General features: G+C 41.9%; 2 protein-coding genes and 2 long non-coding RNA genes across 10 annotated transcripts in view; 1 reads left to right on the top strand and 3 right to left on the bottom strand.

Moving 5' to 3' along the window:
• LOC120532379 (calpastatin-like) overlaps window positions 1-40,101 on the bottom strand; it is a 203,534-nt gene extending 163,433 nt beyond the window's left edge. The window contains exons 1-2 of one of the 6 annotated variants that reach the window (XM_039758313.1): window positions 39,932-40,101; window positions 22,051-22,110 (exon numbers count right to left, since the gene is read on the bottom strand). In XM_039758313.1, the coding sequence (XP_039614247.1) occupies window positions 22,051-22,110; window positions 39,932-39,976 (105 nt within the window). In that variant the 5' untranslated portion in view covers window positions 39,977-40,101. Of the gene's footprint in view, window positions 1-22,050; window positions 22,111-34,657; window positions 34,761-39,331; window positions 39,447-39,931 lie in introns of those variants that run through there. The other 5 variants (XM_039758318.1, XM_039758320.1, XM_039758322.1 and 2 more) reach the window with 5 other exon arrangements.
• A 1,575-nt stretch (window positions 40,102-41,676) lies between these two features.
• Window positions 41,677-46,823, top strand: LOC120532381. Its single transcript, XR_005634282.1, has 3 exons — window positions 41,677-41,845; window positions 43,001-43,251; window positions 46,400-46,823. It is a non-coding gene; the product is annotated as an uncharacterized LOC120532381 (long non-coding RNA).
• Window positions 46,824-78,934: 32,111 nt separating this feature from the next.
• LOC120532237 (FERM and PDZ domain-containing protein 1) lies at window positions 78,935-255,899 on the bottom strand. The gene is made up of 16 exons (XM_039758088.1): window positions 255,831-255,899; window positions 168,868-168,972; window positions 161,271-161,428; window positions 150,639-150,741; window positions 144,029-144,074; window positions 142,054-142,158; window positions 137,315-137,410; window positions 129,956-130,081; window positions 126,862-126,981; window positions 119,415-119,551; window positions 118,939-119,065; window positions 112,056-112,151; window positions 105,513-105,695; window positions 99,085-99,229; window positions 88,514-89,371; window positions 78,935-81,836 (listed from the first exon to the last, which is right to left on the bottom strand). The coding sequence occupies exons 2-16, from the start codon at window positions 168,966-168,968 to the stop codon at window positions 79,789-79,791; spliced, it is 4,449 nt and encodes a 1,482-aa protein (XP_039614022.1). The 5' UTR covers window positions 168,969-168,972; window positions 255,831-255,899; the 3' UTR covers window positions 78,935-79,788.
• A 27,703-nt stretch (window positions 255,900-283,602) lies between these two features.
• LOC120532378 overlaps window positions 283,603-288,358 on the bottom strand; it is a 22,345-nt gene continuing 17,589 nt past the window's right edge. For both annotated transcript variants that reach the window (XR_005634280.1, XR_005634281.1), the window contains exon 3: window positions 283,603-284,283. This is a non-coding gene — a long non-coding RNA (uncharacterized LOC120532378). The remainder of the gene's footprint in view (window positions 284,284-288,358) is intronic.

The following is a 288,358-nucleotide window of genomic DNA, read 5'->3' as shown; positions in this document are numbered from 1 at the left end:
TCTTGGTCACTGCCTCCTCCTAGCAAGCTTTGTCCACCTTCCACCCGTGCGGACAGATATACAAACAGACATTCAGACGTTGGATTTTATATATCTACTCTCTATATATAAAATCCTAAGCCTAAAAGTGCAATGGTGACGTTTTTATGTCATATTCTTTGTTACACTTTAAATCGGCTTATTTTAAAACCTACGTATTCATGTTTGTATCATTCTTTTCAGAGTTTATTGAACTTTAATGTGATGTTGTTAAGATTTTCAGACTCTTATTCTGTTTTTAAATTATAAACTAAAAAATATCAAGAACTCACATCCCGTGAGACGAGCCAAGAGATTTAGCCACAACTGGGGCCAGGAAATAAAAGACAAAGAGTAGGACAGCTGCTGTACAGGCTTTTCAATGTTTGAGCGCCATGCAAGATGCAGATCACGCGGCAAGGCAGCAGCAGCAGCAAACCAGCAGCTGATCGAGCAAAGAGGAGGTAAAAAAAAAAACTGTTTCCAATTGTATCACCGTTTAAGAAGGGATTTCGGAGGAGCAACCGCATCTCCTTGGGGTGCATTCAGCCCCCCTCTCCACAACGCGAATGGCAGAGACGCAAAGTGACTGGCAAACAAAGCGAGCAGAGCTGAATCCCCTAATAAATAAATATATATATTATATATATTATATATATATATATATATATATATATATATATATATATAATATAAATATATATTATATATAAATATAAATATATATATATATATAAATATAAATATATATATATAAAAATATATATATATATATATATATATTGCATAGTTTACTGTCAAATAATGCAAAATGTATATGACACATGTTTTGCCCAAATTCTAGGCTCATCAGGCGTACACACTCACTGCACCCCCATTCAGGGATCGAACCTCAGACGTCAGCGTCACGGCGTGTGGTTAATTTATTTGAAAGCATGTAGATCGGGGTAATTACATTCATTACCCGTGTCGCGTACTCTTTGCATTATTTGACAGTTAACTATGTAACATTCTATGATCTGCTTCTCGCAACTGAAGAGGGCACCCGTGGCAGATGTTTGCTGACTTGCAGACCAACCACAAGCGTTACCTGGTAGGTAACCACCCATACAATCACATTGTGATTCAGACTACGAATGCCATGAATATATATATTATATATATAGAGCGGCACGGTGGCGCAGTAGGTAGCACTGCTGCCTCGCAGTTAGGAGACCTGGGTTTGCTTCCCGGGTCTTCTCTGCGGTGAGTTTGCATGTTCTCCCCGTGTCTGCGTGGGTTTCCTCCGGCTACTCCGTTTTCCTCCCACCATCCAAACACATCAAGGTCTGGCGATTCTAAATTGTATCTAGTGTTTGCTTGGGGTGTGTGTGCCCTGCTCGGGGTTTGTTTCCTGCCTTGTGCCCTGTGATGGCTCCAGCAGACCCCTGTGACCCTGTAGTTAGGATATAGTGGGTTGGATAATGAATGGATGTGTATATATATATATATATATATATATATATATATATATATATATATAGATATAGAGAGAGAAGAGAGAGAGAGAGAGAGAGAGAGAGAGAGAGAGATGAACTGACTGATATAACATTTTAAAGTAATCTCCTAAATGAAAGGTGCTACATAGAATAATAGAATAATGGCTGACTTGTAGAACATTTTTAGCACCATCTAAATGAAAGGTGCTACATAGAACAAGGACTGACCGGTGGAACATCTGAAGCATTTTCAGATAATTTTCTACGAAAAGCACTCCATAAAGTAAGGACTGAAGGTTGGCACCCTTTAAACATTTTGAGATAACCTTCTAAATGAAAGGTGCAATTACTTTGTAGAATAAGAACTGGCAAGTGGAACATTTTAAAGGATTTTTATAGAATTGTATAAAATGAAATGTACTACATATATAAAATAAAGACTAACCGGCAACACATTTCAGATACTTAGAAATTATCTTCTAAACAAAAGGAACATTTATAATAAAAACTGACAAGTGAACATTTTTAAGAACTTTTATATAATTTAATGAATAAAGAGCCACATATAAACTAAGGCCTGGGTGGTGGCTCCTTTAAAATATGTCGAACTAACTCTATAATTGAAATAATGCATTGAAAATTTGAATCACGTTGAAATAATTTTCTAAATCAAAGGCACTATAAAATGATGAGCACCAGACGGCACATTTGAAACAGTACTCCACACGACAGGTTTTTCATTAAAACACAGACCTAACGTGAATGCCAGCCTGCATATTTTTGAACGAGAGGTACAATATTAAATAAAACCTCAATAATCAGTAATTCTGTTTTTTAAGACATCAGAGAGAAAGCTCTCTATAAAAAAATGAGGCCTGAATGGTGAAACTTTGAAGATCTGAAATATTGCTTACCATGACAGTTGTTTCCCGGAAATTAAAAGGCGCTATATAAAATGAGGATGAACAGTTTCTAAGCCCTTCAAGACACTACGGTGCTGTATAACGACAAATGATAAAATGTTAAAAGCCCTTTCAGAGACTGCTTACTACTGTACAGCATTTGCTGTTGTATCAAATCCATATTTGATTGTTGTACTTTAACTAATATTACACAGGGCTAGAAACTGGCAGGCATTGTATTTTCTCCTCTTCTGTGCTTGATATTGCACTTTATTGAATCCTGCATGATCGAATCATTAAACTGTGGATGGCTCTGCGCCAATTAATCTTGTATCCATCTGTTCATTTTCTGAATCTGCTTGTCAGAGTTTATGTTATGTGAAATATCCATGAAGCATCAGGTGCAAGAAAAAACAAACAGCTAAGGTCCACCACCGAGAGCACCGATTATCACACCCACACCCCATCATCCATATTGAATACTTTGTGGTGTTTCTGTGAGCATTTCAGGTGAATTTGTTGCAGTGTTCACACATCCCTAACAGTAGGTGGCAGCAGAGGCAAAGAGGTCACAAACTTTTTTATAAAAGAAGCAACGCTGCCACCTGCTGGTGCTTTTCACTTCCTGCCTGACTTCTGTGGCTTTAGTATGTGGATGCTGCCTCTCTCTTAAGGGTCGGCTACTGTCTGAAGTGTGGCCATGCCCACGATGTAGTAAAAGGTGGTCTTTTTGAATTTAACGATATGGCATGAAGCCTAAAACATGAAAAGTATTCCTAGAAAATTATTTAAAATGTACATTATTGACATTTATTTGCTTCTCAGCTGCTTTACTTACAAGACAGGTCAACATAATCAAGTAAACCTCAATCTGGGGGATTGCTTGGGACCAAGTGTTACAGGACAAAGTTACAAAATACAAGTGAGTTACAATTCCTAGACTGCAAAACTAAACATTAGTTAGGCAAAAATTCACCATGCAGCAGAGTCTTCAAACAAACGCTCCTTAAACACATTGAGGGATTCAGAAGTTCAAACGGAGGTGGGCAGCTCGTTCCACCAGCTAAGGTCCACCATTGAGAGCACTGCTTATCACACCCACACCCCGTCACCCAAATTGAATACTTTGTAGAGTTTCTGTAAGCACTGGACGTGGATTTGTTGCAGCGTTCACACATCCCTAACAGTAGGTGGCAGCACAGGCAAAGAGGTCACAGCTATTTTATAAAAGAAGCAACGCTGCCACCTGCTGGTGCTTTTCACTTCCTGCCTGACTTCTGCGGCTTTAAGTATGTTGTTGCTGCATCTCTCTTAAGGGTCGGCTGCAGTCTGAAGTGTAGCCATGCCCACAATGTAGTACCAAGTGGTCTTCCTCAATTTAACGATATGGCATAAAGCCCAAAACATCCATTCATCCATTATCCAACCCGCTATATCCTAACACAGGGTCACGGGGGTCTGCTGGAGCCAATCCCAGCCAGCACATGGCGCAAGGCCGGAACAAATCCCGGGCAGGGCGCACACACACACACATCAAGCAGAATTTAGGATCACCAATGCACCTAACCTGCATGTCTTTGGACTGTGGAATAAAACCGGAGCACCTCGAGGAAACCCACCCAGACACGGGGAGAACATGCAAACTCCACGCAGGGAGGACCCGGAAAGCGAACCCAGGTCCCAAAACATGCAAAGTATTAATAGAGAATGCACACTTTTGACATTTATTTGCTTAGCAGGTGCTTTTATCCAAACTGACTTACAAAAGGGGTCAGCATAATCACGTAAACCTCAATCTGGAGGACTGACTGGGAACAAGTGTTGCTGGACATGGTTACAAAATACAAGTGAGTTACAATTCCTAGGCTACAAAAACTAAACATCAGAAAATTCACCAAGCAGTAGAGTCTTCAGATGGTCCTGAACTCTTTCAGGGCAGATGTCGACTTCTGTCACACAAAGGGGCCGAGTGCAGATGTCACCAGGGGTAAAGGGTCATAATAAGCTGTAAACGGTCACAAAACTCGACACATTTTTGTTTGATTCTCTTTGCTAGAAACAAAGTTAGCTTTGTTGGTTTGACCAAGACTGTCTGTCTTCACTTGGGAAGTGACAAGCAAACAAGGGCAGAAAAGGCATCGACCTTTGGCAAGAGAGTGAAGCAAATGCACAAAGCAAAATACTGTGTGAGCGTTGTTTTGCATATTATTGCTGAATTGGACTCTGACTTGTTGGACTCTGATTTTGCTGGAAGTAATCTGGAGAGCAAGACGAAAAAAGAAAGTGAGGCACCAGGTGATCGTAATGGTGGACACGTCCGTGTAGCTGATGCACCTACAACAACATTCGCCTGGGAGGACCACCACTGACAATGACATGACGTAGAACTGCAATGACCGCCACCACTGGGTGAAGACAGCCTGGCAGGTAGCCCACCACTGCCACCCTTTTGCAGTAGTTGCCACCAGAAAATGGCAAACAAGTGACAAGAGCAGCCACAGCACCAGCAACAGATGTTTTATGTTGACTTACTTGTGAAACCGTTGCATTGTGTGCTTTTTAGAAAACTGAGATTTCCCTGGGAGAAAAGGGACAAAAATAATCAGCCCTAAAAGAATTAAAGGGATTCAGACACTCAAATGGAGGTGGGCAGCTCATTCCACCAACTTGGAGCTACACATGAGAAGAGTCTGGACTGAGATATGACGTCATGCAGAGGTGGCATCACCAGACGCTGCTCATCAGCAGGCTGGAGTGGTTGAGAAGGAGCGGAGGACCTCACAAGTGTCTCCATATATATTGGTGCTGACCTATCCATTACTCTCTAGGCAAGCGTCAAGAAATTGAACTTAACATGTGCTGCTACAGGAAGCCATAGTGACATGTGCCCACCTCAGCTGTTTGAACACCAAAGACCCTGGTGCATTCTGGGTAATCTGTGGCAGCTTGGTCAGACATGCTGGTATCCCAGCCAGCAGAGAGTCGCAGTAGTCCAGACAGGACAAGATCAAAGCCTTGACCTGACGTTGTGCTGCATCCTTTGTCAGATGAGGTCCGATCTTGTAGATGTTGCATAGAGTGAATCTTGCAGGGTCATTGCAACATGGACAGTTGGTCATCAGTCACCACCTTAAATTTGTGTACAGACTTAGGAGATGTTAGCAATAATGAGTGGGGCTGAACAGAAATGGGGTGCTGAATAGACGGAGAACAAGAGATATCAAGGAGGTCCGTCTTAGCCAGTTTGAGCTGGAATGCTGCTCCTTCACCCAAGTTGCAATATCAGTGAGATATGTAGAGATTCCAGCTGATGCGGTGTGGTCCTCTGTTGGGAACATCGGCTAGCAATGTTGAGAGAAACCATGGGATGGGATCCTCAGCACCAGTCTGTAATTTGGGTGTCACCTTTGATCAGTTCCTTACTTTCCAACCACACATGCTCAACAGTATCTTCATAACATTGCTCATCTCCATTCTTTCCTCAGTGTGAAGAATACTGAAACACCAATTCACGCTTTCATCATCACTGCCCATCTGGACTATTGCAATGCATTGTTTTATGGCCTCCCGACTAAATATAACAATAGACTGCAATATGTTCAGAATTCTGCGGTGGGCTGGCGTCCTGCCCAGGGTTTGTTCCTGCCTTGTGTTGGCTGGGATTGGCTCCAGCAGACCCCAGGGACCCTGTAGTTAGGATATAGCGGGTTGGATAATGGATGGATGGATGTTCAGAATTCCGCAGCTCGTCTACTTACACACACTAAAAAATCTGCTCACATCACTCCTGTCCTCGATGATTTACATTGGTTACCAGTCTTTTCAAGAATCAAATATAAAATTATTCTTCTCACCTTCAAAGCCTCTTCATGGTTTAGCCCCTCATTATCTGTCTGAGCTGCTGCTTCCTTACACTCCTGCCCGTGCACTAAGATCATCGGACGCCAACTTACTCATTGTACCTAAATACAGGTTGGTAACTATGGGTGTGTGGTGTTATGGGTCCACAGCTCGCTTAGCAAAGGCCGTTTTTTAAATAAATAATCACCGCGCTCGCGGCTTAGTGAGGGGGCGTTGGGCCATAGCAAGCCACGGGGCGATCTGCGGTGTGGGCGTTTCTCACCGAGTGCACAGGTGAGAAACTGCCCACATCCGTGATTGTTGCCGTGGCTAATGTGCTGCAGCTGCTATGGCCCTTCGCTGTATAAAAGAAGCTCAGTTCGGTTGGGAGGAGGATCAGGAGAAGAACGAGAGAAAAAGAAAAGAGAAGGAGACGGAGGTTATTGGGAAGCAGGTTGGTGCGATAGAGAGAGAGAGAGAGCCACGAAGAGCGTGTGGGTAAGCGAGCGAGCGAACGAGCGCTCGTGGGCAGCTGCGAGGGCCTGGGTGTTAGGCCGACACCCAGGCGTTGGAGTTGGAAGTTGCTCCCTCTGAGCGAGCAGGTAGCGGGAGTGACCAGGGGAAGCCGACTGGCCGCAGAAGGCCGGAAAGGCAGCGGGAGTCGGGAGGCTTCGAAGCCTGGGATCGGGAGGTCTCCAGTCTCGTGCGTATGAAAGGAAAAGGGCAGCTGCACAGAGAGTGGCTCCCCTGTTGCGAAGCCTGGACAGGGAGAAGCAGGGGAGTCACCAGTTAAAAGAAGCACCGAACTTGTTGTTTTTAAAGACGGCTTCCTAAGGAACATTTTAACCTCGTTTTAAAAGGATTGTTTTTTCTATTGTTTTTAACCTCCACATTTCTGTTATGGATTATTCATTTATTTGAACTTTGAATCACTGCACTATTTATTGAACTCTTTGTTTTTTGATTGTTTTTTTTTAAATAAAAGCACTTTTGCACATCTGAACCATCCCCTTGCTCAAATGTTGTCTCACTCTCTAGCTCACCTCGGTGACATTATCGACGTTGTTGGGTTCAAGGGCTTCTGAACAGTGATGTGAGCATGGAGCCGAACCCGCATCGTCACAGGATGGCAGAGCCTTCAGTGTGATGGCCCCTAAAATTTGGAAGGCCTTCATTCGCGAGGAAAAATCTATTATTCATTTCAAACTCCTGTTAAAAACACATCTCTTCAATGGGTATAATTCGTTTTCTTCTATGTAACTTTTACTGACTTGTTAATGTTTCATGAATTTTAAACTGTCCTTGAGTGTATGAAAGGCGCTACATAAATAAAATGTATTATTATTATTAAGGGATCGAATGATAGGGCTTGAGGTCCTACAGCTTTTGACATCCTCTGATTGTGTCTGCTATGTGGCTTATTAGGAGGAGCAAAGCATAACATATATAGGGACGCTCAAAGTCCCGTCAGTCACTCTTTATTAAATACAGCAACTTCATTACAGTTACAGAAGGAACTATTAGATCAATATTTAGGAGATTCTGTTGAACGGATTCATTGACCGACTGACTGACTGATTGCTGGGTTCACGGGTCCGGCGTCCACTCTGATGCCGCTCATCTTTTTCGAGACTCTTAAGCATTACAACCCGACAACAAGCCAAGTTCCAGCAGGTGAGTCACTCGGCGAGCGCAGAGATAACAGAGACGCGACCCGCCCAACAACTTCAGGTTATGCAGGCTAAAGCTCATTCACATCAAACGCAATCTGCCCCGACAGATGGAGAAAAATGAAAGCATTCCATTGTGGGTCGTCAACCACTGCCGGCCTGACCAATCACACGTGATAGCCAAGGCAGTAAAAATGAAATGTCAATGAGCCACACCTGCCATCATGACTTCAAAGCTCAGGTAGGGAGTTCCATTGAAATTTAAATTTAAAATAAATTGGCTCAAGCAGGCATACACTGGATTATCTAACTAATGTTCCAATCAGCAAGTCATGGTTCAGCTACCACAGGAATGAGGGTGAGGAAGCCAGTGCAGGGAAACACCTAAAGGATCCCAGAGCAATAGGTGACCTTGCCCTCACTGCCATACTACCTACTTCAGTCCAATCTGGGCATTTAGCTTAATACTAATCCATTTCCTGAACCCACTTTTTCATTAAAAGCCCACAGGAAGCTGAGGCCTAACCTTTCGACCATGCACACCAGGCAGAAATGAACCCTGGAAGAGATACCAGTCCATCGCTCACCCAAACTGTCTCATATTCATGGGACAATTAAATCAGCAGCATACATGGATTGATCTATTGTCTATTCAGGCAGGTCTCCGAAGATGGCAGTCTGAACTAGTGCTGGTTGAAGCCCACATGGAGCCCTTTCCACCTCACTGGTCTGAGCACTAGAACCCTCTGGACAAGAACAGGCCAATCAGCCCAACAAAGCTCGCTAGTCCTATCCATTTATTTCTTCCAAAATAACAGCAAGTCGAGTTTTGAAAGTCCTTACCGTCTTACTGTCTACTAGGTCTCTTAGTCCAAGTGTCTATAGTTCTTTGTGTAAAGAAAAACTTCATGTTTGTGTGAAATTTACCCTTAACAAGTTTCCAACTGTGTCCCTGTGTTCTTGATAAACTCATTTTAAAATAATAGTCTCGATCCACTGGACTAATTCCCTTCATAATTTTAAACACTTCAATCATGTCACCTCTTAATCTCCTGAAGGCTCAGCTCTTTTAATCTTTCCTCATAACTCATCCCTTGTAGCCCCTGAATCAGCCTAGTCGCTCTTCTCTGGACCTTTTCTAGTGCTGCTATGTCCTTTTTGTAGCCTGGAGACCAAAACTGCACCCAGTACTCCAGCTGAGGCCTCACCAGTGTGTTATAAAGGTTGAGCAGAACCTCCTGTGACTTGTACTCCACACATCAAGGCGCTATATAACCTGACATTCTGTTAGCCTTCTTAATGGCTTCTGAACACAGTCTGATAGTCGATATCTCAGAGTCCACTACGACTCCTAAATCCTTCTCATAAGGTGTACTCTTGATTTTCCGACCGCCTATTGTGTATTCAAACCTAATATTTTTACTTCCTATGTGTAATACTTTACATTTACTGACATTACATTTCATCTGCCACAAATCTGCCCAAGCCTGTATGCTGTCCAAGTCCTTCTGTAATGATATAACGGATTCCAAATTATCTGCTGACCCACCTATCTTGGTATCATCTGCAAACTTAAAAGGCTTTTTACTTATATTCCTATCTAAATCATTTATATTCACCACTTGAGTTACCAAAAAAGCGCCCTGCAGAGTTCATAATGTGCATTCAGTATTAATAGATTTTGCAGGACAATTTCTCACAATTGGCTCTGGCTGGGGGCCATGATAGTTCTGAAGCCTATGTATGATTCTGTTTAGTTATCAAAGCAAGGGCCCCAGTGCACTACTTTGCCCCTGTGGGGGGGATCCATGATGCTGTTGGGAATGTCCCCTTCAGTGTCCAGAATAGGCACCCCTTTAGTTACAAACATGGCATCCCATGGTGTCCATAGCGCACATTGAGACTTCGGGGACAGGAGTAAAAGGGTGTCCCCTTCAGTGCCATAGCGCTCTGCCAGTAATATCAGATTTCAAGGACTGGGAGGGTGGATGGCCCCCTTAGTGACCAGGGCCCTTTAACTTGTATAAACAGAACCCTTCTGTCTCTGGAGCACATGCCCCATAACTTTCATAAGGGGTGCTCCATGGCCGCCTATGTTGCCTAATAAAACAACAACCTCTGGCCTTTACTTGCAGCAATCAGCAGATACAAATGACCACATAATGATCATTTTTTGATTTCAAGTACATTTTAATACATTTTCAAATAGTGACTCCCGTAATTTAATTACCAATGAAGTAAATTGGTTTTGACATGGATGAATACATAGCAGCTGTCACTAAGTATACTATATTGTACTAAAACTCAATAAAATGCATTACTACAAATCTTTATTATGCATCATCTGTAGAAATGACAAATGCATGCATTTGGTATGGGGTTTGCAAAAGCAGTGTTAATGTTTGTGACGTTCCATCTGTTGGGATGACATTGACATAGCAACCAGACAGACACAAAGATAGACACACACACACACATACTTACTTACTTTTTTATTAAGTTGGAATATCTGCGATACCTATCTAAAACAGGTCAAAATCTACATAATGAACATAGACCACATCAGTAACGTTTGCAGTGCACCATCTATTAGAATGCATTTTGTATAGCATGTATTAACAAAATGCTGTGCATTTGTCATTCCAACAGATGGCAAAGCACAAATATTTGTAGTAATTAAATGCATTATTACAAATGTTTGTGATGCTCCATTTGTGGGAATAGAAAATACAATTCACATTTCTCTGTTATATGCCATTTGGTATGGGATTTATAAAAGGCTTGTTAATGTTTGTGATGTGCCATCTAGTGTAATGACAAATGCATTGCATTGTATAGGGTGGTCCAAATCGAATTATTTGCTATTTTCATTACGCTATAACTTATTAAGTTTATTACATAGAAAATCACCCGAAAAATCCCAGACCATCGAGAAGAGTGCAAACTGACGACATGAAGAATCGTCTTTGCACCGAACTGGAATTGTCTGGATTTGCATAATTAGATCTGGACCACCCTGTATTACTATAAATGTTTGTGATGCACCATCTGTTGGAATGACAGAGACATAGCAATAGGACAGACACACACCTATCCTTTAATTAAGGTGTACTAAATGTGACACCCATCTAAAATGGGTTGAAATCTACATAATCAACATAGACCACAGAGATAATGCATGCAGTGCACCATCTATTTAAAATGTATTTTTAATGCATGTAATAATAAAATGTTTTGTATTTGTCATTCTAACAGACTGTGCATCACAAACATTTGTAGTGCTAAATTGCATTACTACAAATGTTTCTAAAGCGCCATCTGTTAGAATGGAAAATGCAATGCATGTGCCTCTGTTATATGCCTTTTGGTATGGGGTTTGTAAAAGCAGTGTTAATGTTTGTGATGTGCCATCTGTTGGAATGACACGGACATAGCAGCCAGAAAGATACACAGAGATAAATACACACACTTATCTTTTTATTAAGGTGCACTATCTGTGCTACCCGTCTAAAACAAGTTGAAATTTACATAATCAACAAGGACAGTGAAAACATTTGCAGTGCACCATCTATTAGAATGTATTTTTTTAATGCATGTAATAATAAAATGCTTTGCATTTGTTATTCCAACAGACTGTGCATCACAAATATCTGTAGTAATAAAATTCACTACTACAAATATTTGTTATGTACTGTACCATCTGTTGAAATGGAAAATGCAATGCATGTGCCTCTTTTAAATGCCTTTTGGTATGGGGTTGGTAGAAGCAGTGTTAATGTTTGTGATGTGCCATCTGTTGGAATGACACAGACATAGCAAGAGCGCAGACACATAGACACTTATTCTTTTTATTAAGGTAGATTACCGGCATTGCCAAAGGCAAAACTGATAATTATATTACAGTAACTGTGTTGAAATTCTCTTCCTATATGATTTTAACATCCCTGGGGGTAGGCAAGTTAAAATCCCTCATTTTCCCTACATTGTAAAGTTGCCATTTGTGTTTAAACTGAGAAATTTTCACAGTACTCTGTGATTGCATTCAGTGAAGAACGCTATACAAAAATAAATTTCCCCTTGGGATTATTAAAGGTTATATCATCTAACCTAATCTACACTGAATTGAATATCTCTGATATAAAACGGAGTTTCCCCAACTTCAGACCCCAAGTCTTCCATTGTTTTTATGCCCCAAAGAGTGTTTCAGCATCCCATTTCAACACATGTACTAGAAAAATATGTAAAATAACTAGGGAATGACAGGGAGAGAGAAAGAGAAACTGAACAAAAGACTTGACACAGACAGAAAACTAAACTGGCTCTTATCAATTCAGGAGCTCAGTGCGTGAAGCTGAACGATTAATTTATATATCTTGCTGTCATTAGTGCAACACTACATGACATAACAGCAGCAAATAGTGTTTAAGGAAGCATTGTGGTCTATACAGTATATAACAGTACAGTACATGTTGACACACTGCGACCATATTCAGGTATGGCACACTTGACAGTAATTTTAACTTACTTTCATGATTCGTTTAGTTGTGCTGTGAAGTCTCGTCCCGATTTTGCTGGAGCTTCCTTGGGCAAATTTACTGTTTCAGGTGTACTGAGGAGTGGAAATTACATCTCCCGAGCCTTTTCCATATCAACATGCTTAACAGCAGTTCTTGTTACCTCCAGTGTGACAACACATTATTTACTTTGAATGCGTATTTTACACTTCATCTTTTTTCCGGACGTAGCTGCCATTTCTTTCGTCCACACATCGTCATAACTGAGAGAGTCAGACACAACATCCAGCCGATGGCAGGGCATCGTTCAATTTTACCAGGAGCCCAGTCAGTGGCACAGCGTGGGTGTCAGCCGCCCGGGACGGAGGAAAATTTCGCCGCCCCCTTATTTAGGCATTTCAATTTAAAAGACTGAAGTATACAGTAATTCTTTGCCACCCCCCTAAAAGTGCCGCCCGGGGCGGGCCACCCCTGCCGCCCCCACTACGCTACACCACTGAGTCCAGTGATGTTTTTAAATGGCAGAGCATAATCTGGTTTGACAGAAAGGTTGTTCCTTTACTTTTAACACATGTAAGGTGTTCTCCACACACACAAAACACATTCATATGTATAACAGAGGTCTTTCAGCCATGTGTATGCTGCCTGGCTGAGCAGTTAAACAAGAGCACCGGTAGCTCTTTGTTGTTTAAATCACTGCCCCTACTCTGAGCTCCACCTCATAAAGCATCGGATTGGTTTAGAATTGTTACACCCTGTGACACCGTCTAATTGTTCCCACCCACTTTTATGCTAAATTCACTCATGTTTGTTTCAAGGTGTGTTTTTTACATGTGGCTCTGCGAGTGTGATAGTGCGATTGACTTACCACATCTCAAAATCTTATAATAGGGGATTATAAATTGGTCTTCTATGAGTGAGTGAACTCTACAAAGAACTGGCAGCCAGTCCAGGGTTGGCACCTGCCTTGTGCTTGACGCTTACAGGATAGGCTCATTTGTAGCACTCCACTGCTTAAGTACAATCCCTTATATATACTTCTCTTCTGGTTCGTCCTGCTTCCTCTTCAAACCCAGTTCCATCCACATGCAGCCCACACGCCATTTCTCGAATCTTATTCGTCCTCTTCCAAACCCTTCCCCACGCTGCCTGCGGCTTCTCATACACCCCCACGTCACTTTTCTCGAGTCCTATTCCTCCTTAGGACTACCACGTTCCCCGCTCCTCTCTCATGACCCCATTGGTGTCACGTCACCGCCCGATATCTAGTCTGACCATGTGACCTTTCACTTCGGCCATGTTTGTGCCTGGGAGTCTATTCCGTAGCCTGCTACAGGAAGGTACTCTCTCGACAATTGGCATTGGTTTCACTCCTTACTATTCGTTTCGCAACTTGCTATTTTCGTTATACTGCAACGGTTGTTTCCTAAGCCTTTGTTATAAAATGAACGACAGTATCTTCTCTGTCGACGGGTTTTTGTACAACGTCATCTCTGATCTCTATGCCTGTTCCTATCAGTGGGTTGTTTCTTGACACAAACGGTTGACGAAGGCAATGCACCGTTTTCCTTTCCTATTCTTACACGTATGCTACGGCGGGCATCGGCTATCTAGTTTCACATATCTTGTTATGATTTCCAATTGAATGCTGGGAAAACAGCTAACTGAAAATGTCTGAAATAACAGCAAAAACTGCTAATTTCTCTATTTGTGTCACAACTGCACTTTTTTGTCTCATTATACTATCCTGAAGTGATCATGGCCTCTACAGGTTTGATCAGGTCAGGCTGGGGAACGTGCACTGGTACGACACATTGCCGTAACCACCACAAACCATGATTGGCAACCCCCCGGGCAGACACGCCGTCCAGTCCCACCCTTGGGAAATGACCATCTATTTGTCCCCACCAGGTGCTATGTGGGCATCCCCTTGGCCTGGTCCAGTCCCTTGGGACCTCAACAACGAGGACCCTGTGAGCAAATCCTCCTCAGGGAATCATGCCACATGGCAGTAATACCATAATTGACACTTCATCACAATGCAGGTAATCTTTTATACATCTTGTATTAAAGTGAAAAACTCGCATCTGAATCCAGTCAATTCACTTAGTGGCATTTAACCCAGGGGCCTTGATAGTCATCTGTGAGAAGATCAAATAGCACAGATCACAAAGTGGATGGAATAAATGGAAGAAGAGATAAAGAGAAGCGTTTCATTATAAACACAAGTTATAACCTGGAATACATAAGTCTGGCTGGGGGATAAGAGAGAAAAAGAAGTTATTAGGAAGAACAATATAATGAACTTGGCACAGCTAAGACAAACAAGGGTGGAGAGCCGGCAGGCAGTCACTATCTCATTCCAGCCAGCATGGCTGAGTGTCTGCCTCCTTAAATCAACACAAGCAGGTTCACAAGTCCGATGAGCCTGTGGGCGCTCGGCGTGCCGCAACTTGACTGACAGTCCTCTGGAGGCGTTGGATTATTCAGAAAACATTTTAAAACAAGAATAAAACAGGATCTGTTCAGAGGGGCCTTTCATAGGCAAAAGGAGGCCAAGTCATAACACAGTGAAGAAGCAAAAAATGAAGGCGGCCTGACGTAGAAAAGTAAGAATGTACGGCTAACATGGACACAAATTAAGAGCACTAAAACCGTTTAAAACAGGCAGCTCAGAAGTGAACATCTGTATTTTTTCCTACACATCTGTGAAAGCCTTAGTTTTTAACCAAAACTTTTAAATGCTGGCTAAAGATCCCCATATACTCTAATACTGTAAATGGACATTCATATAACCGCTCCTCTAATTATTAGCGTTTCTGAACACATTTATTATTTGAATCAGCTATGTGCCCATGACGTGCATTCATTCATTTCGTTATGTCAGTGCACATTATCGTGCGGGTGTAATTGGGGGGGGGCTGCCATGGACTGGTACCCTGTGCACAGTTTGTGCCTTCTTTGTTAGACTGCTGGATTAAGCTTTGCTGAGTTTATTTTGAACCATTGCAATAGTTATTACGACGATGATTCTGGGTTACATTTTGATGAAACGTTGGATGAATGTTTTGGTATCTGAATTGGGTTGGCTTTCGATTATGATTTTTCTGTTGGTCCCTCTATAGTCAAGTCAAGTCAAGTTAAGGGGCATGCACTGGTAGAGTGCATTGGCGCACCCACTACACAACGAAACAACTCAGGATCCCGGTTGGCAACCCCCCAGGCAGACACGCGGTCCAGTCCCACCCTCCGGAAATGACCCTCTATCTGCCGCAGCCAGGTATTACGTGGGCGACTTCTTGGCCAGGTCCAACCGCTCGGGTCCCCAACAATTAGGATCTTACGAGCCGGATCACCCTCAGGGAAACGCGCCACATGGCCGTAGTGCTGTAACTGACGCTCCCTCATAATGCAGGTAATGTGCCTCATTCGGGACTCCATGAGCAACACAAAGTCAAACCAACGGTACTCAAGGATTTTCCGGAGAGACACAGTACTGAAAGAGTCCAGTCTTCGTCTCAGGTCACTGGATAGCGTCTATGTCCCACAATCATATAGCAAGACAGGAAGCACCAGGACTCTAAAGACTTGGACCTTTGTCCTTTTGAATAGATATCGGGAGCACCACACACCCCTTTCCAGCCACCCCATGCTCTCCCAATCCGTCTACTGACTTCATAGGAAGAGTCACCAGAGACATGAATGTCACTGCCAAGGTAAGTAAACCTCTCGATGAGGCTGACACTCTCTCTGCAGACAGAAACACTGCTGATGGCCATGCCCAAGAGGTCATTAAAGGCCTGTAGGTTGGTTTTTATCAGGACACTTGCAAGTCCAGACACTCAGACTCTTCGCTCGGTCTCTTGAGCGCCCCAATCAGAACCTCCATTGATTCCGCAAAGATCACAGCATCGTCAGCAAAGCATTTTTCTTCACCAACAGATGCCCCCCAGCCGCTGGACCCTACGACCTTGCCCAACACCCAGTCCATACAAGCATTGAACAGAGTAGGAGCAGAAACACACCACTGACAAACCACCAAATCAACTGGGAAAAATACAGAGGTTCTGCCTCCACTCTGCACAGCACTCACAGTATATCATGGCCGGCCTGTGCACTTGTACCTCTACAGAACAAAACTAAATCTGCCTTGGCTCAAAAACTAATCGGCATTTGATATGGTTGAATTGGACTACCTATTCACTACAGTGTATAAATTTGGGTTTGGCCCAAACATATGTGCATGGATCAAACTACTTTATACCAGTCCAGAAGCCTTAGTTCGTATTAACAACATTATTTCAGATAACTTCAAACTAGAACGGGGCACTCGACGAGGATGCTCCTTATCACCTTTGCTCTTTGCTGTTGCCATTGAACCACTGGCTGTATACTTTCAGAAAGCATCAGAGATAAAGGAGATTCTCAGAGAGGGACTTGAAAATATCACTATATGCAGATGATATGGTACTGTATTTATCAGACCCCCAAACTTCTGTGCCAGCAGTCTTAAAAGCATTACCAGATTTTCAAAAGACATCTGGACTTAAAATCAATCTGAATAAATCTGCCTTCTCTCTAGCATTGACCCAACAACAATAATATCGCTAACTTGTTACGGGGATGGCACAGTGGAGTGTCTGTGTGGGTTTCCTACAGTCCAAAGACATGCAGGTTACTTGGATTGGTGATTCTAAATTGGCCCTAGTGTGTGTCCCAGGTCCTCCCTTATGTGGAGTTTGCATGTTCTCTTCATGTTTACGTGGGTTTCCTTCGGGTCCACTGTCCAAAAACATGCAGGTTAGGTGAATTGGGGATTCCAAATTGGCCCTAGTGTGAGTGGTTGGAGTGTGAGTGTGTGTGTGTTTGCCCTAAGATGGACTGTTACCCTGTCCAGGGTTTGGTCCTGCCTTGCGCCCTCTGCTGGCTGAGATAGGCTCCAGCACCAAGCGTCCTTATTCAGGTCTAGGCGGATTAGAAAATAACCGATGATTGACTAAATCGTCACTTCATGCGTTTGTCTTTTAGACGGGTAACACCATTTCCTGTGGTGTCCTAACAGGTGCCACCAAATTGTTGTTGTTCATTGCTGGTCACATGCTCCAGTGGCAACATAGCATGTGACGTCATCACACTGCCATTCTGTAAGGTAACAGCTTGCGTTATATCTCATCCAAATGCCTCAATGCTCAAATAACAAAGAAAGACTAGAGCTGATTTGGGAAAGGCGAACAGATCACTTTCAATTTTTATCCTTGTTTTCCTTTAGATTACAAGGTTTGGTTTCATTTTGATTTCCACTTACTCAGGTATTCCCCATCTGACAAATGGCTTCCCCTTCTAAAAAGCATATCCTGCCAAAAAATCAGAACATTTTCTCTTTTTCAAACATTTCTTTCTTACAGAGCAATCAATGAGAAGACAAGTAAAATGACACCTTGTATTGGCTAACTGAACCGATTACATTGTGCAAGCTTTCGAGGCAACTCAGGCCCCTTCCTGAGGTAACTGAGGCCCCTTCTTCTACAACCAGCCTGAAGAAGGGGCCTCAGTCACCTCGAAAGCTTGCACATTGTAATCAGTTCAGTTAGCTAATACAAGATGTCACTTTTCTTGACTTTTTATTGCATCCATAATGGCTAACACGCTACAACAACCTACTACTACAAAGAAATTGAAGCTTCCATCACAGGGTGCACTTCTGACCGCACACTCAGACACTCATGAGGGGTCGATTTAGTGTGAAGAGAGGTTTGGACACACGCAAATACAGAGGAAAGGTGCTGAAGGCACATGTAAGTTGAGAGACAGCAAATCATTTTTTATAATGATAATTTTTAATGATTCTGTATCATGTCTAGTATGCACAATAAAATATATGAAAATCTGGAAAAATGAAAGACAAAATCAAGCATGGATCTGTGACTTGAGCATCCAACTGTGCAAGCGCCAATGTAATTATTGGAAATTTTACAGTGCGGCACAGCTACAGTAAGTCCAATTTGACACTTTTAAAATGAAAACATCTCAATTTTTGAAGAAAGTATAATAAGAAGGAACCGAGTGTATACATAATTCATAATTATAAGGTCCATAATTAACTCTCATTTTTACTTTCTCATATACATAATATAGGAATCGTGAAAAAATTCAGCCTCGAGATTTTGATGAATCTTGACGTTTTAGACTTCCCTGAGTCCCAAAGTACCGCTTTTTGAAATTATGTCTGTCTGTGTGTAAACACGATAACTCAAACGCTTTGACCTCGGTCAATGAGATTTTGTACACCTGCTTTATATCAAAAATAAGGAATCCTATCAACTTTTGGACCACTTCTGCCAACTGGGAGTGGTACTTTAACTGAATACGTTTGCAGATTTTCAAGCAAACTATGGTTATAATTACAGATAGACGATTCAAATTTTGTATAGATATTTATAATGATAAAAAGCAAACAGATAGGAAATTTGAGAAAAATTTAATATAAAATACTACTTGATGTCGAGTAAACAACCATCCGAATATTTTGTATCATGGAAAAATAAATGTGTACACAATTTTAAAAACTGTAGTCCATATAACGCATATTCTTTCAATTCCTATTATTCATTTTATTGTAATTTATACATCATCAGTTTAAAAATAACGTGTAAACATTGAACATGCCGTGTAAATATAAAGATGTAATGGGAACAATAAGCTGCTACGTCTCCATCGTGTTCCTGGTAATACGTTTAATTTTATTTATTTTTTTTTATTTCTGACATCATTATCATAATTAGATGTAGCAAAATGCCGTTTTACTTATAGCAATTTATTGCAACAAATAGTGAGAAGTCAAGCAAAATGACACCTTTTATAGGCTGTGGTAGATAGGGGGTGCTGTCGTCCCCTTGAACCCTCAGAGTTGACTCCAGACACTAGGTAAAAGTCCAAAGTTTGGATTTATTATAATAATCCAGTGCACAAAACTACCCTACACTCCACTATATTCATTAAACCAATTCACAATAATAAACAATAAACAAATCAATCCTCCTACTCCCAGACGCATTGCCATCCTTCCTCCCGACTCAGCTCACCCACCTGGGTTTCCCACAATCCTTTATATTGTTCAACCCGGAAGTGCTTCATCCCTCAGTCCATGATTCCCCATCACTTCCGGGTTATATAAAAAGTCCTTTTTTCTTCATTCCGGAAGTACATCGGTCCTTCTGTCCCCACGACTATGACGTACTTCTGGTTTGTAGTAAACCCCAATGTCTCCTGGTGGCCCCCACGTTATCCAGCAGGGTTGCACTGGAAGACTCCAATTCCCATGAGTCCCTGCTGGAATTTAGGGCCCCTCCATGATGCAGGAATTGCTCCACCTGGCGGCCTGGGGGTATTGGCTAGGATGACTGGCCGGCCATATCTCACATGGTTAACTAAAAAGATTACAATATGTAACCTTTCGAGGCAACTCAGGCCCCTTCTTCAGGCGAGATGGAATCAAGATGCTTGACTTCTCGCTACATTCATAATGGCTAACACGGTACAACACTCTAGTACTTCTTGCAACAAATGGTATGTAATACTAACACTTTTTCTTTGTTTTTAGGTGACTACACTGTGAGTGGAAAAAAAACACAACAAAATGTTTTTCATCACATCTTCAACAATAGTTGGCCGATTTTGATAAAATTTGGAACATTGTATAAACTTGTGTCAAAGCCTGGTCAAAGCAGTATAAGATCTTACTTATTTATAAATTTGGTTGCCATGGATATGTGCGAACGCAGATGATAAAGTTTGTAAACAAGTTTGACCCTTGCTAAATTTGCAGATAAAAATGGGTTTCAGTACAGAAGACTGAAACACGAAGACTTAAGTTCAATAAGCTAGTGCAGCGATGTTGTTTGTTTGATGTGAGTAATTAATACAACTGTTGTTGGAAAACATATTACATACACTTTGTATCAAACATTAAGTAAATCAGCCGACTATTGTTGAAGATGTGATGAAAAACATTTTGGTGTGTATAACTCTTTTTACTTTGCATGTAATCATAGTAATGAATATGTAATCGTGAAGAAATTCCACCACCGTTTACGACCTCTCTAAGTGCGAAAATATCATTTTAATATAAAGTTTGATTATAAACTAGGCTGACCCGCCTTTTAAGGCGACCGACTTTTAAGTTGACCACTTCTTAAGGCAATTCAATATGTAGATCAATTTGACATTTTATACAAACTCATTCATTTGGTTATATTGCATTTGAGCGGTATTACTTTAATACTCGTAGTTTCTGTTATTTTTGTGATGAAATTGAAACTTTTTTTCTATATTGAGGTCGCCCTTTTGAATCCCCCTGATATTTACTACGCGGTGAGGCATTTGTACTCCATCAACATTAATTATTTCCAGAGACATCATTTTGTCTATTTTTCCAGCACATCGCGCACAAAAGCAAGGGAACGATGGGAGCACCAGAACTCTGCTCACGTCATGTCGCTTCGTACCGCAAGCTGCAAGTAGTAAGTCTGTGATAAGCGGAATACCGCTACACTTTCCACTCACGGGACGGAAGGACAATCCCGACTGCTTTTATATAGTAAGAAAGAAGAAGAAGATATCGCACTGTCTGGAGTAGAAAATCATCTTTTACCTGGAAAAACGAAACTACAAATCCCATCGTGCATTGCAAAATGGCCGGGGTGTGTGTGAAACTCGGCGCCTGCGTAGCACTCACGGGACGGAAGGACAATCCCGACCACTTTTATATAGAAGGATAGAGAGAAATGATTGTGTATCGATACTATCAATTACTTATAGTGACAAACAAAGAGATATGATATTTGAGAAATACTGTGCAATTGGATGACCTTTTCCTCTATCTCAGTGTGCAAGAAAGCCGAGGGGAGCACACTCCTGATTTTTGGTATTATTATTTGGTAATGGTACAAAACAAAACTGTTCAAGAAAATGCCACTCTTATGAAAGTGTCGCCTAAAATGATCACGTTACGGCTTCACCCCAAGCAGTGGCCTTGGAAGGAAACGAGAGTCCAGAGTGAAAACTTGAACGTTTAGATAGGTAGAGCAAAAAATACCAGCCACTCGACACAGCGGCTGAGAATTGATGGAAGGTCCCCCACTACACTGCCCACTGTCCCTATCATATTTCAGAGAATTGGATCCTTGATACCAAATACGCATATTCTTCTGCTAATACAATTGGACGGCCCTTTCAGTTGAGCCTCTATCTTAAGATTATCCCCTGAACTTCTATTCACGCCAAAAGCTTGGCATCAAAGTCAAAGACACATTTTGAGAGTAAAACTTTAAACTGTAGTAAGCCTTTCAAAGCCATTTGGCACAAAATTGTCAACAGCTAAATAAAAGTCAATGTGATGAAATAAAGTGGCGGTCTGAGATTCAGCAACTCCACCACAAAATGAGTCTCTGACCAATCAGCCCACTGTTTGCATGACGAAGCTGACTAGATACCAGAAACCCTCTAGTACAGAGAGATGTTGCCCCACAACCACACCAGAGCACCACCCTTCTATAATACGTTCACTCAAATACAAACAATAAAGCACAACACAATTTAAAAAATTAACACACAAAGCAGATTACTTTACCTCAGCGGCAGCTGCTGGGGATGCTCCCTTGCTGTCTTCTGCTGCTTTGGTGTCGCCATGCTGTCAAAAAATGAGAGAGATGAGTATTAGTTAAGTCCACGTCAAATGATACCACAGTGACTTCATTTACATCATTTTAGCAAGTTGGGACAGTGTGGCACATGCCCGCCAGTTTTCCAACATACCCAGCAACTCAGTCCAACCAATTTAAGGCTTACCCCAACAAATTTGAGTTTGTCTTAAGTCGTCAGAGTGGGCATGTGTGTGTCAGAGGGCTGACAACAATTACGGATTTAGATTGGGTTTTTTTCTATAATTTGCATGAATATTCCGGTTGATTTTTGCGATTTCTCTCATTGAGCTATGTATCATAGTTCACTTGTGCTACTAATTTATTTGAGTGAATCTGAGAGACACGCATTGGGCCGAGGGGCGCGGGACCCTCCTCACTTACATGCCAGCCTCAGAGCATATCTCACATCCGCTTAGCTAGTGAACGAGAGAACTACTTAACGGACTTAGATCATTAGTTTTTTTCTATAATTTGATTGAACATTCCGGTTGATTTTGCGACTTCTCTCATTGCACTAAGTATCATAGTTCGCGTGTGGTTCCGATTTATTTGCACAAACCCGAGAGACACGCAGCGGGCCGAAGGCGGGGGGGGGATCAGGACCCTCCTCACTCACACGCCAGCCTAGGGACGTTCCTTACCTCCTCTTTTCTAGAGAATGAGAGAACTACTTAACGGATTTAGATCAGGTTTTTTTCTGGTTGATTTTGTGACTTCTCTCATCATGCAAAGAATCACAGTTTGCTTACAGGAGCGATAGATTTGCGCTAATCCAAGGCAGAGGCTGCGGGCCGAGGGGAAGGGGAAATGTGACGTCAGGATTGGAGAGCTGGGCAATGCCCTCCTCGCTGTACTCTTTCACTACTATGCGGGCAGTGCCATGGGGGCGACTAGTAATGAATATAATGAAGCTAGGAGGAATAAGAAATGAAATAGGAGTGTTTTGGTCCGAACAAACAGAAGTGAGGTTTGCGTGTCTTGTGTTTTATAAAAGGGACAAAAAACAGAACATTAGAACAATCCAGACGAGAACAGGCAATTCAGGCCGACAAAGCTCACCAGTTCTATCCATTTAATTCTTCTAAAATAACATCAAGTCGAGTTTGGAAAGTCCCTAAAGTCCTGCTGTCTACTACACTTCTTGGTCACTTATTCCAAGTGCCTGTGGTTCTCTGGTAAAAAAAAAAAAAAACGTCCTAATGTTAGTGTGAAATTTACCCTTATCAAGTTTCCAACTGTGTCCCTGTGTACTGGATTAACTTATTTAAAAGTCACCGTCTCGATCCACTGGACGAATTCCCTTCATTATTTTAAACATGTCTCCTCTTAATCTTCTGAGATGACTCAGCTCTTTTAATCTTTCCTCATAACTCATCCCCTGTAGCTCCTGAATCAGCTTCGTCGCTCTTCTCTGGACTTTTTCTAGCGCTGCTGTGTCCTTTTTGTAGTCTGGAGACCAAAACTGCACCCAGTACTCCAGATGAGGCCTCACCAGTGTGTTATAAAGCTGGAGCAGAACCTCCTGTGACTTGTACTCCACACATCAAGGCGCTATATACCCTGACATTCTGTGAGCCTTCTTAATGGCTTCTGAACACTGACTGGCAGTCGATAGCTCAGAGTCCACTATGACTCCTGAATCATATGAATACTATCATGACTCCTAAATCCTTCTCATAAGGTGTACTCTCGATTTTCCGACCGCCCATTGTGTATTCAAACCTAACATTTTTACTTCATACATGTAATATTTTACATTTGCTGACATTAAATTTCATCTGCCACAAATCTGCCCAAGCCTGTGTGCTGTCCAAGTCCCTCTGTAATAATTCAATGGACTCCAGATTATCTACCAACCCACCTAATTTGGTAACCGCCTTGGACTTGTACTCCACATATCAGGGCGCTTTATAACCTGACATTCCGTTTGTCTTCTTAATGGCTACTGAACACTGTCTGGCAGTTGATAAAATGGCCAAAATTCCAGCTGAAATTGTCATACCTGTAAAGCATTTGTACATCACCGGCTTTGTCAGGCAACACATAATTAGATGCCTATGGAAATGTGAAGCTGGGCTGGAAATTCATTACACGGTCTTCTAATTTGACATACCCTGTGATTTCTGCCATAGTCATGTAATATGATAAGCTCAGTTAACAAGGTAAGTAACTGGAGTCATCAAGTCTCACATCCCTCCAACTAGAAGTCCTGTAATGTGACCTTGACTTTACAAAGATAATGAGGAATAGCTGGAGGTGACGGCAGTAAGGCTATATTCACACTACTACATTTTTGTTCTAAAAACACGGACATTACTTAATATCTGTTTTCGCCTTTCGTTCACACACACCCAGCATATTTAACACCCGAAAACAAAGGCTTTTGCAAACAAATACTATTGAAAACAGCAGCTCAGCATTTCAATGCTATTGCACTGATTCTAGCCACCCTACAACCCATCCCTCCGATCACCATATCGCCTATATTTTATGTTGAACTAATGACAACACACGTGCAAAATTTCTGGTTCAACGGTTTTTGCATGGTAGGTGAACAAAAAGAGGACAAAACAGCTTAGGATCTTATTTCTATAGATTAATAGCGTAAAATGGCGCCACGTGGATCCAGCGGCCTAGGAGTCTGAATTCCGCCCCTGGTCATTTGGCTGCGCTCTCCATGTCTGAATTGGTTTTCTCTTGGGTACTCCACTTTTTTCATTGCACATTCCCTAACATAACTGTCAACACAGAATTGGCCTCAGCGCGAATGTGTGTGTCCATAAGTGGGGCCTGTGATATACTAGAGCATAAGAACTTTGACAAACGAGAGGAGAGCATTCAGACCATGCAGTGCATTTGCTAATAGCTAAGCTGTTCCAGTATGTTATCCACCACTAGGTGGCATCCTACAGAGTAAAACACAATAGTAACTCACTATCAGCTGTACAAGGTGAGCAGTGCAGCAAGGAGACGCCCTGATGGTGTCAGGGTCAAATATCTATCCATCTATTTTCTGATCCTGCTTACTCTAACTTTTAAGTGCCTTGAGCATGGGAAAGACGCTATTTAAATAAAATGTATTCTTCTTCTTATTATTATTATTATTATTCCTCTTGGAATATAATATAAAATATAAATATAATAAAATATAATTTCCCCTTGGGATTAATAAAGTATCTATCTATCTATCTATTCCAATACAAAGTCATAAGGGGGGGGGGCAGTCAATCAGTCAGTCAGCCATTTTCAAACCCGCTTAGACCTGAATTGGGCCACAGAGGTCTGCTGAAACGTATTCCAGCTAGCATTGAGCACAAGGCAGGAACAAACCCTGGACAAGACGCCAGTCCATCACAGGGCAAACACATACTAGTGCCAATCGAGGACCACCAATTTAACTAATCTGTATGTCTTTGATCTATGGGAGGTCAGACATGTCTAAATGTCTTAAACAGTGAAATCCTAAGGAGGAATTCACTGTAGTAAGTATCACCAATCACTGATTCTCCTGATAATCAATTACAAATATAAGAAATGTAAAGGAAATGGAGATGTCAGCTCTGAAGAAGAAAGACACAGAGACACGGCATATCAGCGATACACAACCATGAAAAACTTGGGATGGCACAGAAAATGCAAATAAAAATCGAAAGCAGTGATTAGAAAATGACAATAAATGATCTTTGACCTGAAAATAATACAACAACCCATTATTTGAGGTTACAACTAATGAATGTTATTGGTTTTCAAAAATATTCTTATTTTGATTTTGATATCTTTAAGTATTTTCCAAAAAAGTGTGTACAGTAAATAACTTTTTATGTAAATAAGCAAATAGGTTTTACAAATAGTGCGCTATTGTTTTCATAATCTCAAGAAAACGGCAGGCAGCACAATCAACAAGTGTGACATACTCATTCTGCTGATATCTTATATAGCAAACAGGAAACTATCTGCTTGTGGCTCACAGTACTGTAGTTAGGAAAGAGCAGAAGAACAGATGTACCCCTCAATTTTAGACGTAAATGGGCTCAAATGAATTTAGGCCGTGTTTGCTCAAAAACAAATAATTTGGTGTGCATATGAACTGTTAATATTTTATTTGTAGTTCATACAGTATAGTGCCGTGCTGGATATGACGTTAATCTGCATCCAGCCCTGCGTGTAGGCCCTCCAACCTGCAGGGAAAAACCTGGGGTTTGGTGGCAGAACTGGCACTCCAGCCACCATAAAACAAAACCTCAGACTGTTCCATTCCACGTGAGCTAGTGTGGCGCTGAGGTGTCACCCGACTCATGGCTGGCACTCAGGTCCTCAGACTTCGTTTGTCATGTGGTGGGTGCAGCAATGCGCTGTATCAGTGCGTCCTCCTAACCTCCTCTCTCATATAGTATACACTTTGAGGCACCTACGGGTCTCTCTGCCAGGATGGGTCCTGCTCCATCACCTGGCTCAGTGGCCATAGGATATGAAGGACAGCTGGGGAGCAGTGACATTCTCCTGCCGTGCCAGGACAAGGCTTCAGGAAGAGGCTACAGCAGTAGCAGCTACTCCACGGTTGGCATTCTAGAAACCACAGAGCAACACCTGGAATGGACTGAGAAACAGGGAAGGACAGCACAGTGGGCAACAACATACTATGTTCAGTGCATCCCCCTTTACATGGGGTGGCATCATCCAATATTGAGGACCCCAGTATGGACACCCACAGGGAGCATGGAAGTTGTGGCCCCAGAGGTCTGTCCTGCCAGGTTCTGAAGGGGCTACAAGGGGGAACTGTGGAATACTAATGGCACAAGGACCGTTGAGGTCCTGCCAGACCCAGAAGTGCTTCCTGGAAAAACAGATTGAGAACCTCTGAAGTACACCCAGGTCTGGAGTTAAAACCGAGCCCTCCATTCGACTCAGGAGGGAGAACTGGGAGGAAGTGACCGAGTCTCCATGGGAGAAGAAGGAGAAGAACCGTAAGGCTTACTGTGTACATTGAAGTAAGGAAACTTCAAATTCAAATTTTTCCATTTATTCATACAGTCGTCAACTTTTAAACGATGTTAGCCAAAACTGCATGTCACAAATTGCCTGACATCTGATTGTCTTTGTATGTTGTGATGAGGTATCATATAAATCTGTGTATTCTCCAACATCTTTGACAAGTCTTTCCTCGATCTGCTCCATGTTTACTTCCACACAGAGAAGGATGCACAGGAATACATTTTCAGAAACACGTATTTACCAAGCTGGCCAATCAGAGTCGTAGGGGTCACATTTTTGAGGTGGTGCGCGTCACAGAGGTACAGTGTAGCTACAAGTATGGGCTCAAAGCAGCTTTAATAGTTCAACCATCTTACTATGTCGAAATTCTGAAATTAATCAAAGGTTGCATCAACACAAAAGATCATATGCCGTATCAGGTCAGCTTATACGCCGTATCAATGATTATCCTACAAGCCATCCGTTTAATTAATGTGGGATCAAACATCTATTCATGAATCCACAGTAAACCAAGGGATACAAAGAAGCAGCGCTCATCATGCCAAACCAGCAAAGAGAGTTACTGCAAAAATGATATCTAATCATATACAAAAAACACAAATTCTCGACTCGTGAGGGCAAAGAGATTAACACAGATGGAGTGCAGATGACAGATGGGACATTCAGCAATGACAAAAGGGTCAACATTTTAAAAACACAGAAATATTTGTACAATGGGTTAAGGTAAGAAGGCAAATATGTTCAGGCAAAACCAGATACTTCAGCTAATCTTCCAAATAAGTTCTTCTTCATCAAACAGCCACAGGCTAACCTTGGGAGCTGAACAATTCCCTGTCTTGTCAATCACCACTCGAGTCTTAATGTCATATTACTATGTAATGAGACAGCATCTCCGGGGTTTATTGTGACAAAAAAGAGAAAATGACCAGGAGATTAAACATGCAAGGAGAATCGCAAGTCGGAACCAAAGAGAGCAATCGAAATAGGCAACCAAAACCCAAAGTCAGAGACAAAAAGAGTTCAAAAACAAGCAGTTAGGTCTCCTTAAATAAAGAAACTGCACTAACAAGGTTTGAATTCTTTTATGAATCTAACTGAAGGACAGCGCAGGCCGGGCCTCCGTATACCTCCGTACCCCTGACGTTACAGACACAACGAACTGAATCACATGACGGGGTCAAATCTGCAAAAACATAAGACGAATTAAAAGTAATAACACCCATTACTCTCTTCTTAATGATAAAAAATATACACTGAAACAAAATAACAATGAGTACCATGACAATGGTAATAAACTTGACCTGATATTCCATCATAAGCAGTGTTGGCAAATGTTACTTTAAAAAGTGAATTATCTGCATTACTCATTGCTTACAAACAAATCACTTGTTATAAAATTGAATGTGTTATGAACAATGGGATACTTTTGCATTACTTTTTCTTTTTTTATATGAAAAGCTGCACATTTGACTGGTCAGAATTTGTTCTTAAAATCCTAAACCAGGGGTCCTCAATCGCGGTCCTGGAGAGCCGCAGTGGCTGCAGGTTTTTGCTCCAACCCAGTTGCTTAATAAAAAGCACTTATTGCTAAAGTAACACTTCTGCTTCACTTTAGTGATTTTGAGCCCTTATTGCTTAATTTTGTCTTAAACAGCTATTTTAATTGCTCCTTATTATCAATAACATGATAGCAAATGACAAGAGAGAGCAGCATTTCTCCATTTAACTTATTTACATTTACACCTGTGTGTATTTATCTGCACTATTGGGTTTAATTAAATACTTGGAAGAAAAATGAAGAGAAAAAAGTGAAGGACTGAGAATTACTCGTCCATTTTACAATATACAATACAATACAGTTTATTTCTGTATAGCCCAAAATCACACAAGGAGTGTCGCAATGGGCTTTAACAGGCCCTGCCACTTGACAGCCCCCCAGCCTTGACTCTCTGAGAAGACAAGAAAAAACACCAATAAAAACCTTGTAGGGAAAAATGGAAGAAACCTCGGGAAAGGCAGTTCAAAGAGAGACCCCTTTCCAGGTAGGTTGGGCGTGCAGTGGGTGTCAAAAGTAGGGGGTCAATACAATACAATATACAGAACAGAACAATTCCTTAAGACAGCATAATAATAAAAATTTTAGAAGTACGGTTTAACAGTTGATGATATGACATAATTAGGTTTATGCCTATGCCTGGTTTATTTTAGCCTTCAAATCATTTGCATGATAGAAAGGGAAAGAAAATCTAGGATATGAGAATGACCTGACATAGCAGAGTTAATTTAATTTCATAGCTTGTTAGTGCTTTATTGGCAAGACTTGCTTTCTAATTAAGCAACCAGGTCAGAACAAAAACCTGCAGCCACTGTGGCTCTCCAGGACCGTGATTGAGGACCCCTGTCCTAAACCAATGATCGTTCATGATAACTGGCCAGAAACAGCCGAGTTTGATCGGTCTCTTGTATTTATGTATAATACGCTACCGTGGCAGTCCGTCTGTCTGTCCAGGATTTTAAATCACCTGACGCTCGCAATCCGTTTGAACTATTGACCTGAAATTTGATAGACATATTCTACGTGACGTCTACTATCCGCTTGATGATTGACCTCCAAGGTTATTCCTCTTTTTATTTTTATTGTAGAATCGACTCTCGGCAGCGGCCTGCAGGGTCGCCGTGCGGCGCATGTGTATGGGCGCCATTCTCATCCCTACCACCTTCGCCGTCACTTCCCCTACTTCTTCATATCTTAAATCATTCTTGAGGCAGATTGAAGGCTTAAGTGAAAAATTAAGGAAAACGTACTAACTACTTGCAACACAAACGCTGACTTAATGAGTTTTAACGTGAAAAGATGCCGACAAAAGAAGAGAAGAAGCAGCCGCTAAGGTGGAGAAATGAAGAGCTGCTCAGGAAGCAACAAGCGCATCAACCTCTGAGCAAACGAATGATAAACGTACAGAGAAAGAGAATGAAAACTAGGAATGCTCACGTCAAGTGTGTTCACTGCGCGTTAACATGTAGTGCGCCGTTCCTGGTGCTTTATAAATATTGTAGCACCCCTGGGCCCATACTTGAGGGAGACACAATCCACAGGCGGCCGAGAGCTGTCCGGGGCGATGGGAATATCTGGAGAAACCAGTTATAACAAATGAGCAGCGGAGTCGGGGGGCGCAGACACAACACTTGGATGGCTGTTAAAGTCCATCGGCTCCTTGCCTTACATTCAGTGCTACTGCTGCGATGATCACCGGCTCCATGTGACCCCAAACTGGCAGATTAAATTTTGCCCCTCAGCACATGCAGGATTAAATTTATTGTCATAACTTTTGCTTTTGTTTAATTCTTTTCACACTACGCACCTGCTTAACCCCTTCGTCACTAAACGGCCAGATCATGACCGGGCACGATGTCTCGGTGAAAAAAAAGGCAAAATAATGCAGTGTCAAGGATAATCGTCCATAGTAACACAGTAGTAACGTGCATCAGGCTTTCGTTTTAAGTAATACTTTAAGAAAGCAAGTATTGCATTACGCTACTCGTTACTTTAGAATCATAATCCGACTTCGTGATACGATGCTTTTAAAGTGTTAGTCTAAACTCTGACAGAAGTTATTATGTTCACTACTATATTTTACTACATGTGATGGCTGAGTTCTTGTCTGCTCTGTTTTAATGTTATGTCTTGGCCTCTCCCTGTAAAAACATAACATTTATGTCTTGGGACAATACGTTTGTATATTCTTTGTATTCACAATGACTGGGATGTTGTACCGCGTTAGCCGTTATGGATGTAATGAGAAATCAAGTGAAATGACACCTATGGCTAACTAAAAAGATTACAATATGCAAGCTTTCGAGGCAACTTGGGCCCCTTCCTCAGGTGAGGTGTACATAACCCCCTGTAATCATCAAAGGTTGTGAGATAGCAAATAATTTTTTATAATCATTAAAATAAAGACAATCAAGTCAAGTCAAGTTGGAGAGCATGCACTGGTACAGCGCCTTGCCGAATCCACTACACGACGAAACAACTCGGGATCCCCCCCATGTAGACACACGGTCCAGTCCCACCCACCAGAAATGACCCTCTATCTGCCGTAGCCAGGTGTTACGTGGGCGATCCCTTGGCCTGGTCCAGCCACTCGGGTCCCCAACAATGAGGAACTTATGAGCCGGATCACCCTCGGGGAAACACGCCACATGGCCGTAGTGCCGTAACTGACGCTCCCTCACAATGCAGGCCATGTGCTTCATTCGGAACTCCATGAGCAACACAAAGTCAAACCAACGGTACTCAAGGATTTTCCGGAGAGACACAGTACTGAAAGAGTCCAGTCTTCGCCTCAGGTCACTGGATAGCATCCATGTCTCGCAACCATATAGCAAGACAGGAAGCATCAGGACTCTAAAGACTTGGTCCTTTGTCCTTCTGCATAGATATCTGGAGCGCCACACACCCCTTTTCCAGTGACTTCATGACAACCCATGCTCTCCCAATCCATCTACTGACTTCACAGGAAGAGTCACCAGAGACATGAATGTCACTACTGAGGTAAGTAAACCTCTTGACAAGACAATGATCATTTTTAATGATTCTGTATCATGTCTAGCATACACAATAAAATATATGAAAAGCTGGACCTGTGGCTCGAGCTTCCAACTGCTCATGCGCCAATGTGATTATTGGAAATTTTGCAGTGCGGCACAACTCCCTGTAATCATCTCACCTGACGAAGGCGCCCGAGTTGCCTTGAAGGCTTGCATATTGTAATCTTTTTAGTTAGCCAATAAAAGGCGTCATTTTGCTTGACTTGTCATTATATTCACAGAGACAGTAGACAAACCCAAGTCCCTGGACATGTGACCCATTCTATGGGGAACCTTCTAGCACTAACCAGCGTGTCACTTCAGTATCCCAATTTACTGTCCATTATTGTGTCTGGTCCCAGGGAGGCACGATATAAAAAGTTGCTGATCAGGTCTGCTGTCAATGCAGCTGGTGATTTTGATGAAATTGTAACTTAGAGCAGCATTTGCAATATATCCGTGAAGGGCTTTGGGGTGATGTTCACTGTGAGAAGGCACTATATGACATGAAGCTTGCGTACATTTTTCACCCTCATTAATCTTTCTCTTCGCTGCCTTTTTCTTTGCCCACTGTCTGCAGGAGTAAGAATTAAAGGTGACCCAGTAAGCATTGGCCTCAGTAACTCAGTACATGGTGGCAATGGTCAGCCAACAGAGAGAAAAAAGAGGTGCACACACTGGGCACCACTCAATTAAGAGACCCACAAATGTTGCATAAATAAAAAGTTGAGGGACACCATCCTCCTCATCCTTCCATCCATCTTCTGTAACCAACCATCCCCTTATCTGACAGAAAACCATTCTTCTAAACTGACCACACCCAGTTATTTATTTCCCTTCCTATAAGACCACCAAAAAAAAATCCTCCCCAAACAACCACCACTCACCACCATAACAGCCTACCTAGATCTTTAATATAGCGTTGCAGGGGCTTGAGAGGGTGGGCCCAGTGACGAGCCTGCCCTTCCAAGTTCAAAAGGCTTGCTCCATTACTGCTTGGTGGTCTTCTCAACCCTTCAGCACAGTAACGTCCACTAGGTCGGCGTTTCTCTCATTACGCTATGTGTCATAGTTCACTTGTGGTACCAATTTGAGTGAATCTGAGAGAGACTGCAGGCCGAGGGGGGCGGGGCCCTCCTCACTCACACACAAGCCTCAGGGTGCATCTGACATCTGCTTAGTTAGTGAACGAGAGAACTACTTAACGGATTCAGATTGGGTTTTTACTGGAATTTGCTTGAACATTCCGGTTGATTTTGCGACTCCTCTCATTGCGCTAAGAATCATAGTTCGCTTGTGATACAAATTGAGTTCCACAAACCCAAGAGAGACTCATTTGGCTGCGGGGAGGGGGTGAGGCCCTCCTCACTCATACACCAGCCTCGGAGCGTACCTTACCTCCACTTTGCTAGCGAAAGAGAGAACTACTTAATGAATTTAAATCGGTTTTTTTTTTCTATAATTTGCTTGAACATTTCGGATGATTTTGCGACTTCTCTCATCGCACTAAGAATCATAGTAGTAACATCCACTAGGTCAGCGTTTCCCAACCTGACGGATATGGTCGACCCTGGATGAAACCCCGATCCACCGCTCTTGACGATCATGCTCGATTCACAGCGGCAGCATTTCAGGTGCATTGCGGCCCAACCTGGATGACTTCCACAACCCTCTGCTCTGATGACCGTGTTCAATTCACTAAAGAGGAAAAGCATCAATGATCACAAATGACTCATCTAACACTCCAGTGATCACGTGTGGGAAACCACCTAACCCACCCTCAGTTTTAATGTTGTGCCAGTTTAACCGAAATGATATCCCCAAAATGAGTTGTGAACACACTGCCATGTGAAAAAGTGGGTCATGCCACCACAAAGGTTACAAAACACTGCATTTGGTTTTGTTTCCCAACCCAAGTCTGTCTGCAGACAACTACTAGGTTTAACATGAAGGAAGTGAGCCCCCTAGTGGCTAAGACACAGAAACGGCCGAGTTAGGCTAAACTCGGAAGCAGCCACCTTATGATTTGAAGTCCAGCGCCTTAGCCAAACTACCACCAGTCGAAATGAAGCTATTATCCGTCTTGCAAAACACCATCCCCTATCAAAATGTAGGAAGGGTTTTGTGGCACCTTAAGGCAGGAACCAAATCTGGACAAAATGCCTTGCCGGTTACACAGCACAGTAGGAATACATTGGGGCACAAAGCACCAAAGCCAAATCATCCCATTTAACGACCCATTCATGGATTTGCAGGAAGACTCCTCGAGATCCTCAAACAAATCACAAACACATAAAGGACTGCAGATTCCAGAAAGCTGCCAGCCCCGCCTGGAATTCAACCTATGGCACAGATACTGGAGCCGCCATGCATTCTTTTAAAAGCTGGGGTTGTAACACTGGGAGACCGTGCTCAGCTTGTCTTGCACTGCCATGAAGATATCCCTAAAGGCATTTAATCAAAAACAATTACAGGAAAAAAAAATGAACAGACAGGAACAACCACCCATTTTCTGAGTCTGTGCCATCCATTTCTGCTGTCAGTTACACAACGGGCAGGAATCAGCCCTGGCAGTGATTCCAGTCCACAACTATGGACACTGAAATGTATGCGCACATATATAGCACACGGACAAAGGCAGACCACACAAAACCCACACAGACAACAGAGAGTTTGGTACTTGAACCTGGCACGCTGGAGCGGTGAGGCAGCAGCACCAACCACTGTGCCATATTTGCAAATCTTTCATAGTCTTGCCACAATTTTCCAACATGTAGAATATAATGGCTAGTTAAAACGCATTAAACTATAAACAACACTTTCTCTAAGTTATTACTTGGCATAGTTGCAGTTTTATTTGTCTTGCCATTTTTTGAAAAAGAAATAAATATGTAAATACAGTAAATAAATAAATGCACAGTCACTGCCCCCGATTGTAAATTCCCATCCAACCTGTTTAAAAAGCCAAGCGCCCATGTCTGCCTGTGAACTGCTGGCCTCCTTTCAACTTGCGTAGATCCCCAGCTCTTCCACCGTGAGAACCATTAGCACACTCTGAAGTTAGGAGATCTCAACAATGCCAGGAGCAAGGTGTCTGACGGAGAGTGTGATGCACACCTCCACCCAGGGGGTAAACATATGCGGCCCTCAGACCCACACCCATGGCTACACACCCTGCTTTCTATCTGGATTACTTGCATTTGTTGGCATTCAGCTCCATGACAGGCTTTAAACAAGACTGACTGAAAATTTCAAGAATGTCAGCAAGTCTCTGTACTCTTTGCTTTCCTGTCTCACATGTGCTGCATTTCTTCCGTGACCCAATCCATGTCATTTCTTGCTTCATAATATTCAGAGGATTTGACCCTAGTTACCCCATTCAACTCCTCGTTCAGAAGTAGGCAACTCTCTCCTGGTGGGACTGCCTTCAACTGCTATCAGATCTCTCCAGCTGCTCTGGAATGCAGCTGCTCGACTGGTGTTCTCCGTTCCTTGTTTAACTCCATATACCCCTCTGCTTTAGTTTCTTCACTAGTTTGCTCTTGCTGCAAGGATCCAGTTCAAAACTCTTGTCATGACTTACGGTTCCCTGAATAGTTCTGCGGCTCAGTATCTCCAGTCTTTGGACACTACATTTGTCCCTTCAAGAATCCCCCATTCTATATCTGCCTGTCCCTCTGCTTGCAGGACATGCTAGGCTTGGATGATGCTTCTCCTCTCCATCCTTTAAGTCAAACAGCTTTATTGTCATACCATTCATACATCATATTGCAGCATACAGTGCTACGAAATAACGTTCCCCAGGACAGTGGTGCACCATACATCTCTACTATATATATCTGGCTGATATCTAGATATATAATCCAACATCTGTCTGTATGTCTGTCCGCTTCTCACGAGACAACTACTTTAGATCGGGTTTTTTCTATAATTTGTCTATAATTTGCTTGAACATTCCGGTTGATTTTGCGACCCTGCAACTCAATCCAACCAGTTTGTCCATCCATCCATCCATTATCCAACCCACTATATCCGAACACAGGGTCACAGGGGTCTGCTGGAGCCAATCCCAGCCAGCACAGGGCACAAGGCAGGAACAAACCCCGGGCAGGGCACACACACACACACCAAACACACACTAGGGACAATTTAGAATCGCCAATGCACCTAACTTGTATGTCTTTGGACTATGGGAGTAAACCGGGGCACCCGGAGGAAACCCACGCAGACATGGGGAGAACATGCAAACTCCAAGCAAGGAGGACCCGGGAAGCGAACCCAGGTTACTGTGAGGCAGCAGCGCTACCCACTGCGCCACCGTGCTGACCCCAACCAGTTTGTACCCCAGCAAATCTGAGTCTGTCTTAAGTTGTCAGAGTGGGTATGTGCGTGTCAGAGGGCTAACAACAATTGAGTGCTCACCTGGAAGAATCTCTCTCTCTCTATATATATATATATATATATATATATATATATAAAATACAATGTCTGTCTGTCCGCTTCTCACGAAAGAACTACTTAATGAATTTAGATAAGGTTCTTTTCTATAATTTGCTTGAACATTCGGGTTGATTTTGTGACTTCTCTCATTGAGCTAAGCAATTTATTCGAGTGAATCGTAGAGAGGCTGTGGGCCGAAGGGGGCGGGGCCCTCCTCACGCACCAGCCTCAGGGGGTGTTCCTTACCTCCGCTTAGACAACTACTTTAAATCAGGTTTTTTTCTATAATCTGCTTGAACATTCCGGTTGATTTTGCGACTTCTCTCATTGCACTAAGAATCATAGTTCGCTTGTGGTACAAATTTTTTTGCACAAACCTGGGCTGCGGGGAGGGGACGGGGCCCTCCGCACTCATGCACCAGCCTCAGTGCATACCTTACCTCCACTTAGCTAGCGAAAGAGAGAACTACTTAATAAATTTAAGTCAGGTTTTTTTCCTATAATTTGCTTAAACATTCCAGTTGATTTTGCGACTTCTCTCATCACACTAAGAATCATAGTTCGCTTGCAAGAGCGATATATTTCGCACTAATCCAAGACCAAGGGGAGAGTGAAGTGTGAAGTCAGGAGTGGGGAGCCAGGCGGGGCTCTCCTCACTCACGTGCCAGCCTCCATTCGAGTCGGTGTACCTCTGTGTTTTGGAGCATACCTTGCCACCGCTTAGCTAGCAATACCTGTTTGCATATTGATCTTTGAAGTTTGTCCTGTTTCACTACTACGCGGGTGGAGCCATGCGGGACGGCTAGTTATACTTAAATTCAGGAAAAGTGCAATGAAAGTAAGGAAATTACTATACTATAAATAGATAATAGGTAATACTTATAATACTTAGAAACAAATAATAAAAAGTATTAATAAAAGCAACAGTAGAAACAAAAGAACTGTATATAGATAAACTACTAGGAGCAAACAAGAGGGCAGGGGGCGCAGCAGCAAATTCTGAGTCCAGACAGCCAGGGGGCAGAAGCTATCACAGGACCTGGCAGAACTGGCTTGAATGTTTTGGTACCTTTTCCCAGATAGAAGTGTAACAAAGAAACCATGGGAAGGGTGGGAGTGGTCCTCCACGCCACTTAAGGCTTTTGCAGATGCAACGCTTAATAAAAATGCCTACAATGGAGGTAGGCAGGCCCCCATGGTGTTTCCCGCAGTGTCCACTTACTGCTGTAGGACCTTGAAAACAGAGGCGTTGCAGTTCACAGAACAAACAGGTGATGCAGCAGGTCAGAACTTTCCTGATGGTGCCCCTGTAGAATGTGGTGAGGCTGGCTCTCCTTCCTCAATCGGCAAAGGAACTGCACATGTTGCTGCTACGGAGGTGGTGTTGACTGACCAAGTAAGGTCAAAGTATTTGCTGCTCTTGACCAATTCCACCACCGAGCCCTCAATGGGCAGTGGGGTGTAGACAGCATGGGCCTTTTCTGAAGTGAACAATTCTCTCTTTGGTCTTGTCCACGTTAAGAGTCAGATTGTTGCACTTGCGCCTGACTGCTGTATCTCCATTGTCTAAGCTAACTCATCCCCTTCGTTAATGAGACTCACCACCATTGTGGCACCCGCAAACTCTAATGATGGTGTTAGAGCTCTGTGCAGTCATACGGTTGTGAGTCAGCAGAGTGAAAAGAAGTGGACTAAATATGCAATCCTGGGGGGCTTAGTGGGGGGGGGTACTAGTGCTCAGCAAGATGAAGCTACAGGTGGTGTTACTGATGTGGACTGTCCGGGGTCCCTCTGTCAGGACGTCCAGGATGAAGGTGCTTAGGGAAGTGTTGTAGCCTAGCAGACTCGTCTTCCCTTAGTGTTTCTGAGGGGCGATGGTGTTGAAAGCTGAACTGAAGTCCACTCTTAAAAATAAAGGTGCCAAAGTGGTTCTTCAGAGCGGTGCCATAAGGGAGGCATCTACATAAAGGCTTCAAAAAGAACCTTCAATTATTTAGACCAGTAAAAGGTTCCACAAATAACCATTGATATATGATAACAGATTTGTGAAATTCCATTTGGTTCCTGATTTTTCCAGGACTCTCACAGCACACAGTAACATAGGCGGAGGTCAGGTGTTCTTGATCTATTAGAATGCTGTTAGATAGCCTGCTATACGTTAAGAATTTCAGTTCTCTGCACATATTAGGACCCTTTTTTAATGCCCAGAGCACCAATTTCATAAGCAAAGTACCATTTCCAGAATAAAATGTTTATTTGTCGATCAAAGGTGTCGTGAGGAACCACACAACCCATTAAAATGCCACGGAGGAGCCATTTATCTTTAAGAGTGTCCAAGAACAACTCTCTAGCCTAAAAGTCCAGGCGAGGAGTCGATGACACAGCCGATCGCTCCAAAGATGTGGAATGATCTCCCTTTGCCTATTTGACCTGCACCCAAATTTACTCTTGTTCATGCGTCTATTGAAAACGCACCTGTTCATAAAGTACTATGAAACTGCTGGATGAAGTATGTTAGAAAATAACAATGGGAGAATCCAAAAGTTCGACCCCGAAGCCCCCAACTGGCTAGCATGTTTGCCTTAAAGAAAAGAAAAAACGCTCCTTCCATTTTCCGACCCTGTTCAAGTCAGTACAGAATCGTTACCCCTGTTCAATCAACTCACTTCGTGAATTCAGTGCAACCATTTTTTTTTTTAAATGCCTGATCTTGTTTAGGACTTCGGACTTGAAACAACGAGTTAAGAAAAATCAATGAATGGAAGAATGGATGGAATGATGAATGGAAGTTCTATTGAAAGGTTAAACAAAACGAAACGCCCAGTATAACAATCAAAAAAGTCTTAAAAGGTGCGTAATCCAAACAAAACCTTTGTTATTGTTAATCACGCCCTCCTGTATAATCTCAGCCACTGCCCGTTAAGCGCACGGGGCACGAGCGGCTGGTACACCTGCACAGGTGAGGCTTCTTCCTCGGTAAGGGCAGCCAGACGCACCGTGCCCGTCTCCACGCCTTAAGGCTCGCAACAGACTTAAGATTTCTGACTTCCACCCTCCACCCTTCCTCAGGCACACCTTTCTCTGCAACATTCCTGGCTGCAGGCAGACGGCTTTTTCTGGTTTGCAGGTCTGTTGAGCCCGGACTGAGACGGAACGGCATAGCGAAATTTAAGATTCGGTACTCACTGTCATCATCCAGTATTTTGCAAAAGCCATGTCTGGTTTTATTATTATTATTGGAGGGATGCAGCAGCAGCAGTAGCTTCACACTGGCGAAATCGTGCGCGACTCGGGGCTTTCGGTCTTTGCTCTCTATGGGTGGACTGTTCTCGTGTGTGATGTCACAGAGGCGCGCTGCCCAGTGTGCCCATCCCTAGCGGGTGCTCTCTGTCACTCACTCACTCTCTACTTTACTCGCTCTCATGCCACTCCCAGACCCGCATAATTGTTTTCATACACTTTGAACTACGACTTACACACCTCACTCACTCTTCCTCGAGTGCCAGAAAACTGCATAATCGTGTAAATGACGTGTTTAGCCCCAAACGTAAAAAAACAAACTTGACTTTCCATAATTATGTTTGAAATATGCATATTAAAAATGTGCGTGTTGGCTTTTATGCTTAACAGAAAGACGACGGTGCTATATTCATGAAGCCTGCTCGATTCTGCCTGAAGAAAAGGAAGCGGAGTCCCAACTGCGTAAGCAATTCCTGCCCGTGAAAAGTTGTCATTTCTCGACAATGACTCAAAACTTTTGCAAACACAAAACTGCATTTTACTTACCGTTTTGGGCTTCTTGTTGCGATTGTGCTTGCCTTTGTGTGGCATGACTGCAACGAAACGGTCACTGATCCGAAACTGGACAGTTATTGAGTGTTGGAGAAAGCGCACGGGGGTGTGAAATAAAAAAAAATGCACCAGGCAGTCAGAACAAGACGACCCCTCCCACTTGGAGCTGACTCGCCTCGCTAGGTCCCGTACTTGTCAACCAGGGCAGGACTGTTCGTGCTTGCGTATTGCGCGCTCCCTCCCCTGGAGCTCGGGAGGGAGGATTTTTGTTTTTGGAAAAACAGGTCGGACTAAATCGTTGACATTCCACCAGAGACGCCCCTCTGCCCGATCGACCTCCTTCTCTCTCCTTTCGCTTCGGCGGAGCCGCCTCTGGCTTTTGTGTGAAAACTGCTCGGCGCAACTTCCCGTAACTTGGCGAGATCGCCGAGCACTGGCCACGCCGTGGAATTTCTAGACCAGTGGCAATAATAATCGTAACTAAAAATCGTTGGCAAAAAATCCCTCAGATTACAGTCGAACATCCCTTTATTTTTACTTTTGTAAAGATCAGGGCATTTTGGAAAGCAGCTAAACATTCCTAACAGCACTGGGACACATTGTGTTAGGAGGGCCGGCTTCAGAGCTCCAGCAGGCTGACTTAAGGCCAGAAGTCGTCTGATTTAGCAACGGCTCATAGCCCTCGCCACCGCCCTACTCTTCCTCTCCCACCACCACCACCTCATCGTCGTCGTCGTCGTCATCATCATCATCATCATCATCACCACCACCACCACCATCGACTTTGTGTCCTTCTCAGCTTTTATGGCCAACTCACAGGGTTTCGCTTTCTGGCCAGCAGTGAACTTGGCGCTCCTCCCTTTTTGGGGGGCGGAAGACCAGCGCGCCTTTTATTCTCACGTGATGCTCATTTGCTAAACACTCGGATTAATCCCAATGTGAATCGTAGGGTGTATGAGAACATGTGGGCAACCATTACGAAGAATATTAGGGAGGCGAAAGGGCAGGAGAGGAATATAGCAGATAAGTAGAAAGATGACCCAAAGAGATTCTTTCAGTATTGTAGCGTCCCAGCCCGGTTGAAGCCTTTTATTTTATTTTTTTTAGCCTTACGCAAAGGTCGCTACACTGGTGCTCAGAAGTGGGATTAACGGAATAGGCGACCTAGGAAGATTGGCCAGAATCACTGCCCGATTAGCAGGATGTCAAGATTAAAGAACTTTCGGACTATGTCTCATCTGAGGCTACAAGAGGTCTGGGGCCAGCGGCTGCGACCAGTGCTATTTGGCCGAGTTCAGAGAAGGCTACACCAGTAATGCTTCTTAAGTTAAAGCCTGGTTGTTTATATGGTACTGGACTATGGGAGACGTATTGGGTGCAGTTTAAAGTTATCTGCGGTGGGCTGGTGCCCTGCCCGGGGTTTGTTTCCTGCCTTGCGCCCTGTGTTGGCTGGGATTGGCTCCAGTAGACCCCCGTGAGCCTGTAAGGATATAGCGGGTTGGATAATGGCTGGATGGATGGATGAGTTTGAAGTTATAGCTGCTGCGAATGGTTGGTCCCCAAGAGAGCAAGCAATACAGTTGGTGGCGGCTTCAGAAGGAGAGGCGCTGAAAGTTCTGGAAGACATCCATCCATTATCCAACCCGCTATATCCTAACTACAGGTTCACGGGAGTCTGCTGGAGCCAATCCCAGCCAACACAGGGCACAAGGCAGGAAGCAAACCCCGGGCAGGGCATCTGGAAGACATCCCTCAAGATAACCTTACAGAACTGTCTTGGCTTCTCCCTGCAATTAAGCGACATTTCGGTCGAACCAAATCAGTCCTGGGGCTACAACAGTGGTTGGACTCACGGACCAGACGGGGGGAGAACGCCTTGGTACTTTTGTGGCGGAGATTCAGGGACTGGTGAGTCGGGCTTATCCACAATTTTCCCGTATTGCTCAAGCTAAATTGGCACGCGACGTATTCTTGAGAGGGTTCACACCTGCTGAACTAAAACGCCATGTTCGTCTTACCCAACCGAGCACACTAAAAGAAGCACTAGAGGAAGCTCGAGAGATTGAATTGGCCAGTTATGACACTCCGCAGCAAGAGCAGGTTGACCATCGCCCCGTAGCCAATCGGACAACACCTGCTCATTCCGCTCAAGTTTACAGAATGCTAGGGGAGAACGCAGGTACCAGCGCTATGGCAATGTGCTGGAGATGTGGACCGCCCAGGCCATATACGCCGGTTTTGTCCCCTTCGAGGGGTCTCTTTGGGGCCGGAAGAAGAGGAAACGATGGGAAACAAAGGGGTTGGAGAGGATGCTAGAAGATTGTGTTTGGGGTTACCAAGTCAGCGTTCATTTTATTGATCGTTCAAGTTAACTTTTGTGAGACGGTACTACGTCTGTCTGGTATTTCTTTTACTTCTTCTCTTTTCGAGCCTGACGTGGAGGTCGCTACAGTATTTTAGTAGCAAAAGAACAGCCAATGAGGAGGTAAACTGTGTAATACTTGTGTGTCAAGATAATATTAATACATATGTGCAGTTTTGTTTTAAGATACGTCATTGAAATGTATTATTATTATCAGGCATTATTTAGGCACCTATGTTGTAAGGAAAGCACCAGAAAAAGGGACCTCAATTGTTTTTGTTTTAGAGTTAATATAGAGCATGGATAGAGCCGTGGATGTAAGAGCTGTGATAAATAAAGTTCCCCTGCATATTTAAACAATTTGTGAAAAACAAGAGGAAAAGGGGAATTAAAAAATACAGACCGTGAAATGGCGGCGCTCTAAACTTGCATTTTTCTGAGGTTTTGCACTATTAAAAGTCACTCAAAACTAGTTCTGTTCTTCCTTCTCCATTGATGTCAATGCATTTTGCTAATTCATTGAAGTTTGCAAACATTTCTGTGATTTTGTGGGAAAGTGAACTCCGATGGTTCACTAGTCACCATAGATTCCTATTCTGTCAGAAACTTTGTTGTCTTCATTCTGTATGAAAACAGAAGGTATACTTAGTGCAAAATATAGCAACTATTTTTTTAATTATTCTATTCTTAATCTCCTCCAGCACACTCGGACTCCACCACCTGCTGATGTTTAATTTCCAGTGGTTCTCCTTGCACCACAAGATGAAGTACTCTATGAGCTACAAGCTCCCACCAGTAAAAGAGACTACTAAACAGGCACTGAGTGGTGTGATGATGCGGGATCTGCTCCATGCTCTCATCTGGCTTCTGGGAGCTCTTGAACTCGACACCAATGGTAATGTAAACGGATGAGCTGGACGGTGAAGACATCAACAAAGAAGCAAGGTGGAAGGTCAGTCATTTTTCAACCCGCTATATCCTAACACAGGGTCATGGTGGTCTGCTGGAGCCAATCCCAGCCAGCACAGGGCACAAGGCAGGAACAAACCCACCGCAGGGCAAACACACCAAGCACTTACTTAAGGACAATTTAGGATCGCCAATGCACCTAACCTGCATGTCTTTGGACTGTGGGAGAAAACCCATGCAGACACGGGGAGAACATGCAAACTCCATGCAGGGAGGACCGGGGAAGCGAACCCAGGTCTCCTAACTGCAAGGGAGCAGCACTACCACTGGGCCACCATTCCGCCCAAAGTGCAAAGTGCTTTTATTTAAAAACAGCAAAACCAAAACTGTGTCCAAATAAATAGTGCAGTGTCGCAAACAGTCATTAATTAATTACTCCATTAAAAACAACTGAAAAATGTGGAGGTTAAAAACAATGGCTATAAGCAGACCTTTTCAAAACAAAGCCCGGTGCCTTCTTTCTCCTGGCGGCTCCCCTGCTTCTCCCATCCAGGCTATGCACCCAGGGAGTCACCCTACCTGCAGCTGACCATCTCTGCCTTCTGGTCTGGTGGCTTCCCGATCCCTGGCTTCGTTCTGCTATCCCCAGACCGAGACTTGGGTTCCTCAGTGAACAGGGCGCTCACACTGGCGCATCCACCTCCCAAGCCTCCTGACTTCCGCGGCAGGCCATCCTCCTTCCTGTCACTCCTGCTCCTCACTAAATGCTCAGCAGGAGCGACCACTACCGACTGCCCCGGGTGCCGGCCAAACACCCCGCTAGGGCTCACTGCTCAGCTGCCTTCTGCTTTCGACAGAAAGCTTGCCTTTGCTCGCTAACGCACCGGCTTTCTCCTTCCTGCTTCCTGCCGTCTTCTTCTCCCTTAACCTCCGTTCACTTTTTCTTTTTCTCCCCCCTCTGCACTTGCACCCCTACTATATATAATGGGGACGTGGCTCAGGTGTGGCGATTAGCAGATCCCAGCATCAATTACGAGGAGGGTCTAGCAGCAGCTTGCAATACCTATGACATAGATCAGGTAATGCCCACAACGTCAGTCACAAAATGCCCTTTGACTCAGATAACCCTCCTACAACCCTAACCTTAACCATAGTGTAACGGGGCCCAAATGTTAATCAAAGTCTAATGTGATGGGTGTTACGTGACTGACGCTGAGGGCGCTTCGTGATGTTGGGCCATTACATGACTGACCTCATAGGTACTGCGGTCAAAAATTACACTCTGTCAATTACACAGGAGATTCCGCACATGTGTGGGACCGCCCGCATTGTGCCCTTGAACCGCTCATGGCACGCTACCACATTCCCTCCTTAAAGCTGCAAGAGCAACGATTATTTATTTAAAATGATGCCCATCAGCTGCTGACCTCACTTTACCACAAGGTTCACATGTCAAAAAGTTTCACGTGCTTGCTCATTTTTCTGACCGGTGCATCATGGCAGCCCCCAACTTGGTAAGATTATGTAAATGATGTCTACACCCAAACATTATTAAAAAAAGTCTTGTAGTATGCCATAGCCTTGAACATTTCTATCATTTAACTGCACAAACATGTAAATTATATGCATGTCTGTTATGGCTGCGTACTGTCATACATGGTAACGGTTTTGGAATTGTGTCTGCTATGAAAGGTGCTATAAAACCAAGGCAACCCTGTTCACTGTATACTGTAAATAAACTTGTATCTGACACTGTGCATAAAGGAAAGACTGCAAGCAACAACACTTTACATTTTAAAATATAAGTTACAGGACAGTAACAGAATGCAGAATAGCATGAAGCTGAGAAATTCCTTCCTCACTCTCAATACTCTATTGGAGATTTTTCTGAGAAATGAAGGACAACTTATAAGTCAGAGAAATGGAATGGATTTTAGCAAGCACGTGATATGTACAGTATGGTGAAAGACTGGAAAAGATGATCTAATGCAGGAAGGGCCTATGAAAGAAAAAAAGCAGCAGCTTTATGCTGATTTTGTGAGCAGGAATTTTGAATTGTGCCGCACGTGTGCCATCAGATATGTGAGGTTTTTTTTTTTACAGAAACACAATGGAATCCATACTATGTTAATGATAATGGCCACACTGTTTTTTAAGTCTTCCCGTTTTGTGATTTTTCTTGTTAGATGTGCTCAAATCCCGAAAATAATAATCATGACTGATATTTCTCTAATATTATACAAAATATCCTGGCACAACACGAGACCTTGTAGTCTAGGACGGGACGTGATTTTTTTCAGAGAGATACTTTCAAGTCCCGCGAGATGAGACTTTGTGCCAAGAGATTTAACCACACCTGGGGCCGGAAATAAAAGACAAAGAGTAGATGACAAAGTAGAACGTCGTAAAGAGGTTCAAAAATGTTGGCGTGATACACATGCAAACAGATCAGAGATAATGAAAGTAATATAATTCGAAAGTCTTAAAAAAATAATAGTAAAGATAGCATTAGCCGAAACAGACAAAAATCAAATAACGGAACAGCGAAAAGAGATCGAATATGTTGTTCGGATTTAAACTTTAAGTCGGAGACTTGTAAATCGTCTAATTCGTGTTGCCATCAAGGAAAAGTAGTGTATCCGCGAGACTTATAAGATTTGTTTTTTGGTGAAAGTGAAATCCACATACGTGAGTGGCAGTGACGTGAAGTGGCTGGCGCGTAGCACAGGCCAGGGGGGTTGGCCAGTGAAGTGAACAGTGGGCAAAACCCCCTAAGTGTAAAATATAATCAAGCTTGACACATAGTCACAGATACCAAAATATTGCTTTTATATAATATTATGTTCTGAAAAACAAATAAATATAACCAATTGTATCTCAAATGTTCTAAGCTGTGTTTGGCTTCAGCCAAATAAGTAAAGGTAAATGTAACAACGTTTTTTAAAAGTTTCGCTTCCTGAAAAAAAAAATTGGTGATTATGATGGACAGCCTCGACACAATTATATTTTTGTATTGACAGAGTTACATAGTAATTGTGGAGAAACATGAAATGAACTTTTCTTGAGTTTAGTGCGTTTAACCTGTCACACACGTGCGAGTAGGAGGAAGCTGTATGGACCAAGTGAGGGTAATTTCATTCCAGACCGCGGGGTGGCGAGGTGCACTAAACCTTCTTCTGTTATCTCTACAGACCAAACATGACAAAACTTGTCCAACTCATCCCTAAAGACGTCACTTCCGGTTCCGGCACCTAAAGAAACGTCACTTCCTATTTTGACGTCAGAAGGAGGTCGTTTCTGGCTCCCATACTTCACTTCTGGTCTTGGCATTTAAAACCACCATCTTAACAACTATTCATCAGTTCTAGTTTGGACTCCATCAAAGACACTACTGTCTTACTCTCAAAACCCATTGCTGCCAGGGATAATATATGGGTGGCTATACCAAACCTTTGTAAGTGTGTCAAGTCTGATCATTTCACAAACCCCACTGCATTAGTTCAACTAAGCTAAAAATGTTTTGCTGCTGATTTTCATTTGTACTCCGCGTGTGATGCTTCACATTGCAGAGTACAATAATAGTCTATATAATAATAATAATAACATCTATATGCTACACCGATCCCTCTCCCACTTGGACAGAGGCAGTGGTGCTGTAAGAATTATGTTTTTGGACTCCTCTAGCGCCTTCAACACCATCCAACCTCTGCTCCTTAGGGACAAGCTGACTGAGATGGGATTAGATTCATAACTGGTGGCATGGATCGTGGACTGTCTTAGAGACAGACCTCAGTATGTGCGTCTCGGGAACTGCAGGTCTGACATGGTGGTCAACAGCACAGGAGCGCCGCAGGGGACTGTACTTTCTCCAGCCCTGTTCAGCCAACATACATCAGACTTCCAATACGATTCGGAGCCCTGCCACGTGCAAAAGTTCGCTGACGACACTGCTATTGTGGGCTGCATCAGGAGTGGGCAGGAGGTGGAGTATAGGAACCTAGTCAAGGTCTTTGTTAAATGGTGCGACTCAAACCACCTACACCTGAACACCACCAAGACCAAGGAACTGGTGGTAGATTTTAGGAGGCCCAGGCCCCTCATGGACCCCGTGATCATCAGAGGTGACTGTGTGCAGAGGGTACAGACCTATAAATACCTGCAGCTGGATGATAAACTGGACTGGACTGCCAATACTGAGGTCAGAGCCGACTATACTTCCTTAGAAGGTTGGCGTCCTTCAACATCTGCAATAAAATGCTGCAGATGTTCTACCAGTTGGTTGTGGCAATCACCCTCTTCTATGCAGTGGTGTGCTGGGGAGGCAGCATAAAGAAGAGGGACGTCTCACCCCTGGACATACTGGTGAGGAAGGCAGGCTCTATTGTAGGCACGGAGCTGGGCAGTTTGATATCCGTGGCAGAGCGACGGGCGCTGAGCAGGCTCCTGTCAGTCATGGAGAATCCACTGCATCCACTGAACAGGATCATCTCCAGACAGAGGAGCAGCTTCAGCGACAGACTGCTGTCACCGTCCTGCTCCACTGACAGACTGAGGAGACCCCATACTATGTGACTCTTCATTTCCATCCAGGGCGGTAAACGCTAACATTACTCAAAGTTATTGTCTGGTTTAACATGCATTTTTATTACTATTTAATTTAATATTGTTTCTTTGTATCAGTATACTGCTTCTGGATTATGTGAATTTCCCCTTGGGATTAATAAAGTATCTATCTATTGTGGAGGCTGGCCCAGACACAGACAGGCGGACACGTTCATTTCACCCACAAACACGTTTATTTACAATAAATGCCTTACTTCCTTCAGGCCGCCTCCTTGCCTCCTTACATCCAGCTCAGTACTCTCCGCTCCCAACTCTTGCCTCGACTGAAGGGAGGCAGCTCCTTTTATCATCACCCGGATGTGCTCCAGGTGGGTTCCGGCAATCTTCCCCGGACACACCCCCATGTGGCGGAAGTGCCGGCTGCATCCCCAGAAGCACTCCGGGTGTCCCTGCTCCTCTTCCCCCCAGCACTTCCTGGTGTGGCGGAAGTGCTGAGGTCCAGGGCTCCAAAGGCATGGGGGCCCCCTGGCCACAACCATGGGCCCCTACAGGGAGGAGCTTCAAAGCTCTTTACCCGTGGCCCCCAAAGGAACCAGGGCGATCGCCCCCAGGTGGTCTGGGGAAGGTGCAAGCCCTCCTCCAGTCCTCCTGGGCGTCCTGGCCGGGTCGCCACCTCTGACACTTTCTATCTATTGTGACGGACAGCCGGGTCCCATGCCCGGCCGGGACACCTCTGCCGCATACGTCCCGGGGGAGCCATCATGGACATTGCAATACCTTCCCCGGGGCGCTTTGGGGCAGTCTCCCTGGCAGTTGATTCCTCCTCAATCTCCCCCGTGGCTCCATGGGACATGGAGTCCACCACAGCAGCCCGGCTGGGAGATGGAGTGGCCGCTAGGGGGTGCTGCAGAGAACCAGCCACCACACTGGACGGTTTATCAGCCCCACCCGGAGGTGCAATTAAGACCAGCTGGTCAGGCACCTGGATCACTTCCGGGTGGGGTATAAAAGGGCCTGCCTCCCAGCAATCGAGGCCAGAATCGGGAGGAAGAGGACGAGGTTGCCTGGGAAGAGTGGTGGAGCAGGAAAGTGTTTGGTTGTGTTTGGGTTTTGTGCTTGGGACTGTGTTTGGGCTGTGTGGCACGGGGAAGACGTGTCACACGGCTGAAGAAACAAAATAAAAGATCCTTGAGTGTGAACACGTGTCTCTGCGTATTCTGTGCCGGGTCGGGCGCTATATAGCGCCTTTTTTACACTATCTATCTAGTCTGCTAACACTGACAGATTCCACTTGTCCTGATAGCACTTTTCCATCATTGCAAAGTCCTGGAAAAAAAATTCACCATGATTGTTATTGACTGACTAAGATCAATGGGGAATAATTCCAAGTGTGAATGCAGAAGATGAAGCTTTAACATCATGTTATGGCAGCTAGATGTTGTTTGGTATTGAGAAGTTTTCTTGTCTTCTTAGGGAGTCAAGGTTTGTTGTTAAAAAGCAGAGCCTGTTAAAGCCCATTGAGGTATTCCTTGTGTGATTTTGGGCTATACAAGAAATAAATTGCTGTCGTTGCTGTTTTTGGTGCTCTTCAGTTGCCGTGAAAATCCCCGAATGCCTTTCGTGTGATCTCCTTCAAACCCACTAGCATATCTTCACACTGCTTGTCATTGATGATGTGTCTGATTTTTATTAGACTTACTTAGACTGAGTGCCTCCTTCGCCGTGCAGCGCATTGGGCAATGAGTATTTTCCTTTGAGTCGGGTCCCTAGCCATGGCTGCGGCGTTGTTGCACTCTTATATAAAAAGGGTGACCAGGTAGATCCAAGCAACTATAGGCTAGTAAGCTTAACATGCATCACAAGAAAATGAATGGAAGGAATTATTAAGGATAAGATTGAGCAACACCTGGCAAGGACAGGAGTTATTCTGAACAGTCAGCATGGGTTCAGAAGAGGGATGTCATGTTTTACTAACATGCTGGAATTCTATGAGGAAGCAACAAAAGGATACGATCAAAGTGGAGCTTATGATATTATTTATCTGGACTTTCAAAAAGCATTTGATAAGGTGCCACATGAGAGGGTGGACACCAAACTAAAAGAGGTGGGAGTTCAGGGTGATGTTTTTAGATGGGTGCAGAATTGGTTAAGACACAGGAAGCAGAGGGTGATGGTGCCAGGAACCTCATCAGAACTGGCTGATGTTAAGAGTGGTGACCAGCAGGGGGCAGTGTTAGGACATCTGCTGTTTTTAATATATATAAATGATTTAGATAGGAATATAAGTAACAAGCTGGTTAAGTTTGCAGATGATACCAAGATAGGTGGATTAGCAGATAATTTGGAATCCATTATATCATTAGAGAAGGACTTAGATAGCATACAGGCTTGGGCAGATTTGTGGCAGATGTAATGTCAGTAAATGTACTACATGTAATAAGTAAAAATGTTAGGTTTGAATACACAATTGACGGTCGGAAAATCGAGAGCACACCTTATGAGAAGGATTTAGGAGTCGTAGTGGACTCTAAGCTATCGACTGTCAGACAGTGTTCAGAATCCATTAAGAAGGCTCACAGAATGTCAGGTTATATAGCGCCTTGATGTGTGGAGTACAAGTCACAGGAGGTTCTGCTCAAGCTTTATAACACACTGGTGAGGTCTCAGGTGGAGTCCCGTGCGCAGTTTTGGTCTCCATGCTACAAAAAGGACACAGCAGCGCTAGAAAAGGTCCAGAGAAGAGCGACTAGGCTGATTACAGGACTACAGGGGATGAATTATGAGGAAAGATTAAAAGAGCTGAGCCTTTACAGTTTAAGCTAAAGAAGATTAAGAGGTGACATGATTGAAGTGTTTAAAATTATGAAGGGAATTAGTCCAGTGGATTGAGACTGTTATTTTAAAATTAGTTCATCAAGAACATTGGGACACAGTTGGAAACTTGTTAAGGGTAAATATCACACAAACATTAGGAAGTTTTTCTTTACACAAAGAACGATAGACACTTGGAATAAGAGACCAAGTAGTGTGGTAGACAGTAAGACTTTAGGGACTTTCAAAACTCGACTTGATGTTTTTTTGGAACAGTTAAGTGGATAGGACTGGCGAGCTTTGTTGAGCTGAATGGCCTGTTCTCGTCTAGATTGTTCTAATGCTGTAATGTTCAATGTTGAGGGCTTCGAAATCTTCTTGAAAAGTTGCCCACTAGGTCTTCAACAGGCGCCCTTGCTTCTGTTTACCATTCCTTGGTTTCCAATTGATATCAGTCTTTGGTATTCATTGATTGGGCAGAAGTAACACATGGCTTCCTAGGCACGTGCATTGAGCAGCGACAACATCTTCCAGTTTCTGAAAACCGCTTTGCTGCAGCACTTCCTTGTTCATGGTTCACTTATGGTAGGTGATAGTCAAACTCCGTCATATGCTCCGCTAATGGAAGACATTGAGCTTCTGGGCTATGCACCTCGTCATTCTCCAAGTCTCGCTGGCATATGTGGCAGTTGGGACAATGATACTGCTGTAGTGGCACAGTTTCAAGGTCTTGTTGATCGATGCTGTTAACCAGATCTTGCACCTTTCCAATTCTGCATCCGTCTGTGCCACCGTCCTTCACGGTGATGCTGCCCAAATAGGCAAATTTGTTTACTTCACCAGCTGGTTCTTGGGTGACATTGATGTGTAGATTCATACGCCAGCAGATCCCCTTGATCCCTGATTTGTGGACCAACAAAAATGCCTCTCTTAATCTTTTTATCAGTCATTTGCGTTTAAAATCCTTCACGTTACTTGTTCACTGCTTTCACAACATTTTTCGTCAGTATCGTATATGAAGAGGAGCCAAACATATCTTTTCTGCCCTGCTAACAAAGTGGCCACTTCTCTTTAGTGTAATGAGTCTCTTTAGCACGGCTGTCCAGTTTGCAGTACTTGGTCTATCCAAGCTGCGGTCCTAGTAGCAGTGCCACTCCATTTAGGTCTCCATAGATGTTCCGGTTGTACTTTTTGTACTTGTATGCTTATAATACGAGAGGAAATCACAAACACAGCCAACTACAATATAACAGCACACGAAAGGAAAATTTAAAGAAGTATGTTTTATGCACAGGAAGTTATAATATGTTCATCCTTTCAATTTGTAACCCACATATCTGTTCCAGGTGTGTGGAGATCCAGAACTGATCCTGGTAGACAGGAAAGTATTGTCGCACACGAGTGACTAGGGGGCAGTTAAAGGACCAAACAAGCCACGCAAAACCACAAGACAGGGGACTAAGACAATGTGTTAAAAGCTGTCTCTTTATTTCAACAGGAAAGACGAACAACAAAAAGAGCACGGCATCTTGAGTTTGTCGCAAAAACCTCATCCAGACGTCCGAGCCGCTTCCGTGTCCTTTATTCACCTCCTGTCCCTTGCAGATGACGTCACCAACATCCCAAGATCCTTCGCAACATCTTTCCTAGCATTCCTACATCCGTTCCCACCTCATAAATTCGTCTGTGTTTCCACCATTGGTTGGCACTTGTATACCTCACAATTGACCGTTGTATACGTACTTCTTACTGTGGTTTACAGTATACGGGGATGGAATCCCCAATCCTTAATTTGTGTGTCTGTGTTTTCTTCCCAGTATGCTGGATGAAGTAGCAGCCCATCATAAGACACACCTTTGACCACACTTACACTTACTCATGTGGGCACAATTCAGAGTTGATTACTAACCTAACCTGCTTATCTTTCGCATGTCGGAGGAGATGCCAGGCAAACCAATGGAGGACTAGAAAGCTAAATATATAGTCATTGCCAATATAGTTGGGTGGTGCAGTGGTAGCGCTGCTGCCTCACAGTTAGGAGACCTGGGTTCGCTTCCCGGGTCCTCCCTGCGTGGAGTTTGCATGTTCTCCCCGTGTCTGCGTGGGTTTTCTCCGGGCGCTCCGGTTTCCTCCCTCAGTCCAAAGACATGCAGGTTAGGTGGATTGGCGATGCTAAATTGGCCCTAGTGGGTGCTTGGTGTTTGTGTGTGTCCTGTGGTGGGCTGGCGCCCTGCCCAGGACTGGTTCTTGCCCTGTGTTGGCTGGGATTGGCTCCAGCAGACCCCCGTGACCCTGTGTTTGAATTCAGCGGGTTGGAAAATGGATGGATGGATGCCAATATAGTAATCCAAATGATCATTTAGAAATATCTTTAAATTATTTTTGGATACCTTCAAATGATTAAGACCATTCAGACCTAAGTATTTTTAGGGATTTTAGCACTAGACCAGAACTCTTCTAAACCACATAATAATAATAATAATAATACTCATTATTGAATTTTGACAATACAATTTCAACAATACATAAAAAAAAATAACAATGATAGAAACAGAACCTTAGAATAGCGCACACGTCATGATAAAACTGTGAGAACACTTAAAATATGAAGAAAAAAATTCTTTTCAATTTTGGATTAATCTCCCACAATTTCCTTATTTTATATCGTGTCCTTTCAGATGCAGTCTACCAAACATATATATATATATATAAGTTCGAATAAGTTCTTTTGTAATTGTGTTACATAACCCGAAACTATATAGATATGATATTAAAAGACAATACCCCTCCTTTAGTGATATGGCGGTAAGAAATCACATAGGAGAAATAACTTTGCTTTCTTTAATGACGGTTTACGTGGCATAACAGATGAGGAAGCCATGACAAGACCATTACCGAAGTGGGCGCTCGATATATACAGTCTGCCATTTTCGTCGATGACGTTATCTCCCATCCATCCGTCGGCTTCAAAGGTGTGCCGGGCAATGTTCCACGGCTTTATACTGTTTCTCCATGCGCAGGCCCCCACTTAGGTGAATCATGCCATTCCAAACAAGGCAAAGAGGATACCGTTTCAGGCTGTGTAGTATACAATGCCCATTTCGCAGTTGTCACTGTCTTGTCTTCTAATGCTTGCCTAGCAGTTCTTATATGGTGAACTCCTGTGTGCTAAATCTGGCCATGTGTTAGCTGTACATGCGAGTGGATTTATAAAATATTTTTTGGTACAGAGCACAGTGACATATTAAACTTATATTCTGATTACAATATATCATCAGTGAACTGAGCTGCAATTCAATGTACTGCGAGTCTCTTGTCTGCAGTTCATGAACGAACTTGCAGTGGTTCTCTAGATCAGTAGGGGTCATGCTGGTTCATTCAATCAGTCATTGTACACACTGAGGTATGGTCATAGTTACTCAGAGTAAACCAATCAATGGGAAGTGCTTGGTGTCAACTATCAAGTCAGTCATTGGCTAGTTGTCATCATGGCCGTTTTGCTCCGGACTGTCACGAAATGGCATATAAAACATAGCGCGCACTGTGCATGTCTCAGAAAGATTCCCTTCTTTAATGTCATTGAACCAGTATGTTCATTTAGAGACCAAGACAAGTGCAAAAGAGCTAGTTTGTTCTTTCATTGCACATCATTAATTTACTTAAATGGACGCCATTTATGCTACTGAAAGGATGCGTGCTCCGGACACCGAGGGGGAATCAGCTTCAAATAATACTGAATACCAACTGTGGACAACATGCAATGCCATCCATCCACCTCGCCTAGAGCTCCTAATGAGCTTCAACCGGCATTGTCAATCATATTTTCCCTGCAAACTGAAAATGCAGGGAATTACTAGAATAGCACTTGAAAACCACCTGATCAGTGTATGGAAAACAACCAAAAAAAGACAGAAATTTTTTGACAAATGCTTACAAAGTGACATTTAACACCTTGAAAAACAGCAAACAAACACTGGAAACCACTTAACATGCACACGTACCGGTCCCGGTACATAACTACGATTGGACGACGTCACAGCCATGTCACAGCCATGTGTGCATGCCCCTCTGTCATGCACCTCGACATACTACACATCAAATGAAAATTCAGAGTCTCGTCTTTCCGATGATGTAAACCATTTTGACACACAACAACCACAGCACTGACACTAAATCCTTTTTTACAGAGAAGCAAATACTTTTAAGAGCTGACTTTTCCTACCTTTGACTAACTTTGAAGGCTCTCTGCAAGTCAAACATCAATATTTCTGAGCAATATTGATCTCAATCTGTCCGTAAGGCTCCAGCGAATATAATTCAGTAAAACGATTAGGTCCAAAACACACGATAGATCCTCAACGGGACAAAAACTCCAGAAAATGTTTTTTAACTTGAAACTAGCTCCGACATTTTTTTTCATTTCTATTGGTCATATCAGACGTAATTTGTTTCTGTCGGCAATAACCATGCTAAAGCATGTTACACGGAAGTGTTAGCTTCTGATTGACACCTAAGTTGGCCAATTACAAGGGGTCTGGGGGGTGACTGGCACCTCGTATAGCCAACGAGTGTCACAGACAGCTGAACGATGACGCACAACTCCAAACCCTGGTAGAATCTACCAGTTTGATTGGACGCTGTGAGTGACACTCCAAACTTACAGCCAATGAGCAGCTGAGCACGCCGATATGTAACTTGCCATGCCAACTTGTAAACAAAACCGATCGGAGCTGCGCGAAGCTGGCATTTGTGCCAGTCTGCAGACTTGGTGTGTGGTTGTTTATTGTGATTTCACCTAGTTTTTTCGCATTTTAAATATGGATAAACGTACAGATAAACGTAAATACACTCTCGATTAAGTAGTAGAGACATGTACGCAGCGTCACAGTGATCAATCGGACAATGGATAAGTCTGAGGCAGAGAGCGACATGTGACACGCCCTTGTGCTTTCTGCCTGCTAGGGATTGCTACAATCAGTGGCACATGGAAAAACGCTGAGCTGTGTTGTAACAGTTTGTAAAAATGTATATAGTTTGTGTGCATTTTATTAAAAAAAAAAGTAAAAAATAAAATATATTTTTTTTTTTTGGCCCATAAGACTTGTTTTGACTATTTTTATATTGAAATGTGTATTTTTTATTGTTTTTAGTATGGAATATGAATTTCCATAACTAATAGAGTGACACTGTGTGTAGATATAGATTCCTTTAGGTGTAAGCTTTCAGTAGAGCCCTCATTGATATCTGTGGGTTGAAGCATTCAAAGGTTATTACACTTTTTCCATACGTTCCAAAATGTGGATAATGGATAAACCAGAGGTCCCTCTAAAAAGCACCTGGACATGCCCACATAAAACTGGTGTAAAATGTCATTTTTACAGGTATTCTTTTCAAATTTGAAATGTGAGTAGTCAACAAGTTATTCTGTTGGTACATAGTGTGTTTCTGTCCCCACCTACCTACTGCAGCTATAGAGGCCTTTATTTTCACAAAAAAACTTAGGCGAGAACAAAAAAATTCATTTTTTCTGTGAGTTCTAATGTGCATAACTTTTGATCAGTCACACCTACAGTGATTCTGACTACTAAGGGTGAAACTAGAGAATGTTACCTTTACAAAGAGACCAAACATGTGTTTATACTCCAGATAGTTCAATAACAGCAATGATTCTAATTTGGAGAGGTCAAATTACAAGCGATTTAGCAAAAATGACCCCGCTTGTTAAGGGATTTTAACAATGCTCAAGTGTTAATCGGCCGTTAGTGATGTAAAGATATCTAGACATATTTACAGATACTTTGAAATGATTTATCTTATACTGTATATAAACGTCTACACGTGGAATTGTGTGTGCCTGTCTGTCCGGCCCAGAAGTACGAGGCTACAACATGAAGATCAAAGAGCCGGCAAGGTGGCCCCAAGTTTAAGAGTCAGAAGTAGAAAGAAGTGAGAGGCTGCAGCATGAAGTTGAAAGAAAGCGACTCCATCGCCAAAGTGAAACAGCCTACGAAAGAATTAGCCACTAATACACAAGCGAAGCGAACACATCGGGGAAAATTAAACCTCCGACTCTGCATTTCAATTTTTTTCTGACAATTTCAATAGTTTCTAGGAACCCAGGTGTTTTATAGCAAGGGCTTACACAGCTAGTGTATACATTGTGGTATTTGGCCGGCTTGTTATCCCGACCAATAACCCCCAGGCTGCCAGATGGAGTCCTTCCCTGCAGTATGGAGGTGCCCCGAAGACCAGCAGGAAGTCATGGACTATGTAGTTTTTATACACGACCTTGCTGGATGCCACAGGGACCGCAAGAGGGAGCTGCAGGGAGGACCGTAGATTCATTTGTGCCCCTATAACCCAGAAGTGCGTCAAAGGAAGAAGGAGAAGGTCCACGTCCCACTGCTTGCGACGTCACCATCGAAGAGACGGTCCTGGACTTTCCGAAGGGGAAGGGGGAGGCGAGCAAAGCACCGCTTACCCCGTGAGACGGTAAGGAGGGCCGGGAAATAGCTGATCGGGATGTCAGAAAATTATTAAAGACAGACCGCAGTCCACCGAAGGAGGGGACCCGGCCCTCTGCCAAAAAAGAACTACAATTCCCAGAAGCCTCCGCGAGACCCGTCAGAGCACGTGCCGTCAGCGGACGGGCTCATTGGCTCCTGGCCGGTAGGTATGACGGACGAGGAAGTAAGTATACCTCCGGCCGAATTAATTAAATCTGTTAATGTGCGGGAACTCAAAGAATTAATCGAGCCCGTGCGAGGTATTTTCCAGATGCTGGCGGCCATTGAGAAGATCGTCCGGGATCTGGGAGAAACAGCTGAGGCGCCCATCCGAAAGGTAATGACATATTTACAAAGAATCGGACGGGAGCCTCCCGTAATACATGATGTGGCGGTACAGGTGAGTCAAGCCGGTACTGTAAATAAAGAAATAGGGACGCAGAGTGAAAAGGGCCCGTGTTTAATCAATCGCGGGTGCCAGACAAATGCGTGCCCTACAAGAGAGGTCGGATCGTTGACCGAGTGGTCGGGGGAAGGGCCAATCAATCTGAAGCAGCTAGACAGTGCTGACTCCCGGAGCGAGGCGGCCGTAAAGACACTGCCACCGGTCATTTATACATCTAAAGGGGTACAGACAGTAAAGGGTCTCTCTTTATCTCATAGAGAGACTCAGACTGTGGACAAGCCCCAGATGAAACAATAGATCACTAAAGGAAAACAGGGGTCTCCTGACAAGTTGGAAAAGGGCCATAAAAACACAAAGGCGGTTGGGGAATTCTCCTCAGCAGAGAAAGGGGCGGAGCCAGAAGTACCCAGGTGCTTCAAGTCCCACAGAGAGAGACTACCAAGGGGACCGCAGCTGTGCTATGAATTCCGCAGGCCGGGCTAGGAATGGAGAGATTGTCCTAGAAGGACAAGGGTGCAAAACAATCGTTCTTATATTGTTCCTCCTAGGTTTACACGGGAATGTCAGCTGCATCATTGGGGCCCGACCTTTGGATCTCCTTGGGGGAAGATGTCCCGTATGGGACAGGACGCGCAAAACCCTGGTTTTCCACTGGGGGAGGAGTACTGTGGTAATTGGCCGACTTGTTATCCCGACCAATACACGCAGGCCGCCAGATGGAGCCCTCCCTGCAGTATGGAGGTGCCCCGAAGACCAGCAGGTAGTCATGGACTATGTAGTTTTTATACACAACCCTGCTGGATACCACAGGGGCCACAAGAGGGAGCTGCAGGGAGGACCGAAGACTCATTTGTGCCCTATAACCCGGAAGTGCATCAAAGGAAGAGCGACGTGCTTCCGGGGTGAGAAGAAAGACTCGTACCTGACCCGGAAGTGATAAAGAATCATGTGGACTGGGGATTGGGAACACTTCCGGGTCAGGAAAGATAAAAGGACTGTGGAGTTGGAGGACTGATTTATTGTGTTTATTATTGTTTGGTTTATGTGTATAGTGGAGGAGAGGGTGCTTTGTGCACTGTGGCATTTAAATAAAGTCATCATTTGGACTTTTACCTGGTGTCTGGAGTCTTGGACAGGGGTTCAAGGGAGCGATACAGCTTTAATCTGTCACAACATATATATATTATATATATATATATATATATATATATAGAGAGAGAGAGAGAGAGAGAGACACAACACAGTCTCAAAAGCACACCAAACAAAACAAAGCACCCACAGAATAAGAACTCTTCCTTCACCTCCACTCTTCTCGGCAAGTGGTGTTGTCGTCGTCCTAGTCCTCGTCCTCATGACTCTCACTCCGGGGTGGTGGCTGCTGGCTCCTTTTATAGCCCACCCGGAAGTGCTTCAGGTAATAATTAACCTAATTATGGCTGCACTTCCAAGTGTGGCTGCATTACAGCTCATGCGGGCTCAGGAAGCCTTGCAGCTTCCCCTGGTGGTGGCCACGGTGCCCAACAGGGATGAGCTCCGGTGTAACATAATTGTGGGCCTGATGCAACCCAGGGGGGCTGCCACCAAGTGTTCCAGGAGACGTAATGTGCATCCCATGGCTGCTGCCCCGGATCCAGTGTCAAATAGGCATTCCGGCCAGGCATGGGTCCCGGCCATCTGCCACAACTGACTGTAATAGGCCAAAATATACAGTATATATCAGGGGTTTCACCCCCTGTTCGCTTCGCTCGCTAAACCTCCCTGCCTGCATTATGCGGCAGCCACTTTGCGTCTCTGCCGCTCATGTTGTGAACAGGGGGGGCTGAATGCACCCCAAGGAGATGCGGTTGCTCCTCTAAAACCCCCTCTTAAACGGTGGTACAATGGGAAACAAATACAGTTTTTTTTTTTAACCTCCTCTTTGCTCGATCAGCTGCTGGCTTGCTTGATCTGCATCTCGCGTGGCACTTTCAACATTTAAAAGCCTGTATAGCAGCTGTCCTAATCTTTGTCTTTTATTTCCAGCCCCTGCCGTATTTAAATCACTTGGCACAAAGTCCCATCTTGTGGAACATGAGTTCTTGATATTTTTTAGTTTATAATTTAAAAAACGGAATCTGAAAAATCTAACAACATCACATTAAAGTTTGAAAAATTCTGAAAAGAATGATACCAAACATAAATATGTAGGTTTTAAGATAAGCCCGATTTAAAGCGTGACAAAAAAGTGACATTAAACATGTCATCGATTTTATATATAGAGAGTAGATATATATACTGTACATCCTTAAATTTTTCAAGGTATCTTTAAATCATTTTGAGATATTACTTTAATTACTGTAAAGATCATTTTTGCTTGACATATCACAAGAAGGCTGAGCAGAAGCAATCAACACAACTAATAACTAAGTGACACAGCTCCCACACAATACCAGTTGTAAACTATAAAAAGCGATTGTCTGACCTCATCTGTAGTACGGTGTCTAGTTTTTGATAAAAAGAAAATTCATAGACGAGCAACAAGATGAACTGCAAGTCTGCAGAGTATAAGATAAGAGAGAAGTTTTAAGAATTCAAATCTTTTGGTTTGAGTAAATGGAGGTTGAAAAGAAACAAGATAAGCATGCGGAATTATAAAGGAGGTAAGCAGGTTCAATCCCAGCTGTGTTCTGCTAGGAATGGACAGCGAGTAAAAATTAGGATTAGAAATGCAGCCAAGAGTTAAGCCAAGTTGAAGGTATTCTTCACAAACACTCTACACATACATTCACCGTACAAAATTATGTTCTGAAAAAATATGTTGGCAACTCTGGCGCTTTACGTTGTTTGCAAAGGGGAATGGATAGAAAAAGCTTAGAAACGTATGAAATGCGTCCATTTTTCAAGCAAATTGGGAGGAAAGTCTATGGCCACTAGACTACAGCTAGATAAGGCCACTAGTGTTTGGAAGGCACAGAGAGACTTTAGCGTTGTTATTTTTTTGTTATCGCTTTGTCAGCCCCCTTAATGTGTATCTCTGTGTTTTATCTGCTCAAATAGACCACTTGTCGTCTTTGACTGCCATTGTCCTGTGTGCTCAGAGTTGCCTGTGCTGTCCCTTGTCACCACAGTTGTACTGTAAATGGATCACTTGAGCCCTATTAAACACACACACTCCTGCTAAACATTGTCCTTAATGAAGAAGCACTTCTTAACATGGCTGATCTGATGAACCCGGGGCACAGCATCAATACCACACTGATGGAAGCTGCTGCTGCTTCTCAGGAATCTGAAGCCGTTTGTTTGCAGTCTCCATGGAGGGCAAAACCACATTCTCCTCCAAAGCTCAAGTGACGGCTTGGGCTTTGACTCCCTGTGTTTAATCACCATGTTATCAAGTTCGTCTGTAAAACACATAATGAAATACTCATAAAGACTCGGTAACACAAATATGTCATGTTCGTTTTCTTTCATCCCAGTGGTCTTTTTTTTCTTATGATTAATAATTGGGTGTGCTTGTTTAAATACTGCATCATGATACACAGTCTTGATAAAGCTATATTTACTTACACATTTTAAAAAAGCATGTCGCCAAAACATTCTGGTGGATTTTTAGTGCATTGTTAGAAGAAGATTCTGTTCATCTAGTTACTTTTTCCTACATCATGTTCAATCCCTTACAAAAATGAAATGCATTTAAATTACAGCACATATTTTTAAAACCATATTGCTACCAACATTAGTAGTATTACCAGTATATTTTAAAATTCGCTGTGCTACCCATCTAAGATGAATTGAAATCTAAGTAACTAACATAGACCTCAGCGTTAACATTTGCAGTTTACCATGCAATGTGTATGCCTCTCTTATATGCCTTTTGGTATGGGATTCGTAAAAGCAGTGTTAATGCTTGTGATACGCCTTCTGTTGAAATGACAAATGCAATGCATATATCTCTGTTATGTGCCATTTGGAATGGGATTTGTAAAAGCTGTACTAATGTTTGTGATGTGCCATTTATTAGAATGACAAATGCAATGCATATGTCTCTGTTACATGCCATTTTGGTACGGGAGTTGCAATAGCACTGTTAACTGTTGAAATGACAAATGCAATGCATACTTCTCTGTTATGTGCCATTTAGAATGGGATTTGTAAAAGCAGTATTAAGGATTGTGATATACCATTTATTGGAATGACAAAAGCAATGCATATGTCTCTGTTACATGCCATTTGGTATGTGAGCTGTAAAAGCAGTGTTAATGTTTGTGATGTGCCACCTGTTGGAAAGACAAGTGCAATGCATATGTCTCAGTTATATGCCATTTGGTATTGGAGCTGTAAAAGAAGTTTTAATGTTTATGATGCGCCATCTGTTGAAAAGACAAGTGCAATGCATTTCATTACTACAAATCTTTGGAATATTGCTTCTCAAAGGAACACGCCATCCAAAAATGGTACTTTTTTATATGTTACCTCCCCCGTGTATTTTGTAGTAATGGCTGAGAAATAATTTTAATCTCATTTTTGGTTGAACTATTCCTTTAAAGTCTCATTTACTCTTTTGAGTTTATCTTTATTCTTTTCTGCAGTTGCATAAAGCATGCATTATATACCAAACCACTAAAATCAATTCTGTTGTAGGAAACTGGACCATGTGGCAGATGGAAATTACATTTATATTAAAAATAAACTGCTGTTTGTCCCCAGGAAAGAAAGAGTTCATTTGTCGTGAGAGAACTGGTGTACTTCAGAATGAGATGGGCCTTCTTCCCAAGACTGTGGCTGGTGAAAGTCAATCAAAGGGACATTTGAATAGTTTTGTGTGTTACATTATCATATACCCTGGAACTATCCAAGTTCATTAATGGATTGGTCTACTCTCACACTTTAAGATTAACACACACACGTAGATATACACTTACAGTACACACAGACCCTAACCACATAAGCCCGTCCCTAGCACTGTAAGAGACTTACTTATCATTGGTATGATCATCATACGATGTCTAAGGTATACCTCAGACCTAAATATTACTTTGATCTCCAAGAATATATTTAAACATATTAAGGCTCAACATCCTTGGCTATAGGCCATTTATCAACCAATGATGTCTTACTTTTACTGCACTGTTCCTCCTATTGGATGAATCTCCCCTCATCAGCCTGATAAACCCCGCAGATTGGAGCGTATGGCAACCTCCTCCTACTGCTCCGGGTGCTCTTAATATTTACTTTGTTACTTCAATCACTCTTGATATAAAGATAAAGTATAGAAATCTAAAAGCAACATGGAATTTACTAAAGAATAACAATACCAGTAGAACAAAGTACAGGGTGGCACGGGGAAACGGGGAATTTTCAAATGGCATTCAATGCACAAATAAACACATTACAAAATACATTTAATGATGAAATGTATTGTACAGGAAATGCAATTAGTGATCAATATGCATTCAATATTCATTTTATGTTTAAATGAGGTAGCATTGGTCCCAAACAACTGCTGATGCCCCAGGGTTGCCAACATCTAGTTCATCTAATTTCCCATTTCCCTGTGCCACCCTGTATAAAAGAAAATATAGACAGCAAAGTCTGCATATATACAGTATATATATAGTGATAAACCCAGGGCATCAGTGAGCCCCAAACCCTAACACGAACACATTTGGACAGTCCCAGGTTCAAATAATCAAAGGTTATTATTTTAACTATTTCCAAATGTTACATAAGCACAAGCAAATACAGGTCTCTCTCACAATATCTCTCTTTTTCTCCCAACTTCACTGCCCTCCTCCACTCAAGTGTTGCCCCACTACCTCCCAGCTCCAACTCGCTTGAATAAGAGTTGCCCAATGAAAGTACTTCCGGGTCACATGGAAGTCCATAATAGGGAGCTTGTCTCCCTACAGCACCCTCTCGTGGCACCCAGTGACCCCAGCAGGGTTGCTCTGCTGGACTACATATCCCGGCATGCCCTGCTGGCTTCTTACTGTGCACCGACCCTCAGGGCTGCTGCCATCTAGTGTGTTGTGGCATCTACTATATATATATATATATGTACAGTATCTATATATATATATATAAATATATCTTGTGGTATCCCCGGCCGGGATGCCCAGGAGGACCGGAGGAGGGCTTGTGCCTCCTCCAGACTGCGAGGGGGCGTCCGCCCTGGTTATGTTGGGGGCCACGACGTTAGAAGCCCAGCCCTGTAGGGACCCGTGGCCACCGCCAGGCGGCGCCCCGGTGCCTGAATATCCCTGAAGCACAGCACTTCCGCCACACCAGGAAGTGCTGGGGAAGATGACAAGGGACACCCGGACGGCTTCCGGGTGCGCAGCCGGCACTTCCGCCACACTGGGGCGTGGCTACGGAGGAATGCTGGGAAGCAGCTGGAGCCCATCCCGGGTTCCTATTTAAGAGGCCGCCTCCCTCCAGTCGAGGGTGGAAGTCAGGTGGAAGAGGACGGAGCTGGAGTGAGGACGGGAGGCGGCCAAGAGACAGGCACAAAGACTGTGAGGCCTGGACATTTGGGGGAACGGTGCTGGAGGCACTGGGAAGTGCACTGACGTCATCATTGTAAATATAACTGTAAATAAAAGTGTGTTGGGTGAAATTAAGATGTCCGCCTGTCTGTGTCCGGGTTCAAGTCCACAATCTATACTAATAAAAGGCAAAGCCCTCACTCACTCACTCACTGACTGACTCATCACTAATTCTCCAACTTCCCGTGTAGGTGGAAGGCTGAAATTTGTCAGGCTCATTCCTTACAGCTTACTTACAAAAGTTGGGCAGGTTTCATTTCGAAATTCTACACGTAATGGTCATAACTGGAACCTATTTTTTTGTCCATCAACAACAACAACAACAATAACAACATTTATTTATATAGCACATTTTCATACAAACAGTAGCTCAAAGTGCTTTACATAATAAAGAATAGAAAAATAAAAGACACAATAAGAAAATAAAATAAGTCAACATTAATTAACATAGAATAAGAGTAAAGTCCATTGGCCAGGGTGGACAGAAAAAACAAAAAAAAACTCCAGACGGCTGGAGAAAAAAATAAAATCTGTAGGGATTCCAGACGATTAGACTGCCCAGTCCCCTCCATATACAGCAATAGAAGCAATAGACTTCTGCTCGATGCCCGTGGGAGGCGGAGTTACGCCTCCCACATAATTTAGTGCCCGTCCATATAAGGCCGTCCGTCAACGGCAATCCAATAGAAACACTGCCGCTAAATATTCACGGGTGAAGGACTGTGCTTATGCAGACGAAGATGAGATGGTCAGGGTGGTGTTTGGCACAAACTCGGCGAAACTGCGAGAGAAACTTTTAAGCACCGGGTCTTAGCTAACATTAAATACAGCCGTGGACATCGCACGACATGGCACCAGCACAGCTGGGAAACTTCGATGCATGTACCCCAAGCGGCTCACGTGAACTGACGCAGTGCACAGACAAAAAACAGCAGTTCCAAAGAGTGCTGAACAAAAAACGAATTACACAATTGAGAAGGGAGCAAAAAAATATGAAGCGTGTGATACATACAAGCATATTCATAAGTGCAGCTACTGTGGAAACAAAGCACACGGTGGAAAAAGTGAATGTCCTGCTAAAGGAAGACAGTGTAAAAAAAAACCTGTGCATGCAGTGTGTCAGGTCTCAGATAAAGAGGAAGACGAGCTGTTTATTGATGCAGTAAGAAACGAATCGATGAATGAAACCTGTCATCTTTACAACGATTGACAAACACGGAATGTAACTTGAACACAACACATCGTACAAATACGAACCTGATTGAAAGAAATAATGATAATCAAATCCTTGATGACAGCAACACTCATAACACTCACAAAACAATTACTGTATATTAACAATCATGTTACGTTATTTTTAAAATGTTCCGTTTTCTTTTTCATAACTTCTTTAACATACTACTTCTCCGCTGCGAAGCACGGGTATATATATATGTATATATATACCCCGATCTACATACTCTTAAATAGACAAACCACATACCGTGGCGCAATGGAAGAGGCTTCACCTCTAGTGCAGACGTTCGAGGTTTGATTCCCGAGAGGGGGTGCACTGAGTATGTACACCTGATGACCCCAAAATTAGGGCGAAACATGTGTCGCATATTCTTTGCATTATTTCACAGTAAAACTATTTCAATATATATATACATACATATATATACACACATACATATATATCAGCGCTTCCCGATTCATTTTACCCTCGCATCCCCTTGGTTTGAGACGTATGAAAAAATATGCGGTTAGCAGAAAGACAGATCACCAATTGAAGGTTTATGAATAATGGATACTTTATTCGCCATCAATGATTGTTTTGGTAAAGCCATACTCAGTGTAATCATTAAATGAACGGTAAAAAGTAAGAGCGAGGGGAGGGTGACTTATTGAGGCACACAGGTGAAACCACAATAGCACGCGGGCTCGATGTAGTGTGCGTCAACTCGATCTGAATTGCACAATCACATTCAAAAAAATATATCTTTTCAAGTTCTATTTAGTCGACACAAATATCTTTGGTTGGAATGTAAGGCAAATTTACTCTTTACATTTCTATAGTGAAGAAAAATGGATGCAATGATGCCTACATTTAACACTCTTCCTACCAAAGACATTTCAGTCGAGTAAATAAAAATTCCTTCTATTTAAAATTTAAATAGAACTTGAACAGATACGATAGTTCATAATATCCACACAGACTTGCACATAAGAGCGGGAGTCATCCATTTTAACAAGCAGCGTATTGCACTGATACGAAATAGCCTGCCCATTTAATTATTTAGAAATCTATAATAATAAAAGGCAAAGCCCTCACTGACTGACTGACTCACTGACTGACTGACTGACTGACTGACTGACTCACTGACTCACTGACTCATCACTAATTCTCCAACTTCCCATGTAGGTAGAAAGCTGAAATTTGGCAGGCTTTTTCCTTACACCTTACTTTCAAAAATTAAGCAGGTTTCATTTCGAAATTCTACACGTAACGGTCATAACGGTCGATAACGGTCAACAACGTCTGCCATGTTGAACTTTCTTATTTATGGCCCCATCTTCTCGAAATTTAGTAAGCGGCTTCCCTGCACTAACTGAAACCAATGTATGTACTTATTTCGGTGGTATGATGCCATTGTCAGCCGCCATATTGAACTTTTCAACAGTTTTTGTTACTTATGGGCCTTCAAGAAATTTGGTACACGGGTTCCCAACGCTAACTGAATCCTACTTACGTACATATATACGTCCATAGCCTGCACCTCAGTCACCGTGTGAGGTGAAATTGGGTCCCCCATCTCAACGCCTCCCACGTTGTTGGCTGCCTGCCTATATAAGGCCATCCGTCGCTCCGGTCTCTTCATTCCCTTCCTTGCTTCGCCACGGGATTCACATCTCCCTACTGATAACTACAGCCTTTTTGTTTAATCCACGGCTTCTCCGCTGTTTTATTGTTTGTTTATTACAATTATAGTTATTATATAGGTATTTTACACTTACTTTACATTGCTCGGGTACCCATTTCCTTTATCATTCCAACCCCCATTACCATGTCTATCAAGATGATCACCATCGAGCAAAGAACTGTCACTTACCGAGTGGTTTCCATGCCCGGAGATGGCACCTACCTTTTCCATTCTCTTTGTTACATATTGCAGGGCCATATCAGGCTCACTCTTGATATCCGGAGGAACATTGTGTCTTATGTATTGAATGACTGGGACAGGTTCAAGGTGTGGACTGATGACGGTACAGGAGATAATTATACTACACAAGAGCACTAGAAGAGTGAAATGCTTAAGCCCTTCACCTATGGTTCTGCATGTGAGTTGATGGCTGCCGCTGAATTGTTTGGTTGTCGCTTTCAAGTGTACCAAATATTTTACACCTTTCGACAACCGCCAATGCCTCTTAAACATCTTAGATTTACAGGTGACGATTTCAGTAGTGGACACTTTGATGTTTATGAATGTTTAAACTCTCAAAAGCTGGATGTGATTTTATCAATGAAACCGGTTGTGTGCTTACAACGCTTGACAGATGCCGAATGTCACTTCAAAACAACAAATCCTGCAAATACTGTCGTAATTGAAACAAACCATGAAACTCAAACCGATTATGACAGCAGCAATCCAAGCTGTGAGATTTGAAACAAGATTACTGTTCTCATGGCCAACTGTACGTTGCATGCTCAAGAGTAAGCTCAGGCACAGCTTGGTCATATTACAACTGGAGGGCCGAACTCACAATGTGGTATACAAAGAGATCCTTAACAAATAATTATTGGTATATTTTCCCTCAGTTTAAAAAGGTTTCATTTTCTTCTTAATAAAAATTTTAATGCAGTACTTGCTGCTAAGCTGGGTATTTTGCTATATATATATACTAGCAGAATACCCGCTTCTAGCTGAGAAGTAGTGTGTTAAGGAAGGTACTAAAAAGAAAAGGAAAAATTTTAAAAATAACGTAACATGGTTGTTAATGTAATTGTTTTGTCATTGATATGAGTGTTGTTCTCATATCTATCTATATATATATATATATATATATATATATATATATATATATATATATATATATGTTGTTCTCATATCTATCTACAGTATATATATATATATATATATATCTATCTATCTATCTATATATATACCCGCTTGGCAGCGAGAAGTAGTGTGTTAAAGAAGGAAAGAGAAAGAAAAGGAAACATTTTGAAAATAACGTAACATGATTGTCAATGTAATTGTTTTGTCACTGTTATGAGTGTCGCTGTGATATATATATATATATATAGTAAAATACCAGCTTGCGATGTCATGTGTTAAAGAAGTTATGAAAAGAAAAGGAAACATTTTAAAAATAATGTAACATGATTGTCAAAGTAATTGTTTTGTGTATTTGGTGGCAGCGTCACAAAGTTATTTTCGTCTAGCTGCATCAGAAAATGTACCACGACGTCTGACACGCCTCCTTTTACTGTTTTCTCACAGCTTGGAATGCTGCTGTCATATATATACACACACACATACACATACACATACACACATACATACATATCTTCATATCTACATATCTATATACATATCTACATATGCACATATATATATATATATATATATATATATATATATATACATACATACCTATCTACATCATATATACACATACATACATACACACACACAAATTATATATATGTGTGTATGTATGTATGTATGTATGTATGTGTGTGTGTGTGTGTATATATATACATACATATACTTGTGTGTATGTTTGTATGTGTCTATATGTGTGTGTATAGGTTTGGTCACTGAGTGCAAGGGAAAAATAATAAATTATAGTCTATAAGTTATTAAACAGTAAAACATTAACGTTTTAAGAAGTACAGGTACATTGAAATTACATTTTCTATGTGAACGCTCAAATTTGTGCCTCTGGTAATGTGCCTTACCGGCATTTAAAGAAAATTAGTTTTGTGTCCTCTGCAGTGTTAAGAGAGAAAGGCTTTGGTTTGGGATAAAAGGAAAAAGGTGTAAAGAAAGGAAAGTTGCCTTTTTCTTTTATATAGTATAGAGAGATGTGTTCGCTGACGTTATGATCGCCTTTTGGGGACAGTCGCGGTGGGTCTTGTGTAGACTGGTGAGGCGCCCCGCCATTAATCGGCTGTGATGGCACTGTCAGTCCTCCACTCCTGTGCGTGTCTTCATAATCCGAGCTGAGGACCTCATAATCGTATCACGCAAAAGAAAGTGTGAATCGCCTTAATATTATTTTGCCGTGGTGTAGAAAAGGGGTCCGGTGTTTGCACTTGTCTGGGCTATAGCGCAGGGGGAGGATGAAAAAAATTAAAAGTGCTCACTTTGACTTAAGGCAGAAGCGCAGTCAGCGTCTCAAAGGCCGGCACAGCTATGCGCGCGCTGGCTGCTCGACTTTTGCTGGGCAGGAGACCCCAGTTTTGCAGACACGTTCATGATATCAAAAGTCTCAGCGCTCTTTGGAGGTCATTCATATATATATATATATATAGCAAAATACCGCGCTACCGCAGCGGAGAAGTAGTGTGTTAAAGAAGTAATGAAAAAGAAAAGGAAACATTTTAATAATAACGTAACATGATTGACATTGTCATGAGTGTTGCTGTCATATATATGCCTGCCTAAATAAGTCACCCTCGCTTTGCTCTTACTTTTTTACCGTTCATTTAATCATGGCTAGTGGCGGAAAAATTATAAAATGGAAGGAGGATGGCTTTACCAAAACAATTATTGATGGCGAATCGATTATTCATAAAGCTTGAATTGGTGATCTGTTTTCTGTGTTAACCTCATATTTTTCATACTTCTTCTCAAACTAAGGTGGTGCGAGGGTAAAATGAATCGGGATGCGCTGATCAATGTAATCGGTGTACCAGGAAATCATGCATTGACAAAAGCTCCCTTTGCTTGTAATGCAAAGTGTGATTAAATGCATTATTTTTAGCGCGTTATGGAGCACATGCATGAAGCTTCTCAGCTGTGCTTGTGCTAAGAAAAGGAAAGATTTTAAAAATAACGTAACACGATTGTCAATGTGACCTTTTGTAAGTAGTGCCTGGAGGATTCAGTGTGGAGAAACTCTAGAGACAGCGTGTGTATTAACTTGTGGATTTTTCTGTGAGTATTTGGTGGCAGTCTGACGAAGTTGCTTCGGAAGACGGCGTTAGCCTGAGCTCAGCTCAGAGCGAAATGAGATGAATGGGAGGGGAGATGATGGCGTGACTCCCACCCGCCTTTAACTGTCAATCCCCACAAACACAGTCTCTGAATTTGCATAAGCACACCCCTTCACCTACAATTTTAACTTAGTTACAAAGTGATCAAAACTCTCGTTTATATCCTGCGTCCTCTCATTAAACTTGTATCCCGCATTACCTGTGGGCATGTGAAGCCAGCGTAGCCTGTCTATGAACTTAATTTAAAGTTTAGGTTTACACCTTGCTTTCTTTCGAGGTAGCAGCACTCATGAATATGGTAGTATATGTCACTTCGCTCGCTTCTTATTGTTTAGCTGCCTTCTCAATTATATAATGCATGTTTTCTTAAGCGCTTTTTGGAGGTCTTCCTGGTTTTCTACGCACTGCGTTGACAGTCAGTTCACGTGATTACGTGGAGGCGTGATGATGTCACACGAAACTCCGCCCCACGTCTTTCCAGCTCAACTCCATTACAGTTAATGGAGAAAAATACCTTCCAGTTATGACCATTAGGCGTAGAATTTCGAAATGAAACCTGCCCAACTTTTGTAAGTAAGCTGTAAGGAATGAGCCTGCCAAATTTCAGCCTTCTACCTACACGGGAAGTTGGAGAATTAGTGATGAGTCAGTGAGTGAGTGAGTGAGTGAGGGCTTTGCCTTTTATTAGTATAGATATACATATATATGTGTGTGATAGTATATATGTGTGTATATATATATGTATGTATATATATATATGTATATATGTATGTATATGTGTATATATATGTATACAGTATATATATGTATATATATGTTTATATATGTGTGTGTGTGTGTCTGTGTGTGTGTATATATATATATATGTATATATATATATATGACAACAACACTCATATCAATGACAAAACAATTACATTGACAATCATGTTATGTTATTTTCAAAATGTTTCCTTTTCTTTTTCATTATTTCTTTAACACACTACTTCTCAGCTGCAAAGCGCGGGTATTTTGCTAGTATATATATATATATGGTCTTTAGAAAAGGGTTATGAAGAATGTCGAAAATTGGAAGTTTGTCCTGGTGTGGCTGTTGATCTAGCAATCAGTGTTCTTCATAAGATGCTTTAATTGATGGTCAGATGAACCGGTTGTCTTGATCTCCCCTTCTGATGTCACCTTCACCCACATCTGACATCCTTTTTGTTGTTGCTGTTTCTTCTCCTTCTCTCCTATTCTTTCAAGCCATATTTATATTAAAATTCCGTGTGGGGCTTCATGGCTTGGGCTTTGTGACATGGGATATTACGCACCTTTGATCAGCCTGCTGTCAAAGTTTTGTTTCCAAGTGATAAGATAATCAACAGTTTGAGGTAAACCAGATGTTTTAAAGTGATAGATTACTGGAACTGTCGATTAAGTTCATCTTGTTTGTCTGAGCAAAATATAATGAAAATATTGGCACCTTCTTCGTCTTCTTCTTCTTCTTCTGGCTGCTCCCATTATAGGTTGCCACAGCGGATCATCTTGTTCCATCTCTTCTTCTCCTCGTCATCTTGTTCTGCTATACCCGTCACCTCCATGTCCTCTCTCACCACATCCATAAACCTTCTCTTAGGTCTTCCTCTTTTCCTCTTCCCTGGCAGCTCTATCCTTAACATCCTTCTCCCAATATACTCAGCATCTCTCTTCTGCAAATGTCTAAACCAACGCAATCTCACCTCCCTGACTTTGTCTCCAAACCATCCAATCTGAGCTGACCCTCTAATGTACTCATTTCTAATCCTATCCATCCTCGTTACACCCAACACAAATCTTATCATCTTTAACTCTGCCACCTCCAGATCTGTCTCCTGCTTTCTGGTCAGTGCCACCGTCTCCAAACCATATAACATAGCTGGTCTCACTGCTGTCCTGTTTAAAAAATAATTTAAAAGTTCATTGTATGTAGTGCTGTCAGCATCATGTTATGCTGTATCTTTCTGGACTATTTGGAGAAAGATATGTGTTTGTTGTTATAACTTTGTAAAGTTTTGTATATTAATTATGCATATTAATGCAGCAGACCCCAGGTATGTTTTCCCAGGTTAAAGCTGTGGGTTTTATGACATTTGAAATGTCAGCCTTTTTCTCCCCCTGTTTGTATCTTTTGAAAAAAAAAAAAAATTAAATTGAGTTCTGCTCTTCAGAAGATTTGACGGCCATACATTATCTCATTGGATGAGTTTTGATCTCAGACTGTTTTTAGCTTTTCGAGGTATATGAGGATAAATTTCAAATGTTAAAAGAGGCGATCAGTATCTTTGTCTTCAGGAGTGCACGTTGTGCACTTCTAGCATTCCTTATTTTTACAATTTTTTATCAATTTATTTCATTTTGTTACTGTGTATGATTTGGAATTTGCTATTAATGCATTATCAATTACTGTACTGGTTACCTGCCTGGTATCACTGCATTTAATGCTGAAAGGCTATCACTCCTTTTAACTAGGAAAACACACAGGAATTCAGCCACCATCTTGCAGTTGTTATATTCCTGTTTGGTGAGTGTTCTTTAAAAGTTTGGCTCTGAATTAAATGTAACACACATTAAGTTCAGCTGCCCAGCTTCTCAGGTTTTTATTCTGAAATACACGCTCAGGAATGGCGCTTAGCCTCTAAGGTTGCATATGAACTATTATTTATGTAATACACGCTAAGATAGCTACGTAGCCCCTGAGGTTTTATTATGAAGCACACATTAACCTCTGAGGTTTATTGGAAAAAGATGATCCACTGTGGCAACCCCTAATGGGAGCAGCTGAAAGACAAAGAAGAAGAAGAATTAACCTCTGAGGTTTCAGATACAAAGCGACTGTTAAGCCATAGTTGTGTTGCGTTCCAAGGTTATATGAACCAAAGGTTTGCAAACAATAGTTAGTCATGCTAACTCGAATGTTACAGTAATTTATTTCAAAAAGATAAAGTTGGTCTTGTAGACCAAAAGCAATACATTGGAGTCAGATTAATGGTCCCGCTCCGATTCCATCATTAGTAGGAGACATGAGGCTTTAGTGGAGCGCCCAGTTTTTGCAGACACGTTCATGATATCAAAAGTCTCAGCGCTCTTTGGAGGTCATTCATATATTATATATATATATATAGCAAAATACCCGCGCCTCGCAGCGGAGAAGTAGTGTGTTAAAGAAGTAATGAAAAAGAAAAGGAAACATTTTAATAATAACGTAACATATGCATTATTTTTAAACGTTATGGAGCACATGCATGAAGCTTCTCAGCTGTGCTTGTGCTAAGAAAAGGAAAGATTTTAAAAATAACGTAACACGATTGTCAATGTGACCTTTTGTAAGTAGTGGAACTGCATGTGTTGAAACTTAATTAACATCTGAGTAAACTCATGGATTTTTCTGTGAGTATTTGGTGGCAGTGTGACGGTTGCTTCGAAGACGGCGTTAGCCATGAGCTCAGCTCAGAGCGAAATGAGATGAATGGGAGGGAGATGATGACGTGACTCCCCACCCGCCTTAACTGTCAATCCCCACAAACACAGTCTCTCTGAATATGACCAGATAAAAATACCTACACTATTCATACCCCTGCCAAACCTATAAAACATCATCCCGGCATAGAAGTGGGGAAATATGAAGAGGAAGAAGAAGAAGAAGTTCACATCACTGCAGAGGAAAGCAGCCAGTTCTTTAAAACTGTGACATGCTGTTATGTTTTCCACACAACAACACAGTAAAACACACCACTGCGCACATTACTGGGGTTTTATATCCACTGGTTAAGGAAATACCAAGTATGTTATGGTCTTGGTAAGGCAGCCTGGTAATGGACTGGCATTAGATCCACGACTGACTTCCTACCATGGAAATGAGTGAAGAAACCTGTAATGGAAAAAAGAGAATCAAGCATTGGAGGGATGAGCTGACTAGAGCAGCTGATTAACTGTTCAGACTGCATCTCTGTTGTCAGTCATCAGCACTAAAACATAAGTATCATGATAGTTAGAATTTGTTACTAACCCTCACCTATTCTGTTTCTCTTCATGGTACTCAAATGTGGCACTCGGTGCCACGGCCCACCTGCCAGGTTGTTTTGCCTGCCTAAGGTAAAGTCATCCCTGATGGTGGATCGCAGGAGTCGTGGGGTAGAGGAGTCCTTTCATCCGATTGGCTGTCTCAGCTGTGGAATGGCCAATAGGGGGAGGCAGCTTGATGGCTGAGATCCCCAGGACTCTGAACAAATCCAAATCCTATTATGTGATATCATCTACTGTTAAATTCTGCTCCGTACTTGTAATATTTTTATTTTTATACTGTATTGAGAATTACTTGTGTTCTGTTTTCTGTATTTTATTCTGTTGACCCCCCCCCCTTTCTTTTTGCCACCCACTGCACGCCCAACCTACCTAGAAAGGGGTCTCTTTTTGAACTGCCTTTCCCAAGATTGCTTCCATTTTTATTCCCTAAAAGGCTTTTTCTTTTTGGGAGTTCTTCCTTGTCTTCTTAGAGAGTCAAGGCTGGGGGGGCTGTCAAGAGGCAGGGTCTGTTAAAGCCCATTGCGGCTATTCTTGTGTGATTTTGGGCTATACAAAAATAAATTGTATTGTATTGTATTGTATAAATAAATTGATAGATGGCTTGACGGAAGCGCATGCCCCATCATCACAGAGTCCAGAAATGAAGCACTAGACCATATGAACCAACCCAACACCTTTCATGCATTAACACTGTTTATCCATCCATCCATCCATTATCCAAATCGCTATATCCTAACTAAAGGGTCACGGGGGTCTGCTGGAGCCAATCCCAGCCAACACAGGGCGCAAGGCAGGAAACAAACCCCGGGCAGGGCGCCAGCCCACCGCAGAACACTGTTTATAGTAAGCTAAAATGATACACTAGACAAAAAGATAAAAATTATTATTTATAAAGTTGCATTTCATAACAATGTACCTTGTCTGAGGAGTATCCATTGCTCTGGAGACATTTCTTTGACAAGCATTTTTACAAGTAATGCACATATGTGTATTGGTATTTGGAAACAGTTGTCCTATGTCTTTGTGATGTGTAAGTTGCTTTGGATAAAACCATTAGCTAAATAAATAAATATATATAAATATATAAAGTCCAATGTCATATTAGTCTTAACACAAAGTATACATCTTTATATCATTTACATTCATTTTACATATTACGGCATTCATATCAAGCAAAACTGTTTTCAGACTGAGTTTTCCTGAAGTTTCTACTTTACAGTAATGACGTAAAAACACAGACACATGTGTTACATAAACACATTACAAGAAATGTCACATCAGCTCCTCTGCTATAACACTCTTTAGACATGCTATGCATTCTTAAATATTTTTAAATTTACCAGGATCGTTACAATTCATGCGGATTTCAATCAGATTTAAATAATAAAGCCCTCCCTTTTAACTGCATATTATCCTTGATTAACCTTTCAGATGTAAACAGTTGATTTGCATCGTGTTAAGAGTAAATTTCGCACAAACATTAGGAAGTTTTTCTTCACACGTCGGCCAGACACATGAAGTAAGTGACCAAGTAGTGTGGTAGACAGTAGGACTTTAGGGAGCTTCAAAACTCGACTTGATGTTATCTTGAAAGAATTAAGTGGATAGGAACTGCAAACTTTGTTGGGTTGAATGGCCTGCCCTCGTCCAGATTGTTCTAATGCTCTAAAATGACATGAAGGTAATTGTCATGATGTGATATTTACTACACACTTGATTAAAGACCCCATTTGTTTCTAAATGGGTGAATGTTATGAGCTGATTTCTCTACTATAATTCATGTAATTACCAGAAAGTTTAATCCACAATCACTTGCAACCATTTCTGTGCCATGTGTGTGCTTCTGTTTTATATTAGTCTCAACAGTGAAGTTATTGTGAAAAACAAAATGGTGTGGCCCTCTAGTGGCTGTGGCATTAGGCTGACAGACATCCGTCCATCCATCCATCCATTATCCAACCCACTATATCTTAACTACAGGGTCTGCTGGAGCCAACACAGGGCGCAAGGCAGGAAACAAACCCTGGGCAGGGCGCCAGTCCACCACAGGCTGACAGACATTAGATTGTAAATTTAGTTCTAGTCGTGCACTCAATGGTAGATCCCTTGCAAGTCACTTGACCTGCCTGTTGCTTGGAAAAGTATAAAAATCAGGACCAGCGCATGAGATGAGGCAGCAAGTGGCTCGCCACAAGTGGCACTTTGATAAGGGCAGCATTTTCATACAACAGAATTATTTTTAACATTGCAAAATAATGACACAAAAAATGAGAGTTGAATATGAACTGTAAGAATTATACCCATAACAAATACCTCATTTATATACTACTTTTAAAAAGATTTTCATTTTAAAAGTTTCAGATGTCCCAGAAATGAAATTCATACTATTTCACCACACAGTAAGCCTCCTAGAATCAAAACACTATATGTGCATTTTGAAGTTACACGTTGGCAGTAGTGACGAGCGAACCCTACTGAATTCATTTGGCCTTAAAATGCAGAAATGTTCAGGAATTTTGTTGAACTCGGCAGTGGGGAAAGAGAAACGGAACTAGTTTTGAGTGGGTTATAACGGTGCAATGGTCTTTTAAGTGTCCCTGAGGGCTTGGGAAGCGCCTGCCAACTTTACTGGACCAATTACTGTGACCACAAATGTTAGCTGAGCCGCTCTGCCAGAGATAAAATTATACACAGAGTCCTTTATTTCTCTCTCTCTCTGTGTCTCCAAAGCTCCTATAACTACTGTATGACTAACACCCACAGAGTATGTGATACAAGAGATCAGCGTTATATACTCGGGGAACTGTCTCTGTCACTACCCGATCTGCGCTACATAACATGCTTAATCCAGAAGTAACGGCACAAGCATACAATGAATCTATGAACAAAAATAATGTTTTTTAAATTAAATTCTCATTATAGTCAGTTAATGTATCCTTCAAACAAAAATACTGCAAGTCTTTTGTTTTTATTTTTAAATGCATGTAGGTTGCAAATCCAGCTGGAGTACTGATTGGGTAGTGACATTACATACATGTGTATGTGCCGTAATTTACTCACATAAAGCAGATCAGGCGGCACCGTAAAGTGTAAGCTATGTTTACAGAACTCATGCATGACATTTTTGCACACACACAATGCAAACTGGGCAAGTAGCGCAGATTGGGAAGTGACATGACCATCCAACATGGCTGGTATAGCTCTGTGATGCCATACTGGCCTCACAAAGCATCAAGGGTCACTAAGAAAAAAAAAAAAAGCTGGCCGCACAGCAAATTTTCAGGAAATTGTTATGGTAAAAAATGGTCACTGACGAATATGTCAAATTCGAATCCGTCAGAACCACCCAGCACCTGATATTGGCATTAATTTTTCTATATATCATATTGTATGTATACAGTGGTACCTCGTTATACATCCTTAATCCGTGAAAATTCACAGAGAGTTATAGCGCAGGTTGTTCACTGAATGCTAGCAACTGGCGTACTGACACTTGTGGGCAGTCGTGGCTTTGTCTCAAGATAGGTAAACAAGGGTAGCGCGGTGTTCTAGCACGCGAGTCATATTACAAACAAAGGTCGTATACCAAGCAAAATGTTTCGCATCCAAACAGGACATATACAAAGTTGGACTTATTCCAAAGCGAACGTATACCAAGGTACCACTGTATATTCATTGTTATTTTGTTAAATTTTATTATGGAATGTTACTAAGGTGAAAGTTGCAGGTCTGTTAAATGTTAAATTTGTTGCATTTTGTTATTTTTAATGCCAACTTTGGGTGATTTATTGTTTTTAATCTATCCATCCATCCATCCATCCTCTTCCGCTTATCCGAGGTCGGGTTGCGGGGGCAGCAGCTTAAGCAGAGAGGCCCAGACTTCCCTCTCCCCGGCCACTTCTTCTAGCTCTTCCGGGAGAATCCCAAGGCGTTACCAGGCCAGCCGGGAGACATAGTCCCTCCAGCGTGTCCTGGGTCTTCCCCGGGGCCTCCTCCCGGTTGGACGTGCCCGGAACACCTCACCAGGGAGGCGCCCAGGAGGCATCCTGATCAGATGCCCGAGCCACCTCATCTGACTCCTCTCGATGCGGAGGAGCAGCGGCTCTACTCTGAGCCCCTCCCGGATGACTGAGCTTCTCACCCTATCTTTAAGGGAAAGCCCAGACACCCTGCGGAGGAAACTCATTTCAGCCGCTTGTATTCGCGATCTCGTTCTTTCGTTTTTAATCTAATCATTTTTATTTTCGTACATTTTTTTTCCTGAAACGAATATTGTTTATTATTTTTCTATTTTTTTTGAGAATATATTATTTTGTAGAAGTACTCTGGTATGAAGACTAGGTATATTGAGCCATATCTATCTATATATACAGTATATAAAATCCAACGTAAGTTGGGTTTTTCCTATAATTTGCTTGAATATTCCAGTTGATTTTGCGACTTCTCTCATCGCACTGTCATAGTTTGCTTGCAGTACCAATTTTTATGTGTGAATCTGAGAGTGAGGCTGCGAGCCGAAGGGAGGGTGATGGGGCCCTCCTTACTCACGTGCCAGTCTCTGTTCGAGTCGGTCTACCTCTCATCATGTGTTGGAGTGTACCTCGTCTCTGCTTAGCTAGCGATACCTGTTTGTTCAACAGACATTATCATTTAGAGATTGTTAAGGAGTAACGTTTGACGTTTTTGAGAAAGAGATCAGAGCTATGTGTGTTTTAGAGGGTAGCTGCTGATTACCAGAGATATCGCGGCCACATGCTCTTCATCTGCATGAGTGGGATGCTCTTCCGTCAGAGCTGAACGCGATCAGATACAGTGGCTTTCAGTTTTATGTTCGAGCGTACCTCCCTGCCGCTTGGCCACAATTACATTTTTTTTATTGATTTTTAAAGTTTGTCCTGTTTCACTACTACATGGGCAGTTCCGCGGGAGACAGCTAATTAAGGATATATTACAAGTTCAAAAATGTGCTTTGCCTCAGGTTGCATTATTTATCACACCGGCCCAGATAAGAATTGTACAAAAAGGGATGACACAGTGGTCTGAAGGAGTTTGTTTGTTCTGTCTGTGTCTGCATTGGTCCTCTCCACATCCCAGAGTGGTGTGCGTCACATTAACTGGTGTGAGTGGCTGTATGTTGCGATGGACTGCCCTGGTAGGCTTGCAGTTGTTAATGACAAAAGAGTCTCCAATTTCTCACAATCCTGAGCCGGAATTAGTGGATTCTGAAAGTATATGACTGAATTGTGCAATGTATTTTGCATTTTCACTTTTTGATTTCTTAAATAAATAAATAAACAAATGTAAATGGAATATAGTTGAAGGGTTTTGTCATTTATATGGATAATAAAAAGTGCAAAAAGTAGAGGAAGAAAAGTGAAACAAATCTGAATTGAGCGTGCATGAACTGAAAGATCTTCTTCCACATTTATCTTATTATGCTTATGTTGTTAATGTTTTTAATCGAAGCAAGTTAGTGACTTTAACATTAAACATAAATTGAAAGTCTTTTTTACATGTAAAGTCAGGGCAGTGGCCTTAGCAACTGTGTCAAGCAAAAGAGTCCTGCTGTAAGTGTGGTACATTGGCGGGCAAGGAGCTTTATTGCAAAATCCTGGCAGTTTCTGCCACAAGCTTTCTCAGCCGACTGCACAAACTCTTTGTATGTGACAACAACATTTCTTACGCTACCCAGAACTTCACAGTGGATCCTCCTACACTGTGCACAGTCTGTCAACCATAAACAGACAGACATCAGGCGAACCAGAAGGTGGAAGCTCTCCGAAAGCGACTGTAGCATCTCTTCTTCACTCTGATCCGCTCGGATGACCTTCTGACAGCTGGACATTAGCTTTCTTGACTCATCCATGAGTAACTGTTTGTTACGCGAGAACAGAAGCCTGCACGCTTCCTTACGATGTTGACTCCTGCTTTCGGAGTTTTGATCTAGCACACTGAGCAACTTTGAGATGTCACCATGCAAAAGACTAAAACCTTCTGGATTAGAATACACCTTGTCCATAAGTGGCTTTAATATGTGGTTTACTTGAGATGAATGGAAACTCGAGCTGGATTGCTGATCTTGTTGATCAACTTGTGAAAACAAAGGAATGAGCTCTCCGTTAAGATGACTTCTGCGTAAGGGTGGAATTGTTAAGGGTGTGAAGTTTTTACTTGAATACTCCAGATGAGACTTTTCCTCCATAAATACATTTTTGGAACCAGTGAAGCACTGGGTGTATATTGTCTCACAGCCACATGTCCCACTTAACCCTTTGGGCCTGATCACTGTTGTCTCCGCATTTAGTGAATACTGTAAGGCTTCCGATTGTCCTGGTTTTGACACATACTCCAAGCCATTGTCATCATTAAAGGCTTTTGACTTTGACAGTAACTCTACCAATGGACTAGATTCATGTTCTACCTGCACTAAGGATGATAAACAAGGGTCTGCTTTTTTATAAAATGGCTGAAAAGTCGACAAACAAGGAGTTGAGCCGGTTGCAGCCAATGGATGAGATGTGTTGTTTGTGAAGGAAAATGTGTAGCTGCTTCTGAAGGTACCAAATTCTTGCTCATTAGCGACCAGTTGGGTTTCTGGCAAATGGCATTTAATTGAGTCATGAGATTGTGATAAGTACAAAGGCAGACTCTGGATTTTAGTTCTCAAGGTCGAAGTGGACAGATGACTCACAACTCCAGATAAGCCGGTAAAATTTAAGCTTAAGTCCTTATGGCTGGAAAATGTTGGGCTTCTTCTAGGTACTAAACCTCCTAAACCCAGCAGTAAAAGACATTCTTGACTAACTGAAATTCCCCTTTTTGTGCTGTTGATGGAAATGTTTTCAATAGAAGTTGACTGCAAATGTCTTGTGGCACTGTCCGACGCCGTTTCTTCAAAGCCATCACTACTGGGATTTATATAACAGTTCAGATGTGTACCAGTTTCAGCAGGAAGCTGGGGCAGATGGTCCTCAGCATGTTTACTATCCAAACCAGGCACTGAGAGATGGCTTGATTGCACTTCTTCCATTTGTAATGTAACCATCTTATAGTGGCTTTGCTCTTCACTGATCTCTCTGGCCTCATGGTTAGCATCATGGCAAACTTCCTTTTTGCTGTTTTGAGAAACATCACTATCCAGGGTTCTACCTTCTGTTTTTTCTGGATTAGATCTACAGCGGATAGCCTTGACAGGTGAGATCCTGTTCAGAGTTTCAGTTACCAACTTAGTTTCCATGGTGTCCGGTTCCATTTCCATCAGGCTAGAAGAGAACGTCTTGTTTGTAGAAGTCCTTGGACATGCAAGATGAGTGATGGATTTGTTCTCCAGCAGTGTAGGCTCATTCTCCAGGTTGCTCACAGAAGAGATGGTTGGGGTTTCCTTCGCACAATTGTTGAGGTGACTTCTGCTTTCAGAAACAGACCCCCATGAGGTGTAATCTGCATCATCTAAAAGTGTATGAGGCTCTACATTCGCCTCATTTTCCATTTCTTCCCCTTTATCCAGCTCACTGACTTCAATTCCAATGTCACTGAGATGTATTGTGCTACTGACGTTTTCTTTGCCACCTGTGAAAAATATTTAAAAACATAAATTGATTAAAATGTCCAACGTTCTCACTTGACAGAGAAATGGCGATTCATAATCTTGTTTGCAATATACAGCAGAATATTAGGAAGGTGTGAATAGTTAAACATAAAGACCACACATTTTATCCAATAATATGCAGCCTAAGAGCTTGTTTATACTTTATGCTGTAACAATAATGACCACAAGACATTGCGAAGGTTTGGGGCAGCAGCCCGTATAATTGTTCCCGGCTGCAAAACTCATTCAGAATCAAGTCCATGTTCACACAACTCAGTCCAAAACAGAACTGATTTAGTATTAACAAGATGGCAGCTTTAAAGGCCATTAAAGGAAGTGATGTCATCAGGACCGGAACCAGAAGTGACATCGTTGGCTGCCCCAGAGCCGGGCGGGATTTCCCTAGAATGGTCTGTAAGAGATCAAGAGAGAGAATTAGTGCACTTCGCCACCCCCTGGTCCGGCATGGAATTACATATATACAAGCCCTTTAGTTGCCTCCTAAACACACGTGTGTGACAATACCCAGATCACGTATGCACATGCATCATGGCTGTCACGTGTTCCCAGCATTCATTTGACTCGTCCTTTGAGCTCAGAAATTAACGTGATGTGTGCGCGAGTTGCAGAACCAGCAAAAAGTCGGGGGGTGCAGTGTGATTAAGTCGGAATGTGACGTCTGACTCTCTGTTTAATATCTACATGTGACAGAAAGCTGCTTTGAAGATTCTCCAGGATTAATGTGTCTGCTTCGATGTTTGATGAATGGTTTGATGTGGTGAAGCAAAATGGCGACATACAAATGTATTCATGGTGCTTTTATATTCAGGCGTTCCATATTCCCCATCGTAATGACACAATACTTTTTAAAAGTCTCACTTACCATCTTCTGTGCGATCTTTTTTGTTTTCTTCGTACCTTCACAACAGCATCAGAATGTACGGCGGCATATTTGAGCCAAAGAGCTAAAAAAAGTTAGGGACACAGTGAAAATGTCTATTTTGTGATTAAAGTGGAAATTTCGGCTTTAATCTCGAAATGTCCACTTTATCCTCGTAGTTTACTTTATCGTTAAAGGAGACCGTCGTAAACGTCATCTTAAAACCGACCCCGTTGTTAATCGCTATGTGCTTCTGGGGGTTCCTCCTGAACTGACAGCAGCAATTGCCACACAGAACACTTTACATTTCTGATATTCCAGCTCTCTGCACATTTAGAATCCTTAGATTTATACTTGATATCACTGTCATGATGAAATGCATTAAAATATGTATGTTACATTTTACAGATAAACTGTTAACTTCCTTTAAATATTGAATAATTACACACAGTGGTGGAGGGGTAGCACTGCTGTCTCGCAGTAAGGAGTCATGTCCCTGGTTTTCCCTGGCTAGAGTTTGCATGATTTCCTGGTGGGCTTCAGCTTCCTTCCAAAGACATGAAGATGGAGATTGGTGATGCTAAAATGACACTAGTGTATGTGAGTGCTTGTGATCATCTTGCAATGAGCTGATGCCCCGTCCAGGGATCATCTCTCTCTCATACCCAATGCTAGCTGGATTGGGTGCATCCCTGGATTGATGGGTGTAATCATTAAACATCCTTTCCAGAGATATTGTGGCAAGGTGTCCTCGGAATTTAATGGATGTTTCAGGCAATTCACAACACAGTGAAGCCAAACGTATTGTCGCCGTGATGATATCTTGCACTGCCACCTGGTGGAATCCTCCAGATTTACGTAAAGTACCTGCGAAAGTATGAACAGTAAAACGCTTGTGTAGCAATAGCGCCCACTGGAGCACACGTCACGTGAAGTTTAAACTCGGCCTTGGACCCACTGCTGAGTGCAATAGAGCTTGTCACCAGAGGCGACTGTCTTTTTTGACCTACAATAGTGTCGTTTGTTTTGTTCTTTCTTGTTGCATTTTTTTGCATTAAAAAGGATTTTGCAGCAAGGTACCCTAACCCTTCACTTTATTCTTTTACAATTTATACTTATAATTTGAGAAGTCATAAAAATAGGAGATTACAACAAAATGGTAGGTGATATGAAAATTTAAAGGTGATATTTGTGATCAGGAGGACAAGATCCATAAGATACATCCTGTAATAGATGGCATGGAGCCAGGTGGCAAATGGGCAAAAAGAGTTGCAGGGCATTCCCTTCCTATTGCCAGGACGGTGGCAGAAGATGCCAGTACAGATGCGGGCATGCTGGCACCCTGGCAGGATTGGACTGAAGAACAATACCCAGCTGGGAGGCCAGTGTCACATAAGGACAAGGGGAGATGGCCTGTAGTCCTGACAGAGTCCACCAATACACTAGATTACACCATTAGGTTAGGATTCCCAGACAGACAGCATACTGGGACCTGTAGTCCCATGGGGTAGCCCTTTTGGGTTCCATTTGGGCCACCAGGGAAAGCTGATGGAATTAATAATCCCTGCTTTATGGGACTTCTGATAGACCCGGACGTGCTTCTGTCTGGCTATGTCCTAGCACCGGATATACTCCCGGGTCCAAGATAAAAGAAGCCGCATGACCTCATCCAAGCAAGTTGGAGTCAGGCGTGGAGGACAGACCATGCGTGCCTGGGAGGAATGGAGGAGAAGAAAAGAGAGAGAAGAAAAACTGTATTGTGCCTATGCCACTTTTGAAGCCTTTTGGAAAGGTGTTTTATTTAAAACGAGACTTGTATCTCTGAGGTTGTCTCTGGGGTTTGGGGAGCAGCAATGCCCCCTTAGTGGTCACAATCCAAGTGGTGTTCAGTAAGCAAAATCTCCATTGCCCAATGTAATGAGAAAATGAAGTTTCCTAAAACTGATCATAATCACTTTATTATATTCCCTAAACTCTAAGTTTTACACTCATTGACACTTCTGGAAGTAAGAAGAATGATTTATGTATTTTGTGTGAAAGGGGATTATGAAAAATGAATCATTACTGTAATTAAATTACTTTGTTCAATGTACGATCAGGTTTCTGTCTGCAACTGTTGGCAGGTAGTAGCATTAGTAGTGTCAAGGAACATGAAATCTCCCTACACACTTTTAGAGACATAGGAAGAGCATGCCAACTCTGCACAAGACAATGATCTGCCATGGGAAGCTGCACCTCCGTTGGCACTCCTATTGGCATCAGCATGCACCATAAACTACTGGCTGAAAAAAATTGAAAATATTAAAAAAAGAAGTATGTAATATGGTGATTGCAAGTACAGTGGAACCTCGAGTCAGGACCGTAATTCATTTCAAAACTCAACCCGATTTGGTCGTGACCTGAACTAATTTCCCCCATAGGATTGTATGTAAATACAATGGATCCGTTACGGACCGTACGAACTGTATGTAAATATATGTTTTTAAAGATTTTTAAGCACAAAAATAGTTAATTATACCATAGAATGCACAGTGTAATGGAAAACGTTTGAATAACACTGAGAAAACCTTGAACAGAGAAAACTAGAGTTCACGCTACAACCTTACGAACCGCTCGCTGTAAACACTTTTTTTTTCTTAATTTATACAAAAACTAACCATAAACAACCAAGAAAACTAACATTGCAAGAGGTAACGCTACAACCTTACGAATCGCTCGTAATGAAATTGAAAAATCCTTAATTTATACAAAAACTAACCATAAACAACCAAGAAAACTAACATTGCACGCACGTCTGACCGAGAACAATATCCAGGGAGAGACTGAACACATGCGGAAATCATCAGTGCGTACAAACCGGAAGGGAAACTGGCTTGTTCGTCACCCGAGTGTGTGGTTGTGAACAGATGCAAAAGTTTGGTTGTAACCCGATTAGTACGTGGTCCAAGACGTTCATGACCCGAGGTTCCACTGTAAGTATAGAAATTAAATACACAACAGTTATAGTTACAATGATATATAGATATTCATATTTTTAAATTTTTTGTACTTTTTTGTGACATGGTTTTTTGGTGTTTGCTGTCTTCAAGAGATCGGATTTTCCAGTCAATGAGAAACTAAGCTGTACAAGTGGGATGCATTTACCCCTAATACTCTGTATTAAAAGTTAAAAAGGTTAAAAGTTATTTCCACACTGAAATGGAAAAAGGTAAAGGACACAATGTTTCATCTGCATAGTCTTCTCCAGGTGTACAAATGAAACGGAAGGAGAAGGTGACATATAGGTTGGGCAAGAAGGAAACAAAGCTAGGGCAGATGATAGGAGAAAAAATGAGAGTATGAGAGGGAAAAGATGCCATTAGAGAATGTGAACAGAAAGATTAACAAGTTAGCTGGTCATTAAGACCTAGAGAAATATGATCCAAGGATGAGAATGAGCTTAGTTTCTTCTGTTTTTCTTTGGAAAGTGTCTTTGAAGTGCTGTGAAAGAACACACACAGAGAGATCAATGTAGCAATGACCAAGGGCTGCGAAGTGTTCTGCAACAGGCTTTGGAAGGTCTTTGGTTTTAACAGCACGAAGGTGCTCCTTGAAATGATCTCCAAGCCGTCTCCGTGTTCCACCTATGTAGAAGGGTGGACACGTCCTATAAGAAATGCAGCAAATCAGATTTTTAGGCCGGCAAGAGGCCCGTTATTTAATATTGAATTTACCAAAGTGACTGGATACAAGGATATTGTTAGTGACATAGTGACACGGCAGCTTCTGTTACAGCTCATAGGCCCTGGTGAAAAATGTGGCTCTCCCCTGTGAAGTGAGCCCCACACTAGATGTTTGCGTAAGTTAGGCGTTCAACAGGAGATCAGCGGATGGTTAGGAAAAAAAAACTCCTGTTGAAAGATTGGTCTGCAAAATGAGGAAATTGTGCTTAATGACCCGTGGGAGAAATAGAGGGTTAGAGTGGGATGGGAGAACCTGCAGAATTAAGGTTAAGGCTTAAGGTTTAAGGTTTCTTTATTTAGTCATGTTTACACAAGAAAACATGACATTTGCCTTCTTAGTTGCATCTAATAGACAGAATGAAATAAAAAAGAGAAACAGAAATAAGAAAGGTTAAGGTAAAGCAGTTAGATAACGCATATTTACACCAAAAAAAAAAGGTTACAGGTTATATATCAAAACCTTAATCATTATCTCCAATATTTCTTATTGAAAAGTCGTATGGCACTAGGAAGAAAGGAGTTCCTGGAGCGATTTTTGTTGGTTTTCAAAGCGACTTTCCTTCCTGATTTACTGAGCTTCAGTTCTACATGTAATGGATGACTGTCATCAGTTGGGATGATTTCCAGTTTCTTTAACATTGCCCTCTGACACACACACACTAGTCAAATCATCTCCATCAGCCCCAATAACTTTAGCTGCAAAACTTCGTAATCTGCTGGAGCTTTTTTGAGTTTTAGTTTTCAGACTATTAAACCAGGCAATGAAACTAAAAATGACGACAGACTGGATCATACTGCGATAAAAGGACAACATGAGGTCCTTGTCTACTTTAAATAGTTTGAGTTCATGGAGGAGAAATAAGCGTTGGTTGCATTTAGAGAATAATTTTTTTGTATTTGTATTCCAGTTAAGATTGTCATCTAGGTAAGTTCCTAAGGATTTAAGTATTGTGGGAGATGGCTGGGGTGGCAACCCAGCCGGGACGCCCAGGAGGACCGGAGGAGGGCTTGAGCCTTCCCCAGACCATGTGGGGGCGACCGCCCTGGTTGCTTTGAGGACCACGGGTACAGAGTTTTGAAGCCCAACCCTCTAGGGGCCCATGGTTATCTTCAGGGGGCGTCCCAAAGCCCAGAGAGCTCTGAACCTCAGCACTTCCGCCACACCCGGAAGTGCTGGGAGGAAGAGGAACGGGGACACCCGGAGTGCTTCCGGGTGCGCAGCCGGCACTTCCGCCACACAGGAGAGCGTCGGGAAGCACCTGGAGCTCGTCCGGGTGTGGATATAAGGGGCTGCCTCCCTCCATTTGACGGCTAGAGTCAGGTGGAAGAAGGACAAAGTCTTGGAGGAGAGGAGTGTAGGCGGAACTGAGAGAAAGGCATTGGACTGTGAGGCCTGGACTTAAAGGGGTGATTGGTGCAGCGGCACTGGGTTGTGCTCACTTTATTGTATATAAATAGTGTAAATAAACGTGTGTTGGTGCAAAACATCATGTCTACCTGTCTGTGTTTGGGCTGTACCCCACAGTATTTATTTATGAATAATGAATTTAAGTATTCATTTTTGGGGTTCCTGTTAGAGAGGGTGTTAACAGGTCTACTCCTGGCTTGATTCAGGGTCCTGTTCACAATATGAGAAGGGTATCCTCTACCAATGAAGAAACTCCTCATTCTCAGGGCTTCATTACAAATGTCATCCTCGTCACTGCAGTGGTGAAGAAATCTAAGGAACTGTGGAAAAGTTTGAGAATTGTTAGTATGCCAGGGATGGAAGGAGCTGTAGACAAGGTAAGAGGGTTAATATACAGTATTGGCTTGTAATAGAGAGAGTTTTCAAGTCCTGGAAGACTGATATCTAAAAATGGTAAAGTTGGGGTAGAAAGATCATTAATGATCTTTATAGATGTAGCTGGCACATGCTGGACTTTAAATTAAACACATTTTCTTCCATATCCTCTCCCAAGCTTTATTATAAGAATTCTATCAATTCTCCTGCTTCTTTTTAGTATCAGTCACTCTCAAGCCCAGAAGAAACCATGCAATCTCATGATATACTCACTTAAATTCTGAAAAACCACATGCCCAGGCCAAGTGGCCATCGGTGTCAGCCTCTCAGGTGCATCAAAGAACTCCTCATCCGAACTGCTGTCTCCAAAGCCTGGTGGTGGATCCAGAATGACATTATTCTCTAAGATGCCGAGGGTACTTTCCCGGCATTTGGTAGGAGGTGCCGTTTCAGAAATGGTGTTCCTCCCAGCTCGGCCAAAAAAGTGTTTGTCAGTAGCGCTGTCTGGCGTGACGTTTGCACACAAGTTGTAATACTGCATGGTGTTCTCACTGAAAGTAAACACGCAGTCAGACGTAAGGCTGTTGGACGTATTCTCACTTGGAGTCAAGTGTTCACTCGGTAGTCGCATGTCATCCATCAAGACTTCACCCTTCAGAATGTGCTTATGTAAAGAGACCGCACTGTCATGATCGCATGACCTCGTACCCTGTGTTACAGATTCATTCAGTTCAGCTTTTTCAGGGTGTGTTGTGCTTTCTGAATAGGGATGGGGAATCTGATAAAACTCTGTGCTGCTTGAAGAACATGCCACAAGGTCATCCTCTTCCAAAGCATCCATTGAGTCACTGGAAAAACTTAATTTCAAACGGCTGTCCTCTCGGCTTTCAGCTCTGCCAGAATCAGATGCTTCTGAAATGCTGTTATCAACCACACTGTCTTCACTGTCGTGCTGGGAGCTATCTTTTGCATCTAATCTATCGCAGAGAGGCAGGTTATCTGATCCTTTCTCTTTAGAAATGGCCCCTGGGCCACCTTTTGTTTGCATATTGTCAACGTCAGACAGTAAATCCTGAGATGAGTCCACTTCTGATGACTCCTCAGAGTCACTGCAGCCTCTTGATTCATATCCTGAAATATTAAAAAAAAGATGTTTTTCTTTCTCTCCCTTCTTTATATTTGGTGAAGTAAATAAGAACACAAGTTAAAACAGTTAAGGAAAAAAAACAACATCAATGATTGAAGAGTTAATGAATTAAAAGAGTGGATGGGTAAAAACTGCTTGTCTTTGAATACACAAAAAGCAGAAATGTTATATACTGGGGGATGCTGTGTCACTTGTTAACTCACTTGGTTCACACATTAGTTTTACTGAACTTGGAGTTCTCTTGACACCAGTACAGTGGAACCTCGGTTCACGAACATCTCTGAACACGTACAAATCGGGTTACGAACAAAAAGTTGGGCAAACTTTTGCATCTATTCACGACCACACAATCGGTTGACAAACAAGCAAGTTTCCCCTTCCGGTTTGTACGCGCCAATGATTTCCGCACTTGTTGCATTGTTCTCGGTCAGACGTGTGTGCTTTCGCTGTGAACTCTTTGTGCACTATTTCGTTTCCCTTCCGGGTTCGTACACGCCAGTGATTTACGCACGTGTTCAGTCTCTCCCTGCGCATTCGCTGTGAACTCTTTGTGCTCTATTTGGTCTCCCATCCGGTTCATATGCGCCGGTGATTTACGCACATGTTCAGTCTCTCCCTGCGCATTCGCTGTGAACTCTTTGTGCTCTATTTGGTCTCCCATCCGGGTTCGTACACGCCGGTGATTTACGCACGTGTTCAGTCTCTCCCTGTGCATTCGCTGTGAACTCTTTGTGCTCTATTTCATTTCCCTTCCGGTTCATATGCGCCGGCGATTTACGCACGTGTTCAGTCTCTCCCTGTAGTACATTGTTCTCGGTCAGACGTGCATCGTGCAGAGGGACTCTACCTCAAAACTTTAATTTCCTCTCCACCCATCTTCCTGCTCACTTTCTTCATGCCAGAACTCGACTCATGCAATGTTACTTTTCTTGGTTGTTTATTAAAAAAAGTATTTACAGCGAGTGGTTCGTAAGGCTATAGCGTGAACTCCTGCAATGTTACTTTTCTCTGTTCAAGGTTTTCTGTGTTATTCAATGTTTTTATATGTAGTTTACTATTAAACTGTGCATTCTATGGCATAATTAACTATTTTTGTGATTAAAAATCTTTAAAAAAAAAATATTTACATACAGTTCGTACTGCCCGGAACGGATTAATAGTATTTACATACTATCCTAAGAGGGAAATTACCTCGGGTCACGAGGTTCCACTGCACGTCTTTTAAAAAACACATTGCAACACTATCTAAGACCTGTTTTTTCCATCTTAAAAATATTTAAACATTAAGATGGTTTCTAAACATGATTTTGTTGTGTTCTGGAGTCACTGACTTGGTAAAAGGGGTGTTGAGGTCTCCAAAATGAACCACAAAGCAGGTCAAGACTCTCACCTGCCATCCCAGAAAAGGCTCAGCCCATGTAAGCCAACCCCCAAGTGTTACCTTCAGGCTGCAGTCTACACAGGCCTAAAAAATGGGCAGCTGGCTTTAGGAGTTCAAAATCAAACTTTAAAAGTTCAAAATGAGAGAGTATGTCCTTCAAGGGAGAAGAACTGTCACACCTCTGGCATCAGTCAAAAACAGTCATTTCTAAAAAATAAGCAATTTATTACCAAAAAAGTAATCAAAATAAGCAGACAATGAGAAAATAAATAAGTTGGGCAAAAAGAGTACGTCTGAGAAGACAACCCAAAGCAAACAAGGCCAAGTCAGGAAACCAGTATCCGAATCCAAGCAGCAGAACAGGATATCCACATAATGGGAGAATCAAACAATAATAAATAATAATAATAATAAATTTTATTTATACTGCGCTTTATATAAACAATCTCAAAGTGCTACAGAGTAAAATAAAGTAATAAAAAAAATACTTCAATAATAAAATATCTTTCTAAAAATATACGTTTTTAAATCTTGTTTAAAAACATCAATCGACTGTGGGGCTCTCAGGTAATCCGAGAGGGCGTTCCACAGTCTCGGCGCCACAGAAGAAAAGGCCCTGTCACCCATGCTGCTGAGCTTAGTTCTGGGAACTTGAAGAGTGTTAATCTCTACAGAGCGGAGGGTACGTGAAGAAGAATGACAGGTAAGGAGTTCCTGTAATAATGGGGGGCATGCCCATAAATACACTGATGAGTAAGGAGGGAAACCTTATACTCAGAAGTGAAACAGGGAGCCAATGAAGGGTTTTCAAAACAGGAGTGATGTGGTCATACTTTCGCACCCTCGTCAGAATTCTGGCAGCACAGTTCTGAATATACTGGATACTCTTACCAGGAATCCCGATAAAAAGCGCATTGCAATAGTCCAACCTGGAGGAGACAAAGGCATGAATAAGCCTCTCTGAATCCGCCAGAGTAAGTATAGTGCGGAGTTTAGCGATGTTCTTGAGATGATAAAAAGAAGATTTACAAAGATATTTAATATGGGTGTCAAAAGTGAGTTGAGAATCCATCTTAACGCCCAAATTAGTGACAGGTATAGAAAGAGGAATGTTTTGACCAGAGAATGTAATACCAGTAATGATAGAAGAATGAAGATGAAGATGATGTGGTGTGCCAACTAAGATGGCTTCTGTTTTGGATCTATTCAACTATAGAAAGTTAAGCCTCATCCATGCCTTTATCTCCTCCAAGCAGGTAGTCAAAGTAGATATTGGCAGAGGAGCATTAGAGGAGGTGGGAGTAGTCCTGGGGTAAAGCTGAGTGTCATCAGCATAATAATGGAAGGATAAACCATGTCTGCCAATGACAGTTCCAAGGGGAAGCATATAGATGTTGAAGAGAATAGGGCCCAAAACAGAGCCCTGTGGGGCACCACAAGTAACATTGTGGGTATAGGATTTTGCGCTACCCAAGGCAATGTACTCAGTTCTACCAGTCAGGTACGATGTAAACCAGTTAAGAACATTTCCAGAAAGTCCAATAGTGTATTGCAGGCGATGAAGGAGAATGCGATGGTCTATCGTGTCAAAAGCAGCTGTCAGATCAAGAAGGATAAGTAGAGGACTAACTCCAAACAATACTCTGTAATAAGCATAAGTTTAATATTTGACTGTACTCTGTGCAAATATATCTTATACTGTAAATCTGGCCGTTTTCTACTCACATGCATAGCTGACACCGAGCACAAGGGTTCTCCATATAAGACTGCTAGGCAAACATTATAATATAAGACAGATGGAGACAACTGGAAACGTGCAGTCAGACTAAGGACTGTTAATATGTTATTTGTTGTCTGTCAAAGTCGTCATGAAACGGTATCCTCTTTTGCCTTGTTTGGAATTGCATGATTCACCTAAATGGAGGACGGCACGTGAAGAAAGAGTATAAAGCCTTGCAATATTGCCCGGCACACCTTTGAAGGGAGATAACGCCATCCGATCCTGAAAATCCGTCCACTGCAATGGTGAAAATGGCAGACTCTACACATCGGGATCCCACTCCCGAATTGGGTTTTGCCATTAGCTTTGTAAAAGAAGCAATAGACAATATAAAGGTTTGGGGTTTATCCGGCCCCGTATATTGCAGACAATCCACAATATTTCAATAAAAGAACAGGTCAAAATATAAACAAAACAGTTCATATGCGCGACGCCTTTCAGAGGGTCGGCGGCCATTTTATAAAGGAAGGGCCGGAAGTGGAGGAATGCTGGAAAGGAACTGTGAGGGAGGACGGGACTGCTGACGTCAGGAAAGATGGCGGAGGAAGGGTGGAAGTGAACGTACTGCGGGCAGGCTATGATGGCGGAGCGTCTCTTTTTCTGGAAGACAAAGGAGAAAGGATAATACCCCGCCACTCCCCGCCGGCGAATGTCTTTCAAAGCGGTTTAAGATCCGTCCGCGGCCTCCTACTCGCGCATGCATGACAGCTTCCTTTGTCTGTTATGCAGCATAAGCCATCATTAAACAAAGCTAAGTTATTTCTCCTATGTGATATCTTACCGCCGTATCACTAAGGGAGGGGTATCGCCTTTTCATATTCTATCTATATACTTTTGGGTTATTTAACACTCCACAATTACAAAACAACTCATTCCAAGGAAGCTAATGCCCCCTGCTGGATACATATTCCATGATCCACCAGTTTATAAAGGTGGGGGGTGGTCCCTCAGCTGTGATGTGATGGCGGTCCCAATTCCTGGCGTCTCACCCAAAGAACACACAGTATTGAAGAACAATGATGATACACCAAAGCAATACTAAACAATAAACACGTCTATCAGAAATTAAACAGGAACATGAAAAAAAAATTAAAAAGAACAAAACCAACAAGGAAACGGAAAATACACAAAAGTTCAGGCTGTTAACATAATAGGACAATAGAGAGAAATTAATTAACATACTTATTTCTAATAGTACAGGCTATTGAAATGCATTATTCACTGGTCATTCAAATGATTCTTTATGCAGCTTCCAGTAATTTCAAAATGCTATGGCAAGAACCATTACAAGAAGTAGAAAGTATGATCTTAACACCCCAGTTCTTAATTCTTTAAACTGGCTTCCAGGTAAGCTTAGCATTGATTTCAAAATCCTCCTCCTTACAGTATAAAGCTTCATAAGGCCAAGGCCCTGCTTTCTTATCTAAACCTATCATTACCTACAAACTAGAGTTCACATTAAGATCTCAAAATAACAGCCAATTAAAGAATCCAAGGGTTGACAAAAGCTGTGGAATGAACTGCATGCTTATATAAGAAAGGACCCTTTGTTCTCAGAATTTAATTAAATCCATGCTGACGACTCAGCACTTTAGTGTAGCATACCCTGACTGGAGCTGCTGATTAGCTGTGCATAATTAGAGCATTATAATGTTACAACAATCTAGAAGAGAACAGGCCATTCAGCCCGACAAAGCTTGCCAGTCCTATCCACTTAATTCTCCTAAAAAAACAGCAAGTTGAGTTTTATTAGTCCCTAAAGTCCTGCTGTCTACCATGCTACTTGGTAGCTTATTCCATGTGTCTGTGGTTCTCTGTGTATAGAAATTTTTCCTAATGTTTGTGCAAAATTTACCCTTAACAAGTTTCCAACTGCGTCCCCATGCTCTTCATGAACTCGTTTTAAACTAACAGTCATGATCCACTGGACTAATTCCCTCATAACTGTAAACACATGCCTCATGTCTCCTCTTAATCTCCTTTTGCTTAAACTTGTAAAGGCTCAGTTCTTTGAATCTTTCCTCATAACTCATCCCCTGTAGTCCCTGAATCAGCCTGGTCGTTCTTCTTTGGACCTTTTCTAGTGCTGCTATGTCCTTTTTGTAGCCTGGAGACCAAACCTGCACCCAGTACTCCAGATGAGGCCTCACCAGTGTGTTATAAAGATGGAGCAGAACCTCCTGTGACTTGTACTCCACACATCAAGGCGCTTTATAACCTGACATTCTGTTAGCCTTCTTTATGGCTTCTGAACACTGTCGGGAAGTCGATAACTTAAAAAATCCTTCTTATAAGGTGTACTCTCGATTCTCAGACATCCCATTGTGTATTTAAACTTCACATTTTTACTTCTTACATGTAATATTTTACATTTACTAACATTAAATTTCATCTGCTACAAATCTGCCCAAGCCTGTATGCTATCCAAGTCCCTCTGCAATGATTCACTGTAGATTATCTGTCACTCCACCTATCTTGGTATCATCTGCAAACTTAACCAGCTTATTACTTATATTCCTATCCAAATCACTTATATAAATCAAAAACAGCAGTGGCCCTAGCACTGACCCCGGAGGGACACTACTCTTAATATCAGGCAATTCTGAGTTCTTGATTCCTTGGATCATCACCCGCTGCTTCCTGTGTCTGAGTGAATTTTGCGTCCATCTACAAACAACACCCTGAACTCCCACTTTTTTCAGTTTGATGCCCAACATATCATGTGGCATCTTCTCAAACGCTTTCTGATTATGAAATGATTTTTGATGCATTTCTGTTTGTATTTGTATAAAAATATAAATAGGACAGTAATTCTAAACTGTTACTATCCCTCCTCTATTCTGTTACTCTTCTGGGTATCCTACTGTGACACTTGCTGCCATTGCTCTAACTCCAAGCTGTTTTCTTGCTCCTTGGAATGACACTTGAGATACCAGATGCCTTGAAATCAAAGGATGAAATCAGTTTGTCATCAGAGAAGACAGCCCAGCATTGACGCTACAGTAGAATGCCTAGGATGTAGTAGAGAGCCAGTTGGCCGATGTCTCTAGGTGACTGTGACTGTGTCGGACTTTGTCTTTACAATGATCCCTCGCTATATCGCGCTTCGACTTTTGCGGCTTCACTCTATCGCGGAATTTAAATGTAAGAACATCTAAATATATGTCACGGATTTTTCGTTGGCTTTTCGCGGCTTTCTGTGGACAATGCTTCTTTTAATTTATGGTACATACTTCCTCAGTTTGTTTGCCCAGTTGATTTCATACAGGGGACGCTATTGGCGGATGGCTTAGAAGCTACCCAATCGGAGCATGTATTACATATTAACTAAAACTCCTCAATGATATAAGATACAGTATGTTTCCCGCGCGGTGCTTGATTGTTTGCTTCTCTCTGTCTCTCTCACTCTCTCTGCCTGACGGAGGGGCTGTTTGCACAGTGGCTGTTTGCCTAGAAGATACGGACGATCCTCTAGAAAATGCCGCTTTATCGTAGTGATTCTGCATACTTAAAAGCATGTATTGATTTTTTGACTGTTTGCTTTTCTTAGCGAGCTCTCTCTCTGAAATTCTCTGCTCCTGACGCGCGCACTCCTTTGAAGAGAAGATATATTTGCATTCTTTTATTGTGAGAAAGAACTGTCATCTCTGTCTTGTCATGGAGCACAGTTTAAACTTTTGACTAAAGGGTGTTATTTCAGGTCTAGAGGGCTCTAATAATGTTAACACTGCAGGAGAGGTTATTAAGGCTTAAAATATATAAAAATAACCATACAAACATATGGTTTCTACTTCGCGGATTTTCACCTATCATGGGGAGGTCTGGAACGCAACCCCCGCGATCGAGGAGGGATTACTGTACATTTGTGTTCTAAGTGACCATGGACCACCCAGACCACAGGGATGCTGCAGACCGCAGACTGGAGTTTTTGTTTTCCTCTCCTCAGTTGTCAACTGGCCATAGCTCAACGATAATTCTAATGGAGAGATATTGTTAACGTCCAATTATTTTTAAATTTTTTATTCTATTAATTTTATTGTAATCATTCCATACAAATAGATCAATATTTACAAAAGAATAGGATTGAAAACTGTTAAGATCCAATTATGTTAATCGCATTAGGCCTGCTTTGTTTTACTGTGTGTTTCAACAAATCTTTATCTTTATGTAATTAATCATTTGTAAAGTTGTAAAAAACTCTGAGTGCTATACAAAAAAAAACTGAATTAGATAGTTTGTATAAAACATCATCATGAATGGTTCTGTGTACAATATTAGTAATTCTTCTTGACTGCACTTTAATATTACTTGCCTCAGTCTTTTTCAGTCCTATATAAATAATTTGTAAGTTTTTATTTTAAATTCTATGCATTCTATGCATTATTTATTCTACCCTTATATACTGACATCAATAAATTATTATTACACATCTTTAACACATCTCTGCAGCCCACACTTTGGCAATCTGGGCAAACAGCTATACTATTTAGTTGGAAAGCCTCCATTTTGCACTTCTACAACACGTCCCTTGCTAGTTTTAAAAACACCAGTGGAATTTTGACCTGGGAACAGGATATAGTATTTTATTGTAATATCTCTCTGTCCTGGTGTGGTAGATCTTCAATTTTTGAACTGTAGACTGTGTTAAGTGTTAATTATTTTGCTCAAAGAAACCAGGATGAACTGAATTTACAGAACTTTAATTAATTACAGGCATTACAAGCCTTTAGTGTCTGTAGTAGTAGGGCGTTATACCGTGTATAGCAATGAGATGTCAAGCAAAATGACGTCTTTCATAGGCTAACTAAAAAGATTGCAATATGCTAACAAGCTTTTCAGGCAACTCGGGCCCCTTCTTCAGGCGAGATGTACACACAACTAAGAAATACTTGGGATCAACCGTATAGAGTAGTGGGGAGTGTGGAAAAGCAATGAAGAAGAGAGTGCAGGGAAGGTGGAATGGGCAGAGAAGGGTGTCAGGAGTCATTTGTGACAGAAAGGTATCAGTGAGAGTGAAAGGGAAGGTCTACAGGACGGTAGTGAGACCAGCGATGTTATATGGGCTGGAGATGGTGACACTGACCAGAAAGCAAGAGACAGACCTGGAAGTGCAGAGAGGACTTCTCATTGAAGCCTTTCTAGTGTATTCAGTATTTTATGCTTCTGCTCCAGTCAGTTTGTTTTTCAATTAGATTTATGACCTGGGAATGGGAAATGCGTACATAACACAACCTGTTTTAATGCACTTATAACCTGGGAACGGAAGAACGCCGTAGGACTAGGAATTGCAGAATTTGTTCAGCTTGAGAAAGGAAGGAGTGCAGAGGTACTCAAGAGACCAGACACTTTGATCAGAGTCACTCATCATCAGGACCGGATAGCCAATCAAACGTGTGTAATGTCACATGTACTGAAACCCAATGTATGCATTTTAACATAAATATATACTGTAGATAGCTCATCTGAGGGACCAAACATGAAGAAATCAAGAGAAGGGCGACAAAGGAAGAAGCGTCAGAGATCAAGAGAGGTGAGACCATCGATTTAGACACCAGAAAACGTAACCTTTGAGTAACGCCGATCGCTAAACCAAAAGCCGCCTGGCTCAACATCCACCTCTTGACATTTCAGATTTTCAGTGAGCTTTTCTAAGACTGTGTTTACATCCAGACTTTGCTACCTATTTTATTTTCTATTATGTTTTCTTCATTTTTGGTATTGTTATATCGTAATAAATACCACACTGTTTTTTAATTTTATACACTTTGTCTTTTACCTAGAGAGATTGAAATAAGAAGGCACCAAGGTTGGGCAAAATTGCCACCTTCTTGCTCACAGGGTTTATCAAGGCGGTTGAGGTCACTACTTAATAATTAGAACAACTGCAGTAAAAGTAAGACATTAATTAGTAAGTGACATAAAAGAGTTGTGCTTTTACGTATGTGGCAATGACATCTGCATGTTTGTTAGTGCTGGTGATAGTGAGTCCTACGCAGAGAATCCTGTGCAGAAAACTGCGGAGTGACTGGCAATTGGCACCACCTGAGACTTGGTCTGGATTGGACCTCAGTGTATGCGTGTGTACATCTGTGTGTGTGTTGATCTTCAAAGGTGGGAGTAGATGAACCTGATAAACATCCCTGGTAAGTCTCAAAAACCTCATGCTAATACATTCTCTTACTCCAATATTCCCACTTCATCAATTGTGGGCTTTCCAAAATGGTTTTGTTGTCAGTCCAATTTAAGTCAGTTCTCTATGGTATTGTACGCTGGCTGAGGGCACTACAACAATTTACATGGAATAATATAACAACAGGAGAAGACACAACCATACAATGTGCATACATTATAGCAGTGGACCTGGTTGGGATGTGAATTACAGACAGAACAAGTGGTACAAGATGAAGGAAAAGTCCTACAAGGCACCAAAAGCAACCTGTTCCAAGAAAGAAGACCATAAGGAAACACTGCAGCTAGGTGGCAAGCTTTCCTTCATGAGCGTAGCACAAATTTCATATAAGACAGGTCAGTATTACCTTCTTCAGCAAGCATTTTGTGCATTTTCTGATAACATGTCCATGAGAATATGGATGCTGCAGAATCAATAAACAGCTTATAATAGCCAGCGACAAGACAGGCCAGGTCCTTGGCAGCATGACACTCCATTAGCAATGAAATGGGCTAGAAAGAAAGAAAGAAAGAAAGAAAGAAAGAAAGAAAGAAAGAAAGAAAGAAAGAAAGAAAGAACATTCAAATTATTGGTTTGGCATTTACTGCATTTCTATTTTTCTTTATTCATTTTAATGAGAAGCAGATGACATTCCATACAATCAATTCAAACTTAAGAAAGCAAAATTGAACCCCCAACCAAGAGAACGAGTCAACAACCAAAGCTAATCTTACAAAGTATCCTTTTCCCTAAAATGGAAGCTTATTCTAACATGTTATTGATTAGATCCTGCCATATTTGAAAAAGGTTTTGAACAGATCGTCTAAGTGAGAATTTGATTTTTACCAGTTTTAAATAGTATGTAACATCAGTTACCCACTGACTTCAAAGTGGCAATTGAGCAAAATAAGTCTGCGTGCCAATAGTGAAGTAAAGGCAATCACAGTTTGTTTGTCCTTCTCCAGTTTAAGCCCCTCTGTGAGCCCACCAAACACAACTGTTGGTAGATTAGGAGAGATTGTAACCCCAAGGCTGTCTGAGAGGCACTTAAAGATTTTGGTCCAGAATGATTTTAATTTGGTGCAGGCCCAAAAAATGTGACCCAGTGAGGCTGGAGCTCGATTGCAGCATTCGCAGGTTGGATCTCTCACTGGAAACATTTTGGACAATTTTAAATGAGACAGATGTGCTGGATATATAATTTTAAGTTTAATAATTGTATGCTTTGTGCATATGGAGCTCGAGTGGACTCTGTGCATGGCTGCCTTCCACTCCTTTTCTGAGATGTTGTGTGAGAGATCCTTTTCCCACTGTACTCTGGGATCTTTGAAAGCAAGGGACTGTAAAATGGTTTTATATATTACACAAATGCTGTCTAAGTTCTTGAAACTGAGCAATATTTTGAGAATTTGGTTTGGAAAAGGCATTATATTTTGTGAGGTCTCTTTCTAGTCTTGTTTTATTCTCTCTCATTATTATTGGATGTTGATCCTTTCCCCACCATAGCCTGGGATCTTTGAAAAGAAGTAACTTTTTTTATAAATTGTAGAGATGCTATCTGACTCTTCAAGACTGATCAATATTTCTTCTGGAATAGAACAAGGAAGGAGGCGAGAAAAATTGGGCAGGTTTTGTTTAGCAAGGTTTGTAGCTTGAAAGTAGCGGATGAATTGTGTTGATGAGAAGCTGACTTTGAAGCATAATTGTGCGTAGGATGTGAAGATTTTATATATGTACTGTACAAGTCTCTGAGTGTTTTAATCCCAGACATTAAATACTGTATATGTTTGAGAGGGTGGAAAAATGTGGTTATAATGTAGGGGTGCAACAGATTAGAGCTTTTCTGTCTGGAAGTGCTTCCTACATTGGTTCCATATTCTGAGAAAATGAAGGGCAATTGGATTATTAGTGTATTGATTAACAAGAGCAGGGAAAATAAAGAAGTACTGCAAGATTTTATTTCTATTGCAGACCAGGCTTGTGTATATTTGTCAATTTGTGTCGATGTCCAGGTCTTTATAGCATTTACTGCATTTCTAGTGGTGGGAAATTATAACAAATTAAAAGTCAAAGATAACGATTAGAAATTTTATAAATTGCTGGAGGCCAAGGAGACGCATCAGTTTATTCATTTTGGGTGTGTGTCACATACCTAAAGGTAAAATGTATTAAAAGGGCGGCATGGAGGCACAGTGGGTAGCGCTGCTGCCTCGCAGTAAGGAGGCCTGGGTTCGCTTCCCGGGTCCTCCCTACGTGGAGTTTGCATGTTCTCCCCGTGTCTGTGTGGGTTTCCTCCCACAGTCCAAAGACATGCAGGTTAGGTGCATTGGCGATTCTAAAGTGTCCCTAGTGGGTGCTTGGGGTGTGTTTGTGTGTGTGTGGTGTGTGTGCCCGGGATTTGTTCCTGCCTTGTGCCCTGTGTTGGCTGGGATTGGCTTCAGCAGACCCCCGTGACCCTGTAGTTAGGATATAGTGGGTTGGATAATGGATGGATGGGCAGTCTTTCATTATTTTCTTTCTTTTTATTCATTTATTTATTGGTTGTTGACCATTGTGTGCTGCTGGTGCTCTCCTGCTGTCTCCTGTATTTGCTTATCATCACAGTAACTGTCAGGATTGACAGTTGAATCCTGCCATTAGGGTGATATCTGTCTATGTGTGCCAGAAGAGTCTCTACTGTGTTGGACCCTTGAGCAAGGCCCTTAACCTGCAGTTGCTCTGTCCTGGGTATGACATTAATCTGCACCCAGTCCTGCAAGCAGGTCTTTAAACTTGCAGGGAAAACTTTGGGGTTGGTGGCAGGATTGGCACTCCAGCATCTGTAAAAAAAAAACCTCACACTGTTTAGTGTGGTGCTGAGATGTTACCCATCTCAGATCTCAATCCGGGTGGTTCGTAGGGTGGTGGGTGCGACAACACGTTATAATCAGTACATGCTGCCAACCTCTCTCTCTATTTATGTGTTGGGATGTGAGTCTTTGGATACAATAACTCAAAACTTTAATCATTCAGTCCAAATGAAACTTAGCATATTTGTTAGCTCTGTGAAAACTACATACACCACACAGTGCTTATAAAAAGTATTTGCCCCTTGGCAGTTTTCACATTTCATTTTTAGAAAAATAATACATTTGATAAATAAGAAGAGATGGTTCAGTCCATTGGGCTTGTTGGTTTAAGTAAAAGCTAAGCTGTCTCAATGTCTCATTCTGATATTTCCTAAAGATTGTTGAGGTTTCTGCTCCAACTCCACGTCTCAGTAGTTTGTCCCAGATTCCCACAACTCTTTGCGTAAAGAAGTGCTTCCTGGCTTCAGTCTTAAAACGCACTTCCCTTAATTTCCACTGTCATTTTTGAGTATGTAATTCACCAATAGGATAAATGAACACTGAATTTCAATAAATTAAATTTTCCTTTTTTAACACTCATCAACAGAAAACGACAATAATGTCAAAAATGAAACTTATTTACGAATAGAAAACTTAAACTAACTGGGAAACACTTAGCCTATTTGCTGAAGCTAATCTTTCTGTGCTTAAATATACAGGAGGAGCTACAAGTAACTAAAGATGACAGAAAAATGACAGAACTGGAAAGAAAGGAGGAAAATGTACAGCGTGAAACAATGGTGAGGCGTCGGCAGCGCTTGCAGTGAGATGGTACTTCTCCATTTCTCGCAGATGCATATCAGGAGTGTTGGGTGCACACGTGCAGACTGTTCATATCCAAGCAGCTTGTTGATCAAATATAAAAGAATTGAGACGCTCAAAACTCCAATGGGGACCCAACCAGCCTACTCTTTGATGTAATGTTAAACTATGGCGCTGCTCAACTCCAAAAGTAACTATCTACAGTGCCCTCCACTCTTTGATTTAATATTAAACTATGGGAAATCCCCCCCCACTCTGCAATCGTATCACAGTATTCAAACCCCCCAGAATTGCTCTTCAATCAAATAAATCTGCCCACAACAGAGCACTTCAGGCACTGGGCTTAGGGCCACTGATGATTAGGGTGGACATGCGAACAAAGTCATTTAATGCTTATGGATGACAAATGTCTTTGCTGTAGAGAAAGAGAGACTTACTGGTCCCACCACAGGCAGGAAAACAAAGGCATATCCAGGAATGAGCTGCTTTATCCCACTAGGAGGCCCAGGCCCCTCATGGACCCCGTGATCATCAGAAGTGACTGTGTGCAGAGGGTGCAGACCTTTAAATATCTGGGAGTGCAGCTGGATGACAAATTGGACTGGACTGCCAATACTGATGCTCTGTGTAAGAAAGGTCAGAGCCGACTATACTTTCTGAGAAGGTTGGCGTCCTTCAACATCTGCAGTAAGATGCTGCAGATGTTCTACCAGACGGTTGTGGCGTGCGCCCTCTTCTACACGGTGGTGTGCTGGGGAGGCAGTATAAAGATGAAAGACGCCTCACGCCTGGACAAACTTGTTAAGAAGGCAGGCTCTATTGTAGGAATAAAGTTGAACAGTTTAACATCTGTAGCAGAGCGACGGGCATTAAGCAAACTCCTGTCAATCATGAAGAATCCACTGCCTCCACTGAACAGTGTCATCTCCAGACAGAGGAGTAGCTTCAGTGACAGACTTTTGTCACTGTCTTGCTCCACTGACAGACTGAGGAGATCGTTCCTCCCCCACACTATGCGACTCTTCAGTTCCACCCGGGGGAGTAAATGCTAACATTATTCAAAGTTATTGTCTGCTTTTTTATTTTTTTTCATTTTTCATTTTTATTACTATTTAATTTAATATTGTTTTTTTTTGTATCAGTATACTGCTGCTGGATTATGTGAATTTCCCCTTGGGATTAATAAAGTATCTATCTATCTATCTATCTATCTAGCCTGCTGTTTGTGTTACTCATAGGCACAGTTTTCTTGTCATTCAGCATTTCTTTAAATATATAAATAATGCTTCACTTAGCAATACCAGTATCTGCGGTAAATGAATGCGATAAAATAACTTTGACTTCAAAAATAAGAAATACTAGGGGGCTCTGCCCCATGCTCGCTTCACTTGCCCAACCCTGGGTTTGGTTTACCGGATATACAATTTAAAGAGACGTTCGTTTCATGGGAATTGTTACATATGCATTTTTTTCACTTTTATTTTAAAACTTTTGTAAAAACAATACTTTATTTCCAGCCCTAGGCATGGTTAAATCTCTTTCTCGCAGGACTATAACTCTGCTCTCGTTGTGAAGTGGGGTGCAGCTGAACGCACGCTAAGGAGATGCCGTCGGATCATCTGCTGTCTTTCTACTGCTGGTGAGCTGCCTGTTCTGCTTGTCTCGCTGCCCGATCATTTCAAAGCCTGTACAGCAGCTGTTCTTTGCCACTTCGCATCTCTGACACTCGTGTTATAAAGGTTTCGGGGGCGAGGGTTAGTTTGGTTGAACGCACGCTAAGGAGAAACATTCTGATAATCTGCAGGCTTTTTGCTGCTGGCGAGCTGCGTGTTTTGCTCATCTCTTGATGTTGTTTAAAGAGCTGGGAGCACATGAAGCGTGTCTGCCTAACTGCTAGGTTAGATGTCTGTGGACTTGTTTTAAATTATGTCTCACTGCCTTATCGCGCATGACATTGTAAAAACAATACTTGTCCTTTATTTCCGGCCCTGGGCATGGTTAAACCTCTTTCTCAGGACATATAATGCTGCTCGCGTTATCACATGAACGCATGCTAAGTAGGTGTAGTCGGATCATCTGCTTGTCTTTCTGCTGCTGTCGCGCTGCTATCAGTCTTCTGTGCTGTACTCTGCCCTCCCTCAATCAGACCTAACAGTCACTTAAAACAAAAAAGGCTTCAACCTGCCTGGGACGCTACAATACTTTTTAATTTTACTGCTTTCATATTCTTTACCTTTCTCTGCATGTGTATCGCGCCATTGTTTGTTTGAGCCTTTCAAATTCCACTGCTTTTATAATCTCTTATCTGCCTTTTTTTCTCTCCAACACTTTTGGGTCTCTTTTCTTCGTGCTGCTCTTTCTTCTTTGCTTAGTCTTTGACGTTTCATTTAGAACGCATTGCCCTTATACGCTTTATATGTGCTGAGAGCACAGGATCTGTGTGTGCTACGTGCCTTTACACGACTGTAAGTTATTTGATATTGTTTGCGTCTCGCAGGTCTTTTAAGTGTCTTCCGAGAAGATTATGTATCATTGCCCTGCTTTTCCTTTCCCAGAATTTTTTTTTTATAATAGAGAGATAAAGGGCTTGAATAAAGATAATTCCGAGCCAGAACGGGATGTAGCGGAGTGCGCTGACTCTTTTACTCGCTTTTCTACAGAACGTTCACGGGAAATTCCGCCTGGTCCTGATGACGTCAAGTCTGCTTCCGACCCTTTTGAAGTCACATCTGGGTCTGAGCCTGTGGATGAAGACCCTTCTGGTTCCAAAAAACCTGATGTCATTTCCTATATTGGCCTTTAAAAGCCGCCTCCTTTCCCCTATCCCCTCAGTTCTACTTTGGACTCTGACTCGTGCACCTCATTGCTGTTATTTTTTCAGTTTTGCAGCCAGGAAATAATATACGGGTGTCTGCCCCAAACCTTGCTATGGCTCTTGGTCGAGTTTGTGACACTGTTAAAACAAAAAATAAAATCTGTGAATGTTAAAGTTCAGTTCTCTTCTATCTCACTAAGTCCCTCTTTCTGATGTAATTATTTTGCTGAGGTATTAGATGTGCTGTCTTTAAGCTGACATACAATATGATGAGCCTATTTTTCTATAACTGTACAATAATGGACAATAAATGTGCTAAAATCATCTTACCTTTATATCTTGCAGATAGATTTTCACGGAGCTGACCTTACTGGACTCGGGGATCAGTTCGACTCGAGAAATATTCAGAAACTCTGTCAAGGTTGTCATAATGCTGAGCTTGTTATTGATAATCTGACTTATGCCATACTTGGCCCCAACTAATAATGTGATGGAGGATTCTCTGTCCTGCAACTGAAAATTAAATGATTAGAAAAAGGGAATTGTTAATGTAAATATCCAAAACATTTTTCTATAATAGAAGGATGTAATAGCAACATGCTGGCGCAATGGTCTGTTATATAAATCACGAAAGGCACTTTCACCTCCAAAGGTTTTTTTTTTTTTATTGTTGGATAAATTAGTCCTGGAAATGTGTAGAGTAAAACCTCAATTATCCATTAGGGGTCGTGACCGAGGCCAAGACAGATAACAGAACAGCTACTTTAACAATGATATACTGTACAGTAGATTAGTTTAGCAAATAGTCTTACTTATTTACAAAAAAAAATCTATATTAAAAAAATATAATACAGTAATAACAAAATTAATTTATATTATATTGTAATGACCAGTGTAATAAGCAAATACAACTCAGAGGTGCTGGAGTTTTCTATGTTTAACTTGGAGTCTTCATTCCGTAACAAATGGTGCCCTGTCTTATACTCCCTTATCTGGTTTACAGAGTACATCTCCAAAACAATAAAAGAAAGCGTTCCTTACCAATAATTATCTCTTGCCCCTCACATTCTGTCTTTTTCTATACCGCAAGCACTCCTGCTTATTTTCTCCTGACTCTCTATTCCAAACTTCCTTCCGCTGGATCTTCCTTTTTCTCCTAACTTCTCCTGTCACTCATCTCCTAAGAGGCGTGTCTAACCTTTTACAGAACAGTCCCATCACTTACAGCTTTCATTCCACTCTTTCTGCTCCTCCACAGTGCATCACAAACCACCTGCACATCACAATATATTAACAAAGCATAATACATCCATCCATCCATCCATTATTCAACCCGCTATATCCTAACTACAGGGTCACAGGGGTCTGCTGGAGCCAATCCAAGCCAACACAGGGCTCAAGGCAGGAAACAAACCCCAGGCAGGGCATCAGCCCACCGCAGGGCGTGCACACACGCACACACACACACATACCAAGCACACACTAGGGACAATTTAGGATCGCCAATGCACATAACCTGCATATCTTTGGACTGTGGGAGGAAACCGGTGCAGACACAGGGAGAACATGCAAACTCCATGCAGGGAGGACCCGGAAAGCAAACCCAGGTCTCCTAACTGCAAAGCAGCAGTGCTACCCTCTGCGCCACCTTGCCATCCACATATATATATATATATATCCATCCATTCATTATCCAAACCGCTATATCCCAGCTACAGGGTCACGGGGGTCCGCCGGAGCCAATCCCAACCAACACAGGGCGCAAGGCAGGAAACAAACCCCGGGCAGGGTGCCAGCCCACCTCAGAAGCATAATACATGAGAATTAAAAAAAAAATTACAATGCAGAAGAACAATAACATTAATACAGAATAACATTGCCGTTAGTGGTTTCCATTTTTGACAAATATTTCAATTTAATCTGCATCACGCTTTATATCGTTCACTGTTTTTCTTCCTACTCTATAAATTGAAGCAATTTTGCTGTTTCGTAAATGTTAAATTATTTCAATTTTTGTGACAATTCCAACACCACATACATTCATTGGCAATAACAATGTATAACAGTTTAAATATAACAAAAGAGAAAAGCTATGAAACTCTATTAAAACTGAAGGTACGTAAGTGACACTGTGATTTCAGAATGCAGCATGACATGTGATGCTGGGGACAAATACAACATGCTAGCACAAGGGAGAGTTGTTCCAGTGTGCAGAGCTCACTGCGTATCGTGTGGCCGTAGTAATAGGTAGACTCTGACATGCACAATGTTTCTTTTTTTTTTTTGCCCTAACGGTTATTGAAGACTGATGGTTAATAAAGTGATGGATAATCGAGGTTTTACTGTAATTATTTAGCCTTGGTGTACATTAACACTTTTTTCTTCATCGTTCACTCATCATTCATGTCCTTACTAAGGATTGGCTACTTTCTCTGTAAAGAGTTAACATTCAACCTCAATAGCAAGGACTGAATATCATATTATCTTAGCATAGACCAGGAACCACAATAAGACTTCTACTCCTGTCATGATTCACAGGACACAGCCCACTCTTGACAGGGATGAACGTAGGAATACCTTAGCAAAGGCCAAGAGCTGCTAAAAAAAAGTTCAGCTCTTGTCAGGTTACAGAACACAGCCTGTTCCCAGATGGTTACTTTTGAGAGGCTTTTTCCCAAATCACCTGGATGAGCACAGCTTGAAACTGAAAAGATATACAAGAAATACTCTAATAAAGGCCTTTTGTGAACCCCTTTTCACAATTAAACAGGCAGGATTTTCTAGGTAACCCAGTAGAAGCTGGCTCTGCTGGCCTCTGTTACAGTATTTCTTGCACGCTTTTTGAGAGTAGCCAATCCCTGCAGGGCAGATTTGTTAATAATCCTTCCAAAAGATCTGTGTTCTGTTACCTGGCCGCAGCTGAAGGACATATGGCCTTCAAGCCTTTCTAAGATAGTCTGAAACAGTCTGCTCAAGCGTAGTGACCAGGGAGCTGAAGGAGATAGGTATCCCAGCAGGGGCTGAAAGATATAGAGCTCTGGCCTTTGCTAAGGTATTCTGAGGGAGTCCTCTCAAGGTTAGAGATCAGGGTTATAAGTAACCCGACAGGGAGCGACAAAATGAAGTACCACATTTCTCAAGATCATTGCACGAGATAGAGACAGCCGAGTGGGTTGGGGTGGGGGTCCTTTGATAGGCAATCCGTTGTATTTTTCAGTTGGCAACATGCCTTGGTCTGTGCGCGCACCGTGCTTTTGCTATCGAAGCATTCTTCAAAAACAACGAATCCATCATCACTACGCAACACACCATTCTGAACGCACTTCAGCATTTCTCCCAACAGTGACGTCCCAAATAGGAAAACAATTCTGCAGTGGGTGACTAAACTTAGACAGAATGATGCAACGTTAAGCAGAAAATCTCCAGGCCGTCCTCAGGCTGTACGAACGCCTGAAAACATCCAAGCTGTAAGGGCATCAATTTTGTAGTCTCCTTAACATTTAGCATGCAAACCTGCTTCTGCCTTAGGCATTTCCGACATGTCTTTGAGGACCTTAACTTCCATTCATACCAAATGATGGCAGCGCAGGGAGAGAGAGAGAGACGGGGAGAGCCATAGAGTTGTGAGTGAACATTCTGCAAACCATTCATCGAGATGCCATCAGCATGTGCAGTGACAAGGCACATTTCCATTTGAATGGGTGCTTAAATAAGCAAAAGTTTCAATAATGGGCTAAAACCAACCCTCGTGAATTTCATCAGAGACCCCTGCACAGTGACCGTGTTACAGTTTGGTGTGCCATTGCAAAATTTGGCATTGTAGGCCCTTACGTTTTTGAGAAGAAATGGTCACCATCACTTCAGAACGTTACATTGACATGCTAGAGAACTATTTTGTGGCCCCAAGTGAAAGAAATGGATGTGGTGGATGCCTGGTTTCAACAGGATTGAGCAGCAGCTCATGCAGCACGGAGATCCATGCAAGTTTTGCGGGAGATGTTTCTGGGGAAGCTGATCTCCCTGCACGGCGATGTCGGGTGGTCTTCACATTTGCCGCATCTCTCTTCGTGCGATTTCTTCTTGTGGGCCATCTCAAGTCAAAGGTATACTCACACCGACCTCAAAACCTTGAAGCCCTCAAGGATGCTATTCGCCATGAAATTGCAGCATGAGTCATGCTAGCATTCAGAAATTGTCTCAAAGAGTAGATAGATACATAGATAGATAGATAGATGGATAGATAGATGGATAGATGGATAGATGACAGATAGATAGATACTTTATTAATCCCAAGGGGATTCCAAGGGGAGTGTATCGCTAATGATGGCCACCACCTTGAAGACATCATTTTTAAAACACAGTGAATAAAATCTATTTTTTTAACCCTTTCCTTGTGTCGTAGTTAAATGTATTTTATCTTGTAGCGTTTTTGTAGAATAAACGTTTGAAATATGGTACTTCTTTTTGGCTCATCCTCTATATAGATTTCTGGCCTTTGTTGAGGAATTTTGGAGGTTTAATATGGAGTTCAGGAGTAAGCATTGAGCGGTTTATATGTAAAACAAGGCTGATGATTTAGGCATTTCATGGATTTTGTTCTTTACCAATAAAAAAGAGTCAAATTGCCCTTCATGAACGCTTTCTCAATACAACAGCATCTTCTTCAGAGCTCCAGAGACTGGAGTTCTGCTGGTAGCCCAGTCCACTGTTTAAATGGAGTTTGTCCGAATATAACGAACAGCATTTGTTGCTAGAAACATACAGTGGTAATACAGAACATAGTGGTGAAACACTGCAGACACAAACTACTAGGCTAAGAAATGTTGATAAATAAATCTCAAACTAAAAATAAATGAATACATAAACATCAGATATGAGTCATTATACAGTATCTCACAGGGTAAGTAACAATAATACAGTATAACCCAATTTCTAGTCAAAATTGATCGATAGTGTTGGTGGAGTCTTGGTTAGAGGTCAAGTAGATGATTGCATGGCAGTTAACAGTTTCAGACCGCAGGGTAAAAACAGTCTGAGGCAGACGGACATGGCATTCAATGTTTATACATCACTTGCTAAAGGTTGTGTGGTGTGATGGTCACAATGGAAAGGGCTTTCTTTAGACATCCCTCATCGGAAATGTCTATTGTGGGAGATGCCTGGAACCCATGCCCGGCCCAGACGCCCCTTTGACACTGGATACAGGGGATCAGCCATGGGATGCAAACTACGTCCCCCGGAACACTTGGTGGCAGCCCCCCTGGGTTGCATCGGGACCACTTTCTTGGAACACCGGAGCTCATCCTTGTTGGGCTCTGTGGCCACCGCCAAGATGAACTGCATGGCTTAACAAGCCTGTGTGGGCTGAATGCAGCCACAACCGGAAGTGCAGCCTGAATTTGGTTAATTACCACCTGAAACACTTCCGGGCGGGCTATAAGAGGAGCCTACAGCCACTACTCGAGGCCCCAGAGTTGGGAGGAGGAGGAGTGGTGGTGGTGGGAGAAGAAGAAGAAGAAGAAGAAGAAGAAGAAGAAGAGTGTGTTTTTGGCTGTTTATCTTTGGGTGTTTTTGGGACTCTGTGGGACCTGTGGGACATGGGGAAGGCATGCCCCACGGCTAAAGACAAAATAAATATCTTTTCATTTATTTTTACCTGTGCCACCATTGTCAGTCTGTGTCGGGTCGACGCCTATATAGCACCTTTGCCACACTATAGAGACAACGGTGCAGCTTTGGTAATGAATGAGACCCTTTAACCACATGCAAACAGGCATTGCAGCCTACCAACTGCATAGCTCCTCATGATTTTCCTAATCACTATCATCTCCATAGTGCATCTGTAGCAGCATTGAGACAGATTGGCTTTGTTCAGCCTCCTTAAAAAGTGGTGTGCTGGAGAGGTCTGTGGTAGGAGTGACGGATGTGTTTAAGGTTGAGGTGGGATTGCATCAGGGATCGGTTTATTTGCAATGATGATGGACAGGTTGACAGACAAGATTAGGCAGGAGTCCCCGTGGACTATGATGTTTGCTGATGACATTGTGATCTGTAGCGATAGTAGGGAGCAGGTTAAGGAGACCCTGGAGAGGTGGAGATCTGATCTAGAGAGGAGAGGAGTGAAGGTCAGTAGGAACAAGACAGAATACATGTGTGTGAATGAGAGGGAGGTCAGTGGAATGGTGAGGATGAAAGGAGTAGAGTTGGTGAAGGTGGATGAGTTTAAATGCTTGGGATCAACAGTACAGAGTAATGGGGAGTGTGGAAGAGAAGTGAAAAAGAAAGAGCAGGCAGGGTGGAATGGGTGGAAAAGAGTGTCAGGAGTGATTTGTGACAGACGGGTATCAGCAAGAGTGAAAGGGAAGGTCTACAGGACGGGAGTGAGACCAGCTATGTTATATGGGCTGGAGACGGTGGCACTGACCAGAAAGCAGGAGACAGAGCTGGAGGTGGCAGAGTTAAAGATACTAAGATTTGCATTGAGTGTGAGGAGGATGGACAGAATTAGAAATGAGGACATTAGAGGGTCAGCTCAGATTGCATGGTTTGGAGACAAAGTCAGAGAGGTGAGATTGCATTAGTTTGAAAGTGTGCAGAGGAGAGATGCTGGGTATATTGGGAGAAGGATGCTAAGGATAGAGTTACCAAGCAAGAGGAAAATAGGAAGGCCAAAGAGAAGGTTTAGGGATGTGGTGAGAGAGGACATGCAGGTGATGTGTGTAACAGAGCAAGATGAAGAGGACAGGAAGATATGGAAGAAGATGATCCGCTGTGGCGACCCCTAACAGGAGCAGCCAAAAGAAGAAGAAGACTAAATGATAAGAATAATCCAAATGCCTTAATAAGTAAAATCTTTTTTTTTACTTTACTCACCATCATAGTAGCATTGAAGATTTTGCCTCCATATGTTTTTAACTCTCCAAGTATCTTCAGGTAGTTTAGCCGTGCTTGTGCTGCTGAAATAAGTTGCTTGAAGCAAAAGAAATAATCATAAACACATTTAAATTAATTTGAGTGCAGCATTAGCAATGCTGCTGTAACAAAGTTTATTTAAAGGCTGCTCTGTTTTATTAATAAAATGAAATTACTTCAGCAGATGAGATGTACAAAGACAAGTAGCTCACATAGCTGTTCTGCTGTGCTGCTTTCACTGAGGATTCAGCTTCTGGCCATTCTTATTGGAATTCACTCCCATTGTCAAATTATACAGAAAATGAGTCTTTTTGATAATATGTTGTGTGAAATATTCCATAAATGTTAATTTCTATAACATAAAAATATTCCATACATTTGTTTAATTTGTATGTACACTTCTGAAGTGGCACTCTAGGTTTAAATGTTCTCCCCATGCCTGTGTGACTTTTTGTCCAGGTGTAGCACTTTTTCCTGTTATCCCAAAGACATGCATGTTAAGTTCGTATGCATCATGATCTGAGCTGTATTTTAATTTTGTGCAGTTGCTCTTTGACTTTTAAAAATTAACCAAGGCATTGTTTAAGGGGTTTGGGAGGCAAAGGAACACAATGGTTTCATTTCTTTTTAGGTTCACACACTGTTATGATACATTTTTCTTTAATATTTAAGGTTAATGTCACTGTCTCTGGAAAACACCACTAAAGGATCCATTCACATGTGCATGCTAAGTATGGCACACAGGGGCTCAGCATTTAGAATTGCCAACCAAGCATTGGACTAGATAGCCAAACACAACTGGAGGATTGTATAGTCAGCCTAAAAAAAGAATAGTATACTTCTGTCCTCTGTCAGCACAAAATCTTCTTCCCTTGTTGGGAGAATTAGAACTGCATTGTGCTATTCCTGTATTTTATGGAGGTGGAGTTCAGTCCTTTACTGCCCTCGTTTGGAGACCAGAGAAAGAGCCTGCACGTGGAGCAACCAGTATATAAGGATGGACCTACTGCCAATACACTTTGAAACTGTCGGACCTCCGTCCGAAAATCCTCTCAGTAACGAAAAATGCCAGCCTACGTAGATCAAGACTCCCACCTTGATAAGTCTGTCATCAGCTTCCCGTTTGTAACCGCTGTCACATGCGGCTGGGGGTGGAGCCCAGCCGGGATGCCCAGGAGGACCGGAGGATGGCTTGTGCCTCCTCCAGACCACGAGGGGGCAACCGCCTTGGTTGTGTTGGGGGCCAACCCTGTAGGGGCCCATGGCCAACGCCAGGAGGCGCCCCAGTGACTGAAGAACCCTGGAGCCCAGCACTTTCCACCACACCCGGAAGTGCTGGGAGGAAGAAGAATGGGGGCACCCAGAGGGCTTCTGGGCACGCAGCCGGCACTTCCGCCACACAGGGGCGTGTCCACGGAGGAATGCCGGGAAGCAGCTGGAGCTCATCCGGGGTGCTATAAAAGGGGCCGCCTTCCAACAGTCGAGAGCGGAAGTCAGGTGGAAGAGGACGGAGCTGGAGAGAGGACTGGAGGCGGCCAGAAGGAAGGCACTTGGGACTGTGTGAAAGGCCCGGACCTTTGGGGAATCGGTGCTGGAGGCACTGGGTTTGTGCACTGGACTTTGTAAATATTGTACATAGTTTGTGTGAATAGACGTGTGTTGGGTGGAACAAACTATGTCCATCTGTCTGTGTCTGGGGCCAGTTCCACACCGCGTAAACTGTCATTAAAGTAAGCTAATGTATATTATTCTCATGTGATCGTTATACTGCCGTAATCACAATGGGAGGGATATCGCCTTTTCTGTTATATTTCTATATTTTTCGGTTACTTAATATGCCACAATTTCAAAAGAACACATTTCTGGAGAGCTAATGCCTCCCAAGGAAACACATACATTTTTAATAAAGTTTAAAGTAAAAATGTTTTGCTGCTGTGCAATTTTGTTTTTTTTTTGATATTGGCATCACCATTTTACATATTCTCATTGGTCTGGTTGCCAAGAAGTTGGCAGGCAAGGTCCTCTGGAAGTGTGCAGTGTATGAAATTTGCCTGTTTAGCTTAGGCAATCACTAACATTTGTACCCAGCACATTACCAAAGGAACAATGAGATAATGACAAGTAATCTTCTGTTCTCTATAAGAATTTAAACATAAGAAGTCCTACTCAAAGAAGCAGATATTTACTAAAAACACTTTAACTATTTTGGGACAACTACACAATATTAAGATGTACTGTAAGCACGTTAAATATTATACCATTTATCTGTATGCTGATTGGTGCAAACTAAATGTCTGTCTGTGTTATGCAAGTGAACTTAGCTTACTTAAAATTACTGCTTTGTTACATTTCTCAGTCTCATCATAGATAACTAAGCTCTTCACACAGCATGGCTCCCTCAGACTTGTAATAAACGATGTCCAGCAGATGGAGCAGACGAGAACAGGCCATTCAGTCCAACAAAGCTCGCCAGACCTTTCCACTTAATTCTTTTAAATTACATCAAGTTGAGTTTTGAAAATCCCTAAAGTCCTACTGTCTACCATACTACTGGGTCACTTATTCCAAGTGTCTTTGGTTCTCTGTGTGAAGAAAAACCTTCTAATGTTTGTGCAAAGTTTACCCTTAACTGGTTTCCAACTGTGTCCCCATGTTCTTGATGAACTCATTTTAAAGTCACAGTCTTGATCCACCGTACTAATTCCCTTCATAATTTTAAACACTTCACTCTGGTCTCCTCTTACTCTCCTTTTGCTTAAACTGTAAAGGCTCAGCTCTTTTAATCTTTCCTCATAACTCATCCCCTGTAGCTCCTGAATCAGCTTCGTCGCTCTTCTCTGGACCTTTTCTAGCGCTGCTATGTCCTTTTCATAGCCTGGAGACCAAACCTGCACCCAGTACTCCAGATGAGGCCTCACCAGTGTGTTATAAAGCTTGAGCAGAACCTCCTGTGACTTGTACTCCACACATCAAGGCGCTATATAACATGACACTCTGTTAGACTTCTTAATGGCTTCTGAACACACACTGGCAGTTCATAGTGTTTAACTGAAGATACTAAATATTTCCCAGACAATATCAGTACAATTTTACAAAACCATAATTGAAAGTGTGATGACATTCCACATTGTCGTCTAGTTTGGTTCAGCAACAGTCCACTCCAAAAATAAATGAGAGCATGTTGTGAGGACTGCTGAGTAAATATTTGGCTGTGCTCTTCCTTATTTTGCAGACCTGTATGCATCTCATGTCACTAGCCATGTCAAAAGGATCACCACAGACTCATCTCCCCCACATCATCACTTGTTCCAAAAATTTCCCTCTGGTAAACATTTTAGGTCAATTAAAACTAAAGCTATTAGACACTGTGATAGAGGATGGAAGGATGGGTGGAGGCAGCTACTTTTGGGCACTGCCTCCCCCAAAACGTTAGACGGCAGCTTCCCTGGAGTGTAGCAGTACCCCGGATTCCTGCAGAGCATCCTGGGACTTTGAGTTCGGTTTCTCAGCCCTGTTGGGTACCGTGGGTGCCGCCAGGAGGAGCTGTGAAGGGACCGGAGGAGCCATGCCTCAGCCATACTCACAAGTTACAAGGATGGAAGCTCCAAAGCACTTCCGGGCTGACGAAAAAGTCAGTTCTCCATCCGACCCGGAAGTGCTAGCAAGTCACTGGGAAGGAAGGACAGAAGCACTTCTGGCTCGAGGACTATATAAAGGACTGCCGAAAACCCAGGAAGTGAGCCGGAGTAGGGAATTGTAAGACAGAGGGAGGTGTGGAGGAGAGAATTTGGAATTATTATAGAGATTTGTGTTTAAATATTATTGTTATTGGTGATTTCTTGCCTATTTATTGGTGGCTGTGGTGCTTGAAGGGCACTATTTAAAAGAAGAAATTAAATAACTTCTTGGTGTTTTAACCCGTGTCATGTGTCCATCTGTTGGGGAAAAAGGGGGAAACAGTGCCACCTAGTGTCCACACATTGACAACACCTCAACAGTTTCTTTCTCTGAGCCGTAGTCCACGCAAACCAGTATTTTATCCTTTCTCCCTCGCTTACTAATGTGTTCTCTCATATTGTATGAAGATGTCTTTCAATGTCAAGAATACGTAACATGTATGTGTGTGCATATGCATACACGCTACATGCTCACAGCTTCATTTGCACATCATCATTGGCGCCCGTCTCTTTATAATTGTTATTTTTGATCTGTTTATAATGTATCCATGGCTGGGTGCAAGAATGACAGGTCGCAAATAGCAGAGGAAAAATTGTAACACCAACTGGGTTGTCACGTTTAATAAAGGAGATTAAAACAAAATACCCCTCTTTGGACAGATGAGACAAAACTGGAGCTTTTTGGCAAGTCACATCAGATGAAAAAATGATGCTTTCAAAGAAAAGAACAGTAAACCTACTGTGAAACATGGAGGAGGCTTGGTCATGTTTTTGGGACTGCTTTGCTGCATCTGAGGCAGGATGTCTTGCGGTTGTGCTGGGAACAATGAAATCTCAAGACATTATGGAGGGAAATGTACTGCCCAGCATCAGAAAGCCCTGTCTCAGTCACAGGTTATGGATCCTTCGTTGAGCCAAAACACACAGCTAAAAACACCAAAGAATGGCTGAGAAAAAAACAATGGACTATTCTGAAATGGCCTTCTATGAGACCTGATTTGAATCAATCAAACATCTATGGAACGAACTGAAACATGGAATCTGGAGAAGACCACCTTTAGACCTGACACAGCTGGAGCAGTTTGGTCAGGACGAGTGGGCTGAACGACCTGTGGACAGGTGCAGACATCTCATGGAGGGCTCCAGGAATCGCTTGTTTGCAGTGATTGCTTAAGGGTCCCACCATATTTGTCCATGCCATTTTCAATTGTGTTATATGAAATAGTAGCTGTCCCCCACGGCTCAGGCCGCGTAGAAGTGAAACAGGACAAATTTTAAAAATCAATAAACAAACAGGGCGGGCGGCACAGTAGCACAGTGGTAGCGCTGCTGCCTCGCAGTTAGGAGACCTGGGTTTGCTTCCCAGGTCCTCCCTGCGTGGAGTTTGCATGTTCTCCCTGTGTCTGCGTGGGTTTCCTCCAGGTGCTCCGGTTTCCTCCCACAGTCCAAAGACATACAGGTGAGGTGCATTGGTGATCCTAAATTGTCCCTAGTGTGTGCTTGGTGTGTGTGTGCCCTGCCCAGGGTTTGTTTCCTGCCTTGCGCCCTGTGTTGGCTGGGATTGGCTCCAGCAGACCCCTGTGACCCTGTAGTTAGGATATAGCAGGTTAGATAATGGATGGATGGATAAACAAACAGGTATTGCCGGCTAAGCAGAGGCAAGGTATGCTCCAAAACACAGAGGTACAGCGACTTGAACGGAGGCTGGCGTGTGAGTGCCAGGCTCCCCACTCCTGACATCACGCTTCAATTCTCCCTTCGGCTTGCAGCGTTTGTCTTGGATTAGTGCAAATATATCGCTCCTGCGAGCAAACTATGATACTTAGTGTGATTAGAGAAGTTGCAAAATCAACCGGAATGTTCAAGCAAATTATAGAAAAAAACTCAATCTAAATCTGTTAAGTACTTCTTTCTTTCGTCAGCTAAGTAGAAGCAAGGTACCCTCCAAGGCTGGCGCGTGAGTAAGGAGGGCCCCACACGGCTTTGCACTCCTGTCGTCACGCTTTCCCCCTCCCCTCGGCCCACAGTCTCTGTCTTGGATGAGCGCAATTATATGCTACTCGATTGCAAGCAAACTATGATACTTTGCACGATGGCAAATTATAGAAAAAAAAACCGATCTACATCCATTAAGTAGTTCTCTTGTGAAAACTGGACAGACATACAGACAGACAGACGTTGGATTTTATGTATATACTAGCTGTGTAAACCCGTGCTGTAAAAAGCTCGGAGTCCTAGAAACTATTGAAATCGTCAGAAAAAAATTGAAATGTAGAGATGTCAGGTAATTGAAAGGAACTACTCTGAGCGTCTCTCACCTAGGAGGATTCATTTTGCTGACATACTCGCATCGCTTGTGTATTAGTGGCAGGAGGAAAACTTAAAGGGATATAGTTTTATTGATGTGCTCACCTTGCTTCTGTATTAACAGCTAAGTGAGTGACTCTTTCTTCAGATGTTTCGTTTGGCCGACATACTGGCCTCACTTCTGTATTAACAGCTAAGTGAGTGACTATTTCTTCGAAGGTTTTGTTTTGTCGACGTGCTCGCCTTGCTTTTGTATTAACAGATAAGCGAGTGACTCTTTCTTCGGATGTTTTATTTGGCCGACATGCTGGCCTCACTTCTGTATTAACAGCTAAGTGAGTGACTATTTTCTCAGATGTTTCGTTTTGCCAATGTGCTCGCCTCACTTCTGTATTAACAGCTAAGTAAGTGACTCTTTCTTCGAAGGTTTCGTTTTGCCGACATGCTGGCCTCACTTCTGTATTAACAGTTAAGCAAGTGACTCTTTCTTCAAAGGATTCGTTTTGTTGACGTGCTCGCCTCTCTTCTGTATTAACAGCTAAGTGAGTGACTCTTTCTTCAGATGTTTTGTTTGGCCGACATGCTGGCCTCACTTCTGCATTAACAGCTAAGCGAGTCGCTCTTTCTTTGAAGGTTTCGTTTTGCTGACATGCTGGCCTCGCTTTACCCCGACTCTACCTCTCACTTCTGGGCCTGACAGAGAGACCCACACACCTTTGAAAGGCACTAAATGAAAACCTTAATGAGTTATGTTTGGTTATTAGAAATGTCCAGCACTTCTTAAACATACTTGAAAACGCAGAGCAGAGGTGCACAACATACAAAACAGTACAGAGTTTCACAAATGAGATCTGTTTTACCTTTTGTCCAGGTTCTGGGAAACTTTGCGACATTTTGATGTGGTAAGTGATCGCTTTCTTAAGGTCTTTTTCTCGCATGTTTCGAAGCAAAGTGGGAGATATGAAATTTTCAATTCCCCAGTCTTTCCTGTCATAAAAAATAAACAATATTTAAATGTCAGAACTTTATTAAAACAATAATAATTGTTGTCACTTTTCCTATATTCAGATTGGAGGACTGCCAGTCCCTGTGACGCCACTTCCTGGTCGTGATTCTTCTGGTCTGGTGTCCTCTTAAGGGGCAGCGCTGCCATCTTCCAGTCACTCAGCGTCTTGACTGAAAAGAAAAGACCTGCAATACCTTTTGCCTTTTTTCTATTTTTCTTTTGACCACCAAATATAAGAGGGTTTGCCTAAAAGGTGCACCAACTCTTTCTAACTGTCCTGTCTTATTATGACACCTTCCATGGCCCAACTAATGAATTTTTTTCACTTACTCTATATATTTCAGGGAGAACTTCTGCGGCTGACCACAAGCATGGATGCGTTCCTGAATCTGCAGGGCTGCCAGCCGCAGAGCGACATTACACTTCATTTCAACTGCAAACCTCTCATGAAGGACATCGCTGCAGCTCTGGAGAGAAAGAACAGAATGTTTAATTATATACACTGCCATTGACGCTCAGTGTAGTGGCTTTCTGAAATACAATGAATTTGTTACATTTAAAGTAGAAAACATGTCAGGTTTGAGTTAACAAATGAAAAATGAAAAATAAAGAATGGTGGTTTAGGACTTGATAACAGTATGGCTGGATTCAGGAATAATTTACAGCAGATACTAAATAAAGATGGTGCCAGAATGGAGTGAGGCCTCACACCTTGCTCCCTTGTGTTGTTTTGTGGCTTTACCAAAAGTTATAAGCAACTTGGCTGACTCTTGTATCCTCATTTATTAACATCTACCTGATATGTGAATCTGACTTTACTCTCCAAGGTAGACATGGATGAGTTTCCATGAACAGACAGCCTTCTTGTGCAGGAAGAACATTACATTTACTGTCTAAAACTGCTAATGTCTGACTGGAGTGTATCGCCCAAAATGATCAAAGTGGAGGTGAGAGCTTTGTGATCGGACATATGAAAGGAAAGTCCTGCCTGCTCATTGTAAGAAGCTGGCCCTCAGCATCTTCAAATGGCACACTATCATTATTAACCTTAAGAGAGACTTGTGCACAAACCACCGTGGAGCTTCAGTCAGTTGATTCAGTTGTCAGTTGTGTTTAACGAGGACTGAAGTGATTTACATGAAACTGAATTTGAGCAAAACTCAGTGTTTCAAATCGCAAGAAAGGAATAAAAAATTGAGTTTTACTTCCAGAAACATCTGTGTCACTGATGCCAGAAGAAAGGTGTTTAGTGTTGTCTGGATGTATTTATGTGATTTACATCTGCACGTGTCTTCCTTTCATTTAGTATTTAAATAAAGATCCTTAGCAAAAAAAGAAAAATCACTTTTGTTGACATTTTGTTGAGCCACCAGACATCTTCTGGTAGTGCAACCTCTGACAACTTTCATGTTTCAGTCAGCATGTCTCCCCCTGGCTGGGGTTCAAAGTCGTATTTCTGACTTCTTTTGTACACGTCTGTGGCATTTATTTCTGTTAATGTTAATTTTGTTTACTATTTGCGTTATTCTTTATTTTTGACTGTTGCTATAAAATGCATTGGTTATGTTCCATGTGTTTTGTGAGTGGTCCCCCAAGCAGTGAGGTCACCTGCCAGTCACCACCAGGAACTGCCCTCTGCTTTATAAATCCCATTGTTCTTGGCAGTCATTTCAAATGCACCAGGGAGTGGAGTGTTTATTTGTGTTTTACTTATTGTGAGGTCCTGGATTTTTGAACCTATGCTTTGTTTTTGATATAAAGTTTCTACAGTATATAACAGACAGACAGACAGACAGACAGACAGATAGATAGATAGATAGATAGATAGATAGATAGATAGATAGATAGATAGATAGATAGATAGATAGATAGATAGATAGATAGATAGGAAAGGTGCTATATAATATATAGATAGATAGATATATATGAAAGGCACTATATAATAGATAGTGTGGAGGACTGCTGGCTTCTCATGCCGGTCCTCACCCCCAGGCCGCCAGGAGGAGCCCTCCCGACAGCAGGATAGTGCCCCGAGGTCAAGCAGGGCCTCATGGACTTTGTAGTATTTATACACAGTCCTACTGGATACCTTGGGGGCCACCAGGAGTCGCAGTGGGGGGGCTTATGGGCTCTTTTGTGCCTTATGACCCGGGAGTACGTCACGGTCATGTGACGGGAAGGAATGGCGTGCTCCCGGGGTGAAGTAAAAGACTGATTGCCCTGACCCGGAAGGAATAAGAAACTGTGGACTGCTGGGACAGGAACACCTCCGGGTCAGGGACTATAAAAGGACGGTGCCTCAGTCCAGACACTGAGCTGTGCTGGGTGGGAGAGGAGCAAAGTGTCTGGGCGAGGAGGAGTAGTTTATAGTATTGTTGTGGTATTGCATTTAATAGTTTAAATATATGAGTAGTGTGGGAGGTGCTTGGTGCACTGAAGAAAACAATAAAAGGTCTTGGACTTTTACCTGGTGTCTGGAGTCATACCTGAGGGTTCAAGGGAGCACTAGCGCCCCCTACTGCCACACTGGCGTAGTCGGCAGGATTCTCTGGCCATATGTTGGCAGGAGACCTGCACTTAAAACAAATTTTGTGTTGGCAGACAACCCTAGGAAGGTCACGCATCGACACACGGAGGTGCAAACACCACCCACTACGGGAGAGCGCTGCTGTTGAGCCTCTGCTACTTTGGACCGTGATGGGGAAGAAGACGAGGAAAAAGAAGGTCAGTACCCGCGGGGTACAGAATATGACCGAGGCCGAAATGACCTGGGCTTACCTGACTGGGAGCGAGGAGGACCGGGCACTAATAAAGGCTAAACGAGCTCGAGTGGCCCAAAAGCAGGAGCGCGGTCAGCCATCGAGCGCGCCGGACTCCCCAAGTAAACGGGGAACACCGCTGCCGAGTCCGGAGGTAGGTGCAGGGAAAACGCCCGATGCAACGGGGTGCTTTTTATCCTGTTTTGCAGACGCCCGCATTCAGAATCTCAGCGGCGTCTCAGAAGCCTGCCTTATGTTCCGGAAAAATGACCACGGCTCCCAGAAGGCAAGCCAGGACGCGAGACGGCTAGCGATAGCTCCATACGAGGACAACAGACTGGTCACCCGCAGTGCATGCCGGGAAGGTGAAAGAAACTCGGAGTCCTCCGACGAGGTCGTTCGTTCCCTGACGGGTCCGAGCCTCCTGGAAGGGGAGGGGAAGGCGTGCAAAGCAGCGGCTACACAAACAGCAACCGATAAAGAGAGACGGATTGTGGCTGAAGGGCCTGCCGTTGAAAAGGAAAAGGCAGATCTCAGCCGGCTCGGAGTAGCCAGCCGTTCCTCTGAGGACTCCAAGTCCCAAGAGCCTTTGCGCGACCCAGCTGAACACGTGCCAGGAGGGGACGTGCTCATTAGTTCCCGGCTGGAGGGTAAGCGAAACGCGGAAGCACAAACAACTCCGGCCGTAAACATTAACTGTTTGGATTTACGGGGGCTCGAGGAATACCTCGCACCCCTCCGCCGGTTTTTACAGGAATATAACAATCTGAGAAAACGAGTGGAGGAACTAGGAGCAATGGCAGCAGCACCTGTGAAGGCACTGATGGACTTCGTGCAGCGGTTGGGCCAGGAAGCTCCGGAGTTGATCGATGTGGGAGTGCAGGTGAGTCCGTCCCGTGTCGTAGAGTGTAAGGGGACACAGTGCGATCGGGCACCGCTGAGAATGAGTAGCGGTTGTCAAAGCACCGTGTGCCTGACAAGAGAGTGGGGCACGATGACCGAATGGTCGGGGACTGGAGCAAACAGCCCGGGGCATGCGCGTGGCGTGGCTTTCCGGAGCAGTGCAGCCCACCAGAACCCGACCGGTCTTAAGTGCGAGGTAGTGCCGGTGACAGGAGCGCTAGGGGAAGCGGCGATCGTGCCGGTGCAGCTGAATAGTGCTGTTCATCGGAGCGAGACGGTGCTAATGACGCCGGCTCCTGGTAAGCGGAAGGAAACGAGTGTGCAGACAGCAAAGAGGCTCTCTTCTTTCCATGGGGAGCCTCAGGCTGAGCACAAGCCCCAGATCAAGCGGGAAATCCCCAAAAGGAAAGGTGGGTCTCCCAACATAATGGAGAGAAGGCTTGAGGGCAGCCAAGCGGCCGTAATGCCCTCCCTGGCAGGTGAAGGGGCGGAGACGACACTGACGGAGTTCCCGAGATGTTTTTGGTCCCGCAGAGGGAAGCAACCAGGAGGGCTTCGTCGGTGTTACAATTGCCAGGTTCGCTCGAGGACAGGGGCAACGCAGTCAAGGCCCGGATGACGTGTCCTCCTGGAGAAGGACGTCCCTCGCGGGGCCGGACGTTCCGCCCCAGAAGTCGTCACTAAGGGGGGGGAACTGTGGAGGACTGCCGGCTTCTCATGCCGGTCCTCACCCCCAGGCTGCCGGGAGGAGCCCTCCCGACAGCAGGATCGGGCCCAGAGGTCCAGCAGGGCCTCATGGACTTTGTAGTATTTATACACAGCCCTGCTGGATACCTTGGGGGCCACCAGGAGTCGCTGTGGGGGGGGCTTATGGGCTCTATTGTGCCTTATGACCCGGGAGTACATCACAGTCATGTGACGGGAAGGAATGGCGTGCTCCTGGGGTGAAGTAAAAGACTGATTGCCCTGACCCGGAAGGAATAAGAAACTGTGGACTGCTGGGACAGGGACACCTCTGGGTCAGGGGCTATAAAAGGACGGTGCCTCAGTCCAGACACTGAGCTGTGCTGTGTGGGAGAGGGGCAAAGTGTCTGGGCGAGGAGGAGTAGTTTATAATATTGTTGTGGTATTGCATTTAATAGTTTAAATATATGAGTAGTGTGGGAGGTGCTTGGTGCACTGAAGAAAACAATAAAAGGTCTTGGACTTTTACCTGGTGTCTGGAGTCATACCTGAGGGTTCAAGGGAGCACTAGCGCCCCCTACTGCCACAATAGATAGATATGAAAGGCACTATATAATAGATATATAGATAGAAATGAAAAGCACTATATAATAGATAGATAGATAGATAGATAGATAGATAGATAGATAGATAGATAGATAGATCTGAAAGGCACTATATAATAGATAGATAGATAGATCTGAAAGGCACTATATAATAGATAGATAGATATGAAAAGCACTAGATAGATAGATATGAAAGGCACTATATAATAGATAGATAGATAGAAATGAAAAGCACTATATAATAGATAGATAGATAGATCTGAAAGGCACTATATAATAGATATATTAGATACATAGACGCCCAGGAGGACCGGAGGAGGGATTGCGCCTTCCCTAGACCATGTGGGGGCAACCGCCCTGGTACCTTTGGGGGCCATGGGTACAGAGCTTTGAAACTCCATCCTGTAGAGGCCCATGGTCACCGCCAGGGGGCACCCCTATGCCTTTGGAGCCCTGGACCTCAGCACTTACACCACAACTGGAAGTGCTGGGGGAAGAGGAGTAGGGACACCCAAAGTGCTTCTGGGGATGCAGCCGGCACTTCCGCCACACTGGGACACTGGGACAGATTTCCGGGACACACCTGGAGCACATCCTGAGGACCATAAAAGGGGCCGCCTCCCTTCATACAATGGCCCGAGTCGGGAGTGAGGAATATGAGGTCTGGGAGGAGACAAGGAGGTGGCCTGAAGAGAAAGAGAAAGGCATTTGTGTTGTGGTCAGGACTTTGGGGGTTTTGGATGCACTTACTGTAAATATGACTGTGAATAAACGTGTTGGGTGACGTCAACGTGTCCGCCTTTCTTTCTCCACAGTAGATAGATAGACCTGAAAGGCACTATATAATAGATAGATAGATAGATAGATAGATAGATAGATAGATAGATAGATAGATAGATAGATAATGTTTCCAAAACAATCCAAGAGAAGGAGAACGGTTTATATTTTTACAACTGTAAATGGTTTTTCTCTCCACCTTTATACACCATGTTTAGATTCATGTATTCACCAGTTTTTTTCCCCTTGACAAATCATTTTTCATCTAATAAACTGCACTTAGCTCCAAGATAGATGTTTTATTACGTAAATAATCCAGCAAACGACAGATTCAGCAGTAACTTAAAGTAATTCTGAAATTTATTTGATTGCTTTCAACAGGAGCCATTATCTAGAGGAGAGCACACTAGAACTTTTAGTGAATTAATTTTAAATGGTTTTAATGTCAAAAACAAGTTTATATTGTCATTATATGTATTAGCAATTGTGGTTGATAATTTCATGATAAACACTTTGATTTCTAAACGGGCATACTATGGACACTGCAGAAACTCATTCACAGACAATATCCATTTTGTGATAGCAGGTTTGTTGCTCAGGTAAAACACGTTTGCTTTTTAACACCAGTTTACTGTTTTTCTTTTAATTCATACCATTGTTCTTGTTCATAATAATACTGTATTATTTTCCCTACAGTAATAGCATGAAAATGAGACTGGAGACGTCCCCATCTACCTATTTGATTCATCAGATGATTCAGATGCCAAAGAGATAGTTGGCTGAAAAGCAATGAGCTCAATCATGCAGATGAGGAGGCTCAATATTTGGAAATGTCAAAAGGATGACAGTGATGTGTCCGAATCACCTCTGCTGTGCACTCACCATGGCTGTCTTTTGGAAACATCTGAGTGCAGAGGACAAGTGAGGAGGAGAAGAAGAAGAAGAAAACAAGAGAGATCTTGTGGCATTCCTGTCAAGGAGGGCAGCTGGCACACCAACACTGTAGAAATTCTCTGCTTTATAAAGGAATATGTTAATTTACTAATTGTAAAGAACCAAAGAAATCTCTGTCAGGGAGGATAAAATGCTCTTTTTTGACTTTGTTTTAGAATTCACGAGGATTCAGAATAATATAGTAAGAAATGCACTAAGTTATGGTAAAAATAAAATTGTGCAATATTGGAGACGTACAACACATTCTCCTAGATAAAGCAATGGCCATGTATGTTAAGCTTATAATGATCCAGTCTTTCATCACCAAACCTTCTGTTTTTACAGTCTGCTTTTTCTTTTATTGGGTAAGAAAGAGCCGGAGTCCATCCTGGACACTAGGATCGAAACAGCCAAAAACTGGGGTTTGCCAGTCCATCATAGGGCACACTCACTCATACTGGGGCAATGTAGGGTCTTCAATTAAGTTGCTTGGACATAGCAGGAAACTTGAACAGACACAGTCACAAGAAGAACATGCACAATACACACCACACAGTGACCAAGCTTGAAATTAAACCCAGAGTTTTGACATCTATATTTATTTTGTGTCACAAATAATATGCCATGGTCCATTAAATCATAGCTCAAACCCAGCCACTGATGCAATTACATCTCATTTCAGAAAGTATGAGTGAGCTTATAATGTGCATAGGAACTGACGCCATAATATGTTCAGAAGCAGGTGAGAGCATGCAGAGCTGGGCTTGAAGTGGGTCGCTACTCGATGGTACTCCGTACCGCTACATCATTTGGCTGTTTGGAGTCGGAGTAGCTGTAACATTTCCATGCTAACCAGGCAGTGTTTCACATTGGTCTTGAAGCATAAAATCTATCTAAAAGGAAAACTTTTATGTGTACAATGGGGACCCCACCTCACTTTGCTGCAAAAGCAGCTTCTTTTTTGCACTTTAAGTACCTGATCCAGAAGAACACAAAATGGCACTCGATTCTGAAATGAGATGTTTCACCTCACAAGTACAAGGTTCACATTTCTGCATTTACTAGCCTATAATAACTAAAATAACTTATTCAATTTTAAAACATTTGAAACCTTACTTGCAAGTAGAGATATTCAAATGCAACTGGGTCTTCTTGAAACAGGTCAAATGGATCTTTTGGGATAAAACAGACCCTGAACAGACATCGGTAGTTGTGGGATTCCTTCCTCCGTACCACCTGGAAAATGCAACAGTAATACATAGCTAATGAATCATATTGAACTGATAAAGATAAAATGTGGCACTATCCAGTGTTATTTATACTGGATGGATAGATAGATAGATAGATAGATAGATAGATAGATAGATAGATAGATAGATAGATAGATAGATAGATAGATAGATAGATAGATAGATATTGTGATGGTACATGAAACACTTAAACCTCAGATGTGGACTCTGAGCATGTGACAGCATTATAAATAATATACAACAAGCAAGAAATGCCACTAGAGTTTGTATAATAAATTTTAAAAAAATCAGACATCATAACAATATCTATGTATTCTTAAACATGTTGTATAGTATATCATACCTAGAATTTATAGCATATTTCAAAAATACACCATTTATTTCATAAAATGTGTCCTAAGCTCTATTTGGACAGGATTAGTTTTACACCAGGAGGTGCAGTAAGGTAATTATTATCGAAGGACCTTGGTCATTTCAGTCCCATACAAATCACTCATGTCAGTTACTTTTTACGGACTGTGCATTCATATTTTAGTAAAGATTATGAAGCCTTTGATCTTCGATAAAAAGTCCATAAAAATAAGGCCAGGTTAAATTAGTCCCATATGAATAGCCATGTTAGTTAAACCATCATTTGAGCAAATTGGACAGGACTAAAATTAAATAGATAGATAGATAGATAGATAGATAGATAGATAGATAGATAGATAGATAGATAGAAAAGGCACTATAAGATAGATAGAAAAGGCACTATAAGATAGATAGATAGATAGATAGATAGATAGATAGATAGATAGATAGATAGATAGATAGATAGATAGATAGATAGATATGCTAGTCCTTATGTCCCTCTTTCGTTTTGCATCTTGCCGCCTTAGTTCAGCAGTCATTCTAGTCCTTACATCCCTCTTCTTTTGTGCTTCTTGTTGCCCTCTTGTGGACACTAGAGAACATTTCGGCTGGGTATGGGTGCCCAACATTTTGCCATTTTATATACATATACAGTATATATATATATATATATATATATATATATATACATATTTACATATATACATACATACATACATATATATACATAAACATATATATATATACATATACATATATATACATATACATATATATATATATATATACATATATATATATATATACATATATATATATACATATATACATATATATTGATATATATATATATATATATATATATATATATATATATATATATATATATTAGGTGGGCAAGCCTTGACCTTCAGCCAACTAAATCATCTAAATACAAACATTGGTGTTATGAATAGATTTTTTTTTTATACTTTGTTCCTGTGAAAGAAAGTTTACTTGATCAAATATAAAAAACACGACTTTCTAGATATTTTTGTTTATAATTTAAAAACAGAATAAGAATCTGAAAATCTAACACCATCACATTAAAGTTTGATAATTCTGAAAAGAATGATACCAAACATACAGTATAATGTGCTACCGTGGCTGTCCTTTTGTCTATCCAGGGTTTTAAATCACTTGTAGCTCGCAAACCGTTTGGCCTGTTGACCTGAAATTTGGTACACATATTCTACGAGACGTCTATTATCCATTTTTGCGGTGATGATTGACCTCCATGGTTATTCCTCTTTTTATTTTTATTTTATTTTATTGTAGAATCAACTCTCGGCAGCAGCCAGTAGGGTGGCGCATGCGTACAGGCACCGTTCTCATCCCTACCACCTTCGTCATCACTTCCCCTACCTATTCATGTCATTCTTGAGGCAGATTGAACACTTAAGGGCCAGCTTAAGTGAAAAATGAAGGAAAAGTTACTAAGTAATTGCAACACAAACACTGACTTAATCAGTTTTAAAGTGAAAAGATGACGACGAAAGAAGAGAAGCAGCGGGCCGCTAGGGTGGAGAGAAGAAGAGCTGCTCAGGAAACAGCAAGAGCATCAACTTCTGAGCAAACGAGTGATAAACATACAGAGACGAGGATGAGAACTAGGAATACTCACGTCAAGTGTATTCACTGCACGTTATCATGCAGTGTGCCGTTTACTGGTGTTAAATATGAGAAAAAATAAAAACTGAACAAACCTCACTAAAAGTTGTCATTTTCACGGGACCTTTAAACCTCAATACCTCTAGAATACATCATGGCAATGTCATGATTTTTACTTCAAAAGAAATAAGACACAATTGCACAAAAAACCAACAAGTTTAGGTGTTTATAGTACTTTGACTACAACATTTATTGAAAAATTGTAAAACATTTAAGTGTATGGAGAAAAAAACATTTTTTACGTTTACTGCTCAATAACATTTTATCCTGTCAGAAATCTGTTCCCTCTTTTCCGAATGTTCATTTTATGACAAACCAAAAAGGTCATATCCAGTTTTTGCTGAGGACAAATAATAAGCAAGCAAACACCCACTCCGTGGTGAGATCCCTGCTTGAGCTGGAGTAACCAGAGTGCTTTGAGATGGCAGGAGTGAGAGGAGGCCGATGATCCTCCAGGAGTGCTGCTCAGGGTGGAGGAGGCTGTTTGTGGCACTCGACCCTCATTTGTCTCACAGCATTACAACTGTGGTGCATTCGACACTCTCTATTACATTTCAGTATTATTACTGAACTATTTAAATAATCAAAGCTGCTTTACAAATTGTTCTTTGCGGCAACATGACTTCTATTTCTCTGACAGTACAGTAGAATTTTGCAAAGCGTTTAATAAGCTCCGAAGCAATAGATGCTAAATAATATTAAAAAATGCACGTTTTCCTCCATCAATAAGAAGCGTGTCTCATCAGTATCAGATCTGCTTTTTATTTATTTCACGCCTGCGACATCGCTCTTTGGTAAAGCCCCATGGAATGGCTCGTTTTGTAATTAAGAGTATAATCAAGCCATACATCTTTTTCCCACCTTCGTTTTGAATAGTATTTTTCTCTGATATCTCATACCTGTTGGATACGTTCGTCTTCGTGAAGGAGGTGAAGCTTGGCTATATTGTACTGTTCTTCAAGTGCAAGGGCAAAGTGCTCGATGCAGCGAATTGACAGTTTTTCTTGAAGTGTAAGGATGATATCCTGTAAAACATGATTTAAAGGAGGATACTTTTGATGACTTTGCAGTTTGATTATCATATTTGACAATGAAAACATTTTAAAATCCTTAGAATGCATTGCCTATTTTAAACATACTCAGCAACTAACAAAAAATAGTGTCAATTGTTAAATTGTGAATAACGGACACTCGCTTTATGAACACTCTGGTATACAATGGATAATTTAATACCCTTTGTCATCTTTTGAACCACAATGCAGTTGAATTTTTACAATTATGTAGGCTAATTCTTTAATAATTCTGGTATACAAAGAAAATTATTTAACACCTTTTTTCATCTTACGAACCACAATGCAGCTGAATTTTGACAGATATAAAAACTGAGTCTGAGATTATTTTCAATAACTCATAGGAATGAGAAACTAAAAAAGAGACCTCGATATCTTTTTGGTTTCTCCTACACAAAAATGAGATATCAGAAAGAAATAAAATGGAGACGTGTTCTTTTGTCTCCTGCTTCTCAGATTTTTCCCTTGAGACAAAACAACCTCGGTAGCCTCGTAAATTTCTCCTCCTGAGTTTCAACAAAGTCCCACAATGGATTCAGATTTTCCATGTAGTTTCTTGACATTTTTTAGCATTTTAAAAGTATCTGCATTGTGAGCTCAGTAATATCTGAGGAAATGTATGGACAGTTGTTTATGGTAATAAAACACTTTTCTATGATTATAAGACTGCAGTCCTTGCTTCTGAATAATACTATTAGTTGCTCTAATGTATATTGCTTTGCTCTGATTAGATCATACTCCTTCTGGAAGAAAAGATGTGGCATAGTGGCTAAGAATTTGGACTTCAAACTTTGAGACTGTAGGATCAAATCCTCTACTGACACCTGTGTGACCACAAGAAAGTCTCTTCATCTGCCTGTGCTGCAATTGGAAAAAGAAATGGAACCAATCGCATCTCAAACTAGCTGTCCCCCGCGGCACCACTCATATAGTAGTGAAATAGGACAAACTTTAAAAATCAATTAAAAAAAAAAAAGTAATTCTGGCCAAGCGGAAGATAGGTACGCTCCAACGTCAAACGTTACCACTGTATGTGAGCATCCCCCATATGGGGAGAAGAGCATGTGGCCATGATATCTCTACCAATCAACAGCTTCCCTCTAAAACACACATAGCTCTGATCTCTCTCTCAAAAATATCAAACGTTACTCCTTAACAATCTGTAGATGATAATGTCTGCTGAAAAAACAGGTATCGCTAGCTAAGCAGAGGCGAGGTGCACTCCAACACGTGGCGAGAGGCAGAGCGACTGGAACGGAGGCTGGTGTGTGAGTGAGGAGGGCCCCGCGACTCTCTCAGATTCGCGCAAATAACTTGTTACCACAAGCGAACTATAATACTTAGGATGATGAGAGAAGTCGCATAATCAACCGGAATGTTCATATAAATTATAGAAAAAAACCCGATCTTAATCCGTTAAGTAGTTCTGCTGTGAAAAGTGGACAGACATATATATATATATACTAGGGGGTTAACCCCTGCTCACTTCGCTTGCCAACCCCCTCTGCCACTGGCATTGTGAAGAGGGGGGCTGAACGCACCCCAAGGAGACGCAGTCGCTGCTCCGAAACCCCCTTGTCTTTTATTTCCGGTCCTGGGTGTGGTTAAAAACTTCTTGGCACAAAGTCTTGTCTTGTGTGACGTGAGTTCCTGATATTTTTAGTTTATAATTTAAAAACAGAATAAGAATCTGAGACTCTAACAACATCACATTAAAGTTTGTTAAATTCTGAAAAGAATGATACCAAACATATATATGTAGGTTTTAAAATAAGCCCAATCTAAAGCGTGACAAAAAAAAAGGCATAAAAAGTCATATAAAATCATTGCACAAAATCGTTGCACTTTTAGGCTTAGGATTTTATATATAGATAGATAGATAGATAGATAGATAGATAGATAGATAGATAGATAGATATGTAAGGCACTATATGATAGATAGATAGATAGATAGATAGATAGATAGATAGATAGATAGATAGATAGATAGATAGATAGATAGATAGATAGATAGATAGATAGATAGATAGACAGATGTTGTAAGTCACCTTGGGTAAACACATCAGTCCAATAATAATGAGAGAGACTAAAACAAGACTAGAAAGAGCCCACACAAAATATAATGCGTTTTCCAAACCAAATTCTCAGATTTTACTCCTTTTACCTCAGTTGTATCTCATGTCTCATTTTTCTGTAAGGCTATTTCTCTTAAGAAATTTTAGGAGAAATATCTGTGACAAAGTCAGTTCTTAAATGAAACCTGAACGAGAATCTCTTTTAAGTCTCATGAGCCATCAAAGTTTAACCTTTGAGCAGTAACATTTTCCCATGATGGTACATCACTAAAATTCACACCTGATCATTGTCAAAATAATCTCAAGTACACCTCGCTACAGAACTGAGAAGGCTAATTGTCAGTGATGAACAATTTCAATCTCAGCCATTCTCAATCGTTTGCTAGGGTTCAGTCAGCTTGTCTCACACATTACTCATGTGTCTTGTCACATTATCTTGAGCATCATGGCTCCCTAAAAAATTCTGAAGCAGTTGAAAAAGCCCAAGAAAGACTGAAAGACCATTTCTTTGAATGTGAAACTTGATAAAGATAGGTAAGCAACTTTATTAAACAGTATTTTATGAAGGAAAATTTTCTAGTTATGGTTTGCTTTGATGAGTAAGGTTATTATTAAATAAGTTCTGTCGAGTTTTATTTTGGTGTTATATGAGCAAAAATTGGGTTTACTTTTGGAGCCAGGGACCATTTTTTGTTTAAATGAATAGTAATTACGTGTTTGTGATATGGAAATTAACCTTACATAGGGTTTTCAGAAATAGATTAGCTTTGCAAAGTGGGGGAACCCTTATATACTTCTGTAGTGTGTTTTAATGATTTAGCAGCCTTCAATAATGTAGATTGTGAAGAACCTGAAAAACTATGGCAATCCAACTGAATGCTGCTGTTCCTACTAATGAGGTGAGGTCTATGCAGTTTTTTGTCTTGCTGTACCCTTCAAGGTTCAGTGGAGCTCCCTTTGCTTGCTCTTTTTCTCCGCAGTCAGGACACTATGATTCAGGAGAAGAAGAAGAAGAAGAAGACAAAGAAGAAGAACAGTGAGCCTGCCTCTGTATCCATCCCTTCTGGTCGATGGTCCTTATAGCCCTGAAAGGCCAGCACAATGGCGTCAATTGATATCAGAGCCAGTGGTAAGTATGCTGGTGTAACTGACACAATAGTTTATTATCCCTTTTTTCACTTCTTCACCTCTTCTTTTACAGCAAGATATTTGGTCACCTGTTATGTTTACTTGTTAAAAAGTAAGTCTTCTGGGTCTTCTTCAGTGTGAGCCTTTTCAGACCTACACCTGATAATGTAGTTTCTTGAACATTTCTAAGGCTTACATCTTGCTAGTTCTTTCACCCACTTTGACTCTGGACTCTGTTTCTTCCAATCCAAGGCTTTGGTGGTTATCTTGGAAGTTATGCAATATAATACAAGACTGAAGGAATCCATTTTTAATTTTGATTGACTTGTTTTGTAAGCATGTTTCTGCTTGACGTTTGCTTATATTTTATCACAATAAGTTTTGCGGTAAGCAGATCAAATGATTGAAATATACTAATGTGAAATGAAGTCTTTAATTCAGTGGAGCACAGTCACTAAAGATTTATTTTGGTGTAAAGTTTTTTGGAATTCCCAGTAACCAAGTATAAGATGTAAGTACACTACAAGTAAGCAGATATGTCAGCATGTATGGGCTGCAATGTATTCATGTTGAAAAATTTACTGTAAGCTTGACGTTTCTGACATTTCGCGAAAAAATGGTAAAAAACAAAAAAGGTATGGTGTTCCCAATTTGAAAAAATGTCCTGTAAACTTCCTCAATATTACTTTCTGGAGATGAATAAATCTACTGTCTGCCTAACCTTTTTAACTATAAATCTGGAATATGGGAGCACCTGTTCACAAAGATTCCACTTGTGGAATGTTGTAGCTTCTCACGTTGCATATCACAATACAAAGCAACAAGCTGCCATTAAAACAAAATGCAAGAATGTTAAAAATTGTCACGTCAGGTCAGGTTGGGGAGCAGGCACTGATACAGCATGTTGCTGCACCCACCACAAGATGAAAAACATCGAGATCCCAGTTAGCAACCTCCTAGACAGACGTGCAGTCCCGTCCCACCCACCGGAGATGACCTTCTATCTGCCGCATCCATGTGTTATGTGGGCATCACCTTGGCCTGGTCCAGCCACTCAGTCCCTAAACAATGAGGATTCCGGGAATCGCGCCACATGGTCGTAGTGCTGTAACTGATGCTCCCTCACAATGCAAGTCATGTGCCTCATCCGGGACTCCATAAGGAACCACTCATTCAACACAAAGTCAAACTAGCAATACCCTCCGAAGACACAGTACCAAAGGAGTCCAGTCCTAGTATCAGGTCACTGGATAGCGTCCATGTCTCACAACCACATAGCAAGACAGGAAGTACCAGGACTCTAAAGACTTGGGTCTTCATCCTTTTGCACAGATATCGGGAGCGCCACACATCTCTTTACAGTGACCTCATGACCCCCATGATCTCCCAATCCCTCTACTGACTTCATAGGAGGAGTCACCAGAGACATGAATGTCACCGCCGAGGTAAGTAAACCTCTCAACGAGGTCGACACTCTCTCTGCAGACAGACACACTGCTGATGGCCGTGCCTAAGAGGGCATTAAAGAGGTTAAATAAGAGAAACAAAATCTGTTTGATACGATTTATTTGAAATCACCTACTTTTAATTGCCATTTAACCAAGTATTGTACTGATGCCAGCACATTGCAGATTTCAACCATATTACTTACTTGTCAGAGGTTAATCCTGTGTTTATAAATTGTGCCGTGTCTCACTGCAATTCGGTCTAAGATAGATATCAATTAAAAAAAAAAAACACTGCATATTTTCAATGGCAAGTTGCTATATTTATAATTTATACTTCAATGTACAAAAATGGAAAGTACATGTATTAAAATATCTTTACTATCTTAAGGACTGGAGAGAGTGTTTTAAACGAGAGAGGACCAGAAGGTGAACGTGACACAAGATTTGTTCCAGTTTTGCTAACGGGAAGTCAAAATAATCTTTTAGCCAGAATTAAAACTAATCCTAGGAATCAAAGTCAAACAGAACAAAGAAAAATTCAAAAAATTGGAATCACAGAAATTTTCGTCAAAAGTGAAACACATTGAATAAAAGAGCAAGAATCTGTCAAAACGAAAATCTTTATAACAGCAGTTCAAGAATGCATCTTCAGACACAAATAAAACATGGCCGCTCAAGCCAACCTTAAAATGCTTGGCCTAGCAAAGGTCAGGGTGTACGACCTCTGTGAACATGCCCTCGGCAACTGGAGAATTCATCATAGCAACAGGAACCACAAAATGGCGACGCCCAAGATATATAAACAACTTTTAAATGTTGTGATGGTGCATGAAACACTTAAACCTCAGATGTGGACTCTGAGCATGTGACAGCATTATAAATAATATACAACAAGTAAGAAATGCCACTAGAGTTTGTATAATAAATTAAAAAAATCAGACATCATAACAATATCTATGTATTCTTAAACATGTTGTATAGTATATCATACCTAGAATTTATAGCATATTTCAAAATACACCATTTATTTCATAAAATGTGTCCTAAGCTCTATTTGGACAGGATTAGTTTTACACCAGGAGGTGCAGTAAGGTAATTATTATCGGAGGACCTTGGTCATTTCAGTCCCATACAAATCACTCATGTCAGTTACTTTTTATCGGACTGTGCATTCATACTTTAGTAAAGATTATGAAGCCTTTTACCTTTGATAAAAAGTCCATAAAAATAAGGCCAGGTTAAATTAGTCCCATATGAATAGCCATGTTAGTTAAACCATCATTTGAGCAAATTGGACAGGACTAAAATTAAATAGATAGATAGATAGATAGATAGATAGATAGATAGATAGATAGATAGATAGATAGATAGATAGATAGATAGATAGATAGATAGATAGATAGATAGATAGAAAAGGCACTATAAGATAGATAGATAGATAGATAGATAGATAGATAGATAGATAGATAGATAGATAGATAGATACTTTATTAATCTCAAGGGGAAATTCACATAGTAGTAAAAAGTAGTAAAAAGTGTCCAGGGAATGAGTCCACATAAAAGAAAGTGATAGGAGTGATCAGTAAAATAGAGATAAAAGGTAGACAAATAAAGTCGTACATGGAGCTGCTGGAAAGGCTGTCACTCGCAGTGGTACCTGAATCAGAAAAATATTACAGAGGTCGTCTAGTAATAAAAACATTACCCAGTGCATGTACTGGAAAAACAAAGAAGAATTGCACCCGCGACTTCTGTGTGCTGAATAATGGAGGGATGTGGTATCCCCTTAGAGATCCAAAGATGCACTGATATGCACGAAATATTGATATAAATTTGGATTGATAAGGTGGATTGCTTGAGGATGAGGGCAGTCTTTTCTATACATATATATATATATATATATATATATATATATATATATATATATATATTGGTGGTTCTCAACCTGTGGGGCGTGAAGATGTGAAAAAAGAAAACAAGAATCGAGAATATGAAAAATACATGTATTGAAACCAAAACAAAATAACTTAAACTACATTCTGATACTAGAAAAATAAACATAGTTAGATAAATGTCGATAAAAGTAGGTATAACAAAACTTGTAGCGGTGGATCGGCTGCAAAAAACATAGGAATAAATTTTATTAGGGTTTCAAAAAAACGTTAGGGGAGCGCAATTAAAACTGTTATGAAAACTCGGATCGCAAATACTTAAAGGTTGAGAAACGCTGATATATATATTTTTTGATTTACTTTCTTAATCCCCAAGGGGTGATTGTCTTTTCACATTACCTTTGGCGGTCAGACTGCACGGTCGGCCATTGTACAGCGTCCCTCAAGCAATTTTCTGGTTAAGGGCCCTGCTCAAGGGCCCAACAGAACAGAATCCCTTCTGGCAGTTACAAGATTTGAAGCGGCAGCCTTCCAGATGCCAGCGCAGAGACACCACTCTGTATCATATAATGTCTGTTTCTTAGAGACTGACGTTCATCAATCCTACAATTCTAGTCAAAGAGAAGGTTTGAAAAGGAGACACACCTTAACCGTAGTCGAACTCTCAAATCGAAATGCTTTGGTTTGACCATTTTCCAAGTAGATCTTGAGAACATTGGGTAGGAAAAGAAAGGAACTGCCCTAAAATAAAGAGCAAAAAGAAGTCCAAAACTGTAAACAGGCTTCAAATAAAAGGTTATGCTTTATAGTTACTTAAATAGCAAATGCTGACTTATAATACTGTTATAATAAACATTAGTTAGTTAGTTAGTTAGGTATAGCACTTCAATACAAAAAGCAAAATTACAAACTTTCAATTTGTTAATTTTTTTGTTAAATGCACAGAGCACTGAGTTGAAAGGTTCTAATTCAATGTGGTTTGTGAAACACTGAACATGCAATATATCACAAACTAATACACAAAAAAATCTCATTTTTAAACTAATTTTGTTAATACATATAATCTAAGAGATGTATCTTACAAGACCCACCTCTAACCCCCTCATTCATTGGTCAAGAGTCCTATTTTCAATTCATAGCATGGCTCCATGTGAATTGGCTTCGAGTTTATTGACTACTTTCATTTTTTAGAGTTACTTATTTAACAAAATTTTAGTAGAAAATACAGTATGTGTGTTTTGCATGTTGTGAGCATACTTGGCTAGCATATGACATATAACATATGACACAAAGACATTTTTTTCATCAACATTTATTATATGTTTGCTGTTGTCTGAAGCTGGTCACCGTAGGCTCCCGTTCTATTAGAAACTTTGTTTTGTTTTCCTAAAAATATATTAAATTGATATGTTTTTTCTCTTAGCCATCACTACAAATTATAGGGGGTAAGTAACACATAAAAATATCATTGTAGGTTTCTTTAAAGTTCTGGTCTTGCAGTCACTTGGACATATTTTGTTTAGATAAGAATATCAGGTTCCATATGAACACACTGTCTGAAGTATGATTTTTCTTTCCCTAACCTCTCCAACCTCTAACATCCAGAAAAATAAACCAATGCTATTCTATTTGTTTATGCAAATTATTCTCCTTGGTCACAGTTGCCACTTTACTTCATGGCAACCACTGGGAATGACCTATTCAGTGGCAATAAACTACATATTGACATCAACACAAAAATAGCCTTCACTGAATTTGATATTTAACTACAAGACGAGAAAAGCCGGCACAATAAATCTGCAAACAATGATTTATGAGTGTTGCTGGTAGAGTGTGTTGGATTTCCTGTGCTATAATAATACCACAATTAAAAGTTAACTTCATTGTTTTAGGTGCATTTGCACATAATGTGAAGAGCACCTACTGTGGTTGCTCTCTGTCTCAGAGCTGAATAGACCTATTTTGTTGACATTTCACAAAACTTATTCTTCAAGGAAATTTCAATGAATGTTTAGTTTCATTGTGACAGCTTAAATACAGTTTTTGTATAAAGTTCAGAAATTTCAAATATCTGTCATTAAAAAGCATCAGCAAAACATAGAAACATTCTGTGCAAGTTCAATTATGGATTAATATACAGTTTCAAATAACCAAGGGAAAGGTCACTTCAACTTGTACATTTTGTGGATTTTTCCATTTACTTGTCTGACAGTCACTGCTGACAGCAAAGCAGAACACTGATAAAAGTTTTTCAAATACTGGGACAGGCATTCGCACACCACCTCAGTTCTCCTGCTGCTTGAGGTGTTAACCATAAAAGTCACTTAAAAGTTAAAAGTCACTTATCTGTAAAGGAAACTAAAAGGAAAGGAATTATATACAGTAAATGTCACTCTGTGAGCATATTCTGAAATATATGGGTTTGGTATTTGCATTACACTAATAGTGGCATTATTTACACGTTATAACAATTCAGTATTTGTCAGAGACGATAATTCATCTGCAGCGTTCCACTTCTGCTCTCAATCATGGTCTGAAGCAGTCAACAGTCTTACTCTGAGACTTTAACAGAGCCTCTTCATCATGTATTTGTTTAAAAAATGTTACATTTAAGAAATAACAATTAGTCATAAACCCTTCACAACCAACAGTTGCACATCAATCGGTGCTATTTTTACAAAACTTGGATTCTACAGTCTATAAAAGTCACTGAGCCACCACAAGCCTAACTGGACTGTGTTTTGAATTTCATGATATTATAAAGTACTGTTAAAAAGCATGTGCTGTTTGCAATGTAGTCTACTAAACATGTAATTGCATTCTACTATCACTGTTACATTTATAAATGACAAAATGTTACAGAAATATTTAATAAACAAAAATGTATAACTAAAAAAATTCAAATCACCTGGGGCCTCATGCATAACACTGTGCATAGAATTTGCACTATAACATGACGTAAGCACAAAAGCAGAAATGTTCATACGTACAAAAAAATAAGGATGCATAAATCTGTGCATTCGCCAACTTCCACGTTCTTCCGCTCCATAAATCCCGGTCAGCGTGAAAAGTAATGCACATGCATGCGTCTGCTGTCCCACCTAATCTCCTCCCAGAATTACACCTCTTTGAATATGCAAATCAATATAAATAGCCCTAACGCTCAGTGTTCTGTGAAAAGGCAATGACAAAAGCACAGGGAGAAAATAGAAGAATTTCAGCGAATACCAAGTGGAGGCAAAGAAAAACATATTATTTGTTGGTTTAAACAGTGGTATAAACAACAAAAGGAAGTTGATCGAGTGACATAGCGTGTCGGAGAAAATCGAAAGCTCAAGTTCACAAAGTCACACAGTTCCTGAAATAAAAAAGAAGTTGTCAGATATCAAAGTCACGGTGAAAAGGCGAGTCATAGCCCTCCGTCTGAGTGTCATATGAAAGCTTATTAGGGTACAGAAAAAGAAAAAAAAATAGGGACACAGTGGGAAAAAAGCTTGAAATGTCACTGTTAATCTCGAAATTTCCACTTTAATCACATTGTTTATTTTGTCATTAAAGTAGAACATCATAAACTTCATCTTTAAATCGTTTAATTTACTAGTTTCTCAAATTCCATCGTAACCAAAGTAGCACGTTAAATGCTTTGTATCGTATGTGTTCTATTTAGAATATGTGTGTGAATCACTACATGCTTCTTAAACCGGCTTTCTATTTCTCTGACAGAACACAGAATCCATTATATTTGTGATATTACAGCTCTCTGAATAATTAAAATACTGAGATGTATACTTGATATCATTTTCATGATGATAAGAGTTAAAGCACGTTATTAAACATGAGAACACGGTGGCACAGTGATTGTTCATGTCTCACACAAGATGCTGCTGCGTCATGCACGACCTTTGATTAAATAATTTATTGCAGCAGTACTGTCTCTTTCAAACGTACTAACCCCCAATTCCTGTCCTTACTTTTATTTCTCCAAATACCAAATCGCCACACAATCAGCTCTGTAACAGACGTTAAGCCATCTGTAAGCTTAGAACGCCGATTCTTCAAAACTTTTAAGGAACATTGAAATATCTTTGCAGTGCATGTTTAATTATTCTATCCATCCAGTGTCGCGCCAGCCCCAGCAAGAATACAGTATGAGGCAGGAACAATCCTTGAACGGAGCACCAGTTCCTTGCTAGTGCTGCAGCACCTTGTCCTAACATGTTTAATTATTAACAATTTAGATTATTTAAATGAAGTTAAAGTTTTATCTGTATAATATAATAAACATATTTTGCTGCATTTCATCTTAAAAATGATATCTTCATCATATGTAAATATGCGCTTTATAAAGTGGCTCAGGTTATGCAATATTATAACTGTAGTGCAAGTTTACAGTGAGGTGATTGTACTAATAAGTACAAACAGTTCTACAAGGAGCACTTGATGGACTGATTGATTGCATTTATAGTTTTTGGGATGAAACTCTTTCTGAACCACGAGGTCCGTACAGGAAAGACTCTGAAGTGTTTGCCGTATGAGAGCAGTTCAAATAGACAGCATAGCTGAGGCAGCGTATGCTTGATGCTGTATACCGGTAATTCTCTTTCCAGTCAGCTGCTGTAGAGCTGTGATTCCACACTCAGATACAGTGAAATAAATACTCTGAGTGGTGCAGTGAGAGTAATATTGAAAAAGATGATCCACTGTGGCAACCCCTATCAAGAGCAGCTGAAAGAAGAAGAAGAAGAAGGTGCAGCAAGAGTTACAACGCTAAAGCAGTTATGGTATTTGGAATGGTGTGGCTATTCTGTGCACCATTATATTGTTACAGGTTAATTAAAATCAGAAGCAATAAATTAATAAATAATATGCAGTTAATTTCAGTGTATATGATAAAGCCATGTCAGGGATGTGCATCTAAAAAAGAAAGGGAAACCACACTGGAACAAAAGCACTGCTTTGACGCTGGGTGCAGCCAGTTTGCAATACCGAGCAGAGAACTTGCGTATGCCAGGGCTTGAGCTACAGTGAAAATGTGTGTGGCTTTACACCAAGTTTAGGTTTTATACCTCGCGATCTGAGTGCGGAAACAGGCGTACGCAACTATTTTGTTCGTACGCACCATTTGTACATGAGGCCCCTGAATGTTACACCATGAGTACATTTTCTATCTTGTTTTATTAAGTATTCAGCTTCAACAAAAGAGTAAAGGCCTAAAAAATATTTGTCTGCTGTTAGATATAATATGGTTCAGCTGGCTTTGCAATAGTTCAGAGTTTACATAACCATTTAGACACTCTGTTTCATAAAGGACAAAAAAATATATAAAAATGACATTTTAGTTTAAATGTATTTTATTAAATTATATTTTAGGTGATTAAACAGACCTGAGAGTGACCGTTGACTTTGACTTCCTCAGCAAAGCGCACTTTCACAGGATTGCTCTTCAGCCGGGCTCTTTTCTCTTCAGTGATAAAGGATGATTTCGGCCCCTTTAGGACAATAGACAAACATAGAAATATTTATATTAATAGTCTGCAACAGAAAGCAGGTTTTACAGTTTGAGTGTATCAAAGCACAACGTTCACAGACAAGTTAATAATGTGTTGTGGATAAGAGAGAATAAAAATAAAGTAGGAATGCTGGTTAGGTATTGGCTTTTTGTAGCCCTGCATTGAGAAAGGAGGTTCAAAATGTGAATGGATTGAACATTTATCCAAGGCACAGACATAATAATTACAAATTAAGGGAAAAACTGAATAAATGGGTTTAAAAATAGGAGAATGGACAGCTACTCAGTGCAAGTTGTGATAGATGGCCGGCCGTTCATCCCGGCCAATACCCCCACGCTGCCAGGTGGAACCAGGATGCCAGCAGGGAATTATGGACGTTGGAGTTTTCCTTTACAGCCCTGGTGGATATCATGGGGGCCACTAGAAGGTGCTGCAGGGAGGAACAGTGACTATTTTCCCTACGCCCCGGAAGTACACATGGACAAGGGGAATGACGTGCTTCCGTGGTAAAGAAAAGGGATTTTCTATCTGACCTGGAAGTGTTCCTAGTCACGTGGACAGAGAGGGCAAAACACTTCAGGGACAAGGACTATAAAAGATTGAAAGAGACACCAGAGCGTTGAGCTAAGCTGGGTGGTAGGAGGTATTAAAGTTAAAGTATTTGCATTGTGTGCTCAGTAATATGTGGTGAAGTGTATGGACATTTATTTGTGGTAATAAAACGCTTTACTATGATTACAAAACTGCAGTCCTTGCTTCTGAGTAACAGTATTAATTGTTCTAATTTATACTGCTGTGCTCTAATTAGAGCAAACGTATTCTAGAAGAAATGGCAGGCAGCATGGCATATGGGCTGTGAATTTGGCCTTCAGCACCTAAAGTTGTGGATGATAATCCCACTGCTGACACCACGTAACCACAAGCAAGTCACTTCATCTGCCTGTGCTCCAATTGGAAAAGCAAAAGAACTGTAACTAAGTTAGGCGCCACCATGAGTGACAGCCTTTCCAGCAGCTCCATGTACGACTTTATCTTTCTACCTTTTTCTCTATCTCTCTGATCACTCCTACCACTTTCTTTTATGTGGACTTGTTTCCTGGACACTTTTTATTACTTGGACATGGATTTTTACACGCCAAGACTTGTCTATTCAGGTAGTCAACTTCTAGCGCTGAGAACAAAGGCCTGTGCCGGTGTGGTTCCCTATTTACCTGACAAGGTAAGAAGGTCGTATCGTGGCAGCAGTGCCGGCGCTAAGCTAAAGGCTAAGCGGCTAGTGAGGAAGTGGCGATACAAGCCTTCGGTGCCTTCTGTGATCCTGGGAAATGTTAACTCACTACCAAATAAGATCGGCCAACTGGCTGCGCTGGTGAAAAATGTCAGGACCTACAGAGAATGGAGTTTGTTGTGTTTTTGTGAAACATGGCTAACAACTAGCATCCCAGATGCTAACATGGAGCTACCCGGTTTAGCGCAGTTAGAGCGGACAGAGAACTAAATACCTGCAGGAAGCAGATCCAACATAGAATACACATTCATACCGGAACAATTTAAAATGGAAATCAAAATGACAGTATGTCTATGGGTTGTGAAAACATTCTTAATCCACAGAGATGACATCAGGCATGGATTGAACCTAAGTCTAAGTGTTTTCTGCTTGGTCATTATGTTATTCTGCTTACCATTTATAAGAAAAATGACAGGGTGAAGGCATTCAGATATTTAGTAGCAATTTGACTGCATGAATATGAAAGAAATATTAATAGAAAAGAATGCATCAATGATACAAGTTTAACGTGCCTTGGTATGCTAACACCTACGGGGAGACTACCAAATAAAGTGTACTTACAGAAGTGTGTCTTAGGACCGTAACTGCAACCAAGTCTTTGGATTCTCTGAAGGAAAAACACAAAACAAGACAGATTTGCATTTGCTACTAGAATAACTTAACCATAACATCAAGTGGGTTCTGAATCTTTCTCAGACGTCATATTTTTCGTATACAAAATTCTGTCCTCCTGCTGAGCTTTACCTAAACTCCCTATCAAATAACAGACTCAGACTGTTAAATCCCACCTCAGGGACACTTAAAGACTGTCTTTGTTATAACCCTTAGGAGCCATCAGGACACAGTGCCATCTGGTGGTCCTGAATCTGCTGGAAAGGACAGTACAATGATCTGGTTAGCACTGCTCTCTTGTTTTTCCAGAGTCCTGGATTCAAGTCATAGCCCAGGCACTGTGTTTTAGGAGTGTAGATATACTCCCCACCTCTATGTCCACTTTTCAGGGTATTTCTGTTTTCCTCCTACTAGGGATGCAACGATTAGTCGACGTAATCGACGACATCGACTACAAAAAAATCGTTGACGCAGATTTTTTATTGTCGACGTGTCATAAACAGAACCTTCAATAGAATTTCCAGTCACAACGAACCATACTGGTTTTTGTAACTGCAATGCATTACACGAATATTGTTATTGTTTGTCAAGACTGCACACAGTTCTACCAACGAAGAAGAACGTCTGAGAAGAATGTAGAGGAAAATAAACATGGTTGCAAAGGCGAGTCGGATAGAGGAGGAGGAAGGAGATGGAAAAAACTGAGACAGAAGCTTTCTAAAGTGTGGGAGCACTTCACCGAAAAAGAAAAAAAAGTTGAATGCAGATTATGCAAAGCAGAGCTTTCTTTTCACGGCAGCACCACCGCAATGCATGAGCATCTGAAACACAAGCATCCTGGAGCTGTGATGCCGCCGTCTCTTGAGGGGTGAGTTTTAGAGAGTAAAGTTAGTGCCACGTGTTAACGTTGATGTTTGTACTATAATGTGTATATCGAGGTTTCGACAATGATAGTTAACCCTTAAACCGCCACATACTTGGGGGTTAATGCACCCCTGGACGCCAAATACTTTTTAGCTGCACTTTTTAATTAAATGTCACAATTCACAAAGAAAATGTGAAATTTTCATGGAACACGTATTTTTTTTTCATGCAAAGAGCATCACAATTACTGCAACACTGATCATTTTACACACTGCAAATGAACTGTAAATACTATAAAAAAAACTACTTCAGCAATCTATTATTCTACACTCACCTAAAGGATTATTAGGAACACCATACTAATATGGTGTTTGACCCCCTTTCGCCTTCAGAACTGCCTTAATTCTACGTGGCATTGATTCAACAAGGTGCTGAAAGTATTCTTTAGAAATGTTGGCCCATATTGATAGGATAGCATCTTGCAGTTGATGGAGATTTGTGGGATGCACATCCAGGGCACGGCTCCGTTCCACCACATCCCAAAGATGCTCTATTGGGTTGAGATCTGGTGACTGTGGGGGCCATTTTAGTTCAGTGAACTCATTGTCATGTTCAAGAAACCAATTTGAAATGATTCAAGCTTTGTGACATGGTGCATTATCCTGCTGGAAGTAGCCATCAGAGGATGGGTACATGGTGGTCATGAAGGGATGGACATGGTCAGAAACAATGCTCAGGTAGCCCGTGGCATTTAAACGATGCCCAATTGGCACTAAGGGGCCTAAAGTGTGCCAAGAAAACATCCCCCACACCATTACATCACCACCACCAGTCTGCTCAGTGGTAACAAGGCATGATGGATCCATGTTCTCATTCTGTTTACGCCAAATTCTGACTCTGCCATTTGAATGTCTCAACAGAAATCGAGACTCATCAGACCAGGCGACATTTTTCCAGTCTTCAACTGTCCAATTTTGGTGAGCTTGTGTAAATTGTAGCCTCTTTTTCCTATTTGTAGTGGAGATGAGTGGTACCCGGTGGGTTCTTCTGCTGTTGTAGCCCATCCGCCTCAAGGTTGTGCGTGTTGTGGCTTCACAAATGCTTTGCTGCATACCTCGGTTGTAATGAGTGGTTATTTCAGTCAAAGTTGCTCTTCTATCAGCTTGAATCAGTCGGCCCATTCTCCTCTGACCTCTAGCATCAACAAGGCATTTTCGCCCACAGGACTGCCGCATACTGGATGTTTTTGCCTTTTCACACCATTCTTTGTAAACCCTAGAAATGGTTGTGCGTGAAAATCCCAGTAACTGAGCAGATTGTGAAATACTCAGACCGGCCCGTCTGGCACATACAACCATGCCACGCTCAAAATTGCTTAAATCATCTTTCTTTCCCATTCTGACATTCAGTTTGGAGTTCAGGAGATTGTCTTGACCAGGACCACACCCCTAAATGCATTGAAGCAACTGCCATGTGATTGGTTGGTTAGATAATTGCATTAATGAGAAATTGAACAGGTGTTCCTAATAATACTTTAGGTGAGTGTATGTTCAAGGTGCAACTGAAGCCATTGATGAAATTCAGCAAATCACCGAACCAACTGCGCTTGAACTGGCTGCACGCAAACACACAGAGGTAAACGCTGATGATTGTAGGCTTGTCAAGTGCAGCGGCTGAATCCCGGAGACAGTGAGGCTTCAGTTCTGCCAGGGCCAGCAGTGGTCGTGAGCTGGCTGCTGAGCGAATGTACGGCACTGACTGATCAGCTCCGGCGTGCTGGCAAATTGCACTGCGACACGACTACAGCCGGTTGCAGCATTCAATGAATATACATCGCCGCATATACTCCGCTTCGGCATGCTGGCAAACTGCACTGGAAACCGACTCTAGCCAGTTGCGGCAGTTTAAGGGTGAAGTGAATATAACTTCAGTTATGTTTGCTAACGTGTTTGAAGCTACAGTAAACGAGTGAATAGGAGTAGCTGAGCCGTCCTAGTTTTTTTTCTTCTTTTTTCGTATAATATTTGAGTTCATATGAATAGTAAACCATCTCTAACTAACATTAGGTAACTTGTGTTTTGGAATATATTAGTAATTAGCTTGTTACATATTTTAATCTGTTATTTTTTTATTTTGGCATAATATAGTACATGATGTGATAAAACTACAACACTTTTCCTCCAGAGTGTGATGATTAAAACATCTTTCTCTGTCTGCAAAATCTTTCTTGTGTATTCCTGCTACCTCTGAGCGTCTCTTCTCAGCAGCTGGGAACATTGTCTCAAAGAACAGATGCAGCCTCACACCAGAGCATGTTGAAATGCTCACGTTCCTGCACTGCAATCAGGAATATATGAACTGAATCTTTTATAAACTGTACATTATTGTTTTATTTTATTTGTATTGAAGCTTTATTTAAACTTTTGGACTTTAAGACACACCAGTGGCTATTTTTGGATAAGTTAAATGCACTTTTTTTGTTTAAAGACTACGTGCACTTTAGTTTGTATTGTTTAATGTATCCTGCGTGGAGTTTGCATGTTTTACCCATGACTGCATGGGTTTCCTCTGGGTACTCCAGTTTTCTCCCACAGTCCAAAGACATGCAGGTTAGGTGCATTGGCAATCCTAAATTGTCCCGAGTGTGTGTGTGTGTGTGTGCCCTGCAGTGGGCTGGCGCCCTACCTGGGGTTTGTTTCCTGCCTTGCGCCCTGCGTTGGCTGGGATTGGCTCCAGTAGACCCCCGTGACCCTGTAGTTAGGATAGAGCAAGTTGGATAATGGATGGATGGATGGATGTTTAATGTATTTCTTTTTTATTGTGATGGTCACACTAATATAACACATCTGATTATTTTCAAATTCATGTTTCACTGGTTGTTATTTTAATTTGATTATTATTAATTTTAATCGTGTTAATGCAGAGATATCAGGGTGACATTCACAGATGGACAGACGTAAGCAGATGACTGGACTGGAGCCCAGAACAGGATGTGCAACCACAGGTCGCAGGCATCAAAATAGTCAGGCATGAAATAATCGTGACTAATAAATCGAACGATTAGTCGACGACCAAAATAATCATTAGTTGCAGCCCTACCTCCTACTTCTCAAAAAATGGAAAAAATGCACACCTGACAGCTCTAAATTGGCCCTGTGTAGATATAAGTGTGCCCTGTAGTAGACTGGCATCCTCTTTAGAGTCAGTTCCTGCTTTGTGAACCAAGCCTCTGGGATAGACTATGTGGATTCAAGAATTTGTTTGTGTGATATTCTTTATTTATCAGATGACTTGATCCAGGTGACTTAGCATACATCCATCCCTTGCCTGAAGTGGATTTGCTTAAGTGCCAATAATCCTATGCCCAAACTGGCACACTGCCCATGACACATTGACATTCGAATGAAGAACTAGCTTAGGAGCAGCTTTTCCTGAGATATGAGCTGGTACCCTTGAAAACACTGCTGGTATACCTCAGACAGTGTCCGTATGCAACAGCGAGAAATTGAGAAGTGGCAGAACTCTGTACTGGTGGGTACCATCCCATTTCAAGCCTTCAGGAATCCATCTGAGTTATTAACTAGAAAGTACAAACAAAACATTAACAAGAGATAAATGTGATATAGTGACACAAAGTAAGCACAAAACAGGGCTCAAAATGGCCAAAAAAACAATACAGGACTGGGTGAACTGATTTGACTTGAAACAGGCATCACCCTAGGCAGCATGGCCCCAAACTCAACATCTATGAGGATTGCATAGGCCTAAAATGAATGTAATCTTTAACAGTTATAAAAATGCTTTACATGTTCAAAATACACAACAATTCTCATAAAGGGAGATATTACTGTAAAACTCTGGCTTAAAATGACAAAAACAAATGAAATTGTCATAAACAAAAGAAAAAACAATGTCAACAAGGGTGTACCTAAAAAGGCAACTCAAAGAAAATAGGACCAGATCATACTCCAGAAATACAAACCAAAAAGGCAGAAGTAAAATGCAGTAACCAGACAAATTCAAACAACACTCACAAAAAATGTTCTGAACTCCACAAAACACGACGGCATTCTGAGGAATCAGTAACCTCAACCTGAATTTAAAAATGTGAGCAGTGACGTCACCCACAGAACACAAAGAATATGTTCAAATTCATCCATCCATCCATTATCCAACTCGCTATATCCTAATTACAGGGTCACGGGGTTCTGCTGAAGCCAATTCCAGCCAACACAAGGGAACAAGGCAGGAAACAAACCCTGGGCAGGGTGCCAGTCCACCGCAGGGCACACACACACCCCCAGCACATACTAGGGACAATTTAGAATCGCCAATCCACCTAACCTGCATGTCTTTGGACTGTGGGAGGAAACCCACGCAGACACGGGGAGAACATGCAAACTCCACACAGGGAGGACCCGGGAAGTGAACCCAGGTCTCCTTACTGCGAGGCAGCAGTGCTAAGCACTGTGCCACCATGTTCAAATTCAAAGAACATAAAAAAACAATACTTACCAAATTAATAATCAATTCAATATCAACAAAAAAATCATTTTCATAAGGGCAAAACAAAACTGATAATTGAAGATGAAAACTTAAAATATACATATATATATTAAATAAACAAATAAACTTATGCCAAGGCAATAACCCTGGCTGAACCACAACAATAAAGAACAAAATTAATGTCACAGGCATGCCTGATGCTGTCACATGATATATAAAACACGTCTTTTAAATAACAAAAATCAAGACTGTAAGAAAAATTAGCTTTTCCATTTCAACTTAAAACACAAAACAATAACTAAAGTAAATTAGAGTATACAGTACAGGCCAAAAGTTTGGACACACCTCCTCATTCAATGTGGTTTCTTTATTTTCATGACCATTTCCAGCACTCCATCGCTCTCCTTCTTGGTCAAATAGCCCTTACACAGACAGCCTGGAGGTGTGTTTGGGGTCATTGTCCTGTTGAAAAATAAATGATCGTCCAGCTAACCTGACTTCTGCACAACACAACTGCTGGTCCCAACCCCATTGATAAAGCAAGAAATTCCACTAAATAACCCTGATAAGGCACACCTGTGAAGTGAAAACCATTTCAGGTGACTACCTGCTGAAGCTCATTTAGAGAATGCCAAGAGGGTGCAAAGCAGTAATCAGAGCAAAGGGGGGCTATTTTGAAGAAACTAGAATATCAAACATGTTTTCAGTTATTTCACCTTTTTTTGTTAAGTACATAAGTCCACATTATGTGTTCATTCATAGTTCTGATGCCTTCAGTGAGAATCTACCAATGTAAATGGTCATGAAAATAAAGAAAACACATTGAATAAGGAGGTGTCTCCAAACTTCTGGCCTGTACACATCTAAAAACTGAAAATAACTCCTATAAACCTAGAAATGCTGCACATCTTTTTTAGCAGCACTTGATCTAAAAAGTCAGACACTCTATGCCTGTTAGTAAGGGCTAGATGCCCGTTTAGTGTATTGTTTCTCCATTTTAGATGTTCCTTTTAATTCTCCCTTAACCTCACCTCTTTGAATGTGTTTAATAATAAATGATAACATCTGAATTTATTTACTAAACACCTTTTGCTTTAATCCACTCTGATGTCTTTGGAGTTATTCTGGGTTCAGGGATGGCTCAAGTGCACCCATAGAGGTTGCTGTACATATTATAAACATCCATTACCTGATGATATCCACTGCCTCTTCAACAGACACAGCGTCCACAAAAGCCTCATTTATTTTTACGATCTCATCACCTGGCAAAAGCCTTTCTTCAGTGGGGCCACCTGTGAACAAAATGGACATGCACCTTATTTCTATTTTCAAATTCATTCAATGCAGTCCAAAGTTGCAGAGGGCCACAACAACACAGATAATGGGTGTAAGGAGACAGTCCTGGATGGGGTGCCAGTCTATCGCATACACAAAAAGCAGAATTAGCCAGTTAACCTAACACAGGCATAACAAGTCTATGCGCTCTATGAGGATGTAACTCAAGGATCTTTTTTGTTACAAAGACCATTTCCATAAATCTTCATATGGTAAGGGTAGCATCTCAATAGTAAAACAATGAAAATAGGGCAGTTCAATCTTCTTCGAACATTTTTAAAACAAAAAGATCAATAGGATTCAGGCAGGATTTAGTGCCCATATTTATCAACTGTCTCGGCATAAGAAAATGGTCCTAACTGGCTTAAAAATCTCAGAGTGATACAAATTTGGGCCTACTTTTAGTAGTAGCAGAAACAAACATTTGATCAATTTTCCTAATTTAATAATTTTAATTATTTAATAACGACAGGCGGATCGGTGCGGCGTCCATAGTGATACAGGCTTTGCATCAGTCTGTCGTGGTGAAAAAGGAGCTGAGCCGCAAGGTAAAGCTCTCAATTTACCGGTCGATCTACGTTCCTACCCTCACCTATAGTCATGAGCTATGGGTAGTGACAGAAAGAACGAGATCGAGAATACAAGCGACTGAAATGGGTTTCCTCCGTAGGGTGTCTGGGCTTTCCCTTAAAGACAGGGTGAGAAGCTCAGTCATCTGGGAGGGACTCAGAGTCCTCCATCAAGAGGAGTCAGATGAGGTGGCTCGGGCATCTGATCAGGATGCCTCCTGGACGCCTCCCTGGGCATGTCTAAGGAGGAGGCCCCGGGGAAGACCCAGGACACGCTGGAAGGACTATGTCTCCCGGCTGGCCTGGGGACGCCTTAGGATTCTCCCGGAAGAGCTAGAAGAAGTGGCCAGGGAGAGGGAAGTCAGGGCATCTCAAGCTGCTCCCCCCGCGACCCGACCTTGGATAAGCAGAAGAGGATAGATGGATGGATGGATGGATGGATGAATAATGTCACCAGGATTTAGGAGAGCTTGTGATATGTCCTACCTTGTGTTGGACAACAATAAAATTGTAAAAAGATACCAGTTTGACAAAGATGGAATAACATTACCAACAAATTTTGTATGTTACGTGATCGTTCCATCAAAGTGGAGACGCCATTTACTGTTTGCCAAAATGAAAGTGTTGGTAACGTTACATGTAAAAATGCAGCTTTGCAATAGTGATGATTTGGGTATGTCACAACCAAACTGTTTCTTAAAATTTCCACATGGGTGTTTGAGAATCACCTTTTTGGACTCTGCTGATGCATGCGGCACCATTTTGGGGGCGAGAGGGGTTGATGTTGCTAATGCTATCATCAACTTTCCCCTCTGCAATACCAATAAGATATCCGTTGATGGCACCGGAGCCACGTCCACAATGTGCCAGGAAGTCTCGTCCCTTCTTGTAGAGCCTTATAAATACAGGCGTACCTGGAAGGAGGTGTCTCAATTGTGAACTAGTCCCTGAGGCCCCTGACCTTGATACACTCGACAGAACTCACTGCTTTGAGAACCCACATTGGCCCACAAAGCAATGTAATTGCCTGTTTTCAGTTATAGTGCCCATGAGTGCCTATTTCAGTCAATAACATTGAACAGGGTGGCCTGGTCGGCACCCCAGATCTTCACTCAGACTCCTCTGTTCTTTCACCCATTGACAGCACAGACCATTGCACACCCTTACAATGCACGTGGTAATACACAGAGTCATACATTTCCCCACTACTTAACATGAGGTAACGTTAAAGCAAACTGCATTTGTGCCCTTCGGTATGCACATAAGGATTTTGCCCCAAGTGTGGATGAGCACAAATATGTGAATCACGAGCGATATCACAGTATCAAACACACAGGTGGACATGGCTGCAAGCTGTAATTTAGTAGCCAGCCCTGAAGACAGACGGGGTAGGGTGAGTGATTTACAGCAAAATATCTAATACGTGTGCCGAGCCCTGCATTCCATGAATCCCTAGAATATTCGCATTACACTTTACAAGCCTGGGAAGTTTCAAGAAAAGGTAGGTGGAGACTCCCAGGGCATTAGATAAATAGAGCCCTGAAGAAAATAAGGATGGGGATGATGGAGAGACTGCGGTGGGCTGGCGCCCTGCCCGGGGTTTGTTTCCTGCCTTGCACCCTGTGATGGCTGGGATTGGCTCCAGCAGACCCCCATGACCCTGTAGTTAGGATGTAGCGGGTTGGATAATGGATGGTTGGATGATGGAGAGAGGCACAGCACTCCAAGACAATCAGCAGGACTGGAAGAGGGAACATGACTTCAGAAATGGCGCCGTAGCTGGGGTCAGTGCTTAACTGTCACTTAACAAGGCGTTTGGGGTGAAGCCTTAGTGATAGTATCAGAAATCTACAAGGCATCATCATTATTTCCAAGAAAACTATAAAGCATGAGTTATCTCTGCTAATGTGCATCAGTATAAGAGAAGGAGCCACATGCAGTTAAAAAGGAAATCTTGAAGTTGCCCGACTCCCCTAATAATGAAAAACTTACTACTATTTACAAGATGTTTGTATCTTTTTGAGAGAAGAAAAAGTGCAAAGTATCAGCACAGACAGTTTGGAGAGCCTTCAGCACGACTTCAAAAAATAGAACAAGTCAGCGGCTTCAATCTTGACACGTCACTTTGTGGCTTAGAGTGCCATAAAATCATGACATCATTCATTCTCAAACCTGAACTCTTACTCCTAGCTGGGAGTGGGAGTAGGACACTTTATAACCACTTCTCATGTCCTACTCTGACATAGGACAAATTCTTATCCAAGTCAAACTTTTAGCGCAAATCCTATGAGTTATTTTGGGATGCTTAATAAATCCAAGTGTACCTATTTTAAGAATAAGTCTAAGGGTTGGACTCTGAATAACAAAAAAAAAAAATTGAAGAATTTAAAATATAAATTTATGATCTGCATCTCAAACAAATCCACAGATCCATTGCCAATAGGGACACCATCAACTGAGAGTACCTGTGGCTTACATTACAGAGGAATCTTTGTACTGACTGCACTAAACAGCAGAGGTCTGAGTGAAGAATGAAAACAGGAGAAGAGGAAAAGATATATAGAGGGTAAAAACGGAGAGATCAAAGATCAGGAGAAAAACAAGCTTGGGATATGAAATCAAAACTCATAGTAAGGGGACATTGGACAGGGAAGTCAAAAACGAGTCAAGGCACAGCAACTCAGCCAAATATGCAAGCCAAAAGTCAAGGTCAAAAAGAATAGGAAAAAAAAGTGTAACCAGTAATAAATTATAATACAAAAAAGCTTAGCACTAGGGGGTTTGTGCTGGATCCACAGACATGTACAATGCTAATCTTTTAAATGGTCGCAGTAATGACATCACATGTCACAAACTCCTGGCCATGCTGTCTAACAATGGCATAGCAACCAGCACATTCAATTGGAAAACAAATATAACCATTAAAATGCTTGGACCGCATAACCCTCAAAATGGAGAGTCAAAAAAAGGAAAAGTTGAAAAAAATTGAAAACAAACACCAGATCATCACACTAACATATACGACCCCTAAGAAAGACATCAATCGGTTACAGTCAGTGCAGAATGCAGCAATAAGAATCTTAACTAGAAATAAAATCTGAGCACATTTCACCAGTTTTATCATCCTTACATTGGTTACCCGTCTCATTTAGAATTGACTTTAAAATACAGTACAGTACTACTAATGGTTTATAAAGTCTTAAATATTCTCGCCCTGTCCCATACTTTGGAATGTCTGTCCCCTTACACTCCAAGTCGTAACCTCAGATCTTCAAATGAAGGTCAGCTTACGATTCCAAGAGCCAACCTGAAAATAAGTGGTGAGGCGGCCTTTTAATATTATGCACCTAAAATGAAGAATATTTTACCAGTAGAAATTCGCCAGGCGACTATTGTAGAACAATTTATAAAACTGCTAAATGGCTTTTTTGTAGCTACGTTTTAGTGGTATCCCTATTAGTCTATATGGACATTGACTTATCATTCTCCTCTGAGTTCTGCAGTTCCCTCCTTATCTCTACTATTCTCTGCAGCCTTTTTCGGTTCTTCTGTGGTGGTGATCTGTGCCTCCACCATCTGATCAAGGTACCCTTCATTTATGAATTGAGTGGCGGGGGTCCCAGATGTCCACATCACCACCACCATCAAAGTCTTCCATGTGAAGCCTGTAAACCATGAGGACTGATTTTGAACATCTGTGTTAGGTAGAATGCCCACTGGGGACTGGTGGTCTTTTGGCCTTGGAACCCCTGCAGATTTTGTTGTTTTTTTTCGCCAACTTAATTGGAGTTTATTGTGTTTGTTTTTTCTGTCCTCCTGCCAATCTGAGTTTAAGATTTTCTTTTTTACATATTGTATATTATTATTGCATAATCTTGTTTAAGGTTTCCTCCCACAGTCCAAAGACATGCAGGTTAGGTGGATTGGAGATTCTAAATTGGCCCGTGTGTGTGCTTGGTGTGTGGGTGTGTTTGTGTGTGCCCTGCGGTGGGTTGGCACCCTGCCCGGGATTGGTTCCTGCCTTGTGCCCTGTGTTTGCTGGGATGGGCTCCAGCAGACCCCCGTGACCCTGTGTTCGGATTCAGTGGGTTGGAAAATGGATGGATGGATGGATGAAGTTTTATATTAATTTCTGTTTTATTTAATCTTGTAAAGCACTTTGAGCTACATTGTTTGTATAAAAATGTGCAAAATAAATAAAAGTTGTTGTTGTTATAAACTGATGCAATATATTTAAGATATTCTTTGAATAAAAGAGCATTGAACCTTGTGCAACATATTAGAAAAAATTATAATTCTTTTAATTTCCTTTGAATTTTCCATTGCTGCCTTCTATATTGTTTTTGGATTGCATAAATGTAAATATTATCAGAACCATCACCACTTCTGTCTATCTGGCATTATTCTTTAGTAGTTCATTACCTACAGTATCTCCACTGATTATGTCTGACTTGTTCCTGCTTGTTATTTAGCCGAGAGTTGACAAATAATCACTCCACTACATCATTACTATTCCATATTCTTTTCCTTTTCCTGCATGTACAATGGGCGGCACAGTGGCGCAGTGGGTAGCGCTGCTGCTGCCTCGCAGTCAGGACACCCGGGTTCACTTCCCGGGTCCTCCCTGAGTGGAGTTTGCATGTTCTCCCCATGTCTGCTTGAGTTTCCTCCCAAAGACGTGCAGGTTAGGTGCATTGGTGATCCTAAATTGTCCCTAGAGTGAGTGTGTGTGCCCTGCGGTGGGCTGGCGCCCTGCCTGGGGGCTTTTTCTGTACCATAGTGAAGATTCTTCTGTCATCAGCAGTGGAGGTCTTCCTTGGCCTACCAGTCCCTTTGTGATTACAGAGCCCACCAGTGTGTTCTTTCTTCTTCATAATATTCCAGAGAGCTGACTGAGGTCATCCTAAGGTTTTATCAATGTCTCCAAGTGTTTTATCCTTGTTTCTCAGCCTCTTAATGGCTCCTTTGCCTTTCATTGGCACAGCTCTTCTCCTCATCTTGAACAATGGCGACTACGGATTGCAAAAAGTGAAAGCAAGACGAGGTATTTTGTGAAGCCATGAAACCCACCTGATGAAACATAAACACCTGTGACACCAATTGCCCCGAAACATGATGGTGACCTGAAATGGGGGGACTATGTAGGAAAAGTGCCACCACTGTATGGTCAGGGATGAGTAAGAGAGAGAACTCAGCTGACATCACAGCAATGGACTGGAGCTAAATTCATTGTTGGTTTCTGCCTGGTGAATGAATGAATGCATCTACTGATTTTTATTTTTCATTTCAGTTTTTGGGTTCATCATTTGAAGAAATCTCCAATTAAATATTTTAGGATTTCTAAATGTAGCAAAACAATCCAAGTGGCAGTGATTTTTCTTTTTTCCTATCAGTCATTTTGTGTAAAGACCACACACAGGATGATTCTCATCAGAATTCAGAATTAGAGCTTTTTGGTGGTTTACGTGTATAATCATTGATCATCAACTATAATGCGATTTGCTTTCTTACCACATCAGTGAACTGTGATGTTCTTAATTGATATGACGACATTGTGTTACCAATAAATTGAATTTAAAAGCTCAACACTGCCAGCTTTTATTGTTGCCATCTTCATGCATGTTGTATTAAGACATAAACTGTACAAATGCAGGGAAGGAAGAAGGAGCACAAGTCAACTAAATGTGTTACGGATATCACTGTGGTTCTTTTATGTAGAAAATGAATTTTAAAAGCAATGTTCCAAGTCAATTAAGCTCCTGTGTCATTCTCTTGTGGAGCTCTTGAGTACTTTTGGTTTTATTGTTACAAAGCTCTGGCTGTACATTACAGTAATTATCTTTTGTTTTTTTCCCCAATTCAATGTCATGTATGTCATGTGCCCTCGTTAGTCACATGATGCACCGTAGGTATATCATGCTTAGCTCAGGTTAACGTGCTGTAAATGAAGCTCATCAAAATAAAACATAACAGATTAATCATGCAGATTTTACATTTTTCTGTAATTTTAATCTGAAAGTAGAAAGTTGTAACTACTTTAGTAAACACTGGGTCAATTTATGGACTCCAATCAAGCACGTCTTTAGAAATTCATGCATACACAAGAAGACCATGCAGACTGCACAGAAAACATTTCAACGGGCCATTTTCACACTCTTTTCTTCTGCCAGCCTTTACTGGCCAATGGGAACTGTCAAACACGTGCACATGGGAGGCAGTCAAAGGGCTTAACGGAGGGTAAGATGTCAGCTCGAGGGTTGATAAAGTGCATTAACCTCTCTTCTTCCTCTTCTACAGATCCACAGAAGGGAAACCCATGTACCCCAGCATCAACTTCCGCCCTCCCGTCCAGACCAGGCCCCGCCTACTGACCTCACTTCCATTAATCCCCACACGGACCCACCTCTTCCTCTACAACAACTATAAAAGCCCAAACCTTTCTTCCTCAGTTAGTCTACTTGGGACTACTTTTTTTGATTACTCTTCATGATTGTTTTGTTGTTGCCTGTTATTATATGGGGTGGATTCCCCAAACCTTTTTCTCTCTTCTGTCTTCTCATTACAGAATGTGTATCTCTCCCATTCAACAGTCAACTACTGAGCCACCCAGCCCTTCACTCTGCTGATGTATTCACAACTTTCAAACTTTCTTAAAATCAATTGAACCAGCCTCCATTACAACAGTGTCAGCCCTAATAAAGCTTGTTCCATTTCCCTGCCACCCTAGCCTCTCTAATGGAGGAATCATTTATATGACAACAGGTGATGGGTAGGAGAATGGAGCTGCTGGACAAAGAAGTACACAATACTGGGATTGTAAATAAAAAAACAAACACACTAACCACAGCAAGTACATTATACCTGTTGTCACGCATGTGTGTCGGAGGCTCACTTCAGGTAGGTGATAAGCCGCCGGAGCGAGAGGGGTCGCTGTCGCGAACAGTGTCATCTCCTTTTATTCCCTGCAGCTCCAAGAAGCCGCCCAGTGATGGAAATTAGCTCCGCCCCTTCCATTGTTATAAGAAGCTTCACTTCCTCCGCTCGGGTCCTCCCTGCGTGGAGTTTGCATGTTCTCCCCGTGTCTGCGTGGGTTTCCTCCCACAGTCCAAAGACATGCAGGTTAGGTGGATTGGTGATCCTAAATTGCCCCTATTGTGTGCTTGGTGTGTGGGTGTGTGTGTGTGTGTGTGCGCGCCCTGCGGTGGGCTGGCGCCCTACCCGGGGTTTGTTTCCTGCCTTGCGCCCTGTGTTGGCTGGGATTGGCTCCAGCATACCCCCGTGACCCTGTAGTTAGGATATAGCGGGATGGATAATGGATAGATGGATGGACTTCCTCTGCTGAGCTATCTTTTGTGACCTATACCTGACGGCTTCGGAGCTCCACAGGAGACCTGCTATTTCATTGAAGAGGCTAACCATTTCCCTAATTTTCTTTTGTGTTATACCAGTTGTTGCTAGAAGGCACTTGTTTATGTTTACAGAAGAGGATACAGAAGTTAAAAGGGACGACCCGGCTGGTGTTGCAAGCCATTCTTGGCTTGTCAAGGCTCTGTTATTACCCGCACTTGGCAACACCACACAGTACATTCAATATACACCAGAATTATACTAATAACAACAACAACAACATTTCTTTCTATAGCACAATTTCAAATAAATGATTTAGCTCAAAGTGCTTTACAAGATGAAGAAAGAAAAAAGGAAAATGTAAAAATAAGATTAGGCAATACTAAGTAACAAAGAACAAAATAAGGTCCAATGTCCAGGAGGACAGAAAAAACAAAAACGGCAGAGAGCTCAAGAAAAAAAAAAAAATCTGCAGGGGTTCCAAGGCCACGAGACCACCCAGCCCCTACTGGTTATTGTCAATGATCTCAATCAGTCCGCATCATATCATAAAAAAGAAAAACAAAACATCCATAAACAGTAGCAAAACTCCCCCCATGCCTGTCTTCCTGTGTTCCTGTATATCCGCGTTTGCTTATTGCTATAACGCATCATCAGCGTTCACTTCGTGCAAACAGAAGTGAAGAAAATGGAAAACCTTGCTGGTAAGCTCAACATTTGCTGCTAGTTTCCTTACTGTGAAACAATGACTGAGCTTACAGATCGAATAAAACTGCTTGCACCGTTTCTAACGCCCAAGACTCTAGTTGCTTTCCTTCCATTCGGCCTGTTGCACTAGCAACACGGTGAGGCTGCCAGCGTCCCAGAGGTGTCCTCAAAGGGTAAACTTTCTTCCAGTATTCTAAAAAGCGGCAGAGTCACCAACCATGAGTTTCTGTACAAAAACATCCTTGCCTGAGTTTCCAAAGCTTTCTCACTTGTGAAACACAGTAAAGAAATGTGATCCAAGCAATCAAAAGAGATTTTTTTTATACACACAGTTGGCATTTCAAATTTGATGAGTAAATACAGTTTAAGTGTTGCCTTCAGATTGATGCTGTGCCTTTTTAGCTGGAACAACTTTGGTGCCACATGGACATGGGAATCAGTATTTGAAACTGAGAGCAAACATTACATCTGTGGTTCTGAAAACAGTACATAAATGAATAAAGAATGGTACCAAAACATTCTCTGAGAGCACTTCTCTTAACCATCCAAGAACAGTTTGGTGACGAACAATGCCTTGTCCAGCATGATGGAGGACCAGGCCATAAGGCAAAAGTGACAACTAAGCGGCTCAGGGAACAAAACATCGAAATTTGGGGTCCATGGCCAGGAAACTCCCAGACCTTAAGCCCATTGAGAACTTGTCGTTAATCCTCAAGAGGTGGTTGGACAAACAAAAACCCACAAATTCTGACAAACTCCAAGCATTGATTATGCAAGAATGGGCTGCCATCAGTCAGGATTTGGCCCAGAAGTTGATTGACAGCCTGTCAGGGGGAACTGCAGAGGTCTTGAAAAGAAGGGCCAACACTGGAAATATTGACTCTTAACATCAACTTCATGTAATCTATACATATAAAGGAGAGTTGGGAACCGAGAGACTGTGTTTGTGGAGGGATTGAGAGTTAAGGTGGGTGGGGGAGTCAGGTGATCATCTCTCCTCCCATTCACCTCATTTCATTCACTTCATTTCGCTCCGAGCTGAGCTCTGCAGTTGACGCGGTCTTGCCGTTCTTTTTCCTTAGTGTTTTGTCCTCTCTCCTTTACTGATTTACTGTTTACTAGACGCAGTACTTACTGAATAGTATTTTTTCCTTTAGTGTTTCTACTTAGTGTTTCTTAGTGTTTAGTAGACGCGGTGTGCCGGTGTTTCCATCGGTGTTGCGGTTTACTGTTACTTTCTACTTCGTTTTTGTACTTTAATGTTTAGTAGACTTTTACTTTATCTCATTTACTGTTGTTTTTTACTGTTGTTCCCGGTGCTGTTGCCCTTTTTTAATATATCTCATTTAGTGTTTGGTAGACTTTTACTTTATCTCATTTACTGTTGTTCCCGGCGGTGTTGCTGTTTTTCCCGTTTCTATTTTTTATGTAGCATGTTCACGAACTAGTCATAGAGAAAATTTATATATTTTGGGTCCAGGAGGACAAACCAAAAATGTATATAAAGAAGCTCTATAAGTCACATGTAGATACAGTACATAATTATTCCAACTACAGCGACTGCAGTGAAGCGCACGTGGTCTGCTAGTTGTCAATAAAAACCTTTGAAACTTTGGAACTGCTTGCAATTCTACTGTATTCTGTATGACACAGAAACATCTGACAAAAAGATCTAAAAACACTGAAGCAGCAAACTTTCTCAAAACTTTTGGTTCATAATATGAATGGAGAGACTTAACCACCACTCGCTGATTTGTCATTAAGAGGGACATTTAAAGTAAACTTTGCTTTATTTCCCCATTACTAAAAACATTCATATTTTTTGTGTCTTGTGCAAATAGTGAAATGACTGAAAGCCATACCTGCTGGTACTCCTTTGACAATGAAGGGAGGAACAGTTAACATCTGAAATCTGAAAAGTCCGAGCAGTACATCCTTGTGAATATGCAAGGTGATCTTCAGCGGGATGTTCACCTGTTGGTTACTCTTGTCTGCAGGATCATCCCCTGGAAGCTTTTCCCTGAAGGCAAAATATAAAAATAAATTGTGCTTCTGTCCTGAATATAGTTCTAATGCAAATGAATTATTTTCCAACACAAACAGCTATACCAGCTATAAGCTACCTACAGGGTGGTCCAGATCTAATTATGCAGATCTAGATCGTCTGGATGACTTTGATTTATGCGGGGACAATTCCAGTTTGGCGAGAAGACGATTCTTCATGTCGTCAGTTCGGGTGATTTTCAATGTAATAAACTTAATAAGTTATAGCGTAATGAAAATTGCATAATCAAATCTGGACCACCCTATACATTCATCTGCAGGAGTGACGTGTTGAAGCTTTTTTTTCCTTATATCTTGCTTTGTGACCCTGAATGACTGTCTGTTTTGATTTCACTAATCTTCACTGTAATTATTCATCCAAAAAATCCACTAATCTGTCTTACTAGAAAATGCTACCTAAGGAGGAGTGAGCTGGGGTCAGTATTACACTGAGGCCCAGCCTCTCTGTCTTTTCCACAAACAACAATATGGAATAAAGATTACAGACAGGAATACTAATTATCTGGACTGAAGGGGACCAAAGGACGGCTGGATAATGAAAATGCTGATGAAGGGTAGGCGCAAATTCTCTCTGAATGGGATGACCAGGGACAAGGATAGAAGTAGAAGGACATTGCATTTATCCTTGGAAAAGTAAGAAAACATGCATCTTATTTATTCCAGAGTACCCTCTGGAGTAAAGGCATTAATGAGTTCTCTGAGGTATGTCAGTGTTATGTTTCAGCCAGAATTTCTCCTATGGCTTAGGTCAAAATTCCTTTTTTACGTCTTATTTGTTCATGTTTGATTCCTTTGTTTGTGTTAATATTGTTATTTTATCTTTATTATTTGTTTTTCTTAGTTTATTATTTATTAGTTTTTATATTATTTAGTTTCTATCTAGCGGGTAGTGCTGCGGCCTCGCAGTTAGGAGACCTGGGTTCACTTCCCAGATCTTCCCTGCGTGAAGTTTGCATGTTCTCCCCGTGTCTGCGTGAGTTTCCTCCCACAGTCCAAAGACATGCAGGTTAGGTGCATTGGCGATTCTAAATTGTGCTTGGTGTATGTGGGCTGGCGCCCTGCCCGGGGTTTGTTTCCTGCCTTGCGCCCTGTGATTGGCTCCAGCAGACCCCAGTGACCCTGTAGTTAGGATATAGCGGGTTGGATAATGGATGGATTGATAGTTTCTATCTATCCATGCTTGTTCTGCCATGCTCCTTGTATTTTGTGGGTTGCTCCCCAAGAGTTAGCGCCATCTGCTGATCACCATCAAGTGACAGCCCCTATAAAGGCTGAGGAAACAAGCAGTCCCCTGTGGTACATGGTACGCACTGCTGTTGGTGAGTTCTTCTGATTATTATTGTGCTTTTGAGGATTTCCTGAATTGTGGCCTCTTGCTCCGATTATCGACCTTTCTTTGTGTTTTTTCAAACCTGTTTGGCACTAGAATGCTATTTTTTTTTTTAAGGTAACAACTTCTGTGCGTGTTGTGCTCCTCTGTGCTTCTTGTGCTAAAGAGCGTTCTTTTTATTTTGCAAAGTTCTTCATTTGCCCGTGTATGTTACACAAGAACAAGGTTAAAAGTGACTTTGCGTCTTGTGGAGATTTGTAGCAGTTTTTTGAGGCTATAAAGTATACTGCCCGTTTTAAGGTGCTGCTCCCTAGCTTCTTTGGAGGCTTCATGTTGAAATTTTGTTTGGAGGATCTCCCGAGATCACAACGATTTTATATGTCAAAACCTTCATTTTAAAATTGGATCCAAACTTAACCTGACTATCTTTTTTGTCATGGTAAGGTCCTAAAGTGACTCTAATTTCCTTTTTAGACTCTTTATTGCATAGACCATAACACAATGCTCCAGATCCCATACTCTTACCACACTGTCAGAATTAACTGCTAGTTCTCAGGCAATTAGTACCAGAACAGGCAGTAGGGAAAGTTACACATTTATTCATACATCGTGGATAATATGCCTAAAATAGCAGAGTAAAATGAGCATTGCTAAAAAAAAATAAAACCCAGTAGTAGGCCACCAAGTCTGTCTTACTATGCTGATTAAATTCTTCTCTAATGTAGCTCGGCGTGGCCCTTAAAATGGAATGTCAGAAACGGGCAGCATGGCCTGTCTAAATATGGCTGCTGAGAGAGAGAGATGAGATGAGATCTTAATGTAAAGGACTCCTGTGGCTTCTTGCCACACTCCTTCAATCATAGCCCCCATTCTAGCCCAGGTCAGCAGCAACAGCCTCTCTTTCCATCAAAACAAGTCTATTTTTGTTTCTGTCAGTATTTTCTCATTTCAAAGGATGTGCAAAGAAAGAAAGGATATACAGGTAATTAAGTTGTAAACTGCATTCGCAAACCTGCTTTCCAGTCCAGGCTTTCTTCATGGGGTGGATGGACTCATAAGCTCATACCAACTAAAACAATGCCTCTGACATGTCACACTTTGGACGTCTCCCCCTCCTCGTCACAGATGGGCATAGCATTGAATAGAAAATCCTATTGTGTTGTGATCACACTGTTAAAACTTTGGAGAGTTGCTATGGCTTCTTTTCAGAAAGCTGCTTCTTTGTTTAAGTCCCCAAATAATTTCTTAAATTACATTATGTCATTTAATTATCACTTACACTACACATTACAAATACACATCAAAATGAAACAACAGAAAAAAGAATATAACAAATCAGTATTTCGGAAAACAATTGTATTTGTGTAATCCTTAATTCAGTTCATTTTTCTGTTGCATGTCTTTATCTTGGAATATATTTTAATCAGCGTAACACTATCTAAAATGTCACTTGCCAGAGATGGAAGCATGTGAAGATATATTGAAGTCTAATAGACAGTGGCTACTCGATCATAACTTGCAGTTACACAATTACATTTTTCATTTTAAAACAATTGCTAAAATATTTCAATAAAGAAGTAAATACGGAGCTGTCCTTGCAACACTCCAGTCATAATACTATATGTATTTTCTCCATATTCGTTATAATAAAACTTCCTTTATAATAAAATATTTTTAAAGTCCTGTGAGTTTTGTTATAACAGGATTCCGCCTGTATACAGTTGTGCTCGTAACTTTACATACCCTGGCAGCATTTATAAGATGTCTACCATACTTTAAAGAAACGATTACAGATCCAGTAAAACACATTTTATTTACTTTGAATGGAATCCAAATTTAACTATAAGGCATCACAGAATAGGACAACCATTAAACAAAAGTGTAATAAGAAATAATTTGACTCTAAAACGTCAAAGAGTTGAGATGGTTGCCCTGTATAATGTCTGACAGACTTGAAGAAAATTAGCATCAAAGTTGGCTAATAAAGCAAAACATTTGACAGTTTACAGTACTGTGAAGGTGGTATTTATACATAAAAAATGGCGACAAGATGTAATGTGGCAGGAGATTACATCACTGCTGTGTGTCGGAAGTGATGTCATCATGGCAGGAATCATTAAAATTTACAAAATTTTATTCAAATTTTGGATTCATCAAAGTAGCCAGCCTTTGATGTTTGATATAACATCCAAAATTGTGGTCACCCTTTTGAGTCAGAATGCCAGTCACTCTGTGCCTCTAGTAAAAGAACCCCAGACCATCACACTTCCTCCTCCATGTTGGACAGTTGGTGTCACACACTGAGGAACTATCCTGTCACCAACTCAATAGCATACAAATACCCTGTGTGATGAACTGAAGATTTCAAATTTTGAATCATAGGTTCATAAGACTTTCTTCCAGTCTGCAGTAGTCCACAGCTGGTATTTCAAGGCCCCTTTTTGTCCTTTAAGGAATGGCTTTCTTTGTGCCACTTACCCTGTCAAACCTGCAGCACAAAGTCTCCTCTTCGTAGTAGAAACTGAGATTTGCTTTTATCGACCTGCACTGTTAAGCTGTGCTTGAAGCTGTTGTGCTGTGAGGTGCCCAGACCACAAGCTGGTGACTCTCAGAAACTTGGGTTGTGACTTTTTGGTCTGCCAGATCTCTTCCTATCAGACTTTCTTCCAGTTTCCAATTGCCTGTGGATTGTGTAGGACGCCACTGGACTTACTGACACTTCGATTTTTTTTTGCAATTACTCTAATTGAAAGGCTTATACAGTGGTACCTCGGGATACGTCCTTAATCCATTCCAGATCCTTTGACTTATACCAAACAGGACGTATACCAAATAAATTTTTCCCATAAGAAATAAAGGGAAAATTATTAATCCGTTCCCATGAAAAAAAATCCTATTGTTCTTGGCATATTATACATTGATGGGGTTGTATAAAATAATTTAAACACTACTTAATACTAAAATACATAAATGCAAAAGCAATTAGATGAAATAAATGAAAATTTAACCTCACTTTACTTTTTAATGACGTCTTTGTTTTTCACAATCGTAGCAGCCATGTCCTGGATACGCATGCCACCTTCATACTTTTCAACAATCAATCAACAAACAAATGTACGCGAAAAAACACAAAATCACGGGAAAACTCACAGAGAGTTATAGTGCGGGTGGCACGGTGGCACAGTGGTAGCGCTGATGCCTCGCAGTTAGGAGATCTGGGTTCGCTTTCCCGGTCCTCCCTGCATGGAGTTTGCATGTTCTCCCCGTGTCTGCGTGGGTTTCCTCCCACAATCCAAAGACATGCAGGTTAGGTGGATTAGCGATTCTAAATTGACCCTAGTGTGTGCTTGGTTTGTGTGTGTCCTGCGGTGGGTTGGCACCCTGCCCAGGATTGGTTCGTGCCTTGTGCCCTGGGATTAGCTCCAGCAGACCCCCCGTGACCCTGTATTCAGATTCAGCGGGTTAGAAAATGGATGGATGGAGTGAGTTATAGTGCAGGTTGTTCACTGAATGCTAGCAACTGACGATCGTGGGCAGTCATGGCTTTGTCTCGAGAGAGGTAAACAAGGGTAGCGCGCGGTGTTCTAGCACACGAGTTGTATTCCAAACAAAGGTCGTATACCAAGCAAAATTTTTCGCGTCCAAACAGGACGTATACCAAGTTGGACTTATTCCAATGCGGACGTATACCAAGGTACCACTGTACTTCTAACGGTAATAATGCTCTCATTTCATTTGTTAATTACCATTTCTTGCCATTATCACTGAAATATTATCTAAGTGGGGTGTAGTGACATAATCTGTTCCAGCTCTGCTTTAAGACAGACAGAGTATTTTTTAAGTAATCAGCAGAAGTTGGGACACCTGTGCAAATTGTCTGCTTCAAATTGCAAGGCTTCATTTACTTTAACTGCTGTGGAACACCTCTAGGTTGTAACTTATTAGTTGTTCCCTGAAGGAGGGTCATTTGTAATATTCTGCAATTTCCTTTTTTTCTCTGTTTTTGCTAACCTGAACTTTAAATTTGAACCTCTGGCAGTTTACTGCTTACCTCTTCTTTACTTTTAGGTAATTCATTGCATTTCAACTCATTAAATTTGAAGACAAACTGGAAAACCTGAGGGATCCTAAAACTTTTGATTGGTAGTGTACATTACATTCAGTTTTGGCATGATTAATCAGTGGTCTTGAAACAAAATGCAATATGCCAAGAGCAGCCGCTAAGCAAAATGAAATATGTTTGCAATGCTTTTAGTTAGGGTGGCATGGTGGCGCAGTGGGTAGCGCTGCTGCCTCACAGTTAGGAGACCTGGGTTCGCTTCCTAGGTTCTCCCTGTGTGGAGTTTACATGTTCTCCCCGTGTCTGTGTCGGTTTCATCCCACAGTCCAAAGACATGCAGGTTAGGTAAGTTGGTGATCCTAAATTGTTCCAAGAGTGTGCTTGGTGTGTGTGTGTGTGTGTGTGTGTGCACCCTGCAGTGGGCTGGCGCCCTGCCCGGGGTTTGTTTCCTGACTTGTGCCCTGTGTTGGCTGGGATTGGCTCCCGTGACCTTGTGTTCAGATATAGCAGATTGGATAATGGATGGATGGATGCTTTTAGTTATAACATAGAATCTATGGCCATAGATTAAAATGCAGTATGCTTTTGTAATGCATTTTAAACTGACATGAAAATTTCATTCCATATTGAAAATCAATTGATAATTTGGATGATATGTATTTAATGACAACCTGATAAAACTGTACCAAAATTGAATGCACCAGAAGCATATACAGTTAACACATTGGATTACATTAACTTTTGACACAATTAATCTTCCATATTTATAGTTTGCCGAGTTCTTTACAGAATAAAAAACAAGTTTAGATGGGAGTCTCATTAGTTAAATATAAAATAGGAAAAACCCAGTAGTCCTGCGATGGGCTGGCGTCCTGCCCAGGGTTTGTTCCTGCCTTGTGCCCTTTGTTGGCTGGGATTGGCTCCAGCAGACCCCTGTGACCCTGTAGTTAGGATATAGTGGGTTAGATAATGGATGGATGGATGGAAAAACACCCAGTATACAGTATTTCTGAAAAGCAGAAATGTGTGACTTTTTTTATTTCAGTGTGTCAAAGTGCCAACACAAAAGGTAGCCTTTCTTGGGTTAATATTTTGTAATAATCAAAAGCAAATTGCAAATACAGAAGTTTATTGAGCTTTGAGGAACATAAAATCACTATTTATAAACTATCTATTTATCTAATGTGGTGGGCAGCCAGAGCCCTTACCTGGCCAGGGTGCCCAGAGTGTGGAAAGACCAGAGGAGAGAGTATTTTTAGGGCAGTTTCTCCACCAGGCCGACAGAGGGCAGCCCCCTTGGTTTCCAGCAGGGCCACAAGTGATTGAGCATGGGAGCTGAACTCTGTTGGATCCCATGGCCACCACCAGGGGGCGCATGGACCTTTCCAGGGCCTTATTTGGCCAGGCCGGAAGAAGCTCATTGGGCACCTGGAGTCCTTCCGGGTGCCCTATAAAAGGGGGCCAGTCCCCACCATTCGATGGCCAGAGTCAAGAAGAAGAAGACAAATCCTGAGGAGGACTGGAGGTGGATGGACTGGCGTCTGAAAAGGGACTGGATTGTGTACGTTGGTGTTGGTGACATGTGCACAAAATTGTAAATAAAATCGGGTGTTGTGTTGAACCTGTGTCCTGCTTGTCTGCATCCGGGTTGGCTTCACACTATCTATCTATCTATCTATCCATCATCCAACCCACTATATCCTAACTACAGGGTCATGGGGGTCTGCTGGAGCCAATCACAGCCAACACAGGGTGCAAGGCAGGAAACAAACCTTGGGCAGGGTGCCAGCCCACCACAAGGCACACACACACACACACAGCACACACTAGGGACAATTTAGGATCGCCAGTCCACCTAACCTGCATGTCTTTGGACTTTGGTAGGAAAGCCACGCAGACACGGGGAGAACATGCCAACTCTTCCCTAACTTCGCTAACAAATTCTTTTTAAATTCAAGTAAGTAGTTCAAAAGGATACACTTGTAGCATATTGCAGAAAATTCACCTTGGAGTGTTGTCTCTTGAGCGACGCAGCCATCGTCCTACAACTTGCTCAACTCTACTCGTCTTCCGTGTCCGTGGAGGGTTAGTTTCTGCTTTTTCCATTTAACTGTAAATAAAAAAGGATGAACATTCACATAAGATTAGCAAGAAAAAAAAGAGGATAGACAGTAGTTCACAGTAACTTAATAACCAATTCAGACATTAAACACAGAAAACAGAGCAAGCCGAACTGAAAGTGGCAAAGCTGAAGATGCTACGATTTTCGCTCTGAGTGTATTAGAGGGACTATGCAGGTATGATAGGTTAGTGACAAAGTGAGAGAGGCTACATTGAGATGGTTTGGGCACGTGAAGAGGAGAGATGAGGATGGAACCACCCAGCAAGACAAAAACATGAAGTCGGTTGGTGTGGCAGAAAATGAAGTAAAAGACGGGTATAGACAGAGAAGGATGGTCCGCTGTGGTGACCCCCAAGTAGGAGTGGACAAAAGGAGAAGAAAGCTGACATTAAAAACATGGACTGTAGAAGACGATATAATGAATGAATGACCTGTCAAAGGTAAGTGATAGCTGTGAGCCGTTCAAAAGCAGTGTATCATAACAGGTTTAAAATGTTTAATCTTAACGGGAGCTGCAGATAAATTGTTTGATGAAAAACAAAGGGCATTAATTACAGAGTAATTAGCAAATTACATTGAAAAACTCCAGTGAGAACTATTAGTTGAGAAAGAATGTAGTCTGTAACTTTCAAGCAGTGTTGTATAGTAACAAAATAGAAATACGTCGTCACTCAACTTGAACATGTTTTGAGAATATCTCAATATTACTTTAGTATTACATTTTCATCTTCTTTCATTTTTACTTCTCCACATTTCCAAATGCAAATGGATACTTATACTCCAATATATTTTGGTAGATGCATTCATTACTTCAATATTAAGCCAGAAAACAATTAGGATATGCAAACACGCACAGTAGTGCACACAATTATCTAAAAGACTGATTTCTCCTGCTTTATATATATATATATATATCTCTTGTCGAGCCAACCCGGACACAGACAGGCGGACATGTTGTTTTCAAACCACCACACGTTTTATTTACAATTATTTACAATAATGTGTCACTCAGACACTAAATAAAGTCAGTGCACAAACCCCAACACAGTCCTGGCCACTCAATGCCTTTCTTCGGGCCGCCTCCACTCTCTGCCTCTGCCTCTGCCTCTGCCTCTGCCTCTGCCTCTGCCTCTGCCTCTGCCTCTGCCTCTGCCTCTGCCTCTGCCTCTGCCTCTGCCTCTGCCTCTGCCTCTGCCTCTGCCTCTGCCTCTGCCTCTGCCTCTGCCTCTGCCTCTGCCACCCGACTCTAGCCTCAAATGAAGGGAGACGGCCCCTTTTATACACTCCCCGGATGAGCTCCAGGTGCTTCTGACACACCCCCGTTGGCCACGCCTACGTGTGGCAGAAGTGTCGGCTGCTCTCCCGGCAGCTCCCCGGGTGTCCTCTTAATTCTTCCCCCCAGCACTTCCTGGTGTGGCGGAAGTGCTGAGGTAACAGGTCTCCAAGGCAACGAGGAAGGCGGCCCCCACGTGATCCAGGGTGGGCGCAGACCCACATCCGGTCCCTCACGGCGTCCCGGCCGGGTCAATGCCCCTGGCATCCCTGACACTCTCTATCATATAAAAAAAATCCTGGAACGAGAGGTGACTTTTTCAGAGGGATACTTTCAAGTCCCACGAGACGAGACTTTGTACCAAGAGATTTAACTGGGGCTGGGGCCGGAAATAAAAGACAAAGAGAAAATGACAAAGTAGAATGTCGTAAAGAATTCAAGAACGTTGGCGCAATACACATGCAGAGCAGGTTAGAGATAATTAGAGTCAATTTCCCCTCAGGGATTAATACAGTGTATCAAATACCAAAAGATAATAATAATAATAATTTCCCATCCCTGGGTGGGCATCTTACTAAATTTTTATTTAATTTCTGTCATTGCCAAAGCCAACACTGACAATTAATTAAATGATTGTGTAACACCAATCAATCACTACCAACCACTACATTTTGACCATATTCCAAAAGCTGAAACTGTAGATGTCTACTGTCCCAGCTAATATCACGTAACATTCTCAAACCTTATTAATCCATTTCAGGGTTTTTGGGGGATTATGTGACACAAGTAACGTGAGTTTTGTTTTCTTTTATTCATGGTCGATTTTCACATTGACATTGTACGGCATTGGTCACTATTGGCTTTTATTATAGCGTAAGCTTTTTTCTCTCCAGTTTGCATGACAACATGAAATTAAATTTTTTTCTCAGCCACCGCTACAAAGTACAAGGAGTAAGTAACATTTAGAAAAAATATCATTTATAGAAAAAATATCATTTTCGAGTAGAGTGTTCCTTTAAGTTCAATGGGAGGCCTGGCCTGGCCAATCAAAACTTTTGGAGGAAACCTCCACTTCATAACAAAAATAGACTGGATGGGAACCCATTGACAGTGCACACAAGAATTTGTCAGCCAAGTATTCATACACACCAATCATAACAGACATTGCTTGATTCAGCCTCTTTTTATAAACTGAACCTCATCTTGTCCAGTTCTGTGCTCTGTGAAGTCAAATCATATTGGGGCAAAAAAAAGTTCTATCTATCTATCTATCTATCTATCTATCTATCTATCTGTTATATAGTGCTGTATCTATCTATCTATCTATCTATCTAATGCTGTATCTATCTATCTATCTATCTATTATATAGTGCCGTTCTATCTATCTATCTATCTATCTATTATATAGTGCCTTTCTATCTATCTATTATAGTCCCTTTCATATCTATCTATCTATCTATCTATCCTTTCTGTCTGTGGAATCTCTGTCTGTCGATTACTCTGGTCTGGGTGGGCGTGGTTGTTGGTCGCAGGTCCACTCCGTTTGTTTGAGGCTCTGTGAGTATTTCTCGTTTTCTTTTCTATCTTTCTTTACTATTAGTTTTATGTATAAAGTATTTTTTACTGATTTGCCATTTATTTGAAAGTTTATTGTTGGTGGTTGGTGTAATAGTCGGACGCGGCTGCGGCTGCCGCCATGGCGCGTCGAGCAAAGCCTCCAGGGCTTAACCGCGAAATTTTGAAAATCTTTCCAGAAAAATGGAATTAAGGTAGTTGTGGACCCGATGGTTTCTGTTGAAGCGTGTGTTGTGGAGGTGGCGAAAAGAGTTGGCTGTAAGAATGTGAAGTCAGCATCCCGCATGAACAAAACTATTGTAGTGTTTCTAAGCGACGAAGCCATGGTGCATACTCTAGTGCAGGAGGGCCTGGTAATAAACGGCTCGCTAGTCCCGGTTCTGCCTTTATCGACTCCTGCTAAAAGTTATTATTTCAAATGTTCCACCTTTTTTGAAAAATGATGCTTTATTACACGAACTTCGTAGATATGGTGAAATAATATCTGATGTGATAATGATACCGCTTGGCTGCCGCTCACCGGATTTAAAGCATGTCGTGTCTTTCCGGAGACAGGTGTACATGATACTAAATAACTCGCGTGAGGAGCTTGATGTGGCCTTGAAATTCAAAGTAGGAGGTTACGAATATATAGTTTTTATCACTACGGAACAAATGAAATGCTTTAAGTGTGGTCAGACAGGGCACAAAGCAAGTCAGTGCAAGCGGGTGAGATGACTGACGGCTCGGATAAGCCAGGACCGTCTGGTGTGCACAGGGAGCCCCGTGATAGAACTTCGGACAACGAAGAAATGAGTCGGTGATCAGTGATTCAGAAATGGAGGATCTGAGTTACGATTCAGATGAAGCGGCTGAAGATCAGAGTGAAATTACTGTAGTTCAAAGTATCACAGCTGGCCGGGACATGAAGCAGGGGAGCTGGAAGTGTCCAGCGGAGAGCCTGCGTAGGAAAACCTGAGGGCTGAAATGATCACGGGCGCAGCGGATAATGCCGGGCAAATTAATGAAAGTAATGGGAACAAGAAGGCTGAAGTCAGCCATGAAGAGGAGGAGGTGGCTAAGGTGATACCAGGGGCTGAATATTATAAAGATGACCCTGCAGCGCTTCTCCAAAAAACACCCACCGAGAGTATTGCCGCTCCAGAGACGAGCCCAACAGATGCACCTTCTCAAATGGCGGAGAAGAGCGCGCTGGCTGCGCAAGCATTGAGTGAAGAAACAACGCATGAAACGGGGGCCGATGGAGAAATGCTCGTTGAAGACAGTAACGATGAACACGGTTATTTTAAGCCGGTAACCAGAAAAAGAAAAGAGCAAACAACCAGTGGTGGGCGTGCCAAGAAGAGCACGAAGACTGAAAGTGCAGAGGCCGCCGCTAGTGAACTGCAGCAGACAGACGGCACTGAAATCAAAGCGAGAGAGGAAGGAGGGGAGGACGGCAATGAATCTGACCCGTCGATAAGAGTTGATCTGTCATCTCACTCGAGCTTACACGAGGCTTACAGCACAGAAAGCATTTTGCGCTTTTTAGAGTTTTTAGAAGGGAAGCGGGGGGTCAGTATAGTTGAACACTTTCCTGATCTCCATCAGTTTCTGAGCTCGGCGAAGCAAGTGCGGCGGCGGGCTGCTGAATTAGGTATGACCTCCAAAGAGAGAGTCCGATTAAAGAATATCATAAGCAAAGTGAAACGTTCACTAGAAGCACAATCATGATGGCAGTTTTAATGCGATTACCCGTTTCTTTGGTTAATGTAGTGTTGTTGACCGCCACCTTATTTTCTTTTAAAATGCCTGTCTATTCCCTGTGCTCTTTCAATATAAACGGCTGCAGAGATCTAGTAAAAGAACGGCGCTATTTGAGCACTTAGCGCAAAAAGAATTAACGTGGTTTTCCTTCAAGAGACCCATACTGACGAGGCAAATCAGTCTGAGTGGCCAGGGGTGGCACATCTTAGTCATGGCTCAAATCTCAGTGCAGGTGTTGCCATCTTATTTTCTAAGAGTTTTGTACCTGACAGTGTTGTTTGTACTGAGTTAATCCAGGGGAGGCTGCTGAAGGTAGAAGCGCAGCTGGGAGAGAAGAAGTGGGTGTTCATTAACGTTACGCCCCAAATGTAGGGATTGAGAGAACTCACTGCTTCTCAGTTTTAAATGATGTCCTGGGGACATGTGACAATGATGAGCTGGTGTTTGTTGGGGGCGACTTTAACTGCACAGAAAATGCAGCTGGACAGGAATGGGCTAGAACCGCCCGGGTCCGTCCAATCACTGAGGTCTGTGGTCACCAAAATAATCTCCTTGATATTTGGAGGGATTTTATCCGGGGGTCCGGCAGTATACGTGGGTGAAGAGCTCAGCTGGGCTGCTGTCTATGGCTCGACTTGAAAGAATTTACATCCAGAAAATCACAGGAACCTCATAGCTAACTGCTCCATTCTTCCAACTAGTTTATCTGATCACTGTCTTGTTTCCCTTCAAATCTCTTTTCTCTCTGCTCCTTCTGTTAAATCCTACTGGCACTTTAATAATAATCTACTGAAAGACCCCCACTTCATCAACTGTTTCAAATACTTCTGGACACAATGGAGATACAAAAAGAAGACCTTCTCTTCACTGAGGCAATGGTGGGATTGCTCAAAAACTGAGATACGCGTATTGTGCCAACAATACACCGAGCACACCACCAGGGATGTGAATGCGGCCATTTCTGAACTGAACTTCATTCAGTTTTATGTACGAAATTTGACGGCAGCATTTTTGAGTCCCTCAAAACTAAGAAACAATTGTTGATGGACCTTATAGACAAGAGAGTCAACGGCACAGTTGTCCGCTCGAGAATGCAGTTGCTCACCCAGATGGACGCTCCCACACAATTTTTTTTTAAACTGGAAAAAACAATTGGCCAAAGTAAGACCATCAACTGTTTAAAAAATGACAAAGGTCAAGACCTGCTGGAGCCTGAAGCCCTTCGATCCTGGGCACACCAATTTTACCAGCGACTGTTTTCTGCAGACATTGAAGAGGTACATTTAGAGTCGTCAGTTTTTCTCCAGGACTTACCTCAGGTTCTAGATGGAGAGAAGACTTCATGGAAACTACGATCTCTCTAGATGAGTTGACCACAGCGTTGAATGGGCTGAACATTGGGAAGTCCCCAGGAATTGACGGTTTGCCTGTTGAGTTTTTTAAAGCTTTTTGGTGTCACCTTGGCGCTGATCTGGCAGAGGTTTTCTGTGAAAGTCTGCGAGTGGGTGAACTGCCCCTTTCCTGTCGCAGGGCGGTTATCACACTACTCCCAAAGAAAGGAGACCTCACGGAGCTAAAGAACTGGCGCCCAGTAAGCCTGCTGTGTGCAGATTACAAAATCTTCTCCAAGGCCCTGGCTAACCGGTTAGGAAGAGTCATGGCGAGTATCGTGAACCCGAGCAGACATACTGTGTCCCCAGCAGGTGTATTCTGGACAACATCTTCCTGGTTCGGGATGTGATTGATGCTGCCAGGCTCTTTGGGTTTGATGCTGGTCTTTTATCACTGGATCAGGAGAAGGCGTTTGACAGGGTGGACCACAATTACCTTTTAGCAGTGCTGAAGGCCTTTGGCTTTGGACCTTCATTCATTAAACACATTGGACTTTTATATCACAACGTTTTTAGTGTCGTGAAACTCAATGGAACACTAACAGCCCCCTTCAAGGTCACCAGAGGGATACGTCAGGGCTGCTCTCTGTCCGGTATGCTCTCTGTCCGGTATGCTCTTCTCGCTCTCCATCGAGCTGCTACTACAACAAATTCGCATCCGCCTTCAAGGTCTGAACATCCCTCAGTGCCCGAATTTACAGCTCAAGGTGGTCGCGTATGCTGATGATTTAACCGTGTTCATCTGTCATCCTGGAGACATCACGGAGCTGAAACATTGCCTGGATGAATTTGAAAAACTGTCATCGGCAAAAATTAACTGGGACAAAAGTACCGCATTTTTAATTGGCAACTGGAGGGATGGAGACCCACCGGGCCTACCTGGTGGCCTTAAGTGGAACAGAAGAGTCTTCAGATACCTGGGGGTGTTTTTAGGACAAGGAGGAGTAGCTGAAGAAAACTGGGCAGACTGGGCGGAAAAAGTTCAAGCCAGACTGAAGAAATGGAAATATCTTCAAAAGGAGATCTCCTGTCGAGGCAGGGTCCTCATTATTAATAACTTAATAGCCTCCATGTTCTGGCATAAGTTACAATGTATAGACCCCAATATCGGTCATCAAGAACATCCAGGCAATACTTTTAGATTTTTTTGGGATGGCCTGCATTGGGTAAGCGCAGTGTCCTGTATCTGCCTGTAGAAGAGGGCGGTCAGGGACTCATTGACTTGGTGAGCAAGATGGAGGCCTTTAGGTTACAGGCATTACATCGGCTCTTATACGGCCCTGAGCACCTACCATGGAGACAGCTGGCCTTTACCTTATTTCGAGGGGTAAGGAATTTAAATTTTGCTGAACATTATTTTTATTACATTCTGCCAACGTTGTTGGGTCTGACCTGCCGGAATTTTATAAATCTGCACTTCAGGTTTGGCACAGAAAGTTCAGGAGGACCAGGCTAAATCTGGAAAGTATTTTTGGTTCTTGGAAGAACCTTTAGTCTGGAATCCTCTTTTAGATTGTTCGTTATTATTTTCTGACTCATTCGTATCAATTCTTTTAAACAAAAGAATTTTAAAAATAAGACATTTATTTAATACAAATATGAGGTGCTGGCACACCCTGCCCACCTAGCGACAGTCCTGGGGATCAGATCAGTACGCCTGGTTGACATTTTTCTTAGTCAAGTACAAACAGCACTGCGAGGTCAGGAGCGAGTTCACTGTGTGCGAGTACTTCACAGGTGAGGGACACCAGAAGCAGAGATGACATCACCCACCATCATTGTAAGACCACACGTCACTGACCACACTGACAGACCTGGACACCTTCTCAGATTTGGGACTCTGGTCGAGAAAGACTTTGAACTGTTTAACAAAAAAGAACTTTATAAACTGTGTGTCAAAGTGACATTTTATAACCAACTGAAAGGGTTGCCAGATACTTTGTGGAGGAAAGAACTGCAGGTCTCAGAGAACATAACACCTTCATGGAGAGCTTTTATAAACTCCCGTTACAGAAAAGACTTGGGGATCTGCAGTGGAGGATAATGCACTCGGCCTTGGCCACAAACTCATTTCTGAATATAATTAACGCTTCAGAGACTGACCAGTGCCCGTTCTGTGACACAAGGGAGACCATCTTTCATATGTTCATTCACTGTGAACGGCTGAGGCCTTTGTTTATTTTCTTGGATTTAATTCTTAGTGGTTTTGGTTTTGGTCTCAAAAATTAACTTTATCTTTGGTATTAACTATAATCAAAAAAATAGGAATAAGTCTGTTCTTGGGAATTTCCTCTTAGGACAGGCCAAGTTGGCAATCCTAAAAACAAGGAGGAATAAAGAGAAAAACCTCATGGGGACCGACGCTCTGCTGCTGTTCAAAGTTTTAATTAAAAGTCGACTAAAACTTGAATTCATGTACCATAAACTAACAAACAATTTAGAAATGTTCAGCGACATGTGGGGGACACGACAGGTACTGTGTGCTGTGGAGGGCGAACTGGTGATCAACTGGGAATGAAAAGGATTGGTGGGCTTCAACAATATGCTCTAATTTATGTGCAGAGTAGGAGGAGTGTAAAGGGGGAGGAGTGGCGGTCTGTGTATTATAATAAATTGTTAATTTTTATTTTTATTTGCGGAGTAGGAGGAGTGTAAAGGGGGAGTAGTGGTAGTTGTCTGATATATACCTTTTGTTTATCTTGAATATTGGGACTGTTTGTCTTATGACTGTATTTTGTTAATGTTCATAATAAAGGTCATTTTAAAAATAGATAGATAGATAGATATTTATCTATCTAGTGTTGTATCTATCTATCTATTATAGTCCCTTTCATATCTATCTATCTATCTATTATATAGTGCCTATCTATCTATCTATCTATCCATTATAGTCCCTTTCATATCTATCTATCTATCTATCTATCTATCCATTATAGTCCCTTTCATATCTATCTATCTATCTATCTATCTATCTATCTATCTATCTATCTATCTATCTATCTATCTATCATATAGTGCTGTATCTATCTATCTAAACCTGCCAAATAATAGTTATGGAAGTTGGCATAGTGAATTCAACAATGAACTTGTTACTGTTGTTATGAATGCTTTGTCAGGACCCAATTGTTAAAAGCTCCCTGAATCTCGGGAAGTAACTACAGTATATTCAACTGGATTGCAAAAGAAGCTAACTGTAAAAAATGTAAAGGTAGCAACTAATGTTTCAGAACATGAAGTCATAAGAACTGCATTGCATTTTCCTTTAACGTGACTGATATTGATTAACCTCATAACCAATTCCTTTACATTGTGGTGCCAATTTCACTGTGTGAGCTTTTAGAGTTTAGAAGAGTCAGCGGCTCTACTGAAAAAGCAAAATTCAGAACAACTTGGTGCCTCTCCTCTTCACACAAGTAACAGAATTAATAATTAAGGAACTAATGAACAGTCCATAAAAAGCCAGTGGGCACTGTGCCAGGGGAGTAGCTTAGGACATAGATGGGGTTCAGTTCATAAAAAGGAAAGAATTATATCAAGCAGTGTCAGTAATGATTGGTGTTTTCAATCATTTTTTATACTTTGTGCTGAATGAATTTTGTCTAATTATATCTCTTCAGGGATTTTGAAGTCATATTTGAGGAACTTACAATTTATTAGTGTTTTGTAGTGGCAGGGCTGTCACTTTTTACTTGGGCACCATTTTGTGAATTTCCTCATCATGATGCAGATTCTGGTTGCTAGGGGTGTGGCCTTTAGGGTCACAACTTTGATGGATCAGTTGGCTAAAGGGTCCTCTCGATGGTCAATAACAAGCTTATTTTATTTTGTGACTTTCAAGACCTTCATTTTTTTAAATATACTTGATCTCTTTGACCTTTTGAGTTTTGCTCTCATTTTGACTTTCTTGGAAGATATGGTGGCTCTAAGTTTTGACCTCAGCTGCTTTTTTGACTATGCGTAGCTCCTGACCCTTTTCACAGAAGTAAAAATCATCAAATCAGTAAACTATCAGAGAGGTTAATGCTACTGTGGAAACATCTGTTATAACAGAAACATGAAGTAGAATAACATAATCAAAAGATATGGGCAATGGGAAAAGGTCAAATAACCATGTTGTGAAAATTACTTATATGCCACAAGACAATTTCTAGCTCTTCTATTTCTAATAATAATTCATTTTTCTTGTTGTTGTCTTTTTGCTTTGTACCCTCCCTCACCATAACCTATCGTCTAGGGGGGAGGAACGAAAGCTTTAGATTTGTCAAAAATTCCCAATCTCCGGTTTCAACGGATCTTGACGTTTTAGGGTCCTATGATACCGAAAACATCGATATCTCGATGATTGGTGTGCGTCTGTCTGTATATTTCTGTTTGCCACAGTTTCTTCACGTCAGTCTAGAGCTAAAACAGCTGGACAGAAAAATACCAAACTCGGAACTAAAGCCTGTTATGAGATGATGATGTGCTAATTCGTTTTTGAGCCAAATCATGCAAGAGAAAGAGGCACTCTAGAGCAGGGGTCACCAACTCCGGTCCTGCAGGTTTTAATCCTAACCCTTTTTTTAATTAGTGACCTGTTTTTGCTGCTAATTAACTTCTTATGAATTCATTTTAATTGAATTGCTTTCTTAAGATTTGTTCCCCTGAAGTTCTTCATCGTTCCTCTGATTTGCTTCATTTCTCTCCTCAAATGGCACCCAAACAGAAATGAAGTGTGAAGTGAGTGAGCCAACAGAAGACCAACTAAGTCAGGGCCTCAAACTCCAACCAATTTTACTCCAGCCAGCTACTTAATAAGGTGCCGAGTCTCGTCGTTAATTAAACTCGTTCTTTAATTCCATGGCTTGTTGCTGCTCTCGTGGTGCATTACCAGACATTTCTGAAATTGTCGATTTTCTCTTTCTAAGAGCTCTGGTCAAATGTTCTGTGGACCTGAGCAGACCAACATTCCTGAGACCTTCATCTTTCTTTATTTTCAGATATTGTATGATGGTCATCAGTTGTTTTGGCTCCTTTTGTATCTCACTATTGTTTGGCTGCTAATTAAGGAAAAAGAAACAATTAAGGGGTCTGAGTCTCCAAGAGCAAGTCAATCACAATGAATTCAAAAGAAGTCAATTAGCAACAAAAACAGGTCACTAATTAAGAAAAGGGTTAGAATGAAAACCTGCAGCCAAGGTGGTCCCCTGCTCTAGATGACCCTCAAATACTGCAATTCTGCAATTAATTAAAAATTCTTCTCATCAATTGCTATCATAATGACCTATTTTATGATCAGAAAGACCAGCATCAGAGCAATAAATAATTACTGAAATGTTAGAGAATAGTTTGGGTAACTTGGTTCCTCGGGAACACAAAGCCTACTGACGCTCACGTCCAATTTTTTTTTTTGTTGACGCCATGGCAGTGCCATTTCGTATCATTGTTAGCAATGGAGAAGCGTATAGCTGCAGAACTCACATGTTTTTGTCACATGACTTGAGAAGTAAAACGCAAACAACCCAGCAGCACTACACAACACCCATACTACATGACAAAGACAACTACAAGACATGTCTAATCGACACTCATCATTATTACAGAGTAAGACAACCCTCCCACAAACCTACTCTCGACCAGACTGTAAGGGCTCATTTATACTTCACGCGACGCATGCTGCAGCGGACGCTCCTGCTACGCAATCGTTGAAGTGTTTATACTTGCGAGCGTACTTTACGTAAATCTGGAGGAGTCCACCAGGTGGCAGTGTGAGATATTATCACGGTGAGAACATGTTTGGATTCTCTGTGTTGTGAATTGCCTAGAACACTTATTAAATTCCGATAACACCTTACCGCAATATATGTGAAAAGGATGATTATTGATTAAATCCATCAAGCCAGGGATGTGTCCATTCCAACAAGCATTGGGCACGACTGAGAAACAATCCCTGGACGAGGTCTCCGCTCATCGCAAGGTGAATACAAGCACACACATACACTAGCGTCATTTTAGCGGCACCAAATCCCCAAATCTGCTTATCTTTGGAAGGAAACCGGAGCACAGTGTGGAATACAAGCAGGAAATACCAGCAACGTAACTCCCTGCGAGACAGCAGTGCTATTGCTCCGCCACCGTGTCACCCCCATGTGTGTAATTATTAACAGTATTCATTATTTAAATGAAATTATATGTAAAATGTTACATACACACTTTAATGCATTTCATCATGAAAGTGATATCAAGTATGAATCTAAAGATTCTAAATGTGCAGAGAGTTGGAATATCATACATTTAATTTGTTCTGTGTGGTGATCTTTTGCTGCTTGCAGCAGCTGTCAGGTCCAAGAAGCTCGTAGCGATTAAAAACTGGGATGACGTTTACGACCGTCTGCTTTAATAATAAAGTAAACTACGAGGTTAAAGTGGACATTTCGAGATTAAAGCCGAAATTTCCACTTTAATCACAAAATACACGTTTTCACCGTGTCTTTTATTTTTTCTCAGTGGCTCAAATACAGCGCTATACATTATGTTGGCGATGTGAAGTTGCAAAAAAAAAAAAAAAATAGACGGCACTGAGACTTTTAAAATGTATCGTGTCATTACGATCGGGAATATGCGACGCTTGAATATAAAAGCACCACAAATGCATCTGTATGTCGGCATTTTGCTTCACCACTTTGAACCATTCATCAAACAGCAAAGCGCTCACATCGATCCCCGAAGTATCTCCATAGAGGCTTGCTGTCACATGTAGATAGTAAACAGAGACTCTGACGTCACGTTCCGACTTTTAGCACACTCGCCCGACTTTTGCTGGTACTGCAACTCGCGCACGCGTCGCGTTAATTTCTGAGGACCTGCTCAGAGGACGCGTGAAATGAACGCTAGGAACGCGTGGCAGCCATGATGCGGACGCGTACGCGTTCTGAGCGTGAAGTATAAATGAGCCCTAAAGGTGCTTTATGGGACCAGTGCATGAGGTTCAACCAGGGCTGGATTAACCATTAAGCAAAATAAGCACATGCTTAGTCCTCCAGAGGAAGGGGGCACCACATTGCACATTTGATACCTCAATTGAATTAGAAAGCGCTATACAGCCACTCAGATTGTATTTTATTTATGCTGCTAAATGATATGTGAGGGCGGCACAGTGGTACAGTGGGTAGTGCTGCTGCCTCGCAGTTAGGAGACCCGGGTTTGCTTCCCGGGTCCTCTCTGTGTGGAGTTTGCCTGTTCTCCCCGTGTCTGCGTGGATTTCTTCCGGGTGCTCCGGTTTCCTCCCGCAGTCCAAAGACATGCAGGTTAGGTGCATTGGCGATCCTAAATTGTCCCTAGTGTGTGCTTAGTGTGTGTGTGTGTGTGCCCTGCAGTGGGCAGGCACCCTGCCTGGGGTTTGTTTCCTGCCTTGTCGCCCTGTGTTGGCTGGGATTGGCTCCAGCAGACACTTGTGACCCTGTATTTAGGATATAGTGGGTTGGATAATGGATGGATGATATGTGAACAGCCCCTATGCTTGCAAAAATCGTATCTGCTTAATGTCCTGGCCAGGGGTAACACACTTAATTTTTTTGGTGCGTTGATGTTTTTTGGTATTGATATGCTAAATAATATGCATCCTCCACATGTTCATCATATATGTCTGTTTGTTACTTACGGAACCAAATACATCTTTTTCAATAGTTTAAAATCCCTCTGAAGTTCTTTGTTAAACATGCATAACCAGGCCAGGTGCAGGAATGACAGGTCTCAAAATACCACAGGGTCATCCCCAAGTTCAGCCAAATAATGAACGCTTCACAGCATTGGGCATCTCGCCCTCAGGCCTCCAAATAACAATAAAAGGCCCAGCTGTAGGTTCGGGTTCTGTTTGCTTGGGAGCTCCACCCTGTGGGTCGCTCTTACCAAAGAGATGTCTCCTTCTGGGCAGCCAGGGTTTTTATGGTTGGGGAACCGGAAAGGGGTGGGGCTAAGTGCCCTCATTGGGTGGTTTCTCAGTGCCACAGGCAAGGAAGGAGAAGACAATGTTAGCGACAGGGCCCTCTCTCCTCCTGGCGGGATATTACATACCTACAAGGAGCCCGTGAGGAGATCTTCCAACACACATTCATGACAGCAGTCACATTGATGAGTTCAGCACGTGGCTAACGTTGCACTTGCATAGTTCATAAGCTTAGCTCTGAAAATGAAGAATATCTGATTGGTCTGATATTACCTGTTTTGAGTAGAACTAATATGATTGGTGATGTAAGGAATTTCCAAAGTGCTCTTTCTACAATAACTGACTGCTCTGTCAATGAGCTGAGAAACGAGTTATGTTTAAAATATGGAACATGTGAGGATTTTTAAAAAATAAAGCAGGCACCAAAATTGGACAAGAAATATGGGACACTTTATAACCCAACTGAGATGTCATTTTGTAAACCAAAGGAGCCAACATAATTAGTGGCAGACTCTGTCTGGTATTTTTATATCATACAATACAATAGTCATGAGGTGATGGGCCAGCCAGTATATCACTCTTTTATGTTTTTTGCATCCGTCACTTACAAAGTGATTTTTCCTGTACTTTGGCAGCTGGCTGTGACACAAGTCCTGTCAGACAGAGTATATACTAATCTCAAGCTGAAAAAGAGTTGTTAGCCCGGCTGGTATAAATTTGTAGCATACTGGTAGTACTAAGGTGTTGTACCATGTTAGCCATTATGGATGAAATGAGAAGTCAAACAAAATGGCACCTTTAATTAGCTAACTAAAATGATTACAATATGCAAGCTTTTGAGGCAACTCAGGCTCCTTCTTCAGGTGAGATGTGCACACAACTAACAAATACTTGGGATCAACAGTACAGAGTAGTGGGGAGTATAGAAGAACGATGAAGTGGTGGAGTGAAGGGTGGAGTGGGTGAAGAAGAGTGTATCACCTTAGTCAGTGTGAGGGCCTCTCTGGCAGTGCCTTAAATTGGTTTGAATCCTACCTGGCATGTAGAAAATTCTTTGTAAGTTGTGGTAATTATACTTCAAAGACACATGATATCCTATATGGTGTTCCACAAGGCTCTATCCTGGGTCTGCTGCTCTTTTCGATCTACATGCCTCCATTAGGTCAGATTATCTTGGGGCATAACGTGAGCTACCACAGCTATGATGATGACACGCAGCTGTATTTATGAATGGCACCTGATGACCCCGACTCTGTTGTTTTACTGACACAATGTCTTACTTGTGTTTCTAAATGGCTGAGTAGTAATTTTCCCAAGCTAAATAAAGAGAAAATTGAAATGTTAGTGATTGGCAATAATGAATATAATGAGGTTATTAGAAATAAACTTGATGCATTAGGATTAAAAGTCAAGACAGAGGTAAAGAATTTAGGGGTAACTGTTGACTCTGACCTGAATTTTAAATCGCATATTTATCAGACCACTAGGACAGCATTTTTTCACTTAAGAAATATAGCAAAAGTTAGACCTCTTATATCATTGAAACATGCTGAGAAATTAGTTTTAAATCGACTAGATTACTGTAATGCACGCCTATCAGGACCACCTAAAAAAGACATCAATCGATTGCAACGAGTGCAGAATGCAGCTGCTAGAATCTTAACTAGGAAAAGAAAATCCGAGCACATCCCTCCAGTTTTGATGTCACTACACTGGCTACCTGTGTCATTCAGATTTGACTTTAAAATACTGCTTATGGTTTACAAAGCCTTAAATAATCTCACTCCATCTTATATTTCAGAATGTCTTACACCTTACACTCCAAATCATAACCTTAGATCTTTAAATGAGTGTCTGCTTAGAATTCCAAAAGCTAAACTTAAAAGAAGTGGTGAGGCGGCCTTCTGCTGCTATGCACCTAAAATCTGGAATAGCACCGATAGAAATTCGGCAGGCTACGGTGGAGCACTTTAAAAAACTGCTGAAAACACATTACTTTAACATGGCTTTCTCATAACTTCATTTTAGTTTAATCCTGATGCTCTGTATATTCAATTAATTATCATTACTATTCATGGTGGCTCCAAAATCCATACTAACCTCTACTCTCTCTTCTGTTTCTTTTTCTGGTTTTCAGTGGTGGCGACCTGTGCCACCACCACCTAATCAAAGCACCATGATGCCCCTACATTGATGGATTAAATGCCAGAAGTCCACGTTACCATCATCATCAAGTCCTTCCATGAGAACCCTGAATACAATGAGGACTGATCATTTATGTTAGATAGAATGCCTAGACGGGGCTGGGTGGTCTCATGGTCTGGAATCCCTGCAGATTTTATTTTTTTTCCAGCCATCTGGAGTTGTTTTGCCTTCGGACTTTTATTCTATGTTAATTAGTGTTGTCTTATTTTAATTCTTACTTTGTCTTTTTTTCTCTTTCTTCATCATGTAAAGCACTTTGAGCTACATTATTTGTATGAAAATGTGCTATAGAAATAAAGGTTATTATTATTATTATTATTATCAGCAAGAGTGAAAGGGAAGGTCTACAAGACGGTAGTGAGACCTACATGTTGAAATCTTTTTAGTTAGCCAATAAAAGGTGACGTTTTGCATACTGGTGTAACAGACAAGTTCAAGAGTGACATGAAGGAAAGTAAGTTCAAGGTGCCAGGACAGACAGGATGTAGGAACCCGGATTATTTGTCCATAAATGCGTAAGACCACAATCAATAATAATGTAACAGCAGAGGATGTGTGAATGCTGACATACACTCAGCCTAAACAGCATTCACTATGAAATAATTCATTTAGAGAGTAGTAAGTTGCTGACGTGTGGGATGTGCAACAAGGGTCTACATCTATCGGTAGCTAATTTGATGCCAACAAGATATAATGAGAGATCCTCTGAAATTAAAGCAGGCAGAAAGCAAATCGATTTTACCTTAAGCATCCCCAACATTTTCTTGAATGCAGCTGACTAAACAGAGATGAGTAAACTTCTGCTAATTGCAAATAATGGAGTGAGTTGGCTACTACCTTGATTCTGCTTTTTTTTCTGTCCGTTCGGAAGCTTTTTATTCTCTTATAATTGTTCTGGCTCATTTGTTTGACATTGGTGCACGTTAGCCTTTAAGATGTTAAAAAGTGTTCAAGAATCTTTGAGCTGTCAGCTGTTTCTTTTCAATTTTAAGTGAACTTCTAATTTCTGTAAAGGCAGTTAATTCTTAGCCATATAAAATATAAAATGTCAGTAGTCGGGGGAGCATCCGCAGAAGATACATTTATATAGAAGAAACGTATTCATACTTAAAAAAAAAAAAGAAACCTGCATAAGAACAGTTTAGCAAAGTTACATTTTAGGAAAGGTCAAACCTGTTTGCAATTTCCACAACTGTTAAAAATAAAAAAAAAATCTTAAACCACTGGATCAGTAACGTGCAGTCAGGGGAGGCAGAGTCTCACCTGTCATCATGAAAAGTAAAAAATTAATAATGATAACATAAAATAAATTTGTCCACTGGTCTGTGTTATAAATTTGTTTTCTGTATGATTCCAATAACTTTAATCATTTTAATAGTCAAAATCGCTGAATCGGAACAATTCCTGTTCAAATACAAGGGAGAAACAAGAGATGAGGCAGCGACGAGCCTCACCTCACCTCAGACTGCGCCGTCCCTCACACACGGGTTGATCCATACAATTGGCACGTGCCTGTCGCTGTCTCTCTGTATGTTTCCAATATAAGGCTTGCAGACACGTTTATTATACACCTGACTTTCCACAGTCTGGCTAATATCTTTAATGAATGTGTGTGACTTTTTTAGTTTTGCAGATCATTTTGCTTGTGAAAAAGCACAAGGTGAGGCAGACAGTACCGTGACGCCCTGAAGCGGGTGCATGTGAGCCCAACAGGCGCTTGTTGCTGCTGTTCATCTATACAGAGGCTCTGGGTACCAATAAGTTACGAATATCAGAAAGTCAGGTGCACTGCAGCGGACCGTTTATTTTTTATTTATTTATTTTTTTTGTTCCAACCGACTGCCAAAATGGAAGATTACGATTTTTAAAACTAATGTAAAATAAGGAGGAATTTTACTAGGAACTGACGGAGATTTTCATGGATAAGGATAGGCGCATGGACTTCATTTACAAATAAAGGTAAAACCATAAACGGTTTTCAATTTTATGAAAAATGGGATCAGACTAAGAAAAGAACAATCCAATATTTAAAAACTAAATTTTGACCTTAAATAATTGATTTTAATTGATTACATCTTGCCTGAAGAAGGGGCCTGAGTTGCCTCGAAAGCTTGCATATTGTAAAATGTGCCATTTTACTTGACTGTTCACCATTACCTTAAATAAAATATTCTTTTGTTTTTCTTGCTATACTTTTGTTGAACAGTCTGTATTAAAATGGATAAAAGCTCAGAATTAAGGTCAAAATTGAAATCCGTTTTTTTTTTTGTACACCACTCAGTACTTTCATTTGAATTGAATGAGTTTGAATTGTGGAATCGGAACTGCAAATTTAGAACACGTGGAGGGTGCCGAGCAAATGCGCTCTCTCGGCTGTCTCTCCATTCTCACTATAAATGTAGCGTTCTTTCTTAGCCAAATGTGTACCTTAACTATGTGTGTGTAAAGAATGCTGATGAGATATGAAACATAACCAGTAGTCAATGTGCAGGCTGACAATTGAATAGTCAATAAGCTACTCTTTTGGGTTCATATGTTTGTAAATCTGACTCTGAAGGAGCCTCACCAGCCATGAACCTCACGGCACGTCACTGCACAGGATACCATTAATTTGTAAGTATGTACTGATACAGTCTTTGAAAATGACATTGGATAGAGGGGGACTACGGGTGTTTCATCTTGGCCCAGACAACCTTCAAAAAAAATCAGCCGCTTCAAGGGAGCAAATAAGCAGCAGCAGGAAGTAGGAAGAATAAAATCATGAAGAAGGCCTGTGCTGAAAGACATCTGAACTGCAGCAATGCAACCATAAGAGACGGAGCACCGATGCACATCGGGTCATCTATTATACCTGCTAAAACATCCAGGTGCTATGATGTCACATCCATTTGCTTTGCTTCTGATTTTGGCATATTAAGGACATTAAGAATTAGTTGTGCTACCCATCTAAGACGGGTTGAAATCTAAGTGATCAATGCAGACCTCAGTTTGCAGTACACCATCTCTTCAAATGTATTTTGTAATGGATGCAGCAATAAAATGCATTGCATTTGTCATTCCAGCACATCACTCACATTTGTAGTAAAAAAATGTATTACCACAGCTGTTTGTGATCCACCATCTATTGGAATGACAACTACAATGTGCATGTCTGTTATATGCTGTTTGGTATGGGAGTCATAAAAACTGTGTTACTGTTTGGGATGCACCATTTGTTAAAATGACAAATGCAACACATTTTATTACTACAAATGTTTGCAATGCACCATATGTTGGAATGACAGAGACATAGCAACCAGACGGACATACAGATACACAGACACATATCCTATTAGGTGGAGGTTAAAGACTATAATGACTGAATAAAGTATCTTACCTATAAGGTAAGAAATGTATTACAAAATGCAACTTTATAGTGGAGTGTTTCATTAGGTGGAATAAAAACAGTACTTTGGAAGACAAAGACTTGGTGAAATGCAGTATTTCAACTAACATACCAGTGGTTCTCAAACTTGATGGCTCCATGTTTTTGTTCATGCCAACTTATGTGTTTTAATTACACTCAGCCTAAACTTTTCCTTCCTAGTTTTTGTTTTTTTAAAGAAATTACAACATGAAGTTTGTTAAATTTATACCAGAATATACTCTACCACTGCGGTGGGCTGGCGTCCTACCCAGGGTTTGCTTCCTGCCTTGCGCCCTGTGTTGACTGGGATTGGCTCCAGCAGACCCCCGTGACCCTGTAGTTAGGATATAGCGGGTTGGATAATGGATGGATGGATGTACTGTACCAAGATTCTATGTGTGTTACATGGGGATAAATTATCATTTTTTGTTTTGTTTTTTTAACTTGGCTTTGAAGATTTTTATTCTGCTTTTCTGGGTCTTCCGGTTATTTAATTCATTATATACTGATAAGAGGTCTTGCATTAGAACAATCCAGACAAAAATAGGCCATGACGCCCAACAAAACTCGCCAGTTGTATCCACTTAATTCTAGCAAAATAACATCAAGTTGAGTTTTGAAAGTCCTGAAAGTCCTGTCTACCACACTACTTGGTCACTTATTCCATGTGTCTCTGGTTCTGTTTGTTAGTTTATTTAATTTAATAGCACAATTTAAAAACAACCAGTGGTAGATCAAAGTGGTTTACAACTTTTTCTGCTTTCGGCTGCTCCCATTAGTGGTCACCACAGCAGATCATCTTCTTCCATATCTTCCTGTCCTTGTCATCTTGCTCTGTTACACTCACCACCAGCATGTCCTCTCTCACCACATCCATAAAGTTCCTCTTAGGCCATCATCCTTTTCCCAATATACCCAGCATCTCTCCTCTGCACACATCCAAACCAACACAATCTCGCCTCTCTGACTTTGTCTCCCAACCGTCCAACTTGAGCTGACCCTCTAATGTCCTCATTTCTAATCCTGCCCATCCTCCTGACACTCAATGCAAATCTTAGCATCTTTAACTCTGCCACCTCCAGCTCTGTCTCCTGCTTTCTGGTCAGTGCCACCGTCTCCAACCCATATAACACAGCTGCTCTCACTACCGTCCTGTAGACCTTCCCTTTGACTCTTGCTGATACCCGTCTGTAACAAATCACTCCTGACACTCTTCTCCACCCATTCAACCCTCTCTTCTTCACCTCTCTTCCACAATCCCCATTACTCTGTACTGTTGATCCCAAGTATTTAAACTCATCCACCTTTACCAACTCTACTCCCTGCATCCTCACCATTCCTCTGACCTCCCTCTCATTCACACACATGTATTCTGTCTTGTTCCTACAGACCTTCATTCCTCTCCTCTCTAGAGCAGATCTCCACCTCTCCAGAGTCTCCTCAACCTGCTCCCTACTCTCACTACACATCACAATGTCATCAGCAAACATCACAGTCCACCTTAAAAATAAATAAATGAATACTGTATATCCTCACGTATAAGTCGGGTCTTGAAACCTGAAAAATCGATCATAAAACCAGACCCCGACTTATACGCCCGTTCAAAAATACAACAATTATTTTTCTTTTACATCTTGCCTCCTCCAATCTCACATCAGTTTCTCAGACACGTCGAGTTTTGTTGCAGCAGCGCAGTTACCAATTTCTTCCTCCACTTCAATGACATTTAATTTAAAACCAGCTTTATATTTTCTTCTGATCGAACGCTCCATCGTAGATAAGGGATGCTCTTATGATAAAGGTGTATGAGGGTGTGAGATACAAAAAACACAAAACTGTGCAAACGTCACTTCGGAATAGTTTGGGTATCACTGTGTGGTTACGTAGGCACAATACATAGAAAAAAAAGGCCATGTGCTCCTTAGTTATTCTCTCCCCCAATACGACCGACATTATAAAATATTAGAAATTCTACTGTAAAAGCAAGTCCCAACTTATCCACGGAGAACTTATCTGAAAGTATATACAGTAAAAATAAATAAATAAATCATACAACAACATATGGGTAATACAGAAAACATAAAATACATATAAACACCCCAATAATACACCTAAAAAGCCTGAGTACACAAGTAGGCTTTTAGCCTGGATTTAAAACATTCAGTGGTGGGGCTGATCGAACATGGAGAGGAAGACTGTTCCACAATTTGAGCCCAGCCACGGAGAAACCACCATCACCTTTACACCTGAAATGAGCGTTTGGCCAGAAATCAACAGCTTATCGTCTGACTTCAGAGCTCTACAAGGACAATAGGGATGTATGAGGTCAATTCAGTAAGCTGGAACAAAACCATTCAAAAATCTACAGACGAAAAGTAACATTCAAAAATGAACTCTAAATTTCACAAGTAACCAGCCTAAAGATAATAAAATTAGGGCAATATGGCACGATTCCTTTGTTTTTGCTAGCAGACGTATGGCTGCATTTTGCACAAGCTGAAGTCGAGACAAAGTACTCTGACTAACCCCAAAATACAGTTCATTGCAATAATCCAGATGAGAAAAAATAAAAGCATGGACTAATGTCTCAAGACATCCCAAACATTTGCTTTACTTTGCTCAAGACTCTCAGATGATAAAAAGAGGCCTTAACAGCAGAATTTGTTTGATAGAATGAATCTCGCTCCATTGTGGAGAGTAGGAGGCGCTCCAGCTCCCCAAACACCCAACACAGCAGGCCTGGACACAAGTTTAAAACACAAAATGCCTTTTATTATGAGAAACTCTTCCCTCAAGCGTTTCCCACCACAGCCACAAGCATGCAGAAGCACAATAGTACACAATGATCCTTCTTTTTTCCTTTATCTCTTGGTCACGGCCTCCACCGCTCCTCCCAGCAAGCTTCGCTCACTTTCCACGCAACTTTGGTTCCCCTCTGTGAAGCAGGCAGCTCCCTTTATGTTGGCCACCCCAGAATTGCTTCTGCTCTACCGCCCACACGGTCTCTAAGCACTTCCGGGTGAGGCGGAAATTTCATGCCATAGGGCTCTTCAGCCAGCACCCGCTTGTGGCACCCACAGTACCCAACAAGGCTGAGGTACAGAACTCCAAGTCTGTGGGAATCTGGGGCATCACTGCAACCCACAGGAGCTGCCATCTAGCGTTCTTGGGGAGGCAGTGCCCTAAAGAAGCTGCCTTTCCAAATCCTGGGCATCCCTGCCAGGTAAAGATGCCAGCCATCCGTCACATCATATATCCATTCCTCCATGTTCTGAGCTTACTTATAACATCACAACATGATACATAGTGGTGAGCGAAACAACCAAGTTTCCTTTCGCATACATTTTTGCTGCTAAACTTTGCTTTGCATACAATTTTACAACTATGTGATAAACTTAAAAGGGTTTTCAGGGGTTGAAAGAAAGATGAATAGCTTCTTAAAGGTTTGGCGACATTGTACATCCCATTTTGGACACATTTACTTCTCGGTAAAGGGCAAACTAAGTGGGCAAAAACTGTCTTTGGGAAATTCAACATGGCTGACACAACCCACAATGAGATAAAATTAGGCACGTTTAGACAAAAACTGCAATCCAACAAGACAATAGAGTTGTTATACAGATTAGTTGAGAAGACAATGCTGTATACCCTGCAGTCTGAGATGAAATCCCACTATGGCCAGTATAAACCTTTGACTGATGATGGTGTCTTCCCATCAGCCCAAGCACATTCATGCTGTCTGATGGGAATTGTACATTGGCACTGGTTTTTGGCTGCCACCCTCCGAATAGAACTCCTCACCCCAATAACACATACCTGTACAGTGGAACCTTGGGTCATGAATGTCTCTGAACACATACAAATCGAGTTACGACCAAAAAGTTCACCAAACTTTTGCATCTGTTCACGACCACACACTCATGTGACGAACAAACCAGTTTCCCTTCCGGTTCGTACGCGCCAATGATTTCCGCACGTGTTCAGTCTCTCCATGTGCATTCGCTGTGAACTCTTTGTGCTCTATTTCGTCTCCCTTCCGGTTCGAACGCACCGGTGATTTCCGCACGTGTTCAGTCTCTCCCTGTACAGTACATTGTTCTCGGTCAGACGTGCATCGCGCAGAGGAACTTTACCTCAAAACTGTAATCTCCTCTCCACTCAGCTTCCTGCTCACTTCCTTCAGGCCAGAACTCGACTCATGCAAGGTTAGTTTTCTTGGTTGTTTATGGTTAGTTTTTGTATAAATTACGGATTTTTCAAATGTTAATTTTTTTCCCCTGTGCTTAAAACTCACCGAGCTGCGCGAAACCACAAGACAGGGGACTAAGACAATGTGTCAACACCTCTCTCTTTATTTCAACAGGAAAGACGAACAACATATACAGTAGAACCTCTGGTCACGAACGTTTCCGAACACGTGCAAATCGGGTTACGATGAAAAAGTTCGCCAAACTTTGCTTCTGTTCACGACCACACCCTCTGATGGCGAACAAAAACACTGCCGTCCAGTTTCCCTTCCGGTTCGTACGCGCCAATGATTTCCGCATGTGTTCAGTCTCTCCCTGTAGATCGTTCTCAGTCAGACGTGCGTGCATTCTCTGTGAACTCTTTGTGCTATATTTCGTGTGCTTTTGAATTCATTTTGCAATTAACCATGGCCTCTAAGTGAAGAATGGTAGTGTTGGTGAGAAGAAACGTTCAAAGAAAATTGAAATCCAGTTAAAGAGAGAAATCATTGAAAAGTATGAGCATGGCGTTCATGTTACTGATCTTGCCGCCAAGTACAAGAAGTTGAAATCTACTAGAAATTTATCAATTTCTAACTTGAAATCTTCCTTCACGTAGCCAGACTATCCCTCAAAACTGTAACCTCCTCTCCACCCAGCTTCCTCCTCACTTCCTTCACTCCAGAACCCGACTCATGCAAGGTTAGTTTTCTTGGTTGTTTATGGTTAGTTTTTGTATAAATTAAGGATTTTTCTATGTGCTCAAAACTCATAAAAATGTGTTCATAAGGCTGTAGCGTGAACTCCTGCGATGTTAACTTTCTGTGTTCCAAGGTTTTCTCAGTGTTATTCAATGTTAGTTTACTATTACACTGTGCATTCTATGGTATAATTAACTATTTTTATGCTTAAAAATCTTTAAAGAAATATATTTACATACAGCTTGTACGGCCTGGAACGGATTAATTGTATTTACATACAATCCTATGGGGGAAATTAGTTTGAGGTTCCACTGTATAGCTTATATTTTAAGTAGACTTGACAGCAAGACACATGGAAAATTTCATGAAAAACGGTTCAGCTGTTGGCAAACAAACAAACAGATAAGCACACAGTTTATGATTTTCCTGTAAAGATTTGGACTTAGATGTGTTTTCCTAAATTTGAACAATAATGTATTTATCTATCTACTTGTAACAATATGAATATTGTATCAATTGTTTAACTCATAGTTTGTTTCAATTAAGAATTTAAAAATTATAGGAGAAGGTGGCGAAATCTGCACATTCTGTAATGTAGCCTTGATGTGGTGCAGTGGTTAAGGCTTTGGCCTTCAATCCTGAGGCAGTGGGTTCAAATCCCACTATTGACACTGTGTGACCATAAACATGTCACTTGACCTGCCTTTGCTCCAATTGGAAAACCCAAAAGAAATTAAATCAATTGTATTGTAAATGTATTAAGTCACCTCAGATAAAGGTGTCAACCAAATAAGTAAACATAATGGTCTTTGTACGGCACCATTAACTTAAAAAATGAAGCTGCCAAATTCAAAACTTGAAGTAAAAAACCCTTTTAAACAAAACAGAAAATTAAGTACCTGGCATAAACAAATAGACATCCTGCTAATTTAATAAAGACATAAAATGGAATCGATGTTTCTTTTGTAATTGGACTTTAGCTGCTGTAAGTAGTGCGTTTGAAAATTTAGAGTTTTAAAAGCTGAAAGCTTGAGCTTTGGATTGAATTCAAAATTCTCAAAAGTGTTTCTTTCACAGGCTTTAAAATCTTTGAAATTTAAATAGTTTGAACCTGAAGAGTTGGAATTCACCCAAAACAAAATCAGCTCTTAAGACTAATGACTGTCGAAATCTCCACACCATTTCATAAAAATCATTCAACTTGTTCTTGAGTTGCAGTGTACCATCAGACACATGGGCTTGAGGAGCATTTTACAGATTTGTACTGGCTGAATACATGGAAAGAAAAGAGTGTGACAACACCACCAACTTTTCTTCCATTTGTTTCCTTAGACTGGGGGAGGAGAAAACTCCAAAAGACCAGTGAGGTCACTACCTCTACCCACGAATCCACAGAGCCATATCTTATATATAAACATCTACGTGTGGAAGTGTGTGTGTCTGTCTGTCTGGCCCAGAAGTGAGAGGTGCAGTCGGGGTAAGTGCTCCACCTCTGAGGAAACAGAAACTCACTTAGCCACTAATACAGAAGCGAGGCGAGCACATCGGCTAAATGAAACCTCCAAAGAAAGAGCCACTCACGTAGCCACTAATACAGAAGCAAGGCGAGCACATCGGCAAAACGAAACCTCTGAAGAAAGAGTCACTAATAAAGCCACTAATAAAGAAGCAAGGCAAGCACATCGGCTAAATGAAACCTCATAAGAAAGACAAACTTGCTTAGCCACTAATACAGAAGCAATGTGAGCACATCGGCAAAACAAAACCTCCTAAGAGAGAGATGCCCAAAGTAGTTCCTTTCAATGACCTGACATTTCTACATTTCAATTTTTTTTCTGATGATGTCAATAATTTCTAGGACCCCGTGTTTTTTACAGCAGGGGCTTACACAGATAGTATAAGAGAAACCCTCATTGGAAATTGCTGTTGACTTTTGGACCAACCTCTAATAAGAACAGGGCTCTAAACCTCTAAAATTTTATTGTACGGAACACGACACTGTGTCAGTCCTTTTGTTCAGCATGATGCCACTTTGTCTTTGTTGTCCTCTGAGAGAGTGCATTATTGCACCCACCACACGATGAACCACCTGGATTGGGACCCGAGTGCAGCGGGTGTCCCCTCAGCACCACACTGGAATAGTTTGAGTTTTTTTTACAGTGGCTGGAGTGCCAATCCTGCCACCAACCCCAAGTGTTCCCTGTAAGTTGGAGGACCTGCTTGCAGGACTGGATGCAGATTAACGTCATACCCAGGATGCAGCAATCGCTGCCTTACTTAAGGGTCCAAGAGAGTAGAGAAACTTTTAGCATTTATGGGATTCAAACCAGCAACCTGGGGTGGCATGGTGGCGCAGTGCTAGCGCTGCTGCCTCGCAGTTAGGAGACCTGGGTTCACTTCCCAGTTCCTCCCAGCGTGGAGTTTTCATGTTCTCCCCGTGTCTGCGTGCGTTTCCTCCCACAGTCCAAAGACATGCAGGTTAGGTGGATTGGCAATTCTAAATTGTCCCGTGTGTGTGTCCTGCAGTGGGTTGGCGCCCTGCCCGGGATTGGTTCCTGCCTAGTGCCCTGGGATTGGCTCCAGCAGACCCTTGTGTTCAGATTCAACGGGTTGGGCGATGGATGGAAACCAGCAACCTTCTGTTGTCGTCCTTTGGAGAACCAAATTAAATGGAGCATCCACCAGGACCCCAACCCTTATTTATTTGCTTCCGTTATTATTTTACAGTATACATTTTGGTTTTTTACCACAGACACTGTTTTTTCTCAGGTATTCACTCAGTATGGCGCCCTTCTCTCAGCAGCATAACTCAAATGCTGGGCCTTGGGATTATAGCACAATTTTCTTTGCCACTGTGCCAAGAGATGCAAGTTCCATTAAAAGTAGGACTCTCTGTACACATGAGGTGTTAAATTATTAAGCCGTTAACCTTCCATCTGAAGGTGGAATGATGTCAGACATTTTAAGAGGGCTGATTGTTGGGCTATGATTGGAAGGAGCTTCAGTGAAGAACTCGTGTATATTTCCACGGTGACGATAGTTTATAGGATCAGTATTGACTCTTGTACAGAGTGCAGGCGAATTCTCAAAATGGTGTCAGCAACTAAGGCAGAGTAAAGCCTGGCTTATACTTACAGTCGTGACCAAAAGTTTTGAGAATGACACAAGTGTTGGTTTTCACAAAGTTTGCTGCTTCAGTGTTTTTAGATCTTTTTGTCAGATGTTTCTATGGTATACTGAAGTAGAATTGTACAAGCATTTCATCAGTTTCAAAGGCTTTTATTGGCAATTACATTATGCACAGAATCAATATTTCCAGTGGGATTATGGCCTGGCCATGGACCCAACGTTTCGATGATTTGCTCCCCGAGCCACTTAGTTCTCACTTTTGTCTTATGGCCCGGTGCTTTATCATGCTGGACTAGGCATTGCTGGTCACCTAACTGTTCTTGAAGGGTTGGAAGAAGTTGCTCTTGGAGAATGTTTTGCTCCCGTTCTTTATTCATGGCTGTGTTCTTAGGCCAAATTGTGAATGAGGCCTGCACTCCCTTTGGCTGATAAGCAACCCCACACATGAATGGTCTCAGGATGCTTTACTGTTGGCATGACACAGGACTGATGGTAGCACTCACCTTTTCTTCTCCGGACAATCTTTTTTCTGGATGCCCCAAACAATCTGCAAGGGGATTCATCAGAGAAAATTGCTTTCCTTCAACAGTTCTCAGCAGTCCAATCCCTGTACCTTTTGCAGAATATCAGCCTGTCCCTGATGTTTTTCTTGGCTTCTTTGTTGCCCTTCTTGACACCAGGCCATCCTCCAAAAGTCTTCGCCTCCCTCACTGGGTGTGCAGATGCACTCACACCTGCCTGCTGCCATTCCTGAGCTAGCTCTACACTGGTGATCCCCTGATCCTGAGACATGAATAAAGAATGGGACCAAAACATCCTCTGAGCGCAACTTCTCCCAACCATCCAAGAACAGTTTGGTGTCCAACAATGAACAATTAAGCATGATGGAGCACCAGGCCATAAGGCAAAAGTGATAACTAAGTGGCTGAGGGAACAAAACATCAAAATTTGGGGTCCATGGCCAGGAAACTCCCCAGACCTTAATCCCATTGAGAATTTGTGGTCAATCCTCAAGAGGCGGGTGAACAAACAAAATACCAGAAATTCTGACAAACTCCAAGCATTGATTATGCAAGAATGGGCTGTCACCAGTCAGGATTTGGCCCAGATGTTGACTGACAGCATGCCAAAGAGAATTGCAGGGGTCTTGAAAAAGAGGGGCCAACACTGCAAATATTGACTCTTTGCAGCAACTTAATATAACTGTTGAAATGCTTGTAATTATACTTTAGTATACCATAGAAACATCTGACAAAAAGATCTAAAAACACTGAAGCAGCAAACTTTGTGAAAACCAACACTTGTGTCATTCTCAAAACTTTTGGCCACGACTGTACAGTGCAAAGCCGGCACACAGACCATACTGTAAAGCACACCCACAAATGAGCAACCAAAACACATTTATACTTCTTCATTCAATCGCCATCTTGATTGTCTCCTAGTTAATAAGTGTTTGGTCAGTGTTGTAAAGCTAATAAAGTCAGAGCAGAGGATGTGAGACTCTGCTGATGGAGGATGACTTGTGCCAGCTATTACTTACTTTTAGAAGAAAAGGAGAGGGTGGAGTGTCAGACCTATTGAACAAAAGTGGTAAAGGAAGGGCGCGTGTGATAGTCTTGTGAAGTGGGAAACCTACAAGATAACCAGACACATTTTTGATGATCTGTTGAGCCCTATGTTGATCAATCTGGCACCCACGTAACCAGCCTCTCCTTGAAATTCACTGTTTTGATACACGGCCATCACATCCACTGCGTCATGTAATTTCAAAAACTCCTGCATGAGCCAGCTGCACACCAGAACTTGTCTTCAAATCCCCACATGGAAACATCAAATATAACCAGCTTTAAAAGGTACTTCAGCTTGCTTGTAAAGTCTGGGTATTGATTAAAGATCTCTGTGTCAGGAACTTGCCATTAATTGTCACAGACAAACACTTGTGGACCATCTAAGTGGCTCTGTCTGAGGAGGACATTAATTCAGTGCTTAGGGGTGAAAATGATCACTAACTACTTCTTTCTTCCTTCTGGACCAGAGGATGAGCCCTGAGATGGACTGTAATGTCACTTCTGGTACAATCCTGGTGGTCCTCGCTAATATGCCCCAGGAGCTAATTAAATCTTGAAAGAACCAGAAGTCGGCACCCATTCAGACCACACTCATCTAGTTTAACAAACTCTGCGGCAGAGAAGCTTTTAAAATCTGACACATGAAAGACATCCTTATTAGTGCTTTCTTTTTACCTATCATTTCTTCTTGTTTATTATTATTATTATTATTATTATTGTTTGTAGGTGGATGAACGGCATTCAGACAAGGAGCTGGGAACGTACCTTGCCTAAACAGGAGGCCCTGAGTAGACAGAAAGGTATCCCGGCTAAGAGAGGGAAGGATGCTGCACCAAGTCAAAGCTTCCATAATGGATGGATGGACAGCACACCCAGAATAAATGGTTTCTTACTTTGGTGGGAAGCCCCAGACAAATCCTGACCAGACATGTGTTGCACCTTCCCTGGCCGACGTAAAAGAGAACAAGGAAGGGCTGTCTCTGGGGGGTGTTTATTCCCCCCAGTCACCAGATGGCAGCCACCCATTTGAGAACAGACAGGGAATGCTGGGAATTGTAGTCTGGCAGTGCAGCCCTGCTGGGGTCTATGGGTGCCAAAAGAGGGTGCTGCAGGGAAATGTGCTCCTTGTTATGTGAGACTGCCGTGTGACCCAAAAGTGCTTCCAACAGGCAACTGTACCCCCAGGTCATCAATTAAAGGGGCTGCACTACCTTGTCCAGCCGGGTTGGAGCTGGGAGGAAAATTGGAGGAGAGATATCTGTGATTTTAATGGTTTATTTGTGAGGTATTGTAATAAAACATCCATTTATTTGAACCCAGGATTGGTTGGGATTTGGGGCTTTCTTTCTTTTTGTTTATTTATTTATAGAAAAAGAAGTAGTGTACTTACACTGCTTGCTTTTGTTTACATGACTTATTCATTTGTATTTTTTATCATTTCTTGTAACTTCCAAACGGGCTGGAAGGTCAAGTTTGTAAGTTCACCCATCATTTAACACTAGAATTACCAGAGCCTAAGAAAAAACTCGTAGATCCGTCCCACCTTAAATCGCTTCGCACCTCTCTCCGTCAGCGTCTTTTGTCCTTTAACTGTGTTGGTAAGCAGCAAGCAGCAAGCAGTCTGCTATCACGTCCCTCACCCCACACAGTTTTCTCAGCTCAAGTCTGTTTACCTGCGTGTCAGTTGCTTGGAGTTGTATAGAGAGAGAAGTCAAGCAAAATGACACCGGGCTCTGCATCGGTCTGTTGTGGTGAAAAAGAAGCTGAGCTGTAAGGCAAAGCTCTCAGTTTACCAGTTAATCTGCGTTCCTACCCTCACCTATGGTCATGAGCTGTGGGTAGTGACCAAAAGAACGAGATCACGAATATAAGCGGCTGAAATGAGTTTCCTCCGCAGGGTGTCTGGGCTTTCCCTTAAAGATAGGGTGAGAAGCTCAGTCATCCGGGAGGGGCTCAGAGTAGAGCCGCTGCTCCTCCACATCGAGAGGAGTCAGATGAGATGGCTCGGGCATCTGATCACAATGCCCCCTGGACGCCTCCCTGGTGAGGTGTTCCGGGCACGTCCAACCGGGAGGAGGCCCCGGGGAAGACCCAGGACACGCTGGAGGGACTATGTCTCCCGGCTGGCCTGGGAATAATGTGGGATTCTCCTGGAAGAGCTAGAAGATGCGGCCGGGGAGAGGGAAGTCTGGGCTTCTCTGCTCAAGCTGCCGCCCCCACGACCCCACCTCGGATAAGCGGAAGTGGATGGATGGATAGATAGACATGAAGTTTATAATGTGTGAAGCCTGAAGTCCAAATATCAAAGAAACTCGTTCACAAAAGGTACAAATATGACAGAACAAGTGCGCTTTTATTCAAAATTATAACTGCAGAAAAACAACCCGAGTTAGGGTGCGACATTGATACGCATTTGCTATGACTGCTTCGGTGGTGCAACAGTATCAACTATTGACTGGTAATCAAAACTTTTTTAGAATAAAAACATACATTTGATTTCAGTCTGTAACAGCCGGTGTAAATGTATGACACTTGGAAAGGTTAGCTTTGTTTCTTTTTTTTTTTTCAGTTTCATTCTCTCAATCGTGTTCACGATCCTACCCTACCCCCTGTGACGATGTGGGTCCTGGCTCCACACTCCCTTTGATGTTTGAAGCACTTGAACCCAACACCGTCGATAATGTAACCGAGTGAGCTAGTCAATGGAGGCAAATTACTGAGCAAGGGGAAGGTAGAAAGTGCAACAGTGCTTTTAATAAAAACCAACAAAAACAGTGTTCCATAAATAGTGCAGTTTTTCAATAAATAAATCCATAAAATGAAAAAAACGTGGAGGTTAAAACAACAATAGAAAAAACAATCCTTTAAAACGAGAGGTTAAAAATCTTCTTTAGGAAGCAGTCTTAAAAACAATAACAAATCCAGTGCTTTTAATGGTAGCGTCTCACCTGCTTATCCCGTTTGGGCCAAGCAGCAGGCAAGGCGCTCTTTGCAGCTGCCCTCCTCTACACACACACGAGACTGGAGACCTCCCGAACCCTGGCTCCGGTATGGCACTCATCCCAGCCTCCGAGAACTTGGTTTCCCACAACGGCCAGGTCGCTCACGTTGGGGATTCCAACCACCAAGTCTCCCGACTTCCACTGCCTTTCCGCGGCTTCTCTGCGGCCCGTCGCTTTCACCTGGTCACTCCCGCTACATGGTCGCTCAGCGGGAGCGACATCAACACAAACACCTGGGTGTCGGCCTAACACCCAGCTTCCACGCAGCTGTCCACGAGTGCTCATTCGCTCGCCCGTCCGCTCGCTCTTCGCGGCTCTCTCTCTCTTTCACCGACCTGCTTCCTCTCCTGCTCCCGGTAACCTCCGTCCTCTCCTTTCTCTCTCCACTTTTTTCCTTCCCTTTTTCTCTCCGATCGTTTTACACCCCTCCACAACCGACTCGCGCTTTTTTAAAATTTGAGGGGCCATCACAGCTGTAGCATTAGCCACGGGAGCAATCACGAATGTGGGCAGTTCCTCACCTGTGCACACGGTGAGAAACGCCCACATCAACGACTGCCCCGCGGCACGCAACAACAACCCCTCACGAAGCCGCCTCGGGTGCGGTGATTATTTATTTAAAATGAATGGCCTTTTCTCAACGAGCTGTGGACCCATAACACCACACCCCCCACCCCCCGATCTGGCTGTTATATACAAAGTACTGTAACTTGCTTTCTTTTTTCTTTGGTTATAGTCTTGAATAAAAGTGCACTTGTTTTGTTATACTTGTATATCAACATTTACAGTATATGTTACTTACATAAAAGCAAGATCGAATGTATTTAGTTACTTACTTCCTATAGCCTAAAGTCACAAGTACACTGCAGAGCTTCCTCTGTTTGAGCAACACGGGCATGCTCAAAAACTACACCTGTAATGCCATGTAGACACTTCAGTTGACAAGCATTGGTACAAGGATGCAGTCAGACTTCTTTTTAGGGCACATACACAGTCCAGATATAAAAACTAACGTGGAAAATCGCTTGCGAACTGAAGATCCAATGTTATTTATTTGGATTTAGTTACTTACTTCCTACAGTGTAAAGTCACAAGTATAGAGCATCTTTATGTGAAAACAGCAGTGTCAGATCGGGTAGGGTAGGATCGTGAACGCGACTGAGAGAATGAAACTGAATAAAAAAAAAAAAGCTAACCTTTACGAGTATCATACATTTACATCGGCTGTTACAGACTGAAATCAAATGTATGTTTTTATTCTAAAATAGTAAGGATAAAAGCAGCTGACTTCTCAAAACGGACTCGTTGGGGACCGAACCCGTGAAGCTTTGATTACCAGACACCAAAGCAGTCGTAGTAAATGCGTATCAATGTCGCACCCTAACGCGGGTTCTTTTTCTGCAGTTATATTTTTGAATAAAAGCGCACTTGTTCTGTTCTTTACCTTTTGTGAAAGTGTTTCTTTAATATTTGGACTTCAGGCTTCACACATTATAAACTTCATGTCTATCCATCCATCCATCCACTTCCGCTTATCCGAGGTGGGGTCGTGGGGGCGGCAGCTTGAGCAGAGAAGCCCAGACTTCCCTCTCCCCGGCCGCTTCTTCTAGCTCTTCCAGGAGAATCCCACAGTATTCCCAGGCCAGCCGGGAGACATAGTCCCTCCAGCGTATCCTGGGTGTTCTCCGGGGCCTCCTCCCGGATGGACGTGCCCGGAACACCTCACCAGGGAGGAGTCCAGGAGGCATCCTGATCAGATCCCCGAGCCACCTCATCTGACTCCTCTCGATGTGGAGGAGCAGCGGCTCTACTCGGAGTGACTCCCGGATGACTGAGCTTCTCACCCTCATCTTTAAGGGAAAGCCCAGACACCCTGCGGAGGAAACTCATTTCAGCCGCTTATATTCGTGATCTCGTTCTTTTGGTCACTACCCACAGCTCATGACCATAGGTGAGGGTAGGTACGTAGATTAACTGGTAAACTGAGAGCTTTGCCTTACAGCTCAGCTCCTTTTTCACCACAACAGACCGATGCAGAGCCCGCATCACTGTGGATGCCGCACCGATCTGCCTGTCGATCTCACGCTCCATTCTTCCCAACTTCATGTCTACATTTTGTCAATTATTACTAAAACATGAAAAACGTTTCTTTTGTAACAATGTGTTTACATAGATCGTTGTAGGCATGGAAGACACATGAAATGCAAGTGTTCCAAATAATGATATAGTATTTATAAAAGGTGTGATGTTGCTTGACTTCTCACTCTATACAACTCTAAGCAACTGACACGCAGGTAAACAGACTTGAGCTGAGAAAACTGTGCGGGGTGAGGGATGTGATAGCAGACTGCTTGCTGCTTATCAACACATTTAAAGGACAAAAGACGCTGACGGAGAAGTGAGAAGTGATTTAAGGTGGGATGGATCTATGAGTTTTTTCGTAAGCTCTGGTAATTCTAGTGTTAATGTGACACCCCTGAACCTGGTGCCTGTTTTCTCATCTGGTGAGTACCTGTCCACTTATTGAGGTGGAACATGAATTCCAGAAGATAACAGTCTCCAGACGACTTGGCTTATGTGTCCCAAAAACTTTGCATTATCTAATTTGTCGATCTTTATGATCTTTTTCATATATGCTGATCAGCCACAACATCAAAACAACTGCCTAATATTGTGTAGTGCCCCTCACTTAATGCTGGGAGGTATACTGGTTCATACCAAAAACCGTTTTTTATTTTTGTTATGATATGGATTTAAATAGGTTTAAATAGCCTAAATAACATTCGGAACGTGGCGCAGCAAGAAACTGTTTAAGCGGGGACCTTTTTCACTTCTACACTGCTAAACACGCATGCAACAGAGTACATGCATTAGTGGAGGTATTGAGCGGTGAAAATGGACAAAGAACATTCCGAAACTGAAGCTGTAGCAGATGATAAAGTTGAACATGATGACACAGACTGCGGTGGGCTGGTGCCCTGCCCGGGGTTTGTTTCCTGCCTTGTGCCCTGTGCTGGCTGGGATTGGCTCCAGCAGACCCCTGTAGTTAGGATATAGCGGGTTGGATAATGGATGGATGGATGATGACACAGAAGAAATTTTGCCGAAAAAAGGAGCTGTGTACCAAACAATTACTTACTGCAAATGCTTTCGAGCTAAAGTTGTCGCCGGACAACACGAGCAATTTGCTGCACCACCTTAGCCGCAAATATGCTTTGGAGTACCATGAACGTATGGAACTAAGATTGGCACCATCCACGTCCTCGGGTAAAACTGAAAAAGCTAGAGGACACTCGAGTGAGACGTCACATGTAGACGCGTTTGCTAGAGGTACTGCCTACGACAAAAAAAGCAAGCGGTGGATCGAGATAACCAACGCCATTACAATCCATATAGCTAACGTGTCAGTGGACAGAGATTGTTAACATTAACAGAAAGTGTAGGTGGTTTACAAAAAATATTTACTATTTATTCCTTTTCTAAGACATGCTCAGTGCAATACAACTTTTGACAGGCACCTCTGGATATTTTACTAAGTCTAAAAGCCTCTTTGGATGGTTGCAAATATGTTGTCAAAATTATAGTTTAAGTTGTATGCAAAATTTGTTCAATAAAAAGGTTCTATATTTTGACTGCAACTCATGCAATGTGATTCCTTCTCTTCATTAGTGAACACCCCCTTGAAAACTATCACTTTATGGGGCCATGCAAACCTTTTTTAACACTTGTGTGCCTATTAAATTTTTTTTTGTGTAATGTACAATGCTCATGACAGTGGAATAGGTTATTCTTAGCCAGTCTACTGCAGTAATTTCAGTGGAAAATGTGGTTAACATCCACTCATGCATGGGAAATAATACAGTTGAATACCGTGAAACAGGGATAATTTTGAAAAAGACCGTGATATAGAATTTTGGTCATACCGCCCAGCACTACTCTGCCAGCTCTGACCTGTCGAGGCTCCAAGGAACTTCTGACGGTGTCCTGTGATATCTGACACCAACATGTTGGCAGCAGATCCTTTAAGTTCTTTACATTTCAGGGTGGGGCTCACATGGACCACACTTGTTTTTCCAGCACAGATGCTTAATTAGATTGAAATCGGTGGAATTTGGAGGCCAAGTCAACACGCTGAACTCTTTGTCATGTTATTCAATCCATTCTGGAACAACCTTTGCAGTGTAGCAGGGCACATTATCCTGCTGAAAGAGGCCACGGTCACCAGAGAATAGCATTGCCATGAAAGGGTGCACGTGGTCTGCAACCATCTTTAGGTAGGTGGTACATGTCAAAGTAACATCTACAGGACCCAAGATTTCCCAGCAGTACATTGCCCAGAGCTTCTTCTTCTCATAGTACATCCTGCTGCCATCTCTTCCCCAGGTAAACAATGCACAAAAACCCACTCATTGTTACTTAGTGTTGCCTAATCTTATTTTTATATTTTTCTTTTTTCTTTCTTCATCTTGTAAAGCACTTTGAGCTACATCATTTGTATGAAAACGTGTTATAGAAATAAATGTTGTTGTTGTTGATGAGCTAAAAGAAAACGTGATTCATGAGACTAGGCACCGTTCTCCCATTGCTCCTTGGTCTAATTCTGTCGCTCAAGTCCCCATTAAGAGGTGCTTGCAGTGGTGGGCAGGGGTCAGTATGGGTACTCTAACCAGTGTGCTACTATGCCACCTCTAAAGCTGTGTGTTCTGACACCTTACTCTCATGGCCAGCATTACGTTTTTCAACAATATGTGCTACTGCACTTGTTCTATGGGATTGGACCAGATGGGATAGCCTTCACTCCCCAGGATGCATCAGTCAGCCTTGGGCACCCTTGACCCTGTCATCTGTTCACCAGTTGTCCTTCCTTGGACCACTTTCATTCATGCAGAAAATTGTTTGTCATTCCTAAATGGCTCATATGATATTTTTGGTAAAGCCCTTAAATTAAAGCTGAAAGTCTACACTTCAATCACATACTGCAATGACTGCTTTATTTCAAATCCATTGTGGCAGCATACAGAGCCTGACTGTATATTACCATTAACTCATTGTTGTATAGAGTTTATTGAGATTCAAAGGTTTCGTCATAAATAGGGGTTCAGTAAAGGAAATAACACAAAAATCAGTAGTTTTGCCCATCGTATATGTGTCACACACGAGCGATTATGGGGCAGCTAAAGGACCCGACGAGCTGCGCGAAACCACAAGACAGGGGACTAAGACAACGTGTCAACACCTCTCTCTTTATTTCAACAGGAAAGACGAACAACATATACAGTAGAACCTCTGGTCACGAACGTTTCCGAACACGTGCAAATCGGGTTACGATGAAAAAGTTCGCCAAACTTTGCTTCTGTTCACGACCACACCCTCTGATGGCGAACAAAAACACTGCCGTCCAGTTTCCCTTCCGGTTCGTACGCGCCAATGATTTCCGCATGTGTTCAGTCTCTCCCTGTAGATCGTTCTCAGTCAGACGTGCGTGCATTCTCTGTGAACTCTTTGTGCTATATTTCGTGTGCTTTTGAATTCATTTTGCAATTAACCATGACCTCTAAGTGAAGAATGGTAGTGTTGGTGAGAAGAAACGTACAAAGAAAATTGAAATCCAGTTAAAGAGAGAAATCATTGAAAAGTATGAGCATGGCGTTCATGTTACTGATCTTGCCGCCAAGTACAAGAAGTTGAAATCTACTAGAAATTTATCAATTTCTAAATTGAAATCTTCCTTCACGTAGCCGGATTCTCCCTCAAAACTGTAACCTCCTCTCCACCCAGCTTCCTCCTCACTTCCTTCACTCCAGAACCCGACTCATGCAAGGTTAGTTTTCTTGGTTGTTTATGGTTAGTTTTTTGTATAAATTAAGGATTTTTCTCTGTGCTCAAAACTCATAAAAAAAGTGTTTACAGCGAGTGGTTCGTAAGGCTGTAGCGCGAACTCTCAGTTTTCTCTGTTGATCAAGGTTTTCTCAGTGTTATTCAATGTTTTTACATTTAGTTTATCATTACACTGTGCATTCTATGGTATAATGAACTATTTTTGTGCTTTTAAATCTTAAAAAAAATATTTACATACGGTTCGTATGGGCTGGAACGGATTAATTGTATTTACTTACAATCTTATGGGGAAATTACATCAATACAATCGGGTCGCGTCCAGAGTTTTGGAACAAATTATGGAGGTACCACTGTATATATAAAACAATACTTTTTAAAAGCCACTCTTATATTAAGTTAAAAAGTGTACTAAAATGTAAAAAATAAATCTCTCATACATCCCTCGTAAAATTAAAGGTGGGCGTTTTTACTAAGATTTTAAGAAGTGTTTTTGTTTTACGAGTGATGTATGAGAGACTTATTTTTGACTTTTTAGTACACTTTTTAACTTAATATAAGTGTGGTTTTTAAAAAGTATTTTATATATATATATTATTTTCAACTTTTTAGTCTTGGGTTTGTTTTAGTTTACAGTCATTTTGTCATCAATATTTTAACACTTCCCTTAATATTTCTATCTGTTACTAGCGCCATCTCTTGGTGAAATCTTGCACTATTCTTCATATGAAAATTTCATTTCTTAATTAACATGGATTAATTGATCAATTAGTGAAACTTATTATTGATTCATGTATTGTCATCAGAAGTAAGTAAGTGTGCAAAATTTCAAGTCATTTGGACAATGGGAAGTGGGTTTAATATCGATTACAAGATTTCTACCAGGATACACCTTGAATGATGAAGGGGCCTTAGCTGCCTCGAAAGCTTGCATTTGTAATCTATTTAGTTAGCCAATAAAAGGTGTCATTTCACCCTACTTTCTCCTGTATCAATCTATGGCTAACACGGTACAACACTCTACTACTAAAGATTTGTACCAGACAACAAACAGGTGAAGTTAATATAAAGCGTGATAAAAAGAGCACCTTGTGATCATCTCAAAAGCTTCATCCAGACATCCGAGCTGCTTCCGTCTTCTGAGTTCACCTCCGGTCTCTTGCAGATAATGTCACCATCATCCCAAAATTCTCCACCTCACAGTGTTGAAGTTGGTGGTTCCTAACAAACTGAAATTCCTGACGCCTCTACAACCTGGCTAGCAATATAGAGCAGCTAGATGGATGAGGTCTCCAGGACTCTAAAAATATCCAAACCTAATTATGTCATATCATCTACTGTCAAACCGTAATTCTAAAATTTTTATTATTATGCTGTATTAAGGAATTGCTCTGTTCTGTGTATTGTATTGTATTGACCCCCTACTTTTGACACCCACTGCACGCCCAACCTACCTGGAAAGGGGTCTCTCTTTGAACTGCCTTTCCTGAGGTTTCTTCCATTTTTCCCTACAAGGTTTTTATTGGGAGTTTTTCCTTGTCTTCTCAGAGAGTCAAGGCTGGGGGGCTGTCAAAAGGCAGGGCCTGTTAAAGCCCATTGCGGCACTTCCTGTGTGATTTTGGGCTATACAAAAATAAACTGTATTGTATTGTATTGTATATTATTGCAGGATATTTTGAAAATGTAGTGCTTCAGGTTTAGGAACAAGATATGGTTTCTTCATTTGTGCAAGTATTGCAGTTTAGAATATAAAAAAACTGCTTAAAACACAGTTTTGTACAATTATTCATGAGATACTATCTTTAAGATATTATAGATATTATATTTAAGAGCAGTTACCGGTTGAATGTACATTACGATAGAGAGTGAATCTTGAGTGAGTCTCAAGTGACTTTAATGCACACTGTGAACATCATGCAGATTTTCTCAGCAAATTTCATAACCACTTGACATGTCCTATATCTATTGTACAGGTTACACAGTGCTATAAGTAAGCTTGGATGTTGCAAATCAGTATACCATACATCCACTTCTATTGAGAGTGTTTAATGCGGGGTGTAAGAAAGGCTGTTTATCTCTTACTTTTTAGATATGCAATTGTAAATTGTAAATGGACCTCATAAATAAGTCTGTTATTACCTGTGTGTCTGTGTTTGCTTCACACATGCCATGTCAATGATTACGTTTTTCAACAACCTTCCCGTTTATTTATTTATTAATATTAATGTCCATTTGTGAGACCACAGTAAACCAGGAAATGCGAAGAAGTAGCATTCCTTTTTCAAAGCCAGCAAAGAGTTACTTTAATGATGGAAGCCAAATATACAAGAAAAGAACCAATTCTTGACCCATGAGACCAGAGGTAGTGAGAGGCTGTGTAGATGACACATGTGACACTTGCATTCCAACCAGCAATGACAAAAGGGTCAACATTTTAAACACATTAATATTTGATGTCTTACACTAACCCATTATACAAATATACCCAGGCAATTGCAGATACTTTTGTGCTAGTTTGACTACATCTGTTAACTCTCCCATTTTAAGAATAAGTGACGTACGGGACATGTCTATTTTTAATCAGAGATCAATACTATGTGGTATTTTTACAACAAACAAATCTTCGCTACAAAGTGTGAATCCCGCCGTGAGCCTTTCAATTGATTAAGACATTGCATCAAGCACACTGAACCTTGAGCGACGTCATTTTCTGTCAGGACCGTCTAGTGTCTTGTAAACAGCTGCATTAATCTCAAGACCCAATGTCACCAGGCTCGGTAATGAGATTAAGAACCACTTTAGACGAGGATTAACATTGAGCTATGTCTCTCTCACTTATCCGTTTCCAATTCAGCACTTTGCCTAGAGTGACCCTTCCTGACCAAGGAAAAAGCCTGCTTTCTGTTTTGGAATGGGTGCTCAGTTTAATATTCCCATGTAGTCAAATCCTGAACAATGTAAATACGGAATCATTCCAAACACTACAATGCTATTTTCACTTAACAATTGCTTATTTAACTGACACTTTCATCCTAAGTAGCTTGCAGATCACAAGGGCAGAGTAATATTTCCATAATTTCGGAGCACTGGGAGGTAAGTGAGGAGGCTCAAGGTTACACAGGCCGTCAGTGTTAGGGACTAAACAGGCCATTCAATGGCTTAGGCACTGGGACGCACTGCTATTTAACTGTCCACCTCTCCATCCCCTAACCCTCTTACTGCAGTTCAGGGCTGCGGAAGCTGGAGCTTAACCCAGCAGGACGATGCACTAGGCATGAACCGAAGTCTCACTCGTGCACAAACTAGCACACAATCACACAGAGGCGATTTAAAGTCACTAATTAATCTAACATGCATGTCCAGCGGATGTGGAGCAAAACCTTTGGCAGACACAAAATTGGTATCCGAGTTGGGATTTGAATCCCTAACTGTTCACTTATGAGACAAAAGCGGCTTAAAAATGAGGAAATGTTTTCTGTGTCACCTGTTCATTTGTCCTTAAGACTTCAAAAAGTGCCACTGCTGTGGAAAACATCCTGCATTGTCCCTGTTCCAAAGAAGGCAGGCCTAATGACTACAGACCAGTGGCACTTACGTCTCACATCAGGAAGACCCTTGTGAGGCTGGTCCTGGACTACATGAGTCCTCTTGTGATAGACCACCTGGACAAAGATTGGAGTGGAGGATCCAACTATTTATCTGCATCTGCTACACAAGGCTTATTCTCATCTGGGCAAAGCTGGCAGTTTGTGGAAATTTCATATATGGCTGCTGGGATCATTCGGTCTAAAAGATAGATAGGGGATGCTTTCTTTAAAACCATAAACCAGAGACATGCAAGCAACATAAACCAGGAAACAAACCGATCTATCATAAGAACAAAGGCAAAACAAGAACTATAGCTGAGAGTACAGAAAAATGAGTCAAACCACTAAGTTAGAACACAACACCATCTTAAATAGTGGCAGCAATAATGACGTCACATAGAGTGCAGCCAACGGTCACATGACCTGCAAAAAGGCCATTTCCTTACAAAAAAAAGAACTGAGAAATGATACAGAGCTAAAAATGGTGCCGTGACCACATCACCATCAAGATGTTAAGAAAATAATATAAAAACGTCATGAATTTGAGGAGGAAAGGGCTCACTGGTGGGAGAAAGAGATACTGGTAGTAGAAATGAAGGCAAGTTGTCAAACTGGTAAAGAGTATTCTGATTAAGAAGAGACAGAGAATTAAAACAAATGATTATGACCAGGGGCGGCACGGTGGCACACTGGGTAGCGCTGCTGCCTCGCAGTTAGGAGACCCAGGTTTCCTCCGGGTACTCCGGTTTCCTCCCACAGTCCAAAGACATGCAGGTTAGGTGCATTGGTGATTCTAAAAATTGTCCCTAGTGTGTGCTTGGTGTGCATGTGTGTGCCCTGCAGTGGTCTGCCACTCTGCCAGGGTTTGTTTCCTGCCTTGCGCCTTGTGTTGGCTGGGATTGGCTCCAGCAGACCACCGTGACCCTGTAGTTAGGATATAGTGGGTTGGATAATGGATGCGGAGGTCAGGGACTTGCCATGGTCAAAATAACGAAAGTTCTAACCAATCTTTCATCACAATATGAGCACAGTCATAATTGCTCAAACCAAGGATTCATTCACTGGAAGAATTCTTTTTAGCAAAGCAATTAGGAGATTCTATAGATCCATCAAGGTCAGATCCTAAAGGACTAATGTGGGCAATCTTTATACCATGGTGGCGAACTCAGATCCTGGAGAGCCACAGTGGCTACAGGTATTTAGTCTAAATGTTTTCGTCACCAGTGATTAATTTTTGCTACTAATTAACTTCAATTAATTTATTTTCTGTTTAAGACTTCGATCCTTTAAATCAGGACTGAGCAACGTCAGTCCTGGAGGACCGCAGTGGCTTCAGGTTTTTGTTCCAACTCAATTGCTTCATGGGAAATCATTCATTGCTGATGAAGCACTTACTGCTTAAGTGACATTCTTCTGCTTCATTTTAGCTATCTTGCTTGTTAAGATTTTGGACCCATCCATCCAAACAGCCCGCAATCTAGGAGTTCTCTTTGACTCTAGCATGTCATTTAAAGCGCATATTACAAAGTTGTCCAAATCATGCTTCTTCCATCTTAAAAATCTTGGGAAATTAAGGCACTTTCTAAATAAACAGGATTCTGAGAAATTAATTCATGCATTTATCTCTAGTAGGATTGACTACTGCAATGCGGTGTTCACTGGCTGTTCAAACTGTTCTCTATACAGCCTCCAATTAATCCAAAATGCTGCTGCAGGAATTATTACAAGAACAAGAAAGTATGAACACATAACTGCAGTTCTTAAATCCTTACACTGGCTCCCGGTTAAGTTTAGGGCAGATTTCAAAATCCTCCTTTTAACATATAAAGCATTAAATGGCCGAGGTCCGGCTTACTTGTCTGAACTTATCATGACTTACAAACCTGAGCGCACATTAAGATCTCAAGATGCCGGTCTGCTTAGGATTCCAAGGATTAATAAAATAACAGTGGGAGGTCGAGCTTTTAGTTACAGGGCCCCTAAACTGTGGAATGGTCTGCCTGCTACTATAAGAGATGCCCCTTCGGTCTCACTATTTCAGTTTAGCATACCCTGACTAGAGCTGCTGATTAACTGTACAGACTGCATCTCTGTTGTTAGTCATTAGCTCTAAAACATAAGTAGCATGATACTTATAATCTGTTACTAACCCCTCACCTATTCTGTTTCTCTTCTCAGAACTCAAATGTGGCACTCGGTGCCATGGCCCACCTGCCAAGTTGTTTTGCCTGCCTAAGATAAAGTCATCCATGATGGAGGACTGCAGGAATTGTGGGGTAGAGGGGTCCTTTCATTGGCTGGTCCAGCACTGTTTCAGCTGTAGAATGGCCAAATGGGGGAGGCAGCTTGATGGCTGAGGTCTCCAGGACTCTAAACAAATCCAAATCTTATTATGTGATATCATCTACTGTTAAAATTCTGCTACATACTTCTAAAACTTTAATTTTTATACTGTATTGAGGATGTTGTTCTGTTCTGTGTATTGTATTGTATTATATTGACCCCCTTATTTTTGACACCCACTGCACACCCAGCCTACCTGGAAAGGGGTCTTTCTTTTGACTGCCTTTCCCAAGGTTTCTTCCATTTTTTCCCAACTAGGGTTTTTTTGGGAGTTTTTTCTTGTCTTCTTAGAGAGTCATGGCTGTTAAAGCCCATTGTGGCACTTTTTTGTGTGATTTTGGGCTATACAAAAATAAATTGCATTGTCCACCCGCAAAATCGTAACACAGGGTCACGGAGGTCTGCTGAAATCAAGGCAGGAACAAATCCCAGGCAGGGAACACACTAGGGACAATTTAGGATCGCCAATACACCTAACCTGCATGTCTTTGGACTGTGGGAGGAAACCAGAACAAACCCACACAGACACGGGGAGAACATGCAAACTCCACGCAGGAAGGACCCAGGAAGCGAACCCAGGTCTCCTTATTGTGAGGCAGCAGCGTTACCCACTGTGCCACCGTGCCACCCATTTTGGACCCTTAATTGCTTATTTTAGTCTTAATCAGCTATATTCATTGTTTTAACTGCTCATTATGAGCAATAAGATGTAAATAACAAAGGAACTCACTGTTCTCCATCTAGCTTGTCTCCATTTCCACCCATGTGTATTCATCATTCACTATTTAATCAATTACTCAGAAGGAAAGTGAAGAGTAAGTGAAAAGCTGAAAATTGCTGATCCATTTTAGGCTTCAAATCATTTGGATGATGCACGTATCATTAGAAAGGAAACAAAAACAAAGCTATGATTTAAGAATGAACTGACATAGTAGAGTTAAAACACCAACAAGCCATGAGGTTAAAGATCTGTTATTGGTGAGGATCGGCTTCTAATGAAGCAACATGGTTGGAACAAAAACCTGCAGACACTGCTGCTCTTCAAGATTGGAGTTGGCCACCCCTGCTTTATACCATCACCTGAATGATGTCACAAATGAGCACATCGCTGAGAATTATGGGAATAGTTTCCATGTCAACAAATGATACAAAATGTCTCAGGATGATGATGTAGTTAGAAAAAAATTCAACAAAAAAAATTCAACTTTTAATAGACACAAGTTTGGGAACATTCACTGATAGAGCGCGTTGGCAAACCTGCCACATGATGAGCCAGCTCAAGATAGACTTCTAAAACCTTGATATTTTAATTGTATATAGATATTAATAACACGATAATTAAAGGTACAAAAATGTTATACACATCCCCACAGACAGGGGTTTTGTTGTGAATTATAGGCTTTCTAATTTTTTCCTGGCTTCTGTTATTTTAGTGGTAAACATCTAGTTCAGTGCCACTTCAAGCAGAACAGAAGATTCAGGCACATTAAACCACTCATAATCTATGTCTTAAATTGTAAAGAACTTTATAAATTACATTAACCTGAAAAACACAACATATTATAGTGTTCAGAAAATCTTGGCTTCACTTTAGCTCAAACCCCCTTACAGAGTTAAAACTCATTACAGAACAGACTAATGGACCCGTCTATGCATTTAAAGAAATGATAACTCGGGACGCCCTGAAGGACCGGAAGAGGGTCTACGCCCACCCTGGATCACGTGGGGGCCGCCACCCTGGTTGCTTTGGGGGCCACGGGTAGAGGGCTTGGAAGCCCAACCCTGTAGGGGCCCGTGGTCACCGCCAGGGGGTGTCCCGATGCCTTTGGAGCCCTGGACCTCAGCACTTCCGCCACACCAGGAAGGGACACCCGGAGTGCTTCTGGGAGTACAGCCACACAGGGGCGTGTCGGTGGGTGATTGCCGGAATTCACCTGGAGCACATCCGGGTGCTAATAAAAGGGGCCGCCTCCCTTCATTTGAGGCTGGAGTCGGGTGGAGGCAGGACAAGGCAAGAGAAGAGAGAGTAGAGGCGGCCCGAAGAAGAAAGGTGTTGTGTGGCCAGGACTTTGGGGGGTTTGTGTGCACATAAGAGTTTGTAAATATTGTAAATAAACGTGTGGTGGTGGAAAAAGAACATGTCTGCCTGTCTGTGTCCGGGCCACGCTCACATAGTGTTCCTATCACTCCTAATAAAACTACACCCTGTATTAATTATAAATATTCGTGAAGCACAAAGACTTCTGATCGCATTCATTTCTCTCTCTCTGTCATTCTTGCATTCCCTATCCAGTCCTGCTCTTGATGCTTATCACATGGTGCTTGTCCTCTTCTTCTTATTATTATTATTATCATTATGGGGTTCTTCATCATGTCATCAGCCTCTACGATTTGCTTAATGCTAAGCAGATGTCTTCTTTTACTTTCCATTATGTCACTTTATTTGCTGATTAGTTAGCTGTTCTGTGGTGGGCTGGCGCCCTGCCTGGGGTTTGTTTCCTGCCTTATGCCCTGTGTTGGCTGGGATTGGCTCCAGTAGACCCCTGTGACCCTGTAGTTAGGATATAGCGGGTTGGGTAATGGATGGATAGATGGATATTTATCCGTTATAAAACCACATGCATAGGTAGGTTCACTAAGGCTACCACTACCTTAACGTTTTTAAATTTCCAGAACATATCAGGTCATAAGCTTTCAATCAAGACCAAGACCAAGATCAAGGTTGTAGCCCCGGTAGTTACATATGGACTTCTGGTCACACACATTTTTCTATCTTTGATATTCTTGCATTTTGAATCTGGTACATAATGCTCATCAGATGGCACTGTCAGTTCTTCTTCTTCTTCTTCTCCTTTCTATTATGGTGTTCCTTGTCATGTCATTGGCCTCTGTGATTTGCTCGTCACTCAGCACATGTTGCTGGTCTTCTTTTTCTTTCCACCATGTCACTTAGTTTGACAATCACTTTGGTATAACAAATCCATAAGCGCAGGTCATTTTGCTGAGACTACCACTCACTCAATTTTTTTGAACATCCAGAATAAATAGATAGATAGATAGATGGATGTGAAAGGCACTATATACTAGATAGATAGATAGATAGAGAGGCACTATATAATAGATAGATAGATAGATAGATAGATAGATAGATACTTTATTAATCCCAAGGGGAAATTCACATACTCCAGCAGCAGCATACTGATAAAGAGCAATATTAAAGTAAAGAGTGATAAAAATGAAGGTATAACAGACAGACAAATAATTTTGTATAATATTAACATTTACCCCCCCAGGTGGAATTGAAGAGTCGCATAGTGTGAGGGAGGAACGATCTCCTCAGTCTGTCAGTGGAGCAGGACGGTGACAGCAGGTGTCAGGTTGTGTCAGGTCATAAGATTTCAGTCAAGACCAAGATAAAAGTTCTAGCCCCAGTTAGCAGTTCATGTATGCCATCCATCCATCCATTATCCAACTCGCTATATCCTAACTACAGGGTCACAGGGGTCTGCTGGAGCCAATCCCAGCCAACACAGGGCATAAGGCAGGAAACAAACCCCAGGCTGGGCGCCAGCCCACCGCAAGGCGCACACACACACACACACACTAGAGACAAGTTAGAATCGCCAATGCACCTAACCTGCAGGTCTCCTAACTGCGAGGCAGCAGCGCTACCCACTGCGCCACCGTGCCGCCTAGTTCATATATGTATTTCTTTAAAATATATACTATATACAGTTCAATTTATTATATAAACAATTACAATAACAATAACTTATTTCTTGTATAGCCCAAAATTACATAAAATAATGCTTCACTGGTCTTTAACAGTGATTTTTTGACAGCCCCCAACCTTAACTCCCTAAGAAGACAATAAATAAACTCCCAAAAAAAACATGTAAGGAAAGAAAATGGAAGAAATCTTGGGAAATGCAATTCACAGAGAGAAGGAGAGACAGAGACCTCTTTCCAGGTAGGTTGGGTTTGCAATGGGTGTCAAAAAATGGGGTAAATTCAACACACAAAACAGAGCACAAGTCATCCTCTTCACAGAGCTAGATGGCCAGTCTATGATTGCCACCTCAGAAATAACAATATCATAATAGAAACTACAAGGCAAAACGCAAGAATAGATAATACCACTCACTAAATACAGAGCTATCACATACAAAGATACAAATGTGTTCAAATACATCCAAAACAAAATAGAAACTAAGTAACATAATTGAAACACAACACCATCTGTCCATTGGTTAATTGTGGAACCCCAGCCAAACTGTAGAAAAGGAGTCAAACAAGCCAGACAGACAAAATCAAAGTCCTGGAGACCTCGGCCAACAAGCCGCCTCCCCCTATTGGCCATTCTAAGGCTGAGTCAGCACTGAGCCAGCCAATCAGATGAAAGGATCCATGATCTACTCCATGATTCTAGTTCTTCTTTATCTGAGGTAACATTTCCATAGGCAGGCAAACACCTTGGGAGTGTTACACATACAATACACATATGTTTACACAAATGTCTCTTACAGATATTTTTCTCCCATTAGTTTCCCAGATTAAATATTGTCTCTAATTTACGGATGCCGCCATTTTGTGTATGGACACGAGTGCGGGTAGATATGCAATGAACAAATGATGTCAGCGACGGTTTATAAGCCAGCAACTTGATACATTCCATGTCCAAATTTGATTATGCTAATTGCAATTTAAACATCTGCAGGAAATGGATTTTTAAGCAGTGAACTTATTGTGCTCTGACTTTGACTTTGATAACATTTTGAGCTTATACATCTATTTGGCTTGATTTTTCTGGTTTTCTGGCTCTTGCACCTTCTGCCCTGTTATTATTCTGCCCTTTGTGGCCTGTCATTTTCCACCTCTTGGCAGAACAGGTTTGTTTAGGAATTCCCAGACAGGAAAAGGGGTTTTGTTTTTGGCCCTCGTCACTTAGTGTGTTGTGTTCTACCTCTGTATCCCTCCCTGCTCAGCTGGAATCACCATTCGTTTTACTGAATCAGCCCACAATCTAGGAGTTATCTTTGACTCTAGCATGTCATTTAAAGCACATATTACAAAGTGGTCCAAATCATCTGTCTTCCATCTTAAAAATGTTGGGAAATTAAGGCGTTTTCTAAATAAGCGGGATACTTAGAAATTAATTATGCATTTACTTCTAGTAATATTAACTACTGCAATGTACTGTATGTCAAAACTGTTCTTTGTACAGCTTCCAGTTAATCCAAAATGCTGCTGCAAGAATCATTACAAGAAAATACGAACGCATAACTCCAGTTCTTAAATCCTTACACTGGCTCCCGGTTAAGTTTAGGGCAGATTTCAAAATCCTCCTTTTAACATATAAAGCATTAAATGGCCGAGGTCCGGCTTACTTGTCTGAACTTATCATGACTTACAAACCTGAGCGCACATTAAGATCTCAAGATGCCGGTCTGCTTAGGATTCCAAGGATTAATAAAATAACAGTGGGAGGTCGAGCTTTTAGTTACAGGGCCCCTAAACTGTGGAATGGTCTTCCTGCTTCTATAAGAGATGCCCCTTCAGTCTCAGCTTTCAAATCCTGGCTAAAGACTCACTACTACAGTTTAGCACACCCTGACTAGAGCTGCTGATTAACTGTACAGACTGCATCTCTGTTGTTAGTCATTAGCACTAAAGCTGAAGTAATATAATAGTTATAATTTGATAGAAACCCTCACCTATTCTGTTTCTCTTCTCAGTACTCAAATGTGGCACTTGGTGCCACAGCCCACCTGCCAAGTTGTTTTGCCTGCCTAAGGTAAAGTCATCCCTGATGGAGGATCACAGGAATCGTGGTGTAGAGGGGTCCTTTCATCGGATTGGCTGGCCCAGCGCTGACTCAGCTGTGCATTGGCCAATAGGGGGAAGGCAGCTTGAGGCTGAGGTCTCCAGGTCTCTGAACAAATCCAAATCCTATTATGTGAAATCATCTACTGTTGAATTCTGCTCTGTACTTGTGATATTTCTATTGCACTATTGTATTGTAATGAGGATTACTTGTGCTCTGTTCTGCGTATTTTCTTTTTTTTTTTTGGAAAGTGGTCTCTCTGCCATTTTTTCCCTTCAAGAGTTTTTGTTGTGGGAGTTTCTCCTTGTCTTCTTAGAGAGTCAAGGCAGGGGGGCTGTCAAAAGGCAGGGCCTGTTAAAGACCATTGCCGGTTTGTATTGTATTGTATTGTATTGTTTTGGAAAAAAATTGTGAATTTTTAACATACTTTGTGACTCTAGTGCCATCATTTTGGTGTGGAGGAACACTTCTTACTACACTCATCCATTATCAATTCACAGTCATGTGTCTAGAGCCTAAGCCAGCAGCAAGTCAGATACTAACACTGGACAGCATAACAGCCTCCATATTGACATGCGTGAAATATTTTGGCAGTAATTCGGCTTTTCTCTATGAATTTTGCTCACTGGATTTTAGTTCTACTTTTGCCTTGTGATACAGTGTTTTAATTTTTTTCTCTACATGATTCTTTCTCCTCTCTTCTCTTGTTAAAGTACAGCTGCCTGAACAGAAAATTCACTCAAACCATTTTCGAAAAATAAGTGGAACCCCTTCCGTGCTATTACTCCCACACGCATCTTTGCCCTGCTGCAGATATTTATGACATTTCCATGAGCCAAGTCAGGCGGACTGATTCTTAAATGGTTAAGAAACGGCAAGTCGGAGTGCAGCAGTGTGTTCTGCGTTTCAGGCCGGACATATCCCATATTAATTATGCATGTCCTAATGCAACACTCCTGCAGCCTCCTGGCTCTCTGGTATCTGAAAGGCTGTTAGAAGAAGATTGATAATCATTAAAATGATGCCCCACATAAATTTAGACCTAGCCACAAAAGTCCACAAAGTGTATAATTTCCACTGATAAATAGAAACAATAGAATTTCTTTTTTTTTTTCTTTTAAAGTGCACCAATATTTACCCCGCTATGTTCTCCATGACATAGCACTTGCTCTTTATTGATCCCGTTGTTTGTCGCACAACAGACATCATTCATCTCTCTTACTGGAATAAAGCCAGAATGACACTGGACACCAAACCGATCATTCGGTCAGATGTCTCAAATGAAAAAGAAATCACTTTCTAAACCAGATGGCTCTACAGGCTGTTACTACTTATATTCCTAAACATATAGCACTTAACTATACTCTGCTAGGCTTTCCTTCCATTGCAACTACAAAGAGAATAAGCATAATGGACTAGGAGAAAAATCAAGAATAAAAAAGTACATGTTGCTGTTCTAACCTACAGTATCAGAATCATAAGGTTCTGTGTGATTACGATTACAAATACATTCTAACGCCTCTTTAAGTCCTTGAGGGGGTCAGATGAAGTTTCATGTCCCTCTGCTATTCTAAAATGTGTTATCGTTCAAAAAAAGGGCAACTGATAGCTCTGGTACTCATAACTTACTGTACTTTGTGGTTGTGATCATCAATGGCCAACCTCATCTCCTCTGCAGGCAGGAAATTACAGAGCAGCAATAAAGGCAGACCCCCAAAACCCAGACACAGACACCTGTGCGGCCAGTATAAGGCCTGCATAGCACAGACTGACCATACCAAACATGCAGGTTTAAGGGGCCATTCACCCTGAGGTGCATCCTTATCATCAAAATGCTCAGATTTACATAAACACAATAAGGATAAGAGAGACTGAGCAGCAGAGTAGCTAAAAACTCCACAAATTGGGGTATCTAATTGCCAGCCTAAGCCGTTTGTCTTCTCTTCAGTTAAATCTTTGTCCCTTTGCTAGCTAAAGACTTTTTTCTTTTCTACCAGTTATATAGTTCCTTTTTCATTAATCTTTTTGTTGTATAGTGACTTTCAAATCTGCCTACTTTCTATAGTGTATTTCCCATCTACAAAATCTTGAAAAAAAGGAAATATATATATATATATATATATATACATATATATATATATATATATATATATATATATATATATATATATATATATATATATATATATATAGGGTGGTCCAGATCTAATTATTCAATTTTCATTACGCTATAACTTATTAAGTTTATTACATAGAAAAATCACCAGAAAACTCCCAGACCATCGAGAAGTGTGCGAACTGACGACATGAAGAATCATCTTCGCGCCAAACTGGAATTGTCCCCACATAAATCAAAGTCGTCCAGACGATCTGGATCTGCATAATTAGATCTGGACCACCGTGTATAGTACAGAATTATACAGGGCAATCCAAATTCAAACTGTCCTACGACAGCCACATTCTGAAAAGAATCACTCTGTAGGCAAACAATGGCAGTTTCATTTAGTCATAAGATGTCTGAAAACAAATCTACCATACATGACCATTATGCACATAACTCAATCAAAGCAACATTCATGCTTTTGAACATGGAAGGAAAAGATCAGTACCCAGAAGAAAACCACACAGACAATGACAAAGCGAACGTTCATTATCAGGACTCCAGAGCTGTATGGCAGGGGCACCACCATACCTCTGCAATTTCATTTTCCAGTTTTACCTTATTTTCACCTTTCAATCCCTCTTTTTCATCCACCATCATGCACTGCTTCATTAGAACCCTTGCAATAAGTCAGCTTGCTTATGTTTATCAATAAATGAATCCTTCTATATAAAAGCGGTCGGGATTGTCCTTCCATCCCGTGAGTGCTACACAGGCGCGGAGTTTCACACACACCCCGTCCATTTTGCAATGAACGATGGGATTTGTAGTTTCGTTTTTCCAGGTAAAAGATGATTTTCTACTCCAGACTGTGCAATACCTTCTTCTTCTTTCTTACTATATAAAAGCGGTCAGGATTGTCCTTCCGTCCCGTGAGTGGAAAGCGTAGCGGTATTCCGCTTATCACAGACTTACTACTTGCAGCTTGTGGTACGAAGCGACATGATGTGAGCAGAGTTCTGGTGCTCCCATCGTTCCCTTGCTTTTGTGCACAATGCGCTGGAAAAACAGACAAAATGATGTCTCTGGAAATAATTAATGTTGATGGAGTACAAATGCCACACCGCGTAGTAAATATCAGGGGGGTTTAAAAGGGCGACCTCATTATAGAAAAAAAGTTTACATTTCATCACAAAAATAATAGAAACTACGAGTATTAAAGTAATACCGCTCAAATGCAATATAACCAAATGAATGAGTTTGTATAAAATATCAAATTGATCTACATATTGAATTGCCTTAAAAAATGGTCAACTTAAAAGTCAGTCACCTTAAAAGGCGGGTCAGCCTAGTATTATATAATATCTGTCTATCTGTGATAGACATATGAGCGCCTACAAAATAGCGCCAATTAAAACACGGCGTCAAAATCACGCCGACAAAATCGCGAAAGTTTCATTAAATATGAATTACTAGTTTAACGCATATATAATAATGTTTATTTTAGAAGTCAATATTATGAGACGCGGCATGCCATCAGCACGGCACGCAGGTAGTCCTTAAGATCACTCCCTGCATATGTAGGAAGAATTGCAGCAAGACGTCTTGATAGTTGAGCGTATTTAGACTTGCTGGCTGCCTGACTGCTGGTAATTCCACTTTGTTTACGACGCGTTATGCCAACCCTCGACTGAGTTATTTGTTCGCGGCATGCCATCAGCAGTTTTAACAGTTATAACCTAGCACATAATGTGTACATAATGCACACGTACGCGTCCCACTCTCTTGGCCTCTCTCGCGATTTTGTCATGGCGATTTTGTCAGCGTGCATTTGTCGAAAACCAGTTAGCGGGTTTGTCGGCGCTCATTTGTTCGTCGCGGTTTTGTAGGGACGCATATGTCTATCGCGCTTTTGTCGGTGAACCCTGTCTGTCTATCTATCTATCTATCTATCTGTTATATAGTGTCTTTTACGTCTCTTTATATAAATTAATATTATATTGTGTCTTTCTCATCTATTTACAAATCAGTATTAAATGGTATTTTCACATGTATCTTTCCATCTATAAATCAATAATATTATCTTTCATGTCTATCTATCTATCTATCTATCTATCTATCTATCTATCTATCTATCTAGTGCCTTTCACATCTCTTTATTATAATAAAAATAGACTCTTTCACATGCCGCGTGACGAGACTTTGTGCCAAGAGATTTGACCATGCCCAGGGTTGGAAATAAAAGCCCAAGAGTAGATGACAAAGTAGAACATCGTAAAGAGGTTCAAAAACATTGAAGCGATACACATGCAGAGCAGGTTAGAGATAATGAAAGTACTAAACTTAGAAAGTCTCAAAAAAATTATAGTAAAGATTACATTAGCACAAACAAACAGAATTTATTACTCGGTGAAATAACGGAACAGCGAAAAGAGATTGAATACATTGTTCAGATTTAAACTTTAAGTCGGAGACTTGTAGATCATCTTATTCCTGTTGCCATCAGGGGAAAGTAGTGTTTTTTCCCAATGAAGAGGCGCAGGGCCGTATGAAGGAATTTGGGGGCCCCAAGCAAAATGGACATGGAGGCCCCCCGCACGCACGCACGCAAAGGAACCACACCGAGGAAGTTTTGTATTTTGCCGGCAGCAGAGATCGCGTGGTTGGCTGGCTGCTGTCAGCGAGGGGGGCCCCCTTGAGGGAGATCCCGATAACAGTGTCATTGCACTTTACTGCATTCACTATCAATGGGGCGCTCACACAGTTTGTCGCTGCATTTTATTCTTAACCAGTCATTGTCTTGGGGCCCCAGGCCAGCTCGGGGCCCCAAGCAATTGCTTGGTTTGCCTGCCTTGTCGCGACGGGCCTGCAGAGGCGTATCGGCGACAATTAAAAAATTTGTTGTTTGGTGAAAGTGAAATCCACATACATGAGTGGCAGAGATGCGAAGTAGCTGGAGCATAGCTAGCAAAGCCCCCTAGCGTTTCTATATTGTAATGGACGGCCGGCAGCTCATCCCAGCCGACACATCCAAGATGCTAGATGGCGTCTTCCCTACAGCATGGAGGTGCCCTGGATTCCTGCAGGGTACCATGGGAGATGGAGTTTGGCTTCACAGCCCTGCTGGGTGCCATGGGTGCCATCGTGTGACACTGGAGTAAGACTCAGGGATTTTTATTTTCCCTGTAGCCCAAAAGTACTCCCAGGTCACGGGGATGGAAGAACAGAAGTACTTCCGGGCTGAAGAAAAATATAAGTCTTCATCTGACCCAGAAGTGCTATTGAATCACATGGACAGAAGGACAGTAGCACTTCCAGATCAAGGACTATTTAAAGGACTTGTGAAGACCCAGCAAGCTGAGTCAGAGTTGGGAAGTAGTGTGGCGTAGCTGCTGGGAGAGGAGGATTGATTTATTGGATTGTATATTTGTGATTATTGAGTTTTGATATTGGAGAATTGTGGCGAGTGTGGTGCTTTGTGCACTTTATTGGAGAAAATGATAAAAAATTCTACTTGGTGCTTTTATACGTGTGTCCAGGACGTCTGTCTGTTGGGTTTCACGGGGAAACAGCGACCGCTAGTGTCACAATATATAAAACAATATTAAATTGTGTCTCTTTCATCTGTCCATCAAATGGTATTATACAGAGTCTTCACATATATCTTTCCATCTATAAATCAATATTGTATTGTGTCTTTCACATTTCTCTATCTATTGTTGCATTTGAGTATATCAGGTGTACCTTCAAGGCTCTGTTGAGGTAAGAATGGTTTTTACCCAGGGCAGGGTTGCACAGTCATTAACTTCTTCTCCTCTTTCATCTGCAGAAAGGCTCTCTGATGTCACCGCCGGGGGCAGCCCACTAGTTCTGCCCCTTTCACTCCAACAGGTATTTAAGAGATTATCAAACTGGAAGTCGGTGGTCAGCCTCAAACCTGCACCTGAAGACGATGGAGCTCCCCTTGCAGATGTTCATTAAATCTGAGCAGCGTTCAAATAAAGCATTGTGTCCTTCCATTGTTTGTTTTCTGACAAATGTTTGTTCCCGTTGCCTTATATATTAATCCTTACCCAGTTTCTCCAAAATGTTGCGTACGCATGGGTCAGAGCTGACATCAATATACATTTGATCCCCCATCAAGTTTTCTTTAATAAATCCAGATGTTTGAATGGAAAGTTGCATACGGGCATTTAGATCATGTTTTTGTGTATACACAAGCTCTATAAATGTGGCCCCGGTACACTAGTGTTCTTATTTGTATTTGCTCTTTCAGCAACAAACATAATGGGATGTGTAAATAAAAAGGAAAGTGCAATCATTTGGTACTTAATGTGACCTACACATTATAAATGGTAGAGAATAAGCAACACACAACACAATATTATGGCTGAAGAAAAAATATAATATACAATGATATGTTAAAAAGTGCAAAAATTTGAAAGGAAGAAAGAAAGAAAATACACAAAACTATAAAATACTGTATAGAATAAAACACATCACTAGATGGTGATGGTAAAGAAAGAAAACAATGGTAGAAGGTTAGGTTGTTAAGCGCCCTCATGTTTAGACTACAAGTCAAAAGAAGGTCAGGCTTAAACTTTATAACACACTAGTAAGGTGTCACCAGGAGGTAATGTGCACAGTTTTGGTCTCCATATTACAAAAAAGACATAACAGCACTAGAGAAAGTCCAGAGAAGAACAACTAAGCTGATTCCAGGACTGCAGGGGACAAATTATGAGGAAACGTTTATGCTTTTACTTTCAGTTTAATCAAACAGAGATTATTAGGTGACATGACTGAAGTTTTTACTGCTATGAAAGGAATTAGTAGAGTGGATTCAAGGCTGTCATTGAAAAACGGGGACGCAACTGGAAACATGTTATGGGTAAATTTCACACAAAAGTCAGGTAGTTTTTATTCACACAGAGAACTATAGACACATGGCATAAATTACCAAGTGGTTTGGTGGGCAGCAGAACTTTAGTGGCCCTCATATCTCAAGTTGAGAAATTGCGTGGATAGGATGGATGAGTTTGCCGGGCTGAATGAACTGATCTCATCATTTTTTTCTAAAGTTCAATTTTCTATCTAATTCTTTGTTAAATGGTGCGACTCAAACCACCTACACCTGATCACCAGCAAAACCAAGGAGCTGGTGGTGGATTTTAGGAGGTCCAGGCCCCTCATGGACCCTGTGATCATCAGAGGTGACTGTGTGCAGAGGGTGCAGGCCTATAAATACCTGGGAGTGCAGCTGGATGACAAATTGGACTGGACTGCCAATACTGATGCTCTGTGCAGGAGAGGTCAGAGCCAACTATACTTCCTTCAACATTTGCAATAAGATGCTGCAGACGTTCTACCAGACGGTTGTGGCGAGCGCCCTCTTCTACGCGGTGGTGTGCTGGGGAGGCAGCATAAAGAGGGGGGAAGCCTCACACCTGGTCAAACTGGTGAGGAAGGCAGGCTCTATTGTAGACACAGAGCTGAACAGGTTTGACATCTGTGGCAGAGCGACGGGCACTGAGCAGACTCCTGTGAATCATGGAAAACCCACTGCATCCACTAAACAGGATCATCTCCAGACAAAGGAGCAGCTTCAGCGACAGACTGCTGTCACCGTCCTGCTCCACTGACAGACTGAGGAGATCGTTCCTATCCCACACTATGCGACTCTTCAATTCCACCAGGGGAGGTAAACATTAACATTATACAAAGTTATTGTCTGTTATACCTGCATTGTTATCACTCTTTAATTTAATATTGTTCTTTATCAGTATGCTGCTGCTGGAGTATGTGAATTTCCCCTTGGGGATTAATAAAGTATCTATCTATCTATCTATCTATTATATAGTGCCTTACATATCTATCTATCTATCTGTTATATAGTGCCTTACATATCTATCTATCTATCTATCTATCTATCTATCTATCTATCTATCTATCTATCTATCTATTATATAGTGACTTACATATCTATTGTGAACGGAACCCGGGCACAGACAGGTAGACATGTTGGTTTTCCTCCATCACACGTTTATTTTACACTTATTTACACAATAAAGTCCAGTCCACACACACAAACCCCACACAGTCCTGGACACACAATGCCTTCTCTTCGGGCTGCCTCCACTCTCCTCTCTTGCTTTGTCCTGCCTCCACCTGACTCCAGCCTTGAATGAAGGGAGACGGCCCCTTTTATTTCACTGCGGATAGGCTCCAGGTGTTTCCCGGCACTCCTCCCTGGACACGCCCCAGTGTGGCGGAAGTGCAGGCTGTTCTCCCGGAAGCTCTCCGGGGGTCCCTTCTCCTCTTCCCCCCAGCACTTCCTGGTGTGGCGGAAGTGCTGAGGTCCAGGGTCCCCAAGGCATTAAGGTGCCCCCTGGCGGTGACCACAGGTCCCTACAGAGTTGGGCTTCCAAGCCCCCTACCCGTGGCCCCCAAAGCAACCAGGATGGCGACCCCCACGTGATCCAGGGTGGGCATTAACCCTCTTTCGGTCTCTCAAGGCGTCCCGGCCGGGTCGTTGCCCCTGGCATCCCTGACACTATCTATCTATCTGTTTATCTATCTATTATATAGTGACTTACATATCTATCTATCTATCTATCTATCTATCTATCTATCTATCTATCTATCTATCTATTATATAGTGCCTTACATATCTATCTATCTATCTATCTATCTAATATTGTAAAAAAGCAACACAAACAAAATGGTAAAGAAAGAAAAGCAATGTGATGTACAGCACCATACACTAATGTGAAAGCACACAAAACTAAAGAAGAATTTGGTAAAGAAAGAAAAGAAGCACCTAACAGTACACAAACAGTATTGTAAAAATTAAAACATGCACTCAACATTATGGAACAATGTGATAAAGGAAGAAACATAACACACAGCACTGTACAGTGGTATTATAAAAAACTGCAAACAGTACCACAATAAATAAATAAAGAGAATAGCAATAAAGTAAATAAAAGCTATATAAAAAAACAACAACCCTGACAACAGAATGATAAACACACCACTTCAAAGCAGTATGGTGAATAACAAAAAGAATGACATAGTACTTTAGAGCTACATGGTCAACAAATAAAAGCAAATACACACCCTATAAAATCAAATAAAACCCGCCACACAGCACTATATAACAAAATGACAAAGAAAGAACAGCAAAAAGCAAACTTATTAAGTAACTTAAAAACAGCATTGCAAGACAATATGACAAAGACGGAAAGATATTATGTAACTACACTCACCGAGCAAATGATTAGGACCACCTGTACGTTTGCTAATTCATGGAATTGTCTAATCAGCCAATCAAAAGGCAGCAGTGCAATGTAATGCATAAAAGCCTGCTGATGAAGGTCAGGAGCTTCACTTAATGTGCACATCAAATACCAGAATGTGGAAAAAAATGATATTGACCGAGGTATGAGATCTTCTTATATAATACGCTACCGTGGCTGTCCATTTGTCTGTCCAGGATTTTAAATCACCTGTAGCTCACAAACCGTTTGACCCATTGACCTGAACTTTAGTACATATATACTACTTGACCTCTACTGTGCGCTTTCAGGGTGATGATTTTTATTACTCGTTTCATTTTTATTTTATTTTATTTTATTGTAGAATCAACTCTCGGCAGCAGGGTGCCCGTGTGGGGCATGTGTACAGGCACTGTTCTCATCTCCATCACCTTTGCCGTCACTTCCTCATCCTCTTCATGTCTTAAATCTTTCTCGAGGCAGATTGAACACTTAAGTGCCAGCTTAAAATTAAGAAAAGTGTACTAAGTAATCGCAACACAAACAATGAATTGACCAGTTTCAATGAAAAAAAATGTTGATGGAAGAAGAGAAGCAGTGGGCCGCTAGGGTGGAGAAATGAAGTTCTGCTCAGGAAGCAGCAAGCGCATCAACCTCTGAGAAAACGAATGATACAGCAAATGTACAGAGAAAGAGGATGAGAGCTATAAGTCATTCACTGTATGTTATCGTGCAGTCCGCCATTACTGGTGGTATAATAATTCACAACACTAAAAAAGAATATGTAAATGAAACAAAAACCCCACACTGCACTGTATAACAGTAAAGACAAGCAACAAACAATTCAATTTAATAACAATGTGTAGATAAAAAATAAAATGTAGAAAGTGAATTATAGCTCTACACAATAATTTTCAAAAGATCAGATAAAACTGCACATCAAATACCAGAATGTGGATTAAGGTGATTCTGACCGAGGTATGAGATTGTTGGTGCCAAACGGGCTGATTTGAGTATTTCTGTAACTGCTGATCTCCAAAGACTTTCATGCACAACAATCTCAAGAGTGATGCAAAAACACAAAACATCCAGTGAGCAGCAGAAATGCCTTGATGATGATGAGAGAGAAATCAGAGGAGAATGGCCAGACTGGGTGAAGCTGGCAGAAAGGTTACGGTAACTCAGATAACTCAGGGCGGAGCGGTGGCTCTGATGCCCTGGGATCCAAAAGGTTGTCAATTCAAATCCTTGCTGCTGCCAAATGAGATCCTGATCTGCTGGGCCCTTGAGCAAGACGCATATGGTATAATAATTCATAACACTATAAAAGAATATGTAAATGAAACAAAAATGCCACACTGCACTGTATAACCGTAAAGACTAGCAACAAACAATTCAATTTAATAATGTTGTAAAGATAAAAAATAAAATGTAGAAAGTGAAATACAACTCTACACAATTAATTTTATAAAAGACTAGCAGAATACCCGCGCTTCGCAGCGGAGAAGTAGTGTGTTAAAGAAGTTACGAAAAAGAAAAGGAAAAATTTTAAAAATAAAGTAACATGGTTGTTAATGTAATTGTTTTGTCATTGATATGAGTGTTGTTCTCATATCTATCTATCTATCTATCTATCTATCTATCTATCTATCTATCTATCTATCTATCTATCTATCTATCTATCTATCTATCTATATATATATATGTTGTTCTCATATCTATCTATATATATATATATATATATATATATATATATATATATATATATATATATCTATATATATATATATCTCTATCTATCAATCTATATATATATACCCGCGCTTGGCAGCGGAGAAGTAGTGTGTTAAATGTTGTAAAGATAAAAAATAAAATGTAGAAAGTGAAATACAACTCTACACAATTCATTTTATAAAAGATCACATAAAATTGCATGCTTTTTGCCGATGACATTGTGTTGTGTAGCACCAGAAAAGAAGAAGTGGAGAGGAAGTTGGAAGAAGAATGGAGAAGGGCAGAGGGCTGAAGATAAACAGGAAGAAGACAGAATCTCTGAGGTTTAGTGATGATCAGAATTCAGAAGTTAGCCTGCATGGAGAGCCTCTGAAAAGAGTGGAGAAATGTAAATATCTAGAGTCAGTGGTAGCCCAAGATGGAACAATAGAGGCAGAGAACAACCATAGAGTGCAGTGTGGCTGGAACAATTGGAAGAAGGTATTGTGTGACTGAAGGTGAAGGTTAACAGTAAGGTTTATAAGACAGTGGTAAGACCAGCAATGATGTATGGAGCTGAGATAAGGGCAAGAAAGAGGAGAACAGGAGAAGAAGTTACATGTGGTAGCAATAAGAATGTTGAGACGGACGCATGGAGTTACAGCAAAGGACAGAATAAGAAATGAGAAGAGCTGAGGTACAACAAAAGTGGGCGAGATATCAAAGAAAGTACTGGAAAGGAGGTTGAAGGTGGTGATCAGAAGAGGCAATGAATATCTGAGCAAAAGAGTGATGGGAATGGAAGTTCAGGGGGAGAGAAAGTGAGGGAGACCAAAGCAGTGGTGGATGGACAAAGAAAAAGGGTCTGAGCTGTTTGGAGAAGGTGGATCAAGCACAGTGACCCCATATAGGAGTGGGAAAAGATGAAGAGGGAGAAGGCACCCAATTGTACAAGGTTTTGGTAAAGAAAGGAAAGCAAAATAGAATATATTGGTAAAAGCCATACACAACAGTCTACAACAAACAAAACTAAGCAACACACAACACAACCTTATGGTAAAAGGCAATACAGGACACTGTACAATGATAAAATAATATACAACAGGCAAAGTAAAATAATACACAACATAATTTAACACAAAACTATACAATATAACCATTGATTATTAGGAGAGACAGTGAATATGTGGTCAAAAGAGTGACGACAATGGAAGTTCAGGGGAAGAGAAAGCGAGGGAGGCCAAAGCAGAGATGGATAGATTGATAAAGTAAAAGAAGATCTGAAGGAAAACGCATCCGAAAGGAGAGAATGTCCAGGACCGAGCTGTTTGGAGAAAGTGGATAAAATAATATACAAAAGGCAAAGCAAAATAATATGCAACATAATTTAACGCAAAACTATACAATATAACCATTTAAAAAAAATACACTGAAAACTAAACAACAGATTGGTAAATGAAGAAACGACACACACAACAGATTGACGAAAGCAGTCCAGCAAATCACAACTTTAAAGTAAAGAAACCAAACAGGCAAATGGGCTCAGTGTACAGCCAGTGCACACAAACAGTTCCTAGACTCCACGTGTCCTTGTCTTCCTCCCACAATGACAGCCAGTGGCCCTGTTTCCGTCCAGTTCATGCTGATTTCACTTCACCTTCACTGAAGCCTTAAAAGGCATGCCTTCCTTACCGCCGGTCGATAAACAGCAGTCACACGGTCACAGTTCGTGACACAAACCACCGAGGGATAAATGCTGTGGCTGAATGAGACTGCGGTTCTGCCTGCCACTCAGTAAAGGTGAGAACGGTTTTATTACAGAGAAGGCTGAAATCTGTAGGTGAGATGAAAATAGGAGGAAGAGCAGATACGATAACTGACGAGACAATGGAGATTTAGACTCTAAACGGAAATGTGGGACCAATACTTGGAATTTACCATTCAGTGTAGATAAGTACAAATGGCCATACAAAAAAGCATTACTATGAAGAAGGAGAAAAAGAGCTACCAGAGAAACATATTTAAAGAGATTAAGACGTTTGTCTTGGCTTCATGTTTTCATCCACCTGAATTTGATGCCAAATTATTTGAAGCTACGAACTGAAATTGAGTGACGCTGTTTCAGCTGCCAAAGGTTTGATTTGAAGCCGGGAGATCTTTGCTAGGAAGTAGGCGAGTTCTCCCAATGTCCAACTGAACGTCTCTGGGTACACACCCACCGTTGACACCCACACAGGGGCGGATCTAGAAAATTATTCATGGGGTGGCAAGGGGGTGGCATTAAAATTATGAGGGGTGGCAACACTGAAGCAAGCATCCTTGCATGGTTTTTGTGGATTCAAGGAATGCTATTCTTTATTCGGTGTATACACTAGGGTGCACATTTTTACATTGTTCTATAAAAATGAAATAAAGTCTGATTTGTGATTGACTTGAATCTGATATCTGGATTGGAAAGTCAGATAAATTAAATGAGATGGTACGGTATATTTAACTTCTCTTTATTGTGTTTTACGCAAACCTATGCGTTTTACGCAAAGTCTATACCAAGTTTAATTTACTAAGCATGACAAACAATGCAGACTGCACATTGATACAAAAGCTCAATGGATCATTAAGTCAAAAACAAAGTTTTGGCTGGGTCGGGCCTTCTGACCTAAATTGTGATATACCTAGAAGTAAAGTAAAATAAAAATCACTTATATTTAAATGTTACAGTATGAAACATTTAACACCTAATCATTCATGTACAGCTACTACTGCAGCAACCTTTGTCTAAAGGTTTTTTTTTTTTAGGCATATATCTCAACAACATCTAATAAAGAACACTGACTGTAACCACGATAAGCAAGGTTAAACATACATTGAGCTATGGTTCTTTAAATGATTATAGGTTAAATAAATCAAATAGGTTGTGCTTATTTTTTATTTATGTAAAGAAATATTTGAAAAGCACAATGAACAACATACCATGGACACCTGACAAACAGGGTGCTGGCATTTTAAGCTCTCTCTCCTCTCTTTCAATGTCTGAGCTCTCTTCCTCTCTTAACCCTCTTTCTTCCACCTCTTCACTCACTTCATGCTGGATATCTTCTGCTTCTTCACTTCTTTCTAGCTCTTTGTTATCCATTTCTATATTTCTTTCGTCCAACACTCCATCACCTCCTCTGTCTTCCACAACCTCTTTTGTACCCTTTTCTATCTTATCTTCACCTTCCACTCCCACAGTATCTGATTCTGATTTTCCTTTTCTTTTTGGTTTAAAAAAACTCTGGATGTCAGCCTTTCTTTTCATAGTATCCTGGGAGATGCAACAAGTATGAAGTTTAGACTTTATAGCTTTCTAAACATACACTACACTGAACAATTTCACCTCCCTAATGAATATATATGAAAACATTAAGCTATACAATAACTCAGTAAATTCATGTGCTCCTATGGAATATTTTGATTGCTGCACTAGCTAACAAGGTAATACAGGTTAACGTTAAATAGAACTGATTAGACATACTTGCTGTTTAGTTGTCATATAACTAGCAAGCATCTACCTCAGGCAACACTAAGACATGTTTAATTAAACATTCATTTGTTAAGTATGAAAGTAGTTCAGTATCTGGTTTTGTTTCTCAGCTCCAGCATATCGATGGACTGGACACAGCGTTGTTGTCACGTGACGCCACTTATCAAAGGTTCGGACTTGAAGATGCAAGCTACTGAACAACATACTTTTGAAAATAGTTTACAGTTAAACTGTTAGTCATTGATATGCGCGAAGATATCAAAATTAACTGCTTCGGTTTGTTAAAAATGCTGGAATTTGTCTGTGATGATCCCGCTGGTTGCACTAAATGTCTTTGATTCACTAAAACGAAGCAGTTCATAAGAGTCGTTTGTTCAGACTACGCTTTAATAGAAAGACGATTTTGTTCTATTATTTACGGGTATATGCTATTTTTATGTCATCATAATAGAGCGTTGCTGCTGTAAATCGGTCGAGGAAACTTTTATTTTTAGAACACTGAGATACTAGTGCTGGGGTGGCAAATGGGGTGGCAAGGCTTTTTCTCAGGGTGGCAATTGCCACCCCGTGCCACCCCGGTAGATCCGCCCCTGCACCCACACCTCAAAGACCTGCAAGATAGGCTAAGTGCCAAATTCAGAGTGACTGACAGGATAATGTACAGTGCCTGTAAAAGTTATTCACCCCCCTTTAGAAGTTTTCACATTTTATTGTCATATAACATTGAATCACAGTGGATTTAATTTGGCTTTTTTTTTTACAGTGATCAACAGAAAAAGAAAGAACTCTGCAAAGTGTTCTAAGTTAATTACAAATCTAAAACACAAAATTGAATTTGTTTTGTTAGGAGTGCTGCCCTGATTCATAAGCCCCCTCACCAAGACACAGTTCCTGGTTACCGAGGCCAGGGTTTCATAAGTCATAGTGTCTGACATCAGTGACATCAGAGTTCTCAAACTCCGGTCCTGGAGGGCCACAGTGGCTGGAGGTTTTCATTCTAACCATTTTCTTAATTGGTGACCTGTGTTTGCTGCTAATTAACTCCTTTTCCATTCATTTTAATTGACTTGTTTTTTAAGAATTGTTCCTCTGAATTGCTTCATTTCTTTTCTTAAATGGCACCCAAGCAGAAATGAAATGTGAAGTGAGTGAGCCAACTAAGTCAGGACCACAAACTCCAACCAGTTGCTTAATAAGGTGCCGAGTCTCGTCGTTAATTAAACCCGTTCTTTAATTCCATGGCTTGTTGCTGCTCTTGTGGTGCAATAACAGACATTTCTGAAATTGTTGATTTTCTCTTTTCTTAGAGCTTTGTTCAAATGTTCTGTGGACCTGAGCAGATCAACATTCCTGAGACCTTCACCTTTCTTTATTTTCAGATATTGTATTGATGGACACCAGTTGTTTTGGTTAATTTTGCATCTCATTATTGTTTGGCAGCTAATTAAGTAAAAAGAAATAAATTAAAGGGGTCTGAGTCTTTAAGAGCAAGTCGATTACAATGAATTCAAAAGAAGTTAATTAGCAGCAAAAACAGGTCACCAATTAAGAAAAGGGTTAGAATGAAAACCTGCAGCCACTGCGGCCCTCCAGGACCGGAGTTTGAGAACCCTGAGTTACATAATGTGTTAAAGACCGGCTCTGATGATTAGGACAGACAGTGAATATATGTGGACAAAAGAGTGATGGGAATGGAAGTTCAGGGGAAAAGAAAGCAAGGGAGGCCAAAGCAGTAATGGATGGACAAAGAAAAAGAAGACCTAAAGGACTGGGGAGAATGTGCAGGACCGAGCTGTTTGGAGAAGGTGGATCAACCACAGTGACCCCACACAGAAGTGGGAAAAGAGGAAGAAGAAGATGACACCCAATTATACAAGGTTTTGCTAAAGAAAGGAAAAGCGAAACACGATATATTGGTAAAAGCCACACACAACAGACAAAATTAAGCAACACACAACGCAACCGTATGGTAAAAGGCAATACAGGGCACCACACAATGATAAACTAATATACTGTACAAATGGCAAAGAAACATAATGTACAACATAATTTAACGCAAGACTATGCAACATAACCATGTATAGCAAAAAACACACGCAGAAGACCTATATAATAGATTGGTAAATGAAGAAAAGACACACACAACAGATTGATGACAGCAGTCCAACAAATCACAACTTTAAAGTAAAGAATCCAAGCAGACAAATGGACTCGGCGTACAGCCAAATTCAAACTGAGTGATGGGGTAATGTACAGTGATTGTAAAAAGTATTCACCGCCCCCTTTAGAAGTTTTCACATTTTATTGTCATACAACATTCAATCACAGTGGATTTAATTTGTTTTTTTTTTACATTGATCAACAGGAAAAGACTCTTTAATTTCAAAGTGAAGACAGAACTCTGCAAAGTGTTCTAAATGAATTACAAATCTAAATCACGATTCATGAGCCCCCTCACCACGACGCAGTTCCTAGTTACTGGGGCCAGGGTTATGGAGGTCACAGTGTCTGACATCAGTTACATAGCGTGTTAAAGATCGGCTCTGATGGCCATTTATTAGTCAAGGTTAGAGATAACTTCCTGAAAAGTCTTACAGTGATTCTTTCTTAATCATTCTCTCATACAATTCATTTTCTGGCAACATTATTTGACTTTGATTTCTGGATTTTTTTTTTCTTGCTTCTTTGATCTATGTGCGTATTATTTTTATTTCTGACTACCTCTCATTTTCTAGTCCATCTTCTTCAAAATACTGTCTCTTCATTTGACTCAGTATCACCATCATTAAGGCCAATTAGGCATTAGGCCAATAGCACAGATCATAAGGGGGCTGGGACCCAGCCACCCCAGACGCTCCACCTACCCAGACGCAACGGACCCACCCCACCTGCCCAGGTAAGCAACTGAACACTCAGTTGGCACACTAATACGCTTCATCTAGGGTGCAAAATGACCTATCAATGGCACTGCCAATCTAGTACACCTAATTTCTTCAAAATAATATCAAATCAAAATGTGAATGTCCATAAAGTCCTGCTTTCTGCCACACTACTTGGCAATTTATTCCACATGTCTGTGGTTGCATAAATCAAAACATAAGAAATTTGACCAACGAGAGGAGACCATTCAGCCCATTAAGGCCGTTTGTTTAGCTAACAGCTAAGCTGCCCCGATATCTCATTCAGATTCTTCTTAAAGGTTGTCAAAGTTTCCACTTCAACTCCATGTCTCAGTAGTTTGTTTCAGAGTCCCACAACTCTTTGTGTAAAGAAGTGCTTCCAGGCTTCAGTCTCAAATGCACGTTCCCTTAACTTCCACTGGTGCCCTTGTGTGCGTGATCCACCATTTAGCTGAAAGAATTTGACTGGATCTGCTTTATCAGTGCCTTTGAGGATTGTAAATGCCTGGATTAGGTCCCCAAGCAATCTGCTCTGTTCGAGACTAAACACGTTTAATTCACAGTAGGACATGTCCGTAAATCCTGGGATGCTGGTTGCTCTCCTCTGCACAGCTTCAAGTGCTGCTATGTCTTTCCTGAACCACGGGCCACAAGAACTACACACAACACTCCAGGTCTGTTCACGACCACACACTCAGATGACGAACAAGCCAGTTTCCCTTCCAGTTCGTACGTGCTGATGATTTCCGCACATGTTCAGTCTCTCCCTGTGCATTCAATGTGAACTCGTTGTGCTCTATTTCGTTTCCCTTCTGGTTCATATGTGCCGATGATTTCCGCACATGTTCAGTCTCTCCCTGTACTGTACATTGTTCTCGGCCTATCACGCAGAGGGACTCTCCCTCAAAACTGTAACCTCCTCTCAATCCCGCTTCCTCCTGTGGTATAGCGGGTCCACAGCTCCCATCATAAAGGCCAGTTTTAATAAATAATCACCTCCTTCGCGACTTAGTGGTGGTGTGTGGCCGAAGCAGTTCCTGAGGAGTTCATGATGTGGGCTTTTCTCACCTACTGTAAGTGCAGAGGTGAGAAGCGGTCCACATCCATAATTGTTCCCAGGAGCTGCTGATTGCCACGACTACCACGTCCTCTTCATAAATAGAAGCGCGAGTCGGCTAAAGGGAAAAAGAAGAGAACAGGAAAGAATGGAAGGTTGCAGGAGAAGGCAAGAAACAGGAGGATAAAGCCGGTGCAGGAGAGAGAGAAAGAGAGAGAGAGCACAAGAGAGAGAGAGAGAGAGAGCACGAGAGAGAGAGAGAGAGCGAGCAAGCGAGAGAGAGAGCGAGCAAGCGAGAGAGAGAGCGAGCAAGCGAGAGAGAGAGCGAGCAAGCGAGAGAGAGAGTGAGAGAGAGAGAGAGAGAGCGAGCAAGCGACAGGGAGAGAGCGAGAGAGAGAGAGAGAGAGCGAGCAAGCGAGCGTGCAGCTGAGCAGGGAGCCTGAATGTTTGTCTCAGTGTTATTCAATGTTTTTACATTTAGTTTACTATTACACTGTGCATTCTATGGTATAATTAACTATTTTTGTGCTTAAAAATCTTTAAAGAAAATATATTTACATACAGCTCGTATGGTCTGGAATGGATTAATTGCATTTACATACAATCCTATGGGGGAAATTACTTCGGGTCACGACCAAAGTTTTGGAACAAATTACGGTCGTGACCCGAGGTTCCACTGTACATTGAAAAACAAGGACAGATTTTTAAAATTGTTTTATTAGAAAATACTAATAATATTGGTGTATTGTTCAAAGTATGATTAAAAAAAATTATTATTAAAAAAATGAATATAATATTATTAGTGAGAGGGTTGAGCTTGGTGTGATGACACTAATTTTTCAATGTTTGGTGCCATTTTTGTCATCAGCAATCTTAAATTGCTGCATCCCACTATTGACAATCTGTTTCTTTTCTTTGTTAATAGATTGTTGATCATGCTAAATCCTCTTTCAGCTAAATATGATGATGGAAGACTTGCAGATCGTCTAATTCGTGTTGCCATCAGGGAAAAGTACTGTTTCTTCCCAATGAAGAGGCGTATCTGCGAGAATTAAAAGATTTGTTGTTTGGTGAAAGTGAAATCCACATACGCGAGCGGCAGAGACGCAAGTGGCTGGTGCGTAGAGCAGGCGGGGGGGACTGGTGAGCAAAGCCCCCTAGTTTTTAATAAGTAGGTCCACGTATGTTTTCCTTTGAATGTGACCTGTAGGTACCGCACTGTAATATTAGGTTTACACTTGCTCTGAAGGAATTCTGAAACAATCTGGTATTGATAAAAAACTTCTCACATATTTATAGTAACATTCAATGAACCTGTCAAAACACGCATAGATTCGGTCCTCTGCACGTGCGTTAATCTTGTAAGGACTTGCATGATCTGAGAATGCAAACTTGTAAATATAATGCACCAATACCTGATATTTAATACGGATGGGTCTTTCTTAATGGACATTTTGAATAATTGGTTGAAACATGCGTTCGATGATTATTAGTATTAATCAAACTTTTCAGCGTGTTCTTGTCCCCAATGCTCCCTTAATATGTCCTGGACCAGAAATGCCCCCTTAGATTTCTTCAGCGTCCACCGGTGGGTGGTACTGCCCCTGTTGGGCACCTTAGATGTAACCTAACATTTTATTTTCCTTTTTAATTGCTTAGTCGATGAAAATGCTACATCAACATATACCCCGTAAATCATTTTCCCTGTTTGAAGAAAACCTTTTTAACGTTTTTGAAAGTGTCTTCCCTTAACAAATTTCCAACTGTGTTCTTGTTGAAGGACTCATTTTAAAGTAACAGCCAAGATGTATTAATTCCTTTCATAATTTTAAAAACTTCAGTCATGTCACCTTTTCGTCTCCGTTTCCTTAAACCAGGGGTGGGCAATGTCCGACTTGGAGGGCCGTAGTGGCTGCAGGTTTTTATTCCAACCCAATTGTTTAATTAGAAACCAATCCTTGCCAGTCTCAGACCTTATTTTATTTTAAGGCTTTCTAGTCTGCAATGTAAGGTTCTTATATTGCAGATTTTCTTTCCCTTTCCAAGGTTATCATATAAATGGTATGAAGCCTCAAACGGGTCATTTTCAGTCTGTCACACTTTTCTCTTAACTATCTTAATAAACCAAACAGTGCATGATGAATTCACAGAGATGTAAATGAAAACAAGCTAGACAGAGAACTGCTGGCTCCTTTATCATTTGTATCTTATTGCTAATAAGCAGCCATTAAAACAGCAAATGCAGTAAGAATGGGGAACCTTAACAAGCATCCATCCATCCATTATCCAACCCGCTAGATCCTAACTACAGGGTCACGGGGGTCTGCTGGAGCCAATCCCAGCCAGCACAGGGCGCAAGGCAGGAAACAAACCCCGAGCAGGGTGCCAGCCCACCGCAGACCTTAACAAGCAGGACCACTAAAATGAAGCATCAAAATGTCACTTGAGCAATAAGTGCCTCATCAGCAATGATTGACCTCTCATTAAGAAACTGGATTGGAACAAAAACCTGCAGCACTACGACCCTCCAGGACCGACATTGCCCACCCCTGGCTTAAACTGAAAAGATTCAACTCCCTCAGGCTTTCCTCATAACTCATGTCTTGTCCCTTCTCTGGACTTTATTCTAGCACTGCTATGTATTTTTTGTAGCTACCCACAGCTGGAATGAATAACAGCGCCAATACAGCGGCATGACCACCTACAGAGAGAGTGAGACGTAACATCAGGAGGCACACCACACATAGCTGCATTAAAGACTAGTATTAACATCTCCAAAAGCAAGGCTGAATTTCTATAGGCAGCTGTACGTGGTCTGAGAGGCACCATTAGCAGTGAGACCACCTTCTTTAAGACTGAGGCTATGTCCACTCTACTATGCTTTCATTTAAAAACATAGACATTAGTCTCCATTTGTGCCTTTCATCCACAATACCTCATTGTTTTTAATCCCCCAAAAATCAATACTTCTGAAAACTCTGGATTAAAAGGTGCACTGTGGATGAGTGAAAACTACGATTTTTGAAAACACAGACTCTGATTGGGCTCTGATTAGCTAATTATGTAGCCCTTCCCTGATTGGATCCTGCTGATTACGACATCTCATTCTCTGATTGGTCACCCTTCAAAGACGAAAATTATATTCCAACATGGCAGACAGAGAGGAGCTACTTTCCATGGGTGCTTGTTGTGTTGCTTGCCTGTATCCATCTGTAACCACAAGGGGCACCACTGAGCCTGAAACATCAGACACAACTCCTCCAATACATTTCTGGGTTCAAACAGTTTTTTTTTTATTTTCCTCCAATGCTTTTCAAAATAAATACAAGCCAAAATCTACAAAAAACAAACAGATTCTCTTCCTCCTTGCATCTCCAGTTGAGTGTCACTGAGCTGAAGCAGAGTGGCTCCTTTTATCGCAGACCCAGGAGTACTTCCGGTGCTAGGACATGGTCCAATGGAAGCACTACTGGGTCAGATGGTAGCCCCACCAAGTTGGGATTGTAAATCCCTGCAGTACCACTTAGCAGCACCCATGGAACACAGCTGGGCTCTACTCCGGAACTCTAATTCCCAGTATGCCCTATGGGTATCCAAATGGGTGCTGAAGCCCAGGGATGCTGCTATCTGGCATATTGAATGATCTCCTCAGTCTGTCAGTGGAGCAGGACGGTGACAGCAGTCTGCTGCTGAAGCTGCTACTCTGTCTGGAGATGATCCTGTTCAGTGGATGCAGTGGATTCTCCATGATAGACAGGAGCCTGCTCAGAGCCCGTCGCTCTGCCACAGATGTCAAACTGTCCAGCTCCATGCCTACAATAGAGCCTGCTGCTGGATTATGTGAATTTCCCCTTGGGATTAATAAAGTATCTATCTATCTATCTATCTATTGAAGGAGAAAATATTCACCAGACCACATCCTTCCTGCCAGGTAAGAGTCCCTGCTCAACCCTGGCTGGAATGTCAGCCCATGTGTGCCATCCATTACAACATCTAGATTGTGTTTTGTACATTTGAATGCTGCATATACTGTATGCTGTCACACACGTGCGCATGGGAGGCAGCTAAAGGGCTTGAGTGAAGGCAGTTCGGAGGCATGCCGGGGTGTGGCAGAGTGCACTGACTCTTTTTCTCCCTTGCCTGTAGACCATCCCCGGGGGATTTCACCTGGATCTCCTGACATCACTTCCGGGACTGAGCCAATGGAAGTCGGCCACACCAGCTCCAGTCCCTCTGATGTCACCTCCGCTACGAGCCAATGGTGGAAGACCACGTGCCAGATCCATACGACCTCACTTCCTGTCTCCCCCTTTAAAACCTGCCCCTTTTCCTTTGTTTTTAGTCTTGTTTTGGACTCGGTTGTGTGCACTTCAGTGCTCTGTATTTTAAAGAAAACGACTTTTGCAGCCAGGATACCACAATATACGGGTGGCTGCCCCAACTCTTTATCTGTCAATGTCTCGTTCTTGTGACAGTGGCGTAGTCGGCAGGATGGAGAAGTCCCGGAGGAGAAGGGGACAGGACCTGCAATATACCCAGGTGGGAGCGTACCGGGGCCGAGTATTCAGGCGGGGAGGGTGCCCGTGGTTCGGCGTGACCGGTGCGGGCTCCGCTCCCGCACTCATAACTAGCCATCTGGAGTGGCCAGGGAGTGTGCGGGTGGGGCTCACAGAATTGGGCTGCCCTGGAGGGGGAGGCAAAAGGGACTCAGTATGCTCTCTTGGGGGAGAGTGCCTGCCTCCCTGCGAAACCAAAGCCCCATTTACCACCTAGGGGTGCCCCAGACTGGCAGGTGAATAAAATAAAAATGGAGGTTGGACCCTGAACGGCCAACCAACAAACAAGCCTGGTCCTTATGGGCAATGGTAGGGCATTGGCTACGCCATTTGAAAACACGCCCTACCAAATAATAGAGCAGGTAGCTTGCTATCTGCTCCTGGAAGCGCTTCCCGTGGCTTCACCCAGCCGGTTTGGGCGAGCGGTTCAAGAACATGGCTGAGCTCATAGAGCTTATGGAGACGCAGAGGGCGGCCTCACACTCTGGGGAGCAGAACCGTCCTCATGTCAAACTCAGCCGGGTATGCTCCAAGACCTAGCCCCACCCTGTACAATCCGGAGCCGATTGGCGCCCAGGCGCTGGCGCGCAAAACCGCTTGGAGGCAAGGAGGAATGCAGGTGGAGGGTGAGGAGGGGTTGGTGTGCTCTGCTAATCCTGGCGGTCCCACATACTGGCGTGGTGATCGCCAACGGACACAAGACCACAGGTTTGTTCGACCGCAGCAACATTTCCATTGTTGCCCGCCGCTTTGTGCAACCGCAACAGTGGCTAAATTTAAGACCGGTATAACCTGTGTCCACGGAGACATCCGCTGGTACAGGTCCGCCGCTGTGTCATCAGTTACGGAGGGTCAGTTCGTAAGCTCACCGTAGCGTCCTACCTGATCCTCCACACCCGGTGATACTAGGGCGGACTGGTCTAAAATCAAAAGCGGTGAGACACATACCACTCCGGGTTAATTTGGGCCTCGTTATGGACGGAGATAACCCGCCTCAAGCTGCCTCCACGCCGTGTAATCAGCCGGCAGAGAGAGCGAAGCAGTCGCCCTGACTGACGTGCAACTCCGGCCGCCGCTGGCTAACACGCCATCCACCAACGCCGCGGAGCGGAGGAAACCACGCCCATTGAGGTCGACGCTGACCCTCTCTCCGTGCGGTTCCAATTTAAAGAAACGCCGCTTCTTTTAGAAGGGAGCAATGGAATGATGACTCCCTGAAGTTTGTAAAAAATGCAGTGGTCCTTGTCAATGGCCAACGCACGAATCAGTCGAATGCCACAGGGCCCCTACTTTGTGCTAGATAATGACCTCCTTTACCGTGTAGCAATGCATGACGGGCAGGAGACGAGGCTGCTGCTAGTGCCGCTGCACCTTCCGCGGCAGGTCTGTGAGCTAGCACACGCCCACCTCCTAGGTGGCCACCTGGGCACCGAAAAACTCTGGAGCGGATCAAGCTCCGCTTCTACTGGCCAGGAATTAATGAGGAGGTTCGCTTTGGCGCTTCCTGCCCGGAGTGTCAACTGCGACAAATTCCTAGGAGGGACCGTGCTCTCATTCCTATTCCACTGATTGACGTTCCTTCCACAGAATCGGGTCGACCTGGTGGGACCCCTGGAGCCCTCAGCCCGAGGACACAAGTACATTTTAGTCCTCGTGGATTACGCTACACGATACCCGAAGCTGTTCCGTTGCGCTCAGCTACCTCTAAAGCCATCGCACGGGAATTACTAGGGTATTCGCTGGGGATCCCCAAAGAAGTCTTGACAGACCAGGGGACCCCTTCACCTCGGAAACGCTCAAGGAGACTGCCAGATTACTGAAAATAAAGCATTTAAAGACCTCGTGTATCATCCTCAAACCGACGGATTAGTAGAGAGGTTTAATCAAACTCTCAAGCAAATGCTGCGTAAGGTGGTCAGCGAGGATGGAAGGAACTGGGATCAGCTCCTCCCCTCGTCCTTTTGCCTATCGGAAGTCCCACAAGCCTCCACGGGTTCTCCCCTTTGAACTACTATACGGGCGACAACCTCGGGCATATTAGATATTTTGAAAGAAGGCTGGGAAGAAGAGGCTCTTCCCTCCACAAACATACTGGAGTATATCGCGAGTTACGCGATAGATTTGGAAAATTCGCCTGTCCTTAAAAGTCACATGGAGGAGGCTCAAGCAGCACAGGCCCGGTACTACAACCGCGCACGCCTCTTCGGGAGTTCCGCCCGGAGATCGGGTCATGGTCCTAGTGCCTACCTCCCACTCTAAATTGCTTGCCCACTGGCAGGGCCCCTACGAAGTTAAGGAGAGGAAGGGACTGGTCGACTATTTGGTGAGTCAACCCAATCGCCGGCCAAAGGAGCGGGTTTATCATGTGAACCTGCTGAAACCGTGGAAGGACAAGGACCCCGATCCCTCCTCCGCCAGCCCCGCCACTCTTCGCCACACACACGACCTTAACTTCGCACGGACTTAAGTCCCAGACAGCGGCAGGAGCTGGAAACAGTTATCCGGACCACTCGGGAGGTAGTCAGTGAGAACCCCGGAAGGACCTCTCTGATTGAGCACAACATCGTGACAGAGCCCGGGTTGTTGTCCGAGAACGCCCGTATCGGCTTCCCGAGGCAAAAAAGGCTGAAGTGGAGCTTGAGATCAAGCGCATGCTGGAGCTAGGTGTGATTGAGGAAAGTTATAGTCCCTGGTCCAGCCCCATTGTGCTCGCCGGTAAGCCTGACGGAAGTTGGAGGTTCTGCAATGACTTCCGCCGGCTTAATCAAGTCTCCCAATTTGATGCTTATCCAATGCCACGCTGTGGACGACCTCCTCGAGAGGCTTGGACAGGCTCAATACCTGACCACACTTGACATGACGAAAGGGGACTGGCAGGTTCCTTTAACGGACCAAGGTAAAACCGCTTAGTACCCCTAGCGGACACTGGCAGTATCGTGTCCTTCCATTTGGGTTACACGGGCTCCAGCAACCTTTCAGCGCCTGGTGGACAAAGTGCTTCGCCTCATAACTCATACAGTGCTGCCTACCTGGATGACGTGGTCATCTATTCCAGCACATGGAAGGAACACCTACAGCATGTCCAAGCGGTATTACGGACACTTGGTGAGGCCGGGCTCGGATTAATCCCAGAAATGCTTCTTGGATTAAGCGAGGCCAAATATTTAGGCTACCTGGTGGGTCGGGTACCGTAAGGCCACAGTGCTCCAAAATTGATGCCATTCTGAAATGGCCCCGTCCGCGAACCAAGCGGCAGGTCCAAGCCTTTCTCGGGTTAGCCGGGTACTACCGCCGGTTTGTACCCGGTTTTCGGAGAGAGCGCCTTGACTGATTTAACAAAGAAGAGGGCCCCAACATTGTGGTATGGACTGAAAAACAGGCGCTGCATTTGGTGACTTAAAGCAGGCCCTTACGCCCACACCTGTTTTGATGGCACCTAACTTTTCTTTGCCTTTCATCCTCCAGACGGACGCCGGACACAGGCCTGGGCCGTGCTGAGCCAAAGCGCCGATGGTGTGGAGCACCCCATCATGTTCCTGAGCCGGAAACTGTTGGACGGGAGACCAGGTATGCTGCGGTGGAGAGGGAGGCTCTGGCGATTAAATGGGCGATTACTCAGCTGAGGTACTACCTGTTGGGCCGGGAATTCACCCTTGTCACGGACCATGCACCCCTACAGTGGATGGCCCTCCACAAGGAGTCGAATCCGCGGGTCACCCGGTGGTTTCTTGACCTGCAGCCGCATAAGTTTTCGCTCGTTCATCGCCGGGCGCTCCACGCCAACGCTGATGCTCTTTCTCGGGTTCACGACCTCTCGGTTAGGTCGCCCACCCGCCGGGTCTGGGCTAAGGGGGCCTTGTCACACACGCGCGCATGGGAGGCAGCTAAAGGGCTTGAGTGAAGGCAGTTCGAGGCATGCCGGGTGTGGCAGAGTGCACTGACTCTTTTTCTCCCTTGCCTGTAGACCATCCCCGGGGGATTTCACCTGGATCTCCTGACATCACTTCCGGGACTGAGCCAATGGAAGTCGGCCACACCAGCTCCAGTCCCTCTGATGTCACCTCCGGCTACGAGCCAATGGTGGAAGACCACGTGCCAGATCCATACGACCTCACTTCCTGTCTCCTCCTTTAAAACCTGCCCCTTTTCCTTTGTTTCTCAGTCTTGTTTTGGACTCGGTTGTGTGCACTTCAGTGCTCTGTATTTTAAAGAAAACGACTTTTGCAGCCAGGATACCACAATATACGGGTGGCTGCCCCAACTCTTTATCTGTCAATGTCTCGTTCTTGTGACAATGCGTAAAAGGCAAATAATTCATTAGTCTCTACAATTGTGTGATAAATCCTGTAGCCAGCGGCATCAACGTCTCCTCAAAGACTTTTCCATTGAGGACAGGTGAACATCTATGTCATATGCATTTTCTGACATTTTAGCGGAGGCAGAGATACTTTTGTATATAACTAGGGGCTTTGCCCGCTGCTCGCTTCGGCCACCAACCACCAGGCCCGCGCCACGACTAGCCTCTTTGCAGTTCTGCAGCTCACGATGGGGACGCTGGATGTACAATTCAAACAGATTTTAATTTTCATTTGAAGTTTTACATTTGTATCAATGCAACGTATAACTGTCCGTGTTTGAATTTCATTTCTTTCTCTCTATTAAATAAAACAACGTTTTCGAATGTTTGTTTCTGTGATTTGTTAATTGTCTTTGCAAAAGCTATTCTAACGGGGAAAACTGTTGACATTTTAATACAAATGGCATATCAAGATCTCCTTTGGTGTCTAATGTTATTCGCAGAAGATGTACTACATTACCTTTCTTGGGTACATCCTTCTTTCTACAGTAATTCGAACAGTGAAAGACCGGACGGTGTTAACGGTTATAGATATTCTACGGGATATTGTAAGTTGTTTTCATCTTCCGCACGATCACCACCAACTGTTTCAGCATAGTCTATTCATACGCTTTTAACCAATTTGCCGCGGTCACCATTGATATTTTTGGCGGAAATTGCTTGACTAAATCGTTTCGGGTGCTGAGATTGCCCGTGTACACATTTTTTCTGTTGATAACTGTTTGTGATGAAATTCTTCAATAAGATTTGGACATAATACATCTTCTTTAATTGGGAGCTTAAAGTGAGGAAAACATTAAAATTTATAAGAGCTGAGAGAGCGGGGAGTGTCCCTGACAACAGCATTCACACTAGTGATGGGTCGTTCTTGAATCCATTCGCTCATTTTAACTAATCTTTAATGTGACTCGGGAAGAAAGAGTCGCCTCGCGGGAGTGATTCGCTCAGTCGCGCATGCGATTTGCATAACTTCCTATAGTTTCTATATTGGAATTGATTCACCTGTTTCGAAGTCTTCGGTTTTTCGAAGTTGTTCGTTCATCACATGGCAGCCCCATAAGCTTAGCCAACTCAGTCTGAACCGGAAACAGAATTGATTAGTTCATCTCTCGAAGTTCGGTTTCAGTCATTCGCTCATCACATGACAGCCCCATAAGCTTAAACTATGCAGTCTGAGCCGGAAAGAGAATTGAACGAAATGACTCGAAAAATGATTCGCTCATTTTGCTGAACGAGACTCAAAGATCCGAGTCAGTAAATGATCCGAACTTCCCATCACTAATTCACACGAATGAGAGCAGAGAAGACGTGTTTGAAAATGGGTGAGAGGAGAACATGGCTTGAAAAAAATCTGATGGCCAAAGTCTCGCCTCAAGGACTTGAAAAAATCTTTTCTAAAAAGTCTTGTTTCCTAAAAAGTCTCGTTGAGAAAGATTGTTTTCATTTAAAAAATACCATTTTTGAAATGAAAATGTAATAGCATATATTTATTAGTAGCATCTGTGCAGGGACCAGTTAAGTCACACTGAGCTGCTCAAGTAGCCAGATTAACTGAACTAAACAATGATTTCAGTGGTAGGACCACAGTTAGGCCAATCGGCAGCAAGCCCACCAACAGACAGACTCGCACCAGCCAGATGTGTAACTACATATAGCTGGACTGAAGAGCAGCACCGAGACCACCTAAGGCTTTGATGAATAGCAACATCAGTGCTACAGACAGCTGTAACTGGACAGAGCAGCAGTATCTGTAGCAGGACCACTTGTACCTGTGCTGGGGTCAGCTAGAGCTGGACTGACTACAAGCACCATTTGACAGTGACAGACTCAGTAGTAGCAACATCAGTAGTGGTACCACCCATCTTAGAACATAAAAAATAATAATACATTTTATTTATATAGCCTTTCCCATGCTCAAGGCACTTACAGTATATAAGAAAGAACATAAGAACAATTCATGAGAACTGGCCATTCAGCCCAACAAAGCCCACCAGTCCAATCCACTTAATTCTAAAAAAACATCAAGTGGAGTTTTGAAAGTCCCTAAAGTCCTACTGTCCACCACACTACTCGGTCACTTATTCCATGTGTCTCTGGTTCTCGTGTAAAGAAAAACTTCCTAATGTTTGTGTGAAATTTACCCTTAACACGCTTTCCAATCGGCCCCTGTAATTCTTGAGGAACTCATTTTAAAGTCACAGTCTCGATCCACTGGACTAATTCCTCTCATAATTTTAAACACTTCAATCAGGTCTCCTCTTCAACTCCTGAGAAGGCTCAGCTCTTTAATCTTTCCTAATAACTCATCTCCTGTAGCCCCTGAATCAGCCTAATCGCTCTTCTCTGCAGAGGCGGCCTTTGGGGTGGTCGACTAGGGCAATCACCCGGCCTCGCCTGAGGGGGCCCAGAGATAGGAGATTCTTTTGTCACCGCCAGCTCATCATACAAATATGGGGCCTCTGCAAGACATTCAAACTGTTATAGACTGAAATACGGTACGTGGTGGGATTTCTTCGAAACCACTCATAAACGAGGACTTGTTACTTTAGAAGCCTTTCCTGGCATCTATACCAATAACTAAGAAAGCTCTTAGCACGACATTTTTGGTTTCAAAATATCGTAATAATTACGCTTCTTCAGTTTTGCATTTACACTGGGTCAGCAAAGAAGGCTACACTAATACCATGCAGATGTCTCCAAACCAATATAAGAACAACTATAATAATGTAATGTAATCAACGCCAATGGTACCTACATAAGGCACCATGTTTTTTAACAATAATAAGGCGCTAGAGGCGGACGAGCCCGTGAGCATGGTGGTACGGTATATAGCCTACACTTATGGCTCTTGGCCCCACATATGACACTCGCCAAAGGCCCCGCTGCATTCCTAAGGCCGCCTCTGTTCTCTGGGTCTTTCTAGCACTGCTATGTTCTTTTGTAGCCTGGAGACCAAAACTGCACCCAGTACTCCAGCTGAGGCCTCACCAGTGTGTTATAAAGCTTGAGCAGAACCTCCTGTGACTTGTATTCACACATCAAGGCGCTTATATAACCTGACATTCTGTTAGCCTTCTTAATGGCTTCTGAACATGGCACATGGAAGGAACACCTACAGCATGTCCAAGCGTATTACGGACACTTCAGGAGGCCGGGTCTGATTAATCCCAGGAAATGCTTCTTCGATTGTTAAGCCAAATATTTAGGCTACCTGGTGGGTCGGGTACCGAAGGCCACAGTGCTCCAAAATTGATGCCATTCTGAAATGGCCCCGCCATGCAAACCAAGCTGCAAGTCCAAGCCTTTCGGGTTAGCCGGTACTACCGCCGGTTTGTACCCCGGTTTTCGGAGAGAGCGCGCCCTTGACGGATTTAACAAAGAAGAGGGCCCCAAACATTGTGGTATGGACTGAAAAAACAGGCGCTGCATTTAGTGACTTAAAGCAGGCCCTTACGTCCACACCTGTTTTGATGGCACCTAACTTTTCTTTGCCTTTCATCCTCCAGACGGACGCCGACACAGGCCTGGGCTGCTGCTGAGCCAAAGCGCCGATGGTGTGGAGCACCCCATCATGTTCCTGAGCCGAAACTGTTGGCCCGGAGACCAGGTATGCTGCGGTGGAGAGGGAGGCTCTGCATTAAATGGGCGATTACTCAGCTGAGGTACTACCTGTTGGGCCGGAATTCATTGTCACGGACCATGCACCCCTACAGTGGATGGCCCTCCACAAGGAGTCGAATCCGGGTCACCCGGTGGTTTCTTGACCTGCAGCCGCATAAGTTTCGCTGTTCATCGCCGGGCGCTCTCCACGCCAACGCTGATGCTCTTCTCGGGTTCACGCACCTCTCGGAAAGAATGCCTCACCCGGCCGGGTCTGGGCTATGGGGGGGGCCTTGTCACACACGTGCGCATGGGAGGCAGCTAAAGGGCTTGAGTGAAGGCAGTTCGGAGGCATGCCGGGGTGTGGCAGAGTTCACTGACTCTTTTTCTCCCTTGCCTGTAGACCATCCCCGGGGGATTTCACCTGATCTCCTGACATCACTCCGGGACTGAGCCAATGGAAGTCGGCCACACCAGCTCCAGTCCCTCTGATGTCACCTCCGCCACGAGCCAATGGTGGAAGACCACGCCAGATCCATACGACCTCACTTCCTGTCTCCCCCTTTAAAACCTGCCCCTTTTCCTTTGTTTCTTTAGTCTTGTTTTGGACTCGGTTGTGTGCACTTCAGTGCTCTGTATTTTGTTAAAGGAAAACGACTTTTGCAGCCAGGATACCACAATATACGGGTGGCTGCCCCAACTCTTTATCTGTCAATGTCTCGTTCCTGTGACAATGCGTAAAAGGCAAATAATTCATTAGTCTCTACAATTGTGTGATAAATCCTGTAGCCAGCGGCATCAACGTCTCCTCAAAGACTTTTCCATTGAGGACAGGTGAACATCTATGTCATATGCATTTTCTGACATTTTAGCGGAGGCAGAGATACTTTTGTATATAACTAGGGGGCTTTGCCCGCTGCTCGCTTCGCTCACCAACCACCAGGCCTGCGCTACGCACTAGCCTCTTTGCAGTTCTGCAGCTCACGTATGGGGACGCGGATGTACAATTCAAACAGATTTTAATTTTCATTTGAAGTTTTACATTTGTATCAATGCAACGTATAACTGTCCGTGTTTGAATTTCATTTCTTTCTCTCTATTAAATAAAACAACGTTTTCGAATGTTTGTTTCTGTGATTTGTTAATTGTCTTTGCAAAAGCTATTCTAACGGGGAAAACTGTTGACATTTTAATACAAATGGCATATCAAGATCTCCTTTGGTGTCTAATGTTATTCGCAGAAGATGTACTACATTACCTTTCTTGGGTACATCCTTCTTTCTACAGTAATTCGAACAGTGAAAGACCGGACGGTGTTAACGGTTATAGATATTCTACGGGATATTGTAAGTTGTTTTCATCTTCCGCACGATCACCACCAACTGTTTCAGCATAGTCTATTCATACGCTTTTAACCAATTTGCCGTGTCACCGATTGATATTTTTGGCGGAAATTCGTTTGACTAAATCGTTTCTCGGTGCTGAGATTGCCCGTGTACACATTTTTTCTGTTGATAACTGTTTGTGATGAAATTCTTCAATAAGATTTGGACATAATACATCTTCTTTAATTGGGAGCTTAAAGTGAGGAAAACATTAAAATTTATAAGAGCTGAGAGAGCGGGGAGTGTCCCTGACAACAGCATTCACACTAGTGATGGGTCGTTCTTGAACGATTCGTTCATTTTTAACGAATCTTTAATGTGACTCGGGAAGAAAGAGTCGTCTCGTGGGAGTGATTCGTTCAGTCGCGCATGCGCATTTGCGCAACTTCCTATAGTTTCTATATTGGAATTGATTCACCTGTTTCGAGTCTTCGGGTTTTTCGAGTTGTTCGTTCATCACATGGCAGCCCCATAAGCTTAACCAACTCAGTCTGAACCGGAAACAGAATTGATTAGTTCATCTCTCGAGTCTTCGGGTTTCAGTCATTCGTTCATCACATGACAGCCCCATAAGCTTAAACTATGCAGTCTGAGCCGGAAAGAGAATTGAACGAAATGACTCGAAAAATGATTCGTTCATTTTGCTGAACGAGACTCAAAGATCCGAGTCAGTAAAATGATCCGAACTTCCCATCACTAATTCACACGAATGAGAGCAGAGAAGACGTGTTTGAAAATGGGTGAGAGGAGAACATGGCTTGAAAAAAATCTGATGGCCAAAGTCTCGTCTCGCGGGACTTGAAAAAATCTTTTCTAAAAAGTCTTGTTTCCTAAAAAGTCTCGGCGCGTTGAAAGATTGTTTTCATTTAAAAAAAATACCATTTTTGAAATGAAAATGTAATAGCATATATTTATTAGTAGCATCTGTGCAGGGACCAGTTAAGTCACACTGAGCTGCTCAAGTAGCCAAATTAACTGAACTAAACAATGATTTCAGTGGTAGGACCACAGTTAGGCCAATCGGCAGCAAGCCCACCAACAGACAGACTCGGCACCAGTGCCAGATGTGTAACTACATATAGCTGGACTGAAGAGCAGCACCGAGACCACCTAAGGCTTTGATGAATAGCAACATCAGTGCTACAGACAGCTGTAACTGGACAGAGCAGCAGTATCAGTAGCAGGACCACTTGTACCTGTGCTGGGGTCAGCTAGAGCTGGACTGACTACAAGCACCATTTGACAGTGACAGACTCAGTAGTAGCAACATCAGTAGTGGTACCACCCATCTTAGAACATAAATAATAATAATACATTTTATTTATATAGCGCCTTTCCCATGCTCAAGGCACTTACAGAATATAAGAAAGAACATAAGAACAATCTGGGCGAGAACTGGCCATTCAGCCCAACAAAGCCCACCAGTCCAATCCACTTAATTCTAAAAAAACATCAAGTGGAGTTTTGAAAGTCCCTAAAGTCCTACTGTCCACCACACTATTCGGTCACTTATTCCATGTGTCTCTGGTTCTCGGTGTAAAGAAAAACTTCCTAATGTTTGTGTGAAATTTACCCTTAACACGTTTCCAATCGCGTCCCTGTAATTCTTGAGGAACTCATTTTAAAGTCACAGTCTCGATCCACTGGACTAATTCCCTTCATAATTTTAAACACTTCAATCAGGTCTCCTCTTCAACTCCTGAGAAGGCTCAGCTCTTTTAATCTTTCCTAATAACTCATCTCCTGTAGCCCCTGAATCAGCCTAGTCGCTCTTCTCTGCAGAGGCGGCCTTTGGGGTGGTCGACTAGGGCAATCACCCCGGGCCTCGCGTCTGAGGGGGGCCCAGTGATAGGAGATTCTTTTGTCACCGTCAGCTCATCATACAAATATGCGGGGCCTCTGCAAGACATTCAAATCCGTTATAGACTGAAATACGGTACGTGGTGGGATTTCTTCGGAAACCACTCATAAACGAGGACTTGTTACTTTAGAAGCCTTTCCTGGCATCTATACCAATAACTAAGAAAGCTCTTAGCACGACATTTTTGGTTTCAAAATATCGTAATAATTACGCTCTTCAGTTTTGGATTTACACTGGGTCAGCAAAGAAGGCGACGCTAATACCATGCAGATGTCTCCAAACCAATATAAGAACAACTATAATACGTAATGTAATCAAACGGCCAATGGTACCTACATAAGGCACCATGTTTTTTAACAATAATAAGGCGTTAGAGGCGGACGAGCCCGTGAGCATGGTGGTACGGTATATAGCCTACACTTATGGCTCTTGGCCCCACATATGACACTCGCCCAAGGCCCCGCGTATTCCTAAGGCCGCCTCTGTTCTCTGGGTCTTTTCTAGCACTGCTGTGTTCTTTTTGTAGCCTGGAGACCAAAACTGCACCCAGTACTCCAGCTGAGGCCTCACCAGTGTGTTATAAAGCTTGAGCAGAACCTCCTGTGACTTGTACTCCACACATCAAGGCGCTATATAACCTGACATTCTGTTAGCCTTCTTAATGGCTTCTGAACACAGTCTGATAGTCGATATCTCAGAGTCCACCACGACTCCTAAATCTTTCTCATAAGGTGGACTTTCGATTCTCAGACCACCCAGACTCCTATTCCAATGTGTAATACTTTACATTTACTGACATTAAATGTCATCAGCCACAAATTTGCCCAAGCATGCATACACTCTTAAACATAATGGCTCTTTAATGACATTTTAGGGTTCTTTACCAGGTTGAGTGATTCCTAATAGAAGCATTGCTTTTTTTTTTGTACTTTGAAGAACTTCCTAATATGTAGAAAACAAACCTGAAATCTTTCATGTATGTAGGCTACCAAGCAGAACACTAACAGATTAAGAAAACCTGGACTTAGCCTGCTGTGTTATTTTACGCAAGAGTCCCTTGTAGATTACATCTCATCTGAAGAAGGGGCATGAGTTGCCTCAAAAGCTTGCATATTGTAATCTTTTTAATTAGCCAATAAAAGGTGGCATTTTGCTTGGCTTTTCTCTACATTCATAATGGCTAACACGGTACAACACCCTAGTACTGCAAGAGTCCCTTTAAAACCAAGACTTATTTTACAAATCCGTTCCACTCCAGTTGGTTATTTACTTTATGGAGCCTGTTACAGATCTAAATAAATAAGAGGCTCTTTTCTGAACCTTTGTGTGGATGGGTCTTTCGGCAGGCAAAAATGGTTTCCCTATGGCATCCCTCTGAAGAACGACTGTGGTTCCTTTATTTTTAAGAGTGTAGCTGCACCAGTCTGGCAGCAAGACCACCTGGATAGGACTAAGGCCTAACATCAAAAGTGACACCACCCATGCCCGGAGTAAACACCACTCCCAGAACCACCTAAAGCCCAACTGAACACCAGTATCACTACCAGTCTGATAACCTAAGTGATTACCAGTATCAGTAGAGGAATTACTTAGAGCTCAAGTAAGCAGCATCACTACTAGCACGACTGGCTATGGACGGACTGAATAACTGTACCTGCAGTAAAATTAGATGGACAGTATACTGGTATTAGAAGTATGACCAGTTAAGTGATACCCTTAGAATTAGGACCGGTTACTGCTAGACCAAGTAGGGACATCGGTAATTTGAACACTTACAGCCTGACTGAGTAGCAATGGAAGCCTCTGTAAAACAACCACCTAGAAACAGATTTTGTATCAACAGATGGACCACACCATATTGAAATGTGTAACTTGACTGAACAATAGGATCAGCCCCTGGACCACCTACAGCCTGAAAAAACACCAGACCTTGTGCCAACTGTAGTTAGATTGAGAAAGAGGTTGCCCTGTAGCCTGACAAAGCAATGGAACTTCCAAGCACTTTACTGAGGCAACATCGGGAGTGGGGCTAACAGTAATCATATCGTTAGAGAAGCTGAATACAGCTGGACTGAGTACTAAAACTATGCTTGGATGTGAGTAGAAATATCCAAACTGGGTCCTTCAGATGCGAAGGAGCTGCATCCTTAACAGGATCAACTGTAACATGATTAATGACCTGCAAGTAGCATAGCAGGGTCACCTAGAACCAGGCTGAACGTTATTAGCATCAGTTACAGTAACAGAAGATGGACCCTGAACTTTATAAATAGAGCGGATCCACGGATGAACTTCTGATTAAAAACATCTCAGTAGTAATCATGTAGAGAAGACCGCTGTGAATAATTAATATGAAAATAAGCTCAGAACTGCATCTGGATAATTCCACCACTATATACCTGAGATTTTTTTTAACTCGAAATTGGATACCCGATAGATGGCAGCTGCGCTAAACGCTCTTTCTGTAGCGCGGCGACTTAACCGGTGGCAGAAGTCGCCCAGGTCCTTCACGCAGTCCCTTTGTCTCTAGACATGCACGTTTAGAAACGGCCCAACTTTTATTTTCCTCCTAAATCCTGCAATAGTAAGTGGATAAAAGCTGATCTTAATCCACAGGCAACGCGCGACCTTTTTGAGAGCGGAACGCAGTGATGCCACACTGCCGATTTCTTCTGGAAATGCACGGCTCATCCTACACACTTAACATTCATCTCAGCGTCTGTGAAGTTTAGACTATCGAAATCCGTAAATAAAAAATTAAAAACAAATAAACGTACTTACTATGTGAGCTCGACTCGCCGACGCCTTCTCCGGGCTCCCCTGCAGCTCTTCACTCGTACTAATCTCCGGATCAGACTCCCTTTAGCATCTCCAGCCCTCTCTGCTTAAGAGGGAGTTGCGCACACCCAGCGGCGGCACCGAGTCCGGCGAGCAGGGCGCAGCCGCAAAGCCACCTCACCGCCGACTCACAGTCAGGACAGGCGTAGGAAATGCGAGCAGGGGACAAATCCGAGCGGATTTTATCTATTGCTGCTGTAAGATTTCGGAGCTTTTCTACTTTGCATACAGTATGCATATATCGTAATGTTTAAGCTTTGAAAACATTCACGTTTACTATACTGACATGAATTACATAACAACAACGACCTGAAAAATGATTTTTACATCAGCGTTTAAAGAAGCTCACTGACTTCTGTTGCACAGCTGCGGGGTGGCTCAGCGGGTGGCACAGAATTTGAATCTCCGTTCCATTACTTTCTCGGATGACTTATGTGTTTTCACATTGTTCTCAAGATCCACCCCTTAATGACTATTTATTTAATAAGATATCCTTAAAACTATTAAGTTGATTGGACAGTGCACCTTCTGTTGAGCCAGCAGCAGATCCCTTGCATCCCGTTCTGCACATCCCTGCCTTTTCCGTGCTGTTCAAGTTATGAAGAACGACTTCAGGATTCCATAAGCACGTTAGAGCAGATTGTATTGTTTGGAGATGAACTGTTTAATGAACCATGGGAAAAGGAAAATGTAAGTGTTATAATTGTTTTCTTATAACGGAGAACAGGCTATAATTATGGATTGTGGTCACCTTTGAAGTATACAAATGTGGTTTTAAAATAGGCTTACGGGAAGAGCAGGCAGTCAATCAATCTTGCATCCCGTTCCTGAGACACTTTAATCCAATTCAGGGTCGCGTTCGCGGACAGCCGGAGATGACCTCGGCAAAAATAGACTGCAATGCATGTGCTGAATACCTCTGGATGTGTTTGGGTGCCAGTCCAAAGACACGTTACATGTAGCCATTAACCAAACCCGCGCATTTTGGTTTGTTGAAGAAATCCGGCGTGTTCGATGAGGAAGTGCAACTCCTGAAATGATTTTTTACAACTCTTATTTTTTTACTGGCATGACTAACGTCGATCCATCCATCCATCCATCCATTATCCAAGCCGCTATATCCTAATTACAGGGTCGCGGGGGTCTGCTGGAGCCAATCCCAGCCAACACTGGGCGCAAGGCAGGAAACAAACCCCGGGCAGGGCGCCAGCCCACCGTAGCATGCCTAACGTGTTTCAGCGAAATTCAACCAAATCAATTGGCGTTTTTTACACGCACATTATAACAAAAATAATACGTCCGAATATTGGCATTCGTTGATATTAGCGTAGCCTTCTCACCATTGCACCTGTGAAAAAAGAACTTAACTACTCTCCTTTATGGGACGGGGGACGGTGAGATCTACCAGTAAATGGTCTAAAGCAGCGCTTCCAGATTGGGGGTTGGGGTGCGAGCAACTGTCGCTGGGGATGCCAGAATCCATCGAGGAAGAAAACAGAAAAACATTACTTGTACAAAATCTTAATTTATCTATCCATTCCTAAATAATTAAATTACGTATCAGTGCAATACGCTGCTTGTTAAAACGGATGACTTCCGCTTTTACGTGCACTTAGTGCTGCGTGGGTATTATGAACTATTGTATCTGTTCAAGTTCTATTTAAATTTTAAATATAAGTAAGTTTTATTTAGTCGACAGAAATATTTTTGGTAGGAATGTAAGTTGAATTTAGTCATCATTGCATAATTTTTTCTTCACCATAGAAATTTAATTTTTTCTTCACCATAGAAATTTAAAGACTAAATTCAACTTACATTCCTACCAAAGATATTTCTGTCGACTAAATAGAACCTACTTATATCCAAATAGAACTTGAAAAGATATATTTTTTCGAATCTGACCGCGCATTTTAGATCGACTTGACGCGCACTAGATCGAGCCTGCCTGGTATTGTGCTCTCGCCTGCCTGAATAAGTCACCGTCGATTCGCTCTTACTTTTTAACCGTTCATTTAATCATGGCTAGTTGCAGAAAAATTAGAAAATGGAAGGAGGATTACACGGAGTATGGCTTTACCAAAACAATTATTGATGGAGAATAAAGTATCCATTATTAATAAAGCTTCAATTGGTGATCTGTTTTTCTGTGTTAACCTCATATTTTTCCATACTTCTTTTCAAACCAATTGGGTGCGAAATCGACCTCGTCCGTCACAGGGGGTGCGAGGGTAAAATGAATCGGAAAGCGCTGGTCTAAAGCAGGGGTCCCCAACTCCGGTCCTGGAAGGTTGCAGCTGGTTTTCATTCCAACCCTTGTTACCTTTCCTGCCTGTCTCCGGACCGTGGTCGGGGTGGAGCAGGGGAGCTTCTCTTTCCTCGTGTCCAGTGGTGTGAAGCTCCAGGGCCAGAGCAACGTGGTCTGGGGTAAAACCCTGTGCCTGAGTTCCCTTGTCCTAATTTACAGCAGGGTGTGACACACAAGGCTTGACTGCTCCAAAGTTAATTTTATTAAATCTTCCTTTTAAGGTGCTTGTTTCAGCTTAACAGAGACCATAACCAGGGGCCTCATGCATAAACGGTGCGTACGCACAGAAATGTTGCGTAAGAACTTTTCCACGTTCAAATCGCGATGTATAAAACCTACACTTGGCGTAAAGCCACGCACTTTTCCACGGTACCTCATTTCTTGTCGTACGCAAGTTCTCCGCTCGGTTTTGTAGACTGGCGGCACCCAGCGTCAAAGCAGTGCTACTGTTCCTGTGTGGTTACACCTTATTTTCCTGATGTGGCTTTATAAATACAGTACAAATGAAACTAACCGCATATTTTTATTAGTGTAACGCATCTGATTGTAATTAACTTGTAACAATATAATGGTCCAGGGAACAGCCATAGTATTCCAAATACCATAACTGATTTAGCGTTGTTACTCACTGCACCTTCTTCTTCTTCTTTCAGCTCCTCCCGTTAGGAGTTGCCACAGCAGATCATTTTTTTCCATATTACTCTCACTGCACCACTCGTAGTATTTATATCACTGTATCTGAGTGTGAATCACAGCAGCAGCTGATCGGAAAGAGAATTATCGGTATACAGTTTCATGGACACGCTGTCTCAGCCACTGCAAAACGTTTCAAAGCCTTTCCTGTACGGACCTCGCGGTTCAGAAACAGTTTCATCCCAAGAACTATAAACGCACTTAATCAATTGCTCCTTGTAGAACTGTTTGTACTTATAAGTACAATCACCCCACTGTAAACATGCACTACAGTTATAATATCTCACAACCTGAGCCACTTTATAAAGCGCGTATTTACATATGATGACGATATCATTTTTAAGATGAAATGCAGCAAAATATGTTTATTATATTATACAGATAAAACTTTAACTTAAATAATCTATATTCTTCACTGGGAGGGTCGTGAAGGATAGAATAATTAAACATGTACTACGAAGATATTTCAATGTTCCTTAAACGTTTTGAAGAATCGGCGCTCTAAGCTTATAGATGACTTAACTTCTATTACAGAGCTGATTGTGTGGTGATTGGGTATTTGGGGAAAGAAAAGCAAGGACTGTACTGCAGTGACGGCTACGCCAATATATATTGAATATAACACAGAAAGAGAAAATAACAACACAGCTAAAAACGCAGCAACAAATTTCAGCTGCTTGTGTCATGAGCACGAGGCGGCTATGCAGTGTCTGCAACGGACGTGGCCATCTGCCGTGCATAAGCTACCTTACTGACGGGCGGGCGAAGGAGCCACCGATTCTTCCTCTGCCCAGTGCCACCACAAGCCAAGAGCCTCCCCTGAGTACTGCTGCAATAAATTATTTAATTATGTATACATCTCAGTATTTTAGTTATTCAGAGAGCTGTAATATCACGAATGTAATGGATTCTGTGTCCAGTTGGAGGAAGAGAGCCGGTTTAAGAAGCAAGTAGTGATTCACACACATAGAGCACATAGAAGATCAAATACAAAACAAAGCATTTAACGTGCTACTTTAATTACGATGTGATTTGAGAAACTGGTTAATTAAACAATTTTAAGATGAAGTTTATGATGTTCTACTTTAATGACAAAATAAACTACGTGATTAAAGTGGAAATGTCGAGATAGAAGTTGACATTTCATGCTTTTTTCCCACTGTGTGCCTTTTTTTCTCTGTACCCTAATAAGCTTTCATATGACACTCAGACAGTGGGCTACAACTCGGCTTTTCACGGCGACTTTGATATGTGACAAAGTCAATAACTTTGTATAATTTTAACGTTTAAGGGTGGAATTGAAGAGTCGCATAGTGTGGGGTCTCCTCAGTCTGTCAGTGGAGCAGGATGGTCTGTCTGTCGTTGAAGCTGCTCCTCTGTCTGGAGATGATCCTGTTCAGTGGATGCAGTGGATTCTCCATTACTGGCAGGAGTCTGCTCAGCGCCCGTCGCTCTGCCACGCATGTCAAACTGTCCTGCTTCATTCCTTCAATAGAGCCTGTCTTCCTCACCAGTTTGTCCAGGCGTGAGGTGTCCTTCTTCTTTATGCTGCCTCCCCAGCACACCACCGCATACAAGAGGGCACTCTCCACAACCGTCTGGTAGAACATCTGCAGCATCTTATTGCAGATGTTGAAGGACGCCAGCCTTCTAAGAAAGTATAGTTGGCTCTGTCCTTTCTTACAGACAGCATCAGTATTGGCAGTCCAGTTCAATTTATCATCCAGCTGCACTCCCAGGTATTTATAGGTCTGCACCCTCTGCACACAGTCACCTCTGATGATCATGGGGTCCATGAGGGGCCCGGGCCTCCTATAATCCACCACCAGTTCCTTGGTTTTGCTGGTGTTCAGGTGTAGGTGGTTTGAGTCGCACCATTTAACAAAGTCCTTGATTAACTTCCTATACTCCTTCTCCTGCCCACTCCTGATGCAGCCCACGATAGCAGTGTCATCAGCGAACTTTTGCACGTGGCAGGACTCCGAGTTGTATTGGAAGTCTGATGTATATAGGCTGAACAGGACTGGAGAAAGTACAGTCCCCTGCGGCGCTCCTGTGCTGCTGACCACCATGTCAGACCTGCAGTTCCCGAGACGCACATATTGAGGTCTGTCTGTAAGATAGTCCACGATCCATGCCACCAGGTGTGAGTCTACTACCATCTCAGTCAGCTTGTCTCTAAGAAGCAGAGTTTGGATGGTGTTGAAGGCGCTAAGAGGAGTCCAGAAACATAATTCTTACAGCACCACTGCCTCTGTCCAAGTAGGAGAGGGATGAATGAATGAATTTAAAACAAGTTAATTAGCACCAAAAACAGGTTACTAATTAAGAAAAGGGTTAAAATGAAAACCTGCAGGCCCTCCAGGACTAGAGTTGGGGACCCCTGGTCTAAAAACTCGTTTCTGTTAAAAGACATTTGGATTTCATAAAAATATATTATTAAAAAAATGTAACACCCACTTTGTCATGTAACATGTAACTTTACCAATAATAAAAAGACACAAGCTTACTGTATATTTCATTATCCATCAGGCATTCCATTCTTAAAATCAAACCCAAAAGAGCAATGTAATGAACTTTAACTTTTTTTTACTTAAGTAACAAGATAGAGAAAAGTAAAAGCATATAAATACATGTATCGTATTATAATAACAAAGTGAACGGAGTCTTTAAAGTCTGTGGTAGCTACTAATCGTTGGGGCCCGTTGATGATCAGATGAGATGATGGCTCAAAAATCTTTTACTTACAGTCTTATTGTTTCCATCAAGCTGTATCAAGACCAAGAAAATAGAGTAGCGTGTTATTTTCTGTAAAGTCCATTGCCCAGGCGTGAATATCCCAGGTCTGTTTAAGAAGCTCTTCCTTTTGACTCTAATGGAGCAAAGCCAACCGGCACTTCCTCCAGGTTCCTGTTAGCTCGAGGCGATGATGTCAAATCCCCAAACCATCTTCAGATCAGTTCACCAGCGCACTCAAAACCAGGGCCGGACTGGGAAGTTTATTCAGGCTGGGGATCCCAAGTCGAACCCTGGCCACACCATATACATCAGTTTTCTTGTACAGGCACAGACTCAAAAAACCAACAATACAATTTTAGAATAAGCTTTTAAAGCACTGGGGAAGCAGATTCTCTCCCTTTTTTCCATTTTATCTTTATTCACTTATTAATTCATCTATTTACTTCTTTTTACTAGCTTTAAGTTTTACTCTGCTTGCCTAGCTCTCTTTCTCAGGGGTGTGGGCTGAATTGTTTTCGATCTTACGTTTGTAAAAATTGATTTATTTGTATGGAATGTTGTGTGATTTTAATAAAATCAATAACATCCAAAAAAACAACAAAACAACAAACACTGTTTTATCTTGGAATTTTTGATGAATGAGGAGACAGTAGACTCAGCTTTTACACATACATTTCACTCTTAAATATTAGTCTTAGGACAACCTCTGATAAAGTGTGGAACAACGCTTCATAAATAAATAAACCATGAAGTTCTATAATATTTATATCAAAACAAATTTGCAAAAGCGCTGAACCACAAAAACAGCAACAACAACAACATTTATTTCTATAGCACATTATCATACAAATAATGGAGCTCAAAGTGCTTTACATGATGAAGAAAGAGAAAAAAGACAAAATAAATAATTAAAATTAGGGAACACTAATTAACATAGAATAAGTAAGGTCCGATGGCCAGGGAGGACAGAAAAAAAAAAAAACTCCAGACGGCTGGAGAAAAAATAAAATCTGCAGGAGTTCTGGATGGCGATGCTGAATACTCGTCCACAAAGTTTGAAGTGTTGGTCAAAAAAGACCACTTTGAATTTCTTCAATAGACACCCATCCATCCATTATCCAGCCTGCTACATCCTAACTAAAGGGTCACAGGGGTCTGCTGGAGCCAATCCCAGCCAACACAGGGCACAAGGCAGGAAACAAACCCCGGGCAGGGCACACACACACGGGACAATTTAGGATCGCCAATCCACCTAACCTGCATGTCTTTGGACTGTGGGAGGAAACCAGAGCACCCAGAGGAAACCCACACAGACACGGGGAGGACATGCAAACTCCACACAGGGAGGACTCAGGAAGCAAACCCAGGTCTCCTAACTGCAAGGCAGCAGCGCTACCCACTGTGCCACTGTGCTGCCCTTCAATAGACAAAAGACTCAAAAATATCCAGTGCCACAGAATTCTGTCAAGCATGTTTTAAAAAAATGCACTTAGTAAACAAAGAACTATGAAACATTTCGTGTAGCCAATTCAGTCACACTCTGATAGATAGATAGATAGATAGATAGATAGATAGATAGATAGATAGATAGATAGATAGAATTTAATGTTAGTATAGTTGGCAGGATAGACAGACAGACAGACAGACAGACAGATAGATAGATAGATAGATAGATAGATAGATAGATAGATAGATAGATAGATAGATAGATGCTTTATTAATCCCAAGAAGAAATTCACAAATTTCCACAAATTCAGTCTCATCACAGCGATAAGGTTTTACTGTCAGAGCGCGAGAAAAAATATTTTATGTATTTTGAAAATATTAAAATAAAGTAAAAACAAGACACGTTCATTAACAAACATATCATGGAATCAAGAACAACAGGTACATTTAAAAACACAAATCATTCCACTCACATACGTGTTTCATTAATTAAAAAATTAAATAAAACATTTTGTGTAGCCCAGGGGTGTCCAACTCCAATCCTGGTGGGCCGCAGTGGCTGCAGGTTTTCATCCCAACCCTTTTTCCACTCAGTGACCAGGTTTCACTGCTAATTAACTTCTTTTCCTTTCATTTTATATTCAGCCGTTTCTAAGGATTCCGTCCTCTGAATTGATTCATTTCTTTATTAAATGACAGCGAAGCAGAAATGAGATGTGAAAAGATCCGACAGATGACCAGCTAAATTGGGGCTTCAGACTCCAACCAACTCTTAATGAGAAGCCGATTCTTGCTGTTAATTAAACCCGTTATTTAATTCCATGGGCTGTTGTTGCTCTTATTCTGCCATAGCAGACATTTCCAAAACTGTTGACTTTTTATTTTTTCTAAGAACACCAATATTAAATGTTTTAGTGACTTGAAATTTTAACCTTAGTGAGACCTTCACCTTTCTTTATTTTCAGATATTGTGTGATGGGCACAGGTTAGGTGGTCGTGTTTTGTCTTGCATTGTGTCTCATTATTTGTTTGGCTGCTAATTAAGGAAACAAGAAACAATTCAGTGGTCTGAATCAAGTCATTCAAAAATAAAGGCAAAAGAAGTTCATTAGCAGCATAAACAGGTCACTGACTCAGAAGATGGTTAGAATGAAAACCTGCAGCCACTGTGGCCCTCCAGAACTGGAGCTGGACACCCCTGGTGTAGCCTATTCAGTCACTCTGAGGGAAAAAGGAAAATAAAATGTTGAAAATTTGACGCTATACTTCATTAAAATTTGAAACAAAAATAAAACAAAATAAATACACAGTAACAAATACCAAAACCCACACAACATCCAAATATAATTCAAAATATATTATAAACTTTTAATCAATCTTCATATATAACTTTAATCACAAAAGCAACCAGACATACGCACCTGTCATCATTGCACTCCTGTTTAACTGGCATGCGTAGTCAGAACTTGACTTGAACAAAAACAAGAAACCATCCAACCAGAAACCGGAAAAGAAACCCTCCAACGTTAAACTGACAGGATTTGTGCTCACTACAGACCAATAACGCCTGCTCATTTCCAGTATATAATTATATAACATTATATACAGTAATTTCACCATTAGTTTATTTCACTGGTTGCTCTGAATGCCAGGCCAGGCCAGTCAGCAGGCCACTGGGAAGCTTCCACTGATTGTAAACGTCAGTCCAGCTCTGGCTCAAAACTACAAGACTGGTATCTCCTCAGTCAGCTCGGCGTCTCGCTGTAGATCTCCAGAGCTCCGCCCCCTTACATTAGCCTTCAGATTAGGATTGTGGGAGGGATTTCTGACTCCGAAAAGAGTGGTTCTTTAATGGCGCTTTATGGTTCTTTACTGGGTTGTGTGGTTCTTTGCTGAACCTTTGCTCTAAAACCCACCATTTCATGCTGGGACAGATTCTTAGCATATGAAGTTGGCTCTTTGTGCTTTAAAAACTTCCTAATATGTAGAAAAAACAGAAATCTGGAATGTATGGTAAACTACCTAGCAGGACACTAACAGATGAAGAAAACCTGGACTTAGCCTCCGTCACTGTAAGTATGCATTGCTAGTCCTTTAAAAATCGTGACCCATTGGTATTTCACTAGTCTGTTACCATGTATTCATGATTAGTTACTGAATGGAGTCTGTTATGAATCGAAACAAAGGAAGCTTCCTTCTGGAATATTTCTACATTGATGGTGTCACACACATGCGCATGGGAGGCAGCTAAAGGGCTCGGGTAAGGACAGTTCTGAGACATACCAGGATGTGGCAGAGTGCGCTGACTCTTTTTCTTCCTTGCCTGCAGGCCATTCCCGGGGGATTCCGCCTGGCTCTCCTGACGTCACTTCCGGGACCGAGCCTATCGAAGGAGACCTTGCCGGCTCCGGCCCCTGTGATGTCATGTCCGGGCTCAAACCAATGGCTGAAGACCTCAATGAGCCCGACCCCTATGATCTCACGTCCTGTCTTCCTCCTCCTTTTCCCTATGCCCTCAGTTCTGTATTGGACTTGGTTTTGTGCACATCAGTGCTATCCTTTGAAAAGACAATTTGCGGCCAGGAAAACAAATTATATGGGTGGCTGCCCCAAACCTTGCTTTGTCTCATCGTGGCTTTTGTGACAATGGATTGAAGGCCAGAGGTCCACATGACCATCATCATCTAATTCTTCAAGGTGAAGACTGAAAACCATGAGGACTGATTGAGATCATTGATGTTAGGTAGAATGCCTACTGGGGGCTTGGTGGTCTAGTGGCCTTGGTACCCCTGCGGATTTTGTATTTTTTTATTCTCCAGCCCTCTGGAGTTTTTTGTTTTTTCTGTCCTCCTGGCCATCGGACTTGACTTTATTCTTTGTTAATTAGTGTTGCCTAATCTTATTTTTATATTGTTCTTTTTTTCTTTCTTCATCCTGTAAAGCACTTTGAGCTCTATCATATGTATGAAAATGTGCTCTAGAAATAAATGTTGTTTTTGTTACTGTCTTTTGGAAACCAAAAATGGTTCCCCTATGGAATCACCCAAAAGACCACTCTGACACTTTTACTTTAAAGACTGTACACAGAAACACATGATAGATGGATTCATCCAATTTTTGACCAGTTTGGGACATTTAATGTTTTTCAAAATTTTGGTTTCTTCGTTTAATGAATGTTAACTTATTTGACTGATGTTTATTGTGTCTTGCAACATTTGAGAAACAAGTGGTTACTTTTATTTTGTTAGATCTCTTATAATGCTGCAAACTGCTGTGAAATTAATTCACACTTTTGTTTTTAGCCAACTAGATTATTGCATGCATGAAATCCTAACTGTTTCTTTGTCCTGTCACCTGTGGCGGACGGCCAGGGCCCATGCCTTCAGTATGTGTTCCAGGGGAGCAAGCATGGGCTACCCAATAACTCCCCCGGGACGCTAGATGGCAGCCCCATTGGGTTCCAACAGTGCCTCAGACTCCTGCAGGGCTTCATGGGAGTTGGAGCTTGGTGCAGCCCTGTTTGCGATCCACAGGTGCCGCCAGGGGGTGCTGCAGCAGGAGCTGCTGGTCCCTTATGGGCAGTGTTTTCACCACACCCAGAAGTGCAGCCGGAAATGGGCAATCAAGCACCTGGATCACTTCTGGGTGCCTTATAAAAGGAGCCAGTGACCACCACTTGGGGAGCCAGAGTTGAGAGGAGGGAGAAAAAGCTGGCAGGGAGGAGTGAAGGATTCTTTAAAAGAAGATTTGTGTTTGTGCTTTGTGCTTGTGGTGACTGCGTTGTGTCTTTGTATACAACAACAACAGCATTTATTTCTATAGCACATTTTCATACAATTAATGTAGCTCAAAGTGCTTTACATGATGAAGAAAAGAGGAAAAAAAGACAAAGTCAGAATTAAAATATTATTTAACATAGAATAAGAGTAAGGTCCGATGGCCAGGGAGGACAAAAAAAAAAAAAAAACTCCAGACGGCTCGAGAGAAAAAATAAAATCTGCAGGGATTCCAGACCATGAGACCACCCAGTCCCCTCTAGGCATTCTACCTAACATAAATGATCAGTCCTCATTGTATTCAGGGTTCTCTTGGAAGGACTTGATGACGATGGTCATGCAGACTTCTGACCTCCAATCCATCAATGTAGGAACATCACGGTGCTTTGATTAGGTGGTGATGGTGCAGGTCGCCACTACAGAAAACTTGGAAGAGAAACAGAAGAGGTCAGTACGGATTTTAGAGTCACCATGAATAGTTATGATCATAAATTGAATATACAGAGTATCAGGATTAAATTAAATTAAAGTTATAAAAAGGCCATGTTAAAGTAATGTGTTTTCAGCAGTGTCTTAAAGTGCTCCACTGTATCAGCCTGACGAATTCCTGTTGGCTGGCTATTCCAGATTTTAGGTGCATAACAGCAGAAGGCCACCCGCCTCACCACTTATTTTAAGTTTAGCTCTTCTAAGCAGACCCTCATTTGAGGATCTCAGGTTACGATTTGGAATATAACGTGTCAGACATTCCGATATATAAGATGGAGTGAGATTATTTAAGGCTTTGCAGTATTTTAAAGTCAATTCTGAATGACACAGGTAACCAGTGTAGTGACATCAAAACTGGAGAGATGTGCTCGGATGTACGGAGAAGGTGTAGCCCACAGATGAAAAAAATAAATAATTATTTGTTTAATTACGTATGCCTCCGGTGTCAGTCTGTGTCGGGTCGGCGGTCATATAGCGCCTTATCACACACCTTAAAATCTGTTTCAATATTTGTATGCTAGACCATACACTGAAATTGCCATGGAATGTTGCGCTGTCTCTCCTCGTAAGGCAGAGCGATGACATCTTGTCTTTGTAAAAGGTTTCGCAAAATCATATGTGCTTTGCACCAATCAATAATCTCAAGGGAACAATTAGCAAATCACAATGATTAAATCCTGTCTGATTCTAAATGTTCCTTAAAAAGACGTCTTTGGGGAGGCAGGAGGAAAATTGAAGGAAGCAGGGGGGAAAACACACACAGAAACAGGACAATACATCTACAGTGGAAGCAGGAAGTATTCTGATCCCCTTCACTGGTTTGTGAGTTTCATTTGAAATGGATAGATTCACCATTTTTGACCAGTACTGGAACTCATTACCTGCGGATCTCCGAAATATCAAATCATATTCATCTTTCAAATGTAAACTGAAAACACATTTGTTTAAAATGGCTTTTTCTTCTTCCTCCTAATTATAGTGGTTTTGTTTGGTTTTAATTTTTAGATTTTCTGATGTTTTAAGTTGTTTATAATTGTGTTTTGTATTTATTTATTTATTTATTGTTTGTTTGTTCGGTGTCCTTGAGTTCTCTGAAAGGCGCCTTGTATAAATAAAATGTATTATTATTATTATTATTATTAAACCCACACTCTATAACCATTAATGACAAAGTGAAAACTTGTTTTCAAAAAGCTTTGCAAATTTATTAAAAATCAAACACTGAAGTCTCTCGATGTATTCAGACCCTTAATTCTGTGCTTTGTAGAAGCCCCTTTGACAGCGATTACAGCTTTGAGTCTTCTTGGATAGGTCTCTATGATCTTTGCACAACCTAATTTGAGTAGTTTATCCCAAGTTTAAGACACATCTTCAGGTCTCTACACAGATGTTCTATGGGGCTTTGACTGGGCCACTCAAGGACACTCAGACTCTTGTCCCAAAGCTACTCCAGCATGGCCTTGGCTGTATACTCAGGGTCATTGTCATGCTGAAAGATGAACCATCACCCCAATGTGAGGTTGCATACACTCTACAGCAGGTTTTCTTTAAGGACTTCTCTTTATTTGTCTGCATTCATCCTTCACTCAGTTCTGACCGGCCTAGGTGTCTCTACCTATGAGAAGCACCCAATATCATGCTGCTGCCACCATCATGCTCCACCACAGGGATGGTTTTAAGTAGGTGATGAGCAGTGCCTGGTCTTCGCCAGACATTGTGCTTGAAGTTCAACCTAAAGACTTCAATTGTTTCATCAGAGAATCTTTCTCTGCTCTTAGAGTCCTTTAAATCCTGTTTGGTAAACTCCATCTGCGGTGGGCTAGCGCCCTCCCCAGGGTTTGTTTCCTGCATTGCGCTCTATGTTGGCTGGGATTGGCTCCCTGTGACCCTGTAGTTAGGATATAGCGGGTTGGATAATGGATAGATGGATGGATAAAGAGTGCATTCGATCTAGCCACTTTACCATAAACGATTGACCAGTGGCGTAGCTTGAGTTCGTGCCGCTCGGGGCGGGGCTTCAATTTGCTCCCTCCAACATATCTGAATATGTTAAACAGAAAATTAAAATGACGTATAGAGAAAAATTAAGATACATTTTGCATAGATTTATTAATATATAAAGAAACAGCAATATTTTTTTATATACATTTATAAGCATCAACTAGACAAGAATATAGTATAGACGCACTGATACGCCGTGTTCTAATTATTAGTTTAATATAATTACGCTACGAAAACCACAAGTATCGTACAAGTGATAAGTGGGGATGTTTTCTGCGCGGAACAAGAACGCATTCGGATTAATAACGAAATTATAAATTGTAAATTAGTTGTTTATCTTCCTAGAAATTATTATCGGTTTAATGTTTATGTTTATTTTTGTCATTGCCTCATACATTTCAACTGCTGTGTCTGAGGCAGAAGGACAGTCTGAATATTATTTTTCAAGCACTTGTGGTTAAAAAATCAGAGAATTTGACTTTTTTCATACATGAGTGATATTTTTCCAAACCCTGCTGCTTACACACAAATTGTACTAAGCCTTGTGGCCAATAATGCCACCCCCAAAAATGTGCCGCCCGGAGCGTACGCCCCCTCTGCCCCCACCAGCTACGCCACTGCGATTGACTGATGGAGTGCTGCTCAGATGTCCGCCCATCTAGCAGGTTCTCCCATCTCAGCAGAGGACTTCTGAGGCTCTGTTAAAGTGACCATTGCATTCTTAGCCACCTCCCTGATCAAGGCCCTTCTTACTCAGTTACTCAGTTTGGCTTGATGACCAACTCTAGGAAGAGTCCTGGCATAGTTATTGAGGCCACTATTCTTCTAGGAACACTCAAAGCTTTAGAAAAGATTTTATACCTTTGCTTTGTGCTGTGCCTCACCACAGTTTGATCATGGAGGTCTACATAGAGTTCCTTCAACTTCATGGCTTGGTTTTTGTCCTGACAGAATGTTTGACTTGAAGGACTTTATATATGCAGGTACACGTGTGCATTTCTAAATGATGTCCAGTCAATTCAGTTTGCCACAGGTGGACTCCACTCAAGTTCTAGATGCATCTCAATGATAATTAAGGCAAGATGGACACACTTGACCACAATTTGGAGTGCCACAAAAAAGGCTCTGAATAACTTCTTGACAAGGATCTCAGGAAAACTTGGCACACTAAAATTTACAGTCAAGTGAATATTTGTAAGTATGATGTTCAAAAAATTACAAAATTTTACATTTTCGTTGGAAACGGTGAAGGCAGGAGGAGCAGTTATTGGGCATTAAAAAATTGGTACGACACTTAGAAAATTGCATCGCAAATGAAGATGACTGTGTAGAAAAGGGATGTCATTTGTTTTTGAAATTCTTAACAAATAGAGTTAAAAAAAAAAAGTGTGGAAAGTTTTTGAACTTTTTGCTGTGTGTAAAATACAAAACAACATGTTGAAACAGTTTTCTTCAAATGTGCTAATTTGGTTTTATTTTATGGATCAGCTTTATTTTGCAAATGCTATAGTGTGTGTGTCCACCGTCCGGCGTCTCAGGAGGAGGAAGCAGTGCAGTGTCAACACTGTATATGGTGGGGATGGCGCGCTGCTGACCTCGACTCGGGACGTTGTGGGTCGGTGGGGGGAGTACTTCGAAGACCTCCTCAATACCACTAACATGCTTTCTAATGAGGAAGCAGAGCCTGGGGACCCGGAGGTGGGCTCCCTCATCTCTGGGACTGAGGTCACAGAGGTGGTTAAAAAACTCCTTGGTGGCAGCGCCCCGGGGGTGGATGAGATACGCCCAGAGTTCCTCAAGGCTCTGGATGTTGTAGGACTGTCCCGGTCGACATGCCTCTGTAACATCGCATGGACATTGGGGACAGTGCCTGTGGATTGCCAGACCGGGGTGGTGGTCCCCCTCTTTAAGAAAGGGGACCGGAGGGTGTGCGAACTACAGAGGGATCACACTCCTCAGCATCCCTGGAAAAGTCTATTCAGGGGTCCTGGAGAGGAGGGTCCATCGTATAGTCGAACCTCGGATTCAGGAGGAACAGTGTGTTTTTTGTCGTGGTCGTGGAACAGTGGACCTGCTCTACACCCTTAGCAGAGTCCTGGACGGTGCATGGGAGTTTGCCCAACCAGTCTACATGTGTTTTGTGGACTTAGAAAAGGCATTCGACCGTGTCCCTCGGGGAATCCTGTGGGGGGTGCTCCGGGAGTATGGGGTACCGGACCCCCTGATAAGGGCTGTTCAATCCCTGTACAACCGGTGTCAGAGCTTGGTCCGCATTGCCAGCAGTAAGTCAAACCCATTTCCAGTGAGAGTTGGACTCCGCCAGAGCTGCCCTATGTCACTGATTCTGTTCCTAACTTTTATGGACAGAATTTCTAGGTGCAGCCAGGGTGTTGAGAGGGTCCGGTTTGGTGGACTCAGGATTGGGTCACTGCTTTTTGCAGATGATGTTGTCCTGTTTGCTTCCTCAGGCCATGATCTTCAGTTCTTTATCTTTCCCTTAAGATAGGCTGAGAAGCTCGGTCATCCAGGAGGGGTTCAGAGTAGAGTCAGATGAGGTGGCACGGGCATCTGATCAGAATGCCTCCTGGACCCTTCCTTGTGAGGTGTTCCAGGCACGTCCAACCGGGAGGAGACCCCGGGGAAGACCCAGGACACGCTGGAGGGACTATGTCTCCCGGCTGGCCTGGGAACGCCTCGGGATTTCCCCGGAAGAGCTAGAAGAAGTGGCCGAGGAGAGGGAAGTCTGGGCATCTCTGCTCAAGCTGCTGCCACCGTGACCCAATCTCGGATAAGCAGAAGAGGATGGATGAATAGATATAGTGTGTGCTTGGATGCTTATAGATTTGTGTTTCTTCAAAAACATATTCCTCCACACAGTAGAACACCTAGAATTATAAAACACATGTTTGCTGTGGCTTTTAAAAATATATTAATTAGAAATCACTTTGATAAACCTTGTCTGTTCCTATAAATATATGACAACAGTGTCTGTCCCTCAATTTCCAGAGCTTTCCAGCTTTTTCTTCATGACTTGTCAATGGGCTTGGCCTAATGAATAATAAAAGCTAAGCAGAACATTCAAAGAAAAATAAAATAATTGTTCTAATTCTGGGCTTTGGCAAAGTAAACATCAATTATAAACTTTATTTTGTACACAGCTAAAAAGCTACAAATTCTATGAATTTAAAATTGAAATAATTAACATAAGTGACACTCTGTAGACACACTTTATATGTGATGCTCATATATAGACCAATATTACAGTAAGAGAGCCCCTGTGGCACAGTGCTTATATGGTACCTTATAAGCACTTGACACTTGCAATGTAAGTCACCTCAGATAGAACGCAAATGTAAATCTTGTAAAAGATAGATGCAAAGTCTGCATTGAATTAAACATTAGGGAAAGAGATAAACGCTACAATTTAAACAGGTAGATAGTGTCACACGCATGTGCTTGGGAAGCAGCTTATGGGCTCTGGAGATCGTAGTTACCTGCTGAACCGGATCTGTCTGCTAATGCCTTCTCTGTTACTCCTTCTGCAGAATGAAAGACTGACAGCCGTTCCACCTCTGATGTCACTTCTGTTGTTCGCCCTCCTGGACCCGACTCTTCCTGCCTGGGATCCATATGACCAGCAGTTCAGCCATCTTTGAGTCAGCTTTATTTCAAACTCCCATCTGAAAAAACATCATCAATATCTTTGTAAAAAGATTGTTCTTTTTTGATTTATTTTCATTGTATGGGATCACGTGCTCCAACCCTTTTTCCATGTCTGCTTCATGTTCTACAGCGCCGTCGTCAGCAAGATCGCTGATCTATCGTGTCAGAGCAGCAGGACATTACTTCAGTAATAGTGACTATGCAGATGAACTGTAATACCTATGGGACCAGACAGGAGAATAGCTCACTGAGGCAGAGGTATTGAACCAAGCACATGTCGCTCTCCAACACGACCAAGCGCAAGCTCTGTCCCAGGTATTGTTACTGCTGAAACCGAATGATGACATTGAAATCTACTTTTTTGTTTTTGAGAGAACAATGGTCCATCAACGCTGGAATGTAAGGAGTGGGCACACATACTGATGCTGTTTATGAATAGATAGATAGATAGATAGATAGATAGATAGATAGATAGATAGATAGATAGATAGATAGATAGATAGATAGATAGATAGATAGATAGATAGATAGATAGATAGATAGATAGTGTAAGTGTTGTGAAGGATGAATGGGTATCATGGCTGGAATGGATGGTAATTTCTTGCATTGTCAGGAAGCCATAAAGGAAAGACAGCAGGAGTGGAGACGTAACCAAAATGTAGCCTAAATGCCTTACAATCTTCATCCCAGAGAGGAGAGAAGGATAATGGATGGCCTGGATAAACTTGGATGTTTGGAGGCAGTTCATTCCTCTGCACAATAGGAGGTAGTGGAGAACTCTGGCAAGGTTTCATAAGAGTTGGAGAGCAGAAGATCAGTACTGTCGGGTTCCATGGGCATTGCAAGAGGGTACTTCTGGAAGAGAACTGTCCTGGCTTCTGTATGACCCGGAAGTGCTCCTGATGACGACTTCTGTGACACAGGAAGTATTTCCAGGTCCAGCTTAAAAGAAGCCCACTGCATCACTTCAATCAGTTGGGATAGAAAAGGCACTATAGATAGATAGATAGATAGATAGATAGATAGATAGATAGATAGATAGATAGATAGATAGATAGATAGATAGATAGATAGATAGATAGATAGATAGATACAAACCGAATTCCAAAAAAGTTGGGACACTATACAAATCGTGAATAAAAACTGAATGCAATGATGTGGAGGTGCCAACTTCTAATATTTTATTCAGAATAGAACATAAATCACGGAACAAAAGTTTAAACTGAGAAAATGTATCATTTTAAGGGAAAAATATGTTGATTCAGAATTTCATGGTGTCAACAAATCCCAGGCATTATCTTGTTGAAAAATGCAGGGTCTTCCGTGAAAGAGATGACGTCTGGATGGGAGCCTATGTTGTTCTAGAACCTGAATATATTTTTCTGCATTGATGGTGCCTTTCCAGACATGCAAGCTGCCCATGCCACACGCACTCATGCAACCCCATACCATCAGAGATGCAGGCTTCTGAACTGAGCGTTGATAACAACTTGGGTTGTCCTTGTCCTCTTTGGTCCGGATGACATGGCGTCCCAGATTTCCAAAAAGAACTTCGAATCGTGACTCGTCTGACCACAGAACAGTCTTCCATTTTGCCACACTCCATTTTAAATGATCCCTGGCCCAGTGACAACACCTGAGCTTGTGGATCTTGCTTAGAAATGGCTTCTTCTTTGCACTGTAGAGTTTCAGCTGGCAACGGCGGATGGCACGGTGGATTGTGTTCACTGACAATGGTTTCTGGAGGTATTCCTGAGCCCATTCTGTGATTTCCTTTACAGTAGCATTCCTGTTTGTGGTGCAGTGTCGTTTAAGGGCCCGGAGATCACGGGCATCCAGTATGGTTTTACGGCCTTGACCCTTACGCACAGAGATTGTTCCAGATTCTCTGAATCTTTGGATGATGTTATGCACAGTTGATGATGATAGATGCAAAGTCTTTGCAATTTTTCGCTGGGTAACACCTTTCTGATATTGCTCCACTATCTTTCTGCGTAACATTGTGGGAATTGGTGATCCTCTACCCATCTTAGCTTCTGAGAGACACTGCCAATCTGAGAAGCTCTTTTTATACCCAATACACCGTGAAATTTTGAATCAACATATTTTTCCTTTGAAATGATACATTTACTCGGATTAAACGTTTGATCTGTCATCTACGTTCTATTACAAATAAAATATTGACATTTGCCATCTCCACATCATTGCATTCAGTTTTTATTCACAATTTGTTTAGTGTCCCAACTTTTTTGGAATCCGGTTTGTAGATAGATAGATAGATAGATAGAATGGCACTATATGATAGATAGATAGATAGATAGATAGATAGATAGATAGATAGATAGATAGATAGATAGATAGATAGATAGATAGAAAGGCACTATATGATAGATAGATAGATAGATAGATAGATAGATAGATAGATAGATAGATAGATAGATAGATAGATAGATAGATAGAAAGGCACTATATGATAGATAGATAGATAGATAGATAGATAGATAGATAGATAGATAGATTCAAATTTTTTAAAAAGTAGGGATTTCACATTAAGCACTTTCTGTGATGCTTATTTTCTAAATGATCATAATTGAGACAACATCTCTACCTTAGGAAAATCATTACACAAATTAGCAGAGAGTCACTAATTAAGATTACAGGACACCTGCTAGTCACATCCACAGAAAGAACCATAGATCGTGTCAACTGAGAAGAGCTGCTACTAATTCAGATAATACCATAGGTAATGCAATTTTCCAGGCAAAGCAGAGAGATCCAGACTTTCAAAGAACAAAGAGAGCCGACAGTGTCACGACCCAGAGCACACTGACAGATTGCCACAGATGACAGAAGGAGGAAGACAGACGCATCAATTACACAAAACATATTGATCCCCCAAATCCCCTAAGAGTGTGTGGTGTATTTCCTTCAACATATGTAAAAATAGTACATACCATTAACTTTATGAAATTGGTCATCTCAGGAAGAGTGTGTCCATGATTGTAAAAGTGCATGAAGCCCGGCATAGTTCTAGATTTAGAAACCCTGAAGGGATGAGCACAAAGTTTAAATGAAGGCACTCATTTAAAGAGAGTTGTAAAGCTGATTTAGGAGAGAAACAAATCAATTAACAGTTGACTTTGCATAAAATATTATGAATCTATAGAATATGTTACCTTCGAGATATTTTCACAACTTGAATATTGAACATTTCTAAGGCATTATTTGGCTGCTCACATTTCTCTTCTCCAAACCAGACCCACAGCTGACGAGAGACGTTTTTGTCCTCCCTTGTCCCAAAGATCACTGCAGTATTTGTGCTCAGCATATTGCATTTTTTATTGCCTTTTTCACATACAGTATATGTTGTTTATATTAATATCTCTAGATGATTAGCACTGTTTTTAAATTAAGCATTCCAGCAACATTTCGAAATTAAGCATATTGTGAGCTTTATCAGAATCTGGCCAGTATTACAGGATACCAGGAGGAATAGAAACAGATAGATAGATGGATGCACTACTTGTTAAACGTTTTAGAACACCACAGTTTTTTCGGTGTTTTTGGAAATGCACGCAGATACAACAGCCAAACTGTGGTAACCCCTTTGATTCAGAATGCCAGACATTCCTTGCCTCCACCAAAAGAATCCCAGACCACACTTCCTCCTCCATGTTTGACAGTTGGTGTCACACACTAAGGAACCATCCTGTCACCAACTCAACACTGTACAAACACCCTGCATGACTAACATAAGATTTGAAATTTTGATTCATCAGTCAATAAGACTTTCTTCTAGTCTGCAGTAGTCCACAGCCAGTATTTCAAGGCCCCATTTTGTCCTTTAAGGAATGGCTTTCTTTGTGCCACTTACCCTGTCAAACCTGCAGCACAAAGTCTCCTCTTCACAGTACAAACTGAGATTTGCTTTTTTTGACCTGCACTGTTAAGCTGTCCTTGAAATCTGTTCTGCTGTGAGGCGCCTGTGATCACGTAAGCTGGTGACCCTGAGAAACTTGTTTTCTGATTGGCTTCTGACTTTGGTTCTGCCAGATCTCCTCCTGTCACAGTTTCTTCCAGTTTCCAATTGCCTTTGGGTTGTGTAGGACACCACTGGACTCACAGACACTTTGATTTTTTTTTCAATTTCTCTAAGTGAAAGGCCTACGCTTCTAAGGGTAGTAAGCTCTGTCTTATTTCTGTTGTCAAGGCTTAATTTACTTTAATTGCTGCAGAACATCTGTAAGTTGTAACCTATTAGTTGTTCCCTGAAGAAGGCCCATTTGTAATATTCTGGAATTTCCTTTTTTCCCATTTTTGCAAACATAAACTTTTATTTTAAACCTCTGGCAATTTATTGTTTACTTTTTTGCCATTTTAGGTCATTCATTGTATTTTAAGTGTTCATATTTGAAGAAAAACTGGAAAAACTGAAGAGTTCTAAAACCAGTAGTGTAGATAGATAGATAGATAGATAGATAGATAGATAGATAGATAGATAGATAGATAGATAGATAGATAGATAGATAGATAGATAGATAGATAGATAGATAGATAGATAGATAGATAGATAGATAGATAGAAGGCAAGTGACCAAATATAGCGGGCATATTAAAGCAGTATAAGATGTTTTGTGAAAATACATATAAATATATAACAAGCAAACCCCCAAGGCTGAAATAAGAGAGCTGGTGCTATCAATCATAGGCTTATAAGTAGGAGTCAGACATGGTCAGATCAGGTCAGTACTGCAGATTTCCATGTAAAGACATGGAGAGATAAAGTACAGATAGACAGATATTTTTATATAGTGTCTTTCTTATCTGTTGTACCAAGAAAAAAATCAATCAGCTATTGCTGTCTTCCACCACACCAGGAAGTGCTGGGGGGAAGAAGACTGGGGACACCCGGAGGGCTGGTATAAAAGGTGCCGCCTCCCTTCATTCGGAGTTAAGAGTCAGGTGGAAGAGGACTGGAGTCCGGTGAGAGAGGAGAGGAGACGGCCAGAAGGAAGGCACTGGAGAGTGTGGCCTGGACTTTGGGGGATCGGTACTGGAGGCACTGGGCTGTGTACTTGAGCTGTAAATATTTTATATAATAAACGTGTGTGTTGGGTGACACACAGCATATAAGTGGAGCACAAACCCATAAAACTCTCCTGATGCCCACGTCCTGCACTATCGATCTACCTCTTTATAAAGTCCCCTTCTTATCATCTCTTTCTCTCTGGACCATTTTTTCTTCCTTGTGTCAGTTGAGGCCACTGCACTTGTACTTTATGTACTTTATGTGTTTTATTTCAACGATGTAATATGCTTTATAGCCGTAAACCTTTTACAGCTCTCTGACCCTGTACTCAGTGAATAGACAATGCAAAAATAAATGTTCTCTCGTCTCACTTCTCAAAGGGTGGGCGCTAGTCAGTTTTAAATCTCTGTGCCAGGGTCACATCTGCAGTTGAGGAAAAAACATATTTTGCACTTGCATCTTTACATTCCCTGAGCCACTTTCTTCTTCTTCTTCTTCATTTTTTCTTCTTCATCTCTTCCCATTTCCATGTGGGGTCGATGTGCTTGATCAACCTTCTCCAAACAACTTGGTCTTGCACCTCCTTGCCAGTCAGAACCTTTTCCTTCAGATCTTCTTGTACATTATCCATCCAGCTACACTTTGGCCTCCATCCCTTTCTTTTCACCTTTATTTCCATTACCATCACTTTTTTGCTAACACATTCTTTGTATCTCCTCATCAAATGTTCATTTCCTGAATCTTCTATTTCGTTTAAATGGGCCACTGCTTAAGGTCATGTGGTGTCCTCCGTCAGCCCAGGAGTCTTCTAACACCACTTTATCTATTTGATCTGACTCACATTTCCTTTGCATCTTTCAAGTCATCAGTCCCTTAGTGTCCTGAGAAAAGATGATGTTTTTTAGGCCTTATCTGTTTCTTAGGTGTCCCTATCTAAAGCACTACAGATGTTTCTAATTTAGAGACAGCGGTTACCACCCAGAAGTGATGCCTTTTCTTTCGTGACATTAAAAGAAAATGTCTCATTATTGTCAGCTTGTGCACCTGTCTATGTTCAAAGATGTGGGCATAAAGTGATTTGAAAATGGACATGCAAGCTCTGTGAAAAGCAGGCATGAGACAGAGATCTGGTGGTGTCACTTGGGCCTTGTTAGATCACCTTTTTGTTACAAGTTTTCTTTCTGCAATCCCCTTGTCCACTGGGCTATCCAGGGATCTCAAATTAGCGGCCACTCCAAAAGTCATTTCCTAGCCCGTTACGTCCTGTATAGGGTTGTAAGGGTCCTGGAGCCTATCCCAGCTATCATAGGGAGCAAGGCAACAACAAACCCTGAGCAGGGTGCCAGTCCATCAATCAATCAATCAATCAACATTTATTTATATAGCACATATTCATACAAAAAAATGTAGCTCAAAGTGCTTTAAAAAATGAATAGAAAAATAGAAGACACAATAAAAAATGAACATAAGTCAACATTAATTAACATAGAATAAGAGTAAGGTCCGATGGCCAGGGTGGACAGAAAAAACAAAAAAAAACTCCAAGAGCTGGAGAAAAAAAAAAAAATCTGTAGGGGTTCCAGACCACGAGACCGCCCAGTCCCCTCTGGGCAATCTACCTAACATAAATCAAACAGTCCTCTTTGTATTTAGGGTTTTCATGGAAGGACCTGATGATGATGGTCACGTAGACTTCTGGCTTTCAGTCCATCAATGTTGGTGCATCATGACGCTTTGAGTAGGTGGTGGTGGCGCAGGCCGCCACCACAAAAACCGGAAAAAGAAACAGAAGAGAGAGTTGGGGTCAGTATGGATTTTAGAGCCACTATGAATAGTTATTGTGATGAATTGAACATACAGAGTATCAGGATTAAGTTAAAGTGAAGTTATAAAAAGGCCATGTTAAAGTAATGTGTTTTTAGCAGTTTTTGAAAGTGCTCCACTGTATTTGCCTGGCGAATTCCTATTGGCAGGCTATTCCAGATTTTAGGTGCATAACAGCAGAAGGCCGCCTCACCACTTCTTTTAAGTTTAGCTTTTGGAATTATAAGGAGACACTCATTTGACGATCTGAGGTTACGATTTGGAATATAACGTGTCAGGCATTCCGATATATAAGATGGAGCGAGATTATTTAAGGCTTTATAAACCATAAGCAGTATTTTAAAGTCAATCCTGAATGACACAGGCAACCAGTGTAGTGACATCAAAACTGGAGAAATGTGTTCGGATTTTCTTTTCCCAGTTAGGATTCTAGCAGCTGCATTCTGCACTCGTTGCAAGTGATTTATGTCTTTTTTGGGTAGTCCAGAGAGGAGTGCGTTACAGTAATCTAGTCTACTGAAAACAAATGCGTGAACTAATTTCTCAGCATCTTTCAGTGATATAAGAGGTCTAACTTTTTCTATGTTTCTTAAGTGAAAAAATGCTGTCCTAGTGGTCTGATGAATATGCGATTTAAAATTCAGATTACAGTCAACGGTTACCCCTAAGTTTTTTACTTCTGTCTTAATTTTTAATCCTAATGCATCAAGTTTGTTTCTGATAACCTCATTGAATCCATTATTGCCAATTACTAAGATTTCAGTTTTCTCTTTATTTAGTTTGAGAAAATTACTATTCGTCCATTCAGAAATACCAGTAAGACATTGTGTTAGTGAATCGAAAGAGTCGGAGTCATCAGGTGCTATTGATAAGTCCATCACAGGGTACTTACACTTACACAAACACACCACCCACTAGGACCAATTTAATATCACCAGTTCACTTAACCTGCATGTCTTTGGACTGTGGGAGGAAACCAGAGCACCCGGAGGAAACCCCTGCATACACAGGGAGAGAACCTGCAAACTCCACGCAGGCAGGACCCGGGATGTAAACCCTGGTCTCCTTCCTGCAAGGCAGCAGTGCTACTACTTCACCACCGTGCCACCCTCTTTATAAAATAAAAAGGTTTATTTCACAAAAAGGCTCTGTAAATACTTGAAGCTCTGTGGAGCACACTAAGTAAAAAAGGCATTGCAGGCAAGGCAAACGAGTTCCAGAACAGAAATCCAAGGCAAGGCCGAAAACAGAGCAAACAGGTCAAAAATCCAGGAATTCACAAAAAGCACAGAAGAAGGCATAAGTAAACACACCCCCCGGATTTATAGGGTGGAGGGCAGTTCCTCGAGGTTATTGGCAGGTGACCCTACTTCTTGGGGGACTATTCACAAAACACATAAAACAGGCAGCTTACATAAATAAAAAAAATCTAAAACAAGAAACAATAATGCACATAAAATGATAGAACTTTATTTGTAACCAGGTGGAAATTTATGTATTATACAAAAGCTCATTAAATAAATAAATACATAAATAAGTAGAGAAATAAATAAATATACGCACACACACTTTGGCCGGATCACACACCAGAATGACTATAAAGCAAGAAAATTAAAAAGAAGGAAAAGTCCTGACTTGGCTGTGACAGTCCCAGAGAGGCATTATGTACTGTAGGTGTATTGATGTTGATATAAAGGAGCCCCTGAAGCGTTTCTTAACACACTTCTCCTGAATAATTCATTGGCTGAAGTATCAGTGTGTGAGAGGGAGGGTGCGCAGCATTGTTCATAATGGCACTCAGTTGTGTTTTAATTATCTCCTTTGCCACGACTTCCAGGGGGTCCAGAGTGAGTCCCATAACTGAGCCTGCCCTTTTAATTAGCTGGTTGATTTGTTGGGCCTCTCTTGAAGTGATGTTACCAGCCCAGCACACCACAGAGCAGAAAATCACACTGGCCATCACAGAATTGTAGAAAATGTGAAAGAAGTCAAAGGAACACAGTCTCCTAAGGAAAAAGAGCCTGCTTTGCCCTTTCTCATACAGTTTCTCTGTTCCAACCTGTCATTGATGTAGACCCCCAAGTACTTGTAGGAGTGGACCACCTCGAAACCCACTCTTACAATAGTGAACAAACATAGAGGCTCTTCGATGTGGTGAAAGTCACTAAGCAGTTCCTTGGTTTTGCTGATGTTAAGTTGCAGACAATTCGTTCTGCACCAAGAAACAAAGTTCTCCCCCTGACTCCTCTCGTCAGTCTCATCCCCTTATCAACACACCCCATAAGTGCAAAATCATCTGAGAATTTTTGTAAGTGACATGTGTCACACACGTGTGCATAGGAGGCAGCTGAAGGACTTAGAGATGAATGATAATACATCTGCCCCAATACACTGACACTCTTTTTAAGTTCCCTGAAAGTTTTTCTCGGGAAAATCCCACCAGGAGCCACCGCCTCGACTCGGGACGCATCACTTCCGGTCTCGGCCCCGAGGACGACATCACTTCCGGTCCCGACCCCAAGGACGACATCACTTCCGGTCCCGGCCCCAAGGACGACATCACTTCCCCCAAACTCCTTATAAAGCCTCACACTTCTTCCCTGGAAGGCAGTTCTGTTTAGGACTCTGTCGTGTAAACTTGACTCAATTATGAATCATTTACTTTTGCAGCCAGGATACCAAATTAAATGGGTGACTGCTCCAAACCTTGCCATGTCTCTTGTCTCTTCTTCTCACACATGACCTGCTGTTATATTTATAGTCGGAGGTGTACAGAATGAAGAGAACAGGAGACATGCCTGTTCCATGTGGTGCTCCAGTGTTGATCATGCCCGTATCAGAAACACAGTCCTTGAGTCAGACAAACTGCGGTCTGCCCAACAGATAGTCCATTATCAGGAACACCATAGGATAACATAAGTCAAAGGATCAAAGATGAACAAAAGAGACAGTCAGTCAGTGTCCAACCCGCCATATCTTAATACAGGGTCACCTGGAGCCAATCCCACCCAGCACAAGGCAGGAACAAACCCCAGGCAGGGCATCAGCCCACCACAGGGCACACACAATAGGGTCAATTTAGGATCACCAATGCACCTAACCTGCGTGTTTTATGGAGGAAACCCACACAGACATGAGGAGAACATGCAAACTCCACGCAGGGAGGACCCAGGAAGCGAACCCAGGTCTCCTTACTGCAAAGCAGCAGCACTACCACTGCGCCAACTGCCGAACAAAAGAGACATAAAACATAAATCTGAAACCCAGCCAGGGGAGGAACCCTGGCTGAGACCTGGCACTTTGTTGATATCACTTAGGGCAGCTGCACCTTTCTTGTATAATGAATTAGTTTAAACATCATTTAGCAGATTTATAATGTCCATTCTTTACAATAATGATGTGCAGATAGTATTAATTGAGTCAATTCATTCTTATATATACTTATGTACTGTAATTGCTTTCCTCTTCCGTTCATTTCCAAAGTACAGACTTTTTTGTGCTTTTATGCTGAAGAAGGTGCTGCTGGATGAGCTACTTGATCACTGGTGTTGTATTGGGGATCTGAGCAGCTGGGAGATGAATGAAAGCTTAAAAAGTAAAATTGAAACAGTTAACTAATTGGTAGTTGAAGTCTTTTTAAGATAAACGAGTCTGCAGATTTGCCAGTGCTTTTCAAGAAGAGTTTGACCACAAGGGTGGGTACCACGGAGGCTCAAACCACAGACACAATGTCACCCAACACAATTCTGGACAAAATAAAGGGTATTTATTCGTCACCAACATTTTTTTAGTGAGCACAGCCAAACACACAATTATAAATACATGATTCTTTGCTTATTCTGCACTCCAGTTGCCACTTGACTCTGACTGTCCAAGGTTAGGTGAAGCGGTTCCTTTTATCTCAGACCCGGGAGCACATTCGTTGTTGAGACTTGGTGTGTTGGTCAGATGGAAATCCCACAAAGCCAGGATTAAAATCTCCTGCAGCACCCCCTGATAACACCTACAGAACGTAAGAGATCAGTACTCTGGGACTCTGGTTCCCAGCATACCCTGTTGTTATTCAAATGGGTACTGAAGCCCTGGAATGCTGCCATCTAGTGTATTGGGGTAGAAAATAATCATCATCTACCCCAGGTCTTTCCATTGCACTGGCCGCTTAGCTGGGTAAAGGTCCCTGTTCAATTCTGGCCAGGATGCCAGTCCATGTGTGCCATCCATTACAAGAGATTTTAAAACTACAAAACAGTGTAACGCACAATCATTTCAGGAACTCTCAAAGAAAATTAAACCACCTTGACAAATTTCTTTGAAGAATAAGTGTTCTACATTTGAACAAAATTGATTCAGGTGGGCTGAGTTGCTTCATGCAGACAGACAGACATGACTATTGCAGTAGGTGCTTCCTATCTTGTATAATATGCGAGCACTCCTAAAAAGACGAGAAAAATCAGAACGTTAATATAGCAAATAGGGTCACAACGAACTCATTCATAACAGTTGTTATCTCTAGCCTTATTCTGTGGACTCTTGACTTGAGTGCTGTCTTGTCTCCCACCATCCTAGGCTATAAATCTCTCTGTCACTCAGGTCGGTGCCCATGCCTAATACCCTCACAGGGCTCACTGCACAAATACAGGCCATAACACCCCCTAGTGGACCCAGTGCTCCCTCAGTGGTATTTCCAGATCTTCTCCTTTTGTCAGTATGACTTTCGCCCTGTTCTATTCTTTCCAGCTGGTGCCATTGCTCCTAGTAAACTGTTGGTATTTTTGCAAAACCTTCACCTCCATTTTAGGCTCACGGAGTTTGAAGTCTAAACTGTTGATTCAATGAAATGAACGTAAATAATCAGGTCTGCAGTCACACATTCCAACAAGTGTCTTAATTCTTAACATAAAATACAAAATACCTAAAGTTAGCACCAGTCATCATCTACTTTAAAAACTAAATAAAGCCAAAAAGACCATTGCAGGATGAAGCCAGTGCCATGTAGTCTGTGCAATTTGGTCAAAGCTTCATTTGCATGGTGGTCCAGATTACTCTGATAAAGAATGAGCCTGGGGCAGGGTGGGCTTTAGAGGTGGGGGAAGGGCTTGTGGCAGAGAATCCAACAGACCGCCACTTCCTTGCCATTGAAATCTGACACTTTAAAAGCCATCTCACAGCAATTAAATGCTTCAAAACCAGAGAAAATGGAACTGATTCATATCAAGACTAAACCTAAAGGAAAGTGTCCTGCACATGAGAAGGGAGAGTTTATAATCTGGGGTAAGAACCTATTAAAATACTTTAGCTCTATTACACTGACAGAAGGGAAAAAAGAATCAGAATCAGAATTCACTTTATTGGCCAGGTAGACTAATGTATGTTAGGAAATTGAGTGATGGTATTTGGTGCAACATTCACAGAAAACACAGAATACAAAAGATAAAATTTTAATTATCAAATATGATGCCGAATACAAGGGCAATGCAAAAAATAAAGAGATAAAGTTGGATTTAAAAGTCCAGGTATTCTAACGTGCATAGATACTAAGTAGAAGCTCAGACCTGATTTGTCAGAATACCTGTATACAGGTGATCCCCCATTTATCACGGAAGTTACGTTCCAGACCCATCAGCGATAGGTGAAAATCCAGAATATAGAAGGACACTTGGGACCCATCATAGGGCTTAAAACAAAATGAAAAGTTCACAAAAAGTTTGTTCACAACAATCGGACCAGAAGCAAGGTACGTGATACACAGAGAACTGAGATACTTTGGGGACCCACTCTCGCTGTTCTTGCGAGATTACACCACGTTAGCAGCAGCCAGTAAGAGCCCAAGAGAATTAAAATCCAATACTTTCGCAGTTTCATTCTATCGCGGATTTTATATGAAAGCATAACTAAATATATAACGCGGATTTTTCGCTGCTTCGCGGGTTCTGCGAACAATACTTACTTCCTGTACATGCTTCCTCAGTTGGTTTGCCCAGTTGATTTCATACAAGGGACGCTATTGGCGGATGACTGAGAAGCTAACCAATCAGAGCACGCAGTTAAGTTCCTGCCTGCTGAATGCAGTGTTAACCAGGAAGTCTCGTCTCGCTCATTCAGCATCAACGTGTTTCGCTGTGTAAAGAGTTGTGCTCTTTTGTGTTTATCTTCGTGCATAGTCAAGCCCTTCATTATGGCTCCAAAATGATCTGCTACTGCTTCAGGGGCTGTGCCCAAGCGCAAACGGAAGACGTTAACGATTGCCGAAAAGGTAAACGTTTTGGATTTGTTGAAGGCTACAATTCTTTTTATTTAAAAAGTAGGAAAGGAATATAAGATCTACGGCCACAGTGTCCTTTTAACAAGGGTGCAAAACGAGTTGTAAGTGGATGTAATAAGGCAGTAGTCTGGATGGAATCTGCTTTAGGGATTTGGATTGAAGAAGAACAATGGCGGTGCTACACAATCGCCTGAAGAGGCTCCTTTAGAAGAGCTGTAACGCTCTCCTTTGTTGTGCAGTAAAATTAAACTCATCGTTATCAGACAAGTCATCGTGTCATTGTTGATGAGTAACCATAATTAATTTTCTACTTACAGTACTTAGTACATGTACGGACGTTTAGTGTCGCTGTACACACACATTTACTGTATACTATTTTTGTTGCATTGTACGTATTTATTGCTGGTGGCCTGTCTATCGTAATGGCTGTAACGTGATATCGGAGACACTCAATATCTTTAAAATAATATTTAGGTTTTACTGTATATAAACAGTGTGTTTATATACATAATTTCAATGAATCTTACCTAATATCTAAGAGAATACAAAGGGATTATGCTGTATAACTCTGCGGGGAATATTTATAAACCGTGTGGGAGAGTTTATAAGGGCTTAAAATATATAAAAATAACCATAGAAACATATGGTTTCTACTTCGCGGATTTTCACCTATCGCGGGGGGGTCTGGAACGAAACTCCCCCGATCGAGGAGAGATTACTGTATATATAATTCACTATGGCAAGACACCCATGGAAAGCACGCAGGAAGAGGCGTGGATTCACTAAGCCGCCAACAAGTAAGACACCTATGGCGCACGCAGGAAGGAGCCACGGCCACCAACTCCAAGACCATTGGATACGACGACAACTTGCAGAGACAACTCAGACGCGATGACACAGAAAAAACTGCGTCATTTATTTTTGTCTGTCGCAGAGGCCACATGCACCTCTGAGCCATGTTGACTGTTCATAGAGGCATGGTTCTCGCGGAGGTGAATCGCCATATGCAGTGTGTGAAACGGTTTGCCAGGGGTATCCCATGGAATCCTTCAAACAATCCTTTACTACTGAGGTTAAAACACAATGAAGTCAGCAGTCTTTAAAAACCGAGTTTTCAGTTACGACGCACAACCGCGTGCACCATTGCAAACTATTTTACACGCTACATACAGCAATTCGCATCCACGACAAACATGCGTCTTCTTAGATGCTCCTGCAGGAACACGGAAAGTCTACGTGAGTCACAGGTGTATCTGGACTGTGCAAAGACGACAACGACTCAAGTGACGAGTTCAAGGTGGGCACATGAGCGATGGCAGTCCGCCAGTTTTCAGTTACGGACGATTGTGTGTTGGTTCGTTCCGTGCATTGTTACAATGTTGCTTTTCTTGCTGATTTATTACATTACCGATTTTTCAAATGTTAATTTTCTCCCTGTGCTTAAAAATCATTAAAAAACGGGCCTGATTATGCAGCATATGGTACGCCTCGGGTTGGCTAGTATATATATATATACTGAGTATCACAGGTGGGTAGTAATGAGTTGCATTTACTCCATTACATTTACTTGAGTAACTTTTTAAAAAAATTGTACTTCTACGAGTAGTTTTACTGCACCATACTTTTTACTTTTACTTGAGTACATTTGTAAATAAGAAACACTACTCTTACTCCGCTACATTGGGCAACACTCAAATCGTTACATTTTTTCCATTAGATAAATTCTGACAGACAATTTTCAATCTGTTCTGTGTAGTGGATTCTGTCAAGTTGCGCACATGCCATCCATTGCATCTCCAGCTCTGACACAAAGTTTTGGATGTTCCCCAAATCAAGGCGCTGCAGCTTTGAGGACAGATGTTGCATTTTATGTTTGAAAGCATTAACTGAGCTAATCATACTGATCATGGTTTCCTCTTTTCCTTGCAGCCATAAATTAAGCTCATTCAACAGCCATTGATCGTTATTAAGTTGCATGTATTCTGCATGTTTAATGACAAGGAGAAAATCCTTCCTGGTGTGGCAGAAGTGCTGCAGTCCATGACTCGGAAACCATCCAGGCGTCCCCTGGAGATGGCCATGGACCCCCACAGGGTTGAGCATCCCAGCTACCGTGATGCAATCTGGGGGGCTGCCCTCTTGCACCCCGGTGAAGATACTGCCCCTCTCCTGGTCCTTCCCTTCTCCAGGCATCCCGGTGGGGCAAGATCCCTGGTCATCTGCCACAATTGATTAAAAAAAAATT

Source organism: Polypterus senegalus, chromosome 7 (assembly GCF_016835505.1).
Source record: "Polypterus senegalus isolate Bchr_013 chromosome 7, ASM1683550v1, whole genome shotgun sequence".
Lineage (NCBI taxonomy): Eukaryota > Metazoa > Chordata > Cladistia > Polypteriformes > Polypteridae > Polypterus > Polypterus senegalus.
This window is presented reverse-complemented; position numbering and strand designations above follow the sequence as displayed.

Bases quoted from the DNA above. Each gene is read 5' to 3' on its own strand.
- LOC120532237 (XM_039758088.1), bottom strand. From the start codon at position 168,968: ATGGAAAAAGCAGAAACTAACCCTCCACGGACACGGAAGACGAGTAGA. The intron at 150,742-161,270 runs GTATGGCTTTCA...TTTTGTTCACAG, and splicing joins TGTCAAAGGAGTACCAGCAG to GTGGCCCCACTGAAGAAAGG. The intron at 130,082-137,314 runs GTGTGTCTCCTT...CATGTTTTACAG, and splicing joins AGAGTTCGACTACGGTTAAG to GATATCATCCTTACACTTCA.